This window comes from Mixophyes fleayi, chromosome 5, assembly GCF_038048845.1.
Source record: "Mixophyes fleayi isolate aMixFle1 chromosome 5, aMixFle1.hap1, whole genome shotgun sequence".
NCBI lineage: Eukaryota > Metazoa > Chordata > Amphibia > Anura > Limnodynastidae > Mixophyes > Mixophyes fleayi.
In genome coordinates this window covers 69868392-70156749 of record NC_134406.1, presented here as the reverse complement: position 1 = coordinate 70156749, position 288358 = coordinate 69868392, and the positions used below count along the sequence as shown (strand labels likewise).

Here is a 288358-nt window from a genome sequence, read left to right as displayed (position 1 = left end):
CTGATTTACCTTAATTCCGGACTTCACTAAGAGCCCGTTGTAGATGCCAGTTCAACCAGCAAAGAAATGCCTTGCAACGTTAATCAATTAAAGTGCTAGTAACTTAAGGTGCACAGAATGAAACTATCTTCATTTAATAAGACATTCAAGGTGTATATATGTTTATGTTAACTTTTATAAAGCATATTACTCCTACCAAATTTTACATTTCATAGAAAAAACAGTCCACAGAACTTAATACAATAAGGTATTAACTAATTACATTACTGATATCATTTTGGGGAGAAATGTCCGTTCTAGCTACATGTAACATATAAAAATGACTTTCTTACAATTCCTTGCAAGCTCATAGCAAAATGTTATTGCATTTTTTAGCCATAAGAGCCAAATGACCTTTATTGAAAAACATGAATAATTTTTTGATATTGAGACAAAATGTACCGTATATACTCGTGTATAAGCCGAGTTTTTCAGCACATTTTTGCATGCTGAAAAGCCCCCCTCAGCTCATACACAGGTGAACTTACCTGGTGTCCGGTCCCTCAGCTGTTAGCTTCCGTGCTTTCCACTGACAGGAAGTTTTGCATTTCAAACGAAATGCCGAACTTCCTATCTGTGGAACGCACATGCGTTCCACTGCTGGAGTAAGTAAAAGGCTGAATATCTCTCTCTCTCTCCTTTAAAAAGCTGAAAATCATACCTTGAAAGACCTAATCAAACTAAAAACTAAATGATGCTTTTTTGAGGTTTAGACAAAACAAAAAAAACATTTCAATAGGAATAGTTCATTACTACGTGTGACAAGCAGACCACTCAAACAAGATTCTAGAACATGCAGGTGGTATTAGGATTGCCAGAAACAGAAAAAAAGAAAAACAAATGAAACGTCAGTGCCCAAGCATTTTTTAAGCCAAGCATGGAAGGATCTCCAAGAGATTAGAAGCAACTGGCATTGGAAGAGTGAATATACCACTGACTTATTTTTAATAGAGAAAGGTGCATATGTCCAAAGAACCAGTCAGCTTAAAAAACCATGAATCATTTAGTAGATAATCAATCAAAAACACACATGATATAAAAATGTGTAAAATAAAAATGCATATACAGATGTAAATAAAAAACATAATAATGAATAAATCTAAAAAATTACCAGTAGCTGCTGCATTTCCCACCCTAGGCTTATACTCGAGTCAATCAGTTTTCCCAGTTTTTTTGTGGTAAAATTAGGTGTCTCAGCTTATATTTGGGTCGACTTATACTCGAGTATATACGGTAAATCCTGTTCTGAAATCCAGGCATAGGCTCCTCTGAATAGAAGAGACACCCAACTGATCCAAACACTTATGGACATTATTATTTTACTTTGGATATTAAGTTTTATTTGTTATAATTACATTTTTAACAGTATTTATGTTTATAAGAATATAACCTTTGACATGATAAAGGGTACAGGGTTTATTCAACCATGTTTCTCATTAGTGGGTGTCCTACTAAATAAGGCAATGTTGTATGAAAGGAGCGAACACACACTGAAGAAATGGCCTTGTGTTGCAGACTATACACCTGATAAGAGGAATCTTCTAATTCCGGCAGAGAGGTTATTGATTTCCTCTGGATGAGGTGTCTGTTTTAACCAGTTTCCTTGTGAATGCATCCGATTCTGTAATTTTTTTTATATTTGTCCTTATTACACTATTTTAGTATTTTAGTTGTAGAAATCAAGTGATCTTAAATTACCAACAAATATGGAGGATCTGGCTGTGTATATTTAAATATGAAGTCCATCCCTCCTAAGAGGTAAGCAGCTATTAATCAGGGTGAGTGGTAGTTGTTACTCCACCAGAGGTACACTATTGTTCTCACTTTCTTCTTTTTACAAGGGTTGCATTTTACTTTGATTGGGGACCCTAAGAGAACAGCTACTGCACTGGGTATAGTGATTAGATATAGGCTGACCCTTACTGACAACTGAGAGAGGCAGACATCACTGCAACTGCGTCCCTACCCACACACCTGGAGAGATGGAATGGGGGAATGCAACTGAAATAAGTGTGGTATGCCCCCTACAGATGCAGCCTATTCTGAATAGGCAACATCTCCATATGCCTTTTCCCAAGTGAATTTCTTGTTAGTGCCTGACCCCTAGTGCAAAGATTTGCACTGCTGCTGATGATGATGATCATCAGAACAGATTTTAGCAAAAGTAAATTAAAAAAAAGTGTGCCCATCCCAAATGTGAACCATTCACCCCACTGGGCTGGTTAGAGCTAATGTTGTGTGATGGAAAACCAGAACCAGCACAAGGCTATGGCAGGCTGGGCTGATCCCAGGCAAACCGACAACACGAATGAAGTTCACTGATACATTTTATGAATGAACCTCATTCATACAATGTAGTCCACTGACACCTCATGTGGAGCCTGTGCAATAAGAGCAGCTTCTTAAGCTCTAACACAAGCCTGGCCAACCTGTGGCTCTCCAAGTGCCCTGACAGCTATTGGCAGGTTATCTACTGGCAAAGCATGCTGGGGCTTTTAGCCTCACAACACCTGTAGATATATATATATATATATATATATATATATATATATATATATATATATATACAAGTTAACCCGTGCATGATACTCATGCATTCTAGTCAAATCAAGCTACTTAAGGTGTTAAAAAGGTTCTTGAAAACAATAGAAGGGCTGCGCTCAACCCCAATTTAGGCAAGGGCAGCAATACTCAGGAATCCCTTCCTGTAAATCAAACTTATACACACAATGTACTGCGCTCAATTGCCAAAAATGTGGATATACACTGATCAAATGTTATTGAATGATAGATGTAGGTGCATATAACTTGTACTATTGGTGAATATACATCAGAATACAATGAATTGAAGTGGTCAAGTGTATGACTCAATTTGAGAGAATGGTATAAGGAGGCTATATGAATATGAGATAATACCATTTGAAAATAAAATCAAATAAAAAGTGAAAACGATGAACAATATGAATAGTAAAAACCAAGGGTTTAATCAGTGATTGGTCATACATATAGTGAACTAAAAAACATAGCTCTGTAACATCATGTGCCAAACAGATTAAAAATAATAAGAAATATGTAAAATTATACCAATAAAAAAGTCAATCATAAAATCCAGCAGGGTTCCAGCATGAACCCTTTCACAGGGAATCCCAATGAAATTGAAAATAAGCTTCCTATCCAAAACGTCACAATGAGATAAATCCGATAGATGGAGACAAACTTTTGGGGATCAGAGAGCCGGTCCTCACACTTTCAGATCACAAAATATATGTGGCAGGGTACCTGACCAAAGACATCAGGATCCAGGGACCGCGGTCCAGATGATATCCAAGCGGCAATTGTAACAGTGAAGCTCGCAAACCATGTGGGTAATGAAACAGAACAGCGGGGAAGAACGGAGTGCGTTCCAGCGTGGAACGCAAAATCCGGATATCCTGTTGTGTCTAGCGGATGTGGGTGTGTCCAACGCGTTTCATCTGCTCTGCAGATTTCTTCAGGGAATGTAGGTAATGGGTTGAGATTGTATAGTCGTTTATATAGTGTAGCCAATAATTGAGTGAATGGATACCCTTGAATTGGTCAGCTGTTAATCGACCATAATGTTAACATTGCCAGCAAATGCTTGTATGATTAAACAAGCATGCTGCAATATAATGAACATAATGTAATATTACAGGTGAACATATATATATAAAGCTTGCAAAATACAAACAAGGATGACAGCGCTAATAATCTTAATAAAAATATACATTTTACAGGTGAGGAAATGAAATTACTTCTGGGTATGTCAATAAATACTGTAGGTGTATACAGATAATAGGATGGACAGTATGCCTAATTGAACCAATATTAAACTATACAACAAAAAAACTATTATGTAACTGACATATACCTCTGTTGGAATGCATATATGATGGAATGTCAGCAATCGAAATACAGCAATAAAGTTATAATTTGCAATTGTTCTCATCAATCATCATTTCAATAATAAAACCGTAATGATACAGATATAGATATATATTGTGTCTCAAATTGAGTCATACACTTGACCACTTCAATTCATTGTATTCTGATGTATATTCACCAATAGTACAAGTTATATGCACCTACATCTATCATTCAATAACATTTGATCAGTGTATATCCACATTTTTGGCAATTGAGTGCAGTACATTGTGTGTATAAGTTAAAAAGGTTCTTGTCATGCATTTGGGCCTAGCCCAGGCCTCCTCAGGGGAAGAGCGTTACTTCCCGACGCAAGCGCCCTTTTTTAACGTGGTTTTGTCCATATGTCACCACCTCATCATTTTTCTCCATCACCTCATCCTTCATCTTCATCGCCACCTCCTTCATCAAGCTACTTAAGGTGTTAAAAACTCCCCACTGTCACCCCCGGCAACCACCAACCACTCCCAACTGTCACTTCTCCTTCAAGAAATATATAAGTCAGAGTATAACTATGCCCAGCAGGTGGCGCTGCAGCTTGGTGTTTTTTTTCCCACACACGCCACTACGCATTTATATAGTAGATATATATATATATATATATATATATATATATATATATATATAAAGATAGATAAATAGATAGATAGATAGATAGATATGCACACATATAAACGAATATATACAACACTTGTGACTCATACATATATTGTTCATACATTACCAAACTGAACCCACTGTTATAATCACATTAATCCCCTGTATCTATGACTAACAGAGAATTCACAATATCATTTTGTTTCTCTCTAAGTTGAATTGGTGTTGCAAATGTCCATAAACAGGTTTAGTGGAAAAAGGTTAGCTGAATATGAGTTATGTGGTTTGCAGCATTGTGTGCAAAGGTTTTGTTTAAGTCTGATTACATGCTTTTTAGAACCACAACATTTCTGATTAGACATTTCCTAAGCCATAACTATAATAATGTAATGTGTTGTATTTGTTACAATTATCTGATAATACAAAGACTGTGTTATGCTACATATAAATGTTAAATAAATGGATATTACTTTCATTCTAAATCCCCCCCCTAAAAAAAATGGGTAAATATGTGTTATTCTAAAAGGAGAATATCATATGATGTTTGATGGAAATTTGTCATCCTGAATGCATATTTTATTCCTATGGTCAGTGTATGTATTTATATACTGACCAATAAACCCATAATTGCCATACACACTCCTCATATTGCCATATACACTCCTTATAAGATCCCCATATATCCTCAGAAGCAATCATGATTTCCCATAGCTAAATTGCCAGCAGATCTGGTAAAGGCATAATTCTCTGTAAAGCACTCTGTAATATGATCTGCGCTATACAAGTAAACAATAATAAATAAATTAAATAAATACAGTGCCTCATTCGGAGATAGGAATAAATTCAGCTATAAAACTGACCAGTTAAAATGTTTTTTTACAAAAAAAAAATGTGGTACCTAACTGTTCTGTTACCAGAAGCTAGTCTTACGTTGCCTAATGATATAAATACCCCAGAAATAGCTTGCACTGAACTGCACAGTATGTGGATGATTTCTGTCACCAATATATGTAGGACTGCATCCTATGCCTGCCAGTTGATGCGGAAAGTTTTATCAGTTTTTGCAGATCCAAGTCCTGCTACTCTGCTAAACAGTGTATTTAATGAACAATGCAAATTAGATAGGGATTGACATTGACAAATTAGACACCATGGGGCTGATTTAGAGTTGGACACAAGTGCATTTGCGCATCATAATTATGTGTCTCATACAAAATGTATTGCACTGCGCATGAATGCAATTTATGCTAGAAGTGCAATACAGCTGTACAGGGGCCTTCATTTGCAAGAAAAGTACAGTAGGGATGTGGGAGACACACTTTAGCTATACCCTTTCAGTTGTGTACAAATTTAGATTTCTATGAGACGTTTGAAAATGATACTTACGAAGGATAAATTATGCACCTACACAAGACAAATACAAAATATGTGTCTTGCATCTAGAAACAATACAGCACCCATCTATTCACTATAGTTAAGGTTGTAATATGCATCTTGCTTAAAATACAGATGTGCAAACGCAAGTGTGCAGACACACATTTTTGCATACTCAAAAGAAAGACTTTTACTTCAAACTCTGAATCACCCCTTATGGTTCTATTAAATCTTATTCAGAAGGGGTAAAAAGCATTGCTTTATATAATAAATTTCCTGGTTTATAGAGGCTAAGGATTTGTAACCCTATTTAAATGAGATATGCCAGTGGTTCCCAAACTTTTGCAGTTCGCGGCACCCTTAGAGTCTCCAAATTTTTTCAAGGCACCCCTCCAATATAATTATTGAGCAGTCCTGTTTTAGAAGTAGTTGGGTCAAAAAATTGTGATAAGTATTTAGGTCAGGACAGAAATACTTATTTAGTTGTATGCAAAAATGCCCCCTCTGCATCCAGACACTCTGCCCCCTCTGCATCCAGACACACTGCCCCCTCTGCATCCAGACACACTGCCCCCTCTGCATCCAGACACACTGCTCTCTCTCACACTGCCCCCTCTGCCCTCTGTCATGCTGTCCCCCCTCCTCTGCTCTCTGTCACGCTGTCACCTCCTCTGCCCTCTGTCACGCTGTCCCCCTCCTCTGCCCTCTGTCACGCTGTCCCCCTCCTCTGCCCTCTGTCATGCTGTCCCCCTCCTCTGCCCTCTCACACGCTGTCCCCTCCTTTGCCCTCTCACACGCTGTCCTCCTCCTCTGCCCTCTCTCACACTGTGTCCCCCTCCACCGCCCCTCTCACGCTGTGTCCCCCTCCACTGTCCCTCTCACGCTGTGTCCCACTCCACTGCCCCTCTCACGCTGTGTCCCCCTCCACTGCCTCTCTCACGCTGTGTCCCCCTCCACTGTCCCTCTCACGCTGTGTCCCACTCCACTGCCCCTCTCACGCTGTGTCCCCCTCAACTGTCCCTCTCACGCTGTGTCCCCCTCCACTGCCCCTCTCATGCTGTGTCCCCCTCCACTGCCCCTCTCCTCTGCCTCGCTGTGCCCCTCCTCGGCCCCTGCTGTCACCCTCCTTTGCCCCACTGTCACTCTCCTCTGTCCAGCTGTCAATCTCCTCTGTCCCTCTGTCACTCTCCTTTGCCCCTGCTGTCACACTCCTCTGCCCCTGCTGTCACTCTCCTCTGCCCATGCTGTCACCCTCCTCTGCCCCTGCTGTCACCCTCCTCTGCCCCGCTATCACGATCCCTCTCACTCCTCTGCCCCGCTGTCACTCTCCTCTGCCCCGCTGTTTCCCTCCTCTGCCTCTCCTCTGCCCCGCTGTCACCCTCCTCTGCCTCTTCTCTGCCCCGCTGTCACCCTCCTCTGCCTCTCCTCTGCCCCGCTGTCACCCTCCTCTGCCTCTCCTATGCCTCGCTGTCACCCTCCTCTGCCTCGCTGTCACCCTCCTCTGCCTCTCCTCTGCCCCGCTGTCACCCTCCTCTGCCTCGCTGTCACCCTCCCTCTGCCTCTCCTCTGCCCCGCTGTCACGATCCCTCTAACTCCTCTGCAGCGGGCCAGCCATTTAAAAAAAAAGAAAAAACACAGTAACTTACCAATCCGCCGGGCGCCGGGACCCAGCAGCCTCCTCTCTCCCGCAGCAGCTGTCACTGAATATCAACGACAGTGACAGCTGCTGCGGGAGAGAGGAGTCTACTGGGTCCCGGCGCCCGGCGGATTGGTAAGTTACTGTGTTCTTTCTTTTTTTTTTATATGGCTGGCCCGCGGCACCCCAGTGACAGATTGGGAACCGCCGAGATATGCACTCTTTTTTAGTTAATATTGCCTAAATGATAACCGGATTATTTGCATGCATTGTTATTCATTTTTTTCTGCTGTCACTTATACTCGTCAGGGCTCATAGACACAAGTGTTTAGCTTCCAGTGCTGAATGCATGGTAAATGAAGCTGGAACATCTGTTGTCATCAAGATCATTGATCTCTATAGTAAACATGTCCACATTACACACTGAAAAAACAGTTGCACCAAAAATAGATTATGATGGATTCCAGCTATGTCCAGCACTTCAGTGAGGACATGTTCACTAAAGAGATCAATGATAGTTATTGTAACAGGCATTCTAGCTGTGTTAATCAAAGACCAATTTTTGTTTTGTTGATGCTTTTGTTTAATATGGCTTTCTTGTGGTAACATATTGTAATGACTATAATTTTATTTTATGGACTTGAAAAAAATGGCAAACATTTTTGAAATGCCTTTTGATGATTCTTTGAAAAGTTACTATTTTAATTAGTGCAACCCAAAAAAATTTGCTCAAATTTAACTGCCTACTTCTCTACATAAAAGGATTCGTAACATGTCCGTTGTACAAGATCAAATACACTTATAAGGTAAACTGTTTATTTACAGAAGTTTTTGTTGCCTTTAAGCTATCATAGCTACACAGGAACATACCTCTCAATTGTAAATGTGTAAATCATGAGATTAAATGTGCGCCACTGTATGCAGCTGTCACAATATGGTGGGGGCATGTCATGTCTCCTGGTGTCGTGCCCCGTCCTTCTGAAGCACTGGTTCTCCCCTAACCTCTACTCATCTCACTTAAAACAGTCCCACACTGCCAATGATTGGTGTAGCAACAGCTCATGGCTGTGAGTGGAACACACTCCCCAGCAGTTTCGGCAATAGTGACAGCCCGCTAAAATTGTGATTGTCTCACTTAAATCAGGACAGTTGAGAATCAATATGCTCATATGTAAAGATCATTAGGGTGGTTATAGGGCCATGAGTGGGTGTACAAAAATCTGAGGAATATAGTGTCTTTTAGGCTTGAAACCATGTGCATTCTGCATTACCATAATTTTTTTAAATTTAGTTCTTCTTTTTTTACTTTACTTTAATAATTTGGGGAAGACTAAACCTGTATAAAGGGAAAATTGAAACATTCCTTAACCCTTTTTATGCTTGTATAGAAAGAGTAAATGAGGAAAATGTTGCTGCTACTTGACTTAAAAATGTTTGATAGGTGCTTTATTTTACCAGAGCACCTGCTTCAAGACGCTCACATTTTTAATCTACTGTAATCCTCATCACAGGTCTATTCTAATATTAAAAGTTTTTAATATCATTCAAAATGTGGTGTAAACAGAAAATTACATTTAAGTTTATATATATTATATATATTATATATCATTATCATCATCATCACTTCCATTATCAACAACATTCATTTATAGAGCGCCAGCAAATTCCGTAGCGCTTTACAATTGGGAACAAACATTAATAAAACAATACTGGGTAATGCATACAGACAGAGAGGTAAGAGGGCCCTGCTTGCAAGTTTGCAATCTATGGGACAATGGGAGTTTGAAACACAAGGGCACGTGCTACATTATATTGCACATCGGTGGAGTAAGAATGAAAGGGTAAAAAGTATTGAGTGGGCTGTATGATCAGTCACAGAGCAATGTTGGTCAGAGGGTTGTTGTCTTGTGTTAGCTGTGTAGAGGGTGGTAATAGGGTAACCTAGGGAGATTAAGATGCTGGTTGAGGAATATTATAAGCTTGTCTGAAGAGGTGGGTTTTCAGAGAACGCTTGAAGGTTTGAAGACTAGAGGAAAGTCTTATTGTGCGAGGGAGGAAAGTCCATAAAGTGGGTGCAGCCTGAAAAAAGTCCTGTAACCGGGAATGGGAGGATGTGATGAGAGTGGAAGAGAGAGTCACAGATCTTTTGCAGAGTGGAGGTGTCGAGATGGGAGATAGTTTGAGACAAGTGAGGAGATGTATGTTGGTGCAATTTTATTGATGGCCTTATAGGTTAGTATAAGGCAGCAAATGTAGAGACTGACAGAGTGGCTCAGCAGAGGAAGAACGGTTTGTAAGGAAAATCAATCTAGGCGCTGCATGCAAAATAGATTGTAGGGGTTCAAGTCTGATTTAGGGAAGATCAGTAAGGAGGGAATTGCAATAGTTAATGCAGGAGATGATCAGTGCTTGAATTAAGGTTTTTGCAGTGCGTTGTGTCAGATATGTGCACATTCCGGAAATGTTATTTAGATGTATGTAACATGATTTAGATATAGAGTTGATGTTGAGAAAAATAGATAGTTGTGAGTCAAGGATTATACCTAGGCAGCGAGCTTTCGGGGTGGGATTTATGGTCATGTTATCAACAGAAATAGAAATGTCAGGCAGGAAGATTCTGTTTTTGGGTGGGAATATTATTAATTCAGTTTTTGAAAGATTGAATTTGAGTTGGCAAGAAGACATCCAAGATGAAATGGCAGAAAGGCGAGACAACACAGATGGTGAGAGATCAGGAGAGGATAGATAGATTTGTGTATCATCTGCATAAAGATGATACTGAAATCCAAAGGGGTTTAATAGTTTTCCAAGAGAAGTGGTGTAGATAGGGAATAGCAGAGGACCTAGGACTGAGCCTTGTGGTACTCCAACTGATAAAGGAAGCGTTATGTACAGTTATAATATTATATGACATTATATGTGTCAGGATGAGAGCATAAATCTGATATGATGAAATAGAATATTAAATGCCAGGGCCCAAATAAAATATTGCATTGATACATAAATGAACCAAATTTTCAACTCAGATAAATGTTTGACCAAATGTTTTTAAAAAAGAAACAATTAGCCCAGTAGGTGGTAATTAGGTTGAGCAAACCCTTTTGTGAGGAGACCTGCTTAAGATATGCAGATCACAGACATGCATTGTTTTTGATCATGTATTCCACTTCCTAATTGACTTCCTTTCAATAGGTAGTGTAAACACAAAGAACCACTGAATGTAAATGAGAGTGCCAGGTTCCTAGGTGAGAATCTTGGATACACATTTGAAAGCCTATACAGGTATATTAAAATATGGGCTTCAAAGGGAATGTCTTCATAGTTCATATTTTGGGAAATCTTTGTGCCACTCCATACCAAGGAGCAGAAATCACACCAGGGTTGTGAATGACAGGTACTGGTGGTATCTGGGAACAGCTATAATTTCTTATCTTTGGAAAAGGTATGTCACAGACTTCCATCATGTTTTGATATTTTAATGTGTGGGAGATTATGACCGGTTTATTTAAGGGGGAGTTATATATCTGGGATATATCTGAGAGAAGCTACCAAAAGTCAAAACTTTAGGAATCGTTTTGAACAAACCCTAGTTGACACCCTGGGGACATTTCCGCCCTCAACATTAATATCCACACTGCCCCTGTGTCACTCACCGGACCGTGAGTGCCTCTTCCCGGACATTTAGGAACCATGGCCGTCCTCCATCCTGAGGGTCTGCGCATGCGCAGCCCTCTCCTATACTTCAGGGTATGTCCCTTTAACTCAATTGGCAGATCAGGCAACACTCCCTATATTAAGCACCTGTGGTCAACACCACGTTGCCTGATCTTGGAGTCTCATTCCCCATGAGCCTCTGAAGGTGTTCCTGTGTTTCCTCGTGTATTCAGCTCTGCTGATTCCTGTGGTTTCCTAACCACTTCTACCTCTGTGGTTTCCTAACCACTTCTACCTCTGTGGTCCCCATACCACTTCTACCATCAACTGTATCATCGTGACTGTTTGCTGATTCCTATCCGCTGCCTCCGTGCACTACAGTCTCCCATACCACTTCTACCATCAACTGTATCATCGTGACTGTTTGCTGATTCCTATCCGCTGCCTCCGTGCACTACAGTCTCCTATACCACTTCTACCATCAACTGTATCATCGTGACTGTTTGCTGATTCCTATCCGCTGCCTCCGTGCACTACAGTCTCCTATACCACTTCAACGCTATTATATTCCATAGTGACTGTTTGCTGATTCCTATCCGCTGCCTCCGTGCACTACAGTCTCCTATACCACTTCAACGCTATTATATTCCATAGTGACTGTTTGCTGATTCCTATCCGCTGCCTCCGTGCACTACAGCCTTCTCTCCTTATCCACTCACCTGTTCATCATCAAGTCTGTGAGCTGATTCCTAGCTGCTGCCTCCGTGCACTACAGCCTCCAGCTGGCAACTCGCCTGTGTTCATCATCAAGTCTGTGAGCTGATTCCTAGCTGCTGCCTCCGTGCACTACAGCCTCCAGCTGGCAACTCGCCTGTGTTCATCATCGTGACTGTGAGCTGATTCCTATCCGCTGCCTCCGTGCACTACAACCTCCAGCCGGCAACTCGCCTGTGTTCATCATCGTGACCGTGAGCTGATTCCTATCCGCTGCCTCCGTGCACTACAGCCTCCAGCTGGCAACTCGCCTGTGTTCATCATCGTGACTGCTAGCTGATTTCTATCCGCTGCTCCTGTGCACCTCAGCGTCATCTCATCTCTCCCGTGGGTTCGCAGAGTCCTGCTGCCGCTGCCAGTCCTATCGTCCATCTACTGCTGATCCGCTCTCCACGCCTTCCTGGTTCCCCTGGTCGCTACCCTCCTGTCAGCATTGGATTCGTGTCCCTGTTGGTCTACTTACCTGTGCGCTGCACCTACTAGACTCCTGCTTCTTACATCCAGGGACTTCTCATCCTGTCGGTCTCCTGCCGCCCAGGTATCACTGCACTCCTGTCTGACTGCCTTCTGAACCACGGTATGCATACTTCTCATTGACTGTGCTGGTGTATTGCATATCTTGCTGGACTGTGTTGGTTCTCCTCTGGAGCTTGCAATCCGCTGAGTCTTTTGCCATCATTGACTGTGTTACCTTGTGCTGGATTACTTCAGAGACTTCCTACATTTGCAGACCTGTTCAGTCATTTATATATATTGTGCATATTACTGTGGATCGTGTTTAATGTGCCCGTGTACATCCTGTGTTGCAGTCTCTCCCCGTACACCTCCTCACATATATTTTCAGTGGTACAACTTGCTGAAGGCAGACCACTGATTCCTGTTCCAGTATCACCTGTTCCATTCCTCTCACATAGCAGTGGTACAACTTGCTACCGCAGACCACTGACTTCCCGGATACCTCCACTTGGATTCCATTCCTTCACTCAGACAGCGGTACCACTTGCTATCCGCAGACCGCTGACTCTCATCACCTCCTCGTTTCTGTTGGACATTCCTCCTCACTATAGCAGTGGTACAACTTGCTAACGCAGACCACTGACTACCTCCACTTGCCCTTGTCCATACAGTTCCTCGTGTATTATCACCTCCATATTACCAGTGCTGCTAGTCATAGACTTTCCTGAGCATCTCATCATCTACTATTGCCTGTTCCGTGATCACCCTGCTACCAGAGTACACTATTACCATCTATATTGCTCTGGTAAGCTTACCACCTGGTGATCCCTGGGTAAAGACTCCTAGTGCCCGTGACACCCTGTGAATGCCGTCCCATTTCATTTTGCTTCAAAACCTGTGTTGTGAAAGCACAAGTTGTCAGACTTTTTGGGAAATCAATTCACATTGATAAGCTGTGCATTTGCCAAGCCAATTTCTCTTGGCCAGCAAAGGCAATTCATGTACGTGCTACTCTGAATGTAACCCCCTTTATTTTAAACTGCTTTGCTTGTGTATGTTATCACAATCTATGAATTGTTTATTAATTATTTGTTATATCTGTATGCCCTATACTTTTGTATATTAAATCTATAATTTAATATGTTGCGTCCTTGATACTCTAACAAATCCATTAGCCTGTTAAGAAAAAATAGCTCGACCAATTTAAGCCTTTGAATGCCAGTGTGTGATTTGTTGATACATTTGATAAACAAGCTTAGTGTGTGCTTGCATTTACATTTGTAACAGTCTGAGGGTGTGAAGAGTAAACCCTTTGTTCGCTGGTGTGGGTCTTGCTAGTCTGTGAGCAGCTAGAAGCCATGTGTGCCAGTGTGGGACAGTATATTGGGGTGCTATTGCCCATAATCAATAGGTGGTGGCAAACCTTAAGTGTGTGAGGTGTGAGCGCTGTTTGTGGGCGATTCAGTAGGTCTATAACCTGTGTGATAGGAAAAGAGAGACTGCGGGCTGGAATCGTGTGACCTCATACAGCAAACAGCCCCAAAGTCACGGCAGCTGGGAGCGTGTTCATGACAATATACATTATATGACCATTAGCTCTGTCAAAAGACTTACGGGTAAATGTTTCAAGTTGCAAGTTTCCAGTGGGTTTGAAAAGTAGAGATGTTGCCTATAGCAACCAATGAGATTCTAACTATCATTTTGTAGAATGTATTATATAAATGAAAACTAGAATCTGATTGGTTGTTATAGGCAACATCTCCACTTTTCAAACCTACCGGAAACTTTTAGCTTAATACATTTTCCCCTTGGTCTTGTTCACACCTATTCATATTATTGCACTTTTCACACATTAGTATACCTTTAAAGAACATAAATAATATGACAAAAAAGATTCAAAGATGCCGTTTCGATCATTGCCTTATAAAATGTAAATGCTGCGTTTAAAAAGTTGGAACACTGCAACATTCCTATTGCGTTAACACGCAATACCAGTGCATTTACTAATACCGGTGTATTAGTAAAAGGGCATGAAAGTATATGGGAAAACGTATTAAAATTACATGACTAAAATGTGTTGAAAATGCATATTAGCTTTTATGCATTTTTATTTATTCTTATGGCGCATAGATTTGAATGAACCATGAACAGATCTTTGGTGTCAATATATTTGCCCTGGTTATATTGTGCTGAAGGAGTCTGTGAACTAGATAGGGTTGTGCAGACTTGCTTTTAGTAATTAAACTGTCAAGTTGGATGGAGCTATTTTCCCCCTTGGCACTGTCCTCTGTACTACAATAGTCTTGACAGCCATTTCCATGACCAACATAGAAATACAGGCTTAATGCATTTATTTTAAGAGAGTGCAAAGGGCCAAACTGCTACTTGTCATCTTACATCTAACAATATATTAGCTGACTCAATACTACTTTTAACCGAGAGATCTTATCTCAGCCCTAAAGATGAAAACAAAAGACATTGAATGCGCCAAACAGACTTTTTTTTATTTGTGGACAGCATATGCTCTGTATTTTCAGTTAAATAATAGGTATGGTTAATTTTCAAGTCACTATGATTTGCATACCTTACAAAATTATACTTTACTGCATAAGGAACATTATTTTTGTTTCTACTTTGATAGGTATGTATGACTTTTAAAGCAAAAAATTATTTATAAACTGAAGAAATCTGTACCTTGGCGTGAAGAGTGAGTAGCAGCTTCTAGAATAGAGCATATTATCAATGAGAAAGTCTCTGGTTACTTTATAAGTAAAATAAGCAATTAGGAACTGGGATGAACTATTAAGTACAAATAAGAAATAGAAAGTAGTTACTTCTATGTGGTGCACAAATTGGTATGCTTATAAATCTAAAGTGTAATAACTTTTATTCAACGTCTTAAAATAATACTGTAACCATAAAGTTAACAAAATATTTAAAAAACGCAGAAAAATGTGAAAAATGGCAGAGTAGTGTGATTAAAATCATTGGAGACAACTAAGGTGATCATCTTGTTTATATGGGATAGTATTTCTATTATAAGTGGTGGAGAGGATATTTCCTTGGGTGTTCAAGTATATTTACACCCCTTTTATGAAGATTATAATACTATACTTTATGGTCTAAAGCAATTGTATAACAATGTAGTGAATCAGTTTAAGGAGAGCAGAACCATAGGCTGCAGGTGATAATGAGGAAGCCAGGTGAATGAGCTAGGAGAAACAGGCTGGCCAGGTGGGGCATAATATAGAAAAGACAGCATGAATTGAGGGCAGATTCTGACAGAGAACAGACCTAACTGACCCTATCTAATACCTATCTAATCTATCTAGCTAATTTATCTGCCTATCTGATCTACCTAAACTAATCTATCTAAGAACTAAACTAACTACCTATCTAAACACCCAGTGGCTATCTAACTTACCTAACTACCTACCTATCCCTAACTATCTATCTATCTAGTTACTCTGACAGAGAGCCCGGCGAGTCATAGCAAACAGCCCTATTACCAGTGAGAATAAAAAGTTCACGTGACCTGTATATGGAATGGTTGCATTTGAGTGGCAAAGCTAGTTTAACAAGTGTCACAGCAATACTTATACCACCGTAATACTTCAGGATTACAAAACCAGATTGCAATCAATTTTAAAAATGCTTTATTATTTTTTTAATTTGAGTGGAATTGAAAGTGCAAACTTCTGGCTTTCTATGCATCCATCTGCAAAACTGGCAAGGCAAAGTGATAAGATAACTGACTGCTCCAGGCTGGTTGTCACGATCTGCCTCCTGCAGCTCCTGCCTGCCAGGTCCTATGTTAGACTTTTGCCTTTGTATGTATCCAGCCTGCAGTTCCACTGTTACACCAAAGGGGCCACTGCGGTACTTGGACTGTGCTCTTACCTGCCAGAGTTAAGCTGATTACTCTGGGATGCTTAGCACCTGTTCCTGGCCTATATAAACCTGCCTGTCCTAGCAGTCTTTGCCAGTTCATCTGTTGCCATTACCTGTGCTGCTTTTCCTGTTTGTTATCCTGATTGATCTCCTGGTACTGACCTCTGCTCGTCCCTCCTTTTTGGTACCTGTTTCTGTGACCCCTGACTCGGCTTTGATTGTGACTCTGAACCTGCTTCTCCCTAGTATTGTGATGGACTATCTGGGTCTGATCCCTGGCTCATTTGATTCTTCTATATTACTGTGTATGCAGTGATATAGAAGAGTCCTGACACCCGTGACTCCTCCTGTGCCTCGTGTCTTCTGAGTCCTGACACCCGTGACTCCTCCTGTGCCTCGTGTCTCCTGAGTCCTGACACCCGTGACTCCTCCTGTGCCTCATGTCTCCTGAGTCCTGACACTCGTGACTCGTCTGGTGCCACTTGCCTCTTGAGTTATCCAGGTATCCTGATAACTGTAATTTCATTTTCCTCTCCGGCCTCAGTATCAGACTTGTCTTCTGGCCTCTCAGTACTGACTTTTGAACTATATTATTGCTATTATCTGCATCTGTTGTTACTGAGTTCTCTTGCCTTTATTGCCTTACCCTACCTAATTGCATCCTGAAACCTTTGTACCGGTGTATAATAAAAGCCAGTATGTTCACTATGCTTTCTCAGTGGTCTTATATTGGGAATCCTGACACCGGTATCAATGAGATTAATGGGTATTGATATTAGAAAAATTGCCTTCAGCCTTATCACCACAATCAGGATTCTATTAATAAATAGGCCTAAGTGAATATGAATTGGTCTTTAGTCTAGGACTAGGGATATTTTCAGTTTCTGTAATTAAATCAAATGTGAGTAATTGAAACTGATCATCCTCTTGAAGGAGATTAATCCACTGAAGATTGTGTTAGACAATTAAATTGCGACATTGTGCTAATAAATGGTAATTGCACTACAAAATGAGTAAAAATCACTTGTGTAACAATGCACATAGGGAACAATACATTTGAAAACAAGCAATCTCTACTTTAAAATCAATCTCTAAAGACCAGCATATTTACAGCTTTGATCTTATTGACAGTGAAGTTGCTATTTGTGCCCCATTCCCAGATCCAGGGAAAGGCCACATACAGGCCCGGCGCTCCCATTAGGCAACCTTAGGCAGGTGCATAAAGTTCTTTCCCGACGCCCCCCTCCCCTTCCAGTATGCATCACTCCGTTTCTGTGTGAAGAAGGCGCGGATCAGCTAGAGAAAAGAAAGAAAAGGTAAGTAAAATCTACTTATTTTTTTAGTGTGGTCGCGGCTGGGGGGGGGCGGCAAAATTTTGCCTATGGCGCCGAGAACCCTAGCACCGGCGCTGGCCATATAGGCTTAGTACACTGTGATATTGTTAGAAGATTAAATCTGGTGACTAATACATCTACTGTGTGTTTTCAAGAGCAAATCTATTCTCTGTCAGCTGTCAAAATTTGTATGAAATTTCCAGCAACAATATTCTGCAGGTGGATGTGACTATCCAGAGCCATTTTTAATTGCTATCTAGTTGGGTATTTGGCATAAAACCCAATATGTGATGGACTTTGGAAACGGCCCTAATGCTTAAATACCCTCTGCAATGTATCAAAGAGTGTTCAATTAATGTGATATTATACAGAACACCAAAAAACTACAAATTGAATTCAACATATGGAATAAGAGGTTGTAATATGCAATCGGTCCATATTAAAAATGATATACAGATTTGGAGCATTGTCAGGGTTACATCTTCAAAAACATTGTCCCCCTGGAATGGAAGTGGTTTAATCACAAAAGGGACATGGTCTAAAATGTCCAGATTTTCCCATTAGGAATGAATAAGTATGTACTATAAATGTAATAAATTTATAAATATGCTTCTGTGTCATGAAAATGTGTATTTATTAGAGATGGTCACTGACCCCCGTGTTTTGGTTTTGGATTCGGTTTTGGATCTGGATTACCGTCGTGTTTTGGTTTTGGTTTTGGTTTTGCAAAACCGCCATTGCGTGTTTTGGTTTTGGTTTTGGTTTTGTTTGGTTTTGTTTTGCAATTTGTTATAAAAATTACATTTATTGGTGCTAAAATAACATAATTTAGGTATTATTTTGTAGCTACATTATTATTAACCTCAGTAACACTAATTTCCAGTCATTTTTTATTCAATTTTGAACACCTCCTATGTCACAATATGATTTTCATACACTTGAAAAGAAAAATTGCTGCAGTTCTTGCCAGTGATAACAAAAAGGCCATTGTCATGCCTGGGCATAAGACCAAAAATCCACCTCTTAAGTGTGGAATTATTTTTACACGAATCCTGGCAAGAGTTGTCTATCCATTTGTAACATTTTGAAAGCCACACTCAGTAGAGGTAGGGACCTTAACCATCTGGGATCCTCATCCATGTTTCGTCATTTTTCAGCGAGTTATTGGCAAACTGTTGGGAAAATCAGAAACTTTGGTTAAAAAAAAATTAACAACAAGCATTCCAGCATAATCTACCTCCCTTCTCTCATCTACATCCCAGCACCTGCAATCTTCCCCCCCAACAATTGGCAAGTAAACAATCCTCTGCAAGAGGAAGCAAGAATGAAACCTGTCACCCAGTCGCAAAGCGGATCACAGACGCCCTGGGTACTATGCTAGCGTTAGATCTGTGTCCAATGTCCACTATTAATACAGTTGGTTTAAGACATTTAATTGAGGTGTTATGTCCCTGTTAGCAAATGTCATCACTATACCATTTTACTAGAAAAGCTTATTCTCTCCTGTACCGGAAAGTTCCTAAAAATGTCATTATTGGGTGACAAAATGGTATTCTACCCACTGTACACTTAACCACAGATATGTGTACAAGCGGAACTGGGCAAACAAAAGATTATATGACTGTGAAAGCCCACTGGGTTGGTCTTTCGCCTTCCCCAGCATGGACAGCAGCAGCATGTACCCAGGTACATCACATTTTTGAGAAGTAGGCTACTCTGTGTATCAGCAGCTTCACTAAGAGGCATACAGCTGACAAACTGTTCCAAAAACTAAGGGATGTCATTGAAAGATGGCTAATCCTGCTTGGAGTCTCCTGAGGATATGTCATTTCTGATTACGACCCCAATATTGGTCCAGCATTACAGCGGGGCTGAATTCCATCACATTTCCTGTTTTGCACACACTATCAACTTGGTGTTACAGAACTTTTGAAAAATGACATGCAGGAGATGCTGTTTGTGTCCATAAACATTTAGGGTCAATTTGTGGTTTCTGCAACAGCATGTAGGAGAATACAGCAGCTGCAAGAAGACTAGCATTTGAGGGGAATATACTTTAGTCCAGCGAAGTAGTTACCTGTGAAGAAAGTGCAGACACAGTTAGCTTGAGTCAAGTGATTGCCTTAATAATAGATTTTGAAAAGGTGCTACATAAAATTATAGTGTGCAATAAAACAAAGTAAATGTGCTAACTATATTTTAATTGTAGATGAAATACTTAATTTTCTTTGCAAGGATCCCAGACTTATCAACATCTTGTTGGGACGTCTTCTCCTTCAGTTTCTCTGGCAACTGCTTGTAATAAAAGAAATTGCTTTCCCAAGACACCCAGTGGTGATGCAGATGAGTCCGCTAAACATTTTGATATTTGCTGTGCTGTAAAAGAATTGCCCAAAAACCGTGACAGCTCTGCCCTAAAATCAACTAGTCATTCCCTTTGGAAGGCCATTATCAGCAATTACATCATACTACACAGACTTCTATGATATTGGGATATTGGGATGAATTAGTATTGTTGGAGGAAGATTATCACTAAACCCTGCCACCTCTCCAGTTTCGCAATGAGCTATGGTACAATAAAATGTAACTGCAGATTTAGACCAAGACTGTCAGCCCTATTATTTCTATTTCAGCAATTACAATTAGCAATGGAGCAATGGAGCTCTTCTCTTTGGGTGTTACCTATATAACGCAGCACAATTTGCCTGCAAATTCTACAGACAAGCCTGCTTGTCTTCCTCTCCATCAATGACTCTTAGCAATTGAGCACTCGTCTTTGGGTGTATATTACACCCAAACATTATTAGTGAAAATTATGAAAAATACAGTTTAATCCCTGATAGGCCCTCCACCATCCTTTGCATGTTAATAGTAGGATTGGTTGGAATTATGGTCAAGGTCACACATTTTTTTGACAAATCCTTCAAACCAGCCCAGATGTCAAACTGTTGTGGTCTGCCCCCTGCGTCATCCCTGCTTGTGTTTGGAAAGTGCATATTGGTGCCAGAACCTCACATGCCAGAACTGCTCCCACTGGTGCCACACTGCTGCAGGACTTACACAATCAACCGCATCCTCATCGTCGGATACCCAAATCTCCCCCACATCCTCTTCTAAAGACAAAGTGTCATCCTCACTTGGTGTATCACCGGCTACACTCGGGCTGTTCAGGCACACATCAGCAGAACTGCTGAAAGGGCCCTTCTTTATGGGTAGACTAACAGAATGCTCACGATTAGACATCCCACTGTTGGATGGACTCTCCACAGGGATTGTTGTCATTTGTGAATCAGAGCAAATATTCTCCTGTAATGCCTCACTGTTATCTTGCAGCTCGGCTTTGACGCGTAACAGTAGTTGTGCACCAATTGTAGGCTGGGTAACTTTTTGGGATCTGCCACTAATAGCCAAAGGTGAAGGCCTCATTCTCTCTTTGCCACTGCGTGTGTAGAATGGCATGCTTGCAATTTTTTTTTTATCGTCACTTAACTTTTGCTCAGTTACACTTCTTTTTCGCTTCAATACAGTAAAATTTTTTTGGGTTTTTGTTTTTTGCACTAATTTGAAAACACTCTGTTGTTTGACATCGCCTTGGCCAGATGACGTACTGGGAACACTAACATCAGGACTGGTGACAGAACCTGGTTGCTCATTTAGATCATATGTGGACTGCTTTGAATCCATTCTGAGCGCAAACCACTGGGGAGTGCTAAAAATTATTTAGTAGATTCTGCTGACAGTTATGACTTTTGACAGCCAGAAATATTAATGCACAATTAGGGAGGACACCCCAAAAACACTGAGGAGTGCTACAAATTATTGAGTAGATACTGCTGACAGATATGACTTTTGACAGCCAGAAATATTAATGCACAATTATGGGGGACACCCCAAAAACACTGAGGTGTGCAACAAATTATTGAGTAGATACTGCTGACAGATATGACTTTTGACAGCCAGAAATATTAATGCACAATTAGGGAGGACACCCCAAAAACACTGAGGAGTGCTAAAAATTATTGAGTAGATACTGCTGACAGATATGACTTTTGACAGCCAGAAATATTAGTGCACAATTAGGGAGGACACCCCAAAAACACTGAGGAGTGCTAAAAATTATTGAGTAGATACTGCTGACAGATATGACTTTTGACAGCCAGAAATATTAGTGCACAATTAGGGAGGACACCCCAAAAACACTGAGGAGTGCTAAAAATTATTGAGTAGATACTGCTGACAGATATGACTTTTGACAGCCAGAAATATTAATGCACAATTATGGGGGACACCCCAAAAACACTGAGGTGTGCAACAAATTATTGAGTAGATACTGCTGACAGATATGACTTTTGACAGCCAGAAATATTAATGCACAATTAGGGAGGACACCCCAAAAACACTGAGGAGTGCTAAAAATTATTGAGTAGATACTGCTGACAGATATGACTTTTGACAGCCAGAAATATTAGTGCACAATTAGGGAGGACACCCCAAAAACACTGAGGAGTGCTAAAAATTATTGAGTAGATACTGCTGACAGATATGACTTTTGACAGCCAGAAATATTAATGCACAATTATGGGGGACACCCCAAAAGCGCTGGGGAGTGCCAAATATGAAGAAAAAATAATAAACCTCTATCCTCCTCTCTGCACTAGCGATTTTGGTTAGAGCAATTGCAAGAACAATATGGTATTCTCTGTCCCTGCTCTAATTAGCCTATGACTACACCCTGCTCTCTCCCTCTGTCAAATGGCGATGGATTGCTGTGGAGGCGTGTATTTATAAAGTTGAAGTATCGCGAGAACCGAGTCCCGAGATCCGACGACGTCACAATGACGTTCGGCCTCGATTTGGATTCGGAATGGGCGGGAGAGTACCGAGCTGCTCAGCTCGGTACTCGGATACCCAAAGTTCGGGTGGGTTCGGTTCTCGGAGAACCGGACCCGCCCATCTCTAGTATTTATTGGGTGGTTTGCACATAGTATAGGCCTGACTCCAAAAGTAGAGGGGTTATGGACCTAGGCCTGCCTTTTGTAAAATAACAGGCCACATGAATCTTAATGGGATGGGAAGTTACATATTACCACCATTCACTTAGTGTGTGGAAATGTAACTGCAGTAAGCTTTGACTACTTCACAATGACTTCATATTTTGTAGGATTCCATTATATGAAATATGAAAAAAAATACTCTAACTTCATTAGGCATTAAAATAGCACTTTGCATCTGAGCAGCATTCTGTATTTTTCCATTGAAACAATTTACTTTTGATTTGCTTCTTAAGTGCATACTCAGCTTTTAAGTGCATGCCTTTTTGTTTCATAAGTGCATTTTTCATCTAGTATTCCTGTGATATTACTTACTTTCGACTTTTGAGAAAATAGTTTGCTTATATTGCAACAAAATACAATTTATAGTACTCAATTTTTCTTATGATGGATTGCAAAATGTGGATGACATCAATATCATATACTTACAATGTGCTTCAAATAGAGAAAGGTATTTCGCTCAATATTAAATATACGTGGGATTAGCTATATTTGCCCATAGATTCCAAGGGGTAAATGTATCAAGCTGAGAGTTTTCCGGCAGGTTTGAAAAGTGGAGATGTTGCCTATAGCAACCAATCAGATTCTAGCTGTCATTTTGTAGAATGTACTAAATAAATGATAGCTAGAATCTGATTGGTTTTTCAAACCCATCAGAAAACTTTAAGCTTGATACATTTACCCCCAAGAATAAGTTTGGCACTTTGCCAGTTAAAATGTTTCCTATGAAATGTATTTTCTGGTTAAATTATTGCATTCCCAGAAACATCTTGGTATCTCTCTCTAGTGTTTCTAACTTGAAAGGAAGCTGGGTAGGGTGTCTGGTAGCTATCTTTTTAAACTTTAGGGTTTTTTATTTCTTTTTTAAATATAGCAGATTTTGCTTTGTTTTGCTTTTTTTTTTTAAACTGGGTGATAGTGAACTGACATTTTGTGGTCATAACTGGTATTACATTACATATTGTGGTATTTGATAGATTAAAAGATATTACACTATATAATACATTTTAAATATCTATTAAGGTATTGCACTATACAAGGTGTAATGATTGTGTCAAACACTTCTAAAAGACTTGGAGCAGAGATTACTGATTCTCCTCTCATAAAATGAGTGTGAGAATGAGGGCCAAACTAGCTGTATGCTACTTTTATAAGATTACATTGTTGTAATGGTGGCTGTTGCTTTGTGATTTACTTCCTTACTTTAGATTGGTTGTGACTTTATTTATTCTAACATAGGTGTATTTTGCATAAATCAGGAAGGGGTGATTTGTTACACTAAAAATGTATTTTTTTAAAGAGCAGCTTCCACTGCTGATTGGTGTCAGTCTGTGTATGGGGAAACACCCTTCTGCACCCAGATGCTCGACCTGTATTTCAGATGGTCTTAGGGTGTCTTCATTGTTGGCCTTCCACTTATTTCTATTATTATCAAAGATTTGTTTAGCGCCACAGTGCTCTTCAGCACCAGACAGTGTAGAATGCAGGACACATCTAAAACAGAGACATACAAGGAGAGAGCTTACATTCTAATGGAAAAATGAAAAAAGAGAAACAAGTGTGGCTCAGTGTGGAGATTGGTATATTTGTAAGGGTGCATTAATATGGATGATATAGGTAGGAGTAGAGTAAGCTCTAATAAAGAGAGAGATGAATATTAGAGAACTGAAATATTTTTGCTAGGCAAGTGAAAGGGTAGTTTAAAATGAAAAGATGAATTTATAGTGGAGGAAGTTGGCATAAGAGTGAGACCGCACAAGAAATCTGACACCGCACTAAGAGAAGACATTAATCCCCTCTATTACCTTTATTTGAAATTAATGATATTTGGCATAACTCACTCACAGTGAGGGGAGGTGCACCCACACATATAATATAATTCACAAGATTGATAGAAAAGACAGAAAATGTGTATACTTAAGGTACTCAATGGCTTATTTTTTGGTAGAAATATGATAAAATATGCATTTTTGCTTTATTAGTAAACGTATTAAAAAAGGAGAATTACTAGTCTTTACTTCATAACAATCTTTACTAGCGAAATATAAAAATAGGAAATTTGAATGCACTATTTGATGATTGTTCATAATCACTATTAAAATGGCAGCATATTGCTACTCATATTGCACATCACTACTCCCATTAGTGTAAGCATTTATTATTCAATCTTCAATTAACTTTTTATTTGCTGTGTTAAGGTTACGACACCTTTATTGTGATTGAATTTGTATATTGTTGCTTATAGTACAATAAAACTATTTATTAGATGTTTTCCTAATTAGATTTTCCATAGAGAATAAACTCATATAAAGTTTTATAGGTTCTGGCACCCACTCAATTTATGATCCATTTAAGAACTTTAGAAATATTAAGTTCTTACTCATTCAGTTTTTAGATATTTATATAGTGCATATTACTCCTAATTATATACTGTCTGCATATTGCAGCCATTCCATATCATATTGGGCATTAGAATCACTAGAACTCATACATACTTTCCCTTCAGTTTGGAATTGTTGCTAAACAGTTGACTAAATAGTCAACCAATTAGCAACCCTATTTGTGATTGATTACAATTTTTATCTTGTGGTTTTGTGATATCAAATAAAATTACATCCAGCCATATACAGATATTTTTAAGGCTAATTGATTGCCAGCAAATATTGTTAAGGAGTGAATTCATACAAAGTTGGTTATAGTTATATCCACACAGAATTAATACACTCCCAAACCTTGATAGGATAACAATCATACACCACAACCTTAGATTGTTTAAATAGTAGTTACTATGTATAATAGATAGTTCTTTTATTTCTTATCCCGTCTGTGAGAGACAGGATAAGAAAAAAAGCATACACACGCTACCTAATACACTTATTCAGTGGTTTAATTATCATTGTTGTCCCCTGGGTGTCCGGTATGATAGCTGGCTTTTTTTTAAAATGATGAGTAAGCGAACGTGGCATCTCACAGACGCGCATTTCGCTTGATGCTTTTTCAAGACCAGATATGAGTGAGACCGCCTCCATTTTCACTCAGTTGGTGTGTGTAATGGTTGAGGTTTGAATCATCAGAGAAAATATGTGATGGCTGGAGCTGCATAGTCTAGGCTGGAATGAGTGTTTTGCTGTTGAAAGGGGCATCCTGGTAAGGGCAGTACAGTGTAATCATAGGAGAGAGTAATTATTTTCATGAAAATGAGAAGTGCCTTGGGGCGAGAGCATTAAGTGTTGTGTGCATGTGGATTTGGGTGTGATCGGGAAGCATTAGATGTGGTGAGGCTGAAGCGAAGGAGGTTGTGGTCAGAGAGCAGAAAGGCCAAGTTATAGAAACTAGAGATGAAGCAGTGTCCATAACAGTTAATGGAAGATGAACATCACTAGACACTAGTCCACTAGAGTCAAAAGGAGGAAGGAAGTGAAAAAAGTTTTGGATGCAGCAGAGACAGTGGGTTGAGTACAGCATAATGATGCTGTATACCCCGAGAACACTTACCCCAACATCTTCACGATGAACGTCTCCTTCCCAACGCACTATCAATGATGACTGTTGTCAAAAGCAACTTTAACCAATCACAATGTAATAAGAAGGCTGCGGCATTTAATGATGTCACTGAGAAATGTGATGGTATTATCGTTGCTGTTAAGGGAGTAATGTAAGTATGCGGCGTTGTACAATTTAGAATCCTTTGTAAACTACCTTGTGCTTCATCATCGGTCTCGTTCTCAAGCTATTCGCTTTCCAGGGATCTCAGTGCATCAGTTCTCTGCAGTTCACTACCTCTCAGTTAGTATCCTGTGTACCCATTCCACGATCAAGACCTGTGGTATTATTGCAAGAACCTTGTGCCTCATCATCGTTCCTGTCCTCAAGCTTTTCACTTTCCAGGGATCTCAGTGCATCACTTCTCTGCAGTTCACCACCTCTCAGTTGATAACCTGTGTTACCTGTTCCATGATCAAGACCTGCGGTATTGTTGCAGGAACCTTGTGCTTCATAATCATTCCTGCTCACAGCTATTCGCGTTCTAAAAACTTCAACACTTCGGTTCACTGCCATTCACCTGTACCTCTGCATTTATCCTCCAGCAGTCCTGCTCCACTCCATTGTTCCATCTCACCCTGCTCTAATCCCCCTTAGAGGAACACGACCTGTGGCTAGAGAGCAGCTAAGTCCATATTACCTTGCGGGGTCCGTGGTGAATACCTCTCTACCGTTAGACTCCGCACCTCTCTGGGATAAGTCTATCTAGAGCAGGGCTTTATTCCAAACTAAGGCTTCGTGACACTGTCTAGAACAGTCTTTTACATCTCAGGAACTGGAGCAGTTGAAAGTATTTGAAAGCTTAGTGAATAGATTCCCATTTATCTGGTACCAATCTCATCTTAAATATCTTGGAGTTCAATTAACCAAACACTTTTCCCAGCTCTGTCATTCCAATTTCTCAACTATCATTTCATCATTAAAAACTGACTTGACATTTTAAACAATTGTCAAGGATTGGCAGTTTTAACATTATTAAAATTAACACACTTCCTAAAATCCTCTATAAGATGCAAACTCTTCCAATTCCTATTCCCACAAAATGGTTCCATAACAGTCAAGGTTTAATCAGACGTTTTATTTGGGGTAAAAAAAAACATCCCCGCCTTCAACAGAAAATTTTATTCAGATGCAAACACTTAGGAGGACTTCAAATCCCACGCATATCTAGTTATTATAACCCCATTATGCTAAACAGGGTCTTAGAATGGACAAGGTCCAAAGATAACAAAAAATGGGTCTCTATCAAAGAACAATTCCTATGCTTTCCAATTGAGATTGGTTGCCGAGCCTATCCTCAATTGCTTACCAAACTATCTCACCTACACTGAGTTGTTGGAAGCAATTAAGAACCTTACCATATATTTCCTCTAAAATTTCCTCACTTTCCTCATTCTTAGCAAATAGGGATTTTCTTCTGGTTACTTACCTTCCCTCTTTCAAAAATTGGTATTAGGCTGGAGTCTTCAGGTTGGGACAGCTAATGGATACGAAAGGCGTCTGTCCATTTATTGATATCCAATATAAATGTAATATACCCAATGCTGACTTCTGGAAATTCCTACAAATTCGCCACTTTTTACAATCGGATAAATGAACCCAACTAGTATATAGAGAACTTATTGAATTTGAGACCCTATGGTCATCTGTTTCTAAACCCTCCCATACAATTTCAATCATATTCCAGAAGAGGGGGAAAAATATTTCCAAATCTCTCATGTATGCTTCATAAACACCTCTATGACAGACACACAATACAAAATACTAATTCGTTGGTACAGACATCCGAGTTTACTTCGAACAATATACCCAAATAACTCTGATGTCTGTTAGCTCAGCTGTAATGCTATAGGAATTTATTTACCTATTTGTTAAGATTGTCCCAAAACTCTGAATTTTTGGATAGATGTTGTATGTATCCCTAAGGCCATTCTAAATGATAATGCCCCTTAGTTCCTGTCTTTTGACTCATTAACTTGTTTAAAATTCCAATAAGCAAATTAAAAAAAAGTCACTACTATGCCATCTAGGCATGCAGCTAAGGCTGTAATCCCTACCCGGTGGAAATGTTCAGAGGCGGGCTGGCGAGTCCCAGCCCGGGGGGGGGGGCGCACAGGCGACCGCATCACATGATAGGCGATGCGGCCGCGTCATTGATGCGGCTGCCTGTGCGCTGATGCGGCCGCATCGCGTCTTTTGCGATGCAGCCGCAGGTAAGTATTAAAAAAACGTGAATTCACGGGTAGGCCCGAACAGGGGTCAGACAGAGCGGCCCGGGGGACCGATTTTCCCCTGCCGCCCGCCCCAGCCCGCCCCTGGGAATGTTCCAACACTTAAAATTGGTATTCCCAAATAAACCACTATATGTTAATGTATGATCTACTCTCCTCTGCGACTGAGAAAACTTTGAAATTTGCTACCACTTGGCTCTTCTGGTGAGAATTCAAGACCACTGACTGCTATAAAAATTACCGGGCCTGATTCATTAAGGAACTTAAATTAAGAAGTTTCTTATTTAAGTCTCCTGGACAAAACCATGTTACAATGCAAGGGGTGCAAATTGATTTTCTGTTTTGCACATAAGTTAAATACTGACTGTTTTTTCATGTAGCACACAATTACTTGATAGCTTATTTGTACACTGAAATTTAAAGTTGAGATTTGTATGCTACATGAAAAAACAGTCAGTATTTAACTTATGTGCAAAACAAAATACTAATTTGCACCCCTTGCATTGTAACATGGTTTTGTCCAGGAGACTTAAATAAGAAACTTCTTAATTTAAGTTCCTTATTGAATCAGGCCCTCCATATTTGCAGCAAATAGAGACAATTGAATAAATATTTATCACATATACACAGAATAAACCTTATCTTACATTGCTACTAAAGATCCTTTGTTAAAAACTACAAACACACAAGATCCCTATACCTCTCTTAACTTAAGTAGGCCTCGTTCCCTTCTCTCTCCAATTCTCATTCCCTTCTCACCTCATTCTCCTCTTTTTCTCTCCTGGTAATTTTTCCACATCCAATTTTTCATGTTTCTTTATATTTCTTTATTAATGACTATGAAAATGGAAAGCTTTGCAATGTATATTGTTATGTCAATGCTGATTATATTTTTTCTTTACTTCACTATGAGCTTTCAATAAACAGAGTTTAAACTAAAGCACTAAACAAAAACTTCATGTTAACAGAGTTAATCTTATATCCTGAAACTGATATATATGCACTTAGCTTGGGAAGCAAGGTTAAGGGATGTGAAAATATGAGTATGCCCCCAGTGTATAAAGAAAGTTTGTGTACACTACCAGCTTGAATTCTAGCAATGTCTGGGTTAGCTCTAATTTTCGCTGCTAGATGTTTTATGACAAAGGAGAAGATTAATTGCTAAAAGGGGACAGCCCTGACTGCCGCAATTCAGATTTGGAAAAGGAGTTTCCAAGAAGCCGCTGACAGAGACAAATGGGGCAGCACAGTGGCGTAGTGGTTAGCACTTCTGCCTCCCAGCATGAGTTCAATTCCCGACCATGGCCTTATCTGTGTGGAGTTTGTATGTTCTCTCTGTGTTTGCGTGGGTTCCTCCGGGTCCTCCGGTTTCCTCCCACACTCCAAAAACATACTGGTAGGTTAATTGGCTGCTATCAAAATTAACCCTAGTCTCTCCCTCTTTGTCTGTCTCCCTGTGTGTGAGAGTGTGTCTATATTAGGGAATTTAGACTGTAAGCTCCAATGGGGCAGGGACTGTTGTGAATGAGTTCTCTGTACAGCGCTGCTTAATTAGTGGCGCTATATAAATAAATGATGATGATGATGAATGCTAATGAATTGTGATATAAAGCTAGGAACTCTTGCATTAAGCTATCACTGAAGCCCATGGTAAATAACGTTTTTTTCTATGTAGGTCCATCCTTATCAAACATCTTCTCAGTGTCAAGGGCAATGAGCAATGAGGAGATTTTCTGCTTGTTGGCTAAATAAATGTTGTCAATGGCACAACGTGTATTATCTGAGACCTAACTGTCAGTGAGAAAGCCTACCTCTTCTGGATGGATTAGTGATGTAAAGACTTGCTCTAGTCTAGCTATGGCCTTGTTAATAATCTTCTGCTCCACATTTAGCAATGAGATAAGGTTGCAGCTACAACATAAAGCAGGATCTTTGAGCAGCTTGAGGATAACTATGATTTTGGTTGGAGTAGAAGTTTTGTCTGTGGTTTTATAATTTGTGGATAACCTGCTTGGAGTTTCAGTTTAATATATAGCCACTGTAACCGGTTTAGGGGAGCAGGTGCCATCTCAAGTGTTCTTGTTACACATTCTCTTCCCCTGTTTCGGCCTAGGGGGTAGAATACTTGTAGCCCCTAAACAGAAGATATGAAACAATGCATCTGCGTTGGCTAGTTGTGTACCAGGCCTATGTGTAACTGTGAACATAAATTTTTTTAATGCTAAAAACCATCTTGTAACCTGGGCATTTTGACTTTTATTTGCACACATCCATTTTTACAGGGCATGATCTGTGACCACTTTAATCTGTCTGTCCAGGAAGTAATATCTTAGAGTGTCTAATGCCCACTTAATGGCCAGCGCTTCCTTTTCCACAATGATGTACCACTTTTCGTGTTCATTGAGCTTTCTACTCAAATTAATTATAGGTTGCTTCTCCCCATCTCTGTTTTGGAACAAAACAGCGCCTACCACGACATCTGAGGCATCTGTCTGTGCAACAAATTTTTGGGAAAAAACACAAGTTGCGTACATAATTGGTTTTTACATTTTTAATTCTAAAAAATCTATTTGCCTCAGGGTTCCTCTTCACAATATTAGACTGTTTTCCTTTGGTAAGGTCTGATACTGAAACCGCTGTGGTGGTGAAATTAGGGATGACACAGGTAATACCCTATAATCCCCAAAAGGTCTCTCATCTGTTTTCTATTGGCGCATCCGAATGGGCATGGGTCATGCATCAGACTTGAACACTGCGTTCAGCTTACGGAAATTGTTAACAATTCTCTTTATTTGTGGAATCATAACTTGTGTCCTGGAACTGCTATGCAAAGTTTGTTTCCTGACCTACAATACAAAGTATGTTAGATAGTAATCACTGGGATCAAAGTCATTCTTTACCAAGATCCCTCTACTCTATAAAAACCCAGTGCTGGTGCTTGGGGCTGTACTCATTATGACACGGATTCCTTGCGATAGTAAGAAGCAGCACTGCACTTGGCCACCAATAATTGTATGCGCTCATTCAAGTTGGTTTATTACATACTTGCCGACTTTTGAAATCTCTTCTCCGGGTGATCCCGTAGGATAGGTCATGTGACAGGGGGTAGGAGGGGTCGTGGTAACGCTATTGCATCACCGTAGCTCTGCCCCCTGCTAGGAAATCCCCAAATTAACCCATTTCATAGCAGGGGTGGGGCTTAAGGACACAACATTGCATCAATAAGCTCCGCCTCCATCATGTCCAGGAGGATGCCTATTAAAAAATACTGGCTGATTTTTCATGTAGCACACAAATACTTGATAGCATTATTTTACACTGAAATTTAAAGTTGACCTAGGACATGCCCCCCCCCAGCCCCCCCTCCAATGCAACATGGTTTTGCACAGGTGCAAAGTTACTCCTTTTTTATGCTTTGTTTTCCTTAATGACTCAGGCCATAGATGTGATTGTGCCCATATGTTTTGCACTTCCAAATGTCCTTTATTCACTCACTAACAAAATTTACCTGGTCTTTAACCAGTGTGAAACTGTTATTTAAAGAGTTACAATAGTTATGTAAACAACAGTTTGATTGTATACATGTTTGGGTACAAACATGTGTTTTCTATTGCATTAAATGCTTTGTGAGTGCTTTTCTAAAGAAGTGAGTGTTTTTATAATAGTGTGCATAACCATGTATTTATAACTGTCTGTATTTTTAACATGTTACTTTCTTACATCATGTAATCAAAACATTTCTTGGGGAATTATTAACACTGACCAATACAAAATACTCAATGTAAAATGCAAAATGACAAAGCATTTTGTTTGTGAATTACAAATAAAATCAGACAACATATTATTACTAATACTACATAAGTATTTGTCCCCTTGTTTTAAAACTTAGTTGAAGCACCTTCAGCTGCAATTACAGCTGAAAGTCTATTTGGGCAAGTCTCCACCAGTCCTATGAACAGATTCTTTCATCTCTGCCATGGAAGATTGTAACTCTGTTAGAGTTGGCATATGCCTCTTGATGGCCTCCCTCAGTTTTGAAGAATTCACAGTTGTAAGTTGGAATTGACAGAGCTGTGTGGGGATATTACAAATAATTTAGTCTTTCCATGATTGGTGCATTTCAATAACATGTCTCTGATTTGCTTTGAATGTTCTTTGATCATCATAGTGAAGCTCTTGTCTGGAAAACCACTACCCCACTCTGGAACCTCTTGTAAACTGGTGCACTAATTATGAAATAAATGTAAACACTTTATTTGAGCAATGAATATGTAGCCTCCCAGTAGCTGTCAGGAACCACAAGGATAGAGCATTAGGGTTTCAACTAGTTGTTCCTTAAATCTTGTCTTCTATCAAGTCTGAGCCGCTGTGTAGCTGAGTCTCCCTCTGAAGAACTGTTCTCTACATCCTTCATTTTACGATCAGCGGGTCTGCTGAGTCCTGAGAGGAGAGGTCATGAGGGACAAAGCTGAAATCAATTGGTTGGAGAAGGTCTAATCATGAGGGATGAAGCCGAGGGACTTTGGTTGAAAAGCGTAGAATTGTAAGGGATAAAACTGAAGTTGATAAACAGACAAATTAAACAGGACTCTTGAAGCACCAGCATAGAAACAAACGTCCAACTTTGCTTGTACAAAGATTGGAAGAAGTGAGGGCCTTATAAAGGACGCATACTGGTGCGGGCTAATAGTCCTAAATGATTTGCCTTCAGCAAAGTACTGACTTCATTAAGTGAAAAAGAATTCGTAGTTGTCAGTTCTGACATGCATTGCCATCTGTTGTCTGTAGGTGGTACTGTGGCGCATACTCACAGTGCCTACTACTTTTAGGGAGCAGACTCAGCATGTAACCCTCTAGACTAGCAGGATACACCCTGAAGATACTGGAAAGTAGAGCAGGTGCATCAGTTGACTTTATACAACAGCAATCCTCAGGACAGATGCCCTTCCAGTGCACCAGATATTGCACGTCTCTCCCGGATCTGCAGTAGTCAATTACTGACTGGATGATGTCCTCGTGGTGGCCCTCTAAGTCTACTGCAGGATGAACAACCATATTTCATCTTAGAAAGAGACCCTATATCACCAATTTCAGAAAGGTGACCTTAAACACAGGGTGGAAGAAAAGTGGTAGCTGATGATATGAACGTAAGTTAGGCCCCGGTTTGAATGTGGGCATCTTCCAGGCAATATTGCAAGTGGAAAGCCAAAGTTTATTGCCCACTGAGAACACTGGCTCATCCAAAGAACGTCTTTGTCACCAGTCTGGGACAGCACAGCTCCTGCTCACTCTAATATGCATAATTTTCGAGTGTATATGTCAGACTGGGGTTGGAATACTATAGTATTGGCTATAGTAGAAGTAAATAAATTTTTCAATTAAGCTTATGCGTGACTGGTTAAAGGATACATCTTTGCAAATTGCTGATTATCCTGGAGCCTCTGCAACACCTCACATGATCGTAATGTCCTTCAAGGATTTTGGAGAAAAATTAGGCTATCATCCAGGTTGATGAGTCTCTCCAGTAGGTCTCTAATGATAGAATTGACATATGCCTAGTAGATGGCTGAGGCATTGCACAGGCATTACGGCATGACCTGGTATTCATAGTGCCCATCCTCTGTGTTGAATGCAGTCTTTCACTTAGTGCTACGTTTACAAAAGAGAAGGTCCTACACAATAATGTCACGATCTTCAGAGTGTATGTAGCAAATCAAATGAGCATCCTTGTTACTGTCTGTTGCCTCATCTAGTTGTAGCATGAATTCCTTCCCTTTCATTTTTTCAATCAACTGGTCATTCAGATCTTCAGCCATATATTGGATTCTGCGACTCATGGTATTGTAAGATAAAGGTACCATTGAAAGCAGTTTTCCCACCAATTCCCCAACCATAATGGTGACCATATCCACTGCAGCCGGCAAAACCAGTTCTTCTGCGATGGTGTGAAGCTTTATACGCTTTGCAACTCTATATGCCATCTTGCAGAATGCTAACAAAGCATTGCTTGGTATAGATGCTTGTTTAAAAAATGTACCTTTTTGTTCTTTCAATTATTTTAACTTTCTGGTGAAGTAATCATGTGGTTTATTAGCAATGATAGGGTGATTGGTTTCTAAATGCTGTTTTAGTTTGCGCAAAATTTTGCATCCTGGCATAATACACACTGTGGACACTCTTCATGGTTGACATCTACAAAAGTAAAACCTAAGTCTAGGTAGGTATCGTCGTATCTGCAATGTTTTCTTTTCTTCACAACTTTGCCACTGATCTGTGGTTCATCATCCTTTTCTTCACTACAACACTTCTTTCCAGTTTCATAACATACATACTTAGTTGAAGAGGTTGGAAAAGACACCAATCCATCAAGTTCAACCTATTTTGGATCTCCTGCGATCCTATATTTGAAATAAATCCTATTTCTCCCTGGGTCCACTACTATCCTTCATTTTAATTATCGGTCGTAACCCTGGATACTCTTTTCCACTAAAAATGTGTCTAACCCTTTCTTGAACATATCAATTGAATCTGCCATCATAACCTTCCCTGATAGTGAATTACATATCTTGCCTGCCCTCACTATAAAGAACTTCTTCCTTTGCTTGTTGTGAAACTTCCTCTCCTCTAACCTTAGGGGAGGTCCACATGTCTTGTGTACAGTCTCTGGGGTAAAAAGTTCCCATGAAATTATTGATTCTTAATGTATAGCAATCATATCCCAACTTAGAAGCCTCTTTTCTGAACGAAACATATCTAGACTGGATATACTTTTCTCATAATGGAGTCATATGGAATCATTAAGCTTCTCATAACTTAATGAATCCATACCCTTTATCAATTTTTTTTGTTTCAAAAATCTTTTTATTTTTTGAGCAACAAAAAAATTCCATCCTGAAGAAAACACAATAAATAATCATTATAAATATAAAGTTGAAGACAGATCCTGTGTAGCTCCTATATGAGAAGTAAAATTGCGCTTCTAAGTAGTAACACCATACAAACAGTGGGAACAGTGCAGGGTGACCCCCACAATAGTGTCCCCACAGTATTGCTGTATATGTCCAAAGTATATCCCCTAGTCATGGTTCTCCTCCTTCTGCAACAGTTAGTCAACTAAATTAACCAGCACCCAGGGGCGGGCTGGCCCGGGGGACAGGGGGGCAGCGGGCCCCCGGGCCGCTCAGTCAGACCGCTATTAGGGCCGGGGGGTAGGCCGGCCGACCCCCGGATGCAATATATCACATTTTCACCGGCGGCCGCATCTGATGACATGAAATGTGGCCGTGTCAGCGCAGAGGCGGCCACATCACCTGACAGGTGATGCGGCCGCATCCTGTGTCATGTGATGCGGCCGCCTGTGTGCCCCCCGGGCTTTCCTCTCCCAGCCCGCGCCTTCCAGCGCCTATCAATACCTACATTAACCAGAGCCTATCAACAACCTATATTAACCAGCCACGTACATTAACTACTGCTTATCTCACTCAATACATAAAGACAGTGACCTTGTGTGTTAAAATTCACCTAATTCCCAAGCACATCATTTAAAGGAGTGACAAGTTCTTCATAAATCATCATCCCCCAAAAAATAGATAAAGGAATGCTCAAGAAATCAGAATTATTATTTTTTTTATTCAATTACTTTTGAAAATTATTAAAGCTAGAAAACATTTCATAAAAATTATGCACATACAATCATATTGTGATGTACACCTATAAGTATAAGCTAAAGATGGTAATAGTTATTGCTAAAGGAAGAAAAATGATATGTACAAAAATAGTACCAGCCTGTATAGTTGACGGAAGAACTATTGGGGGCATGACCCACTGGGAATTAGCACCTGAAAGGTACCAACTTGTTATATCCCTGTTCACTGTCTATAATCTGGACAAAAGGCTGCATTTGAATACACTTTTGAGCAACAGATTAACTATTTATTGCACCTAAGAATGAGGAACTTGGGGCCAGTTCTCTACACCCCACTACTGATCAAGTCCCATAAACTATTTTCCCATTTTCAAAAGGAATGAGTGATACAACTTTGCAGATACCTATTTCTACCCCTCATATCTGTGCATGCACCCAGATCACAGGCAAGTACAAACTGACACAAAGTAACTTTTATACTTAAGTTTTTAATGGGTTGAAATACCTCTCAAGAAAACAAAACCTTATCTATTTAAAGGTCCATGCATGGCATGTTAAGTATTGATTTGCATTAGCCAACAAAATAAAATGCACCTTTTGTGTATGCTAGCATTTATGTAAATTGTGGCTTATTTGTAATATCTTGTAACCTGCTTACGTAAGAGGTTTCTTATTGTGTTATAAGTTTGTAAATCATTTTGTTTTGTTTTATATTCTAATAAATTGTTTTGAATCGGGTCCTATGATCTATTCTATTTAAACCCACAACTACTATATTGCCTCTCACTCTGTGCTCTGAGAATTACTTTTGTCCGTGAGCATTTCACCCTTAAAGTAAATTTTATTAACTGAAATTAAATATACATGTAGCCATTGTGAGTAAGATTAAATTCCCTGGTCTTAATATAATAATGACTAAATGATTTTAGCAAGATACTTGAAGTAAGTGGTTATTTAATATTTTGACTTTTGTCTGTTATACTACATACCATATTCATGATAGATGTGTGATCTGTCCTGTTGCTAGGGAAGTCTCTGCTGTTTAATCATTCACTACTCTTCAGTGCCAAATGCCAATACTGTCTCCTAAATGAATTAACAAACAGATTCTGGCATTCACTTCTATAAAAAGAAACAGTCCTGCACAAAACAATGGGTAGGTCACAATCACCTTGCATGCTATCTATTTTTAGATTCACTAAACATTTCTGAGAGCATTCATTATCTATTTAACCTTCCTCGCCCATTACTTTTATACACTTATTTGCAGGATCAAAATGACTATTACATAATGGATGACCACTAAGGACAGAATTATCTGATGAAATGTCGTTCTGTCTTTATAGTTAAATGTGACATTCAAAAAGCTTTCAAATAGCATAATAAGCACTGATTGTGTGCACAGATGGGTTGTATTAAGGTCATGGGTTTCACTAGCGACTGCATCCCATAGCATTACTTGAAGCTTCAGAATGGCTAGATTTTTGATTGAGATTTTGAAACTTTATTAATAATTCAGGAGCCTACGAGTTAATGCACTCATTGGACTTCTCAGCTTTAGTTTGAAAAAAAAAAGTGTTGGTCAAGGTTTTTTTTTATCATCCTAGTTTAATCCCTGAAAAATTTGAAATGAGCATTATCTGTCAGCCAGATATGGGACAACAAAAATAATATTTTAGATTGCTATCTATTATAGTACTGCTATTTCAAACTCTATTAAAATGCACAGTTCAATTAACATTTGCTAACAAATAGGCAATAAATTGCCACAATTACATTTCATTCTAATTACATTTTTTCCAGTTAAAGCTTTGTAGATGAGCATTTAGGAAGAATGGACACAGCAGGAAACAAAACTATCAACTAAGATTGTATTCATGCAATTTTAGTCTGCATACAAACTGCACACCACTCACTAACAATGTCCAAATAGGAATTAAATGTTAGAATGGATCCTTCAATAGCTTTACTCCAAAGGAGCCATTCTGTGACCTCCCAGCATGTAAATCCTAAAATTCCTGAAAGAAGTGTACAGAATAATGAGAGACTGAGGCATGAAGGGCCCACTTGGGGAATACAATTGTAGGGGCCCATGAAACGGGGTGTGACAAATTACCAGAGCGGAGAGGCCAGCATTGATTATTGTTAATTATTGCTATCAAAGCATTGGTATCAATCAATATATACAAGCGACTGCATGTAAAAAATGGGCTCTATCAGATTAGTAAGGAGTATGGTATGTCAATACACAGAGGAGACTGCAAATTTCATACTCAATGAACAAAATTAGGGACTTATTTACAAAACAGGTATTATCTTTTTATGCATAATAATTTGCCCAGTACATCAGTACATATATATATATATATATATATATATATATATATATATATATATATACATATTGTAAGATTGTGGGCAAGGACCTCATATGTCTTTGTCTGTTTTACCCAGTATTGGTTACTACTGTTTGTCCCCAATTGTACAGCACTACGGAATTTGCTGGCACTATATAAATTATTGTTGATGATGATATATATATATATATATATATATATATATGGCAGCATGGAAGAGTGTGAAGGGGAGCCAAAGCAGCATGGCAGAGTGTGAAGGGGGGCCAAAGCAGCATGGCAGAGTGTGAAGGGGGGCCAAAGCAGCATGGCAGAGGAAGAAGTGGGACAATGGCAACATGCAGAGTGTGAAGGGGGGCCATGACAGAATGGTAGAGTATGAAGTGGGGCAAAAGCAGCATGGCAGAGGAAGAAGGGGGGCAAATGCAGCATAACAGAAGAAGAAGGGGGACAAAGGCAACATAGCAGACTGTGAAGGGGGCAAATGCAGCATGTCAGACTGTGAAGGGGGGCAAAGGCAGCATGGCAGAGTGTGAAGAGGGGCAAAGGCAGAGGAAGAAGGGGGCAAAGGAAGCATGGCAGACTGTGAAGGGGGCAAACGCAGCATGTCAGACTGTGAAGGGGGGCAAAAGCAGCATGGCAGAGTGTGAAGGGGCAAATGCAGCATGGCAGAGTGTGAAGGGGCATAAGCAGCATGGCAGAGTGTGAAGGGGGCAAAAACAGCATGGCAGAGTGTGATCAAGGGGAGCAAAAGCAGCATGGCACAGTGTGATAAAGGGGAGCCAAGAGAAGGGGGGAGCAAAAGCAGAATGGACGGAGTAGTGTGATCATAAGGGGGCATAGCATCGTGATGAAGGGGCACAGTAATGTGTGTGATAGGTATATTAAACGTAAATGCTATTAGTTTATTGCTGGGGTTGTTTGGAGAGCGGGAAATAGGTCTATTTATTAAATGGGAATATTATTAATTTAATATTTGGGCTGGAGGAAGGCCTAAGTATTAATCGTGGGTCTTACTGATTTAATGCCTGTGCTGGTTGCAATTTTCTAAATGTATGCATATATATATATATATATATATATATATATATATATATATATATATATATATATATATATATATATAAAAATATATATATATATATATATATATATATATATATATATATATATATATATAATTTTAGAGGATTCTTAGGAAGACATTGCATAGGTATTGTTCTGGTAGTATAATATTAGTGCTGCTTCTCCTGCTACCATTTATGCTACCCAAGTGATTTCTTCCATGAGAGGCGCTATTTACTTTACTTTCAGAGCACTGTGTAATTCTCTATATATTCCAGCAGCCAGAAATAATATTGTAGATTATAATAAAATGTTCATTCATTCTTGAGTGTTAACCTCAATATTATACAATAAATATATATCTTTAAATAGGTCTACATATACAGTAACATGCATATAATGTATTGTGGTATTACAAAATCTTAAAAGCAAATTTGTTTAAAAAGGATATCATCATGGGAATAAATAATAAAATGTTGTATGGGTCCCCATGTACTGCCCAAGGGTGAAAAGAACAAATATAGACAGACAGGTCCTGACCAGCAGTGGGCAGGGGCGGGCTGACTTGGGGGGCAGGGGGGCAGCGGCCCCCCGGGCCACTCGGTCAGGCCGCTACTCGGGCAGGGGGGGTAGGCTGGCCGGCCGCCCCCCGGATGCAAAATACAATACTTTCCCCCGCGGCCGCATCTGATGACATCAGATGCGGCCGTGTCAGCGCACAGGCGGCCGCATCACATGACAGGGGATGCGGCCGCGTCATCAATGACGCGGCCGCATCCCTTTTCATGAGATGCGGCCGCCTGTGTGCCCCCCGGCCATTCCTCTCCCAGCCCGCACCTGGCTGTGGGCCCCATAAAAGCTGCTCTCCCTGCTACTTTGGTAGTTATTCCTTGGATACCATGTGTGTATAAATATAAACATTGTAGTTTTTGGATTTTTGTAACATATATTCCACCAAAGCTTCCAGTTTTCGCAGGGCCGTTCTGTTTTTTGCCCTGGAATTCCACACAATAGAATGATGCTCTTTCGTGAATTCAGACTTTTAAAGGAATAGTGGGAATATATTAATTTTCCTGTCATTTCTGTAGTTGTTCAGGTAGCACGCTGAAAGCACTGCATAAATTCTGTTTATTAGTATAGGGTGGAACATATACCAAAAACTCTGTTCCAACATTCATAGTGAGTCAGTCAGCCAGAAAGGTACATGTTCAGAAAGGAGCAAGGTTTATACTGGATATATTGTAATTCCTAGTATAATATAAGTAAATTAGAAGTCACAGAGGAGTTCTCCAAATGACTTGTAATTTGATTTTTATTTTATATAAAAATCATTATTCATTGTGAAGAAACCACCCTTAGTTGTGACGGCGGTTTCCCTCCAAGGGAAACTTTAGTACTATTTGAGGCCTCCACCAACTCAGATCGTACCAGGGTAATGCCCCAGACTATCTACCACTCCAGCAGAATCCCGTTTCATCACATACCTCCTCGACTTTTTAAATGTGAGCCCCAGTCTCTTCTACAGACACTACTGCATGTTTTATGAGGTCCCCCACAAGGTGAACCAATCCCTTGCCGGGCTATGCAGAGCCTCTAACGTTCCCTTGCTGCACCATGTTATATTCTTGTAGCCACCAGCACCTGTCAATTCCCAGCATCTCTGTGGGAAGTGGTATACTTCTACAGAAGCTACTCTGAGCCCTACTGCCTGAGAGCCCTATCAACTGCCTTTCCCTGGTTGTCTGGTGTCCTGCCTGGCTATGCCTTCTCCTCCCCCAGTTCCATCCTGCCCTGGGGATACTCATTTCCCCGGTCTGCGTCCGCTTATGGACCAGCTTCTTGCAGGAATCCTACTGATAACTATCTCCTACAGGAACTACTAAGAGTAACAGCACACAGTCAACAATGTCCTGCTTTCTACGCTGCCTACCTTCCTCCTGTGTCTAACTGTCACTAATGCAGCCCAGCCTAACATATTCTTGCAGTCTGCACAGTTGGCTATGTAGCTGTCTACATCCCTCACCAAAACCTATCCACATGAACTGCTGCCTGAGCCTGGATCGTGTTCTTCTTTTTCCTCAGTGATCAGTACCCCCTTCCCCATGGGCCTGAGCTATGAACCAATCCCAACATTCCGGTGGGATTACCAGTCTGTACTTATGATTTGGACTGGACATTGCAAACAGTAACCCATCAAATCAACCACATTCCTTTACCACCCATGTCTTATAGGTCATATCTGCTAGTGCCTGCATCCCTTCTAGATCTGGATCTAGTGAATGGTCTTCTTGCAGTCTAGACTTACCCTCCTCTCCCAGGACTAACCTTCCCCCCTCATGATGGTCTTGGCTACTCATCCTCAGAAGCCCAAAGATAGAAAAAATGGGTTGCTGACACCAGGTTTTCACTGGCGTGTATGAGTGGATGTTCTTCCGTTGACTGGGGCTTGCTTTTTCATGGGCATCTGTCCCTTAAAGGCCCTTAGACCGCAGTTGCTTGCGTCCCTCTAAGCCTTCCCGGTTTTTGCAACACTACCTAGTGACCCCACTGCTTGCCACCAAATGTGAGGAAACTACCATTAACTGGGACGGTGGTTACTATCTGTGGGATTCAACTCACTCAGACAGACCAGAATATATTCAAAATAAGGGCATAAGACATTCACAAGGTATCAGGTAAATGGTAGTGTGTACCCTCCAGCAGCCTCTTGCAGTCAGCACTCCAAAGTTACAATCTCGGTATCCTTCAGAGTCTTATCCTCCTGCAATATTATCCGAAACCTTTAGCTTGCCAGTTTCTATGTCACCCAGCATGGGATACTGGCTCACACAGACCGCGTCCTGGTAGGGTTTTCTCTGGCGGCACCACAATGCCTGGCCCAGCGTCATTTGTGCTGGTGTTATATACACCAAGATCCTCCAAGATTGATTGAACCTATTGACATGCTGCTGATTACTAACAGGCCCGATCTATGCCACACCTTATAACAATTGACATTTGAGACAAATGGTAATTACCTTAGCTAACTCAAATATCTTAATTAACACAACCTTCTGTCCTGTCAAGCAATATGGCTAAAATTACTAATGACCTCCTCTTAGCTAAATCCAGGGGTCACTTCTCTTTCCTCATTCCCCTTGACCTCTCCAAGGCTTTCGACACCATGGACTACCCCCTCCTGTTGCAGACTCTTTCTTTCTTTCTCATGGCCTCTCTGGCTTCATCCTTGCTTGGTTCACCTCATACCTCGCCAACAGCTCCTTCTCTGTTTCCACTCCACTCTGAGTCCTCACCTCCCTTTTACACCAATGACCTTCAACTCTACATCTCTCCTCCTGACCTTTGCCCTCTCTTCTCTCATGTATCTGACTGCCTTTCTACCATCTCCTCTTGGATGTCCTCATGTTTTCTTAAAATAAACATTGCCAAAACTGAACTGATTGTTTTTCCTCGTTCTAAATCTTCATCTCACCATAATCTCTCCATCTCTGTTAATAAAAACATCCGCTCTTCTGTTCTCCAACTTTGCTGCCTGGATGTCAACCTCGACTCCTCCCACTCTTTTGCCCCCCATATTCTATCTCTTCCCATTCTTAGCGCTTTCAACTACGTAACATCGCCCGCATCTGGCCCTTCCTTTCTCAGGATGCCATCAAATCTATCATCCACGTCCTTATCATTTTTTTTGTAACCTTCTCCTCACCGGCCTTCCCCGCTCCCACCTTGCGCCCCTTTGTTCTATACTTAATGCAGCTGCAAGACTTATTTTCCTCTGTCTCCCCTCTCTGTCTTGCCTTTCATTGGCTCCTCTTTCCCTACAGAATCCTTTTCGCAATCCTCACCCTCACATACAAGGCCCTCTCCCACTCCACTGTCCCATACGTCTCCAATCTCCTCTACATTCACACTCCCTCCCGTTCCCTGGGATCAGCCAATGACCATCGCCTCCCCTTCACTGTGATCACCTCATCTCACACCAGAATTCAAGATTTCTCCCGGGCTGCCCTCCTCCACTGGAATGACCTCCCTCTCTCTATCCGACTGTCCTCTAACCTGTGCAACTTCAAGTGGGCACTTAAAACTCATCTGTTCTTCAAAGCCTACTAGCTATCCTCCTAACCTACTCCATGATTGTTTTATCACCTCTCTCCTCCCCTGTTCTTGTATGCACTCCTCTTGCACCTGACCCATCCACTGACTCACTTGTGTGCCTGCTGTCTGTCTGCCCTCCCTTTAGCTTTGCAAATGCTACAAATGGCTAGACAACTGTTGTCAGGATTGGGTAAAAATAATTCCACACATAAGAGGTGGATTTTTTGGTCTTATGCTCAGGCATGACAATGGCCTTCTTCTTATCACTGGCAAGTGATACAAAGAAGGCCATTTTCATGCCTGGGCATAAGACCTCCCTCCCTTCCTTAAGTTCTCAAGAGCAGTGTCCTCTTCTCTCCTGTCTCTATATTTACTACTTCTGTTCCAACTACACTAATTATGGTCCTGCTTGGAGCCTTTTGAGTCTAAGTAGTACTTGTTCTCTGCTGTTTACCCTGTAAGGTCTATTGTTTATAATATGTGCGGAGCTGTGGATATCTTGTGGGGCCTTATAAATAAAGATTAATAATAATAATAAAGGCTTCTGCTGTCCTGCTATTTTCACACCAAATGCCATATAACAGTCTTTATATTTCTAATACATACAATATTGAAAGTAATAGCAAGGGCAAAATTAACTTAATAATTAAAAATAACAATAGACATAATACACTGATGCTCTGCTGTATATAGTTATACTCAGCCAAGGATTGAAAAGTACAATAAACTGTGAGAAACGATTATTGAATAAAAAGTCCTCAGTGCAGTGGGACCCCATTTCGTCTCATTCATTATAATACAGGTTTTGATTTAAAAACTTCACTGCCAGCTATACATTCCATTGTGGAGTCATGTGACATCACCACTCTCCAATATATAAGTGACACCATCACTACTCACCAAAAATAAGAATATATTTTGAAGGATATTTTGAATGTATTTATGTCTCTTGTGTGATATGTATCACTATTCCTGGTGGGCCAATGAACTCTACAAAACGACAGTAAAGTGAAAGCAGAAATCTTATAGCTTCTCCTACTACTATTAATCTTTTTCACATTGGTTGGCAAAACAATATGGCGAGTCTGTAATTTGCAGTCCCCTGCACTTAGTATCATGCAATAACTCAACAAGTCAAAAAATATTTTGCTAAGGATTGAAATTAAAAATGAAACTGTAATGACTATATCATCATTTTTAAGGTGTGTCAGAGAGCTCGCCCGTATATACTCAATTTTTAGTTGGTTGGTATAGTTGGTTGTATACATCTGTATAGTCGCTGAACCCACCCGCATTTGAACTTTAATGCCAGCAGAGTGACTGTAGGCATTTTCAGTGTCAGAAATCACATTGTTAACATTTTTTGTGTGTCAGCCTTTCTTACATATAGTGTGGCAATGGGAGTGGTTTTCCACAGGCCTCTCAGAGTGGAATTAGCTATGGAGCTAACAGTCTGCAGGTAAAAGTCTGTGAACCAAGTTATATACAGGTGTAGCACTGTGCTTAAGTTCAGTTATGTACAGGTCAGAGACATGTGATAAATTAGATGTAAAGTGTGATTTGCTTACATGCTTTAACGTGTTTGTTTCCACAGCTAGCAGCAGAGCTGATAGGGGTGGCTGTACTGAATAGGCATTACAGAGCACCTGAGGAGACTTCCTTTAAAGTCAAGGTGTGAGTGTCGCCTGTCAGTCATCCAAGCCTGTGGGAGGAGACCTTGTGTATTTAACCTTGAGTTGTGCTTTTGTTAGGTGTGACTGATGCTGAACTAGTTGGCCAGTCAGTAGTGAGCTGGTCTATGTCTAGTTAGCCGTAGGGTCACCAGGAGGTGCAAGCAAAAGGGGTTGCTTGCTGGTGTCATCCTGACAGAAGAATTGATATTTATTGTGATGCAAACAATAAATATCTTTGATTTAAAACAAGAAGTTTTCATGTTGCTGATATCTGCTGGGTGTTCTTGCAACAGAAGGTGACAAAAGTGCCACGAGAAGGGTGCGTTTTGTTACAGTAGGTTTTAATGAAGTTTGGATTTATTGACTGTCACAGTTTCTAACATTAGACATTTCTTATTTGTCACTATTTTATGTGTCAGGATTTTGTGTCACTGTTATAGGTGTCAGCATTTTAGTCATAGGAAATTCGTACCCCACTCCATGCACTGGCCAGTAAAATATCAAATGGCATAGCAAAAGAAGTAGAAATGGCTTTGCATGGTTTTTGCATTCAAAATTTACCTTTGCTATGTCAGTATAGAACTGAGAACGTGAGGTAAGGTGAAATAAGGCTAATTGTCCCATGTGAGGAAGTACCTATGGACTCCTAGAATTAGCATGGACCACATGAAAATGCTTGGTTCATGTATACCCAGCATAAGCTGCAAAAAATAGCAAAACTCCTAACCATAGCAGCAGAAATTAATTTCTTTCAGTCACAATCCTCTTTTGCACTATAACATATGCCGGTGGGACCTTGACATCCAAGTTCAACTATTATTAAAAAAAAGAATATATATATTTTTTAGTGCCAATGAAATACATTAATAATATTGAAGTAATTTCCCAGTGATTTTTTTTATGTTCAGGATTTACAATTGAATGTTGCTTTTATTAGCATGATCTGGATTTCAGCTGAAAAGAATCATGTGTTTAGTAGCATCAATCCACTTATTCAATGGAGTTAATTCCACAGAAAAGACATGCCATTTTGTAACGCATGCCTTGACAGCTGTTGCCTCTAATTAACTGTTTAGCTGATGATTGCAATAATTTCCATGTTGTGTCAGAAATAGGTCTAATGATGCACAAATGTAAAAAAAAACAACCCACTGTGTTTGTGCCAACTTTATTCAAATATACAGTAATGACCTTTTATCAACTGTTACTTTGAAATTCTTTTTGGACAAAAGAACAAGAAGATATATTTAACTTACTGAAATACCATTTAGAGACATCTGCAAAATGATACTGATAGAATTCTTCCAGAATTTGACCCATGTTCAAGTTTGACCATTGCTTCTCTGAGGGGTATATTTACTAAACTGCAGGTTTAAAAAAGTGGAGTTGTTACCCATAGCAACCACATTTTAGTTATCATTTATATAGTACATTCTACAAAATGACAGCTAGATTCTGATTGGTTGCTATAGGCAACATCCCCAGTTTTTCAAACCTGCAGTTTAGTAAATATACCCCTAAAGTGTTGTTTGTTTTTTCCAAATAGTTAAAAACAATAGTGTTGTATTGTGATTGGGAGATCCACACAAGGAATGCCGTGCAGATCTATGAGAGGAGATGGATCTGAAGAGAGCTTGGAACTGGGCAGTGCAAAATAAGCAGAGGGACAGATAAGTGTGCATGTGCTATAGTACCATACATAGAGACTGTGGTTTGCCAGTAGTTTGAAATGTGTCAGGCATAGTGGGGAATAGCCCTGAAGAATAATATTGATACTAATTGTACTTGGACATTGGTCTGTGTTTGTCATTAGGGTGAACAGAAGTTATCAGTATATTGAAGATTAGCCCTGAAGATCAGAACCACAGAGCGATATCGGGAGAAAGGGTTTTAAAAACAAATGCTCGGGCTCAGTTTTCCGCTCGTCTTGTTTCATTCGCCTGCCCTCGGAACTGAAAACGAAGCAAAACGTCATTGTTGCGTTGTCGAATGTCCTGAGTTTTGGATTCTATAAGTACCGCCCTCCATGGAGAACCGGCGACATTTCACAGACAGACACAGAAGGGGTAGCAGCGTTCTTGGCAGTCTCCAGTGTAGTTGGCTACCGTCATATCTTAAACAGAAAGAGGAGGGGTGGCAATGTCCTGCAACATTCCATAACTCACACTGAAATACTAGGGAAGGTAGTGTTCTTCTTATCAGTCTCCTCTCCAGTGACATGGCTTTGTGCCAGTGCTGATACAGAAATAGGAAGAGTGGTAGTTTTCTTATAAGTCTCTAGTGACATTACTCTCTGCCATTGCTCATAAAGAAACAGGAGGGGTGGCAGTGTCCTTGTCACTCTCCAGTCACATTGCTCTGTGCCATTGCTCATACAAAAACAGGAGGGGTGGTAGTGTTCTTATTAGTCTTCAATGACATTGCTCTGTGCCATTCCTCATACAGAAACAGGAGGGTTGGTAGTGTTCTTATAAGTCTCCACTGACATTGCTCTGTGCCATTCCTCATACAGAAACAGGAGGGGTGGCAGTGTTCTTGTCACGCTACATTCTCCTGTCACATTGCTCTGTGTCATCAATATGGATCCACATCAGTCCACAGAAAACCTGAGCACCAAGCAGCTGCTGGCACTAGTCAAGATAATACTAATCCCTCTACGTCATCTGCTACAGCCTATGATCAATTGCATGATGGTTTTCAGTCAGGGAAACAAAAGTTTACTGTAGAAAAACATAAAATTGTCAACATGTCATTCTACCCAAAATATTAATAAGCATACCAGCATCAGCTAGCTCCCTTCTCTCAGCTAGATCCCAGCACCTGCAATCTATACTGTCATCATCCTCACCCTCATCAGTGTGTACATCATTCTCACATAGTGCTAATTCATCCCCGCTGGAATCCACCATTACAGATGTCTCTGTACTTTGATGTAATTGCCGATAATGGCCTTCCTCATGGAATTTGTAGTTCATTTCCACGACAGAGCTATCACAATTTTTGGGCAATTCTTTTAGACCAGAACAAATGGTTAATGTATGAAGCTCCGTGTTCTTCAACACCCGCGAGTTAGGCGTCTTCAGCGCTTTAATTTAAAGTGGCGCTGCCTTGTAAAGGGAAGTTTCCCTTTACAAGGCAGCGCCGCTTTAAATTTAAGCGCTGAAGACGCCGAACTCGCGGGTGTTGAAGAACCCGGAGCTTCATACATTTACTCCCAAATGTCATAATGTTGTGCTGACTCATCTGCATCACCACTGGGTGTAATGGGAAAGCTTTTTCCTAGCAGCACTTTCCAAAGAAACTGAGGGAGGAGACGTTGTTGTGTCATGTACCACCTGAGCTGTCAGTTTTCTGAGCAGGAGCTCATTCAATCTCTTGAGATCTGGGCCAGTTGGAAAGAAAGAGAAGACATAGCACTTAAACCTAGGATCAAGTACAGTTGCCAAAATGTAGTGATCCGATTTCAAAATGTTGATAACTCTCAGATCCTGGGGAAGCAAATAAAGTACATGATCTACAAATCCTACATGGTTAGCGGAATTGCTTTGTTTAATCTCCTGCTTCAATTTCTCTAGCTGCTTTTCCAAAAGTCTAGTTAGAGGAATCACTTGACTCAAGCTAACAGTGTCAGAACTTGCTTCACAGGTGACTACTTAGAATGGTTTTAGCACCTTGCACAACACGGAAAGCATTCTGCACTGGACTAAAGTACATTCCCCCTCAAACTCTATTCTTCTTGCAGCTGCTGCAATCTCCTTCCTGCCAAAATGACACAAATTATTTTGGGACACAGACAGCATCTCCTGCATGTCACTCTTATGTTTTTAAAAAGCTCTGCATCAACAAGTTGATTGTGTGAGCAAAACAGGGAATGTGATTGAATTCTCCCCGCTGTAATGCTCTCATAATATTGGTGGCATTCTCAGAAATGACATATCCTCAGTAGAGTTCAAATGGGATAAGCCATGTTGCAATGACTTCCCTTAGTTTTTCAAACAGGTTGTCAGTGATATGCCTCTAAGGGGTTTTACATTTATGTTACAGAGACTTCTGTAAAAGTGGATTCCTGCAGGGGTGAATTAATATTGTGTGAGGATGATGTGCACGCTGATGAGGATGAGGCTGAAGATGATGACAAAATCATCTTGCCATTGTAGACTTCATTGACAGCACTGTTAGCTTAGCTGCATTAAGCCCATTGTTGGCTTATTTTGAGGGGTGCCCAAACAAACCAAGCACTTCAGACGCAATAGTGACACTTTTTGTCGCTGAAGTACTTGGTTTGCTAAAGTGTACACGTCCTTTTTAAGATCCAACATAATGGTGGGTGGGAGGGCCCAAGGACAATTCCATCTTGCACCACTTTTCTTTCCTGACACTGCTGTGTGATACTGGTATTGTTTCCTAGATGTAATATAAACTGCTGTGTGTTTGTGCCATTGCTCTAATTGCTGCAGTCTTACAGTTCATTGACAGCACTGTTACCTTAGCTGCCTTAATCCCATCGTTAGCTTGTTTTGTGGGGGCCCAAACAAACCAAGCACTTCAGACACAAAAGTTGCACTCCTTGCCATTGAAGTGCTTGCTTTTTTAAACTGTACTTGCTACCCCTCCTGTTTCTGTATGAGTTTATTAAAGCTTTTTAACATATGGGAGGGTGAGAGGTTCCAAGGACAATTCCATCTTGCACCACCTACTTTTCTTTTCTACCACTGCTGTGTGGCAATGTTTCCTAGATGTGTTATGAACTGCTGTGTGTTTGTGTCATTGCTCTGTTGCTTAGCATCCAGCCAGCTCGCTGCAGTCTTTGGCCACAAGTGTATGAAAATAAGATTGTGACCTGTGAGGTCGTCAAAATTGACTGGAAATGACTGTAAATTAGTGTTATTAAGGTTAATAATAATGTAGGAACAAAACAAAGAGCAATATTATGTGATTTTAGCATATTTTATCAACTTTTCTAACAAATACAGATCCAAAACCAAATCCAAAACATGCAAGGGCGGTTTTGCGAAAATCAAAACCAAAACGCACACTTAATACAGATCCAAAACTCAAACCAAAACCAAAACACGGGGTTCAGTGAACATCTTTAGTTTTAAATGACATTGATATATTGTGAGTGGAAATCTGTTATTGAATTTATGACACTACAGCTCCCAGCAAACTATATAGAAATGGAAGTTGCTTAACCTCTTACCTCTCTGTCTGCATGTATTACTCAGCATTGTGTTAATCTTGTTTGTTCCCAATTGTAAAGCGCTACGGAATCTGCTGACGCTATATAAATAAATGATGATGATGATGATAGGTTCACAGGTGGATGAAAGGGTGGGGTTGTCCAGAAAGGAATAAATGCAAAGAAAAATCCCTCAGCAACACTGCTGTGAGACAGTAAAATAGATGTATTTCTTTTTGTACATAAAAATGCTGAATTCTCAATTACACACATTTACAAATGCATGACAATTCACCCACCATTTCACAGCTGTCGAAGTCAAATAATTGGATGTAGTCGTTTCAAATTAATATTCATCAATCTGGTTATCTTTGTTTGAAAATATGTGAATAGCCCGCTACGGCATGGAAGGGCGTATTTAACCACAACACATGCAAACACTTCTACACACATGTACACTTACACATTCACTTGTAAAAGAGTTTACCTTTAAAATAGTTCCAACACACAGTCGTTTATAACCAAATTTATTAGAGTTTATAGTTAAATATAATAAAATTAAATGCACTTTAGTGAGATCTAAGGTTCAGGATACAGGGAACATATCATATGTGGCATCATTCTAATCCCTTAATTATACTCCGACATCCGTTTTGTATCGGCCAAGAGATCGCACCTTGCGTATGCGAGTTATGGATAATAAGGAATTAGTGATCAGAATGGTATTGTGTGTGTAATGAAAATAGAGCAGTTTGAACCAACTTCTCAGCGGGAAGATATGTATGCAACTGTTGGAGAGCTGACCCCCACCCTTGGAGGGCATAGTTTGAACTGACCTATGTCCTACATTATACCAGACTGTCCAGAAGTCTGAACCAATGGAAACATGCCAAGTCATCTCTACTGTTTTCAATGTAACACCAACTGTATATAAAATGAGCTCTGGGACTATAATACAGTCTTCTTGACCACAGACTTCAGGATTGAATGACTGTATGCTGGATCCAGAGCGCCTGGTTATGTAATCGGCTGTACTTATTTTATTAATTGTTACTATTTTACTTCTTACTACTAAATCACTTTGGGAGTTGGAACCCCACTATTCAGATTGGACAATTTTCATTGAATAGCAAGTAGAGAAACATAACATAGCATTTCTGCTAAAAGGGTGCTCCTTACTCCCAGCAAACTGTCAGACAACTGTGTACATTAGCTATCATCCTGTCATGCACCAGGCTCTCAAGTCCTGTTACTTACCCCTTCACTGTCTATCTAAACAGTCCCTGCAGTTCGCCAGCTCTACTGGTTTCATATCTTTCTGCAGAATGCTGCCCAGTCTGTCTCCACTCCAGAGATCGCTCTGTTATGTGCGTATTGTCGCTAACCAATAACGATTGTCGAACCTCGATTTGTGTTTCCAACACACAAAGATTTATTCGTAAATGGTAGAATAATATGTTCAAGCGAAGTGATAATAAATACAGCCGTTACTTATCGCAGGCGCTCTGGATCCAGTGTGCAGTCATTCAATCCTGAAGTCTGGGGACAAGATGTCTGAACACTGGATGTGAAGCTGCTGCTTATATGCACACAGAAATACAGTAACACAATGAAGATGGTATAGCTTGCTTCTATTGGTCCAGGTTTCAGGAAGGTCGGGGTTGTCAATCATTGGCTAGTTCATCCTAAGGAATCCAAAGGAGGGGGTCATCTCTCCAGGGGGTATGCTCGGCTCTTCCCGCCAAGATTCCTTAGTCCTAAGTAGTCCATAATTCCCTATCATTCATAACTGGCGTATGTACTCTGCGATTCCTTCGCAGAGTGAACCAAACAGTGTCAAATGTAAAGAGGTTTATTATGATACCACATACGATATGATTCCTTCAACCTGTTCCATATATTTCACTAATATGCATATAATTTTAATATAACACATAAATACTACTATATTTCGACATAACTGACTATGTGTTGCAACTGCCATTAATGTGTAATATTTTACAAGTATGCGTGTTTATGCAAATGTATGGTAAAAGACCAAATACTGTTGCTGCCACGTGTAGTAGCTGCATACACCCTTTCACACCGTAGCGTGCCCTTGTACGCCGTAGCGTACCGTACGCATCTTTTCAGACAAAGACAACCAAGTTTGCTCGATTTTAATTGAAATGACTTTATCCAATTTGCTGACTTCGACAGCTCCATAACCAGTAGATGGGCATTGCCATCTTTGATTAAGTCACCTGCTCTCCCTCAGCCTGTCAGAGTACTGCTTCAGCTCAGACGACTGCAGCTTTCAATCAGGTGCCAAAGTTAGTATAAAATGACTTCCTGGAGCCCTTACCTGTTGCCAGTGCAACATTGATTTTTCAGACACCAACTTGGTTGCCAGCAGTCTGCAGTATTCTCCGTTATTCCTGCTCAGAATATGCAGTCATCATTCTGGTTCAGCACTCCTGTTCCTGCCTGGCCTCCTCTGCTAATCTAATCACCATCTGTAGCAGTCCTTCCACTTACATGCAAAGGAACATTATCAGGCTACCCAGTTTTGTGTAAGTAGCCACCAGCTTGGCTCCAGAGACACAACCAGGTCTGGGTACAGACAGATCCTCAGGCGTGACACATCCATTTTAGGTGTAACTGCCATCTGTGGAGAGCAGAACTTTTGTATATTCAAATCCACTGTACAGTTCTTTGATGAATGTAATAAGGACATCCTCAGTTAATAGTCACAAATGCCTGTTGTGCACAAGATTAGTTGTGTGTTCAAAGTTAATTAATTGGGATCTACATTCATGATGGAAAAAAAGGAGTTTATTTTCAAAGTGTCTTTACCTGCTCTGCTTTCTTTTAAACTGCATAATGTTGATGCTCCTTTCTACAGCACAATAAACCTCTTACATCACATTAAACTTATCACTCTAATAATGAAATAAACACATGGACACAGATATGAATATGACAAAAAGGTCACAGTTTTAATTATAATTGTAAAGTGTGGCAGAGAAAGCAAAATATAAGTTCAGCAAAACAAAAATGAGTGGCAGGCCAATTGGCCCGGAATCCACTAAAATCAAGGATATCATACCTGAATGGTCATTCCTTAACTCGGCGTCACAGAAACAACGTCCCTTCTGGTTTCACAAAGACATGTCCACAAAAACAGTTCACAAGGGCCTCCACACAATGAACCATGAGCCAAAGCACATCAAAGGAGAGAAGTAGCCAGCGGCCATTCAACAAAAGCATATAGTATTAGCCGCTGACCGCAATGCTTTTCTTCTACACTGTGTTCCTTTAGCGGATACACAGCCCACGACCAAGTGACCTACCTGAATCCCTCAATTTTCAATGAATTTCATCAATGAAAAGCAACAACCCCTCATCTGTAAGGTGAATCCCATCATGACTGAACAAATGAGTAGAGTCCACTGTAATTAAGGGGTGCTTAATAACCACTCTCTAGCTCCCTAAAATTCCAGTGGACCTGTTCAGTTTTTTCAGAATTTGCCTCATCATGGAGCCACTAACCTTACCCCTCCAGCAGATCCTAGGGATAATATCCGACAAGAACAATTTAACAGCTGGCCATCTATCAGAGAAGAAACATACCCTATGAACAGACGGTTTGATAGACAGACTACTGAATCTGATAAAAAAAGACAAGATGGTTCGGTTTCAAAACCCTTTAAGAAACGAGGTACACAAAAAATGGGCAGGAGCTTTTAACTCAGTATTTGAAACTTGGGAATAGATATTCCCCACTCCAGAGAGAGAGATTTTGGAGTGGGGAGGATGATTTTTTTTTATCCCCCACTACAACACCAAAGGAAGACACCATTTTCAAAAAATTCTCATTTAGGGAAAATATAAAAATAGCTTCTCCAATGAAAAGGAGATTTTTAGAAAAAGAGGCAAATGAGGGGGTAGATAAGGAAAAGAAAAATAAGAAATTATTAGGTGACTCTGTTCCTTTGGATCATAAGGGCATTTTTAATTTGTCTGATTATCAACTCACAAATGATGAATATAAACTTTTAAATAAGGGATTATCTTTTGCCCCGAGTAGTAAATCCAATGACTTTCACCTGTGTCGAAGTCAGTAAATTGGATAAAGTCATTTCAATTAAAGTCTAGCAAACTTGGTTGTCTTTGTCTGAAAAGATGCGTACGGTACGCTACGGCGTACAAGGGCACGCTACGGCGTGAAAGGGCGTGCTCATCCACTACACGTGGCAGCAACAGTAATCGGTCTTTTACCATACATTCGCACAGACACGCATACTTATAAAATAGTACACATTAATGGTAGTTACAACACATAGTCAGTTATGTCGAAATATAGTGGTATTTATATGTTATATCAGAGTTACATGCATATTAGTGAAATACACGGAATGGGTTGAAGGAATAACATCATGAGTGGTATCATAATGAACCTTGTTACATATCCCACTGTTTGGTTCACTCTGCGAGGGAATCGCAGAGTGCATACACAAGTTATGAATGATAGGGAATTATGACCTACTTAAGACTAAGGAAACTTGGCTGGAAGAGCAGAGCATACCCCCTGCTGAGATGACCCCCTCCTTTGGATTCCTTTGTATGAACTGGCCAATGATGACGACCCCTTGGACCTTCCTGAGACCTGTACCAATAGATGCAAGCTATTCCATCTTCATTGTATTACTGTATGTGATTGTGTATATAAGCAGCAGCTTGTGATCCAGAGTGCAGACATCTTGTCCCCAGACTTCAGGATTGAATGACTGCACTGGATCCAGAGCGCCTGCGATAAGTAACGGCTGTATTTACTATTACTTCGCTTGAGCATATTTATTCTACTTATTGCGAATAAATCTTTGTGCTTTGGAAACACAAATCGAGGTTCGAAAATCGTTATTGGTTAGCGACAATACGCACATAACAATTTGGGGGCTCGTGAGCTTTGGATGTTTCGTTGCCGATGATACGCAAGACCAACGGATTTCGGTTCCTCAACAAAGGGTGGAGACGCGTCATAAATGGGTAAGAACGCATGGTGTTCAAAACCTGAATTTTACTCTGTGTTGCGAAACCGAATGTCCGTTTTGCATTATCTAGGGCACGCTAACTAGAACCTAGGGACAAAAGAGAAAACTGTTTCTTTTTTTCTGTCATTGTGCGTTTTAACTGTATTGCATTGCTTAGCGTATGTGTATTTCCTGCTGTGCGTACACGAACTTCCGGTAGATTTGCCACGTGGTTAAACAATCGTCTTGATAGTTATTATATGTGCATAATACAATTACTTGTGAAAGCCTCTGAGATATCATTACTGTTGTTGGGAACTTTTGATTTTCTGCGCAGAAAAGGTGTATAGTGTGTGATGTTGTAACGTAGATACACTGTTCATTATTCATTATACTCAGTTGCTGTCTGACGAGGCGGATTGCCCAACTGAAGGACGGTATACAGGGCAGGTATACTGAATGCGAAAACGTGTTTTTCGCAAAAGCGCTACCAAGAGATCGCAAGGTTTGCTAATAATTAGTATTGGTAGGCAGTGCGATCTAACCGCATCTTGAGTGCGGATTGGTGAAGCAGCTAGGAGGAATTATATTGGAAAGGCTGGTTGATTGTATTGACTTTGTTCTTCCAGTTATAATAAACTCAGCAGATTTTGTGGTTGAGCCAGGGTATCGAGGAGCAGATAGCCCTTGGGGCCCACAGTGATATTTCTGTATTAGGGATCCTCGCCGGGTGCGAGAAAAGCGAGTGAACGCGGCTAAAGGAAATACGTTCACCGAGCATTAGAGATCTCTAGCTGTGATTGTAGCAACAAAGTTGGTATATTGTTCAACATGGGTGCTAAGCATACGCTAGAGATGGTCAGTGTACTGCCTAAGGAAGGCCCTATTGGTTCAGCTAGGTTTCTCATGTGTAAGAAATATGGTGCATACGCAACTGTGTATTGTGACACGTGGGTCAAGATGACCAAAACTTGTGATAGGCCTTTCCCAACAATAGGAAGTTTTAATGCAGAGGTACTAAATACTGTAAAAGATAAAGTATGGTTGATTACCTCAACGAAAGTGAGGAATAAACAGTAGTAGTAAATTGGAGTAAGATTTTCACCATTAAACAAAAGGATAGTGAAACAGCAGCAGATTACTTCACTAGAGCTATAGCAGCGATAACACGGTTTACTGGGATATCCAACATAAGTGAGGACCCACATCACAGAGAGGTAGCTGTAGGGGTACTGATGGATGGCCTTAGAGAAAATTTAAAGACGAGAGTACAAACCACATTACCTAATTGGAGAGGCGTCACAGTAGACTCTCTTAGGGAGTCTGCTGTGGAGCATGACAAAAACCTTTTTAGAAAAAGGGAGGAGAAAAGTGATAGGTTAATGACGGTAAGTATACAAGCTCTAGAAAGGGTGCATACTCGACCACCAGCATACAACCCATATAACAAGAAACCTAAAGTGATCAGGTGTTTCAACTGTAACGAGGAAGGACATTACATGAGAGATTGTAAAAAGGAAAGACTCAATACACAGAAGGGTGGGTCACATAGATATCCTCCAAGAAGGGATTCACATAGACTAGAAGACTCACATCTACCCGCGCATATTACAGCAGCAGATGCTGCACGGGAAATCAATAGTCAGCGCTAGGGGTCAGGTCATACCTGTAGTCTACAGCCAGTGAGGTTAACTGAGAGTCAGAGTGAAGAACCAACAATGATAGTTGACATAGCTGGTAGGAAACAAACTTTTCTTGTAGATACAGGGGCGGCCCGATCTGTGATAACCTCTCCTTTCAATCTACAGGTGACCAGTAAAACTATTCCAGCTATGGGGGTAACGGGAAAAGTGTTACATTATCCTCTAACTAAACCCACTGAAGTTACTATCGGCCCTCTGCATACTAAGCATTCGTTTCTCTTAGCTGCAGCGGCTCCTACTAACTTGCTAGGGAGAGACTTGTTATGTAAAATGGGATGTGTCATATACTGTACTTCAGATGGTGTGTTCCTAGATATACCCGAGAAGGTTGCACATGAGGTACAGGACATATTGGACACCCCTCAAAGGTTAATGTTACACTCTCCTGTTATAGAACAAAGTCCATCTCAAGTAAAGGGGATGTTGCTGGAAATACCAGGTTCCCTATGGACCAGAGATGGACAGGACACTGGACTGATGGCAAACGTAGCCCCTGTCATGGTCAATCTAAAAAGTGGTAGGATAGCTCCAAAAATCCCACAGTATCCATTAAAACCGGAGGTGGAGCTAGGGGTATATCCTGTTATTGAGAGGCTGATACAACAAGGGATTTTAATCCGTACGGCCAGTACAGCAAATAGTCCCATTTTCCCTGTGAAGAAGAGTGGGGGGAGGGGCTATAGATTAGTCCAGGACTTAAGGAGAATTAACAAAGTTGTTAAGAGCCAATTCCACGTAGTGCCGAATCCAGCTGTCATCCTCATGCAGATTCCACCGTCTGCCAGTCATTTTACTGTCATTGATCTATGTTCTGCTTTCTTTTCAGTCCCTCTTCACCCTGACTGCCAATACCTTTTTGCATTCTCCTACAGGGGAGTGCAATACACATGGACCAGACTACCCCAGGGGTTCATTGACAGCCCCAGTATTTTCTCCCAAGCCTTACATGACTGTTTGCAATCCTTTCAACCCCACAATGGGTCTGTTCTAATTTAATATGTGGACGATTTGTTGTTGTGCTCTGATTCTTTTATGTCATGTTTACATGATACTAAATTGTTGTTGCTTCATCTTTCACAAACAGGACACAAGGTGGCAAAGGATAAATTACAGCCATGTCAGACTAAGGTCAAATACTTAGGACACTGCCTCACTAAGGGGCTAAGACACCTGACAACCGACAGAATTGAGGCCATACAACACATGACCCTGCCACAGAGCCAGAAGCAGATTCGTACTTTCTTAGGGATGTGTGGATACTGTAGGTCCTGGATCCCAGGTTTTTCTATTCTGGCATTACCATTGCAGGAGCTAGTCTCTTCCTCAAAACCAGAACGTGTTGTACACACAGAAGAGTCAGAGCAAGCGTTCTTTAATCTTAAAGATAGTCTGACAAGAGCACCTGCATTGGGAATACCTGATTATGAAAAGCCTTTTGAGCTATTTTGTACAGAAGCTGATGGTTGTGCAGCAGGCGTCCTCGCACAGAAACATGGTGACGCTAGCAGACCGGTAGCATACTACAGTGCACAATTGGACAATGTGGCAAGATCACTCCCAACATGTCTCAGAAGTGTAGCAGCAACGGCCCTTCTAGTAAGTAAGAGCGAGGATATAGTATTAGGACATAATTCAACCATCTATACACCCCATGCTGTATCAGCTCTGTTAAATTCAGCCCAAACCAGACATGTTTCTTCAGCTAGATTCACAAAATGGGAACTAGCCCTGATGGCACCCTCAAACATCACCATCAAACGATGTAACACCTTAAATCCAGCTACATACCTTCCGTATGTGTCTCAAGAGACACAAAGGGTGGGAGGTGAGGAGACCCTGGTTGATGATGAGTTAGGCAAGAATACTGACACGCATGACTGTATGGAACACCTGAATCAGACCTTTACTGCAAGGCCCGACATACGTGACACCCCCTTAGAAAATGTAGATTTTACGTTTTATACAGACGGAAGTTGCCATAGACAGACAGAGACAGGAGAGCTATGTACTGGTTACGCTGTTGTAGACGATCAGGATGTGGTAGAAGCTGAACCCCTTGGTCCACCTCACTCAGCCCAGGTGGCGGAACTAGTAGCACTAAGGAGAGCGTGTGAATTGGCAGAGGGTAAATCAGCCAATATATATACTGACTCTAGGTACGCCTTCGGGGTAGTGCACGATTTTGGGGCCCTTTGGCGTCTTAGAAACTTTACGACAGCAGCAGGTACACCAGTAGCACATTCACAACACATAAAAGGACTTCTGACAGCGATACAGTTACCCAGAACAGTAGCCGTCATAAAGTGCAAAGCCCATACCTTTGAAGAAGACCCAGTGTCACTGGGCAACAACAGGGCAGACGAAGCTGCTAAATGGGCAGCAGGGCAACCTATGACTGTATCGACCGAGACTATGATGGTTTTTCAGACATTAGACATGCAGAAATTAATTGAAATGCAAGATTTGTGTTCCCTGCAGGAAAAGGCGGTCTGGAAGGCGAAGGGATGTGGTCAAGAGTCCTCAGGACTCTGGAGGGATGGACAAGGTAAGCCTGTAGCTCCCCGAACATACTATCCAAGCCTGGCTGAAGCAGCACACGGCCTGACTCAACTGGGTAAAGAAGGTATGCGCAAACTGGTGAGAGCATACTGGTGTGCTCCCGGATTTTCCTCTCAAGCTGGTAAGAAAGCAATGTCATGTCTTACTTGTTTGAGGAAAAATGTTGGGAAAACTATTCCAACTGAGCCATCCCACATCCCTCCTACAGACGGACCTTTTCAGGTAATACAAATTGACTATATCCAATTACCACCGTGCAGGAATCTAAAGTATGTGTTAATGTGTATTGATGTGTTTTCCGGTTGGGTAGAAGCATATCCGGCAGCCATTAATACTGCTGTGTTCACTGCAAAGAAAATTGTACAAGACTTTGTGTGTAGGTTCGGTATCCCTAGAATCATTGAAAATGATAGGGGTACCCATTTTACTGGTGATATCTTCCAAAATATGTGTAAACTCATGGGAATCAGTAGCAGACTTCACACCCCTTACCGACCACAAGCCAGTGGTAAGGTGGAGAGAATAAACGGTACTATAAAGAACAAGCTGAGTAATATAATGGCTGAAACTGGGTTGGCATGGCCTGAGGCTTTGCCGTTGGTCCTCCATAGCATTCGAACCACTCCTAGACCTCCTCTTAATCTGTCCCCCTTTGAGATACTGTTCGGACGACAACCTCATTTGATCGTGAGTCCACAAGACGACTTGAAGTGTAATAATGAAGTGACTGTACAATATCTTATAAGAATGAGTAGACAGCTAAAACAACAACAACAAAAACTAAAAATGCTGTCACCTGGTATGCCAGAGACGAACTGTCATGATGTTGAACCTGGAGACTATGTTATGATCCGCAATTTCTTACGTTCAGGTTGTTTAACAGACCGTTGGGAAGGCCCGTACCAAGTGCTGCTGACCAGTACTACATCACTGAAGGTTGCAGAGAGAGACACTTGGGTCCATTCCACCCACTGCAGGAGAGTCCATAATCCGGAGAAAGTGCAAGACAAGACTCAGACCGACGACATAGAGCTGTCACTTGTGAGCCTGTTCCGGGAGACCTAAAGCCTGCAGTTGAGACACCTGAACCAGAGACGTTGCCTCAGAACTATCTTTCCAGCGATGGAGTGGCGGTTTTTGTTTTTCTTTTGTTCCAGGATTTTCCTTGTTTTTACTTTTTCTAGGACATTCTGTTTTTGTGAAGGAGGATGGAGGACGGAGGAGAGTTCTGGGAGTGATACGGATGAAATGGAGGCCGAAGAAAAGTTAATAGGATACTCTGAGCAGCCCATTATCAAACTTGGTCCAGGGGTTATGAAAAGGTCTGCTAGCTCAGGAACTCGGAGGCAGTGTGAGGGGCTATTGTCTGATGAGTATTGTATCTGCAAGTTCTGCAACTCCCTAGTTGAAGAGAGATGCAGCCAACGATGCCAGTCCCCCAGTACTCTGAATATAGGCGGGCATCCTTTGGAGGATTATCACTCCCTGGTGGGTAAGGTGCTAAACCAAACCGAGTGTTGGGTGTGCTCTCACGTGCCTCAAGGGCAGCATAACATAGGACTAGTGCCATTCCCCCTAAACATATCCGAAGTACTCGAATTGAGGGGTGGGAGGCCCATAGAAGGGAGGTACAATAACACTAGGTCCCCTAGTCTGAAGCTTCGACAATACTCCATAGGCAGATCTTTGCTGTGCCTAAACATATCTCATGCAAAGCGCCTGGAGAATTGGGAGGCTGACCTATCAGATCAGAGAATGGCTCGCCACACTCATTTTAGAGGAAGACTCACAAGGTCACTACTAGGCAGGAATGTTGATGGAAGTCACAAGTTAGGGCGTATAACCAAACATAAGAAGGTATCCATTGGAAAAGTCTCTACAGATAAATGTGAAAATGTCATTAATACCGACACGTGTCTAGAGCAGATGGAGACACTAGGCATGGGTAGTTTATCAAAACTCTGTGTGATATAATTCATGGGCATACTGTTCCTTATGTTCTCCCTGAGGATGTGTATTTTGTTTGTGGTAGAAAAGCTTATTCCTGGGTGACTCCGAGTTCCAAGGGCTTGTGTTTCCTAGCTAAACTGGTTCCTGAAATCATGACTCTTACTCATGAAGAAATAGTTGATATTCACAAGACTACATCACCACCATACATACACACACAGTATGAACACCGTGGCAAGAGAAATATGATTCCTGGTGAGGAACCCATAGCTACAATATTGATTAGTGAAACTGCTGGTTTCCAAGTTATGGTTGCTCACCAGGACCGCTCGGGGAACATTAAACTTTAACTATATCCAAGACCTAGCCAAATTAATAGATAATATCACCGAGATGTATTATGACACTTTCAGGTATACTGGAAGGGAGCTACAAGCGTACAAGAAAGAGTTGGTGCAACATAGACTGGTACTAAATTACCTCACCTCTATTACTGGTGGGTACTATGTGACACTGGTCACCCAGTTCGGTGTCAAATGTTGCACGTACATTACTAATAATACGGATGACCCTAAAGAGGTTATAGACCGGAAGATGGATGAAATTTTGCAGCTGAAATGGGAATTTCGAAAGAGCCATAATTCTTCGTTATATGAGGTCGGGGAAAAGGTGGCGGGTTGGTTCTCATGGTTGAACCCAGCAAAATGGTTCTCCGGTCTAGGGAAGTGGGTACAGGAAATGATTGTGAGTGTAGGTAAGCTCCTTCTCCTTATACTGGGTGTCATCTTAGCAATTGGTTTAGTTGTCAAATGTGTTCCTACTGTGTTGAAGTGTGGAAAATGGTCTCATAGGAGTAACACTGAGAAAGAGACTGAAAGGGTGGTACCAGATACAGAGATCATGGTCTGTGAAGAAGTATTGTATAATCCTGAACTTGAAACGGTGATTGGGTGATAGTTTATTACACTATCAAAGGGTGGAACTGTCGAAGTCAGTAAATTGGATAAAGTCATTTCAATTAAAGTCTAGCAAACTTGGTTGTCTTTCTCTGAAAAGATGCGTACAGTACGCTACGGCGTACAAGGGCACGCTACGGCGTGAAAGGGCGTGCTCATCCACTACACGTTGCAGCAACAGTAATCGGTCTTTTACCATACATTCGCACAGACACGCATACTTATAAAATAGTACACATTAATGGTAGTTACAACACATAGTCAGTTATGTCGAAATATAGTGGTATTTATATGTTATATCAGAGTTACATGCATATTAGTGAAATACACGGAATGGGTTGAAGGAATAACATCATGAGTGGTATCATACTGAACCTTGTTACATATCCCACTGTTTGGTTCACTCTGCGAGGGAATCGCAGAGTGCATACACAAGTTATGAATGATAGGGAATTATGAACTACTTAAGACTAAGGAATCTTGGCGGGAAGAGCAGAGCATACCCCCTGCTGAGATGACCCCCTCCTTTGGATTCCTTTGTATGAACTGGCCAATGATGACGACCCCTTGGACCTTCCTGAGACCTGGACCAATAGATGCAAGCTATTCTATCTTCATTATATTACTGTATGTGATTGTGTATATAAGCAGCAGCTTGTGATCCAGAGTGCAGACATCTTGTCCCTAGACTTCAGGATTGAATGACTGCACTGGATCCAGAGCGCCTGCGATAAGTAACGGCTGTATTTACTATTACTTCGCTTGAGCATATTTATTCTACTTATTGCGAATAAATCTTTGTGCTTTGGAAACACAAATCGAGGTTCGACAATCGTTATTGGTTAGCGACAATACGCACATAACACCTGTTTCTGGATTTAAATAGATTTATTAGAAAACTCACATTAAAAAGGCATTTTTTAAAGAAAAGTGAAAATTAGCAGACACTTACAAACTCTATGGATCTAAATACTTTAAATGTGTCAAAATCAGGTTTAAAATTACTGTCCAAATTTTTTCCATTAGCGTCTAAGGGGAGTAATGTTGAAGTCTTATCAATTAGTTAAAGGTGATCTGTGTAAGGAGGATGTGAGTAACAATTATAAAAGAAATATTTCTCATTTGGAAAAGAGGGCACTTGATAATTTAATGAATAATGACAAGATTGTCATTAAGCAGGCTGATAAGGTGGCTGCTATTGTCATATTAAATAGGACTGATTATGTTTTTGAAGCAGAAAGATTGTTGGGAAATGACAAGTCCTATAGAATGTTAGATAGAGATCCTACTAATGATTTTGTGTGTGAATTAAAAAGCTTGGCACAGCAGGCCTGGAAAAATGGGATACTTAGTTGTGGTCAATATATCATCTTCCAATGGTTTATAAATCTTTGAAAAAAAAACCAGGACGCCCTATAATATCAGGGTTTAATTACCTAACTTCTAATGCTTCAAATTATGTGGATTTTTTTTTCTTAAAGTATGTTTCAGAACTCCCAGCATATTTAAAAGATACTACATTTTTATTACAACTTTTGGAGAAAATACAATGGCAATGTGGTTATAAATGGGTAATGATAGATGTGGAAGCCCTTTATACTTCTATTAATCATGATATGGGCATTGAAGCCGTTAGATATTTTCTGGAACTTGATGATGGACTGAGGGATTTTATCTGTGACATCATTAGGTGTATCTTGATACATAATTATTTAAAATTTTTGGAAAAAAATTTCCATCAAATATACGGTGATGGGTACAGCTTTCGCACCCAGTTTAGCCAACTTGTATATGGGAAAATGGGAAATAGAATTCATATATAATACAAACAATGGAGAAATGTTGTTTTTTACTGGAGATATATAGATGACACCTTTGTTAATTTGGGATGCTCCAATGGATACTTTGGGGTTATTCCTGGATTCTTTGAATAATAACAATTTCAATCTCAGATTCACTTCTAAAGTTAGTGACACTAGTATAGAATATCTGGATCTGTCATTTGAAATTATGTGGAGAAAATTGGGACTAAAACTTATATTAAGGAAGTTCACACTAATAATTACTTGCAATATAATAGTTGTCATCTCAAAAAATGGAAAGATAATATTTCTAAATCTCAGTTTAACCATGTAATAAGAAATTGTTCAGATAGAGAGATATGTACTGAACATTTGCAGATTTATACATATAGATTTAGAGAAAGGTGTTATTCTGAGGAAATAATAATTAAAGCTTTGTAAGAGACTAATAATATCAAGAAGGAAGAGTTGTTGACCTACAGAGTTAAAAAGATTAGGGATGAAATGGTTCCTTTCATTACTGAATTTAGCAAAGATTAAAAGAAGATCAGATATATTCTGCATAAATAATGGAAGATCATTTTTATGAATCCAATATTGGGTCCTATAATGGCGGAAAAATCTGACATTATAATTAAAAGGACTAAAAATCTGAAATCTCTCCTGTCAGAGAGCCTACTGAAGAATGAAAACATTTGTGAGACGTTTTTGAAGAGAAATGTTAAAGGTTTTTTTAAATGTTCTAATTGCAAAATGTGTAAATTGGTGACAACTTCAAACAAGACATTTTCTGACTCTTCCAACATGAATGAATTTAAAATACAGAAATTGATAAATTATTTAACCACATCAGTTCTTTGTTAGAATGTTCCTTGTAACCTTAAATATGTGGGAAAAACTAAGAGGTGTCTCAAACTATGATTCCAGGAGCATGTTAGGGCCATTAGGAATAAATTCGAATTACACTCAGGGCTAGATTTACTAAGATGCGGGTTTGAAAAAGGGGGGATGTTGCCTATAGCAACCAATCAGATTCTAGCCTTCATCTATTTAGTACTTTCTACAGAATGACAGCTAAAATCTGATTGGTTGCTATAGGCAACATCCCCACTTTTTCAAACCCGCAGCTTAGTAAATCTAGCCCTCAGTGTCCAGACATTTTACTAAACATCACAATGCTGATTTTAGTGGACTTAGATTCAAGGGTATTGAGCATGTCACATTAGGTTCACGTGGTGGTGATTTGACTAGTAAACTTATTTGTAGAGAAATGTTTTAGATATTTAGACTTAACACTCTTCCACCTAATGGATTAAATGAGGCATATGAATTAGCTTCTTTCATTCATTGATTATTTTTATTTCCATAGGTCTGTATGCATTATACTGGCATTTTTGTATGTTTATGTATTATCATACCATAGTTATATACTCTTTTATATACTTTTATATACCTTTATATATATTTATCTATGATAATGCATTGGTCTTCTAGAAAATGGCGCCCGATATTGGGTGTAATGTTAATTTATATTCCTGTATTATGTAGTTCAAGTTGTATGAATTTACTATATTGTATTAATATGGTGATATTTATAGTCATATTTATATTTATATTGTATTAACAATGTTGTAATACATTGTATTCACAATATTGTAATACATTTTATTCTTATTTGGATAGCTCACTGGTCTACTAAGAAAATGTCGCCCAATTCTGGGCTCTTTTAATGTGTGTATATATATATATATATATATATATATATATATATATATATATATATATATATATATATATACATATGTATGTATATGTATGTATATATATATATATATATATATATATATATATATATATACATATGTATGTATATGTATGTATATATATATATATATATATATATATATATATATATATATACATATATATATATATATATATATATATATATATATATATATACATATATATGTATATGCTCAAGCAAATTTGTTTGCATGTATTTTAAAAGTTATTAGTTTGATATGATCTTAATTATTTTATGTGGGTCGGCATGTTAAGCTGTTTATGACGAACCGAATGTGATGTATCGAAACACTCGTTCTGCGAGCTATGGTGGCGGGAAGTTGTTATGGACCTGATTCGTCAGACAAGATTTTTTTTTATTATTTAAACCCACTGAACTATTATGTTGTATTTGACCCTTCCAGAAAGTCTTTGATAAGACGAAACACGTTGGGGACTGTTTGGTGTACTTATCGCATGAGAGGACAGATGAGTCTATGTTTTAATATTTCATGTACGGGCATTATTTTGCTCTTGGTCCCATGCAATATTTGTAAATATAATTTTCTTGAGCTATAATTGAATTCTAACAGTTGCTAGAATGTACTATAGTATTATAGCCATCCTTTTGAGTTCTAGTTCATACTTGGATAAGAAGGTTCTATATATTTCAGATAAGCTGTTTATATATCACCTTTTAGTATGGGTCCTAATTGGCACTTTGCACTTTTCTAATTGTGTCTCTAGAAAGAATTACGCTAGGTGTGGTGCTTCTTTTTCTTTTCCCTTTTGATTTTAGATTGGATACATGCAAATGGGTATCAAATGTTTAAGAAGCTGCCTATTGTTCAAGAGAAACTAAGTATTATATATTTTATATTATCACGAAGTGCCTGTGGCTTATATTTCTTACACACACATATATTTCATATATATATATATATATATATATATATATATATATATATATATATATACATATATATAAGTTTAAAAGTTGAACGTGTCAATTTGAAATTTTTAGTAAAATTGCACAAAACACCAACAGAATGATTTCAAATGCTTACTACGGCCTATGGGGATGTGAGAATATGGAAGATGATGAACGCGCTGGATGACCTTGCACTTCAAGAACCGAAGAAAATGTAAAAAAAATCAGGCAGATTGTTCGAAAAGACCACCGACTCAGTATTCGAATGATGGCTGAATCCTTAAACATTGACAAAGACACAGTTAGGAAAATTTTGTGTGAGGATCTTAACATGACGAAAGTTTGTGCAAAGATGGTCCCAAGGGTTCTCATACCAGAGCAAAAAGAACATTGCATGGAATGTTGTGTTGATATTCTGCAGCAACTTGACATAGATCCAAATCTGTTTCCTAAAGTAATCACTTGTGATGAGACCTGGATCTTCCAGTACGATCCTGAAACCAAAAGACAGTCAATGCATTGGAAAACACCGTCATCACCGAGAATGAAAAAAAGCTTGTCAAAGCAAGTTAAAATTCAAAGTAATGCTTTTTTTTTCGATATCAAGAGTGTAATTTTGGAAGAATGGGTTCCAGAAGGCACAACAGTTAATCAGCATTATCATAAGGAAGTTTTTCAAAAGCTGAGAGAAAGAGTCAGAAAGAAACGGCCGCCACTGTGGAAAAATGGTTTCTTACTTCACCAGGACAATGCGTCTGCTCACACAGCACTTTCTGGGAAGCAGTTTTTGACTGACAAACACATTACTACACTTGAACATCCTCCATATTCGGCCGATTTAGCAACTTGCAATATTTATCTTTTCCCAAAAGTTAAATCAGTGCTTAAAGGGACACATTTTGAGTCAGTTGATGTAAAAAAGAAAACAGCAAATGTTGTTGAAACAAGTGAGAGAAATTGACTAGCTCCATGCCTTCGACCAGTGGAAAACATGACTACAACGATGTATTAGTGCAAATGGGGAGCATATTGAAGAGGACAAACATAACATTTGTAATAGCAATAAATAAAGGTGAGTTATTTAATCAGGCTCATTATTTAATAGACATACCTCGTGTGTGTGTGTGTGTGTGTGTATATATATATATATATATATATATATATATATATATATATATATATATATATATGAAAACAGGGATGCTCTGCACTCTCCAAAGAATAATAATTAATGCTATATCAAGTACTGTTCTATATTAAAAACAGGGAATGTTAGTTCCACATATTGCAATATATGTTTAAGCTGACCAACTCACGCCAAAGTCTTCCCATTCTGGTCAGTCCTAACATGATCAAATGTCTGTTTTTGTTTATACAATGTAAGTCCCATGACTCTTGCACCCCATTCTTTACATTAATTAATTCCAACTTGTGTCAGGTGAGTCCCAGGTCTCCCATGGCTGCTAGTGCTAGGGAAAGACTTGTCTTTAAAAGCTGTGTGCAGGTAAGCCTTAAGCCCAGATAAAATAGCATAGCATTTGATCATGTTAGGACTGACCAGAATGGGAAGACTTTGGCATGAGTTGGTCAGCTTAACATATATTGCAATATGTGGAACTAACATCCCCTGTTTTTAATATAGAACAGTACTTGATATAGCATTAATTATGTGTTTGGAGAGTGCAGAGTATCCCTGTTTCCTTGTCTATACAATGTGGGCAATCCCCTCTTGCACCCCAGTCTGTACATGGTGAGTGCAGAGGACCTATGTCTGTTATATATATATATATATATATATATATATATATATATATATATATATATATAAATTGTGCATGCACTTACCTAGATCACATAGAATGTAATCCCTTCTTTCTTTCTCTCTCTATCTCTTCTCTCTTCTCCTGTACAGCTATGAAATAGGTGCAGGGAGGCCAGTTTAGAACCGCAGGTGGCAGATGAGGCGCAGCAGCAGCAGGGCTGTTTGGCAGGAGGGAGGAGAAATGTGTTGATGGGGTCAGCAGCAGCTTGTGGTGGCTGGCAGCAGTGACCAGTGTGGCAGATGGGGTGTCTGGATGCAGGGAAGGGGGAGAGTGGCACATGGGGTGTATGGAAGCAGGGAAGGGGAAGTGTTTTAGATACAGATATAGACACAGTATTTTAACTCTACAGTATGTTAACTTTTACACACACACATTCCACTCCCCATATTATGTTACCCTTTACACACAAATATAAGCCTCCCTACAGCCTGTTAGCTTTTTACATACACATCAGTCCCCACAATATATTTACTAAAAAATAAGCACACACACACACACACACACTTACTTAATAATCACATTTAACTTATCTACTCCTCTGCTTCCTGGAAGTCTCTGATGCTCCTGAAAAGAGGGAGGAGTGGGAAGGGGAGAGAAGGGAGAAGTATATAAAGGAAGGTGTGGCAGCTACAATGAATTGCAGGTTCCGGGAACAGCTGCAGTGCTTGGATCCGTGTAGCTCCACTCCTCTTGCAGATACAAGGAAGAGGAGGAAGTTCCTCTCACATTGAAAGATGCCCAGGCAGTCCATTATCGGACCAGCCTGGGAGCATATGCAACCATGTCTTCAGCATCCCATGTGCACCATTTTGGCCCCACCCTTGAGAAAGGGGGTAAAGCCATGTGGCAGTGGGGCTCACCGGGGAATTCCCCTGTACACCAGTATGCCAGTCGAACACTGGAGTCAATGGGGATCTCTTCTCCGCCACTTGCACCCTGACACTAACACTGTGGCCTCCGAAGCTGAGTAGGGAGCCCCAGCGGTTTGGCTGTTGGGGAGGTAGGATAGAGGTAAGGCCACCCATCAGCTGTCTGGGTTCTGCTAGGTGGCCTGGAGGTAACCACTAGCCAGGTTACTGCTGAAGGAGTCCCCTGATGCCTGGGATGGCAGATGAGACAGAAATATGGCTTTCCGAAAATACGGGGGAGCCATACATTAGTCAAGTAGGGCTGGTGGTGGCAAGCTTGGGGCAGTGAATGTTGGCAGAAAAGTGGGTGCTGAATGGACAATGGAGGGGGGTGCAGGAGGAAATGAAGAGAAGGAAGAAACAAAAAAGCAACAGAAAGGATGAAGATAAGACAAGAAGCAAGGAAAGACTGGAGAGAAAAAGATAAGAACAACTGAAAAAACAAATGAGAAATGCTTTACAGTGCCAGGAATTTTGTGCAGCAGAATCTCTGTCATGGAAATCTCTGTCATGGGAAACCCTGTCATGGCAAACCCTTTAGCATATAAATTGACCTTGCGTCTGTGAATATTTCATTCTGCGTGGTTGATCCTCCATAGAGGATCATAGTCCTCGTCAATCTGTTTATGGGTTTTTATTTTGCCTTGCCTGTAGATTATTTTGGGTTCTTCAGGAAAAAAGAAAATATATATTTTTTACATCTACCTGTGGAATATTTTTTGGAGATTTTGATGAACCTGGTCATTTAAACATATCTCACGAAATGTGTACAATTCTGAGTCGCACATATCTATAGATACATGCGGCTTGGAATACTAAGTAAATTACAGGATGCAATTTACACTTGCACTTAAAGAGTAAGTTGCATCCGACTCTACATAAGCCCTATAGTGGATAGCAATATGAGTCATAAACTGGTCCACAGCCATACTCAGAGAAGCTACCTGCTAACAAAGCAAAAACAAGTGTCTGCAAGCCTGCTACGGCTGTAAGAGGGAGAGAAACACATAGCAAGTGAACCTGTTGCTTGTTTAGACATCCTGAAGCCAACTAGTTAAGCACAGCACTTGATCACTGAATCTGCTGGGTAAGAAAGATAGCACTGTCTGTGTGAGTTCTATGAATGGGAATGTAAGAGTCTAGGGCCTGATTCATTAAGGATCTTAACTTAATAAACTTCTTATTTCAGTCTCCTAGAGAAAACCATGTTACAATGCAAGGGGTGCAAATTAGTATTCTGTTTTACACATAAGTTAAATAATGACAGTTTTTTCATGTAGCACACAAATACTTGATAGCTTATTTGTACACTGAAATTTAAAGTTGATATTTGTGTGCTACATGAAAAAACAGCCAGTATTTCAGTATTTATGTGCAAAATAATAAACTAATTTACACCCCTTTCATTGCAGCATGGTTTTGTCCAGAAAACTTACACAAATTCTTGCCTACACTTTGCAAGGGGTCAAGGGGTTTTGACCCCTTGAAAAAATCTTTGTGAATTCGAAACGCGTTGGGGTTTTTGTGCGATTGAATTGCCTCTAAAGTTAGAAGTGGGACTGTTACATCTGATCGTGACTGCATACTTTTGTTCCTTAACACGAAGGAAAAATAAACAAATGTTTTTATATTTAATGTACGAGCATAATATTGCTCTTAGTGATGTTTTAAATTCATGTATTAAAAGTTTAAAAAATGTATGAGCTTGAGTACTATTGAGATTTGTATCAACCAATAATAAGGACATACTGCACTATTGTGGCTATCCTTCTGAGTTTAATGGTTTACCTGGATACGCTCCCTGATGAAGAGAAGAAGGTTTTAACATTTACCAGATAAGCTGTTCAATATTAATCTTTTGGTACAGATCTTAATTGACACTCCTTCACTTTTTACTTGGTTTTAAGAAGAATTACGCTATGTGTGGTGCTATTTTTTCTTTTTGTTGTTGATCTTAGGTGGGATACTTGGAGATAGATATCATATGATAAAGAAGCTGCCTATTACTATTTTTATTGTCACTAAGCGCCTGTGGGTTCTTTTTTGTTTTATAAGGTTATTAATATTATTAGCATTTACTTATAGAGCGCCAGCATATTCCTTAGCGCTTTAGGTTACAAGACTAATGAAGAAGACTGTCAGTCTGTCAGACAAAGCTGCGAGACTAAGGGGCCGATACAATACATCTCCTTTTTTTTTTTTTGAGAATATATCCGCGTGAGTATTACTAAGAAGCCGCATCCGGTTTTAGTTTCAGCTGTGTGGTATTCAATTTAAAATCAGTAAACACCACCCCTGCGCGTTAATCTTAGGTGAATTGCAATACTTTTCTGCTGCTTTATTTGTTTTTAACCTGGCTTGTAGTGGTGCAAGATAATACTGCCAATGACACGCTGCAATAAAATAGAATTGAATTGCTTCCTAAACCTTTTGCCTATACTTTAATATGAGGCTCAAAACCCACGTGATGAGCAAGATTGGGAAACAAATAGGGAGCGCAACATCAGGAATTAAATTGTGGGTTAAATAACAACGCTCCAATATGACCAAAAATGGCGTTAAAACCAGGTAACTCTGCGTTAAAGTCAGGCTGTCAGTTGAATCTGCCCCTAATAGCGCTAATTGTCTGACAATTAGAGGGGAGTGCCAGTCCCATAGAAGAGTCTACTGTTGACAGAAATTAGCCTGCCAAGGCTGCAAGAGAGGCAAAGACAGTTCAGGTCCTGCACAAGAGGAAAGAGAGAGAGACAGCACACAAAAAAAAGAGAAAGCAAGATGTCAACACGGAGGGAAGAAGAGAACCCAGACACATCCCAAAGAGAATTCAGTAGTATTGCAGCTGTCTGCATTTACTCTTTTCCAGGGTCCTGCTTCTGATTTTGCTGTTTCTCCTTTCACGTTCATGCAGATTGCCATATGGTAAGCAGAGTCACTGCAGAACATTTCATAGCTTTCATTTGTGTTCAGACAATCCTACATCTTTCCAGAGTTGAAAATACTTGCATATCCCTACACTGCTGAGACTGCTCTCACCTCCCACACCATTAGTAGCACACATTTAATAGTGATTACCATTTAAGGGACGACGCCATCCCTTTTCACTACATCAACCCACATCTGTAGATGAACAGTGTATTCTTACAGTGTGTTGAATTTCCCATTACCCCACACTTTGAACATATAGCCTACCATTACAGAAACTTTAATCACATAGGACAAATATAGTAACTATAACTCTGATTATCTTTATTTTCTGCATTTTCAAAGTATTCAATTAGTCATAATCAGAAAGTCCATTGTTTGGATGATATAGGTTGTTAGTTACTATTACATTGTATTAACATCATTATCATTGTATTATTTCCTCTGTATTGTTATTGCACTATTATTTTATACTATTGTCCATTTACTGTCAACTGTATTCAGTTGTTATTTTGATTAGACCTTGCGCCCAATTTCAAGTGTTTGTTTTTGCTACACTTAGACCACAAAATCCTATGCTTATATATCATGGTATTACTATAATGTTATATGTAATGGTATTAATATAATATGTATGATGGTATTATAATGTGTTTGTGTGTGTGTACTTGCATTCCTATGCACCTGTTCACACACCAACACTGTGGGGACCTTATTTGTAGTGGGGACAAAAAATGAGTACCCGACAAAACTTCCCGAAGCTAATCAATGCAGGGGACCTTGTTGATATGCTGGGCATAAAGATCTGGCATGTCCCCATGAGTCACTTTGTTGGATCAAGAGTGTGACTATGTCCGATGTGGAGGGGAGATTGTGTGTTTGTGCACCACCATTAGAGGTCATATGTAACCAGGCACGTGCGGTCGACAGGGAAAAAGACATGCAGGCATTCATCTGCTGATGAAAGTACAGTGGGGACAATGGAGCATGACAGAGCCCACCAGAAGCTCAGATTACAGTGCAGAGAGAAGTGGAGATGAGTATGCCTCTGACACTTTGGATGAGAGTGGCTCAGACACCAGCGATGATGCCCCATTGCCCGCCAAAGGAGCAAAATGCAGAGATGTGTTTTATGCACGACCATTCTTGACCTGTTGGCAGCGGTGTTTTAAACACAGAGGGTCGGAGAGACAGCACAGTGTCTCTCCAAATGCGATCCAGAAACAGTGATGGCTCCAGGACATAAAACAAAAAGCACTAATGCTTGTACTGTGAGAAGCCTCACTGTGAGAAGCATCTGGAGGATGTTCACTGCAATGAGACTGAAGTAGCCGTGGCCATAAAATTCCCCAAGCACTCAGAAGAAAGGTGCATGCAATTGGCACATCTTTACAATAGATGCAACTTTGCACACAAAGCTGATGCAATGAGGACAGGACATGGCGTTTTGGTCCCATACAAACTTCCAGACAAAGAGATGAATGCCAAAGGCTTCATGCACTGTGCAGCCTGCTAAGGCTTGTTTGCAAGAAAATACTTGTGACAACATGAAGAGATGTAAACTGAAGGGGCAAGAAGCCCACACCTGGCAAAAACAAAGTGCAGTCATTGTGCACCTTTGCTCAGCCTGTTCCACCTGACATCAGTGGTGGCTTTTGGAAGCTCTTAAGTGACTTGACCCCAGATAAAGTCTTACTCGCAGTCAAAAATGGCCGATGCCTCATGCCGATGGGGAAGCATCTTTTCAAGCAAGTCTGTTCAGATTTTGGCAGGCACGAGTACATCCTTCAGAAGTTTAGAGAAATTGGCAGGCTACTGCTACATGCTAGAAGAGCAACCCCTTTGGAGAGGATTGAAGACTTTACCATCCTATCAAAATTTCTGCACATAGTAGACGTTGCGATGTTGGTAGCTGGCTATGATGAGGAGACAGGTACATTTAAGTCACCCTCGCTGGCACTCAAGGTCAGGCACAGCCTGCAAAAGATAGCAAGTATTGTGGAGTGCCGAGCCATGATTGAGGGCTGCATTGCTGCATTTGAAAATGCATGCAACTTCAGTAAGATATATGAGGCAAGATGGAATGAGTTGATCTCAGTGGCTGCATTGAAAACTCTTAAGGAGTCTGAGTGGAACATGCCTCAGATCTTTCCTTTCACAGAAGATGTGAAAAAGATACACTTGTTCCACAATGAGAATCGGCAAGCTTACTGAATTGGCCTATCCACCAAGCCTACGCTTAACCACTAGGCACTGCTTTCAAAAGTCACCCTGGCACAGGTGATCTTCAGTCAAAGAAGGGTAGGGGAAATTTTCAAGATGTTGCTGACTACCTTCTCCTCAAGAGATACTTCAGATCTCCATGAAGATGTGGCCCTAGCATTTTCCGAGATTGAGAGGAAGCTCTGCCAGCACTTCACTTGTATTGAATTCTGGGGAAAACTAGGGAGAAAGTCCCCATCCTGCTGACACCAACCATGCAAAATACAATGGAACTTCTGGCAGAGAAGCATGAAGAATGTGGAGTTGATAACCAAAATGTCTACATGTTTACCAGACTAACTGCCTTGTCACATTTCTGAGGCTACAATTGTATATGACTGTTTGACAGAGATTTTGGGGCCAGACATCCCCACACGCTGTTTTCCACGAAGCTTCGAAAGCACACTGCCACTCTCTCTCAAGTGTCCACATCCTAAACAACACAAACTGTATCAGTTATTCAGATTTCCTTGGGCTTGGCATCAGGGTGCACCAGCAGTAATACCTCCTCACAGAATGTACACTTCAACTTGCCAAGATCAGTAAAGTGTTTACGGCTCTCAAGAGTGGCAGACTGGCTGAACTGAAAGGCAAGAATTTGAATGAAATCCACATTGATCCAGACGGTAAGTTGGAAATATTGTGTCCAATGAATACTTTTGACTTTTACCGCCATCGTTTATATATATGTTTCTTTCCAACCAGCCCCGGCGTTAAATCAATAGGACCCAAGATTAATACTTAGGCCTTCCTCCAGCCCCAACATTAGAGTAATAGTATTCCCATTTAATAAATAAACCTATTTGCCTCCCTCCGAACTGCCCCTGCAATAAATTAATAGCATTTACATATAATAAATATACCTATTTCCAGCAACTGTCAATGCCAATAAATAATTCATATTCACATTTAATAAATAGACCTCATGCTCCTCAAACTCAGCCCCACATTCAATTAAAACCACCCCATCTTAAATTAATAGTCCCCGCTACAAAAATTAAATTGCCCCATCATCACCCCACAAACAAAACAGCAACCATTAGTTAGCCACAACCTACCACACACATACATTACATTACCACAAGCCCGCTGTGCCATCACACACACACATTACTGTGCCCTTTCATCACCATGCTGTGCCCCCTTATGATCACACTGCTCCCTCCATGCTACTTTTGCTCCCCCCTTCTTCTGGCACCCCTTCATCATACTCTACCATGCTGCTTTTGCCCCTCTTCACCCTGTGCCATGCTGCTTTTGCCCCTCTTCACCCTGTGCCATGCTGCTTTTGAACCCCTTCACACTCTGCCATGCTGCTTTTGCCCCTCTTCACACTCTGCCATGCTGCTTTTACACCCTTCACACTCTGCCATGCTGCTTTGGCTCAATTTCACACTGTGTCATGCTGCGTGGCCCCTCTTCACACTCTGTCATGCTGCCATGGCAGTTCACATGCCCTTATTGCCTCATATCTCATGCACTTATTGCCCCTGTCTTATATGCCCTTATTGCCCCCCATCTCTCATGCCACATTTGTTTCTCTCCAATCTCCCCCAAAATGACAGGCTGCTGCGGTGCTGTGCGCTTTACTATCCTTATCAGCAGTGGCTCCTGCTGCTCCTGCATTCTTCATGAAGCTCCTCTGGGCGGCAGGACGTCTCTAACATGGGCGGTTCTTCTTCCCGGGTGAGTCTTATGACATGACTCATCTCCCAATGACTTTACAGCGCATGTGCAGAGAGTCCCATCTGGGCTCTCTGCACTTGGAAAATATTTCAATTACCTGTCACTTGGAACAACGGACTGGGCGGGGACGTGGCTAACCAGCGTCGGGGCCTACTAGTGGATACCCCGGCTCCCGGGCAGGCCAGTCCAATGCTGTCCACATCAGAAGAGAGGAGATATAGGGACCCGGCAACATCAGTTTCCAACCAAGGCTTCCACAGCTAGGTATAGCACACAGTTTCTTTAGTCAAAATCACTTTGCCTTCTATGTATTTCGCAGAGTTCCTATGGATTAATCTACTTCCTTTCAGGTTGTGAAGAAGTGTGGAGAAAAAACTGGGACAGAGAGGAGATCCAAGCTGTGGAGAAGCACATTATCAAATTTATCCAGACATGTCGGGAGCCCGGCAAGCGTGACTCATGGTTGAGCCATCAATACTAAAAGATTGGAACTGGTTGGGGGTGAAATTCTACATAAAGAACTGCACAACAGCTTTAAAAATGGACCAAAATGGTTGAAATAATATGCAATGGTTTAACAGGGCTGTAACCTCCATGACTGGGTGTTGGTGTATGCAGGCATGTGGATGTCCTTAGACGGCCAAAATCCATGAAACTTTCTCCACTATTGTTATTATTAATGCTAATTATTTATTTATTTATATATTTATGCAGGAATGTGGACATCCTCAGACTGTCAAAATACATGAAACTTTCCCCACCATACAGTCCATGTCAGTACTTAGCAAAGTCAAGTGTAAATCTCAAGTGGTAACTCTGGTGACAAACAGCTCCTACACATACCCATATGATTGTTCTGTTGACAGGGCACTAGGAAAGTGGTGTCCCTATGCCCTATGTACCAGACATGGGTCTTCAAGATGCAATAAAAATAAGTGTGTGTGTGTGTGTGTGTGTGTGTGTGTGTGTGTGTGTGTGTGTGTGTGTGTGTGTGTATGGTGTTAATATAATGTGTGTTTCTATTAGTGTGGCAATAAAGGTTATATAGTGGGGCTATTAGTATAATGTGAAGTTGTTGGGACTATTTATATATTGTAGGGGCTAATAATGCAGTATGGTGTCTCAGTTTTAAAAGTGGGGGCTAATAATTATCTACAGCACTAGTTGGGGGAAGGAGGTCTATTTATTAAATGGAGTTGCTTCTCATTTAATGTTGGGGCTGGTTCGGGTAGGATGGCCTAGAGAGTTCCAGTAGGCAAATAGTAGAAAAGAGTCTGGAAAAGAAGATTCTGAACTAAAGGCATCAGGTAGTAAAAGCTGCAAAAAATGTAAAAGAGCAGCACAGTCTGCCAACTGTCCTGATTCTGGTGGGACAGTCCTGATATTGGAAACTATCATGAGTTTGTCCTGACTGCAGGGACAGTTGGAAGGTATGTCCAGCTTCATGCCTTTGTCTCCCAATCTCCACCAACCAGCAGTTCTTACCCTGCCCAGTTTATGAAGATTTAGAGTGCATCACTACATTACATAGCAGCACCACACAAAGTTGTTCCATGCTGTGGGTAGTTTGATTGGAGCTTCAGTGATATCATTAGTGGGAGTCACCAATGCTCTATACAGAGTTCATTCTCACATGGAGCAAGAAGAGGTGGGAGCTGCTGTGAAGCCCATCACTCTCACCCATTGGACACCACAGCAATTAAGAACATGTAGGGAAAAAAGGAGTGGACTTTGGTAAAGTGGAGAGTAGTGAGGGAGCATAGATAACAAGGGGAGAGTGACAAGGGCATATGTCACATATGTTCTCCCATCTTTCTTACCTTACCTCGCTTATCTCTCTTGCCATACGACACTAAATTCATAAAACATTCCTGAAACAGGGAACTAATTCAATTAGGCAGAGGGCTGATCTCCATTGACAATGGGAGCACATCCTGAGTGGCTAGACCAGGACTTGAGCCTTCCTTCTCCATGCCAGTACAACTGTGGGTGCAGGGTGGGCTTATAAATCAAGGGGCTGGCTCTGGGGACTGCATGCAAACACCACCATGAACCCTTAGTGGATACACTACTGGCTTGACTGTATTACTTTCATGTTATGCCTTAATATTAGTAGTTTAGTATTATCCTACCTATTATGCGTTACTTATCCCTGTGTCATGTGGCTCATGGAAAGCCCTTGCTCCCCACTATAAAATAAAAATAAAATAAAATCTTTTCATCATAATCTATTGGGAATTTGTTCTGCCTTTGTAATCTATAGGGAATTTTCTCTGTATTTGCAATCCAATGGTAGAAAACCATAACTGCTGTGTGTTTCAAGCAGATTCTAATGACAGTTCCAGTGGTAATCGTTTTTACAATTACCACCACAACGACACCGAGGACTCCTCCAATTAAAATCCGAATCTGTAAAAAAATGATTTAAAGAGAAGCAGACTTACCTGCATCTCGACGTTGGAGATGTCCGATGGGCGCAGGATGCTGACCGCAAGTGACTCCGACTACTGAGGTGTCCGTCAGGAGAATTTAATGTCAGTGCAACTTCTATCTCTTTTAATATAAAGCGGCAATGTCAAACCCCGCAGGTTAAGTGTTAAGGTCTATGTGGAAAAAATACCAACTGCCTGAAAAATCTTATTCATCTGGTAGGAGTATATGAATATCTTTTGAACATATTGTTTGTTTTATATTTTTTATCTATGTGAGTGTATCCTACTTGTGTGAATAAATACTACCATTTTATCCAAGTGATATCACACTAGATACACTTTGTTGTTTCTTTTATGGCTTGACGGTGAGCTCTTCATGATGCATGGAGGAAGATTTTAAAAGATAAAAAAAATAAGAAATTTACATTGATGTGCTTATACGTCTTATATTTCTTGTGAGTAGCCCAACAGAGGGGGCGTTAAGCAAAGAAGAAGGTGTGGGTTCCTAATATATAGAACTTTATGTGGAATATTGCTATATATATGTGCATTGGTACATACAATGTTGCACTATTGCGTTTTCTCTCTTTTATTGACATGGTCTTTGAGAAAAACACTGTAGAAAATCAAGGATCTGCAGATTTTCATCGGAAAAAATAAAAGTATACTTATTTTTCTATTTTTATTTCTATGATTCTGTAAAGAATCTATAGCAGTGCCTGTAGGATTCTATATTGTTTTTTATTTAGTGTTCATAGTTTGACACAACACAGCAGAATCAAGTGACCATTGTCTCAGCTCTGTCCATTACTCAGAAGAGTTGGACACAAATAGTGTTTTCAGTGTATAAATGGCTTTTTTTTACTTCTGCACATGCCCACAAAGCAGTAATTACAGTGTCGGTCATATGTAGGCTGAGTCACATCATGCGATTAAAGCTACTTGTGGTCCCTTGCGATTGAAGAGACAGAACGGGGTAAAGAGTGTCTGTAAGGGGCTGTTGGAACAAATGTTACTTATGTAGACTGAGACTGAAATACTTTGCACCTGTAAGCAGATGGGAAACTTCGGATACCAGCCGAATCAGGGAATCATTGGTAAGTATAATTTAGAATTTTAAATTAGCTTACTTATGTCCACCCAGAAATAGAAGTAGCATTTAAGTCCATCAATGTCAACTGTTCACTATCTGCTATTTACTATTGATACAGAAGGGGGAAACATTATTGAGATCCTCCACTTTTTCCTTTTTTTTTTCAAATGAAGCAAACATGGTCATTTGATCTCCCCTTTGAACGAGTATAAGATTTGCAATGATGGCTTTGCTTATTGACAAGGCTAATTAATGTTTTTTAAGGTATCCACATATTTATTAACATGATACACTATATGTATGTATATGTGTGTGTATATATATATATATATATATATATATATTTATATATATATAAAAATGTTCTATTCAGAGAATGTCTAAACATCTGTTGTATATTCCTGACAATAAAATGGTCTGGAGAAAGACTAGCCAGGCGCTGTGAATTCGAAGCAAAGTTTTACAAAATATTTGTATGGAGGAAGGTATGACATGAGTTTTATACTATACCATTTTCCTAGCACTGGTGAGTTCTTACTGCTAGACACTCAGTTCACCCACTATACATCCCATATCTCTCCTTAGATACTGCTTCATAAATGATTTCCTCAGTAATGCACCATTAAATTTTCAATTTCCTTTACATTTTCAGCTCCAGACTAGCATAAATATATTTGTCTGCCATTTAACAACCAAGACTCCAAATATGTCGAAGTCAGAAATACTGAATTTCACTTTCAAATCCTGTAAATAAAAATGTCAGAAACAAATTAAATGACTGAAAAGGAGACACAAAGGATCAGTAATAAAAGTGCAAAATTACAGACTTTCAGAGAAAAATAACATTTTGTGATGTGATAATCCAATTTTTGTAACGGCATGAAATTAATACGTCAAAATGGCCATGTTTGGGTTGCTGCAACATTTTGCAACTTCCAGTGGGAGGATCTGGTTGGATCAGGGGTTAGTTTATATCACTTTTCCATTAAAATTGATGGTTGAAGCTTAATAAGAGATTGCAATGTCATTCAATGCCGTAATAAAGTTTCTACATTAATGATCAGAAAAATTGGAACACATTAGACCATGCCTACATCCCAATCTACACATACTATGCCACTTTGCAGCTAGATCTTACTACTACTAAAAATATGGGAATTCTAGTTTGAATAGGAAAATATCCTCTCCCAGTCTCAACTCCTAAACTTTTTCTATTTATATATCAGTGAATATTTATTAGTCATCCTGCTTTATATTTTAGCAGAGTAGAAGATTACATGGTAGAATATTCTTCATTTTCATTTCATTTATCTTGGAATTTTGAACATCATATAAGTAGTGCGATAAATTACACTTTAGTGAATAAAGCAAAACCTACAATAAAACCAAATTCATCTAATTACTTGTAATTGCAAGAGTTTCTCTCTGACCTTTATTGCAGAATTAGAGTTCTAGTACTGTAATTTAGCCTTTATACTTGTGGATAGGGCCAGATTTAGCATGAGGCATGGCATGTGGCTAAATGCAGAAAAGGCTGACAGGTTGTTTTTTTACTTGTAGAACACACATTTTTCTTTCTTCTGAAATAATAAATTAATTTAAGGAATGAAAATAATCAATTCTTATGAGTTTATGTGACCAAGAGAGTGAGTCTATATTCAACTTAATGACAGGTCCAACCAGTGTCACTGAGCAGTGACTGTGGCAAGGGATCCAAGCCTGCTTGTGAGTGATGATGGGTTGACGTTGACCCATAAAAAATATTTACAACTGTGCTATGTTTGTTTCATCAGTGCAGACAACAAAACGGATCACATCGGTCTGTTAGTTGGTCAATGTGTATCTTATAATCTGTGGATAGACTTATAGCTGTAATAAAGCGACACAGAAGAAACATGATGTATTTGAAGCCATTTTTTGATACATTCAAAACAAAAACATAAAATTCATTAATAAGAAAAATACAAAACAAGCACAAAACAACAACAACTGTTGTGTTAAGATTTTTATTGATAAAAAGGCATGAAACTTGCATTACTATAATTCTTTTTATTACACATAGCATGTGAAGGGCTGACTAGAAATTGTTCCCCATAATAGTATATTTCCTCTTGGGGAAAAAATAGGCATCATATTAGTTGGCTGTCTTACCTTTTGTTAACACTAGTTAGGTGTTCTGTGGCTTACAACACTGGTGACTTATTCTAGAAGCACATCAGTGGCAATGTACTAAGACTGTGCAGGGCTAGATATTTTGTTTTATATCCATTAGTAAATGAGGTGCCTTATGTAACTTTCCGCAGGTCTGTGGCTTCTAATAAGATTAATTTGCACATTGTGTTCTTTCGGCTTTGCTTTTTGGTATATATTTACTGCCAGTGTGAACACACACATTTATGATTATAAATTAAATTCTGAGCCATGATGTCCCATGCCTGGTTATTAACCTTCTGCACATTGACCCTTTTACATCGCGCAGGGAGAAAAAAATAAAAACTGTTTTCACAGAACATCATATTGAATTATAATTTCTTCACTTACTGCTCCAGCCCATTGTGTTTTGTGTTAAACCAATACCAGTTTTGCATAATGGTTACTAACCTATAAAAATAAATCAGTTAACCCAGTCGTTTGTCATGTTCTAAAGAACAATAGATTAAGATTACTATGTATTACACAGTTTAAAGTTAAGCCTTTATTTTCTTAGAAATTAAAAAAATAAATATTTTGTTATTAAATAGTGAAATGCATTCTAAGTTATGATTATATACTAGATAGGTTGATTGGAATACCATCAAAGAGACAATTGTGTACCATTCAAACAAAGATTATGTTGTATTGTTGCTCAACAGTGGCAATAAATGTAGCTACTGTAAATGTTTAAAAAGGCAAAAAGGTTTACAACAAACATTAGAACTAAACTGGGTTTGTTCTAATGAAATCTGATCTATTACCAAAATGTTGTCTCAGTCTTTGATACCTTAGATCAGGAGTAGGCAGCGTGTGGCTTTCCAGCTATTGTTGAACCAAAACTCCTATTATGTTCTGTTATTCTCTGGCAGAACCACAAATTGCCTAAGCCTGCCTTGAATACTATACCACAGTGCTAATGTCATCAGCTTCATCAGGTTTTTTTTGCCTGCTTGGCAGGGATTTCAAGTATTCAAGATGCCGTCTCGCATCTTCCTGGTTTTGTCGTACATAGTATACCACATAGGATATCACCATGGTGAACCAGCCAAACATAGTGACCAACATGGCATAATCTGTTGTCCTTTTGGGAAGATTACAAAGATCAGCATCATTAGCATTAGTCAGGAATGCCCGTCCCGCATGTTCATCCAGTACGGCCGTTTTGCAGATGACGTTGCTTGCAGTCTCGTGGTTAGATGCCATGCTTCGCAGAACCTGCTGTAAAGTACAGTCACAATGCCAGGGGTTGTTAGCAATCCGGGCCCTTGCCTTCAGGTTATTGAAAGCATTTTTATGGACGCTTACAATTTGGTTATCTGATAGATCTAGAGTCTGCAGAGTCTCTGCTACACCTTTAAAAGAGTGCTCATCTATAAATTCAATGGCGTTTTTGGACAAGTTGAGAACTTTTAGTTGATGGAGATCTTTAAAAATCTCATTAGGGATAGAGGTTATCTGATTGGAGTCTAGGTAGAGTAAAACAGTTTCAGGAGGAATGTCTCTAGGTATTTCTTTGAGATTCGCATTACTGCAGCTGACATTTAAGCCTCCGGAATGAGAGCAAAGGCAGCCTTTGGGACACATACTGGCAGAATGAAAGCACAGTATCATGAGAACAAAGCTTTGTAGCAGCAGACACATGGAGAGAGAGCGTGTTAGCCACAGGTCTACCAAATTCATGCTTAGATGTCAGCATAATAACATGGCTACTTCTCATTTACCCAAAAGAAGTAATAAAGGATCCCCCAAAGCAAATCCGCAGCTTCATTTTTTATATTTTTTGAATGGATGACTGTAGTGCTCATCAATTCAGGAAAAGCATCTGAAAAAGAAACAATAGCAGTGTTTATTTTGATTGACATGACTTTACTTCTATTCGATAGATATAGAAAGTGCACACATGTCGCCTCTGTGAAAATATACAATTATATACATTTATATGAGTATATAAAATATTTATGAAGAATAGCGCATAATTGCATTTATAAAAGGGTTTTTCATTCACACTTTTTACATTTTTAAAACCTTTTCAGTATTTGAAAACATGACTTTTTTGTCCTTATTTTCTTATTACTGTTACCGATCTATAGCCATTATCTATAGAAATTTACAGAATATAGAGTACATTTCCTAGAATTATAATTCAATCAGACGTAAACTTATAAACGATTATAACTTTATGAAATTTAAAAATGTTGACGTATTTCCTGATTCAAATTCAATGTGTTTATTTTTTCATTATCAGTAAAGCCTTTGAATTAGTTTGTGATTGATGCTTTTATCATCTCTAATCCTTTCAAATAGGCAGTGTTCTGTATTCACAGACTTATTGTAATATTTCCATATGCTGCTCTGCATAGGCGTTTTAAAAATTAAAGGACCCATGTTCAATAAATAGCAGAGGTACAGAGTCTATGCTATTTTCCGCACAGGTGCTGGAGCCATTTTCCAGTGATTTCTCAAGAGGTGGTCAAATTCATAGACCAGTAGTGGCACTGACTGGTCCAAGCCCTTGACTGCTCACGAGGAGAACATAGGAAATATAGCACCAGCGCAGTTGAGAGCAAGGACTCCCCTTCAGGCCAGGAACTGAGGTGTTTCAAGAGCTAGACTGGGGTGAGGGGTGAGGGGCCACCTCACCCCAGAACCAGCCACCTCACAACAGGAAACGTTGATTGTCACGATCCTGTTCTCCACTGCTGTGTGCCCACCCATCTCTCGCCCTGCACTGACAGCATGTATGGAGATTACAGAAGTGCTTGCAGGGCAGAAGGTAGATGTTGGGTGAAGAGACTTTTAATGTAAGTGTAAGTGTGCTGGAGGTGGTTAGATGAATTAGTTTAATGATAGGAGTCAGGGTGGAGGCTAATCATTTAATGGTGATGGGAAAATATACATTTTTTGGTGGGGCTATTTATTTGATGGTGGGGAATATTTAATTTAACACTGTGGTTAAAGTGGTTTGATGGGAATATTCATTTAATTCTGGGGTGTTCTGAGGCAATTAATTGAACATGGAGGCAATGAGGACCATTTAATAAATGTGAATACTAATTATTTAAATGCTGGGTTGTTTGGGAGGAAATAGGCTTATTTACTAAATGTGGATACTATTAAGTTAATGTTGGGGCAGATAGGGGAAAATAGGTGTATTTATTAACTTGTCAACTTTGTGTTATTGGCATCTGGGAGATCCCAGGGAAGGGGTGTGGGGCGGGAGGGTGAAATTAGGAGGGGGGTGGCAACAATGAAATTGTCATTTTGTTGTGGGGGGGCGGGGCCAAAATGACGCAATTTGTCACGAATCACGTAATTTTGGCTCTTGATGGAGAGACATTCCGGGAGTGTTGGCAAGTATTATTGTGAATACTAATCATTTAATTTTGCGGCTGGTTGGGGGGGATATAGGCCTACTTATTAAATGTGAATGCCATTAATGTTGGGCTGATTGCAGAGAGGGAAACCTAAAAATTAAACATGACTGTTTTTTATTTAGTTCCAGGACCGGTTAGGTGGAGGGAAGCTTAAAATGTTCACTCATTGCAAGGCTTTCCATATTTCATGTACCTATACTTTTTACAAATAGGGTGTCAACAATACAGGATCCAGACAAGCAGCAACAACTGAATTTAAGACACAAACAACAGCTGCAAGTAGAGAAAACTGCAGGAATAGGGAGGAGAGAGCAGGACAATCTGCAAATTGTCCTGATTCTGGTAGGGCAGTCCCAATCTTGGGTGACTGTCCCGCTCAGTCAGTCCCACTGCAAGGACTGTTGGGAGTATGCCCTGCTTCACTCTGTTCTGCTCGTGAAGAAGGAGCTGTGTGCACATAAAAGTAGTGCACGCAGCACTGTCTGTCTATTTCAAGGGGATGGGAGGGTGTAGGAGAGAAGCCTAGCACTATCTAAAATGATAGCCAATCACATGATGGACATGCCCACTCTCGTGGAGTTGAACCCCCTCTAGAAATCCTGCATTTGCCCCTGGATTGCATTTGTTTTGATGTCTAAAATTCTGTTCAAGGCTAAATTTTGTGTTTTCTCAGTTAGCCTTATTTAGTTATGACAGACTGCATGCTGCGGGGCTTCAAGTCAAGAAAAAGGCTATGGGGTCTACAATGAAACAGAGAAAAGCCCTAAATCTGGTGATTTGCATATCAAACCCTATTTACCAAGAACAAAAGCAGTACAAGTCCTCCACTCTCCTCCTATTACTATATCCATTTCGGATGGCGGCAGCAGGGAGTGGCACAAGAAAAAATACTTTTTTTTAGCTAAAAAGCATTTTTCCATATTAAAATAAATGTTTTTTTTATATTTTTTACTTACTTTATCCTTTTTTTATCATTTTTTTTTTTTTTACATTTAATTTCCAGTTCCACTGCGTATGTGTAAACCATCAATGCCGGGTCACGCATGCGCAGAGGAATTCCTGGACTGTCTGGCAAAGTGATAGAAGTGGCCAGCCTGTATCACAAAGGAGCTGAGCAGAAATATTCTTTATAAATCGGGGAGAAACAAGGTTGAAACCAAATTGTCTACGATCAACAGCAATAGCTAATCTAGGTTATCACCCAGAATAATCAATATGCTCATACTTGCCTACTCTCCCGGAATTGACGTGAAGCTCCCGAATTTCGGGGAGTCCTCCCAGACTCCCAGAAGAGTAGGCAAACCTCTCGGATTCACCGAAATCCACAGCATTGAACGGTGGGGGCGGGGCTTAATTGCATCAATAAGCCCTGTCCCGCTATTCAAGGCCGTGAATTTTGGCATTTTATATTGGGGGTGGGGTTATGGTGACCCAACGACGTCACTAGGCTCCCTCCTACCCCCTATTACATGACTTCTCCCCCGGGATCTCCTGTTTTAAAAGTTGGCATGTATGAATATGCTGCTATGTCTTTTTACCTGTTTTGCTATCCATTTGTGTTTTGAAATAGTGATTTTTTCTGCACAGTTCTTACTGCACTTCTCAAGTAAGCCATGTATTCTCTATGTAAATTGTGTCACAAGAACTGGTTTCAGCTGTTTGAATACTCCATGTGTATTGAAATCAGAATAGGACGGTTTACAAAAGGTATGTTCTGTTAGACACTTGCAGACTCCTTGCAGGTGCACAACTGTCTGCAGTCCCAAATCTGGCCAGTAGGCGAAGTACTCTACATTTTCCATTAATTATTAACTTGCTTTACCTTCTGTATGATGCATAATTCCTTTTCTTAACACTACTTGAGGTAACAAACCCCCAAAAAGAGAGTGTCACGATAACAAAAAGCAAACAACAACAGGATTGTTAATTATCACTTTAATTACAATTACTAAGCATGGTGTAGACACTGCATGAGAAAAAGAGGAATGAATACTAGTTTGCTAGGTACTGTTATGCTTACATATTGAGTGCAAAAATATAGTTTTTGGTCATGTGGAAGCCATATGGATTTTCTAAGCTTCCAAATGTTTGTACTTGTTAATTAAGTTCAAGTGATGACAGTAATGCTCTTCTCTCTGTTTCTTCTCCAAAGATATCAGACAGACACATTAGTTTCACACTTAAATGCACTGTGTTCAATATTTGCATATGTATTTTTTTGCTCTTTTTTAACTCCTGCCCTAAAACACATTCTGCAATGCATAGTCCAAGTGTCATCAAGGCCCTGTCCCTTCCTCTTTATAACATGGAGATCTGGGAAGGTTTCCTTCTCTCTCAGGAGTCAGGAGAAGAACTTGAAATTCAGAAGTATCACAGACATTCCGGGAGAATAGGAAACTAAGTTTAAAGTATACCTTTCGTCAATAGAATATTACTTATTCTTAATGAATTGATAGGCTTCATAATTTGGATGGCACATCACATTGGCATATCATTGGCACAGTGGGCCTGATTCATGTGTTGATGTAAGTCTGTTTGTGTGCCCTAACTTGTGTGAAATAGCTCTGTGTATGCCCAGAAGTAGACCTTACGTCAATGAACGTAATTGCAATTCATGTCTAAAGGCAAATGACACTTATGACTGCCTACAACATAAGAGTCGGAATGGGGAAGGGAAGAGGCAAATTAATCTAGGCAATGTGCAGTAAGGGCATGCGGAAGCAAATGCAGCTCATTCAAGTTCTGTGTGTCTCTTAAGTGCCCATTGTTTCAGCCGTGTTACTTGCACCAGCTACACCGCATGGGTAAGTGCAAACTGGTAGTAATGACTGACATAGCATAGTCTTTGTATTAAAAACAACACATATGTATGCACAGATGATGTGTATGCAATGAAGACTGACTATATAAACACATTGGACCTGATTCATTAAGAAAAGTAAAGCAATAAAAATTAGTAACTTTTCACCTGGGCAAAACTATGTTGCATTGGAGCGGGAAATAAATTTAAAGTGTGGGGACAGATTTATAATTGGGGTAGGGCACGTCCTAGATCAACTTCAAATGTCAGTGTGAAAATTAAGCTATCAAGTATCTGTGTGTTACATGAAAAAACAGCCTTTTGTGTAAAATAATAAACTAATTTGCACCCCTTGCATTGTAATATGGTTTTATCAAGGAGAAAACTTACTCATTTTTTTGCCTTACTTTCCTTAATGAATCAGGCCCAATGTATGTATAATATGTATTTAAAGCATCTTGATTTATGTATTTAATGTAAAATAAATATAAATATTTGGTAAAATCTATATTTTGTTAATGATTATATTGTCAAGAGTTGTTCATTTATTTTATAATTTTTTGTGTTCTGATGTGAATTTTTAGTGAACAGACACTTGTGCTAATACTGAAGTCTGCTGTGTGTATCTACATTCAGCAAGTGGTGTTTAAGCAGAGTGCACTTATACTCAGATTCAAATCAAACACTTTGAGATACATTTGGATTTGAATATAGTCTGAACTACACTGAAGTTCCGCGCTCTCTTTTAAACGCAATTTGCATGCAAGTTGCACCCGAACAGGAATCAGGCCCACTGTGTGTAGGTAATGTGCACTTTAAGTTTTAGTAGTTAATGTTTCTTGATAGCATATACATATTTTGACAATAAGCAAAAGGTGTTTTAGATTCAAACACCAAATAAGGTAAAATGAGTTAAAATCAGGAACTGTGTTAACCACTAGGTAAAATTCAGGATCAATCTTCTAGTAGGAGACAAAAAATGTTCTTTAGTTGCTAACTATTAGACTAAATTTTGCAAATTTCCCTTCTTGGACACTGTTTAGAAAAATGATCTGAAAATACATAACTCCCAACATAATCAAACGATAAATTGGCCAATTTAGCCCCATACCTGATCCAGAATTAGAAACATTAACAAATAGGACTTAACATTACCACCAAATCCAGATAACCCAGAGGGCTTCTCCCTGAACTGTATCTGACAGTTGAATGTATGAAAATTCTCTATTTATAGGGTTGTATGAATAAATTAAATATATAGTTTGATTGAGTCAGCTGTCCATTTTGAACAAATCCTGCTTGATAAAACACGCTCTGACTTTCGTAGAAATTAGTGGTACAGAATCATGTCACAGCCCAGGAAAATTAAAACATTACAACATGTCCATTAATTTTTAATACAGCTTTATGGAAAAGCTATGCATGGACTCAGCCTTCTAGTGCTACTACATGAGTCATCTCCTAGGTTTAGTTAACGGATTCGTTCCTGGGACAAGGACGTTTTTAAGCAGGAGTTGTCCAAAAGTTGGTAACTTCTTTAAATAATGAATCAACATGCAGTGGTTGAAGTAGAATTTTAGTAGTGGTGTTATGGAAAATGGAAGTGAATGTATTTTTATAATTTTACAATGACAGAAGAGCCAGTAGACGGTATACCACCGTATACCCCAGACTTCAACCATTGTTGACATGGTATTGTGATTACAGTGACAGGCAACTGGGAAAGAGGTGAGACAGGAAATACATGGCGTGTTTTAACTGAAAATATGCAGACAAGCAGCATATTTCATTTAACACAAATGTCAATACACTGGTGCACATCCACTTTGTGTATTCAGGAAGTGCCTTAGTACAAAAGCTTTGCACAACCATTTGCAGGCTTAAAAGCTCAAAGGAATACACGCAAGAGTAAAAATGTCAGGTCCAAGCCCTGTCTGCCATCACTTTTGTAACAGACCCATAATTAGTTCACGTTTTTAAATTGTTCTCCTAAAATAATTTGCATTCTAGCCTTATTCATGTTTTAATGATATCATGACAATAAGAAAACATTGTGACATAATTTGTCCAATATGTATTTTTTTTTTAAGATTCAAATTTTAGCCGAAACTGCATTTTTCCATATAAATTGTGCTGGGTTTGTGTAAAAGGCTTGCCAGTTAAAGTACAGACCAATGGTCCCACCCACCTGTAATTGTGAAAATTAAGTAATTGTGCAAGAGGAGAAGGCATTGTGGCTACCTGCTAGATTGCAAATGCCCCCTAAGTCAAACAGTTTCAACCTGTTGAAATTAATTTAAATACCTTGTTTTGTGAACTGAAATAACATTTTTGAATGTGGGGAAAGTATGTTGCATTCATAAGGCCAATCTGCAAGTAGCAAGAAGCATCAGAATCCGCAAACCTCCTCCCATCATAAGGGGCCCATCACCGTCTCCACTATCTTGACACACTAAGCCATGGACTTATCCATCATGGTGCAAAAAAGGCCTAGGATATCACAAAATGGTATTTGCACTGTGAGCCTGCATTTCTACAATTTAGTAAATGGCCTTTTATATACTTGACTTCATGCAACACTGCATATATATAGCCATAGTTGCCTACTTTCCTGGAATGTCTGGGAGACACCTGATTTAGGGAGAGGGAGTTCCATTAACCGCATCCTGCATACATAAAAGTGAAGGGGAGATGACGCAAATATATGTGAATCATGTCATTTTGGCCTCACCGTCCATTGCAAAATGGTGCAAACAGGTAATTTCACAGTGGGGGTGGGACCAAAATGACGCAATTCGTAGTGCTCCACCACGCTCCTCATCTACTGAGGGGTGAAATATAAAATAGGCAAGTATGATTTTATGTACTTTTTTTGTTTATTGTTTTATTACATTACTACTTCTAAATATAAAATGTATAATAGATCTAAAAGTTAATTCTTGTTCTAAGACAATCACTACAGAAGTAAGACAGTGAAGTAAGCTAACAGTGGGAGACAGGTGCACTGAAGCTGGTTTTACATTTGTAGATTTTCCTGTTTCTATCATGTACGCCATATTAAAAAAAAGGCACAGATGAATGATTTTAATCTCCCCTGCGCTTCAGAAATATTTCATAGCTGTTGTAAACACTGAAGAATCCCTGTTACTTATAAGTCAGGAAGAGAAAACATAATGAACAGCGAAGGCTCAAAAGGGAATTTCACAACATCCATTTAATAATTTGGAAACATCAAACAGAACATAGAGCACGGCACACGTTACATAATCCACCTTTTTAATACTGAACAATTACTTTCCTGGCATATGGTATGATAAATTAATAGAGATGTTCACTGACCCCCGTGTTTTGGTTTTGGTTTTGGATCTGGATTAACTTCGTGTTTTGCTTTTGGTTTTGGTTTTGGCAAAACCGACCTTGTGTGTTTTGCTTTTGGTTTTGGATCCCTATTTTGTTTTCTAAAATCACATAAATTGGCTTTCTTTTTGTTCCTATATTATTATTAACCTCAATAACATTAATTTCCAGTAAATTTTTGTCAAGGGACAAGAACACTGCTTCTCCTCCTATTTCTGTATGAGCATTGGCACTGAGCAATGGCACTGGAGATTGGAGAGTGACAAGAACACTGCTACCCCTGTTTCTGTGTGAGCAATGGCACTGGATCTCCTGGGGAGGGAGGCACTTATGGAATCCAAAACCTACGAGATCAGACAACGCAACAATGATATTTTGCCTCGGTTCAGATCCGAGGATGCACGAAACAACCGAGAAAGACTTATTACAGTTGAAACGCGTTGGTGAAGTGGACAACAGACGGACTGGGAACCCTTTCTCGTGATCTTACATCATTGTCAGAAAATGCTGTGGTTAGGAGCTCCGGAACATCGTTAACTATCCATGCGCTTTTCTTTCAATTATCCGGTACGGGTAACCACATCCCCTGTTGTATTTGTATTAAATTTTAAAACGTAGTACACTAGATGTCTTTATTTTTCTTTTAATGTGGTGTCCGAGACATATGGGAGATTGCTGAAGTACTCTGATTGTTACCATATGTGAAAAGCGGGCGGACAAGATCAGGTCTCCTCGTTTCAAGTACCTGCTACGGGAACACGGGCTTATACTAATTGTAAGTCTATTTCTAATTACGGGGATTGGATATCCTGAAGTTGTGAAGTTTTTACGTTTTATATGGCAATCAACATTACCTAAAAAGAAGATATTGGTTCCTTATTGTATGTTAGAGTGGGAACGGATAGCGCAAAAAGTTTCCTTCTCTCTATTTTATGCGGTGGTAATCAAGTTTATCGGTGCTGTAAACACCGACACTGTTTACTCCTACATAATTATTCCGATAATGAACAGAGCGACATAGAAAAAATAACTACTTGCCAGTAAAGAGACACAGAGGAATCTGATGACAGGACATTGCGATACTTTCAAATGATGTTAGTTGTTGTGTGCGACTTGGAAATTCCGGCTTTTAAAGCGGCAACGCACGGACCCTGGTAAGTATTACCTTTACGTAAGGGGATAGGGTTAGGAATAAAATTAACATTACCATTCTCCGTGCGTTGCCGGTTTACAAAAAAAAAAAGTTGCGCACGCAACTGACGTCAATTGGAACTGTCGCAATGTCCTCTCATCAGATTTCCTCTGTGTCTACTTTTAAAACCTCCCCACTGGGAGACCTCAGAAAGGAGGTCAGGTGTCTGGGAGGACTCCCCGAAATATTGGGAGAGTAGGCAAGTATGGTTGTATTGTATTTGTACACATGAATATAGCTAGTGGTGTTTGGCAAGCTATCAGATATGCTCTTCTTTGCAGTTTAAGCATTTTACCCTATATCAAATTCATTTAACACAATGAAACTCATTTACAAAGCAAACTGGATGTGCACTCCAAATTCCTGTAGTTTTGCACCAATGTGTCTAGTTTGTCCAACCAACACACTTCAAGATGCATGCCTATTTGACAGTCTTTGGAGGCTATTTCACAATTCTAATACCCTGTAAATCACACGTATATTACTGTATGTACTAATTCAGAAAACTGTATCTCCCAGAGTGTATCTGGGAAGTTCACTGCAGATTGCATCAGCCATTTTAAGATTAACAAACTGCAAACTAGAGACCCAAACTAGACATAAGAGCCTCAGACTGCACTAGGAACATGCAAAGACAGATAGACACTGCAACAAGTTACAAAAAGCTGCAAAAAAACAGGCATTTTGGCTCCAGGTACAAGTACTAGAAGACTCCAGAATATTCTTGGGGAAAAGGGAAGGAGCCACACGGAGCCACTGAGTGCTATTGCTGGACTATTGCCATGAGGGATGTTTGCAGCTAAAGTTCCAGATTTAAAAGCCAGCCCAGAAGGAAGCATCTTTGTCGTAAAGCCTATCAGATATCAGCAGGACTCATACAGATAGGTTAATGGTTTATTTTGCCTTGCTACGTTTAAGTTATTAAAGTGAAATAAGTCAGACATAAAGCTGTGTTATTAAAATCTCTGACCGGGATTGTAACAATGCTATTGAGAGGTTATGGTGCTGTCCGAATGAAGAGTTTATTTCAAAAATTTGCTGTATTTAAAGTTTATCTGTAGCTAACACAGACTGCTAGTGACATATACAGAATTCATTTGTCATAAAAGTTTGTCTATATTGCATCGGAAATTTGATCCTATCGTGAAATTAGTTAAAATGGTTGCTGAGGAGAGAATTGCAAGTTGTTTAACCCTACAGTTGCTGCAAGAGATCTGCTTAGTACATTAGATGAATTACTAAGTGAAGATTGTGTTACTTACACTGGAGAATTGCAGAATTACTGTTTTTTACACCGAGCTCAGGATTCACGTATGCATCAAGTCGATTACTGATTTCATCCATTACAAATTAATAAGCGTCATGGGTCCAATGAAACTTTGTTTAACATGCGGATTAAAATTTACTTACTAATATATTTAATGTCTAATGTAAAGTGACCCTAGTCTACAGACATTTCGCCTAAAGCCTATAACCTGATCAAGTTGAATTAGCATCTCTGCTGATTTTGTGTAATGAGTATATATTTGCACTAAAAGTCTATTGTGATTGACTTTGCCTAATTAGCCTGTAAACTACTGGTTGTCGCTCAAAAGTACTTATCCAGTGAAACCCAATTCACTAAAGCACTAGTGTCTCATTTTTCAGTGAGATATATTTATTTAGTGACCTATTTGTTGTAGTGATTTATGTTTGCATACTACTGATATTGTTGAAACAAGATTAACATTGCATATTGAAGATTTTCTGGTATTATTTCCCTACATTTCTGCTATTTATCCACTGCTATGGTAAAACTTTATGCCACAAGCAAAGAGCTGATACATTTCCCTCTAGATCACCATGGTGGCCAGGGTGAGTAAGGATGAAGGTAGTCAGATTGATGATATTATGAGGATGAGGGGAATACTGGAGAGTTATGATGAGACAATGTGTTAATGAAGAATGATAATGTAAGGTATTTTATGGAAAATGATAATGTTGAAAGTTTATTAATGTGAGGGTGAAGGGTTATTGATGGAGAACGTATGATGAAGGATGAGGGGTTAATGATTGATGGAGAAAGAGGCATTAATCATGAATGATGGATGATTAATAATGGAGGATGAAGGGCTTACGATTGATGGATGACTTAAAAAAAAAACAGATTCCTTGGGTACCCATGCTAATAAAATGTGCTGTGCATCACTATGATTAGACAATACAGAATGTGCTGTACTTGCTCTGCTCTCCAAATTCCTGCCCACAGTCAGGGTCACACTGTGGAAAGCAGTGCATTTACAACTTTGCCTCGAGGTGCAGAAATAAGGTGGCCACCAGGCTTGACTGTGGGGTCACATCATTTCCGCACTTGGGAAGGGAGCCCTTTGTTATCAGACACCTTACAAACAAGAAGAGCTCAAGACTGAGTGCTCTCAAGCAAATTCTACATCCCTATAGCTCAAGCTAGGACTTGTAGTTTCACAACAAACTCAGACCTTCACTTGACAGCAAATCCAGGTAAGTAGACCTTTACTTAAACTAGTGGACTTCCATTGGTACAGACTATGCAACTCAATGTTATGGTTCATGTCATATTTTAGTAATACTACTACTACTACTACTACTACTACTACTACTACTACTACTACTACTACTACTACTACTACTACTACTAATAATAATAATAATAATAATAATATTGCTATAGATTGTGTATCTGTTGGAGTTATGGTTCATGCCATATATTATTATTATTATGATTATTATTATTATTGTTATTATTATCATTATTATCGTTTATTTATATAGCGCCAATCATGTTACGCAGCAATGTACTGCAGATATGTAGTTATTCACATCACACACACTAGGGTAGTTTTTTGGAGTCAGAAGTCAAATAACATATGAGTATGTTTTCGGACTGTGGGAGGAAACCGGAGTAAACACGAGGAAAACATACAATCTCTCCACAGATAAGCCCTGGTTGGAATCAAACTCATAAACCCAGCACTGTGAGAAAGCAATAATAACCATGCTGCCCAAATATACAAATAAATAATACATCCAAGTAATCCAGGTAAACTGTATTATGGAGCTAACAGGGTCACACTCTTTACTCATCTATGTGTGGCATAGGAGTACAATCTCACATAAGGGTAGATTTACTAAAGGGCAGTTTTTGATGCAGTTTGCAAACTACCACACATGCAAACCACAGAATAGAAAACTCAAACTGCGTCTGATGTGTGGCAGTTTGCAAACCCTTAAACAATATGTTCAAGGTAAGCCGCATATGATTTAAGCCTAACTGCGCGGTAAAACCATATTTGTCAACTCTCCCAGAATTTTCAGGAGGTCCCTGAATTTTGGGGAGTCCTCCTGGACTCCCGGGAAAATTGTGCACCATCCCGGGTCTTGGTGGGCGCAGGGCTTAATGATGTGATCTCTGGTGAGCCCTCCTCACACGCTATGGTGGGATCACCTTGCCCCAGTGTGTGTCAGCAATGACAAGGAGAAGATGAATAGGATCAGAAACAGTTAAGTGTCAGTGGGGGAGGGGCAAGAGGAATGAGTATAATTCAGAAAAGTAACTATTGTAAATGCTTGTTAATTATGATTACAGATGAGACTGTGGGAGGTAACAAAGGGGTTAAAGAATGTGAATGAAATTAATTGATGATGTAGGAGTTAATTATTATAAAAGGGTTGAATGAGATTGTTATGATGCTGAAGGAGTTAATGATTTTGAGGAGTAGTTCATTAATGATGATGGGGATGATATTGTGTGGCGGTCACAACAATGCTCTTTGCATTGCATGGTGGTTACAAGAAAGCGCTCTGTATTGGGGTTACAAGAATGCTTTCTGTATTGTATGGTGGTCACAAAATTGCTCTCTGTATTGTATGGCGGTCACTAACATGCTCTCTGTATTGTATAGCGGTCACTAGTATGCTTTCTGTATTATTTGGCGGTCACAAGATTGCTCTCTGTATTGTATGGCAGTCACTAGCTTGCTTTCTAAATTGTATGATGGTTACTAGGATCCAGTGTGTATTTTATGGTACTCACTAGCATGATATCTGTATTGTATGATGGTCACTAGCATGGCCCCTGTATTATATGGCAGACACTAGCATGCTTGTTTATTAGTGTACTATGTTTGTCCCCAATTGTAAAGCGCTACGGAATATGTTGGCACTATATAAATAAATGATGATGATGATGCTCTCTATATTGTATGGCAGTAACTAGGATCCAGTCTGCGTTGTATGGTGGTCACTAGCATGCTCTGCATTATATATCTATCACTAATACTGGCCAAATTATCTTTCAGAGCAACATAATACCTTCTTTATCTTGCAATACATTTTGCATGGTGTATTTTCATTTAATTCAAACAGAAAAAGCATTTGTTGAATTGCTGATGCTAGTGTTTACAGGTAATCACAGTTAATCACCATCATTGGGATATCCCAAAGTTCTGCATAAAGGCAGTCAGAGACAATGTGATTTTTTAAAAAAAACTTTTCATACTGCTTAGGAATCTTTACAATCAGTGGGAGATTGTCAGTTATGAGACCCCAGTTAGAAGGACCTGCTGAAAGTGTCCAGGCTTCATGCAATAGCAAGGACTTTCCAGACAGAACTACTATCACATTAATGCTAACCCTGGGAATTCCCTTTTGTTGGATTAAGCTGCACCACTAACAGTAACCGATGTGTGTACTCCACCCACTGGTGTGCTGAGTCTGGCCACTACGTGTTGTATTGGCCTCGGCTTCCACAGATATGGCAAGGGCTAACACTGTGCTAACCCGCCTACTTTTGTGTTGGCCCCACCCCCAATTGAATTGTTTCCGCCATCAAGAGGTCACATTTACTTTTTGCTACATGGCCACTTTAAGTTCCCAATCCACACATTGTCTATGCAACAGTATACTATGGTATAACTTTACCTCCTACATAGATTAATTTACGTGTTGATTAATTTAATATCTTTCTATTAGTGAATGAGAAATCTTTAGTGACATCTTTACAAACTACAGCACTTGCAGACTGAGTGACTGCATTTGTGCATCCCTATAGAACCAGTATGGCCTATATACAGAATTCAGGATATTCTCAGCTTTACATTTGAATCACTAAATCTATTTGGTTCTCACAGAGTTAATAAAAAATATGTAGAAGATTACATTATCAGTACTATTCACAGTATGTACATGCTCTATTTTGAATGAAAAGCACAAAAAGACTGAATCTATTATGTGTGATTGCTGGCGGAAATAGACCACCTCTCTATTTCGATGAATACATTGTTCAGAAATAATAAAAAGTAGTGGAAAATCGCTTTATTATCTGCTTGAATAGACGTACACACATCAGAGCCAGATGAAGGGGCCTATTCATTTAAGTTGTAAAAAGATGAGAAAAAGTATAAATGCTCGGTTTTTTCTTCAATCATTTTATGTCAAATTTCTCTGTGCTTATTAGTTGCTAATGCATCTTAGTACAAAATCATTTTTTAGTGTAAAGCAGTGTTACTAAAAATGCGGGATACCTATTGATACCTTACACATGCATATTGTTCTCCTCAACTCAGCATAGCCTCCATTTTGTTCTGTACACTAGGAAAGGTTAAACACATGCTGTTTAATAGCTTCCCTGCACCTGTGATTTGGACATAAGTAAGTAGGGTTAGATATAAAGTAAAAAAGAAGCAGCAAAAAAAAAAACACTTTCCCCAGCTGTGACATCATACAAGTGCGCTTATTTTTATACTGCTGTGTGTGGCATTTCATGACAAAATGGTGTCTTTTGTGAAGCAGCATATTTTTTGTTCTAAATGAAAGGCAGTTTAGGGCATTTTCAATGGATATAATATAGTCACATTTATACAGAGAAGCTCCGGGCTACTTATTGCCCTACGACTACAGTTTCCCAGAGAACAAGGGGGTATACAAACTGTGTACGTCCCTTGCACTATTACCTAATGACTCTGCTTAAGGATCTCACTGTGATTATAGAGTGCCTACAGAAATTTAAGAAAGAGTCAAAGACCATCATCACGTGATATAGTCTGAACTGGGCTGATATTCACAGCTCCTAAGAGCTACTTTACTTGGAGATGTTATAACAAGAATGATATGACAAGGGGGTTAGCCTCATGTTCTACCAACCATAGACAAAATCGTTTAAATGCTATTCTAGATGTTTGTCCTTAAAAAAATTATTGGTCTAAAACCCATAATTGACAAGTTAATATGGAGTTGGAACGACTATCAAGGAAGTAAGATTATTATCAAGTGTCCTAGAAAAAGTTAGCAATGAAACTGCAAATGCCCTATAAAAGTTCACCATGAAAATGTCTGCCATTAGAACTGTGAACCTACAGATCAAAATTGCATAGACTTTATGCTGGTCATTAAAGGGAGAGGGTGTACTCTAAGTGGAACAGAATGTTGTTTTTATAGTCTTGATAATCTTGATAACAAAGAGATATTTGATTACACCGAACACATCAGAAAAGAAGTAGAAAAATTGCATTGAGTTGAATCATGGAGTTTATTTGGTTGGTTAGGAGCTCTAAGGACACATGTTTTATAGTACCTTGTTGTTGTTTTTTGTGTTCGTTGTATTTGCTTGTTCTGTATATCAAATGTTGTTTTAGTCAAATGTTTAGCAAAATTACTGAATATTCTGTATCACTCAATTTTATGCAAATGAAACAAGTTGAAACTGTACTTTGAATAGGGAATTAGAAAATTTGTGGTTACCCTCATGTGTATTAATATTAATAGAAAAGTAAAGCCTTAACAGCCAGATAAGAAAAGGCTCAAAAGATTGGAATGCTGAAGTAGGTCTTAATAGGCAGACCTTATGCATTAAAGAGATTTATATAAATGTGATGATAACTTGTCTCTGTAAGAAATTATGGAGGGATTATGCTTATTCAGACATGTTATCATATGTTTAGAAAATATAGAATAGGCCTTTTATATTAAAGATGGTTAAGTTTCAACTTCTGGTATACAAAGCTTGTGTAATTACCATGAAGAAATGAATGTATACTAATATGGGAACTGTTTACCTGCCTACTTCATGTGTATAATATATTAAAGCAATTTTTTTCTGCTTTGCTTTCAAGCTATAAATTGGAGTGAATTTCCATGGGAAGACAGTGGCTGTAACTTGCTTGGTCAAGCTATGTTAGTGTGAATATATTCCCTGGTGTGTACCTGATTTTTAAATAAACATGACAAAGTATGAATTTTATCGCGCATGATACATATGTTTGACAGTTACATGATCGACATTTATATGGTCGACACCATGATTTAGACAGGGTTGGAAAGTCAATAATAATAACATTGACAATATTAATAGATCGGCAATTCGAATGTAGACAGTATTATCAGGTCACTAATTCAAATGAAGATAACCCTATCCTTAAGCTTAACCCAAACCCTATCCCTGAGCCTAACCCAAACCCTATCCCTGAGCCTAACCCTAACCCTATCCCTGAGTCTAAACCTAACCTTATCCCTAAGCCTAACCATATAATACTATCAAAATTTGAATTGTCAACCTAATGTAGTCAACTTTCTGAATGTCAACTAAATGAATGTCTAGCCAGTGATCACATACTATTTTATAATATATAATGTAGCAGCGAGACATGTGAATTACTTTTTGAAAAGCACAATGGTCAGAGAAACCTGATGCAATGAGTTCTCATACTTGTTCATAAAAAGTCACTCTTTATGTTCCATCATACATTATTAGCCAGAGCGGGAAAAAGCCGATCCGATTGGTTTGTAGCGATTAGACTTCACGTGGGGTCTAACCAGATAAGGTTCATTCACACATTTTATCAATTATACTCATTGTATCAATTTAGTTCGTGATTTGATACCTGCAAGCAACATATTTGCAACGTCAGTGTTTCACATTGACATATTATTTTAATAAAAGGGATGTTAGGTTTTATGCTGTGATACATTGGCAATCTACTTTATCGCTGCTACGAAAGAGGGCCCATAGTTTAGAGCAGGGTTTCTTAACTCTGGTTCTCAAATACTCTCAATGGTTCATGTCTAAAGGATTTCCTTAATAATGGACAGGTGAAGTCATCTCTTGAACTGCGTTACTATGTATTCAAATTTTTCCCAGAGAGAAAAATCCTCAAATCTTGACCTGTTGGGGGATACATTTTCTTTGTTTTAATTGAGTTTGTATAAAATGTTAAATTGGAGGGTAATGGTCTGTTTGCTGAACCAGAAGTAATAATATATTATGTGCGCTTAAAAACAGCATCCTGTCACAGTGCTGCATTTATATTTAATAGGTAATGCTATGCTGTGCTGTGATTTCACTAAATCTGACATTGCATTTTATTTGCTTGATGTAGTTTAAATCCCATGTTACTTGAAGAATATTTTAAATCTAATATAACAACATGGTGCTGACCTGAGTGTTACACTTTGCATATGGTAAGCAGCATGGAGATATATCTGTGCAGAATAGCAATATAAATCACTGAATTTTCAGTAAATTGAACACACGTACACAATATATGAAATAAACAAGTTCTCAATGTTACACCATTCCCCACCAGATTTGGAACGTCACAGCATAAAGCTGAGATATTTTGTTTCCATATGTGTAGATTGTAAGATCTAACAGGCAGGGCCATCTCTCGACTTCTGTCTCATGGGGGCATATTCAATTGGCCACGTTACTGTTAAAAGTAATGCGGCCTGCGCATTATTACCGTTATTACGGTAATAGTGCTCGTAATTGCCATTATTATGGTACTTCTAACGCCGGCTTTTTGAGAAGATAGCCGGGTTAAAACTACCATAATAACGGTAATAGTTTTAACCCGGCAATGGTGTTCAAATTATTCTGACTGTAGAGAAATGTTGGCTATGTTCGAGCTATGTAAATAAAGAATGATGATAATTATAGTAACAGACTTGCCTGTAATAATAGATAAAATGTGGTAAATGTGGGGGCTGGGATTAGACATGTGGCTGGGAACATTCATTCGATTTATATTGCATGTAAAAATAAAACTGCAATGAAAAACAAACAGCTAATATTTCAGAATTTGAAATATAATAACAGATATTCTAATTAAACAGAAACCTTGGTAATTTCAGTCTGCTCTCTACTAATGAAAAATGAGCTAGTAATAAAAAAACACATAAAGGATAATTTAGAGATAGACATAAAAGTTTGCACATATACAAATATGCTTCTGCGCATTTACGTCTTCACGTCTGTACTTTGAGTTACAGGCATCTAAAGAAACAAGCTACATTAAATTTAGCATATATATCAGTGATGAGCATCTGGTGGGCCTAGGGCCGCAAGCAGCCCTCCGAGTCTTCACCTGTGGCCCCCAGCTACTTCCTGCTTTATTGTCGAATGTGTTTGTTTTAACTGGGAACACTTTACAATGTCTGATGATATGTTATTGGAGATAGGTGTCTCTTTCTTAGAGTAAATATCTTGTTTTAACTTAATACTGAGATTAAGAGTAATGTGCGGCCCTATTGAAGGTTAGAGGGTCTGAGCATGCGGTTCTCCAAGTGTAAAAAGTTGCCTATTACTGATAGAGATACTTCCAGAGCAAATATGTGTCATTCGTCATCATCAGCTTAACTCAAAAACAGCACCTGTCTTGTATGAATGTAGAATTTATGCTTGTTTAGGAACATTTCTAAGACAAAGACATCTTAACGCATGGGCACGCTGGCAGTTGCCTGAGGTTCCCACAAGCATAGGGACCCCATAGACTTACCAACTTTTCAGTATATTATTCCAGGAGATTTATTCAGAACCTTAACAAACTTATTCTCATATTTTTAACAGTCCATGTTAGTTGCCTCCCCCTGCTACCTACTAAACGTAAATATTGAAAGAAATGGAACTGAGCGCAATGAAGTTTGAGTTTGAAGTGGTTGTGTAGGTAGGGCCCCAGTGCACTGCTTTGCCCGGGGGCCTATAGGAATGCTGTTAAGACGGCCCTGTTCAAAGATATATGTAACCAATATTAAGATGCATATCAAAGGGCATGCTTAACTTGTGTCTCCGTGCTCTTACTTTACTGCAATTACATTTGAACGCCTCATTTGCGGTTATCAAGATACAAGGGATCACACGTTTTACATACAAGCTCAGAATACCTGTGTAAGTTATGTGCATATCATTTTATGGGATGCATAAACTTACAAAGTACAAATGTACTTCTATCCAACTCTAAATTACTGAACCATTGTTTAAATAGTGCTTTGCATTTTCAATTATTTTTTTATTAATTTTAAAAATATAAAATTTTTTGGTTTAGTCTGTCAATTGTTCCAATAATTCAGTTTGGAATAATTTCCGAATAATAAATCGCTCTACAAAAACCCTTATGTTTACAATTTCCAAATGTAAATGACAACTTTTCCCAGAAGAGGAAATGTTCTTGAGAAGGGTTTTGGTTTTAAAATGAAATTTGTGTGCCAAGCAAGAATTGAGTGATGTGAATAAAGTAATGTGAATACAGGTGTCTTGCATACAGGAAATAACTGTAAGACTGACAAATACTTCCCTTAATGTGTAAGCACAATATATGTATTGTAATAACAAGAAATGTGAAAAAACAGCATTTTTCGTTTCCTCCAGAGCAGGTAAGATAAATAGATAGTTGCTGCCAACTACTTCTAATTGGTTACCAAATGAGAGAATGAGAAATTTCTTACATATAAAACACAACAGCTTTTTGCCATCTATGGACACAACTTAAATGCAATGCACATTTTTCACTGACATTTACATGGATGCACACTGCAATTTACATACGATATATGGTAGTTAAAGGCCCCTGAGCTACAGTGCAAAATCTGAGCTGAGTTTCTGTGCTATTACACAGCTCCACCCCAAATAACATGTGTCATACATATATTGCATTTTCTACTGTTCCTATATTTTATGCACCTATTTGTTTTCATTATTTTTTCCCTTTTGCTCTGTGCCTTCATTATTTTTCCCTTTGTATCTCGCCTGTCACCATTTGTCCCTTACTGCGCCCTGCTTGTCTCTTCTTTTTTGCACTTTCAAGTTGCTTCCTGCCTGTATTTGTCTGCATCCCTTGTGTCACTACGTATCCATACTAGTCTGCATCCCTTTTTCTCTTGGCTGACCATTCTTATATATACCAACCCTTTATTTCTCGCCTACCCATCCATCTATGCCCCCAACAAGCCAGAGCTCCACAGACCTCCACAGGACCAAGGGTACATTCTTTCATCCCCAGTGTTGCTACTTATTCTTTCATTTCCAGTTCTTCTGCTTCTGCATAATTCAGTCACTGAACAGCACCTCTCTTAAAAACCACAATTGACAAGCTTACTATATTTGCCATAAAGTGCATGCTGAACAGCCAAAATTAGACACCAAGTTTGAGGAATAACTATTCCTAATGTATCCAGACCAGCAGCACAGAACTCCAAGGGCTAAAAAAGTTCTAATTACAAACACCATGTTTTGTTTTTAAATATTCTTGGTTGACTGGTTAATGTGCCCTGCTCTCCTTTGAAGAGAATTCCAATGGCAAAGATAAGCAAATACAGAAAACATTAGTTGACAGGTCAAGAAAATATTTATAAATATTTCAATACAATTAAATATTATACGACTTTGTGGTTTATTTCATTTTCTAGTAAGTGCCTTGTTATATGTATTTAGTGTGCTCCGGTAACTAAAGTCTAAACATCCGCAAAAGAAAAATGGACTTAGTCCACTTCAACAGTTTTTCTTCTTTTTTTCTTTTTGTTAGTAGTGTCCTCAGGGCCATTTTAACAACATTATGGGCCCCCGGGCAAAGCAGTGCACCGGGGCCCCTATATATATATATAGATATAGATGTATAGAGATACAGATACAGTTATAGATATATAGAGATAGATATTAATATATGTACTTGCTCAGTGACCCTTGAAGGTTTTTTTTGCAGGCTTTTTTTTCCAGGATTATTTATTCTAATTAAGAGCCCTGCCTATGGGGCCCCCTTGTCCGTGGGGCCCCCGGGCACCTGCCCATCGTGCTAATGGAAAAGATGGCCCTGAGTGTGCTCCTATTTCATATGATGTTGTTGGTAAAGAGGCTAATGGCTGCATAGAAACAGGATTGTATCCATCAATAAAGAAATAGAGTCAAAATTAAAGGAAATAAGACCATAAAAAGGGAATAGGAAAATATCTCTAATTTAACCGCAAAGTTCCACTACAAATAGTTCTAGGCAACATCTTACATTTTTTTATTTATTAAATGTTTTTTTTTTTTTCACATATTGTTACTCTACTACATTGATCCAGGACATGCTTTATTTATTAAAAATACCTACAACTGCCCTGACCAATGTAACAAATGATCTCCTCTCTGCTAAATCCAGGGGTCACTTCTCCCTGCTCATCCTCCTGGACCTATCCGCAGCCTTTGACACCGTGGACCACCCCCTCCTCTTGCAGACACTTCACTCTCTCGGTCTCTCTGGCTCTGTCCTTACATGGTTCACCTCCTATCTCGCCAACCACTCTTTCTCTGTATCTATGACCGGTTCATCCTCCCCCCCCTCTGCCCTCCCTGTAGGAGTCCCTCAGGGCTCTGTTCTTGGCCCTCTACTCTTCTCACTCTATACTTCCTCTCTTGGTGCTCTCATCACCTCATTCGGCCTTCAGTATCACCTATACGCCGATGATATTCAACTTTACATCTCTTCTCCTGATCTTTCCCCTCCCCTCCTCTCTCGTGTATCTGACTGCCTCTCTGCCATCTCCTCTTGGATGTCCTCTCGCTTTCTCAAAATTAACATTGAAAAAACAGAACTTATTGTTTTCCCTCCGTCTAAGTCCTTATCCCATCTAGATCTCTCCATCACTATTAACAACTCCACCATTTCCTCCGTCCCCTACTACTACGCTGCCTGGGTGTCACCCTTGACTCCTTCCTCTCTTTTACCCTCCACATTCAATCTCTTGCGCAATCCTGTCGCTTTCAACTTCGTAACATTGCCCGCATCCGGCCCTACCTATCTAATGAAGCAACCAAAACTATTATCCACGTGCTCATCATTTCCCGGCTGGACTATTGCAATCTTCTCCTCACCGGCCTCCCCCGCTCTCGCCTTGCCCCTCTTCGTTCTATACTTAATGCGACGGCGAGGCTTATCTTCCTTTCTCGCCGCTCCTCTTCTGCCTCCCCTCTCTGCCTTGCCCTTCACTGGCTCCCCTTCCCCTATCGAATTCTTTTCAAACTTCTTACCCTCACCTACAAGGCCCTCTCCCAGTCTACTGCCCCTTATATCTCCAATCTCCTCTCCATCCACACTCCCGCCCGTTCCCTGCGCTCGGCCAATGACCGTCGCCTCTCCTCCACTCTAATAACCTCATCCCACTCCAGAATTCAAGACTTCTCCCGAGCTGCCCCTTTGCACTGGAATGAGCCCCCTCGCTCCATCCGTCTATCCCCTAACTTGTGCTCCTTCAAGCGGGCACTCAAAACTCATCTCTTCCTCAAGACTTACCAGCCCTCCACTTAACCCTCTTTCCATGCTCGCTCTCATCTCCTGGATCCTCCTTTGAAAAGGGTGCGCTTGCTCCCCTCCTCTGACTCCCTCTGTGCCGATTGTCTGTTGCCCTCCCTTTAGGATGTAAGCTCTAATGAGCAGGGCCCTTCTCCCTCCTATCTCTCTACCTTCTCTTCTGCTCCAACCTCAATATTCTTGATTTTCCTGGAGCATCTGAAGTCTCGGTATTACTCGTTTATTGTTCTGTACTGTTATTACCTGTACTGTCCATTGTTTGTACTGTGTTTGGCGCTGCAGAAACCTTGTGGCACCTTATAAATAAATAATAATAATAATTCAGAAGATCATTCATATAAATGCACAACAATTATATATCATAGTACATACAATGTCATATATAGAAAGTTTAACATTATCTTAATTCTCTCATAAGAGAACTAGCAACATGTTTCTTAAAAGAGCACAGAGTCATTTCTCGCATGAGACAAATTGGTACCATCCTATATGCAGCTAAAATAAGGGTCTTACCACACCTGAAAGCCCCAGCATGCATCTCACTAACTACCCTGTTGCTTCAGTCACCAACAGCTCATGGCAGGAGCAAGCATAGTGACTATGAGAGGAGTAGGGGTAAGAGCAAGTACTTATCTCACTGTATTAGCTATTGAGCTCACTTCTGCAGTGAGCAGCAGGTGATCAGAGGGCGATGGTATGGCAGACTTAGGGAGCAGAATGCCTCTAAATGTGCAAACAAATAGTCATATCAATTTATAGTGTTTAGCATGTGTTAATTATTCAATCTTAATGTGTCCAAAATGCATTAAAACAAAATAAAAAGACTAAAGATAAGAAAGCGCAGCAGATAATTATAAGTCAGTGGTCAAGAATTAACACATACAAATGCAGACCTGCGGGCTAATGCAATTTTATCTTCGTTTGTGATGCCACGTGTCTATTTTTGTGCAACAGTTGCCTTTTAAGTGTAATTGCATGGCTTAGCAATTGCAGGGGAGCTTGTGTAGGTTAGAACATTACTTGCAAAAAACAGGTTAATTGCAGTGTATATATAGTATAGTATTTATAATTTATTTCACATGGTAAAGATCTTTAACATAATTATGTATCTAATTACACTGATTACACCAATCAGCCACAATATTACAACCACCTGCCTAATATTGTGCAGGTCCCCCTCGTGACACCAAAACTGCCCTGACTAGTCGAGGCATGGACTCCACAAATCCTCTAAAGTTGTTCTATAGTATCTGGCACCAAGACATTAGCAGCAGATACTTTAAGTCCTGTAAGTTGTGAGGTGGGGCCTCCATGGCTCTGACTTGTTTTTCCAGCACATCCCACAGATGCTCGGTCATGTTCTTCAAACCGTTCCTGAACAATTTTTGCAGTGTGGAAGAGGTGCATTATCTGCTGAAAAAGGCCACTGCCATCAGGGAATACTGTTGCCATGAAGGGATGTACTAGGTCTGCAACAATGTTTAGGTAGATGGTACATGTCAAAGTAGTATCCATCTGAATGCCAGGACCCAAGGTTTTCCAGCAGAACACTGCCCAGAGTATCACACTGTCTCTGACAGCTTGCCTTCTTCCCATAGTGCAACCTGGTGCCATCTCTTCCCCAGGTAAACAACACACACACACCTGGGGGTAAATGTATCAATGACCGGATTCTTCAACTCCGGCGAGATCGGAGTCTTCAGCGCTTAAATTTAAAGCGGCGCTGCCTTGTAAAGGGAAGTTTCCCTTTACAAGGCAGCGCCGCTTTAAATATATCAGGCGGCAAAAAGCATAACTTTTCACCGCTGGTCCTGAAATGCTAACACCGTCTCTGGATGGCGTTAAGCACCTTCGTGCTAGGTGTTCAGGATTCTTGGAGAATCATCAGTGAAGAGGGATATTTTCCTGATCCCTGCCCAGCTGGCTACATCCTCCTCCCTTCTTGTCCCCATAACTACCAGTCAATCACAGCATAGTTACCAGCTCCAGCGTTGACCTCACTTCTTAAAAACTCACTGCTTAAGTAAACAATAAAGTTAAACAAAATATCCTCCCATATTATATTCAAAACATAACATTTATACAAGCTTCCATTTCGTTCTCACTGTTTCATCATGTAGTATAATAGACTCAGGTTTGGGATTTAACTGCTCCTCACACAAGCAAATTGCACTTATATCTCATATGCACTGTATACCCTTGTGTAAGACATGCTTTAATCAACAACATAACAACAACAACAACAAGAATGAAAAACTCACTGTCCTCATCCTCAACATGGCGCATGCACAGAATGTGAAAGTGAAGCCTTTCACTGCTACGTTAAGCAAGCTGCAAAATCTATTTCTGAGGTCACCTGTCTTTGCTGGGACAGTCACTACATTTCTTATCACTGCGATAAGTGGTGATACAAAATTATAGATAAAGGGAAATTTTATGATATTTGATAAATAGACCCTTATTAGTTGAACAAAGAAATGTGCCAATTTGCCTATGCCCAAATATGCATCTGAACATTTAGTTTTCCTCATCTGTATTTTGCAGGTATCTTGAAATAATTACAGCCATAAATCTAACATATAGATGCATATATAGCAATCATCAAGACAAAAACTGCACGCGTCCTGTGAAGGTTCAGAAATTGAGCTTGGAAAGAAGAATATTTGAAAGATACATGTAAACCAAAATAAGAAGCATTTCATAGAGTCATGCTTAACTTGTGTCTGCATGTCCTTACTGTATTGCAGCTGAATGTCCCTCATCCAACTCTCACAGCGTAAGGGACTTCCAGTGCCAGATACGTGCAGCTCTTACTATCAGTACAAATTGAACACGTGTAGTGTGGTTAATTTGAACAAAATTACGCATGCAAATACATTAGGGCACTAAGAGAATTGTAACAAAATGGTTAATATATGTCTTTGAAAAAAGTCGCCTGGGAGACAAAACACGCCAGTTGAACTACTGAGATCATTGTTCCACCCTTGGAGACAACATAGCTGGTCTAACATTTATGGTCTGACTGTTTTTTCTGGCTGGTATTCTATATACAAATCCACAACTAGAGAATAACAGGAACCGTTCTCCCTGGAATCTGAATGGAGGGAGAGCTACCCATATTTCCCCATGTATAAGGCGCTCCCATGTATAAGACGCACCTTAATTTTGGCCCTGAAATTTGAAAAAAAATATATTCAGAGCAGCTGGCCAGCACACTCTCCCTGCCTGTCTCTGCCGAATGGACCTGCACATAGTGTGCAGCCGCCGGCAGTAAGCCCCTGCAATCGCCCTCCTCCCACTTGATCTCCCCGCTGCCACTGTACTGCTGACCCCCTCCCCCTGCTGAGATTGTAGGGGCTTGTTGCCGGCGCCCGCACACTATGTGCAGGTCCATTCCGCAGAGACAGGCAGGGAAAGTGTGCAAGCCCCTGCAATCGCCACTACACCCCCTGCTGCCACTGTAACGCTGCCTTCTCCTGGATCCCCCTACCACTGTATAAGACACATCCAGTTTTTAGAACCCAAATTTTTGGGAAAAAGGTGAGTCTTATACATGGGGAAATATGGTAGTTTAGAGCTGCACCACCTTTTATACTGAAAGTGGACAGCGTGGCTCCAGAAACCTCATGAAGGACTCTGTTATGGAGTAGTACCCGGACAATTAAATTTTATGCGGGAAGGCGCTAACTGAGCACAGTACCATCCAGTTTGTATAAGGCAGCCTATGCGGTTTTACAACCTCACAGAGGACTTTCATATGGATAATTACCCAGACATTTGGTAAGCCACCAACAATTATTACACCTTTATAGCAATATAGTACAGACTGTGGTTCTATCAACATCGCTATTTATTGAGATTGGTGGATGATAGTTGACGCAAAACTGGATCTATTTACCCTGTTGAGGGTTTGTGGATTTGAATCTGACAATTCATTTAAATTAATAGTCCAAATAATTAAATCAGCTGGAAAACTATAAACGGACACTTTTTGTTTGATTAGGCGTGCATGCTATTATATCCTAGCATATTGATATTCAATCCCCATTATTGGGAGCTTTTTGATGTTACCTGATACATTACGATACCTTATGAGGTTTTGGAGACAAATATATACCATTCATTTACAAGTTTTATATATATATATATATATATATATATATATATATATATATATATATATATATATATTTATATTCATTAAATGTGTAATTTTTAAGAAGTGAATAAATAGATTAATAACTGATCTGTAGTACACTCTTGTTTTTTTGTGGTTGTAGTTTCACTACTGCATTTTTTCCCTTCAAAATGGTTGAAATGATTACAAATCAAGTGCAGAGTATTGCAACTCATATCCTCCTTTTAGCAAGTTGTCTTCCTTGTGGCTGCCACAGATCTGTTACAACTTAAAAAGAATATAGAATAAAAACTACCTGAGAAAAGCAAGGGCTATACCAAAAAAAATCATGCAACAAATCTTCAAGTCTGATAGATAACTTGTTTGACCCCAAACACTTTGACCTCTTGGTACTTTGAAGTTCCAAAGAAAGATTGTTATGAAAAATTAAATGAGAACAAAACCACCGAAGAATAAAGCTGAGAAAAAAATGAAGATTTCTCAAGAAAATTTAAGTATAGCAGAAAATGTTGTGTGTAGTACGGCATGGTTAACAGCTGAATTCAGTATTTTCCTAATTATGTGAGTTGGACAGACATAATTCCAACCTCATAACCACATTTGTTGAATAAGTGTTACATGCATTTTTAATATTTGTGATACACGGTTCTGACACTAGTGTTACCATACCTATTGGCAATTTTACTGTCGCTCTGGATTTATTTATACACCAGACGTAAGTTGATAATGATGACTGGCTGTTGGTGAAATTTGGCTTATGTGTTCACAGATCTTCCCCATCCACACCACACAGCAAAATTACTTGACCATCATTGTCTCAGATCTATTCACGCATTATAAGTTGTGTGAAACGTGAATGTATGTATACAGTGCAGAATGGTATTCTATGGAAGCATGAAGCAAAAGCAGAATTCAAAGATTGTATCAATGGGACTTGCACCTCTGTGAAGCGTCGTGTTCCAACAGGAAACTCGATTAGTGTGAAATTTTGCCACCATTTTGCCTATCTCTATCAGGTGTCAGTCCCTCTTCTTATAATGTAAAACAGTTCCTTATAATGACAAGCCCACCTTCAAAATTCAATTTCCTCAAATAAGATTAATTACCTCTTTGCTGCTAAACCTCAATCATATTACCTATATTGTGTGATTAGGAAATTCTGTTCATTACAGTCCCTCAACGGCTCCTCTGTGATGCCTTATTCATTTTTACAGTCTTAAGCCAGATGTTCCCTCCCCTCTCTGTAGCCACACTCACAGTTTTTACCTCTTCAATAAGTAGAGCAGCATTTTGGATCATGGGAAATATAGTTCGACCAAGCACTAAACTACAGTGACTTGACTGGTGACGTCAAACATGCTATATCCATTTTTACAAGGCAGAATTTTTCTGCAATCAAGGAACATATAAAATATAAATATGTATGTATGGTGAACAATGCTGCTTTTGCAGAAAATTCCAGTGATGCTGAAATTTTCTTTTAGAAATGCTGAATTTATACATGGGTCTTTTATAAATATGAAATATTGTTGAGGAGCAGCAACAATGCTGTTTCTATTTCTTTTGCATATCATGCACTTATTTCTGTACATTTACACCTATTTAACTGGACATATGGTTGGAGTAGTGCATTCAACATGTGTGGAGCCTAAATGCAAAAGCCACATTTTGTTTAGTGGAATGAGATACTATAATGAACTTCATGAGGTGAAGACTATTCGTTATGGAAGACATTCTTGGTTTAATGTGTGGCCCAGAGCCTTTTTGGAAGCACAAAATTACTAATTACTATACATCCTCTAGGGACAGGGGTGGACAATCCTATAGTGAGCTGCCTGGGCCAGCCTGAAACAGTTGGGAACTTTGCACCTCCATTTATTTTGCCTAGGAAGGGCCAACCTCAGCACTGTTGCACTTCCTGGTGTCTGGCCCTCTTCCACCCATGTGAATGTTGTTAATTTAATGTTGGGGTTGATTGGGGGATAATTGGCCTATTGATTAAATCTGAAAGTTATTTAATGTCAGGGCTGATTAAGGTTGAAGTAGGCCTATTTACTAAACATAAATTCTATTTGATGTTGGGGCTACTAGAAGGGAATTAGACCTATTTATTAAATGTGCATGCTATTTATTGTTGTGTGGATGGCGGAAAGGAGGCCTAATTATTAAAAGTGGATAATATTGATTTAATGTTGGGGCTAGTTGAGGGGATAAGGTGCTGAGCTTTCCAGAAGGTGAAGAGTAGTCATCTCATGTCCAAACAGGGACCCAACATTCCAGGATCTGGCCAAGCAGCAACTGAGCTTAATACATCAGCAGCAGCAGGTACTCAAAGCTGCTAAACAGGTGTATATATATAACATTCTAAAATATGTGGATAATACTCTCAAAAACTTTTTTCCCTTTCTTATTTTGAAAAGTGACTGCTCTTGGATTCCCCACTTACCCCCTCCCAAATAATAGGAAAACAACCCTACACATTAATGATCCCTCCACCTTGACAGCCATCACCTTCCCATCCTTTGACCCCCTGTCAAAGTCGAATAATTGGATCAAAGAAAGTATATTGATTAATATTGTTTTACCGTGCAATTGTGGTCAGTACGCCACGTGTCATGACGCAATCGCACGATAAATAACGCATGCATACACGTACACTTACACATTCACTTGTACATAGTTCATTTTATACTAATTCCAACCTACAGTTGTTTATAAACAGATGGTATTGAGTTTATAGTTAAATATTATAATGCTATATGCACTTTAGTGAGATCTAAGGTTCAGGTTACAGGAAACATATCATGTTTGGTGTCATTCTAATCCCCTATTTATCCTTAGCGATCCGGTTCCATCAGCTATAAGATCACACCCCGTGTATGCTTGTAATGGAATATAGGGATTTAGTGATCAGAATGGTATTGTGTGTATAATGTAAATAGACCAGTTTGAACTAGCTTTCAGCAGGAAGATTAGTATGCATCTGATTGGAGAGCTGACCCCCACCCTTGGAGGGTGTCATTTGAACTGACCTATGAACTAAACTACTGGACTGTCCTGGAGCCTGAACCTATGGAAACATGCCAAGTCATCTGTATTATATTTACTGTAATACCAAATGTATATATATTGCTCTCTGGAATCAGCTTACAGTCTCTTTGACCACAGACTTCAGGATTAAATGACTGTAAGCTGGATCCGGCACAGCGCGGCGTATGTATCAGCTGTATTTATTTATTTAATTGTTATTCTTTTGCTTTTGTTAATAAATCGCTTTGTGATTTGGAACCAGACAAATCGCATAGACAATGATTATTGGTAAGCGATAAAATAACTTTAATACCCCCTTTTTTAAAGAGACACCCTGCCTAATGCAATTATACATCTGATGTGATCTTCATTGCTATGTTCATTGATAACTTATACTGTATCAGTATACACTGTGGTTTTCCCTGTATATGTTATTTTGGTCCTTCAATAAAATCTTGTTTAAAAGAAAATAGAAATATTTTTGGTTAATTAATTCAGCATGTCTTTATACAGTAAATAAGATCCAACTTCTGGTTCAAATGAAGTAATGAAGTGTGAAATAGCTTATCCTAAATTTGAATAACAATCAGAAGAATGAATTGTTAATTAAAAAGGAAAGATCATTGTTGCTACATTACTCTGATAAACAGAAGAACAGTATAAAATGTCTGTGTCAGTTGTGGCCGGTAATGGGGATAACATCAGATTACCATATCTACAGCTACAATTTAAAATTTAACTACAAGATTCTAGTGCACCCAACATGGTTTTTCTTTCCTCTAGGCTCCTCCCAGCCTTTAACATCCTGCTGCACACTTGGCTGATAAGAATGTTCAAAATCCTACAGCTCTCCCTGATAAGTCCAGCCCTAATTTTTTTCAGAACAGACCACCAGGTTTACGGCTCTATTTATTAAAAGGGAAAAAATCCCTATCTCTGGCTAAAACGTGTGTTTTCTCCCTCTCTATAAAAGGCTACCATTGTGCTTTTTCATTTTATTTTTTTGATTTTTGACAGGTGGAAATGGAAGCCCATGTCATGCATCAATCGGCAAGCTGGGTAACAAATGCGAAGATACACCAACACTGTCACAGCGAAGCGAGAAGTCTATTCTTACAGCAGCCAGCCATTATTGCGGGACAGCTGCTCTGGCAATATTTTATTAATAATCTGCAGCAATAACAGATTTTCTATCGCTGCAATAGGTGGCAACAGAAAATCTGTATTATCCCCACATTATAATAAATAGGGAAATTGGCGTTCATATACAGGGCTGCTCACCCTACATTGTTAATCTGTCCAATTTCTGTTCTGTTCATCTCAAACTGAGTGGAGTAACAAGCATCTCACAGTAGAATCAAATAGGATTCAATGTAAATTCAATATGAGAAGTACAGAAATAATACATATGGGCAACCATTGCAATACAATGAAATACAAGATGCAACATTGAGGCAAGTTGTAGTATATAGTTCAATTTATCTTCTGTCATATGTTCTCCCTGAGTATGTTGGCTCTGTGCTCCTCATATATACCAATTATCTCTATTTCAAGCCCATATATGAGATGGTGTTTACTCCATCCAACATTTGCTCAGTGGAATGGAGCTCAGACAGAGGGGGAAAACTTCTCCTCATTCACTGTGTGTTAGCAGTAAGCATGTAAGTGATCACTTTTCTAGGTTCAGAGAACCAGATACTGTGTATCATCTACAAATGCAGGTCTTGACTGGGAAAAACAAACAGGGGACTTTCATTTTAAATTGGATACATTAAAGCTACTAAGCTACAAAAATGAAAAAATTTTTTTTAGATGATTGATGATTATGAGCCATTTGGACATGAAAGGAACATGAAGAAAACACACAAACAGATGTGTTTTTAATACCCTGCCTAACAAGACAAATCTCCATAAAAGCTTCAAATTATGTCCTGTTTGTTTTCTGCTTTAGTCATTGCAATCCAGTCACTACTTCCAACTTCAATCAATAATCACTTACTTCAAGTTTAGACAGTCTGTGGCTCTCAAAATGTTGTGGAACTACAAGTCTCATGCTCTACTAGCTGACAGCATAATCTGGGACTTTCTATATGTATAATACTTGCTGGCCTATTTATTAAAAAGTGTTCTTAGAGTTGACTTTCTATAGCCGCTTATTTTAGAGATAGAAAACCTCCAATCACCAAAATTTATCAAGAAAATGCTGCTGTGGCAGCTGAATGATACTAAGCTGCCCGCAATACTGGCAGCATCAAGTGTCTATGGCACGGCAAGGGTGACCCACCTAGTTGGCTCATGCATGCGCAGTGCAACTGAAAACCTTGGGCTTTCAATTCTACTTTTTTTTATATTATTCCCAGTTGAAAAAAAAATGTTTTATCTAAATAATAAAGAATATTTTCATTGAATGTCTCACCTTGCATGGGACAGGCTATCACCAGAGAAAGCAGTCGAATCTAATTACCTTGACATAAAGGCAGAAGTATGTTTTTGCTGGAAATAGGGCTTTTCTCTATTTAATAAATAGGGGCCTGATTCATTAAGGATCTGTTTTGCACATAAGTTAAATACTGACTGTTTTTTTATGTAGCACACAAATATCAACTTTAAATTTCAGTGTACAAATAAGCTATCAAGTATTTGTATGCTACATGAAAAAACAGTCAGTATTTAACTTATGTGCAAAACAGAATACTAATTTGCACCCCTTGCATTGTAACATGGTTTTGTCCAGGAGACTGAAATAAGAAGTTTCTCAAGTTAAGATCCTTAATGAATCAGGCCCTAGATCTTTTGGCCAGTCACAGGTGGGTAACCTATAATACAGTGCTTATTTTTCTAGAGAGAGAAAGCACCTTTTTACTGTCCCCAGTCCTCTCAAATATACCTTTATTTAGCAAGCTGAGGACTGCTGTAGGAATTATACTATAGCTTTCCAATTAGAAAATTATTATAATTATTGTGACTTGATTTGTAAAGTATTTTTTTGTGCAGCCGATTCAAGGTCTGGGCATCTTGTATGTACATGTTTTTTAGCAATATCATTTACACCAACTACAGGTTTAAGTGCCAACTGATAGTGATGACTATACATATGTGTTCCACTAGATAGTACAGAACATATGTTTGCAAGTAAGCAAAACTATAAAAATGTATTTTATGTACAGTATGCATTAACAACAACCTGATTTATGTATTTCATGTAAAAAAAAAAAGAGAATTAATAAACAAATATATTTTTATTAATGATTATAGTATTATGAGTCGGTAATTCCTTTAACAAAAATATTTTTGTATGCATTGTGATGTGACTTTATATTGCACATTTGCATGTTTGTATCCTGCAGTGTGTTCTGTTTACCTCCTACAGCAAGCAACATTTCAGCAGAGGGTACTTATACCCGAAATCAAATGGAAACGTATCTTGAGATCCGTTTGTATTTAAATATAGGAATAGGTGTGTACAAGTTATGTGCGTTATTTTAAATGCAAATTGCATTCACATTGTATTCAAAGATGAATCGGGCCCTACATGTCCACTGGAAATAATATTTAAAAATTACACAAAAAAAGTATACTAAATTTGACAAATTCTGAAACACATTTTTGTTACAAAATAAGATATTACATTAAGGGGTATATTTACTAAACTGTAGGTTTGAATTAGTGGAGATGTTGCCTACAGCAACCAATCAGGTTTAAGTGCCAACTGATAGTGATGACGATACATATGTGTTCCACTAGATAGTACAGAACATATGTTTGCAAGTAAGCAAAACTATGTGGCCTAGTGGTTAGCACTTCTGCCTCACAGCACTGGGGTCAATTCCCAACCATGGCCTTATCTGTGTGGAGTTTGTATGTTCTCCCTGTGTTTGCGTGGGTTTTCCTCCGGGTGCTCCGGTTTCCTCCCACACTCCAAAAACATACTGGTAGGTTAATTGGCTGCTATCAAATTGACACTAGTCTCTCCCTGTCTGTCTGTGTGTGAGTGTGTGTCTATATTGGGGAATTTAGACTGTAAGCTCCAGTGGGGCAGGGACTGATGTGAGTGGGTTCTCTGTACAGCGCTGCGGAATTAGTGGCGCTATATATAAATAAATGATGATGATGATCAGATTCTAGAAATTTTTAAGGAGTTTTTATATTAAAAGTTGTCGACTGTGACCATAACTAAAACTCTTCTTAAAGTTGTCTGCAACCAATCCAAACATCATCTCCATAACAAACTTACATATTCTGCCTTTCTCCAGTCAGAAAATGATGTCCTCACCCACCCTAAAATGCTGTCCATACTACAACAAGACATGCTCTGTAAAGAAAAAAAATTAGGTCAGAAATTAAAATAGTGGACTATACAAAGGTTAAAAACAGAGGCTGTGGGGCTAGTGCCAATACACATAATGGCCAGGCGGCGGGACAGTCCACTCATGTCTGGACAGTCCTGCCTAAATCGGGACAGTTGGGTGATATGCAAACGCAATGCATGTTACCCGGACAGTTGTGAATGCTTTAGAAAAGCTCTTGGTCGTGTGATAGTGGTTTATTTATTATAAGATATCCGATTGCATCACTAAATCTGTTTTGTTTTTTATTGCCATATATTGTGATAATAAAAAATGATTTATTGTTGGTATTTATAGGAAAATTATCGGCAGCCGAGCATGCATCTGGAGATTGGTCATAGGCCTTACCGGGAAATTTACCGGTAGGCCGGTGACCTATTGAGGCCGCCTGATCGTTCTTTTTTTTTTTGCATTGAATTTTTTTTCCGCAACAAGGAAGGTGGCTGGTCCCCTTCGCCGGCACCAGCCAACTTTCTGCAAGTGGCCGCGGATCTGCGGTCCTTTCTCCATATGTGTGGCCTATCACAGGAGGATTAGATATCACATGGGATGTGCACCATGTGACAGGTGCCAACCCATGTGAGCAGAGAAGCGCCGCTGGAAGCTACTGAAAGGTATGTGTAGGCTATGTATTTTTATGTTTATGTTTGCGTGCGTGTTCGCAGCAGTGGGGGCTTGTTGTCTATGGGTGTGTGTGAGAGAGAGAGCGCAGCGGTGGGGGCCTGTTGTCTATGTGTGTGTGTGAGAGAGAGAGCGCAGTGGTGGGGGCCTGTTGTCTATGTGTGTGTGTGAGAGAGAGAGCGCAGCTGGGGGGGCTGTTGGCTGTGTCTATGAGCAGCTGGGGGGGCCTGTTGGCTGTGTCTGTGAGCAGCTGGGGGGGCCTGTGTGCTATGTGTGTGCGATAGCAGCTGGGGGGGGGCTGTTGGCTATGTGTGTGTGTGTGTGTGTGTGTGTGTGTGAGCAGCTGGGGGGGCCTGTTGGCTATGTGTGTGTGTGTGTGTGAGCAGCTGGGGGGGCCTGTTGGCTATGTGTGTGTGTGTGTGTGTGTGTGTGTGTGTGTGTGTGTGTGTGTGTGTGAGCAGCTGGGGGGGCCTGGTGGCTATGTGTGTGTGTGTGTGTGAGCAGCTGGGGGGGCCTGTTGGCTGTGTCTGTGAGCAGCTGGGGGGGGCCTGTGTGCTATGTGTGTGTGCGATAGCAGCTGGGGGGCCTGTTGGCTATGTGTGTGTGTGTGTGTGTGTGTGTGTGTGTGAGCAGCTGGGGGGGCCTGTTGGCTATGTGTGTGTGTGTGAGCAGCTGGGGGGGCCTGTTGGCTATGTGTGTGTGTGTGTGTGTGTGTGTGTGAGCAGCTGGGGGGGCCTGTTGGCTATGTGTGTGTGTGTGTGTGTGTGTGTGTGTGTGAGCAGCTGGGGGGGCCTGTTGGCTATGTGTGTGTGTGTGTGAGCAGCTGGGGGGGTCTGTTGGCTATGTGTGTGTGTGTGAGCATCTGGGGAGGCCTGTTGGCTTTGTGTGTGTGCGTAAGAGCAGCTGGGGGGGCCTGTTGGCTATGTATGTGTGTGTGAGAGCAGCTGAGGGGGGCCTGTTGGCTATGTGTGTGCGGGTGAGCAGCTGGCGGGGGTCTGTTGGCTATGTGTGTGTGTGTGTGGGTGTGAGCAGCTGGGGGGGCCTGTTGGCTATGTGTGTGTGTGTGAGAGAGCAGCTGGGGGGGCCTGTTGGCTATGTGTGTGTGTGTGTGTGTGTGTGTGTGTGAGAGCAGCTGGGGGAGCCTGTTGGCTTTGTGTGTGTGGGTGGCAGCTGGGGGGGGCTGTTGGCTATGTGTGTGTGGGTGAGCAGCTGGGGGGGGCTGTTAGCTATGTGTGTGTGGGTGAGCAGCTGGGGGGGGCCTGTTGGCTATGTGTGTGTGGGTGAGCAGCTGGGGGGGCCTTTTGGCTGTGTGTGTGTGGGCAGCGGGAAGATGACAAAGTTGTGTGTGTGGGCAGCAGTGTGGGGGGGGCTGATGGCAAAGTTGAGTATGTGAGGACAGCAGTGGGGGGGAAGGGGGCTGATGGCAATGTTGTGTGTGTGTGTGTGTGTGTGTGTGTGAAGGGGGGGCTGATGGCAGTGTTGTGTGTGTGAAGGGGGGCTGATGTCAGTGTTGTGTGTGTGAAGGGGGGCTGATGTCAGTGTTGTGTGTGTGAAGGGGGGGCTGATGTCAGTGCTGTGTGTGTGTGTGTGTGTGTGTGTGTGTGTGTGTGTGTGTGTGTGTGTGTGTGTGATACAAGGGGGCGTGTGGCAATGTAATGTGGGTTAGGTGGTGGCTAATAGGTGCTATTTTGTTTGTGGGGTGATGGTGGGGTAATGTAATTTAATAGTGGGGCCTATTAATTTAAGATGGGGTGGTTTGGGGGCTATTAATTGAATGTGAGGGTGAGTTTGGGGACAATGAGGTCTATTTATTAAATTTGAATATGAATTATTTAATGCCAGGATAGTTGTGAGAAATGGTTATATTTATTAAATGTAAATGCTATTAATTTATTGCTGGGGCTCTTGGAGGGAGGTTTATTTATTCAATGTGAATGCTAGTATTTTAAAGTTGGGGTTGGAGGGAGGCCTTATCATTATATGTGGGTTATTTTGATTTAACACCAGAGCTCCTTAGAGTTTTCTAAATTTCATGTACCCATTTTCATTTCCAGATAGGGCACCCAGCATTTCAGGATCCAGACAAGCGGCAAACTGAGCAAGAGACACCAGAAACCACAGGTAGGGAAATCAGCAAGAACAGGTAAGAGAGAGCAGGACAGTCTGCCAACTGTATTTTTCTATATTGGTAGTTCCTTTGCACCCTGTTATTAAATAAACACAAATATGTACAGTCATGGCCAAATGTTTTGAGAATAACACAAGTATTGGTTTTCACAATGTTTTAGACCTTTTTGTCAGATATTGCTATGGTATACTGAAGTAAAATTACAAGCATTTCATAAGTGTCAAAGGCTTTTATTGACCATTACATTAACTTTATGCAAGGAGTCAATATTTGCAGTGTTGAACCTTCTTTTCGAAGACCTATACAATTTGCCCTGGCATGCTGTCAAACAACTTCTGGGCCACATACTGATTGATGGCAGCCCATTCTTGCCTAATCAATGCTTGGAGTTTGTCAGAATTTGAGGGTTTTTGTTTGTCCACCCACCTCTTGAGGATTGACCACAAGCTCTCAATGGGATTAAGGTCTGGGGAGTTTCCTGGCCATGGACCCAAAATTTTGATGTTTTGATCCCTGAGCCACTTAGTTATCACTTTTGCCTTATGGTAAGGTGTCCATCATGCTGGAAAAGGCATTGTTCATTATCAAAATGTTCTTGGATGGTTGGGAGAACTTGCTCTTGGAGGATGTTTTGGTACCATTCTTTATTCATGGCTGTGTTCTTAGGCAAAATTGTGAGTGAGCCCACTCCCTTGGCTGAGAAGCTACCCCACACATGAATGGTCTCAGGATGCTTTACTGTTGGCATGACACAGGACTGATGGTAGTGCTCCCCTTTTCTTCTCTGGACAAGCATTTTTCCAGGTGCCCCAAACAATCTCAAAGGGGATTCATCAGAGAAAATTACTTTACCCCAGTCCTCAGCAGTCCATTCCTTGTACCTTTTGCATAATATCAGTCTGTCCCTGATGTTTTTACTGGAGAGAAGTGGCTTCTTTGCTGGCCTTCTTGACTTCAGGACGTCCTCCAAAAGTCTTCGCCTCACTGTGTGTGCAGATGCACTCACACCTGCCTGTTGCAAATACTGATAAAAAGCTATGCACTGGTGGTGCCTCGATCCCACATTCTGGGGTATATGCAAATTGCCATCATAAAAACTGAGACAGCAAACTTTGTGAAAATAATATTTGTGCCATTCACAAATTTTGGCCATGACTATATATTGTAATGACATTATCTGTTACTGGTTTACTACTGCTAAATTTAGTTGCTCATATTGTCCTACTTACTATGTATTAGTCAAAGTGTACCCATCACTCGTACACAGAGAAGGCAGCCATTATGTGGGTGAACCAATAATACCACCCAACTGTCCCGATTTCAGCGGGATAGTCCTGATTTAGGGTTCTGTCCCGCCCAGGGACATGTTTGTTCCATCGGTGGGAATGTTGGGGGAAGGGTTCTATGTAAAAGGCAGTCTAGCACTTTACAGGCCTCTGGTGGCATAGTCGACTTTGTAGTAATCCCGCCTCCTTTTGTGCTTGCCCCGCCTACAGTTGAAATGGTCCCGCCCACATGAGGCCACTTCCAGAAATTTTTCCAGGGCCACTTTAAGTTCCCAATCCGCCCCTGTCCAGATGTGACACGTGTGTGAGCAAGGATTTGGGTTTTCGGTTCAACTAATGTGAGAAAAAAAGATTACAGATTTTGTTTATTTAATTAAAAAAAAAAAAATCAACATTTTAAAACATTCACTAAAAATGTTTGATTCTATAGAGAATGCATTCAGTAAATAGTTTTGTTCTGTTATTGCCCTCATGAGACCAGTGCTACAATGTTTTCGAGGGTGGTAACATATTGAATGATGCAATAAAATACCCACTTTCCTGTGGCAACAGGGCTCCTCACCCTTTAATAAATCTGCCACTAAATGAGCAGGAATGCATTGCAAATATAGTAGGGCTGGGTGAGCTTGGTTATAACATTATCCATGGGAACAGCTGAAGATGAGGTTTACCTGAGGAACAGGATTCACCCAAACAATGAATGAACTGTTCAGGGCAGCGTAATTATTTTCTGCTTATTCTATTGTTCTCTGGAGTATTCTATGCAGGGGATATTTGCCAATTTATAGGGTGCCTTAGGGACACCAGACTGTGTGTATACAGACTCCTATCCAGGATTCTATCAAGGATGTAAATCATGCCTGCCAACTTTTAAACCCGGAAGCAGATACTGGAGGGGAGGTGAAGAAGGAGGACGGAAGGGGGTGGGACATGGCAAATCATTTCTTTGGCCCCAAATGGCGCAATTCACTGTGAATGGCATCATGGAGGCTCCCATGCTGCCCACTTCACTAGGAAGTGGGCAGGATGCGGGAGATTTGCTTGCTCTTCTGGGAGTCTGGGAGACCTACCTGGAATTCGGGAGTGGGCAAGTACAGGGCCTGATCAACCACTAGGCTGACCAGGCTGCAGCCTGGGGCGCTGGGTCCCGGGGGGGCGCGGCGCTGCGGGTATTTTTTTATTATTATTATTTATTTATTTATTTTCTTCATTCATTTTTTTTCCCGGGGTGGGGGGTTCGCCGCGGGGGGGGGGGGGGGGGTCGCCGCAGGGGGGTGGAGGGCTCGACGATCAAAAGCATTGGTGGTCAGTGGTTAGCAACACACAGCCAATCGCCAGGCTGCCTGTTGCTGTGCAGGAAGCAGGACGTCTTCACTTCCTATCTGCTGATCTGAGGAGAGGAGCGACGCTGGCACAACTACAGGTAAGTGAAGGGGGAACTGCCCTGCATATCTATAGGGAGGGGGGGAGAACTGCCCTGCATATCTATAGGGTGGGGGGGGACTGCCCTGCATATCTATAGGGAGGGGGGGAGGAACTGCCCTGCATATCTATAGGGAGGGGGGGAACTGCCCTGCATATCTATAGGGAGGGGGGGGGAACTGCCCTGCATATCTATAGGGAGGGGGGGGAACTGCCCTGCATATCTATAAGGAAGGGGGGAACTGCCCTGCATATCTATAGGGAGGGGGAGAACTGCCCTGCATATCTATAGGGAGGGGAAACTGCACTGCATATCTATAGGAAGGGGGGAACTACCCTGCATATCTATAGGGAGGGGGGGAACTACCCTGCATATCTATAGGGAGGGGGGAACTACACTGCATATCTATAGAGAGGGGGGAACTGCCCTGCATATCTATAGGGAGGGGGGGGAACTGTCCTGCATATCTATAAGGAAGGGGGGAACTGCCCTGCATATCTATAGGGAGGGGGGGAACTACCCTGCATATCTATAGGGAGGGGGGGGAACTACACTGCATATCTATAGAGAGGGGGGGAACTACCCTGCATATCTATAGGGAGGGGGGGACTACCCTGCATATCTATAGGGAGGGAGAGGGGGGACTGTCATGCATATGCATATGTATAGGGTGGGAGAGGGGGACTGTCATACAAATCTATAGGGTGGGAGGGGGGCTGCCATGAAAATCTATAGGGAGGGAGAGAGGTTGATATGTATGAAGGAGGGCAGAGGAGGGGGGCTGATATATGTGACTGGGGGAGTTTTGATGTGACGGGGGGAATAGCTACAGAGTGGAGGTAAGGAAAATAGCTGCAAGGGGGATGGATGCAGGGTGGGAGGTAAAGAAAATGGCTGCAGCAGGGGTTAAGGAAAATGGCTGTGGGGTGGGGGGTTGTGGTTAAGGAAAATGGCTGCAGGGGGTATTTAAAAAATAGAGCAGCTTTGGGGGGCAGAATCTCATGATTGTGTGGTGGTCACATGGGTGGTCTCAGCAATCACTAGAATACTAAATATTAGTGAGATGGGGCTGGTAGAGGTTTGTATTTGATTGACAACAAATATTCAGATATTGCTTATATATGCCTGTCCAATGGGGTACTTTTAGTTGGCCATAATGGAGTGTTTTGTTTTAACTGAAGGGCCTAATCATTCAGGGTTTGCATTATAATACATTTTTGCATTTTCAAAACAGGACGCCAACTTTCCAGAAGCCAGCGAGAGGATAACAAAGTTGCAAGAGAGAAGAGCAAGAACAGGTAAGAGACAATGGCACAATCTGTCTAAATTTGAATGCTGGAGAATACACCTGAACATTCATTTTCAGGAGTGTTCCTATACACCTATATATTCGGAGGAGGGGGGGCGCTGCGGCCGTATTAGCCTAGGGCAGCCAGAACCCTTAATCAGGCCCTGGGCAAGTATGATGTAAAGTAAATCAAGACCTAAAAGTAACTTTACTGTTTGCTATTAGCCACTTTCTAGGTACCATTCTAGGTGCCATACTGAGCCTTTTTCAGTTGTTGTTGTTGTTGTTGTTGTTGTTGTTGTTGAGTTTTAATACAGCTGAAACTGCTGCTAAACTTCTAAATGTATTTTTCTAAGACCTCATGTCATAGTGACAAAGTTGCCTGTGGAGCTGTAGCTTAAGCCATTCAGAACACATTTTCTTATATAACACTATTTTATCAACATTATATATTTGAAACTGAATTGGAAATGTCAAATCACTGGGAATTCAAACATTATTTTCTAGAATTGTCGATTCTGACCTTGACTAAAACACCTTTTAAAATTGCCTCTAGCCAGTAATGAAAACAACTCTTGCACAGTTGCATCAACACATTATGCAAATGATACACATCATTCTTGTTCTATTTAAATTCAAATCCTGAAAACAAAGTTAAAAAGAAAAGTGAGAAAATGCAGTAGTAGTTAGAGGATATGTCAAGGCAAAGATAAAATTGAAGTGAACACCTCCAATCATCAAGCAGTAGAACTGTAGGGGTCCGATGCAAGGTAGTGTGTTGACAAGGGAAGGTGCAAACAGTATTGTGTTAGTTTCTACCACAGATGTTGAACCCTGGGTCTGTTCAGTCATTGCCTTTGGTTTAGAAATTGTTTAAATTTGAAATCTTCTGGGTTGCAGAGGACTTCATACAGTGCTGACAAAGTTTACTTATTCCAAGGTGCAGAGGTCCCTTGCAGTTCTGCTAAATTTCAGACATTTTATTTCATTATTTAAAACAGAACAAAAATTCTCCTTGAAGAATTATGGTGTCCTCTTACTAAGCTGCAATACCTTGAATATTACAATAAATAAAAAGATCACCCCTTAAATCCCTGTTAGGTAAGCTTCATTATCCATCAATGATGTCCATTGCTGGCCACCACAGCCTTATCATCTACAGCAGGCCTGTCCAACCTGTGGCCCTCCAGATGTTGTGAAACTACAAGTCCCAGCATGCCCTTTCAGCTATCAACAGGTAGTTACTGGCAAAGCATGATGGGGCTTATAGTTTCACAACACCTGGAGGGCCGCAGGTTGGACAGGCCTGATCTACAGAGTTTGAGGGCGTACGTTTAATAGGAATGCTGGGGCTATTGTAATACATCTCTCTCGCTCTGCACTTCTACATAAGGCTTTTGTATGCATCTTTCTTTTCTGCATTTGTGACAGTTTCACTTGTGGATGGATTACCTGTGGGTCTGTCTGTACTGTTGTCGGATGACCATACACAAAGGAATTCATTATACATAAGTCATTTGCCAACTACTTTTTCAGGCATAAATATTTGAATTAGATCCCTTAAGGGCATATAATTGGTTTTGGAGCAACACACAAGATAATATCAGATTGATTTATTGATATTACTGTGTGTGGAGCAAGCATAAAGCACACATACACACATACAAACCATTATGTCGTTGTTCAAAACTGACTAGCCAGGTTGTTGAATAGTCAACTTGATGACTATGGCTATGTTTTAATGTATAGTAAAAAAGGAAAACTAATAAATAAATGAGCTGTCAAAAGTAAACCAAGCACCAAACCTCATAGGCTGATCTAGTTACCACTGATGTGAGGGAATGAACAGCTTGGGTCTCCTGCAAAGGCTGCACCTAGTAGCAGGTACTGATAGTACTGGGGTACTTCCCAATACCCCTAGCTGGTGGGTGTTAGGGTAATTAATGTTTAAACACATAAATATTATTTTAATATGAGGCAACTGGTCCCAGTAAGTTCTGGAAACCATACACTACCTGGTTATGTTGGAGCTTGTAGAACTATAACTGCCGGTATACCCCTGGCTGCCAGAACATACTGGTACTTGTAGAAACACAAGTGCCAGAATGACTTGGCGTTCCAGAGCCTGTTGGAACCTATAGTGCCACATAGGGGACAAAAAACACCAACATCATAGTAAAAGTCTGTATATAAACACCCCCCCCCCCCTTCATTCTCCACTTTATTATACTGCTAAATCCTATGGGATGTTCTTCTTTTTTTTTTTTTTTGTAACCCCATGTCTGTGTGACTTGGTATGCATGGGTGGGTAATGCTCCTCCTTGCTTGCACTTTCCTCTGCCCTGGCTAGCTCTTGAGTCAGAACATAAGTGACCAGAGGGTCCCCATACATGCAGATTTTACAGCAATACAGAATAACCAAATTATTCCCGGGCACTGGAAACAACATGCATTAATTAATTAGTAACCTGATTCCTGCAGCTGAAATTGAGAACCTGTGAGTTCTCAATAAATGGAAACCATAAAAAAACAACAAAAAGCAGCGCTGGAAAAAAAGTTAATAAGCCTAAATGATGAGTTCATGGAATTATAAAAAAAACAGCTTTTATTACAAACATAAAACAACATATAACCACATGAAAAAATAAATAAATAAATAAATAAATTCAATGAAAGGGATGATCAATTTAACACCACTAGTATATGCGCATATATTTGGGAATAAAAAATTATGACCAGTGTACTGATTAAATAAAGCAAAAATGTCCAATGTTGTCCGGACTGCACATATAACAGTGTCATTAGTAATCATTCACAGATGAAATAATGGTCTCCACTTCACTAAGCCACCCAAAGTAATGTCAAATGGCATAAGCTCTCAAGATCGTCTCCTCTACTCATTAACAAGTTTCCAGGAATAATGTTACGTACTCAGCCGGCAGTTCAGATCACTACTTACAATGAAAACACTTCTCTGATATCTATAAGGATCACACTGTTATCCGTATACTGGTAAATTAATGAATGTATAAGACCAATCAGCCACGCAACGAGTCACCAGTTAGCATATAAGAAAATGTAGATAGCTACTGTATTGGTGATCCCCTCGGGCAGGATAAATCTCTGTGTCTCCACTAAATGAGACATCAGACTTGAAACTGTGTTCTTCGTTTACTGCCTCCGAAACACAGCTAGACGCTGCAAACTCCATTTACGTGATCCACCGAGAGAGTGATATCGGGTGATCAAACGAATCTGAAGTGCTGCTGACAAAAAAATAATATGACAATGATTCCAAGGCTGTATGCAGTACCTGGGACCTGGAATGTATGACCCTCAATGAAAAAAGTTCTTAAGGCTGACGCGTTTCATCGCACCTTTGCGATTTCCTCATAAGACTTTTCCAGACATCTCATCCCTGTATAGCAATAGACGTCTATTTAAAGGTCCTCCATCGAATCACTTATAAATCAGCTGGATCAATCAACACCAGTGTTCAACTAATTAAATTATCCCAAATGTTTAACATATATTTTTATTTTAAAACCTAATTTCATGAACTCACATCAGATATATTTAATACAATAAAAATGTGTATAGAAAACAACTTCATATCAATAGATCTATATCTCTATATAAATGTATACAGATACAATTGAAAACCCTTCATATTTTAACACAAGTTAACCCGTGCATGATACTCATGCATTCTAGTCAAATCAAGCTACTTAAGGTGTTAAAAAGGTTCTTGTCATGCATTTGGGCCATAGCCCAGGCCTCAACCACCAACCACTCCCCACTGTCACCCCTGGCAACCACCAACCACTCCCAACTGTCACTTCTCCTTCAAGAAATATATATATTTTTTTAAAAAATCTTTATAAACACTTTTAACAATTAACAAATTAAATTAACAAATTAAAAACATCTTAGTATACCAAATTTCAGCCCTTTCTGAATTTTTTTTTCCACACACACTAAGAATTTAGTAGGTCAGTGTATAACTTCGCCCAGCAGGTGGCGCTGCAGCTTGGTTTTATTTTTTCCACACACAGACAGACTAACACACGCCACTAGACATTTATATTATAGATTGGTAATATTTGTACTATAATGATTCTTTCTTAATTTGATAAAACATCCTACAGAAAAAGAGGTTCACTTAATAGGACTCTCTGTTTAATTGCACGCCTACAAATAATGGAGAAACACATTGGGACATATTCAATTGTTGGGGTTACAGCCCAAATTCTCACGGCGCGTGTACTATTACCGTCATTACGGTAACAGTGTGCGTAAGTACTGTTATTACGGTAGTTTTCTCGCTGGAAATCTGCAATCCAGCTTACTATTATCGCAATAACGGCAATAGTTTTAACGCCGCTGGGAATTCAAACAATTGAATATGCCCCATTGTGTTTATACACTCTTCAAACACTACTCAATAAACAAATAAATCTAATACTGCTATATAATTGTCCACCTATATCAAAAACTACTAAAAGTACAACCGTCCTGTTTATATATTCATTTATTTTTTAATCCTTTTCTCATATGAAAAACACCCAATATTTAATATCCATCCACATTCCTGATGGGGACCTCATTTAAACCTGATGGACTCAATGTATTTAGTTGGTGAATCACAAAAACTTCTTGGGTACACAACCTTTTGTACCTATCTCCACCTCTTACTATATTCTTAATATATTCCATCCCAAAAACAACCAATTCTTGAATATTCCCCTCATGATATATATTGAAATGACGGGAAACACTGTGAAGCTCTTTATTACATTTTATTATTACATTACAGTTACATTTTAATGCGTAAATAACGTAACATGTATTGCAATTGATGCAACCTCTTATTTTATAATCCTTACCTGAATGTAGGAATTCTATAAACTTATTCTCAGACCCTTCAATGTACACAGTGCTGCCTCTCTGCTCCCAGCAGGATGTATCTGAGTTTACTCACTCAGATGCTGTGTCTCTCTATACTATTATATTCTGAGGCAATGCGGTATATTCCCCCTGACTGAGCTCTCCCCTCGGTTACAAAGCCACATTTCTCCCTCATATCTGTCCCATTTACATCATATTCTGCCTGTCATGATGTACTTAGGCTCTTGAGGCAGCAGACCACAGACTCTCTCCACAGATTGCAAGGGAAATCCAGGGAAACATTCCACCCTCCTGACTCCCTCACCCCATACTATTGCTCAGCTCATACCAGGCATATGTTGCTAAGCAACCATTCCTGGTGAATCTCCTCTTGGTTCTAGTGCACACAATAAGTCACCAGGAGGTGTGAATAACACCAGAGGGGGCGCGTTACATGTTTGCTGGTAATCCAAAGGTTAAAGAAAACAAGAAAATCCCTTTTAGGCAACTATAATGTGTTTCTTGTGGATCTGCACATAGAATGACAGGCTGGGGACTTGTCTTCAAGTAACCAATCTAGAGTGTTTCTGATTGAGTAGAATGTGAAAAATCCTCTCTGATTGTCTATTTGCATATAGACCCCCACATGTAACCTGCATCTAACAGTGGCTGACATGTCACAGTGATGTTACAGAGAATCTACCAATGCTGACAAAAGGGGAGACCTGAGACAGGTAAAAAGAAAACATATAACAATTTAATCATCATCATCAGCTATTTATATAGCACTACTAATTCCGCAGCGCTGTACAGAGAAGTTGCTCACATCAGTCCCTGCCCCATAGGAGCTTACAATCTAAATTTCCTAACATACACACACACACAGACAGAGAGAGACTAGGTCAATTTGATAGCAGCCAATTACCGTATTTTCCACACTATAAGGCGCACCTAAGAGCCTTACATTTTCTCAAAAATTGGCTGTGGGCCTGATAATCCGGTGCGCCTTATGTGTGCACTGAGTTGCAAAATCTGTAAAAATGTTGTTAGGCGACTTTGGTAAGCGCTCCACTTGATTGACTGTCGGACCATTTCCCGCTGACACAGTGACGTAATACGTACACTACGTACGCTGGCAGTGACAAACCAATCAGAGAACATTGCGTAATACGTACAGTACGTACGCTTACCTCCGCTACGCCTCTGGTAGGTATACTACCGGTATGCTACAAAACAACATGTTGGTGTAAACAGGGCGTTCAAAGTAAAGTTGCGAGCGGCGTGGGAGCGATGGATGACAGACGGTGAACACACCTTTACTAAGACTGAGAGGCAGCGCCGGGCGAGTTACGCTACCATATATGAATGGATTGTGGATGCCTGGGCTAAGGTATCTGCTTTAACTGTTGTCTGAGCTTTCGCGAAAGACGGCATCATTGCTGACCAGCCACCAGGCAACGAGACTGACTCCGACAATGATGAGAGGGAACCCGGCATGTTTGATGGCGAAATTGCCCAGCTGTTCAATTCAGACACAGAAGATGAGGACTTTGATGGATTTGTGGGAGAAGATTGATTAAAAAATAATGTGAGTGTATTGTTAAATAGAAGAATAAAGTTCAACTAAACTCACTGTTTTTCTTCCGTTACCTTTTTTTTCCAGACCGTATGTTTTAGCATGCGCCTTATAATATGGCGCGCGCCTTATGTATGGGTTAAGTACAGAAATAGACCCCATAATTAAGACTACGCCTTATAATCCGGTGCGCCTTATGGTGTGGAAAATACGGTAACCTACCAGTATATTTTTGAAATGTGGGAGGAAACCGGAGCACCCGGATATAAAACATATATATTTTTCATAATTTACTTTTACTTCATAACATACATATATGTGGTATCCCTAGAACAACTCAATTCATTTTTCTAAGATTACACTAATTGGGTTACAATTAGTTAAACACGTGTATTTTTTAGCTATTTTTGTCTATATAATGCTTAAAAGTTATTTATGTTCCAAAAAAAGTTAATTTTTTTCCAGTTTAACAGAATGTATAACTGTGAAATGTGGTCTAGTCACATAGGTATCAGCCATGAAGGAGTTAATCATAGGTAGAGTATTTCTGTTCACATTCGGATCATATCCACCAAATGCTGTAAAGGATTAAGAAATCAGGGGCCTAATTCATTAAGGATCTTAAATGAAGAAGATCCTTATTTCAGTCTCCTGGACAAAACCATGTTACATTGCAAGGGGTGCAAATGAGTGTTCTGTTTTGCACATAAGTTAAATACTGACTGTTTTTTCATGTAACACACAAATACTTGATAGCTTATTTGTACACTTATGTGTATGTTAGTATGTGTGATATGTCAGTATTTGACTTATGAGGAAAACAGAACACTCATTTGCACCCCTTGCAATGTAACATGGTTTTGTCCAGGAGACTGAAATAAGGATCCTCTTCATTTAAGATCCTTAATGAATCAGGCCCCAGATTTCCCTTCTGTAAAGCCACATTGCTAAAATAATTATTTTGCCATATGAGCACGAGAACTTAAAATATTCTACTGCATAGTAGGTCACAATTTCAACGTCAAGTTCAATGCAGATCATTTAAACTTTTATGTGTTTTGAAAACTACAAGCTCATATTTCAAAATTTTTTGTAAGTACTCCAGTGTAAATAACTCTCTAATCTCTTAGTTTGTAGTGGTCATTGTGCATATGATATAAATAGTTCTTATTATGTTGTGGCATCTCTATCAGATCTAAGTTTACACATGAGATCATTGTAGGGAATGCAATTACTTACTACTTGTGACTGAAATCAAAGACAGATGCATTTATAGGTTTCTAGACATTAATTTCTGCTGACAAAGCTAGCTCATTCTGGGTACTGATGCCACATATATGATCTTTTTGTATTTGAAAAGTGTGGAAATAGTTAAGGACATCATTGCGTCTATCCTGCAACAATGAGGAATGCTCAAGGTCTGCCCATTATGCTGTTCAAAATATACTGGTGACGCGTTTTGTCAAAAGGGCATGACCGAAAGGGGGTGAAGATCCACTAAGTTCGCAATTTTTTTAAAACTTATTTACGTTAAACTACATGTTGTTCAGTTACATAGAAAAAAATATTCTCTTACCACCCCTATGGGGAAAAATTACTTAAATGTGATTGATATATTAGAGTTTATTTAATTGGCTTTAATTTCCTGTATAGCAAAATAAGTATTTTGCAACTGGGATTTTGAATCTTTCCTTATTTTTAACTACGGTGCTGGTATTTGTAGACACAAGCTGCATATGATGTGTTAGATATATGCAGATTTACTGTCACACTGCTGGTAGAATATGTTGGGCACAAGCTTGTATAATGTCTGGGCACAACTGATATAATGTGTGGAGAACTTTTAATATGCAAGACAGTGCTGTTATAATACATGTGACACTGGCTAGTATCATTTCTGGGCACGACTAGTTAGATGTGTTGGATGTTTGCTGGTTTAATATGTTGGGTACAGGCTAGTAAGAACACTGCTGACATAAAGGCCTATTTATTAATTATCAGGATTTTGCCCCATTAATTATAATCTGTAATCGCAACAATGACAGATGGCTTTTCGCAAGCATTTATTAAAAAATCATTCCGGGTCAGCGCATCCGATTGGAGGATGTTTCGGCGATGACTTTAATTACTTTAAAACTGCAGAAGTCTGTCTCTCCTCTCAGATTACTATTGCAAAGCCATTTTGTGATAGTATCCGGAGGGAAGATCAGGCAGACTGCGATAAGGTATCCGAAGATCCTTCTACCGAAATGCTCTCCCCATAGGGTAGAATAGTTAACAACATCTTCATATGAGATTAACCAACGGCCTCAAGCTCCAAAAAGCTAGGCTAGGTATGACACTTGTTAAATAGCCTTTGACCGCAGTCCCCATGAAAAATTATCATGGGGACTTGTTTAATGCAAAATTTAGCCTAATGCAGAAGATATATATGATATCTCCTGTGTTAGGCTTTTGTTACATAGCAATGTTATGAAAAAGCCATTTCCGCATGGTTTATGGCTTAATAAATGGGTCCCATAATGTGTTGGACACAACTGGTATAATATAGAAAGAACAGGTTACAAGAAAAGTGTTGGGTACAGACTGGTGTTATGTGTTTAAGACTATCAGTTCTATCTATCAAGCTGTAAAAAGACCTATGATTTCTCCCTATGAAGGGGTCACCATTGACAATAGCAATGCTATAGCTGGAGAAAACCCACGGCGGCGATAAGATTTGCTGGGTTTCACCTGCGGTAGTTTCCCCATGCAAACTTTGAGGAAGCCTATTTAACAAGGATTGCGAATACACAAATACCGCTGCAATCTTTGTTCTGTTATTGCCATCTCAGGATGACGATAACAGAATAACATTTATGAAAAAATGCTTATTATTTGAATAATATTAAAATATATATCTTTAGTTGTGAAACTAAAAGGCCATATCACAGCTTACACATGCGCATATCTCCTGACCCAGCAAAACTGTAAGTTAAACCTTAAGCGGTAAATCAGGCCAGTATTGCGAGGAAGCTGAGTGTCGCTTAGCTGTTCCAGCAATATTTTATGAATAAATGGAAGCAATAATAAAATCATAGTCATAACCTCTTTTAAAAAATAGATCTGTATATGTTGGTTATAATATGCAGGTTGTTTGGACTTCCATCATATCTAGTAAATGGAAAATATATTCACAAGCAAAGAAATGTTTCTAGAGTTTAGTGACAATTTGTAAGACGTGGTCCTGTAAGAGGTCAATTGTATGATACACTTAACAAATAACAATGTCAATCATCCAAGAAATTATGTTGCTATCAACACTAATTATTATTCACTATCCAGTGTATATATCAAATAATACGATAAATCATGAATTTTTGGCCCACTTTTAAATCTATTATATTGCAACAGTTTATCTATTTAGAATTTGATGTTCTCAATTGTTCAAATAAAATAAACAGACCAGCACCAGCAAGCCAGAGTATAAAACTACAAAATAATTTTAATAGAAATATAGATAAATACAAAGAAGTCCAGAAAAAAATCAAAGAAAGAAATGCATTACAAAACATTTCCTTCCCAACGATAGTTTTATTTCCCTTTACTTTCATCTGGGGCAATGGTTAGACACTACCGCCAGGGCCGTAACTAGGGCTGTGCGACAGGGGCGACTGCCCAGGGCGCAACGCTGAAGGGGGGCGCAATTTAGGAATATTTTAGGTTAATCTGGTTAAAATTGAGGGCTAGGGGGGCGGCATTTGTCTTTCTCGCCCAGGGCGCTAGAATTCTAAGTTACGGCTCTGACTACTGCTATCCATTTATACCATTCTGAGGCACCAAGAATCAGCTGTCCTAAATACATACACATATATTAATACAGTAAATAAAACACACTATAAACAGCATTATATTTGAAAACAAGTATCAAAAAACAAATTGTAAATATAAAAGTATTTGATGTACATGCGTGTCACATGACAGACCCACGGACCTAATGCCCGGGGTGCAGCGCACTCACCTGCCCATGCTCCTTGAGCTTCCTGCTGCCTCCGTGGCACAGCGGCCCCACCTGATGTTTGACATTCATTGGGAGACTAATTATCCCTCAGGATATTTAAGGCAACTGTTCCACAGATAAGGTGCCTGTTCTTTAAGACAGCACATTACAGCTCTCAGACGTGGCTACTTCTGTTCTCCTGTTCCTTGGACAGAAGACTATCGCTCCTTGTCTCCAGCAGCTCTGCAGCTAACCACAGTGGTCTCCATTTCCACCACAGACTATCACTCCTTGGGCTAGATTTACTAAGCTGCGGGTTTGCAAAAGTGGGGATGTTGCCTATAGCAACCAATCAGATTCTAGCTATCATTTTGTAGAAGAAATGAAAGCTAGAATCTGATTGGTTGCTATAGGCAACATCCCCACTTTTTCAAACCCGCAGCTTAGTAAATCTGGCCCCTTGTCTCCAGCAACTCTGCAGCTAACCACAGTGGTCTCCATATCTACTGCAGACTATCACTCATTGTCTCCAGCAACTCTGCAGCTATCCACAGTTGTCTCTATATCTGCTGCAGACTATCATTCCTGGTGTCCAGCAGCTCTGCAGCTAACCACAGTTGTCTCCATATCTATTGCAGACTATTGCTCCTTGTTGTCTACAGCAACTCTTCAGCTATCCGCAGTGGTTTCCATACCTCCCACAGACTATTGCTCCCTGTGTTTCGGCAGACTGTGCAATGATTTCCATGTGGTTACTACCTCTGCCGGCCTCCAGTTCTCCTAATTTCCAGCAACCACTTCAGACCATCGGGCCTTCTCCAGTCTCACTTACATCATCACCTTTTCCCAGCCTCTGGTTTCTCTCCACTGATCTAATCTGGCAGTCACTCAGAAGACTGTGACCTGCGGGGCAGAGGCTGCAAAATCCAAACCTCCTTGCCGGGGTCCCTTGCAAAAACCATCTGCCTCATTAGACTCCGCACCTCTGGGCTTGGTAGTGCCTAAGCAGACAGGCCTCATGAATCCGACCACCATAGTGACTGTGCATTTGAAAGATCTAATTTTTGCGGAGAATATACAATAAGTTGATATGTTGATATGATATATGAGCAATATATGAATCAAGGAATATTAAGAAAAACACCTCTTATTAATCACATAGTGAGCTGGTGCTAAAATTAAGGACAATTTGGTTAAACATTACACTCCAACAAAATTATTAATGGGATTAACTCCTTCTGGTGAAGTCTATATGAAGGCTATATGTCAGAATATCATATACATTAATACATTAAGATGATACAACTAAATATATATATATATATATATATATATATATATATATATATACACACATATATATAATCATACTTGCCCACTCTCCTGAAATTTCCAGGAGACTCCCAAGTTCCAGGTAGGTCTCCCAGACTCCTGAGAGAGCAGGCTAATCTCCTGCATCCTGCCCACCAGGAGCCTTAATGGTGTGATTAGCGGTAAATCGCATCAGTTTTCCCCCCCATGACTTAATTGAGGGACAGAGTCAAAATTATGTAATTCACCACCCCCCCACCCCCTCCAAGGAGTGGAATAGAAATAACAAAACATGGTAAGGGTCCATGGTGTTATGTATGGAGAAAGAGAAGGGTGGGCTCCATACATAAGGCCCAGTCCGGGCCTTCGGGTCTGCCAGTCTCTAAACAGACTGATCAAGATATGCACCTGTGAGGTGCCTGTGAAAAGACAGCTAGAATATGCAACCATTGTCTCAGACCTGGGGAGGAGGTGAGTTGCCTCCTGAGACACTCTGCTGTGGTGAGCAATAATATGTTGACTGTGTGTTTGGACACAAGGTCCAACACCTGAGAGAGGGTCTTGCTAAAATGTATTAGCTAGTAGCCAGACAGCTAGGATTTTGTTTATGTTTTGTCTTGTTTGCAAGCTGGTGAATAAACTAGCTGTGGCCGTTAACTTGAAACCTCTGGACTTGTGTGGTTTACTGCTGCTGTTCATCGTTTCTCCCCCTATTCCCCTGATTATACTACAATATATATATATATATATATATATATTGTACATATGCATGTTTACTATATGTTAAGCTAATTTCTAATATTTTGCTAATAAATGTAATGGTGACACCTAACTTTGATTAGAAAACAGCTGACAAGATAATTTATTGTCGGGAAAGATTTCATGCTAGTGCTTTTATTTGTCAGTTGATTAGTAATCTGTCCCTGCAATAAATGGTCATCAGCAGCAATAAAAGCTTACATGCGATACTAACTTGACATGTACTATACTCAGAGGAGAACCATAATGAGCAGACGATAAGCTTAGAACTAAACAAGAAATATATGTATATTATACAACTGATTGCAAAAGACAAAGAGCAGTACAAGGTACAGGTAACAATATATTTTGCGACCATTGGACTTTATAATGTCAGAGGTTAACTGCTTGTGACAATGTCATACACTGCTTGTGATATGCTTTATTGCTTACAATTCCGCACAGTCAAGGTTTTACATTCTATTTTTTGTATTTAAAACATTTGTTATGTATTGTAGTGAATTTCCAAGGGAACACGAGTTAACATGACTACCACATATTTGTACAAATTGCTAAATTACTATGTGTTTGATGGTTTTGGGGCATTCCTTTGTCATGGGTGGGACACTTGCACTGAGGTTTCTTTATCAAAAGAGGCTCTCTCTCTCATATAATGATGTATATTTACATGGTAGCTTACAGACAGTATGCATAGTATTATAAGATGTGTATGGTAACTCTTTATTTGCTCCGTTAGTTATGACGTATTGATTTTCAAACTTTCGTCAAAGGTGGAACAGACAGTAGACATACCTTCAATTTTATGCAACATCTGTGAATGTACAAGTGGGATAAACTTTATCATTTACCCATTGTGAAGTAAGAACTTAGTGTAGAATATGTTACAAAAGAAGAAGAAATTATTAGTTTTATGCAAAATTATTTTTTATTTTATCACAGGTGAGACATGTGTCACGAGTGCGGGCATGGACAATGTACTTTGCAAAGTGTTGTACATTGTCCATGCCAGCATACTTACCTTACCCCCTTAACAGCACCGATAACAGCGTCACGGTTACCAGTGATGTCATCAAGTCTCGCCGGCTTCACTAGTCGTCCTGGAGCCTGGTCGGGAAGGAGCCGTCCGGTGTGAACACATCGGGGTAAGTCTTGTTGGAATAATCACCATCATTATTCCGTACCCCACCCGTTTTACTATTGTTCCTATCCCATCAACCGTCCCCTTGCCAGGGGATGTGGCAAAGAAGTACCATTGTCCCTCCACACCGAAGTCTTCTTTCATAAACAAAGGTCGACATTGTAAATTTATTCTTATATTGGGCTGCTGCCCCATCAGAAAATATCTTCATGTTTAGTAAATTGAACTAATTTTTCAATTAAGTTACATTTTCTTTTCAGATAGGCAAATACAGCATACTTGTCATAAGCAAGACAATCGCTGACCATTGCAAAGGAACGTTTTTCTTTCCTTGAAAGCCATGTACAAGCAGTAAATAAAGTGACCTAATTGTGGTTCTAATGCACCGACTGTATTTCATCTTGGGTCATTGCAGATAAATCAATTTGGAGTACAGCTTCGCCTTCCTTTAGATATTCAATCATGTCAGTGAATGTTTGAGACTGAATTCTTTTAACATAAACACATTTTTTAAATCAAAGTAACTGAATTTAACTACGTAATACCATCTTCAATTGGGCCTTCAGTCTCAACTAGTTTGGGGCGACAATCAATTTCATTCCATTGCTTCCAGCTAATGTTGCTATAGGTGTCTAAGTCATCAGAACTTAATGTTCTGAGATCTGTAGTGCAGTCTTTATATTTACCTGTCATGCATTCTTCATTTTTTGGGTCACAAGAAACAAATTCAATCAGTTGACTTGTTTCTTTAGGAAAGTTCATATCTTTTTTGGTGATTGTTTTGACAATGGACACAAAGTTTGCTTGATATCATCATCATCATCATAAACATTTATTTATATAGCGCCAGCAAATTCCGTAGTGCTTTACAATTGGGAACAAACATTGATAAAACAATACTGGGTAATACATACAGTCAGAGAGGTAAGAGAACCCTGCTCGCAAGCTTACAATCTATAGGACAATGGGAGTTAGAAACACAAGGGCATGTGCTACATCATCTTGCACAATGTACCAGCTAGAACGCAAAGGTAAAAGTATTGAGTGGCTGTGTGTGTTGCAATGTTGGTCAGAGGGTTGTTGTCTTGCGTTAGCTGTGTAGAGGATGGTAATAGGGTAAACTAGGGAAATTAAGATGGTGGTTGAAGAATATCATAACCTTGTCTGAAGAGGTGGGTTTTCAGTGAACGCTTGAAGGTTTGAAGAGGTTTTTACTAACAAAATAATTACTAATTAATAATTAAAATAATAAAAAATTGAATCTTGATAATGACTTTGAAAAAACATTGGTCAACTTCACCCTCCGGGAAATATCCAAAGTTGGTTGTCTTGGGGGCGTGGTCACAATAATCACGTCATTAGGCCCTACCCCTGCAATAGAATACCAATTTTGGCCTTTTATAGCAGGGGTTGGGGCCAGAATGACACATTTAGCCCTGCCTTCGCCCACTTAACCAACAAAGCGGGCAGGATTTGGGAGGTTGCACTGCTCTCCCGGAAGAGTGCCCAAAAATTCTGGAGTCTCCTGGACATTCAGGGAGAGTAGGCAACTATGGGAAAAAAGCAAGTAGCGAAACGCGCGTTGACGTTTGCCTCGCTACTGCATATCTTCACTTCTTTCTATTTTGGCTAACTTAATAATGACTATAGATAGCACTTAACCCTTATTGGGCTTGCTATATCAACGTGTGTGTGTGTGAGACCGTGTAAACAGACTGATTGAGACCCTGCAGCAGTTACAAGCACTATATTAGGTGTCCTACAATAGTTATATAAAGCAATCATATAGGATTACCTGGATAAGGCACTACTAGAGTAACGAATTAGCAGAATAATTGCTAGTGAGAGAACTTATTGAGTTAATATGTAGGATGACCATCCACCAACGTTACAATATAATGAACTGCAGCAGTTAGTTTGGTTGATACCAATTAAATAACGATCATATCACTAACTGAGTAGAATCAAATCTTATTAAGTTAGTATCACAATGGAGTGACTCATATTATAATATATTAAAATTTATCACTAATTGATACAACAATTGAAGTATATAAAGTAGCGGGGCATAGCAAATAACTTTTGCTATTTTAATTCACTTTAGTTGTCACCTTATTGTTTTTATATTTCGCTATTGCATTAGGAGGGATTAATTTTCAATTTTAAGTATAACTAATAAAGAATTAGATATTTTATTAACAAGAAAATCGCTGAGTGCTTCCAATAGCACATTTCTTTTCTTCTTCTCCTTGTTCTGGAACTATGGGAAATGTCAGACAGGTACTTTAAAAACCCTGACTTTTTCTGCCCAGGAACTATTGCACTCTAAAGCAATGATAAGCTGTGTCAGAGTATCATGAAAATGAATGGGGATAACTGTTCCCATGTTACAGAAAAGTGACTCCACTGTCAAATGGCTCATGCAGCGCTTAGACAGTAAAATGGGTATGGTAAGAGTAACCGTATTTTCCATTCACTCTCATGATGCATACCATTGTTTTAGAATACTGTAGTTTACTAATTAATAAATTGTAAAAAAACAATGTAATAATGAATCAACTGAAATGCTCTCCAAACTTTTGCATATGTTGTACTTATGTTTTGGTATTTCTAGTCTGTTAAAAGGGGCATTCCATGAGAAGATGAACCTGGCATTGCCCCAAGTCAGGTAAAGGCAGTTTCAGGTTTGAAAAAATAATCTGACTAATTTATGCTCTCAATTTGTAAATGTTGTTTGTCTACAACTACAACAACAACCATTGACTCCTCTAAATAGATGTTTGAGGATTTACTTCCTAAGGAATGTCTGAGGAATACTTCTTAATTTCTAAGTTTGCAATTTCAACTGTCAAGTTAAAAAAAATAGAGTTCAAATTGTTGTCAGAACAAGATTTGGCAGACAAAATAAAATTATGAAGAGTTCAAAAGCAGGTCACTAAAAATAGCAAATTGAAAAATTTAGCTGCCACTGCTATCTACAGTTCTTCTACAATTGTAATTTGATAACCCTGAAGATTCATGCATCAAATGCCTTGTGCTGATGGAACCAACACTGGAGTATTTGCCTAAAACCATACAAAACACACTTGTAGAAATAATAGGTAAAGCATTAGGAGAAAACAAAACCTTAACAGCTTAGCAAAGAGGATCTATGATGGTCAGTGCTTGTGTTAAAAGCAGATCATATTGTTTCAGTGTAAGAATGAATGGATTAAATATTGTATCACCAAAACCTATAAGGTTACTTGAAGTACTTACTGGTAAGAAATATGAATGTTTTTGAATGGCCTTCGCAGTCCACAGACTTGTATATTAAAAATCTGTTGGGAAATCTCAAACATGCAATTCCTTTAAGTTTTAAGGTTATTTAACTAGAGAGTGTTCTAAAAGAAAGAGTGAAAATAGTAAGGAAGCATTTGAAAGCTGTTAGTGCTATCAGAATACAGATGGAAGGAGTATACAAAGCTTTGCACATAATCAGGTTTCCTTTATTTGGAAGAACTATTATTTTCTCTTATTAGAAATGTGTAAAAAGCTGAAACTAAATAATAATTATTGCATTAACATTTACAAACTGTAGCAGTCATTTCAACTTCACTTAAAGCTGCACTGCCATCTAGGAAAATAGTTTCCTCTGGTGCCCTACCCCTAGTCTACATGCAGCTGTTTTACTTGGGACTTCTCCTTTTCCCTCACAGTCCCCACCCAAAAACTATGCCAATCACAAGAAACAAATAAAAGAATTGCGATTGGTCTTCCTGCCCACAGTCCCCCTTCACTGCCGTTTAATGTTAGCAAAATGAATTTGCTGTCTCTGTATTACAGATCTTGAAGAGCCCTGGGAAATGACTGCTAGGGAGAGGGGCCATCTTGGGAAAGTAGTTCCTTAGATAGTAATGCAGCTTTAAGTTGGTCACTTATAGACCAAAGTGACCATCAATCGACTATATAGCACAGCAGCCGTTACTGTGATCAGACATCAGCAGTAACTAGCTGTGGACAGGAAAATAATGTTAGATGTAAAATAATTCTTAGATATGGAGATAATTTATATTTAAATTATGGTGAGCATGTCCACTATGTTAACAGAAAGCACAATTTGGAACAGTTGATGGTGAAACAAATTTAAAAAGTTTAGTAAATCTTACCCTCATTGCATGATGCATTTCTGGATTCTACAATAGAGTACATCCTTCTTTCATCCTTTTAGCCATAGAAGTAGATTTAAAAAGACACAAAATGCATTTATATGTATTTAATTAATGCACCTTTATCCTAGCAATGTTTTATTTTATATGTATAGAACTATGTAGCTAGGTAAACGGACTGACAAGTGAAGACAGTTAACTGACTTAGCACAATTTTATTCAATTTCTTTGGACAGTTTTATTTTACTAATTTCTCTTAATAGCAGTACTCACAACAGTGCTGATTTTCAGGGGCATAACTAGACACGTGTTAGCCCCTGGCAAAGTTTATAAAGGCCTCCGTGAACATAATGCATCTTGTGGGCCATCACCCATAAACACCCTGCCCATGTGACACAACAACCCACCACTACCACTAGCCCATGCAATCACCAAAATCACCTTGTGACTCTGGCTCCTATTCGCACATGTGTGGTGTCTAAACAGCAGTGATCTCAAACCCACTACTTCAGTTCTTCCACCATTTATTCCTACTAGTAGGGCAGAATTACAAGCAGCTCCTGATTTCTCCACTACACACACACACTGCTGCCATAAAAAAACCTAACTTGAAAAATCCACATATATGCATGGAACTTTGGCAGAGGAGGCACCCATTCCGCTCCAGCCCATATTGATGTGCTTTGAGAGCATCAGTAACTTTGACAACCTCTGACAGCACTAAATTTCACATACCATTCACCACATTATTTTTTTGGGACATGAATAGGGCTACCCATTTTTAGTCCATGTATCCATGTTTTAGTTGCTAGAGTTTTTAAAGCAACTGTACCATGTTGCATGTCCTTATCTGTGTGGAGTTTATATGTCCTCCCCCAGGGCCATCTTAACAACATTATGGGCCCCCGGGCAAAGCAGTGCACCGGGGCCCCTAGATACAGATACAGATATAGATATAGAGATATAGATAGATAGATGTACTTGCTCAGTGACCCTTGAAGGTGTTTTTTGCAGGTTTATTTCTTTTGCAGGATTATTTATTCTCATTAAGAGCCCTGCCTATGGGCCCCCCCCCCCCCCCCGGGCAGCTGCCCATCGTGCCCAATGGAAAAGATGGCCCTGTCCTCCCCGTGTTTGCATGGGTTTCCTCTGGGTGCTCCAGTTTCCTCCCACACTCCAAAAACATACTAATAGGTGTATTGGCTGTTATCAAATTTACCCTAGTCTCTCTGTGTCTGTCTGTGTGTGTGGATGTTGGGAATTTAGACTGTAAGCTCCAATGAGGCAGGGACTGATGTGAGTGAGTTCTTTGTACAACTCTGCGGAATCAGTGACGCTATATAAAACAGCTGATGCTGATGATATTCAATTCAATACATTTCTTTCTTTCTGCGTAAAATACAATTCTACATCCTTAACTGACTTTGAGCTTTTAAGTCTGTTGTTTCTTCTTATTTTGTCTCTCTCCAATCTGTTTTAGTACAGACATGAACGTTTTTTTGTTCATTGTCTACAAAATTGTTTCCAAAACAAGTTTTTTACTAAGTTAATTTATGTCTTTTTTAAAACTACTTTATATAGTATAGAGATGGTTTTGGAGGCAATAGTTTAATCATTATGTTACTTATGAACTATATATGGTTTAACATTATATATATACTGGAATAGTGTTTACAGTCAAGTACATTAGTCCCAGGTTTTTAACCTATATGTTTTAAAACCCCAGGTAGAGTGTTTATATTTGGGAAATGCTTCCCAGAGAGATGTTCAACTTTAGGGAAAAGCTAGTAAGGGCCCCTTGGGTTTAGATGGAGAGAGAACGTTGGGCTCCTTTTACAAGGCCCAGTCCAGGTCTTCTGTTCTACTATCAGACTGATTAATGCTGGCACTTGTGAGCTATGATTAAAAGGCTGCCAGGCAGTGGATTCAGTCTCTCACTACCTGGAGAAATTGCAGAGTCTCTGTGAAATCAAGTCTGACCTTTGTTGTGAGAAAACCATGCTGGAAATGCTTTCTTTTACTTTGGTAGTCAAAAGTGACTTGTATTTAGTTAATGACGGACAGGCAAGGTGTTTATTTTGAAGTTTATTTTATTTTCTTGCTTAGTAAAACTAGCTGAGGCCATTTGTACCCCAAACAGGGCCGGATTAAGGGAATGGAGGCCCCTGGGCTAAGGGGGCCTCCATTCCCCCGTGAGGCCCCCCCGTGATCCAAGCCGCCCCTCCCCCCCACCCCCTCCCCCCCCGGTGATCCAAGCCTCCTTCCCCGGCGCGCTGTACACTCTTTACTGAGGAGATCTCGTGAGAGTGAGACTCACGAGATCTCCTCAGTAAGGAGAATACAGCGCGCCGGGGAAGTACTGCAGGGAAAGTGCTCAGCAGCACTGATCGGGCTGGGGGTGCCCCCGACCGATCAATACTGCTGCTGAGCACTTTCAAGGGCCCCCTGGATGCCATAGGCCCCTGGGCTGTAGCCCAGTTAGCCCTATGGTTAATCCGGCCCTGACCCCAAACCTTGAACTTGTGTGATCTCTCGGCTGCTACACACTATCATCTACCCCAGGAGATGACACCTGTTCTCCTATCCTGGTCACAAGTGGTTAACTGATATTTGTACTTATAAATTAAGCTACTGGTATAATACAATGGAATACCTGAAATTGTGATATTGTATATAGATTTATAAGAAACACTCCCTACTATTTGGCATTACAAACCTTTTTGATATTTTTATTGTATTTTATTTAACTTTAGTTTTCATGAAAAATAAATTGTGACTACAAACATAGCTAATACATTTGATATCTACGGTGCAACTTTTCTGCGCATGTGCTTATACATGCATAAGAAAACAAAGGGGGCTCTTTATGGGAAAAGTAACTTTATTATAAAACAACATTAAAATAAACTAATGTACCAGAGCAGCTGTAGAGGAACTGCCTTGACAGAGTATACTGTCTCCAAATAGCCTAGGTGCCGCTACAGAATGAAGGCATAGGGAGGATGTTTTGGATTTTTGAATAAATTCAAATTCTCGAAGGAGGAATGGCTTGGTACACCTTCATTCAATGCAATGGAGGCAGAAAAACCTATAAATTCAACTTGGTGATTTTATTGAAAACAGATATCCAAAGGCATACTTCCTGGAAAATACAACTTGAGTATAATTTAGAGGTTTTTTTTGACCACATAAACAATATTATAACTAGAACATTGAAATTACCTGAAAAGGAAATATACATAAAGAATTCTGTGAACTAGATTCTCTCATTTGCTCCACTGACTAAAATGATGTGAGAACTTGGTATTTTGTATCTATGGGGGAACACACCGGAAGATGTATGGATGTGATACAAAGAAAGGCTGTCCCACCAGAATACACTAAAGTGTTTGATACTGTAGGCAAAATGCTGAGGGTACAGCTAAATCTGCAAAGTGTGGGGGGTTTGTAACGTGCATAGGAGTACACAGAGTTTTTAGGCACTACCTGGGCAGCGCGTAGCATGTATGAAGGTACACAAAGGTGCTGTCACTGGTTAGACACTGCTTAGCATGCAATAAAGTTCACAGAGGTGTTGGTACTAGTTGAACAGCTCACAGCGTGTAATGAGGTACACCAAGGTGTTGACACTGTTTAAACAGCACATAGCGTGCAATAATGTACACAGAGGTGTTGAAACTGATTGGACAGTGTGTAGTGAGTAATAAGGTACACAGAGGTGCTGGCATTGTTTGAACAGCACGTAGCCTGCAATAAGGTATACAGAGTTGGCAGTAAACAAATAGCTACAACAGAGTATATTGCAGTGATCCTATAGAACAGAGATAGACAGCAAGTGTACCAGAGTAGACATATACACAAATGACAATAACTACCAGTGTATTTGCATATCCAAATACACTGGTACAGAGTATAAGACCCCTACAGGACATCACCAGGGATCCCTACAAGAGTATATGGACTTCGCTCAATGAGGACCAATGTTGCGGCCAAGTGTAGTGAGTTCCCTCTGAGAAAGCAGGCGAGTACTGAGGAATGCACGGAGCAGGTTTTATAGTGGCTGGTTGATTGATGTTTCCCAACATGTGTCATCAGTACTGAAGGTTAGTGTAATCTTTAGTCTGTGGTTAAACCCAGCTAGGTTCTGTTAAGGTTTCTAATTGGGAAAACCAGCAAACAGTGGCCTGCTGAGTGTTGGAGGCAAGCCAGTGATGTCTTAGACTGTTGATACTGACAAATTACAGCTCTTTCTCTATTGATTGCGATGACAGCAATTTACAAACAGAAAGAATGATCCACTGTCTTGAACAATATGGGCCTTTTCATTAAGGAAAGTAAGGCAAAAAATGTAATAAGTTTTCTCCTGGACAAACCATGTTACAATGCAAGGGATGCAAATTAGTTAATTATTTTGCACATAAGTTAAATACTGGCTATTTGTTTCATGTAGCACACAAACACTTGAAAACTATATTTCTACACTGAAATTTAAAGTAGATCTAGAACATGCCCTACCCCAAATATAAATCTGCCATCAAAACTTACCTCCCCCTCCAATGCTACATGGTTTTGCCTAGGTGCAAAGTTACCCTTTTTTTTTTGCTTTCCTTTCCTTAATGATTCAGGCCCTTATGACTTCCCCATAAAAAGTGATGTGTTTTGGCTCATATGAGGAGGCAAAATATTTCCAGGAAAAAGTGGTTTAAAATTTGGCATTAGTGACTAGAGATGCTTGAATTTCTTGAACTGGTTTGTTGAATGAGCAACAAAGTTTAAAATTTGTGATAAATTCTGGAACTATAGAAAAAGTTTGGCTAAATTCAGGAAAATAGGTTTGGCCTGATTTCCAACATATTTGAGTTTGTTCTAGTTTGTTCGGGTTTGTACCTACATTGTAAGATATTTTTAATGATTTTCATGCATACGGTGAACTCAAACTTCAAACTCCAATATAATAATGTTTGCTTATCACATTTAAAATATGCTAAAATACTATAAAATCTAAACACTGAAGCTCAAACAGGTAAAGTTATAATTTATTTTAACTTTCTTTGTTTTAACTGCAACATCAAACTTTGAAGCGTGAATTTGGCAGCACCAGTCAAAACCAAACCAAACCAGCCCAATAAAACACAATAGTACTGTGAATAAGTTTATCACCCTTAAACTTGCCAAATTTAATCAAATTAGCAGCATGTAAACATTTGTAAATAAATTACATACCTTAAGAACTGAATTTGATGGGGCATTATGACACCTTCCAGAGGAATGTATGATGAGAACACAACTTCAAACCCTTTGAAATAGCCCTCTAAATTGTTGCATTCCATTGTAATTTATGTTAAAAAATATTTTTATAAGTACTGTTCTTCCAACAATAAGACTATTCTCCTGTTGCTGCTTCCCTTCTGTCATTATGCCAACTGTGAAGCTCACATGGATCATTGCTACTTCTATCCTATTGAGGAACACAAACAGAAGGCTTTTCTATGGTTTATCTCAGCCTGTTTTTATTTCAGGCACCAAAGCATTTAACAGCAAAATTCTTCCCACACAGCATGCATACAAAACAAATAGAAAAAGTAATGTTGTCTCGACAGCTCTCACTGACAATGCTCTACACAGGGTGACACAGACAGAATTTCCAAATCAATGAAACAGGCTCTAAATCTAATTCTCGAGAATTGGGAATTTTAGCTAGGATCTAGGTACTTCCACCTGACTAACTGTAAGCCTGGCTCCCCAAAAGTCTTTATCTAGGCAGGGGCGCACGGAGGATTGTCTGGGGGGGTGGGTTTCTCCCCGCCGACCAAAAAAAAAAACCACGAGAGAGAGCTGCTGCGGCCGCGGCGCTGTACAGAATACAGCACCGCCGCGGACGCTTCTTTGACAGCGCCGCGGCTGCTGTATAGGACAGTGGCCACTTTATTAGCGCAGGGGGGTTTCTAGAGACTCAGAAACCCCCCCTGCGTGCGCCACTGCTAGGGCAAGTAATTTCTAAAAACAAAGAAAGCACTTGTATACCGAAACCATTAGCGCTTTCCAATATATATATAGAAACCTTGGAGACAAAAACCTCCCATGAGGATTTTTATGACTTTACATCAGTGATGAGCAACAGAGGGTTGCCTCAACTTGTGGTCCTCAGCTTCTTCATGCTTTATGCTCCAGTCAGTCCTTTTCTCAGCTTTATGCTTTGTCGCCCCCAGCATTTATTTTCTATTTTATGCCCTGCCAAGCTAGACCTGCGGCCCACTCCTTTGAATAATTGCTGAATAAGAGCTGGTGCCACATGTGAAGCTTGGCAAGTCATAAAGTATAGCATGGGAGTAAGTTGATCTTATTCCTTGCCTGTGGCAGCCAGCTTCTGTGTGATGCTTAGAAAAGGGTTATTGTCGCACTAGCATGTATTTAAGGACTGTTACTCATTAGTATAATATTTTTATACTTATTATCTGTTGTTTTTATTCTTATAGGTGCTTTTCCTGACTTTCTCTCTTGGAGTAGATTGAGGTGCTACCAACCAACTGAAGTATGAACATCAAACAAAAATATCTCTTCTTTTCTGTTTAAGCTTCTGCATGATGTCATTTTCTCCTGGTTATGTTATCTTTTTTGTACAACACAGTGAGGTCACGAAGCACCAGTAGCACATCAGAGATCAGAGGAGGAGGAGGAGGCACAAGCAGTCTGCAGCAGGCAGTTAGACCACAGTGGGGATGCTGCAAATCATTCTGTTTGGTAGAAGAGATGATTTGTCTGGTTTTCTCTCCAGTCTGGTTTCCGCCCCCTCCACTCCACTGAAACTGCCCTGGCTAAAGTCACCAATGACCTCCTCTCTGCAAAAGCCAGGGGCCACTTCTCCCTTCTCATCCTCCTTGACCTCTCTGCAGCCTTTGACACCGTTGACCATCCCCTCCTCCTTCACACCCTCCAGTCTTTCGGCCTCTCCGGCCCAGTCCTGTCCTGGTTCACCTCTTACCTTACTCACCGTTCCTTCTTTGTCACCACCTCTGGGTCTCTCTCCCCCCCATCCACGCTTCCAGTCGGGGTCCCTCAGGGCTCTGTTCTGGGACCCTTACTCTTCTCTCTATACACCTCCTCCCTGGGTGAACTCATCAGCTCCTTCGGCTTCAGCTACCACCTTTACGCTGACGACACTCAACTATACCTCTCCTCTCCTGATCTCTCTCCCTCCCTCCTCTCTAGGGTGTCCGTCTGCCTCTCTGCCATCTCCTCCTGGATGTCCTCTCGATTCCTCAAACTTAACCTTGCCAAAACTGAGCTCATAGTTTTTCCTCCCTCTCATACCCCATCCCCTTCTGACCTCTCCATCACTGTCGACAACACCTCTATCTCCCCTGTCCCCCAACTTCGCTGCCTTGGTGTCATCCTCGACTCCTCTCTCTCCTTTGGCCCCCACATCCTCTCTCTTGCTAAATCCTGTGGCTTCCAGCTGCGCAACATCGCTCGCATCCGGCCCTTCCTCTCCCAAGATGCCAACAAATGCCTTATCCACTCTCTGATCATCTCCCGCCTGGACTACTGCAACCTCCTCCTCACTGGCCTCCTCCACTCTCATCTCGATCCCCTTCGATCCGTCCTTAACGCTGCAGCTAGGCTTATTTTCCTCTCTCGCCGCTCCTCTTTTGTCTCCCCCCTCTACCTAGCCCTTCATTGGCTCCCATTCCCCTTCAGAATCCTCTTTAAGCTCCTCACACTCGCCTACAAGGCCCTCGCCAACTCCACTGCGCCCTACATCTCCACCCTCCTCTCTATTCATGCTCCATCCCGCCCTCTCCATTCTGCCTCTGACCGTCGCCTCTCTTCCCCCCTTATAACCTCCTCCCACGCGCGTATCCAAAACTTCGCCCGCGCTGCCCCCCTCCACTGGAACAAGCTCCCTTCCTCCATCAGAACTTCCCCTAATCTGTCCAGCTTCAAACGGGCCCTAAAAACCCACCTTTTTCTTAAAGCCTTTCTGTCTCCCACTTAACTTCCTACCTTATCTTCTGCCTCTGTCCCCCTACTCTCCCTCTCTCCCCTGCGTCTCTCTGTCTGTCCACCCCTCCCCTTAGATTGTACGCTCCTCTGAGCAGGGCCATCTCTCCTCCTGTTTCCACCATTTCTAACTCTGCTCTCCAGCTACTTAGCCCTCCTCCTCGAGGGTCCTCCACCCCACGTCCACTCTCGCTCCCTCCTCCCTCCTGGGGGTCTCCCTGTCTTCCGCGCCCTCCTTCTTGGGCCCCGTCGTTTGCGGATCCTCCCTCCCCCTTCCCCGCCCTCTCTAGCTGTGCATTGAGCGTACTGAGTTGCTGTGTTTACTGTACTGTGCTGTCTCCCATTGTATTGTGATTTTGTTTGTCTCTGTACGGCGCTGCGGATGCCTTGTGGCGCCTTATAAATAAATATTAATAATAATAATAATAATAATTTGTCAGAACACCAGTTGGACAGCACTGATTTACAGTGACACATGGGGCCTGAGTCATTAAGGAGAGCAAAGCATAAAAAATGAGTAAATTTGCACCTGGGCAAAACCATGATGCATTTGAGGGGAATGTAAATTTATATTGTGGGGACAGATTGCTAGTTTCGGTCGGACATGTACTAGATCAACTTTAAATTTCAGTGTAAAAATAAATCAAGTATTTGTGTGCTACATGAAAAACATCCAGTATTTAACTTATGTGCAAAATAATAAATTAATGTGCACCCCTTTCATTGTAACAAGGTTTGTCCCGGAGAACATTTACTCCTTTCTTTGCCTTACTCTCCTTCATGACTCAGGCCCATGGTGTCACCTATTTACATTAAATTAAATACAGCAACTCTACAAATAAATGATCAGTGGTGTATCCACCATAGATGTATGGTGTGCAGTGGACATGAGCCCATGAGTCAGGGGGAGCACCGCACCACCCTCTTGATGTGTGGGTCCACCAAGCACCCACAGTTGTGCTGGCATGCCTTAATCGGATAAGATCCCTATCTGTCAACCTAGGACAGGATGCTTAGGATGACAGGATATAAACATATTAGGACAGGTGTCTGAAACATTCCTCCAACCTGATGTTCCATCTGGCTCCCCTCCTGTTCTTCCCCTCCCCTTCTACTCTTTCACTTTCCTCCCTTCCTGTGTCTAACGTTCCTTTTCCTCCATTTTAGCTCCTCCCAGCCCCTCATACACACTTCAACACATATGACTGTGCATAGCATCTGTCTGCAGATTAGGTATGTGTGGTGGCCTATTAATGGAATATGTGGGCATGTCTGATGGTATTAAAGTAATGTATGTAATACATGTGAATGGTATTAATATAGTCTGTGTTTGTGTGTTTGGGAGGAAAGTATAAGCAAAATGTGTGTAGGAGGATCAGGTGCTATTAATGTAATGTGTGTAGGTGTTTAGTGTAATGTAGTGGGGCTATTAAGGTTATATAGTTGTGCTATTAATGTAATGTAGGGCTATTAATGTAACAAGGGCTATTAAGGTTATATAATGGGACTGTTAACATAATGCGGGTGGAATAAAGTAATGTAGTTAGGGTATTAATGTAATGTGGCTGCTGGTGGAGGCTATTGATGTAATCCTAGCGGTTTTTTATGTAATGCATCAGCAGGTGAGGTCTCTTTTTATTAAGTATGGCGGCTATTAATATAATGTGGGAATATTTATATATTGTGCTGAAACTAGGGGTTAATTTCCCCTCAACCAGTTTTCTGAAAGAGCATGGCTTTGTTAACTTGTGTACCCATGTAAATTAGTCCATTGTCTCAGCCTAGAAAGAAGGATTAATTTACATTGTCCACCAAATTCCTGCATAAATGTACATCTCACCAGTGGGGTCTAATATTATTTGTTTAGCTATGTGTCAGTGTGTGTTAAGATATTGGAAAGATCCCACATATACAACTCTATTTTTAATAACAGATGACTGCATTAGGTATTTAAACACCATGTCTCTGGGTTGTGACCTCTACTGTTTAAACAAGCTCTATGAAAGCCACTCTGCTGTACAGCCATAGAACAATACCTTTTACTAATTATATCGAGAGGGACACATTTGCCGTGAAAATGCAAACACAGAAAATGAACAAGGCATGAAAATGACGAGGCAGGTCCTGGAACTCTACAGGAGGCTATTTTTTGTCTTTATAAGACAGTTTTCAAAACAGCAAGTTGGCATTCACTATCCAGTGATAGCTGCAGTTCAGCTGGCATTGATATTACGATCTCTCCCAGCTGACAGGGAAGGGACAATGGGTCCCTGGAGTACTGTCTTTCTACTGATCTCTCTCCAGGGCTTGGGGAGCTGTATATTGACCAGAAGCAGAGTGACTGTGAACTCGAAACTCTGCCTTTTTAGTAGCCTCAAAAGAGAGAGTGTCTCAGGGGACGCTTGGAAGAACAGCACCCCCTGAGAATGACTAGGATACTGGTCAGGAGTGTTAAATATATCCTGTATGTTAGCTGTACCAGACTAGTATGCTTTGCTGCTGTTTATTATGTAATGTTATTATTGCTGTTTGGTGTTAACTTTTAGTTGAAAAAAAAACCTAAATATTGTTATTTCAAATATTTGAATTTAAATTTTTTGTACAGCTGACAAGAGATAAATGGTGGTGTGACATGTGAAGAGTGGGGAGGGCACATGTTCCCTCACCATTTTCAACATGTCACATATGGGGGTCCCAAGCACCTCAGCACTTCTCTTATACACAGGACCACTAAAGTTATGAAACACCCCTGTAAATATTCCATAGAGATACAGAAATGCTATTTGTGTTATAAAGTTCTCTAATTTTCAATGCTTCGAAATATAATTTGTAAGCTGTAAATGGGAAATTTTGTACTCCCCGTAGAACACTTCTTGCAGTCCTCACATTTGCCATGGTAGTGTAGCTTTAATTATGTCACAACAGCTGATCATGTGGAGTGAGCCGCTTGGACTCAGAGATATGCTCAAAAATTGCTCAACAGGCACTGTGATTATGGAGTGTTCTGCTAAACTCTTGAACTGTAACAATTCAATGGTGCAGAAATTTGCTTTCAAATGAAAGAACTTTGCAACAAGCTTTAGATTATATATTCGCTGTTATCAGCTATGTTAGTTTTTTGATTACTCCATACAGTATCTTATAGGGTTAACTATTAGGGAACCCTGAGGAAACTTGAAAAGTATGTCTCCATATGATAAAATCCTTACTGCAAATATTTTTTGCAACTAATTGTTTATTGAATGTCTGTAGTTTGTCTTGCTGGGGAAAAATAGTTTGTACAGGTGGCAAAAGGGAATAAGGAAGAATAAGGGAAGTATGGAGTATGAAGGAATGTTGTGGACAGTATACCTGCCAAATAAATTCAGATGTCAATGAACATATATATATATATCCAAAACATAAAGAAAAAGAAGCGTTACACATAGTGTAATTTATTTAAACAAACAATACTATAAAATAAATTCCAATTATGCCTGTACCAAAGGTGTAAATATTAGTCAGCTTATCTGGTGAATAGATGGAAAGAATAAGCTGACTAATATATACACCTTTGGTATGGGCATAATTGGCACTTATTTTATATTATTGCTTGTTTAAATGAATTACACTATATGTGGCGCTTCTTTAACTTTCTGTTTTGGATTATATGTTTGACACTTGCAGATAGGTGTCATTTGATTAAGGAGCTGCCTACTGTGACTAAGTATACATATTTGTCCTGAATGTATCACGGATTGATCACTTAATAGCGTCTGTTAGCTTATTTTCTTTTGAACATATATATATATATATATAAAATGTGAATGATCTAAACCACAACATGGCATATAATATGCTTTTGAGACAGATTGAGTTTGAAAGGATTAAGATATACAGTACTGTGCACAAGTTTTAGGCAGGTGTGAAATAAATGTTGCAAAGTAAGAATGCTCCAAATTTATTCTGCAACAGGGCAAGGACCCAAAACATACAGCCAATGTCATTAAGAACTATTTTCATCGTAATGAAGAACAAGGAGTCCTGGGCCCCACAGAGCCCTGATCTCAACTATATCGAGTTGGTATGGGATTATATGAAGAGACAGAAGGATTTGAGCAAGCCTACATCCACAGAAGATCTGTGGTTAGTTTTCCAAGATGTTTGGCACAACCTCCCTGCCAAGTTCCTTAAAAAACTGTATGCAAGTGTACTATCACACGTTGGGCCCGCACCCGGGTCCTGGCATATTAACCTGGTCCGCCTAAGCGCTGAGCACCACATCTGTCCGATTGCGGTGGCCATCTTGGATTCAGGTCTGCGCATGCAGACTTCCTTTAAAACCTCTTCTTCTTTACTATAGGTGCTTTTCTTCATAGCAGGATATTTAAAGCACCTGAGCTAACACTCTGGTGCCTGTTCTTTGTATGTCAAGTCCTGACTGTTCACAGACGTGGCTGCTTTGACTCCTGCTGCTTGTGCCACTGTTCCAGTGATTCCTCCTTTGTTGTTAAATGCTACTCATTCTCAGATATCACTTCCTCATGTTCAGTCCACTGTTGCAGTGATTATTCCATTGTTGTTCAGCACTATTCATCCACAGATATCACTTCCTCGTGTTCAGCACGCTGTTCCAGTGATTCCTCAGTTTCTGTTTAGTGCTACTCATCCACAGATATCACTTCCTTATGTTCAGCCCGCTGTTCCAGTGATTGCTCGGTTGATGTTCAGTGCCACTCACCCACAACTATCTCCTTCTCAAGTCTGTTCATCTTTCTGTGGTTTTCTTGCTGCAGAGTTTCTCCTACTCCAGTGCTCTCCATACGGGTCTTGTCTATCACTCTCCCTGAGGGCCGCAACCTTCAGAGCAGTGGCTGCAAAGCCCATACAGCCTTGTGGGGATTCCTGGTGAAGACAACCTGTTAGACTCCGCGCCTCGGAGTAGAGTAGTGCCAAGTTAGGCAGACCTTGGAATCCTATATTTCAGTATCTGATGGTGACAGCAAGAACAGGCCAAAGTATGGATCGGGCTTCAGCGAAGAATATGCTTCAACACCTAGTAGGAAGAGTGGAACAACAAGAAGCCACACAACGTCAGTTGCTACAGTGTCTCCAAGCCTTAACCACACGCCAAGACACTTTACAGGCCGCTCAGCCAACAGCGCTGGTCCCGACTGCTCCTGAACCTAGCCCTTTGCAGGCCTCTGGGTGCACTTCTTCTTCACTCCGACTTCCAACTGCTACTAAATTCAATGGAGACTCCAAGGTCTGTTGCAATTTTTTTAACCAATGTTCAATTCAATTCGAACTTCAGCCTCAGAAATTTCCCACAGAAAGGATGAAGGTCACCTACATAATATCTTTGTCAACCAGACAAGCCCTGGCTTGAGCCTCTCCTCTGTGGGAGAAGAATGACCTTCTGCGTAGCGACTGTGCCACCTTCATATCCTCTTTTCAAATACTTTTTGTGAGCCCAGACACATTTCCTCTGCAGCTGCTAGTATCCTGACGTGCCATCAAGGAACTCATCCTGTGGCACAATATGTCATTGAATTTTGCACTCTTTTATCTGAACTCTGCTGTAATAATGATGCTCTTGTGGCTGCCTTCTGGCAGGGGCTATCTGACCGGGTAAAGGATGTCTCTTAGCCTCCCAGGAATTACCATCCACCCTTGGACGCCCTGATATCTTTGTGAACCGGATAGACCTCTTGTTCCGAGAAAGATCTGCTGAAAAAGAACCCTCTTACCGGCCCACTGTTAAATTGGCTCCCTGGTTCCAGCATATCTCATCCCCTGATGAGCCAATGCAATTTGGTCGGGCACATTTAACCCTGAAGAAGTGAGAGAGAAGGCGTAGGAATAACCTATGTATTTATTGTGCTGAATCTGGACACTTCCTCAGTTTGTGTCCCACAAGAACGGGAAACACCAAGCCCTAACCTGTTCCGGGGAAGTCAGGATAGGGATGTCTAATACCTCTCCTACTGCGGGTATTTCTAACATACCCGCTTCCTTGTGGAATTCTTCTTATACTCTTGACACCTTGGCTCTGTTGGATTCAGGTGCAGCTGGTAATTTTATTTCTTACTCCTTGGTGTCCCAGTGCTCCCTGCCTACAATTCCTTTGAAGGTTCCAATTGTCATCACCCCCATTGACGGTTATCATCTCGCTAATGGGACTAATCTTCTGCAAACTGAACCCATCACACTTCAATTCGGAGCCCTACACTCTGGACCAGCACGAGAAAAGAGATTTGTTCAAGCTACCATGCTACTTGTTTTGGGATTACCTTGGCTCCAACTTCAATCTCCCCATGTGGATTGGAACTCCTCACAAATTCTGGCATGGGGCCCTCTTGTCATTCACGTTGCTTGCCCTTGATTAAACCTCTCCAAGTGTCTACTGTATCTTCCACCCATTCATCCTAAGCTCTACCTCTGCAATATTGAGCCTTTGCTGATGTATTTGAAAAAGGCCGCTCGGAGCTTCTACCACCCTTTCGCCCTTTCGCCCTTGAGATTGCCCGATTTACTTTCTTCCAGGCATGACTTCCCCTAGGGGTCGTGTTTATCCTCTTTCTGTGAGGCGGTGTCTTCACAATACCCATAGGTGCCGGGGACAGATGCCTATCCTCCAATACGGGCCACTTCCTGATTTTGGGGTCCCACGCTGTGCGCACATGCGCAATGAAGTCACATCGCATTGCCAGGCAACGGGACACTCTCCTTTTCAATCTGTCGGCAGTCAGGTGCTTCTGACCGAAATAATCTGCCACCTATCAGGGGCTGCTCTCCTTTACTTAAGGCTCTTCCTAACCCTGTTCTGTTCAAAGTATTGTATCACCAGCTCCAGTGTTCCTGTTTCCTGCTCCCTGTTCCACAGTCTCCACCAGCTCTACCAGCAGCCGAAGGTTGCGCATACCTCCTCCAGAGAAATTTGATGGAGATCTCAAGAAGTGCCGTGGCTTCTTTAACCAGTGCACCATACAATTTGAACTAGCACCAGAAAACTTTTCGTCATACAGATCTAAGGTGGCATACATAATCTCCCTCCTTTCAGCCCAAGCTCTCTGCCTGGGCATCACCCTTGTGGGAACGTGATGACCCACTGCTCCAGAACTCTACAACTTTTATTTAATGTTTCCATAAGGTCTTCGATGAGCCTGGTTGCGTATCCTCTGCAGCTACTGGTCCTTTAGACTCACATCAAGGAACACTCTCAGCTGGCCAGTATGCGGTACAATTCCAGACTCTGAACTCCGTTGGAATGACGAGGCCCTTACCGCTACCTTCTGGCAAGGCTTAAATGACTGAATAACAGATGATCTAGCGTGACGTGACCTTCCTTCCAGACTGGACAACTTAATTTCTCTGTGCATTGGATATACACCATCAAGAATGCACGCAGGAACGTAATCGTGGTTGCCGCTCTTTTCCTCATCTGGCACCTCAATTTCAGCCTCCTGTACTCCCCACTGAGGAACCCAAGAAAATTGGCCATTCACGTTTGTCTCCTGAAGAACGGGATAGTCGCATGAAGAATCGACTATGTTCCTACTGTGGGGAGCTGGGAGACCTTCTCTCTGTGTGTCCCAAGAGACTGGGAAATGCCCTCTCCTAGGTGATGGCAGGGAGGTCAGCAGGATCCCAGTCCTTTTATCCCGGTTCACAGAAAGAATCTGAGTTTCTCATGCCTATTAATCTCTTTTCTTCCTGGTTCTTCCGCTATCCATTAACGGTATCATTTAGGGTCTGCCCTGGCTGAGGACTCATTCCTCACAATTCGATTGGTTTCATGCTCAAGTTACTTCATAGGGTCCCTTTTGCAGGTCACGTTGTTTGACACTAGTCAAACCCTGCAATTTGGTTATTCCCTGTCGAGCTATCGCTTTTCATGCACTTCTTACTAAGGTCTACTTCAATTTTCTCAATGTTTTTAGCAAAGTGGCTGCAGAGTTCATTCCACCGCATTGTCCCTGGGACTGCCACATTGATCTGGTACCAGGCAAGAGTATCCACCAGGGCAGGGTGTTCCCTTTATCTTTATCAAAGACTCAAGCAATGTCAGAATACATCTCTGAAAATCTGAAACGGAGATTTATTCGTAAGACGTCTTCTCCCGCAGGCGCAGGATTCTTCTTTGTTAAGAAGAAAGACGGGTCCCTCAGACCATGCCTCGACTACCGCAAACTCAAAAACCAATACCTCCTACTCCTCATTCTTGAGCTGTTTAATCATATTTGTGGAGCTCAAACTTTCATGAAATTGAATTTCAGAGGTGCTTACAATTTGATCAGAATTAGGAAAGGGGATGAATGGAAAACCACATTCAACACCAGAGATGGTCGCTACGAGTACCTTGTAATGCCCTTTGGGCTTTGCAATGCTCCTGCTGTATTCCAAGAATTTGTCAATGAGATCTTCTGGGATCTTTTATATCAGTCCGTGGTGGTCTATATAGACAATATTCTGATGTTACCTATAAAGGAGGTCAAGTCAAGTCGTGGCCAAAAGAGGCAGTTTGTGCATTTAGGGCTCTCAAAGAAGCTTTCTCCATGGCTCCTATCTTGAGACAGCCTGACCAACATAAGCCTTTTTTTGTTGAAGTAGACGCCGCTTCAGTGGGTGTTGGGGCTGTTCTTTCCCAGACAAATTCCTCCAGTAGCCTTAGACCTTGTGGTTTTCTCTCTAAAAAAGTTTTGTCCAATGAATCTATGGTATTGGAGACAAGGAACTCCTGGCTATCAAAGTTGCCTTGGAAGAGTGGCGCGATTTGTCGGAGAGAGGGAGATTTTCAGTTACTGTTTTAACTGACTATATAAACCTCACTTATTTACAGTTCACTCAATATTTAAATTCCCGGAAAGTTGATTGGTCTCTATTCTTCAGCAGATTCCAGCTAATTCTAACCTTTCGGCTTGGTTCCAAGAATTTCAGGGCTGACGCTCTCTCTCAGTCGTTTGATTCTTCCGATTCCAAAACCTCTATTACAACCAAACCCATCATCAATCCTGTGGCCTCAATCAATTGGCCTTGACACAATTCTCTATCAAGTCTCTTCCTATTGGATGTTCCTTTGTTGACCCCCATCTGCGCATCAAATTGTTGAGGTGGGCATATAATTCCAAATTTGCAGGGCATGCTGGTGTTAAGAAGACGGTGGCACTCCTTTCTCACTCCTACTGGTGGCCATCTTTGATTTGTGATGTACATAAATACATTCATACCTGTTAAGTCTGTGCTCGACACAAAACTCCTAGACACTCTCCTGCCGGACTCCTGCTTCTGCTTCCCATTCCAGAATATCCATGGTCCAGCATGAGCATGGATTTTATTATAGACCTTCTGAGCAGTCAAGGTCACACTTGCATATGGGTAGTTTGTGACCAATTTACCAAATTTGCCCACTTTATTCCCCGCAAGGGACTACCGTCTGCTTCCGAATTACATCCTTATTCATTTTTCATATTTTTCGCTTTCATGGTTGCCCTCGGGAGAGCAGTTTGTAGATCCCTTTTATAAACATTTAGATGTAATTATCCTGAAGGTTTCCTCAGGATACCATCCACAGATGAACGGCCAAACTTAGCAGGTCAACCAGGATATTCAATGTTTCTGTTCCGGACAACAATCCTCTTGGAGTGAGTTTCTACCTTGGGCAGAATTCTCTCATAATAACCATTTGCAGGAATCTACGGGCATGTCACCCTTTTTTACATTATTTGGTAGACACCCAGTATTACCCACCTTTTCGGAATTACCTGACTCTACGGTACCTGCAGCTCAAGATTTGGCCCATAAATTTTTTTCAGATCTGGTCTCAGGTGCAAACCAAGTTATATCAGACATTGGATCTTTATAAGCACTTTGCGGATCGCCACCAGAAAAACATCCCTGTACTCCATATTGGGGACAAGATGTGGCTTTCTACTCAGAATCTTAAACACAAAGTGCTGTCCATGAAATTTGTAACTCGTTACATTGGTCCTTTTCTCATTACTCACGTTTTGAATGCCATCACTTATAAACTCCGGTTACCCTCTTCTCTCCGGGTACATAACTCAACCAGCCGTCAGTTTTGAGAGGGGTGGTACTGTCAGGCACCGTCCACGCATTGCCTATAGGTGCCGGGGCGGACGCCTATCCTGAATTATGTGCCGTGTCCCATTGCCTAGCAACGGGATGCACTTCCGGATTTCAATTCCCACGCTGTGTATGCATGCGCATTGAAGTCGGGTCCCTTTGCCAGGCAACAAAACGCTCTCATTTTCATTCTGTTAGCGGTCAGGTGTTTCTGACCGCCGAAATCATGTGCCACCTGTCATGGGCTGCTCTCCTCTATTTAAGGCTCCTTCTAACCCTGTTCTGATGCCAGACTATTGATTCACCAGCTCCAACGTTCCTGCTCTCTACTCCTTATTCCTGTTATTGTTGTTTTGGTCCTGACTCCTGGCTTGTTATTGACTATTCTCTAGTCCTGCATTATGGTACTGGTAAGCTCATCTGGATACTGACCTGTGGCTTGTCTCTGCCCTCTCTTCTGGATTTTCCCTGTGTACCGCGCCACTGTTTGGTATCTGACCTGGACTGCACAACCATCTCTGTTCTCTATCCACTGCACTGGACCTGCGCCCCTCACACGGGTGTCCATTCCTCCTTGCGGGGATCCCTGGTGAATACCGTGGTGTTTTAGACTCTGCATCTCCTTGTTTAGTTGTGCCAATACCAGAGAGTGGCATTAACATGACACTTTCGCTGCCAGAGACACAAGCCATAGCTGATTTCATCCAGGATAACCTCAGTCAACCTTCTGTCTCTCATGCTGGAGCAGGTTTCTTTTTTGTGAAAAAAAAAAAGACGGGTCCCTGTGACCCTGCATTGATTACTGAGGTTTGAATGCAATTACCATAAAAATCGCTATCCCATCCCACTGATTATGGAACTTTTTGATCGCATTAAGGGAGAGAAGATTTTCACCAAATTAGATCTGTGAGGGGCTTACAACCTCATCAGAATTTGAGCTGGTGATGAGTGGAAGACTGACTTTAACACCCGCAATGGCCATGGACTCTGTAATGTCCCTGCTGTCTTTCAGAGTTATGTTAATCTTCAGGGATCTGCTCTACTCTTGTGTAGTAGTATACCTTAATGACATTCTTATTTTTTATCAAGATGTTGCTTCTTATCATCTCCATGTCTCTGAGGTCCTTTCCAAACTGCGTAAGAACCATCTTTTCTGCAAACTGGAGAAATGTTCCAATGCTCCATCTATGCCATTCTTTGGTTACATCGTCTCAGGTTCTGGTCTACAAATGGACCCGAGAAGATTCGTTCTATTTTGGATCTCCGATCTCCTTTTCCATACAGGTCTCGTCTATCACTCTCCCTGAAGGCTGTGACCTAAGGGGCAGTGGCTGCGAAGCCCATACATTCCTGGTAAAGACAACCTGTCCCATTAGACTCTGCGCCACTGGCTAGAGTAGTGCCATGTTAGGCAGACCTGGGGATCCTATATTTCAGTCTCTGGCCGTGACATGTACCTAGAAGAATTGATGCACTGATGCTGTTTGAAACAACAAGGTGGATGTTTGAAGCAACCTCCCTGCCGAGTTCCTTCAAAAACTGTGGGCAAGTGTACCTAGAAGAATTAATGCATTGATACTATTTTGAAGACAAAGAGTGGTCACACCAGATATTGATTTGATTTAGATTTCTCTTCTATTCACTCACTTTGCATTTTGTTAATTGATAAATTAAACTATTAACACTTCTATTTTTGAAAGCATTCTTACTTTGCAGCATTTTTTTCACACCTGCCTAAAACATTTGCACAGTATTGTGTGTATATATACGCATAGTTATTTGTAGATCTTATACACAAATTAACATTAATTTTATGGAACTTTTACTTTCTGTCTACTATCTGCCTCTCATGTAGCATATTATTGGCAATGCCTAGTTAGGCCATGCAAGTCTCAAGAGTCTGCAGCTGCACTAGATGTGACTTCAACCATAGCTGTAACATATTCTTTAACTTACATTATTTTAAACACTGGGCAATATGGTGACACAGTGGGAAAGCAAAGTGGCAGCAGTAGTTAGCTCAGCTGTCTCACAGCCATGGGCTTCGATCCCAACCATGGCCATATCACTGGGAGTTTTATATTCTTTCTGTGTTTGCGTGGATTACCTCTGGGTGTTCCACTTTCCTCCCACACTCCAAAGTCATACGGGTAGGTTAATTGGCTTCTTGCTAAGTTAAATCTAGTTTGTGTCCATGTGGTAGAGAATATAGATTGTAAGCTCCACAAGGGCAGAGACTGGTGTAATCGTTTAAATATAAAAAACTAAAGCCCTATGGAATATGTAGGCTCTATATAAATAAATTAATAGTAACGTACTGTAATACTCATGGTTTAAGCGTATTTTTAAGCATAAGTTTCTCTCTTATTTAAATAGGATCTCAATTCTCTAAAATATTGTTTTCTAAATATGTCTAAAAACATTATGACCGGCCTATTTTTGTATTCGGATTTAAAATCTAAAGGCGTAAGCAATTTTCTTACATAAACATGCAATATTTATTGTAAACTGTAAGCACACAGATTTGTACGGTAACTACGTAATTGTTGTTGGCATGATACATAGCCAAAAATTTATATTAGCTTCAATACATGGCCTGAATTTTTACAGGTTTTACACAAACATCAGACGCTAGGACTATTGTAGGAAGGGACTTTAATACCGTGCATTACACTTTTCTATCTATCAAATCATTTAAGTTGCTACTAAACCATTGCTTTTGCATTTTAAGAGATTGTCATTGGCTGATACCTGGAGTAATCCCCTACATCTTGATTCAAATTATACATTTTTTCACATCCTTACCAATGGTATTTGTGAATTGACCATATTTCTACAGACAGGCACAATCTTTACATGAGATCTAATGCAGATATTAAAGAGTCTGCTAGGTTGGATCACCCTTCATACATACCTTGTTTTCCAAGACCTAGGTGGTTGGAGACTTACACATTCCTTTTCTAATATCCCTGTGAATGCATAGAGGATTGAGATGGCCTTGACAGAGTACTTTCCGATTAATGACACAGATGAGTTATCCCTTCCACAACATGGATGGGATGCACATAAAGCAGTATTAGAAGGGGTCTTTATTCAAATTGCTTCACAGAAATGGAAAATCTATTGGGGGCTAATAAGAAAAACAGTACTTTTACCTCTTGCAAGCAAACCTCATGCCTTATTTGCAAGGAAGTTACGAGAGGGCCATGACAGAATATCCATATAAGCTTTTTGAGATCTTAATGGTATTAGTATCTATGACCAAACGAAAACAATTTAGAACACTTTAATATTTTCTATTGTTTGTCCAAAATGTTTCTAGTTGATCTGTCTTCTGTATCTGAGGCAACTAAATGAGTGCAACTACATTTTATATCATTGGTATTCTCAATACAATACATTAAATATAAAATATATTAAAGAAAAGACTTAGGAACAAATGTAGGCCAGTACTTATTTGAATATATGCTTTCTTTAACAAGCTGAATCTGCTATGCCAATAAAAAAAACCTCTTATTGCTTCTACCTCTAAGGTACAAAAATATGATGAAAGTGCAATTAGCTTCAGCACCTTGGAGATATTCCCCTATACAATTTGTAGCTACAAAATCAAATTGATCTGCAGTGAAGCATTTAATGAAACTGAGCAAACCATAACATTTGAAGTTATCAAATATTATTGCAATGGTTTGCAAAATAAAATGACTGTGTTATGATGGTTATAATGTTATAGTTTTACATAAAAAGAATCAGAACTTATCAAAAATAATAAAATTAAGTTGATTTTCTCTTGCATATGTTCAATTTAGAAGTCACCAGGCTGATTTAGCTCTTTATAATAGGAAAAACTTTTATCATTAACTATGAAGTTTTACTATAAAGGCAATCTTACAGTATTTTCACTTTTCTCATTTGACATTTTTAATACATGTATGTCATTCTTGCACATGCCGAAAGTTAAAATTAACGCATATGTAAACTGAAGGTGGAATTGTTAACAGGAAGTCAAATTTAGGGACATGTTGAATTTTGATGGTGACAGGGGCATTTGTGTTCAAGAGAATGACTGTTACATCACAAACAAAAAGGTGAGAGGTAAGTTCCTTAAATTTTGCTTTACCAACTTCTTGTTGCCTTTACTTCTCATTCTATGGCTTTCTCTTTCCAACTCTTATACAGAACTATTTACAAGTCTCTTGTTGTACACATTATGTACATATTTCTCTTTTGCAGCATGTCTATCTGCCTGCACTTACATCACTTCTCTATTTGCTACTCACTGCACTACGATGTTAGAAAGATGTTGTAAGACTGTGCAAGTCTAGCCAAAATGAAAACACACAAGCCAACACCACTGGCCATGTTACGTAATCAAATATATGACCACTGCTTTGCAATTCATGATAATATATGCTTCTGTTGCTGTTTGTTGTTCCTATGCATTTAAACTGTAAGCTCCTTGGGGACCGATTTCTTTTTTCTCTTTCTTTCTTTTTTGTTCTTTCTTTTTTCTTTCTTTCTTCCCATTTCTTTTTGTCCTTCTTTCCTTTCCTTTCCTTCTTTCCTTTCCTTTGTATTGTATATTATCCATTATACTGTATTCTTGAATATAAAAATAATTTATCCAGAATAAAAATAAAGAATTTTTTTTCTAATTTCTTAGTAATGATTTGGAGAATGTGTAAACCACAACTCCTAGATACTGATTCACTTCAAGCTGTCATGACATAAGCTGACAACAGTAAGGTCTTTTAGTTGGCACTATGACCAATCCACTGGTGCTGCCAGAGGCATAACATAGAGCACGGTGATGGCAGCACGGTGGCTTACAGGTTAGCACTTACAGAACTAGGGTCATGAGTTTGAATCCAGACCATGGCCTTATCTGTGTGGAGTTTGTATGTTCTCCCCGTGTTTGCGTAGATTTCCTCTGGGTGCTCCAGTTTCCTCCCACACTCCAAAAACATACTAGTAGGTTAATTGGCTGCTATGAAATTGATCCTAGCCTCTCTCGGTATATGTGTATGTTAGGGAATTTAAACTGTAAGCTCCAATGGGGCAGGGACTGATGTGAGTTCTCTGTACAGTGCTGCGGAAATAATGGTGCTATACAAATTGTTGATGATGGAGCCATGAGCCTGGAGGAAGTGCATGCATTTGATTTAACACCAGGGTAGAAAAAATATGAAAATTTGTTTAATCTGACTTGTAAATTTGAAGCAATTCTCTATTTGTATAACTGAATTTCTTGTGCCATAGGTATAAATTTTACTCTAAGGGTGTTTTCTAATTGCATGCATTAAATATTAGCTTCCTTTTGATCTCATGTTCCATCAGAAAATGTTCAAAAGAATCTATGGTTTTCCTCCATAAACACATCTATAAGGAATGTAATGTTATGGCACTTCCAGAATTGTTGGCTGCATACTGATAGCAGTCCTGAGAGGTCCACATGATCTCAATTGGGAGTAGCTGGCAAATAATAATGTAAGCCATGTACAATGGAATGAGACACCCTCCAAACTTGATAGACAATATTCACCAGTGTGGTCTTGTTTTGCACCTCAATATTATGTAACAATAAATAAAATTGTAATTTATCATGAAAACCAGCCTTTGCATATTTGAAATAGTGGCTGGGTCTATTAGCTAAGGGTCTGTGTTGGAGTTGTGCAGTATAACAATAATATTAAAAATTGGTTAAGGCAAGGCCACCACTGAATTTTCATAAATTTTATAATAAACCTAGGCCTTGTTCCACTATAAATAAATTAGATAATTAGGCTTTATTGACATATATATATATATATATATATATATATATATATATATATATATATATATAATCATAGCAGCTCTTGATAAAAGTGACACAGGACCACCGAAACAGCTGTTGCGTATTTTATGACATACTCGTACACTATCATGAGCTCTGTTCCATCAGTACCAGCACAAGTTGAGCATATTGTGAAATAATTATGCTGCTTATCTGTCTTTTTTGACTTGCTGCTGAATTGCTTTTATTTGACTTGCTGCTATGAATAATATAATGGAACAGCATCATTTGGACTTTAAAAGTAATAATAAAGTTTATTTTTATACAGAGTGCTGGTTTCCAGTCTTGTCTGGATAAGAATTTATGTGCAATTTATTGAACATGGCATCCACTATTAAGTTTTAGAATGTGTTGTGTGGCTCTTATTGACATATATATATTATGGTATTATAAGTTTGTGGCTCTTTATTTGTTCCTCTGTTTGGATTCTTCACCTATTTCAAATCAGATTGACTTCGTCCAAATTCTAAGCAGACCTAAGAATTGCTCAAAGTGAGCCACAGCATGTAGTAAACGCCTAAGAGGAAAATAAGCATCTGCCAAATAGTGCGACATATCATCTGCATATAAAGATATGTTTTCTTCTAATACCACACTTTAAGCATCTAAGTTATTTCACCTCCTTTTATAGATTGTGGCAGAGGTTCAACAGCTAGTACTAACATAGCCAGAGAGAAAGGGAAACCATGTCTTGTATCGCTGCTTAGTGGAAAGAGGTATGATATCATATCTCCCACTCTCATTGTTGCTTATAGCAATGTGTATAGTATATGGTTTCAGCAGATTCATTTTGTTCTACAACTAACCATCTTTAAGATATACTGCTATTCAAAGGAATCAAAAGCTTTATCAGCATCTAATGGAGATATGACTCTAGTATCATTATTATCATGATTTGCCTGTACATTACTGAATACTGAATACCCAAAGGCCATTTCGATGCTCATGTGGCACCTTTATAAAGGGCTGCTAAGATTAATTGCGTAGAGTGTCCAGACATGAATCTTGATAGATCAATATGTATTACAGAAGTTATTTGATTAAGCCTAACCACCTGTATTTCTGCAATAATTTCTGTACATTAATCAAAGATATGGTTCTGTAAGAGTCACAGTCAATAAGATCCTTGCAGGTTTTAAAGTCAAAGGGTCATTAAGGACAGCAAATCAGAAAAAGGACTAAATTTGATCCTGAACAAAAAAAACATGTTTCAATGCAAGGGCTGCAAATTAGTTTATTAGTTTGCACATAAAGAAATTACAGGCTTATTTGTCATATGTAGCACATGAATATTTGATAACTTTATTTGTACACTGAAATTTAAAGTTGATCATGCCCTACTCCAACTATAAATCTGTCCCCACATTTTAATTTTACCTCCCCATTCAGTGCAACATCGTTTTGCCAAGGTGCAAAGTTACTCCTTTTTTTTTTTTTTTTGCTTTCCTCTCATTAATGACTTAAGCCAAATTAATAAAGGCCTATGTCATTGAGATCAGCAACTCTTCCTGCCTGAAAGCTTCCTCAAATGCTTTTAGTAGTCTATATTTATACCACTCTTATGGGAGATACTCCAATTTTGAAATTTTACCATTTGGAAAAATCTTTTTCCAATGCTAAAGCATCAGCTTATGTTACAGACAAGGTGGAAAAATGATTAATTAATATTAATTATAACTCATCACCAGCGAACCACTATTATTATTCAGCCGAGTAATCAATGTATTTGAATATGGTTCCCTAGTGGGAACACCAATATTTTCCCCCACTAAATCAACATATTCAAATTCATTAAGTCTTGCACAGAAAAAAATATTCTAAGCAATTCCATACAGATCTGGTCTTGGAGAAACTTTTTGTTCAACAGTTTGTAAACAATCATGATGTATACTCCCCTCCTCCGCCCTCTGAGAGTGAAAACTCTCATCATCCCCTGGAATGATCAGGAGTGCAGCAGAATAAAGGACTGTATATATGTACAAAATGATGTTTCAAGAAACCGATAAACTAATTTTCCACTTTGTAAGCGTGGTTATTTTGTGTCTGTTTACAAGTTAGCAAAGCTTCTACTATTTGTGAAACATAAAAATATTTGAAGATTATTCACATAGCAGTACAGCTGCTGTTACAGCTAAGAAAAATACTGGGCTCTGTAGTATGCTACAGGCCTTTAGTTGTCACCATGTCCCTGTGTAAGGGCCCCTGATGCATGTCCTAAGAGAAAATGATATGTCATATGTTGGGATACCCAGTGTAGATGCATAGAGCTTGTCTAAGTTCAGCAAAACATTCCTTTGTTTCTATAGTGTATATGACTGGATCTGGGGCTGTGCACTTGTGCACTTGTGCACAGACAGTTGGGCTGCTATTTATGAACCTGGGCATAGACAGAGCATACAGAATCAGGATGGAACCACCTTTGGGAGACAGGATAACACAGTTATCAGTTACATTTTGATTAAAATGCTGAACTATTGATGAATCCAGCAATCTTAGCTTTGCTTAAACAAATTGCACACTCCTTTTATCTATGGGAATAGGCAAAAAGGCATAAATTAACAACAGAAAATTATGCACTATCAAGTGGTATTTGCAAAATAAATAGTGGCTTGGAACTACAGTATTCCGTGATTGGGATACAGAAGTAATCTTTATCTTATACAGCAACATACCCACACAGTGTATTGCCAAACAAAAATCACTTACGCACACCTGCAATAGAAATAAGTATCACAAGTTAAATTCATACTTGCCAATTTTTTGTGTGTTGGTCTCCGAAAGATTCGTTGGGCAGGTGCGTGTGTGGGAGTGGGACTGGGTTAATTGCGCTATTTAGCATATTATAACAGGTGATGTCACTAAGCCCCAACCCCACCAAATTCACTAACGAAGTGATTAGGATCCAGGACCTTGCCCTGTATTGATCTATCTATCCAGGAACTTTAAGATTCAGAAATGAAGATAGATTCAGGTGCTTTTAGGAACCCCTCGTTCCCTGAGATGTTTGCAAATCACGCCATTCCATTTACCAGACATTGGCAAGGTTTTCTTAGTTAGGGGTTATCTTGCTCACAGAACTTTGCTTCACCGATATTTTTAAACAGAAGGATAATATCACCTGTCGCATTTCGTCACGAGGGTTACTTTCTCATAGATGTAATAAAGTGTTGTTTATTAAGGGTATATAAATCCTCTTTGTTCCCAAAAGCCACCAATCAACACTCCCTTCTGACAATGAAACTTTTGATAATAATATCATCAGTTGAAATTTTAGGTGCACTATCTAAAATACTCAAGCCATAACATAGCATTAAGTATAGCCAGAGTCTTATAAACATTTTTTAAATACACAAAATTAGAGCAGTAAATAAAATACTGTATATACAATACTATATGACCTCAGGTGAAGCGTATGGTATCATAAGGACAAAAAAATATATAATATATTTTTGTTTAAAATATTTTTAAAACAACTTGACTTTCTATTAGTATTCACCTAATGAAATGACTAATCTCAATATAATTTAGTTTAGTGTTAAACACTTGTGATTAGTCATGAATACAATATAAATAAAAAATGGGTAACACAAAAAAACATAGTTATATTTATTTAAAAAATATTATCACTGGGGAATTAATCTTATAATTTACTGGTCTCTGTACCCAGCTTTAATCCACTAGGCCACAGGGCCCCTAAGAAAAATAAAATAGTCCTAAATTAGAACTAGAACAAATAACCATATGGAAAAAATAATATATACTCTTTTTTCTAAATATTGTGATTGAACTACTTAGTTAATCAGTGTTAATATACTCCAAAACCAAAACAAATCCTAATGCTCTTCTATTAAATAAACAATATATATATATATATATATATATATATATATATATATATATATATATATATATATATATATAATTAGAATCCTTTATCTTATTTGGGATTTTAACTTGTAACCTTCAAATTACTATGCTTTGACTATATCCACTTGACTACATAAAGCTGATGTGTTAAAAAACCTTAGTGTATACGTAGGTAAACTTAAAAAATAGAACTTTATAATTCAATATAATCTTAGTGAAATAAAATGATTTTAGACCCAAAAATCCATAAAGTTGTAGATATACAGTATATATTTCAGTTTATTCCATTACAGTTTCCCAATTAAGAGTTAAAATTAAACTCTAATGTATAATATAACCCTTCAGGATGAAGTGTATGCAACTATAAAGTACAGAATACCTCCCTTTCACACAATTTTTTAAATCTGTCACTGCCATGTACAGTTAGTTTTGTGTATTCCGTATCGGTAACCGTAAGATTGGTAGGATCTGCATTGTGCATGTCCAAGAAATGCTTTGATACACTGTGTGATGGTAATTTATTAAGAATATTCCTCCAATGCACCATAAACCTAACCCAAAGGGATCTAGTGGTCCTGTCAACATATTGTAGCTGGCAGGAACATTGGAGAGCAGATATCACATAGGACATATCTCAGTTACAAATGGTATACATTGTCAAACTCTCTTTTAAAATCAATGAAATAACATACATAGATTTGTTATTCATATGTGTACACATTGTATGTTTCTGGTTTTATTGCACCTGAAATGTCCCTGGGGTTTTTTGAAAATGCTTAACTATCGTTCTTTATTATAAAGTAGTTCAATTTTTTTTGTTTTTTTTAAGATTACATTAGGTCTTTCAGGAATAGAGGAATCCAAAATGTGATCTTGTTTGAATAAGTAACAATATTTGTTTATAATTTTCTTACTTTGTTCAGCTTTGGTATTGTATTTAGACAAACTTATCTCCTTCAATTTTGTTTTGTTGACCCTGGTGCTTCATATTAGATATTAACAAAGATTCTCCACTTAGGGAATTAGCGTAATTAAATGTTTCTTCACCAAGAGAAGGGTACTTTCTATCTTTAAAACTAGTTATCACCTCAGAAACTTGCTGTTGAAACATACTATCTGAGGTACAATTCCATCTAAGTCAATTAATTTGCTCTTTGGGGATGTTTCACAGCCATGGTTTAGTAATGACTGCTAGAAAACCATGATTAGTTATTTGAAACCATAGGTTGTTGGTGATTAACTGCAAAAATATGTGTACCCTAAACCAAGAGGGTGAAATCCCAAAAATTCACTGACATGTTTCTGTGAGTGTAAGTGAAAGACAACTTGTAAATATTCAACAATGAAACTAAGGAGTGTACAGTGTTTATACCCCCTTCCCAAATAATTAATAAATAATCTATGTAATGACCATAAAACTCCATTTGACCCAAAAGGGCCATCCCAGATATACTTCTGTTCAGCATGGCCCATATAGATGTTCACAAAACTAGGGCTAAACTTTGATGTCCATTGCCATCCCAAGGATCTGAAGAAAATACAGTGAATTGAATATAAAGTAATTGTGTGTTAAAATGAAAATAATATAATCTAGATTAAAATTGTGCTGTCTCTCAGTGATCCCTCCATCTGCAATAAGGGATTTTACCCCTGCTTGACGAGCAATATTCGTGTAGGGAACTTGTGCATCCAAAGTAAGAAAAAATGTATGATAGTTTCCATTCAATTTTACTTATACAATTTAGAATATGAGTAGTATCCTTGATGTGGGACCTGAGACAATGGACTCTCTATATTACTTTGATATACAGCATTTATGGTTTGCCACAATAGTGAAAACTGTGGAGAACTGAATGCATTTATCCTGAGGTTTTAATTATTATTATTAACCTTTATTTATTCTGCACCACATGAGGTTTACAGCAACGAACAGAGGGCAAACAACAAGACAGTACATGGAATAACAGTACAATACAGTATACAGTAAACAAAAAATACAACTCTCAACACAGCTACTGGGTATATTTGGTGCAGGCTCAATCCTGTGCCCATTAGTGTAGGCACAACTAACAGGTTTAGAGCCACTGAAAGAGGTGCAAAGACAATGGAGGAGTCAATAAGCAGAGAGCCCAAGGAGGAGGTGGGCAGTGTAGCTGGTGTAATAACTCATTGTGATAACTCATTATTGTTGAATATATTTTATTTTTACCTGTATACACAACATTTGTGTTTACACCATGATTGAATGTTGCTGTGTGCTTTGTTATTTTTAATTGTGTTTTTTAAATAAATAAGTTTAAATTTATATTTATATATTTGTAGGAGTTTTCATCACTTAAGGATTGTGCCATATCTATATTCATTGCATTTTATAGTTTTGTTTAATATATTTGAGAAAGATAATTCTACTGTCAAAAGAATCTTTATCTAAATAGCTGTTTACTGCTTGGCGCTTTCTACATTTTGTGATACTTTTGTATATTGTAGGGATTGGCATGATTTTTTTTTAATAGCTGACTGTTATGATTGCAGCACAAATTACAAAGTGTGCGACTTAAAATGACAGTCAACATTTTATAACACAATTGCACAATCAGCAAGAAACAGTATATGCAGAGTATCAGATACAGGATATCAGATGCAGACTATCAGTTTCAGAATAATGTGTAGATTTATCAGGTATAGAATCAGCAGGCTCTGCTATCAACAGCAAAAATGCAGGATACAGAAAGTTCCAATATCGGAGCAGGAGATTAACCCAAATCGGTAGATGTGGTACAGCAGACAATGTACTTATAAGCAGTGTATAATAAAGTCCAGAGTATCCAAAGTATCCTGAGAGAGACCCAGAGTCCCTCAAAACAGCCAGCCACAATATCACATGAAGCAATATGAAAGTCAATGCAAATTCTTTCCACTCCAATTGTATTGAGTGGAGTTGTCCAACCGATGGACAGGAAGCAGGCCGAAACGGATGTGGAATAGCTGAACACCAGAGAAATGTACAACCAGACATCAGCAAACAGAACAGGTTGTATAAATGGTAATTGTACCACTCTCGCGACTATCTCAGCACACCACTACCTTAGCCAGAAATGGAGCACTGAGTATTTGGAAGCCAGGCAGGTAACAAGAACATGAAAAGTCAAACAGAACCAGGAATCAGAACCAGAATCGTAGTCAGATGTATCCAGGGCAGAACCTGAATCATAGTCAGATGTAGCCAGGGATCAGAACCAGAAAGCAGATACAGGATAATACAACACATGACCCAGGACCCACGAAAACGTTATTACTGGCAAAGGCAGGTCAGGACAAACCTTAAATAGTGCAGGCAACCAATCAGGATAATGCAGTTAACACACCTGCAATGCAGCGCAGCCTAATTGAAAGCAGAGAGCTCTCATACACAAGGAAGCAGAAACAGATAACAAAAGCAGAAAGCTAATACTGACAAGCAGTGCATTTTTCCCATTTTTAGATGTAATAACACATTATTATTAGTAGATTGATACCACTTACAATTTCACATTTCTTTTCTGCTAGAGCTGTCACTGACAACTGTAAGTGTTAATATTGTGAAGTGAAAATGTCTAGGAGCAACATCCCAGCCATGAAGCAATAGGTCATGAAAGCTCCAGAACGGATGTTGAAGTGCATAGCAGTAAAAATCTTCTGTCCTCAGCTGTAGCACTCACTACTGAGTTCTGTGCTGCCTCTGAAAGCAACGTCAGCATAAAGACTGTTTGTCAGGAGCTTAATGGATTGTGTATCCATGGCCGACCAGTCAAACACAGGCCTCAGGTAATTATGTGTAATGTCAAATGTAGATTGGAGTGGTGTAAAGGATTCTTGAGCAGTGGAAATAAATTCTGGAGAGACAAGTCACACTTCACCATCTGGCAGTCTGAGGGACAAATTTGGAGTTGGTGGATGCCAGGAGAAAGCTTCCTTCCCAAATGTATACTGCCAACTGTAAAGTTTGGTGGAGGAGAAGAAATGAGGAATAATGGCCTTTCATGGCCTGGGCCCCTTAGGTCCAGTGAAGGGAACTTTATGCTACATCATACAATTACATTCTAAATAATTGTGTGCTTCCAACGTTGTAGGAACAATTTGGAAAGGCTCTTCACTGGTTCAGCATGGCAATGATTTCCCAAGTTAGTTGTAGGAGAAATTGACAAGCCTGCACAGAGTCCGGACTTTAACCCCACTGACCACCTTAGAGATGAATTGGAACACCGACTCCATGCCAGGCCTTATCGACCAACATCAGTGCCCATCCTCTCTAACGGACTTGTTGTTGAATAGATGGGAATCCAAGCAGCCATGTTTCAAAATCCAGTGAAAAGTCTTCCCAGAAGCTGCAATAGCTGCAATAGCTTTAAAGGGCTGACCAACTCTATATTAATTGCCATGGTTTTGAAACAAGATGTTTAACAAGCACATATGGATATAATGTTTGGGTGTCCACATACTTTTGCCTATGTAGTGTACATATCTCACAATCACAGAGCAGTTATACACCAATCAGTCACAATTATTTCATTACAATGGCACCTGGAATTATGTGGGATATAAAAGGCAGCAAGTGAACAGTCAGTTCTTGAAGATGATGTGTTGGAAGCAGGAAAAGTGGGCAAGCGTAAGGATCTGATCGACTTGGACAAGGGCCAAATTGTGATGGCTAGATGACCGGGTTTCCAAACGGAAGGTCTTGTGGGGTGTTTCCAGTATGCAGTGGTTAGTACCTACAAAAAGTGATCCAAGGAAGGATAACTGGTGTACCAGCGACAGGTCTGAATATCAACTGCAGCTATCTAGACTCGCATCACAGGGCGCCCAAGGCTCAATGATGTGTGTGGGGAGTGAAGGTTAGCTGGTCTTGTCCAATCCCACAGAAGAGCTACTGTAGCACAATTGTTGAAAATGTTATGGCTAGCTATCACAGCCACAGACCGGTCAGAGTACCCTTGCTGACTCCTGTTCGCCGCTGAAAATGCCTACAAGGGGCACGTGAGGCAGTGAAGCAATGGAAGAAGCTAGCCTGGTCTGATGTGTTTTCTTTTACATCATGTGGACGGCCGGGTGCATGTGTGCGTCATTTACCTGGAAAAAGGAATGGCACTAGGATGCCCTATGAGTAGAAGCAAGCCGGCGGATGCAGTGTGATGCTCTGAGCAATGTTATGTTGGGTCCTAGCATTCATGTGCATGTTACTTTGACACGTATCATCTACCTAAACATTGTCTACCACCTACCTAAACATTGAAAAATGCTGCTACCAATCCACATGTATATAAATTCCCATAAGAATTCCAAATAAAGAAAGAGACTGAATATTAGATAGATGTATCAGTTCACAAGCTGAGTATTAATGATGTTCACATGCTTTCTGATTAAAAACTTAGATTTTTAATTCTGCCACAAACTCTCTAGTGATTTATTTATTTGTTAATTTTTTTAATTATATATTCAGAATATACAGTATGTTGTAAAATATCAATTTTACATATGTATATCTATAAAAATAAATATTTTTATGATATGCATAAACAACAGTAGTACTTTCTATCTACTGACTACAGTCCTTTCTGAATAACTATCGTTTTTGTTATTATTGTGTTATGCATTGTGAAATGATATTAACATCTATATGATATTCAGCCTCTTTATTTTGAATTCTTATGGGAATTGATATTCATCTGGATTAGTACATCATTCATCTGAGAATGTTGAGTGTAACACTATTATTCCCACGTTGGAAATTTTCTATCAGTGACTGTCTAATGATTACATATGGAGTTCTATTTAATCGGTACTGATGATATGAATGTATGGGCATTTACAGCAAGTTAGTCAAGTCAAGCATCATGATTGATTTCTTTTAACTGACCTAAGTAAAATTATACAATTATTGAGTGAACATAGACTGCTGTTGATAATCAAAACAACGTAAATGATATTTAAAGGATTAGTAACATCATTCTTCTATATTTAGAATGTATGGAATTTATAGCAAGTCAGTCAAGTCGATCGTCATGATTGATTTCTTTTATATGATTTAATACATTTTCAGTATATCTATTACAGTGCTCTTTTCTCATATTTTGCTATTTGTGACACATTGGACTCTTAGCTATCTCTTGTGACACATTGGACTCTATGATATCTCTACATTTTTTTTGTGTTCTATACTTATTGTTTCATAGTGCAAAAGTATACACACTTACTACACCTAAAATCTCAAGGTGACTGAAATTATGCGCCCAAATCTACGATTTGTCAAATACACGATTAGTCACAGCATTGAAACCACCTAGCAAATCTTGTGTAGGTCTCCCTCGTGCCACCAAAACAGCTCTGACCTGTAGAGGCATGGGTATCTGGCACCAAGACGTTACCAGCAGATCCTTTAAGTCCTGTAAGTTGCAAGGTGGAGCCTCCATGGCTTGGACTTGTTTATCCAGCACAACCCACAGATGCTGAAATCATCATCATCACCATTTATTTATATAGCGACACTGATTCTGCAGCGCTGTACAGAGAACTCATTCACATCAGTCCCTGACCCATTGGAGCTTACAGTCTAAATTCCCTAACATACACACAAAGACAGACATAGACTAGGGTCAATTTTGATAGCAGACAATTAACCTACTAGTATATTTTTGGAGTGTGGGAGGAAACTGGAGCACCCAGAGGAAACCCACGCAAACACGGGGAGAACAAACAAACTCCACACAGATAAGGCCATGCTCAGGAATTGAACTCATGACCCCAGCGCTGTGAGGCAGAAGTGACAACAACTGAAAATGCATTTACAAGTCTGAAATCTGCTCTGGCCTAGTCCCCTGTTACAGGCCCCAGATTTCAAATGGAGGTTTATAGTACAGACCAACGCGTCTAACTCAGTGGTGGATCCAGGGGGGGGAAGGCGATCGGGGCGATCGCCCTCCCTAGCAGGGGCTTGCTGCCGACAGCTGCACACTGTGCAGGTCCGTTCAGCAGTGACAGTGTGCTGCCCAGCTGCTCTGATAGTGTTTTAAACACAAACGAGGCAGCGGGGCAGCACACTGTCACTGCCGAGCGGACCTGCACATAGTGTGCAGCCGCCGGCAGCCTTAGAAATCAGAAAGGGGGTGGGGCCTAAATCACCCCCCCTAAAATCGCCCCGGGTAAAGCAGTTGTCTAGATCCGCCCCTGGTCTAACTATAGACTAGGAGCTGTCCTTAGCCAGGTGACAGTGCAGGGGGAGGAGCATCCTATCATATTCCTAAGTAGAAAACTATTCCACCGGGAGGTGGCTTATGCTACCATTGAACGAGAGTGCCTAGCCATCGTATGGGCACTTCAAAAGCTACAGCCCTACCTGTATGGATGGGATTTCACCATTATTACAAACCATAATCCTCTAAGCTGGCTGAATAGAGTTTCTGGGGATAATGGAAATATTTTAAGATGGAGTCTGATTTTTCAGCAATATAACTTCACCATTCGGCATCGGAAGGGCGAAGAACATGGAAACGCAGAAGGCCTCTCACGCCAAGGAGCAGAAGTGGTGAATGGGCAGGAGACAGTGACAGGTCACAGTTCTCCGTGCCTTAGGTTTAGGGGGAGTTATGACGATCATGTATTATTGTTATTTTCCCTTAATATTCATGTATGACAATATGTATATTGTATGTAACCTTTCAAAGTGTGCTTTGCTGGATGACCTAAGTGACCTGTGTAATTGACAGAGTCTTTTGAAATTAGCCAGGCCCCGGGACAGATAAGCATCTCTGATGAGTATGTGTACACAGAGGATGTGGAACTGACCAGCCGGGCAGAACGAGCAGAGGTGAGAATCATGCTCTCTGAGATGCCAGACATATTTCCGGGATAGATAATTCACTTCGAAAGCCCTGTGTCATTCTTGGTGAAAGGTTGTCCTAACTGACAGCTATCCTCTAAAGGTGGGGATGAGAGCTATGTGAGAAAGGTGTAAATCAGCTGCCTTACCTAGTAAAAGTGTGCATTTTCTAAAAGGAGACCTGTGCCTAGGTCATTATTGTGCCATCTCTCTCAAAGTGTACTCCTCTTACGCCCAGTCCTACACTAGTAAGTTAGACTGGTTCTGGTTTCATTTCTTATTTTATTTATTAACTTTTTTGTAATTAAGCCTTGGAAACATTTTTTGGATTAAAAAAATTTAATCCTGCATATTATCCGTGAATCTTTGTGAATTTACAAAACCAAGTAAGGCTCATGCTACATGTGTATGTGATTTAAGTGTGAAACATTAATAAGTGGTTTTGGTGAACGTAAGGACGTCATAGTATATATAGTAAATCCTTTGTGGTGGCAGAAAAGGTGTATTCGTTGGGAAGTGACTAAGGTGACTTCAGTCACGGCCAGCTGTTCAGATTGCTGTATCTGAGACAGGCTAGGCGGTCGTGACAATCAGTCACTAGGAAGCTCTCTGCCTTGTATGGCAGGCACTAGGATACTCTCTGTATTGTATAGCGGGCACTAGGATGCTCTCTACATTTTATTGTGGTCACTTGGATGTTCTCTGTATTAAATGGTAGTCACTAGGATGCTCTCTGTGTTTTATCATGATCACTAAGATACTCTCAGTATTGTCTAGTGGACACTAGGATGTTCTCGGTATCCTATGTAGGCCACTAGTCTGCTCATTGTATTGTATATTATTTACTAAACTGCTCTCTGTGTTATACATCCGTCACAAGGAAGCTCTCTGTACTGTATGGTGGTCACTAGGATGTTTTCTGTATGAAACAGCGGTAACAAAGATACTTTTTGTGTTGTATTGTTGCCACTAGGATGCAGTCAGTATTGTACACGAAGTTGCTCTTTTCATTGGATGGTGATCACTAGGAAACACAATAATTAATATGCTCCCTTTATTGTATATCTATCACTATTACTGGGCAAACTATTATGTAAACCATTATAACACCTGAATTGTCTTACTTGCAATATATTTTGCATGGGGTATTCATGGGAGTATTTTTGTTTAATTTGAACAAAAAAAATCAGTTTATTTATTCATACGTAACTAATAAAGCATTGCAAATAAGAGAAATAAAACCTCAATAGTTTTATAGATAACAGTCATGTGCAGTCACTGATGCATCAATATGTGTGGAACCTCAGAGCTGACAAAGAAAACATTTTTTGCCATTAATCACCAATTTACCAGGAAACAATGTGGCACAGTGAGATTCAAATGCCTCAGTTTCTTTTTACCATCTATAAAGTATTGACATATCAACACTGATGCTGTATTAGGACAGAAAAGTCTTGATAAGATGTCGAATTGCAAATGTAATACCGAATTTAACCTTTTTTCTTTGCTACTGTGAGAATTAAGTACACATTTGAGCAGATGGGCAATAAAGTAGCAACAAAGAAATCTAAGTGGCGTTAGCTTGTTGGGATGTTGTTGACTCGTTCCACAACAAAATATTTAGAAAAGTGTAAGAGCCAAAGATTTCCCCAAGCAGGGCCTCCTAAAACTTATTAGGTTTCTTTTCCTTAACTCTTTCAGGAAAGCCTATAAATCAGATATTATTTCTGCAAAGACAGTTTTCCAAGTCATCTAGTTTGTAGTGTTATGGAGTAGAGTCTCGTTTAAGACATTGTATATTATTTGCCAGCTTTTGGCTCCAACTCTTGCAGGACTCTTCTGTGGTGCCTGCTCTCAAAACCTTTATGTCTTGCCTGATAAGAGCCAGCCAGGTCTTCTTGGATTTGGATACTTTTGTTAGCAAGTGTTGTTTAACAATTATTAATTGTTTATAGCAAACTTTCATAGTCCTTTTCTGGTATAGAGGATTTTTTAGCTGATACTGACAGTGGCGCTGGAGCTCTCCTTACATGCATCTGCTCAGCAGCATGGCATCAGGTTACACGTACACTTACATGTTATTGTTATGCTCTTCTTTATATAATATTCAGTAACAGTAAGGTGATAGTTGTACTGTAAACCTTTTAATATTTTTTCTAGGTCAAGTTCGGAGTTCTTGTAAAAGCATCATCCACAATTTCAGCAAACTGCTGTCTCCACTGAATGGGCATCTGTGCTATCAAACTGTATACTAAAATATATTTGCAACATCTTGGCTGTCAATGAGAAATATTTGTACGCACTCTACAATGTCATCTTTAACTGTTTAATTCTTTATTTTGCAATTGGTTTTATGACTTTTATAGTGAACACGGCCCTGGATTGTCCATGAAACAATACTGCTTTGTGTTGTGTTTTGAATATGGTTCAATAAAACATCCCATGACATTTTTGTTGTTGCTTTATAGAGAAGCTTTCTTTTAATTACTGAGAAATACCATGTTGACATTTTTAATTAAATCAATCTCACATAATCCATTTCATCATGATACCATTTCTCATTATACATGCAGTAGTTGAGACAAACACTTATGGAGCACATTTGTTTTAATAACTGACCGTAATAAAATTATATATGTAATTGACAGCTGTTGGTAATCAAAACAACTTAAATTATATTTAAAGGAAAAATGCAAGAATGCATTGCATTTTATTTCACAATGTGTTACTATTTTAAGTTTCAGCTCTCGGAAAACCTTTAAGTGTTAATTATAGTAATATCACACTACCATCAGAACTATCTGATGCTAACATCCAGCATAAGTGATTTTAAAAGTCAATTTGCAAGTTTTTCAAATTGTATGAATGTGTTTAATATATTTTAGTTAACTTTAGATATTTTCCCCACCCCAGTTAATTTTCTTTGAGAGACATAATTGTTAATTACATCATTTTTAATGCAAAAACATTAGAAGTATATATTTTTTTCAATACAGAGTATTTTACCTTGATCAGTGGTAAGAACTGCAGAATAAATCCATTTTAATTCCATGATATAAAAGACAAAATTGTGAAAAATACCAAAGGGGTTAATCTTTAAAGCCACTGTATATTAATGTCAAATACTTGCATACACAGTGGCCTAGTGGTTAGCACATCTGCCTCACAGCACTGGGGTCATGAGTTCGATTCCCGACCATGGCCTTATCTGTGTGGAGTTTGTATGTTCTCCCTGTGTTTGCGTGGGTTTCCTCCGGGTGCTCCGGTTTCCTCCCACACTCCAAAAACATACTGGTAGGTTAATTGGCTGCAATCAAAAATTGACCCTAGTCTCTGTCTGTCTCCCTCTCTGTCTGTCTTTGTGTGAGTGTGTGTATATATTAGGGAATTTAGACTGTAAGCTCCAATGGGGCAGGGACTGATGTGAATGAGTTCTCTGTACAGCGCTGCGGAATTAGTGGCGCTATATAAATAAATGATGATGATGATGATGATACCCTGCTCTTTAAGTTATATTCCATATCTAAAATAAATGTTAGCATTCAAAAGTATGTAAAAATGGAATAAAGTTTGTCAAAAGTAGAGGAAAAACAGGTAATATTTGCTTTTGGGTGGAGTATAGCAATGTTTTCACTGGTTCTTAATTTTAAAATATTTTGCCAATATCATTATTAAGCATTCCTTCTCCAATATACATTATGTAAGTAAGTTCAAATGTCATTTTGTTATCTCTCATGTCAATGTTTGTACAAATTATATTATTTGTTGTGGCAAGCAGATAGTTTAAAATGTTAAGAGAACAGTATTTTTAGGGAAAAGTTTGCATCTTTTGATAGGCGGAGCGGGGTGGATCAGGAGATTGGTTAAAAGACAGAGTGGATGCTTTCTTTAGGAAGAATGGTTTCCGAATGGCTACTAGGTAGGAGGCACAGTATGAATGGATGAATTAAATGTTGAATTGTTTGTTCAAGTTAATGGAGAGTTGGAGGAATTTGAGTGAAAAGAAAAAGGCTTCTAAGAGGTAAGAAAACGGTATAAGATTAGGTACAGGATGAATGTGAACAGCCTAGTGCTGAATGACAGGTACACCAGATTTTCTTTACGAAGGTATGTAGTGCGAGAAAGGAAATGGAAGGGGCTTTGAATGGGAATGGCTGTGAGGTGAATTATGAGAAAATGATGGTTTTGACTTAAGAAATTTATGGAGAACTCAATTAAATGATGAACTGTGATGCAGGTGTGGAAGGTGAAGTGTTAGATGTGACTGAAGTGTGGGTGAAAGCAGGGCCTGATTAAGGGTTCAAGCCGCCCCAGGCTAACACACCGGTTGCCGCCCCCCCCCCCCCCCCCCGCACGCGCCACCTGCCCCATCCAGTATCTATATTTCTATATTTATACCACAGTCTGCCAGCCCACTTCACCACTGTGTGTGTGCGTGTATATACGTGTGTGTGTGTGTGTGTGTGTGTATATATATGCACAAAATTGTAAAATATTAATTAATACATAAAAACACACAGGCCCTGATTCATTAAGGCAAGGAAATCCCCCAAAAATTGTAACTTTGCACATGGGCAAAACCATGTTGCATTGGAGGGGGATGTAAATTAAAATGTGGGGACAGGTTTGTAGTTGGGGTAGGGCTTGTTCTAGATCAACTTTAAATTACAGTGTAAACATAAAGCTAACAAGTATTCGTGTGCTACATGAAAAAACAGACAGTATTTAACTTATGTGCAAAATAATAAACTAATATGTACCCCTTGCATTGTAGCATGGTTTTGTCCAGGTGAAAACTTACTTATTTTTTTTTATTACTTACATTCATGAATCAGGTCCACATTAGTTTGAAAACACATTAAAATGTCACTAAAGTAAAAATCCACATTCAAAGTTAGACAGATTGCGCTGTTCTCTCTTAACTGATCTTGCAGTGTAGACTACCTGACGTTCTCTCTTGCTTGTTCTTGAAGCGTTGTTGTCAGTTGGCTTCTGGAACATTGGGGTCCTGTATTAAAAATGTGCAAAAATGCAAAATGTTAACAAACCCTGAATGATTCAAACATAACACTCCATTATGACCAAATAAAACAACCTCTTACTACAGGCATATATAGACAATAAAAGATTTAAAAATTATTTATAATAATATACTAACATCTACCAACCCCTGACAGTCAGTTAATTAACCTTAGCCAATTTATAATTTTTATGACCCCTGCAGCTTATTCCCCCCCCAAGTCATGATCTCACCTCTGGCCCCCATATAGAGAAAAATATTTATCCCCCTGCAGCTTACCCCCCCTTGCGTCATGATATGTGCCACTGCCCCCCCATAGAGAATAATAAGTAAAGCCACTCAGCCTATTATTCCACCCCCAGTCATGATCTGTGCCACTGCCCCCCCCCCCATTAATTAATTATTTCTGCCTGAAAACGCCAGGTTCTCCCCACATACTGTGTCTGAAAATGCCAGGTTCTCCCCCCCATATTGTGCCTGAAAATGCCAGGTTCTCCCCCCCCCCCCCCCCGCCATATTGTGCCTGAAAATGCCAGGTTCTCCCCCCCCCGTATTGTGCCCGAAAATGCCAGGTTCTCCCCCGCCCCTCATATTGTGCCTGAAAATACCATGGTTCTCCCCCCCATATTGTGCCTGAAAATGTCAGGTTTCCCCCCCCCCATATTGTGCCTGAAAATGCCAGGTTCTCCCCCCCCCATATTGTGCCCAAAAATGCCAGGTTCCCCCCCCCCCCATATTGTGCCTGAAAATGCCATGGTTCTCCCCCCCCATATTGTGCCTGAAAATGCCAAGTTCTCCCCCCCCCCATATTGTGCCTGAAAATGCCAGGTTCTCCTCCCCCCCCCATTATTGTGCCTGAAAACACTCCCCCTCCCCATATTGTGCCTGAAAACGCCCCCCATATTGTGCCTGAAAATGCTCTCCCCCCGTTTTTAGTGCTCCCTGTTTTTAGTGCTCCCTGTATTTAGTGTTCCCAGTTATTAGTGCTCCCAGTTTTTAGTGCTCCCTATTTTTAGTGTTCCCAGTTTTTAGTGCTCCCAGTTTTTAGTGTTCCCAGTTTTTAGTGCTCCCTATTTTTAGTGTTCCCAGTTTTTAGTGCTCCCAGTTTTTAGTGCTCCCTGTTTTTAGTGTTCCCAGTTTTTAGTGCTCCCTATTTTTAGTGTTCCCAGTTTTTAGTGCTCCCTATTTTTAGTGTTCCCAGTTTTTAGTGCTCCCAGTTTTTAGTGTTCCCAGTTTTTAGTGTTCCCAGTTATTAGTGCTCCCTGTTTTTAGTGTTCCCAGTTTTTAGTGCTCCCTGTTTTTAGTGCTCACTCAAAGTTTTACTTACCTGCCGCTGCCTGTGAACTCCTCTTCTGGTCTTCTCCGGTGTCCGGCGGTGCTTGTGGTTTTGCGCGGTCTGTCTGATCAGTGTGGTCTCGTGAGATGTTAACATCTCACATGACCCACTGAACAGCGCACATCACCCGCACTGACGGCAGCTGACAGCTTGTGATTAGCTGTCATCTGCCGTCTTCTGCCTACACTAGCTGAGCCTGTGTATGGAGTCTTAGGTGGACTCCATACACATGGGCGGACCCTATAAGGTAAGAATTTCGGGGGGGGGCGGGGCTTGGCGGGCAGGGGGGAGTTGTTTGAATCGGGCAAAAAAAAAATAAATGTTTTTTTCTTCCCCAGCGCTGCTGCGCCCCCCACGACCCAGCGCCCCAGGCTGCAGCCTGGTCAGCCTGTTGGCTGATCAGGCCCTGGGTGAAAGCAACTGCCCAATGCCTGTGGGGGATATATCTATATATGAAGTGGAAAGAGTGATAATGAGAGTGTTGAGGAAGGAGACTCCTGAACTGAATGAGTTGCCTGTGGAGTTTAATGTAAGATGTGGATGGCAGGGTCCATGAAGGGATAGATGTGTTTAGACTTATTACAAGTAAATAAAGATATATCTGGCGCTGATCACCAGAGCGTGACCACTTTAAATTGATAAGATAGAAAAAATATATATATATAAATATATAATGTATAATATATAATATCAGTCCCACATCCACAGTACATAAAAAATCACTTGACTCTTGTAAGAGTGGCAGCCTCGGTAGCCTGAAACCAGGTGGTTAGTCCGGACGGAAAGGGATGCTGTAACAGAAGAACAAGCAGGGCGCCTCTGAGTGTAATATCAAATATACAACGTGGAATTGAGCAATAGCATGCGTACCGTGAGGTAGACAACGATGGGTCTTTAGGAGATAGTGGAGTAGTCTTTGCTGTGCTTGTAGTCCTCCAGATCAGATATCATGAAGTGTCCCACATCTGAAGGGTATTAAAACGTGTGCAACACTAATGACTTCACAGTCACAACCTCATCCAGATGGTAGTGAGAGTGAGAAGTACTGAGTGGTGCAGGAGATTAATCACAGTTCTTAAAGTTTGTACCTGGATGAGAAAGCCAGCAATATATAGACCACTGTGACACAAGGTAAGAAAATGGGACTATGACATTTACCTGGAACCAACTGTTCATTCTGCTGACCTATTGCTCAATTCCACGTTGTATATTTGATATTACACTCAGAGGCGCCCTGCTTGTTCTTGTGTTTAGATTTATGTTTAGAAATTATAGTCAGTGCCAATATGGTTTCATAGAGAACAACTAGGATTAGTTTTTATGAAGAGGTAAGTTTAACATTGAATCTTGGTAATGAAACTGATGTGGTAAATTTGGATAATGCAAAATCATTCCATACTCTTCCTTATAAGTCTAAGGGAAATAATATGCACATGGGTAGAAAATTTAAGAAAGGTTAAAACAGCAGGACAGTCAATCTTATTATTAAGGGAGATACTAAGGGAATTGAAGGGTTAAATGACAAAGAACAATTAGAAAAATTAAGTTTGTTTGCTTTGGAAAAAAGGCACATTAGACCTTTCATTGACCTAATTAATACGTGTGAATGGATCTCAAGTCAAAAGATCTGTCTAATTAACTTTCTCTCCCAAGGACTAGACAGAGGGCAAAAAGTCATTAGTTGCAAATGATAGGAGGAAGAATTCACAGTGAGCATAGGAAGGGGTAATTTACTGTGAGGGTGGTAAAGCGGCGAAATTCTTTACCACATGAAATGTTGATCGTAAATTCACTAAGGATTTAGTGTCGTTTTTAGATGATTCTAATTAATTTAGAGCAAAAACACAACTGGAGATGAGAGCGCAAATACTGAAAAACCAATAGTTATTGTATATTGATTTGTAATTTAATATATAAAATCAAATATAGTTAAAAATATTCACAAATTGTAATAATATTCTATACATATTCAGTGGAGCGTTAGTAGATATTCAATATATCAAAACTAGGATGACCACCAACACATCTTCTAGAAATTCATAGCATATTGAAAATATGAGTGCATAACTCTATATAATCAAAGCATATTAAGAATAGACTGAGGTGGTTCTCAGCAGGTAAAATGATGGTATATTAGGAGTACAGATGAGCGCACTCGGATATCTGAAATCCGAGCCCACCGGAACGTTGCCGATCCGAGCCGGATCCGAGACAGATCCGGGTATTCCCGCCAATTGCAAAACTGAAACCGAGTCATAATCCCGCTGTCGGATCTCGCGATACTCGTATTCTATAAATTCCCCGCTAGCCGCCGCCATCTTCACTCGGGCATTGATCAGGGTAGAGGGAGGTTGTGTTAGGTGGTCCTCTGTCCTGCTTTATCTCGTGCTGTGCTGTGCTGTGCTGTGCTGTGCTGTGCTCAGTCCAAAAAAAGTTATAAAAAAAATAATTATAAAAAAAAGAAATTAAAAAAAAATATCCAAAAACAATCCTGCAGTATAAGTCCATTGGTACTGCAATATTACAAAGTTCACTGATTCAGCAGTATAAGTCCAGTGGTACTGCTATATTACAAAGTTCACTGATTCAGCAGTATAAGTCCAGTGGTACTGCTATATTACAAAGTTCACTGATTCAGCAGTATAAGTCCAGTGGTACTGCAATATTACAAAGTTCACTGATTCTGCAGAATAGACTGGGAATTAGTGGAAATGATTGTTATTGAATGTTATTGAGGTTAATAATAGAGTAGGAGTGAAAATAAACCAAAAAACTTGATTTTAACACTTTTTATGTTTTTTTCAAAATAAATCCGAATCCAAAACCTTAAATCCGAACCAAAACCTTTCGTCAGGTGTTTTGCAAAACAAATCCGAACCCAAAACCTCAAGCAAATCCGAATCCAAAACACAAAACACGAGACACCAAAAGTGGCCGGTGCACATCCCTAATTAGGAGGTTGAAGCCTATAAACACTGCTCAGTATACACACGTAGTAAGCAAAAATTCAAGCTTAATCCGGAAAAATCAATCCATTAAGGCACCTAATTGTAAAGTGCAACAGTTCCTGAGGTCACATAGATTTTAGGAATCCGTCCGTTTGGTGAAAAATCACATATAATTGATCGGACTGTTCATACAGGCACACCTTAGTGCACAAATCCTCCTTAGACATAAAAAACACCCTCTCTGTGAGAGGAGAAACAATAGTCCTTGGACATAAAGTACTTATCGTTAATCTCAGGCTGATGATCAAACATTCACATGGATCGTTCTCCAGACAGTGATGAAAGAAAATGATGATTCTACGATCATAAAGCAGGCTCTACAACCCTGGGGTGTAATAGTTCCTCCGCTGTAAGGACACCAATTGAAAATAAACACCTGACGCGTTTCTCGGCACTCTGGCCGTTTCATCAGAGGTAAGTTATTAATTTAGAGACCATTATGGAGTGATTCATGATTCCAAGGAATGTATCTGATTGTTATTTGGGGGGGCGGTTGGAAGGTATTCTTTACTCTGGGCGACTCTGTTGCCAAAATGAACTGTTATTACTGACTCCTGATTGGTCGTTGCTATAGTGGTTCCTGTCTCCTTCTGGTTATTTATTTGCACCATCGTATTCCCAACACTGTGTTCTGAATGAGGATAGACATCAAGTTTATGGATCTGAATTGCCTCTGCTGCCCTGGGGTTCCATGAATCTGGTGATATACATATTACTTGAGACTGTGTCGGAAATTAAAGCAAGTTCCTATTAGACTTTTCTGGCTGCCACTTTAATCATACTGCAGTTGCTCAGGCGCTATATGTTTGCTGGAGATTATGGGACTGATTCATTAAGACACGAAAAAAACAAACATAATGTGTGTTTTCTTTAAAAAACGCACGTAATTCGGGAATACGCACATCCATATTCAACTACCTGTTGAATATGGATGTAGTTACACTCTGCATATATGGAACTTGCCATATTGAGACAGATACAATACACTGCAGGATAAAAACAATACATATGTGCTATATAAAGTCCCAGCAGCATGCACATAAAATATTAAATTATCATTATTAATTATATAATCATTAGTGAACAGACATTAAAAAGGGTTTTTGTTTACCAATTAAATACATTTATCAGAATATTATAAATGTCTACTGTAAATAAAATACATTTTTACAGTTGCTCTTGATTGCAAACACATATTCGAGCATGTATATGTGACCGTCATCACTATGACTTGGCTCTTACACCTGCCCTGTAACTGGTGTAAATTATATGACTGAAAAACACGTACCTTGGAGGTGGCTAAAAGTTGGAACGACTGCTGCTGGGTGCACTTGACCTTGGCAAGCCCTTACTGCACATTGTCTATGTGTATACGTCCACTCCCTCCCACGTTCCACCAATGAAGTACAATTTAATGCTAAACATATCAGACGTATCAGCATTTATGTGCCTCAATGAATCAGGCCCCATATGTTCAGAGATGCTGTGCCATCATTATATATATATATACATACATATATATATAGATATATATATATACACATGCACACACATATTAATCCTTAGAGATTTTTATGTGTTAGTGGTGGACATTGCTAGTATTTTTACTTTGGAGAACTTGCACTGCTACTTCTACAAGAATTCTATGGGCATTGTTTCTGAAAGTACTTTTTAATTTTTTAATTCTCTGTCTGAACAGTTCAGTTATTTTACTGGATTAATGTCACACATCCACTTGTAATGTCAAACCATTTTTGCAGTTCCTATTATATCTGCTACTGATAGTGAAGTATATTGCTGTGTTACAGAAACTGCTACTGGGTATTAGAGGTTACCAGTCACTGGGGTATAATCCTGCAACTATATATCAACAAGTCCTGACAATAACTGTATATACAGAGTTTCCCTGCTTCTGTCCTCTAATTACTTTTTGTCATTCCAGAGACTGCCAGATAACATTCACTGTGAGTGTGGCCTAGAACAGTGGCATGATTGAGTCAGAAGAAACAAAAATGTCAGAGAGTTGGCAAAGCGAAGACAGACACAAATGGGTCTATTTATCGTGCAGTTCTGAAGATTTTCTATCACTGCTTATCATAGATAGAAAATCTTCTGCCACACAATTTATCAACAAAAGGTCGCCGGGGAAGCTGAACAATACTCAGCTCTCCAGTGTTACTGGCTGACAGCATTATGAGGAGTCTTAGCACTCATCAGGCCAGTCTGGGGTCAATCAGAACATTGACTCCAGACTGACCTAGCGAGCTGCAATCCTTCTTGTCCCAAACAAACAATATAAAATCAAATTTGGTAGACTAAATAGCAAATAGGTTATTTGCATGTTACGAATTCATAATGTAAGTGTGAAAACTGGTCTGGCCATTAAGGAGTGAAAAACACAGATTGGTTAAATATGATATAAATTACAGTCATATGAAGTACTATAGTAACTATCATTAGAATATTCATAATTCAGTGAGTAGCAGTTGTGTCAATCACTGAGAAAGGAGCAGAATCATTGATCTAAAGCTGCAAGATACTACATTATTGAGACAGTAGTTGAGAAAATGATCTACATTTCTCAGTAAATTTACAAATTATACTTACATTTGAATATGCCTTTTTCAGTAGTTGCAAAGAGGTGCAAGGCACTGTTTTCCCCCTGAGAGATAAGCTGTTGATATTGAGAATATCATTTTAAAGCGTACTGTACATGTAAAATTATCTGACTTTCTTCCACAGCCTGTTGCAGTCCACTCAAAGACTGGTTCCCCTCTGTACTCCCAGATAGAAGTTAGTTTTTAATTTTAGGTGGACAATCTCTTTAAAACACCCTCTGACAATTTACATTATGCTGTAAATACTAAAGAGAAACAATCATGAAATCTGATTTTTTTACAGCAAAATATCTGATTTATTACAGAAAAATAATAAATTTTTGAACCTGATCATTATTTAATGTCTGACTGTAGATAGACCACATCAGAGCTAGTCTGCCAGGAACTATGGGCCTGATTCGTTAAAGAAAGCAAAGCAAAAAAAGGGACTCAAATTGCACCTTGGCAAAACCATCTTGTATTGGAGGGGGAGATAAATGTAAAATGTGGAGACAGATTTCTAGTTGGGTTAGGACATGTTCTTGATCAACTTTAAATGTCAGTGTAAAAATAAAGCTATCAAGTATTTGTGTGCTACATGAAAATACAGCCAGTATTTTCTTTACATGCAAAATAATAAATTATTTTGCACCTCTTGCATTTTTTGCTTTGCTCTCCTTAATGAACCAGGACTACTGAGTTCCAGATGGCTGAGATACAAGTGTGCTAAAAGTGACCATGTGTTACTTGTCTAACTTTGCTAAAAACTCATATGCTCATTACAGCTGTAAGTCACATTTTCTCTGACTCATGTCAGTTATAAAATCTGACACCAGCAGATGCCTTATTGGAAATTTTAAAGCCAGGTATGCAGTGCTTGCTCAGTATAGGAGTGATTTATATCCCCACTTGTGATATGATATTAAATAGAAACCAGTGATTTATATCTGAACATGTGATATGACATTAAATAACAATCACATTTGAAAATGTTTTATTTTGCTGTAATAATTCTATTATTAGATTTTCAGTTTCATAACAGTACTCCTTTAATAATATTAGCACATTTTTATTTGAAACATCAGCAGTTTACGTGGGAAATTTAATTAGATGTGAGGTCATCTAGAACCCTCGCACGATGTGTGCCTGCGTAGAAATACCACAATTATGGTACAGAAGACATTAGTTTTTGCTCACACCTTGTACAACGAAGATTGTTACCTGAAACATACCACGGAGACGCATCGTGCGAGGTTCCTACAGATTTAGTTAGTTTGTATTTTTCACAACTATATCTCAGTATTCACTATAAGGGAGTACGTGTTATGGTTTCCTACACTAAGTAGTTTCTCTCACAAATTGTTAGGATATGCACAGTAAAAATACACAACAACCATCTTTATTCTCTTTTATCCTCATGTATGTACATCAGCTAAGACCAATAGGGTTTGTTTGTTTGTTGTCAGTTGACGAATTATCACAGATGTAGCTAGTTTGTGTTCTTCCCAACTATATCTCAGCATTCACTCTATGGGTGGATGTATTGGGGTTTCCAACACTAATTGGGTTCTTTCACAAACTGGAAATTCACAGTTAAATGACGCAGTTAAACATACAAGGAACAACTTCTGATATCTGCCATTAACAAGCATCACCTGCTGCAGCCTGCCACTCCACATCTTATTTTATTGTCCAGGACATTGTTACTTGATAATTATACTTTTGTTTTCTCGTATTTCCCTGTTTCACTCTTGACTCTTAACTCTATTATTATTGCACTACATTGCCTTTGTCTTTGTACTGCTCTATCATAACATTGCTTTGCCACAATGTTGCCTTGCTGTTGTTTTACCACTGACTGCATTGCTGATTACATTGCCACTGTCATACATCCCTGATCACCATCCAGATTTCTACACTACCTAAGCTCCTGCACCATCCTAGAATCTGCGCCATCCAGGACATTGCCAAGCAGGCTTCTGCACCTTCTGGACCCTCCAGGACTCTGTACACCACCATGGCCCCTTTGTCTTTCATTATTTCCTCCCTTTAGAATGTGAGCTCTAACAGGCAGGATCCTCTACTCTATGTCTCATGTCTGCCCACTCACTGTCCTTGTTTTGACTTGTACAGTATTGTTTTTGTATGTCATGCAATTTGTTCTGTTAAGTGCATGTATACATTTATTATTCTGCTTATCTGTACTCATTGTTCTTATCTGTATGTACTTATGCAATTTTGTAGTATGTTGTAACCTCCTGTTTATGGCGATACAAAAGCTTTGTGGATCCTTATAAATAAAAGATAGTAATAATAATTAGTTTGTCTTTGAAGTATTCATATTCACACATATAGCTGCTATTATTAAAATGTAACAATTTTATTTATTGGTTTTAGTTTAGAAAGATGTACACTAAAGCTGGGTACACACTACACTGTTTTCGTCCAATAATCGGCTCAAACAGCCGACATACGACCGCTCGTTCAAAAGTCGGGTCAGTGTGTACAGTTACACGATGGTCAAAAGTCTGCCCAAATGGACGATTATCGCCTCATTTGGTTGGTCGTACCGTTTAATATTTTCGTTCCAATCTCGTTTCCGCTGTGTAGTGTGTATAAACTTCCCACCGATCCACAACAGTGACTACGAAATTACAGTCATTGCTCACGACAACATGGCTGTAAAAAGTCGCTAAAGGGACGTCCACTCTTCCCTTTATCATCCTAAACAAGGCTGGTGTGTATGCAGTTCATCGGAACATTGATCGCATGTAAAATCGCTCGGCATAAAAAGTTGGTCGAAATTTCTTTAGTGTGTACCCAGCTTAAGCCACCAAGCGGTTGATCACTTTACCTTATTTCACTTACCAAGAGTTACCTTATCACCATAAAATAAAGACACAAGACACTTGTTTGGCATATGAAAGGTCACTAAAATTTTATTGAAAATTACATTTTTATCAGAATGGTGGCAAATAAATAGCAAAACCAATCAGCCTTCAGCCATTCATAAACTGTAAACTTCTAAAACTAAATATTGGGACACTTCTAGGCGGTGGAGCTCAACTCTACCCCGTTTAGCTAATTAGATGACGCCCACCCTACCAAGCGGTGTCCCCAACTACCCTGAGGGTAGTATAACTAATTGAACATCTCTATTAGGGGAGAGTGAACAACATAACACTTGGATGTGTCATTATGGCCGCTGATTGGACTGCTTTCTGCCACATATAGGTTCCCCCACCCAAGGAACCTAAGCCCGCCACGAAAGTACATCTCAGCACCCAGCAAGTGATACATTTTCTCAACAAAATATGTAACACCAACATCAGACAAATGTACCCCATTTGCCTAATAAACTTTAGTGAATTTGGCCTTAATGGCCAGGTGACTAACTACTGCACCCCCTAGGCCTACAAATAGTTTCCTCACTGCTCTATTCACTTTAGAATAGGCTTTGTCAATGCAGGACGGGTTAACAAACCCCCTCCACTTTATTCTGGGAATAATATCCAACCTCTTGCTTGAGGGAAAATGCTAAAGTATCAAGCAGGACCACTTTTACTGGCCCAAAGAATAAATGAATGGAAAGCCAAACCGACTTGATATCCCGCCATGTAACTAAAAACATAGAGGTGAAGAAGACATCAGACAAACACCAAAGCGTATACAGAAAATAAACAAAACAACAAAAATTGCACGTGCCACACATACACAGGGTGACCCATATGGAGGTAAAACCAAAAACCTAACCAATCAGGCCCCTTACTAGAGGAAAAATAAAGGAAAATCTCTCCATGCCTCCTTTGAACAAGACAAGCAGCTCATGTCATGGGTCAACCTCTCTGAGAGCATGAAAACAACCTATTACGTTGCTAACAGCCTGATGTATTTTTAAAAACCTGACCCCCACCTACTTAAAGCCATAATACTCTACCCTCCGAAGTCGTGAGTAAGTCCCGTAATCAGTAAAACTTAAACCAAGACTAGCTAATTGAAAATTTTAACTCGCCAATAAATTTAAAACTTGTCAAACGAAAACCATCCCAATGACTAAGTCAATTACTTCCAGGAGCTGGCTCCATACTCCTATACAACAAAGCTAACCTTACAGGGTAAACTATGGATCCATATTTCTTTGGAAAGCCTTTTACCGAGCAGGTCTGCCTGGACCGATGGATTTTGCAAACAATAGCATCATCCATAAAAACCATGTTTTTTTAAAGGGAACCTGAACAGGCTGACAACTTGGAAGACACAAACAATTCACTGATCCTAAAAGCCACAGAGAAAGCTAAAGCAGAAAAGACACCTAAAAACTAGCTATGTCAGAAATAACAACCAACAAATAACCAAATATTCCTTTGTCGATAGGTCTCCTCCTATTATCTTGAACCGTGGAAAGTCAAGCCCAGCCCTTTAATGACCTGCACACTAATAAAGATTTGGTAACATCACACTGACCCTTCAACTGGAAGAAAAAAGAAATACCCGCAAGTAAAACCATTTCACACAAAAGCAAGAATATGCTGCTCATCCATCTTATCTCTAACTTCATCTGACACACAGAAAACCTCCCAAGGTGGAAGGGACTACTGCATGCCCCAGTAGCTCTTCTATACCAGCCTGATAATCTGCCATAGAAAATCGTGACAAAACCGGGATGAAATCTAGCCCAATCAAATATCGACAAAGAATCAGCAATAACATTAGCAGTCTCTGGAACATGTCTTGCTTTGAAAACATAACAATTTATAGATTATGGGGTATATTTACTAAACTGCAGGATTGAAAAATTGGAGATGTTGCCTATAGTAACCAATCATATTCTAGTTATCATTGATTTAATACATTCTGCAAAATGGCAGCTAAAATCTGATTGGTTGCTATAGGCAACACCTTCACTTTTTCAAATCTGCAGTTTAGTAATTATACCCCCAAATGCCTAAGTAACCTTTAAGCAGGGGGAGAAGTTGCCTTCTGGTTATTAATGGTGTACACTACCCCCCATATTGTCACACCAGAAAATGATATTCCTATCCCGCAAATGTTCACCCCACAAATCTACCACCACAATAATTGGAAACAATTCCAAAAGCAAAAGATTATTTGTGAAACCCTCTTGCCACCACGAAGGAAGCCACAGAGAGGTACATCAATCACTGTCCAGATAGTTTTCCAATCCACCAGCATCAGTAAATAGCTGGATTTCTTCATTATTGGCAGGAGGAGGGGTCCACAAATAAACCACATTGAATTGCTGCAGAAAAAGACTCCACATAACTAAATCCTCCCTGATTTCCTCAGAAAGCCTAATAAAATTTTGACGTTTGACCACGCCTGCCATAGATCAAAAACTTTGTCCATTGGAATAACATGACATGCAAAATTAAGCAGACCAAGAAGGGACTGAACCTGTTTCAACCTAAGTTTATGTATCCCTAAAATGAAATCCAACATACCCCTCAATTTTACTACTTTATCCTAGAGTAACCTACAGCAGCCTGCTTGAGTGTTAATTTAAATACCCAAGTAAGACAGTCGCATTGCTGGACCCTCTGTTTAACTACAACCAGAACACCCGTAGCCCAAAATAGCAACTGAGCAGAAAACAATAGCTCTTTCCAACCAGTCGGACCAGTGAACAAAATTTCATCTAAATAGTGGGCAACTCCCTGATGCTCCCGAACCTGTAACAATACCCCAATGAAAAAAAGAGCTAAAACATTCAAAAAAGGAACAAGACACCATAGGAATACATTTGTCAACATAAGATCAACTTGGCAAACGCAAGCCCATGTATTTAAAGGAAGAAGGATGAAAAGGTAGAAGCCTAAAAGCAAACTCTATACCCAGCTACGCAAGCAACATGCTAGGCCCACACTGTTGCACCAGCAATAAAACATCTTAAAATGATTGATAAACCACTCATAGGAGAGTGTAACAAGTGCTCTAGCAATCTAAACTTTCCTACAGGTGATACAATTAAACCCTGTAAAGGGGGGTAAGAAAAGGGGCCACACATTCTGCCCAAACTTTATCCCTGGTAGATTTCAAATTCCTAGGTGTGCCCAGCTGAACTTGCTCTCTCACTGGCAGCTCAAAACCATGAAGAAAGCCAATCCATAAAAAATGTGCTGCTCTCCTATTGGGATACCAACCCAACCTTCTACCCAATACTGGCAAAACTGCTGGGGTAAAAGCTTTAACGAGCAAGTGCCCCATGTACTGGGTCACTTGGTGGCACTAGGAGCTGATTTTTTAACGCACTCCCTCCTGGCATGTCCCCCACCAAATGAAAAACAAACATGTTTAAATCGACAAGTTTGCACCCTGTCACAGTGACCCTCGTTGAAGGCAAAACATCTGTCAACGGCTGGAAAGGATGACCCATGTCCCCCAGAGACTGGCCTCTGTCTCACACCAGATGAATCATATGTCAAAGCTCCAGGCTGCGTCACCTCGTCAGATTTCAACATGATTATAGCCCAAACACATCACCAGAAGCCAATCCTGGTTCTTAAGGAGTGCCTAAACATACCGCCTCCACATACTATCTTTAGGATTGAGTAAAAAAAGAGAATTGGGGCAATAAGGCCATATGCCATAAGGGGTACAGAACCAGGAGATAACCTGAATGCTGGCCAGGGTAATAAATAGAAAAGGAGGAAGCATCCAGAGCACATCTCCCACACTGGACCTCTTTAAAGAAGAATTATTCTTTGCCATGAAAATGGACTGGTTGGAAGCCTCCCTCCAAAAAACAAAATACACAGGGAGATTTTTTGACACTTGGGAGAGCTTTGTTGGCACTTTGTCAGTCCCGCTGAGAGAACAAATACAAAAATGTTTTCAACACACCCTTTGGTACGAAACTAGAATATTCATGCAAGACCCATCTATCTTTCTGGACTAGGGGAGTGCTTCTGTTGCCCCTCTCTCTCCAGGCTTTTGTATCTTATGTGTGATATCATATTTATAGTTCACTTCAGTAACTCACAGATGACGACTTTCCTCATACTATGTGTCATGGTTCATGATTATTAAGTATAAACATATCTTTGTTCTAATTTATTTACTGATGTGTACATGTTTGACATTCTTCAATAAAGAAATTAAAAAAAAAAAGAAAAGGAGGAAGCAGCTGTGTGGAATGGAAACCAGACAGGTCTTAAACCCTGCAAAGGAAAATTGTGTTGCGCAAGCGCAGGATAAGAGAAGTCACAGGACACCTCACCAGCAAGTCAGGAAAATACATTGCACATATTATCTGCAAAAGTCACCAAGAAGGGGGAAGCAAAAATATGTTTATACTGCTGCGCCGTGGGACTGCTTGTAGCTGGTAAAAATTAGGCATAACTGTATGCGCCGTGTGAGTCACAAGAGTGGAAGGAACAGTCAATGCGGTAGGTAAAACAGTATCCATGACTACCTGAACCAACCATAACACCTGAAACCTGATAGGGGTGTAGTAAAAACAGAAGGGGAGGGTACATAGGACATTGAGGCTATGGAACTATGCAACGGGGGGGGGGGGGGGGGGGGGTCAGAGTGAGAGTATTTAAAGGAACATCAGGGAAATTGTCATTATGTGACAGCAAATCAGAAATCCCCTCTGCCTGACTAGGCTATGACGCTATTAATAAAGATATATCTAGCACAGGGTTATTTGTGGGGGGGAGGTGGTGTCATTTGTGAGTCTTCCCCACTGCCACTAATAAAGGGATCACTGGGGGCACTGGCCATATTAGAAGAAGTATAGGGGGGATTTATATGTGGACTGAGATTGCGATATAACCTTCTGCCCATACTGGGCGGGCACTGCAAGAACAGGTGCATGTCTATACCATGTGCATTACCCCACTGTCATCAATGAAATACAGGCCAGAAATGCCACCGGGAGGAGAGCATTCTGAGCAGCACCTGCAGCTGACATGGCCGCCGCGTCTATTGATCCCAACTGTGCATGCGTGCCGGCCATGTTCCTCACATGCCCGCAGATGGCGACGAGCATCGCAGACACACGTTGTGCCGCAGTGTGAGAGGCGGTCTTCCCTCGCTTGATCCCAGCAAATGAGGGAAGTGGGGGTAACGTTAATGTCGGCGGGGGGGGGGCAGTGACAAACAATAATGCTAGGCAAATAAATTGACAAAAAAATTTAGAAATTAAGAGAAAAAAGAAATGAAAAGTTAACAGAGACAAAAGGGGGAAACAAAAGAGGGATTATTAAAAAGTTGGCAACAGCAAAGGATAAAAAAGGAGGGAAAGAAATAAGAAGACAAAAGAAAAAGGATAGAAAAAAGAAATGTTAAGACAATAAAATGATAAATTACTAGCAAAAAGCAAATATATATATATATACAGTCAGGTCCATAAATATTGGGACATCTACACAATTCTCATATTTTGTTCTCTATACACCACCACAATGGATTTGAAATGAAACAAACAAGATGTGCTTTAACTGCAGACATTCATCTTTAATTTGAGGGAATTTACATCCAAATCAGATGAACAGTTTAGAAATTACAACGGTTTCTATATGTGCCTCCCACTTTTTAAGGGACCAAAAGTAATGGGACAAACTAAACAATCCTACATCAAACTTTCACTTTTTAATACTTTGTTGCAAAATTCTTTGCAGTCAATTACAGCCGGAAGTATGGAACGCATAGACGTCACCAGACGTTGGGTTTCATCTCTGGTGATGCTATGCCAGGCCTCTACTGCAAATGTCTTCAGTTCCTGCTTGTTCTTGGGGCATTTTCCCTTCAGTTTTGTCTTCATCAAATGAAATGCAGCTCAATCGGATTCAGGTCAGGTGATTGACTTGGCCATTGCATAACATTCCACTTGTTAGCCTTAAAAAAGTCTTTGGTTGCTTTTTCAGTATGCTTCGGGTCATTGTCCATCTGCACTGTGAAGCGCCATCCAGTGAGTTCTGAAGCATTTGACTGAATATGAGCAGATATTATTGCCCGAAACACTTCAGAATTCATCCACCTGCTTTTGTCAGCAGTCACATCATCAATAAATACAAGGGAACCAGTTCCATTGGCAGCCATACATGCCCACGCCATGACACTACCACCACCGTGCTTTACTGATAAGGTGGTATGTTTTGGATCATGAGCAGTTCCTTTCCTACTCCAGACTCTTCTCATCCCATCACTCTGGTACAAGTTGATCTTTGTCTCATCTGTCCATAGGATGTTGTTCCAGAACTGTAATGGATTTTTTAGATGTTGTTTGCCAAACTCTAATCTGGTCTTCCTGTTTTTGTGGCTCACAAATGGTTTACATCTTGCGGTAAACCCTCTATATTCACTCTTGTGAAGTCTTCTCTTGATTGTTGACTTTAAAACATATACACCTACCTCCTGGAGAGTGCTCTTGATTTGGCCAACTGTTGTGAAGGGGGTTTTCTTCACCAGGGAAAAAGTTCTTCTGTTATCCACCACAGTTGTTTTCCGTGGTCTTCCGGGTCTTTTGGTGTTCCTGAGCTCTCCGGTGCGTTTTCTTTTTAAGAATGTTCCAAACAGTTGATTTGGCCACACCTAATGTTTTTGCTATCTCTCTGATGGGTTTGTTTTGATTTGTCAGCCTAATGATGGCTTGCTTCTCTGCTAGTGACAGCTCTTTGGATCTCATATTGAGAGTCGACAGCAATAGATTCCAAATGCAAATGTCACACCTAGAATCCACTCCAGACCTTTTACCTGCTTAATTGATGATGAAATAACGAGGGAATAGCCCACACATGTCCATGAAATAGCTTTGGAGTCTATTGTACCATTACTTTTGGTCCCTTAAAAAGTGGGAGGCACATATAGAAACCGTTGTAATTCCTACACCGTTCACCTGATTTGGATGTAAATACCCTCAAATTAAAGCTGAAAGTCTGTAGTTGAAGCACATCTGGTTATGGTTAGTTTCATTTCAATCCATTGTGGTGGTGTATGGAGCCCAAAATATGAGAATTGTGTTGATGCCCCAATATTTATGGACCTGACTGTATATATATATATATATATATATATATATATATATACACACACATATATATATATATATATATATATATATATATATCAGAAAAGCAATGGAAAAGATAAAGTACAAATAATATAAAGAAACAGAGAAAAGTAATAAAGCCGTAAGGTGAGATAAAGACAAATGAGAAAAGTAAATATGAAAAAATTGTGAGAAAAATTTAAGGATTATACAAAAAATTGCAATTCAAAATACTTACCAGCCAGGTCAATCAGGCTATACTTACCAGGAACTTTCCAGAAGGCAAGGAAAATCAAAGTGTCATTTACCACCTTTAGAATACTTCCCTGGCGTAGCTCCTCCCTGAGGCCTGAAACTAATTGGCTAATGATTTCCAAACCCCTCCATGATAAGTTAACTCTTGTAAAGCTCAACACTTTTTATTTAAAATAAACAAGCCCAGCATGTATTCTACTTCAGGCAAATTCCTGCCCCCTCTTATCCATTCTGTTGCTGGTCTGAAAAGAGGAAAGCTGTGCTAACTGATCTAGAAGCCAGCATATAACTGGTTGTGCACCACTCACAACCGGTCATACACCACACACCACTGCAGCACGAGCCTCCTCCTCTTTTCAAACTGATGCAGATAAAAAAATAGCATCAACATTGAAGAATGTACAACCCCTTTAAGTATTGTGTGAACTGAAAATAATTAAATCAATTAATGTGTTAAATTAAAAAAACAGCTATTATAACTCTATTTGGACATTTTTATATTGTTTGTTATAAGTTTTATTATTTCTATCTTTGCTATTTTGTGAAATGTCTCCATTGCTGGTACCCCAAACTTATTTTCTTTTCTTGTGGTTATTACTATTAGCCTTTATTTATATGGCACCACTAAATTTCTGCAGCGTCTTTCAGATTGCAAACAATAAGACAGTACAAGGTATAACAGTACTAAACAATAAAAAAGTAAAACTATAGCTCATAAAGCTCTCAGCACAGCTAGTCATAACCAGCTACAGAAAGGTTGATAGAGGAAGAGGAAGGAGAGGCAGGCGATATACTGCACAAGCTTAGAACTCGTGCCCCAAATTGTTGGTGCAGCTAATAGGTTTGGAGCCACCAAAAAGGTGCAGAGATATGCAGGAGTGGAGTCGAGGGTCAGAAAGAAAAAGAAAAAGAGGAGGAGGGCAATGTAGCTGGAGCAGAAGTGCTAGGTAATGAGACAGGAAGTAGGAAGGGATGGTGGGAGGGAGAGATGAAAGTGGCAAAGAGGCAGCAGGGATTGGAGGACTGAGAAAGAGATGAGGGACTTAAGAAGGATTGTTTAGCGAGGGAGAGGATGGAACTATAGGAAGAGAGGATGAATTTGACGTGAAGGAAGTCTGCCAGGGAGCGAGATTTCTCATCAGTGGTGTTCAGCTGTACAAGTGCATTTTTGAAGGAAGTGGGTATATTTGGAGAACCAAGGTTGGGGTTTAGACCTGCAAAGGTATACAGAAGCGGCGGGCCGGCAGCATCAATGGCAGTGGTGAGGGTGCTGTTGTAGAGGGAGGACAACTGGTTGGGACAGACCAGGGTGGATAGGTAGGAGATAAGAGTTTTGAGAAAAGAGGAGAAAATAGTAGGGTCAAGAGTGTCTTGATTGCATATAGTAAGGGTAGATTTGGGCTTGGGGGAAGGTGTAGGACATGAGGAAAGAGTGAAGGAGAGGAGATGGTAGTCAGGGAGTGGGAAGGGAGAGTTAGAGAAGTCAGAGAGAGCACATTGATGGGAATACATGAGGTCAAGGGAGTGGTCAAAACAGTGGGTGGGGGATGAGGTCCACTGTGAGAGGCCAAAGGAGGAAAAAAGGGCAGGAGGTTAAGAAGTTTAATAAATATATCTCATATATAATATATGTTAGACAATAATATGCCTGTACATTTCTGTGCAAAATAACTCATAGGTAAGTTTTGAAGTCAGAACGCATCAGTTATATATGGAATAATGCACACCCTGTTTGAAATACAATCATAATAGAAGTCAATGAGATGTTCCATAACCATAGATGACTTCTATTATCCATATATTTCAAATTAGTGCAATATTAATAATAATAGTTTGTGACACTGGGGTAACTTTGATAAAGCAAGTGTGGAATGAAGTAGAGAAGCTGTAAGTATTGTTCAAATACAGACCAAAAAACATGGATGAGGTATGTTCGAGCATGGTCACACTGTTGAAATATATTATGACTAGTGATGCCAGAGGTTTTTCAAAAAAATATAGTGAGCTACCTTGGGCTGGGTCACTTGGCCACCTACATTTTTTCCTTTAAAATGTTCCTAATAGGCTGCTGAATCAAGTCTTGCCCCCTGGGCTAAAATTTGCCAGCCCTCCCCTGATTTACATTACATGAATTATGTATTATAATCTTGCTGATGCGTTGAATTTATAAGCAATCTCAAGGGCTCTACTCCAGTCCTTGTCATCCAGTAATCCCAGATCTGTCCCCCAGTAAGTTCGCAGTTTAGGGAGGCCATCAATATTCAGTGCATCTAGTAGATACAAATAAATTAAATAAATATGATGGCAAGGTCAGAGGGACATTAATAGGTGTCGGAAGGGATCACTCAACAGCTGTGGGGCAGAATCGCAAATTTAAAATTTTAAAGTAAGGGCATGTCGAATTTGTAGATATCTATAAAAGTAGATCTCGGAATGCCATGCGCCACTATAAGTTTATCAACTGATTGAAGACACCCTCCCTCATACTGTTGACACAGATAGTAGATCCCAAACATGCACCAGGCACCTCTATATAAGTACTGTCAAAGTATTTTCACAAAGTTGGTAGCATTTTGGTTATAAAGAAGTGTTCACAGGATGAACACTAATTAAAAAAATGATGTCTTTCAATAGACTTCATGGAGCTCTCAGAGAGGCTAGGGGCCATACAAATTTTGAAGGGCTTCATCTGACCAGGACAGCCCTCCTCTATGTTAATTGAGATAGAACCATTCAGTATTGTTTTTGAAGCATTGACTAAAATGGTGCTTTAACACAAAACTGCATAACTGCACAAAATATTTGCATTATGGTAGTGTACACTATAACAGAAAAGTCTGTTACAGCTACATTCAGACTAACATAGGTGACACAATTTCCTGTCCTAAGGAGAACCATTCTTCACTTAGGCAGACATTTATTAACACCCTGGTATAACTTGGCAATCATTCCTCAGCAGAGAAACTTATTTGATCATATATGTAACAGTCTCAGCTAACGTACAACATCCATTTGCAGTGAACTCATTTATCATCACATCTCCTCTCCTCATGAAGAAAAACTTCTAATGAATTAAACAATAACAAATCATATTTTGAACTTCAAAATCAGCTAACTCGGCCACGGCCCAGGAGGGTCTTGGTTTATATGGGCTACCCCTTTGTTGGTAAAGGAGCCTGGTGGTATGGAAAAAGAACACTTGGGTCAAGGCTTCAAGAGGAAATGGTTATGGAAAGATACATTAAAGGATAATGTTGGTGCGGCTGAGCTCTCATGCAGAAAAATGGTGGCCGAGGGTAGTTGATATTAATGGTAAAAAACAGACCTTCGAAGACTCCACATATTGGTTAGTAGTGAGAGTGGAAAATATTTAAGTTAGGCAAAATTAAGTTATAAAAGGGGTAATATAAATTAGATAAATATGGTTACATATATAGATATATATATATATTTGCTGATATAATGATACTGAGGTTAATTTGCTTTCACAAAAGTGTCGGTGTCAGTTCTTGATGAGTTATAGTTATAATAATAATCATGTGAGCGTTGGAGGGGAGCGAAACTGACTCGGCATACTCAAATAAATTATACAGTTGCTAAAATTGATGGTTGAACATTGCATTCAGAGAAATACAGGAGTTGAAGTAGGACCCAATGACATCTTTACAAGCTAACACAGTGAACCTGAAACCAGAATAAAACTTGAAAGTGTATACATTATGTATCAAAGTAAGTCTTTAAGGATAACCTTAATAATTATCTGTGTTAGAAAATAATTCTTGTAAAATAATTGTTTTTAACTTACATAATTGTTAGTAACTGTAGCAACAAAGAGGTCAATATAACCAGAGGGAAAGTTAGCTGTATAAATTCAGTATCTTAACCTAAGTGATAGTAACTCATAAATAGGATTGAAAATGAACTACTTAAATGTAGAAATCAACTCAGGGATTCACTTGCATCAATGACAGGTAAAAAGTATTAAGGATTATCTATTTAACTATTATAATATATAAAAAGGGTTTGCAAGTAAGGACATACGTTCCCAAAAGAGTTGATCTAAAACATGCAAGTTATAAACACTTTTAACATACAAATAAACAATTATTTCAAATAAAACTGTTTAGTAATTATATCATATTGTGAGGATCCACCACAATACCAGCTACAAGTGGCATGTGGTGCCCAACAACACTGACAACTGCACATTCTTTTGCACTTACTGCAATTAGCACTTTGCTAAAGTTCAAAACAATTAGAACTAAGAGACCACACCTGTACGCATCCTTTGTAAAGCTCTCACTCCTACAAATATTTGCACAACAAATTTCATTTCTCTGCTAATGCTTCAAAAGCCCTGTGTTGTTTGCCTGTTTATCAACTTCAAGTTTGTCCCTTACGATTGTACATTCTCCAAACTATCGACCTCAGCTTTGTCCCTCAAGACCCATCCTGTCAGGACTAAGTGGCTTGGCCAGTCATTGTGTGTCTCTAATAGCTAGCCCAGCCAAGTTGTTCTCCTCTGATAGTAACCAGCACCCTGACACATATCTACAGGTGGCTGAACTAAAGTCAATGCCAATGGACTAACGGGACTCAAGATGAGGGAAATCATGTCCAAATTTAGTGTGAATAAAGTTTTCTGGTGAAACAGACTCTTTTGTAGAGGTGCGATGTTCCTGCTGTGCAATCTTTTAGTTCCACTTTTGCTTCACCTGTCCCCATGTACAGTGCCATGTAGCAAAAATAAATTGTCAGTGTGCTCTGCCCTAATACTAAATCAGCTCCAACACTAGACAGCATGGGCTGGTATCCCTTGTACCAGACAGACAGACAAAATGACTAGAGATCCCATATTATTGGGAGCTAATCATAAGTGATACAGGGAAAAGATAACAATATAAAAGCAGCATTAAAAATTTGCCAGAACCTCTGAAGAGTCAAAAGCCAGCATGAAAGAGCTGAGAGCTCAGCACAAGAAGTGCATGCTGCAGTAGGAAACACACAGACACATCATATCTTCTAACTGTGGTGTTGGTGGATCAGTTTCAACTCCCAAGTAGTTGGGAGGTAAAACCATGGTGAGCTGGTGCCACACACCTGCCACTGGTGCGCACGGCAAGTCAAAACCTATTGGGCATTGATGAGGGGATTTAGGGGCAGCAGAGCTCTTTGGAAGTGTAACAAATATAGAGGGTCAATGCACAAAACACACATTGCAAACAGTATATAGTGCAGAAATTATGGACACAGACATTAAAATGTAAGTTTAAACTACAAAGCAGTGCACATGTAGCACATTTGGAGGAGAGATACACAGAATGATGCAGAAGAAAATGAAGAATTTTTGCATATTTGAACATATAGGATAATAAATATGGAGAATATTGTGTACTAAAGGTGGGTGAAAAGCAAATACCATTAAATGTGAAGCTCAACACCGACATAAGTTAATTACATACCCCTGCACACATACTATATATGTTCTATAGAAAGAAAAGGCTGTTGCTAAAACAGAACAGACAAATCTATTAGGATATAGTGGTGAGAGACTCAAAGTAATAAGCAGCTGTATATCATACTTGCTTACTCTCCTGGAATGTCTGGGAGCAGTTTATAGCCAGAAGATCATAAGAGGGTGAGGAAGCCCTACAGATAATATTGGCATTCCTGGGTGAGCTTCACACAGCCAGGGCTTCGAAGGTCAGTGTTAGCAGCATACTTTTTTCCGCGCTGGCCCTGATGTCAGCTGCTGCTGTTGTACAGCTGACCGGGCTGGATGTGGCACCTGGTGAGTGGCTTTGAGCTGTTGGAGTCCCGCTGGGATTGGCGTGGACATAGCGTTATTCTTATCCTGCTACGGTGCTGGACACGGCACAAGCATCCCCCCTTTGTGATCTCTTATCTCAATATGATATGCGCTGATGTCCCGCTGGCTGGCTGGATGTGGCACCTGGTGAGCGACTTTAAGCTGCCGTAGAGGCAGCACGGTGGCTAAGTGGTTAGCACTTCTGCCTCACAATTCCCGACCATGGCCTTATCTGTGAGGAGTTTGTATGTTCTCCCTGTGTTTGCGTGGGTTTCCTCCGGGTGCTCTGGTTTTCTCCCACACTCCAAAAACATACTGGTAGGTTAATTGGCTGCTAACAAATTTGACCCTAGTCTGTCTGTCTGTGTCTGTCTATGTCTTTCTCTGTCTCTGTCTGTGTGTGTGTTAGGGAATTTAGACGGTAAGCCCCCAATGGGGCAGGGACTGATGTGAATGAGTTCCCTGTACAGCGCTGCGGAATTAGTGGCGCTATATAAATAAATGGTAATAATAATAACTTCCGAATTTTGGGAAGTCGTTTGGATTTCCAGGAGAGTAGGCCACCTTCCTGGATTACACTTCTCTTTCTTGTGAAGTGGAGAGGCCTGGTGATGTGAATCGTATCATGCTACTCTCCCCTATGCCACCCCTTCTTCTTGAATAGAGGGCGAGGCCTTGATGATACAATTTTCATCATCAGGGCTTGATGGGCGGGTACTGTTAATGCGACCTGCAATGTGATTGTGTCATTGTGCAGTGGGGGGCGGGGCCATTACAACCCCCACACTTGGACCTCCTCATTGTCCCGAAGGAGAGGTCCAAATCGTTTCTAGGGCTCCCTTAGTTTGGTTCAGCACAGGTTAAGAACTGTTTGCTATGTTATTAATGTCTAACAAAGAAGTTTAGTTGCCAACTGTCGCTATTTTTTGTGGAAATATTCCTATTTTCCAATGTTGATCAACTACACATTTTCTTACTTTCTGCATGTAAACCATAATTCTAACCATCTATCTTAGTCTATGGGCTTTATAAATTCATATTTATTGAAATGCATTACTTAAAATGTAAAAAATATTTTAAAATCAAAATTGATAAACATTACATGATAAGGATTGTAGTGCTCCAAGTTCTGCCAATACAGTTGCTTAGATTCAATGTCTTGGCAGCAAAATGTCCCTGTAATCTATTTTAAAATGTTGGCAACTATGATGAAGCACTAAAAGAGACAAGAATAGAGACAAGCTGTAGCCTCTGTGCATATATAGGAATCACTGGGTCCAGCAGCAAATTAAAAATCCAGATCTTGCACTTTCCATGTATTCTATTTTCTAGTTACTTGAGCAGTACTAGAAAAATAGCACAGGCTGGGTACATTGAATGTACAGCTGTACAGCTTTTCCTTAACTGACAATTATCCTTTTGAAAAATGATTTCAGTACGCACTTAAAGACACTGCCGTTTTAAATGTAGCTTTCAAAGTCGACGAATATCGACGATTTGCAGAAATCGCAGTTTAATACATTTACCCCCAATATTCCTTTCCTACTCATTAACATTATTACTTTGTGTCCTCTGCAGAAACAGACTTAGGGGTATATTTACTAAACTGCGGGTATTAAAAAGTGTGTTGCCTATAGCAAGCAACCAATCAGATTCTAGCTGTCATTTTGTAGAATGCACTAAATAAATGACAGCTAGAATCTGATTGGTTACTATAGGCAACATCTCCACTTTTCCAAACCCGCAGTTTAGTAAATCTAGCCCTTAGCCCTCAATACCATTAGTAGAGTAATGGTCACATCATCCCTGGTATACTCCAGTCTAACCTTTCCCTCTTCAGAATGCACTTCATTTAGTACAACTTATCCATTCAGCCATCTTTGAATTGAATCCCAAGTTTTATAATTTATTTAAATTTAAATATGATTCATCTATGGCTCAACCTTTATATTTTACCTTAGTCACCCAGTCAAAAAAAGTCATTCAGATTTGTTTGACATGATAATAGCTGCATTGAATGTAAGAAACTATTCCAATATACAGCAATGTTCCGCTCATTTTGCCCAATCGCTATATGACCAGATCCACAATTTTGGCCAAATTGGAAACAGACGTGCTCATTTTGTAAATGAGCTGAATTACCTAATTGACATGGATGAAGTACATAACCAATATTTGTTGTTTAAGAAAATGAGGACATAAGTGGCTAGTCAGGCAAAGTGGCACATGATGATTGGGAAAGCACTGGAACAGAAAATGAGAATTGTCAAAAGTCTATAAAGAGAGAAAAGAACCAGAAGAACATGTTGAAAGCAGTCTTGCTCCAGAAGTGGCCACTTTGAATCAATGTTGTAAGGCTATATCGCGCAGCTTTAATGAAAAATAAAAATAAAGAGGCATAAAGCAATAGTGGGCATAGATGTAACAATAGAAATTGCAGTAGTTGCTTTTGGACCAAGAGTCCCAAGATATGACTATGCCTTTGATGTAGCTAAGCTATGTTGATATCTTGGCCCTTAAGCCAGCCAAGCACTCCTATTTACCTCCATACTCTTCACCCCAACACCAATAAAAACAGCAACATTGTTGTTTTTACTTCTGGCCAGAACCACCATGCAACCAAGGTTCCTAGTCAGGCACGCACATAGGCAGGGAGAGGGGTTCCAGTTGCCCCAAAACCCCTCACTCTAGACCAGAAATGGGGTGATGCACCTATTTACAGGCTGCACCCAGGGCCGGATTTCCCGCTAGGCAACCTAGGCAACTGCCTAGGGCCCAGCGGAACCCAGGGGGCCCTGCCAGAGCCGACGGTGAGCAGGGTAGGCAAGGCCTCTGGCCGCCGGCACAATACACAGTAAGAAGAAAAAAAAGAGTCACGTGATCGCTCATCGGGTTCCGGCAGCCTCTCCTCCTCTCAGTGTCTCAGTGATAGAGAGAGAGGAGGAGAGACTGCCGGGACCCGACGAGCGATCACGTGTCTCTCTTTTTTTTTTATCTGTTTGGACTAACCGAGGAGGAGCAGCGCGCCGGAGAAGAAAGGCAATAGAAAGGTAAGTAAACCAACGGAGGGACAGAGGTGGTGATGGTGAAGGGCACAGAGGTGGTGATGGTGTACAGAGGTGGTGATGATGAAAAGGCACAGAGGTGGTGATGGTGTACAGAGGTGGTGATGGTGAAGGGCACAGAGGTGGGGATGGTGTACAGAGGTGGTGATGGTGAAAAGGCACAGAGGTGGTGATGGTGTACAGAGGTGGTGATGGTGAAGGGCACAGAGGTGGTGATGGGCACAGAGGTGGTAATGGTGAAGAGGCACAGAGGTGGTGATGGTGATGGGCACAGAGGTGATGGTGAAAGGGCACATGTGATATTGTGAAGGGGAAAAAGTGACAATGAAGGGGCACAGTGTGATGATAGAGGGACAAAATTGACAAGAGCACATACTTGGATTTATGCGTATTATTTTTGCAAACAACTTAAGTAAGTATTTCTGCCCTGACTTCAATATTTAAGTTGTTTTGACCCAATGCACATGCTGCGCGGCGGCACATGCTTTCACATCTACTTAACTATAGGAGTATATGGTAGGCTGCAAAAATGTAGTGCTATGGATTGTTTCACTGGCGGGGGGGGGCGGCGGTGGGCTGGGGGGGGGGGCGGCTGGGGGGAGGGGGCCTGAACCAGTATTTTGCCTAGGGCCCTATGAGGTCTAAATCCGGCTCTGGCTGCACCTTACTGCAAGCGGCCACGGTGGTGTGATTACCAGGTCCCACCCTCTGTAGTGTGTGATGTGCATGAAGGCAGACGTACTGTGTTCACTCTAAATGAAAGATACAGGCAGCGGCAGCAGTGAGAGTTGTGGGGTCATTTTTTTTTATTTTTTTTTTAAAGTATAAAAATGTTTATTTAATAACTTTCGTAACATACAATGAAAAAACTCACAAATAACAATGCATTAAATTCAAATAACCATTACAAACAACAAAATCTCCTGCTCTCTACTACAATTTAAAAAGAACTTCCTACTCTCCACTAATATTTACACTACAAGATCCTACACTCCACTAATATTTACACTAAGAGATCCTACACTCCACTAATATTTACACTACAAGATCCTACACTCCACTAATATTTACACTACAAAATCCTACACTCCACTAATATTTACAATAGAACCTCCTACTCTCCACTACTATTTACAATAGATCCTCCTACACTCCCCTAATATTTACAATAGAACCTCCTACACTCCACTTAATTTTGACCAGGTGTTTCCATTTTTTGGTCTTCCAGATCCCTTCCGAATCTTCATCATTATTCCCATTTCTGTCAACTAAATAACACAAGTATAACTTGCCTAACACCATTCGTATACAATCATTCACACTCAAATCATCCGTTTTAAACACACATAAATTCCTTGCATCCCACAAAACCTCCATCATACATGTCATCATCATAAAATGTCATACTGTGGAAGAGCCAATTGCTCCTCAGCATTTGCTTTGTGGGTGGGTAAATTCTGTCCATTTAGCAGTGAGGGTTAGAAAAATACTTGTGGGTGCCATGGTAACCAGGAAGTGTTCCAGAGCAGGTGCGGCTCCTTTCTGGGCTGGGCGCCCAGCCCAGCCCAGGTAGACTGGCTGCACCGTCCCAGCTGCTTCTGGCATCCCTCCTACTGAGGTTACTATTAGAGATGGTCACTGACCCCCGTGTTTTGGTTTTGGGTTCGGTTTTGGATCTGGATTACCGTCGTGTTTTGGTTTTGGTTTTGGTTTTGCAAAACCGCCATTGCGTGTTTTGGTTTTGGTTTTGGTTTTGTTTGGTTTTGTTTTGCTATTTTTTTGGAAAATCCATGTTTTTGGGCCTAAATTAACCCAATTTAGTGCTCCAACTGTTTTAGAGACAAGTAATCTAATTGTTGAGGTAATAAATCATCCAAAAAAACTGTTTAATTCTTCGTTGGTAGGCCTATTCTACACACAAAACAGATTGTCTTCCTCTCCATCTATGCATATTGGCAATGCAGCCATCGTCTTTGAATGTATATTACACCCTACACTTATAGTTAAATATGTAAAGAAATGGAAAAAGCCAGATTGGTTTCTGTCTCTCAAGGCCCCCCTCCACTTGTATAAAATACCAAAAAATTCAGCCATTATAGACTGTACAATATTAATTGACATGGAGAAAGCCAGTTTGGTTTCTGTCTCTCTAGGCCCCCCTCCACTTGTATAAAATACTAAAAAATTCAGCCATTATAGACTGTACAATATTAATTGACATGGAGAAAGACAGTTTGGGGTCACTCTGTCTCTCTAGGCCCCCCTCCACTTGTATAAAATACCAAAAAATTCAGCCATTATAGACTGTACAATATTAATTGACATGGAAAAAGCCAGTTTGGTTTCTGTCTCTCTAGGCCCCCCTCCACTTGTATAAAATACCCAAAAATTCAGCCATTATAGACTGTACAATATAATGAAAAATGGACAAAGCCAGTTTAGGGTCACTCTGTCTATGACACCCTACCCTTAAGGATAAATTGCCCTAACAGCAGCCTTTCAAGATGGTATGTGATATGGAAATGCCACAAGTCCCTTTCCTCTTTGGGGGTAGATTGCACCCTACACTTACATAGAAAGTTTTAAAAAGATGTTATCGGCATCATCTTCAGCTTAATCCTCACCCTCATCAGTGTGTACGTCATCATCACAGACTATCAATTCATCGCCGCTTGAATCCGCCATTAGAGAACAGTCAGTGCTTGGATGTCTTGGATGGTGAAGGCCTTCCTCGTGGAAGATGTAGTTCATTTTTATAAACATCATTTTCTCCACATTTTTGGGAAGTAACCTTCTACGGCGATCACTGACTAAGTTCCCTGCTGTGCTGAACACTCGTTCAGAGTACACACTGGAGGGTGGGCAGCTTAGGTATTGCAAAGCAAGTTTGTACATGGGTTTCCAAATGGCCTGCTTTTCTTCCCAGTAAGGAAAGGGACTGTCTGACATTTCCATATCAACTACCTCTTGAAAGTAATCCTCCACCATCCTTTGCATGTTTATACTCATATTGGATGGAGTTATGGGCAAAGTGACACATTTTTTTGAAAAATCCTTCAAACCAGCCCAGATGTTAAATTGTTCTGGTCTGCCCCCTGTGTCTTCCCTGCTTCTTTTTTGGAAATTTAATTTTTTACGAGCAACAGCTTGAGAAAGTGAAGGAGGACACGTCGTCAAGCCGAGGCCCAGTTCAGCGGCCAACTTGCTGAGCAATAGCTCCTTGCAAAAGTTCACATCTCGCTCATTTACAAGTAAAGACTCAATGTAGGTTTTAAACCTTGGATCAAGCACAGTGGCCAAAACGTACTGATCCGAGTTCAAGATCTTAATAACTCGAGGATCATTGTGAAGCGAATTAAGTACTTGATCGACAAGGCCAACATACTTTGCTGAATTGCTTGCTTTCAGCTCCTCCTTCATTTTCTCAAGCTGCTTTTCCAATAGTCTAATTAAAGGAATGACTTGGCTCAAACTAGCAGAGTCTGCACTGACCTCACATGTCACAACTTCAAATGGTTTCAGCACCTTGCACAGCACTGAAAGGATTCCCCACTGTGCAAGAGTGAAATACATCCCCCCTCCTTTCCCAATGTCATGACTTGTGCAATATGCTTGGATGGCTTTGCGCTGTTCCTCCATCCTCTGAAGCATGTACAGGGTGGAATTCCACCGAGTTACCACCTCTTGCTTAAGTTGGTGGCAGGGCAAGTTAAACTGCTCTTGGAGCTGCTGTAATCTCCTACATGCTGTGGCTGAATGCCTGAAATGGCCTGAAATTTTACGGGCCACCGAAAGCATCTCCTGTACCTCACGGTTATTTCGTAGGAAGCTCTGCACCACCAAGTTGATGGTGTGAGCAAAACAGGGAATATGTTGGAAATCACCCAGCTGTAATGCTCGCACTAAATTGTTGGCGTTATCTGAAATGACATACCCTGGGGAGAGTCCGAGTGGTATAAGCCATGCATCAATCACATCTCTCAGTTTGCGTAACAAATTGTCAGCCGTATGCCTGTTAGTGAAGCCGGTGATACAAAGAGTGGCCTGCCTGTGACAAATGTTACGTAGTGGTGTACATGCTGCTGCTTTTCCTGCTGGTGAAGGTGAATGACCAACCCAGTGGGCTGTCACAGTCATATAGTCTTTGGTTTGGCCACTTCCACTTGTCCACATATCTGTGGTTAAGTGAACAGTGGGCAGAATGGCATTTTTCAGCGCAATCTCTACATTTTTACACACTTTTTGGTATAGTTGTGGAATAGCTTTACGGGAGAAATGGTGTCGCGATGGAATTCTGTAACGCGGACACAAAACCTCAATTAACTGTGAAAAACCAGCTGCGTTTATTGTGGAGATTGGACGCAGATCTAACACTAACATTGCAGCCATGGCGTCTGTGATTCGCTTGGCGACTGGGTGACTGCTGTCATATTTGGTTCCCCTCGCAAATGATTGTTTCACAGTTAATTGCTGAAATGTAGGACTGCTCATTTTATTAACCTGCCTCTGGGATGACGATTCACCCCCAGCAGCAGCAACAGCAGCAGCAGGACTAACGCTTTCTTCAGAGGAATCAATAATAGTGCCGGAGTCATCCAGCCTTAAGTGGGATGCCGGGCTAACTCCGAGCGCTACTGAGGATATTGATGAGGATGGTGTGGTGGGTGTATTTTGTAGCCGTCGGTATGTCGGTGAGCGGAGGGTCTTAGCTGATGAGGGAGTGCTTGTATTCTTTTGGGAAGAACTTTCAGCTTTTCCCAATACTTTGCCATGAACTCTCGTTAAATGGCGTAACATAGACGAGGTTCCAAGATGGTTAAGGTCCCTCCCTCGACTGACTGTGGCTTCACATACACTACAAATGGCTATACAATTGTTGTCTGGATTTGGGTAGAAATAATTCCACACATAAGAAGTGGATTTTTTTGTTTTATGCCCAGGCATGACAATGGCCTTTTTCTTGTCACGTGCCAGAACTGCTGCCACTGGTGCAGGACTTACACAAACAACCTCATCCTCATCAACATCCTCATTAGCGCCCTCGTCGCCTACACAAATCTCCCCCTCATCCTCTTCTAATTCCAAAGTGGCATCCTCAATTTGGGTATCACCGGCTACACTCGGGCTATTAAGGCACACATCAGCAGAATGCTCACGATTAGACATCCCACTGTTGGATGGACTCTCCACAGGGATTGTTGTCATTTGTGAATCAGAGCAAATATTCTCCTGTAATGCCTCACTGTTATCTTGCAGCTCGGCTTTGACGCGTAACAGTAGTTGTGCACCAATTGTAGGCTGGGTAACTTTTTGGGATCTGCCACTAATAGCCAAAGGTGAAGGCCTCATTCTCTCTTTGCCACTGCGTGTGTAGAATGTTGTTTGACATCGCCTTGGCCAGATGACGTACTGGGAACACTAACATCAGGACTGGTGACAGAACCTGGTTGCTCATTCAGATCATATGTGGACTGCTTTGAATCCATTCTGAGCGCAAATCACTGGGGAGTGCTAAAAATTATTTAGTAGATACTGCTGACAGTTATGACTTTTGACAGCCAGAAATATTAATGCACAATTAGGGAGGACACCCCAAAAGCACTGAGGAGTGCTAAAAATTATTTAGTAGATACTGCTGACAGATATGACTTTTGACAGCCAGAAATATTAATGCACAATTAGGGAGGACACCCCAAAAGCACTGAGGAGTGCTAAAAATTATTTAGTAGATACTGCTGACAGATATGACTTTTGACAGCCAGAAATATTAATGCACAATTAGGGAGGACACCCCAAAAGCACTGAGGAGTGCTAAAAATTATTTAGTAGATACTGCTGACAGATATGACTTTTGACAGCCAGAAATATTAATGCACAATTAGGGAGGACACCCCAAAAGCACTGAGGTGTGCTAAAAATTATTTAGTAGATACTGCTGACAGAAATGACTTTTGACAGCCAGAAATATTAATGCACAATTAGGGAGGACACCCCAAAAGCACTGAGGAGTGCTAAAAATTATTTAGTAGATACTGCTGACAGATATGACTTTTGACAGCCAGAAATATTAATGCACAATTAGGGAGGACACCCCAAAAGCACTGAGGAGTGCTAAAAATTATTTAGTAGATACTGCTGACAGATATGACTTTTGACAGCCAGAAATATTAATGCACAATTAGGGAGGACACCCCAAAAGCACTGAGGAGTGCTAAAAATTATTTAGTAGATACTGCTGACAGATATGACTTTTGACAGCCAGAAATATTAATGCACAATTAGGGAGGACACCCCAAAAGCACTGAGGAGTGCTAAAAATTATTTAGTAGATACTGCTGACAGATATGACTTTTGACAGCCAGAAATATTAATGCACAATTAGGGAGGACACCCCAAAAGCACTGAGGAGTGCTAAAAATTATTTAGTAGATACTGCTGACAGATATGACTTTTGACAGCCAGAAATATTAATGCACAATTAGGGAGGACACCCCAAAAGCACTGAGGTGTGCTAAAAATTATTTAGTAGATACTGCTGACAGAAATGACTTTTGACAGCCAGAAATATTAATGCACAATTAGGGAGGACACCCCAAAAGCACTGAGGAGTGCTAAAAATTATTTGGTAGATACTGCTGACAGATATGACTTTTGACAGCCAGAAATATTAATGCACAATTAGGGAGGACACCCCAAAAGCACTGAGGAGTGCTAAAAATTATTTAGTAGATACTGCTGACAGATATGACTTTTGACAGCCAGAAATATTAATGCACAATTAGGGAGGACACCCCAAAAGCACTAAGGGGTGCTAAAAATTATTTAGTAGATACTGCTGACAGATATGACTTTTGACAGCCAGAAATATTAATGCACAATTAGGGAGGACACCCCAAAAGCACTGAGGAGTGCTAAAAATTATTTAGTAGATACTGCTGACAGATATGACTTTTGACAGCCAGAAATATTTATGCACAATTATGGGGGACACCCCAAAAGCGCTGGGGAGTGCCAAATATGAAGAAAAAATAATAAACCTCTATCCTCCTCTCTGCACTAGCGATTTTGGTTAGAGCAATTTCAAGAACAATATTGTATTCTCTGTCCCTGCTCTAATTAGCCTATGACTACACCCTGCTCTCTCCCTCTGTCAAATGGCGATGGATTGCTGTGGAGGCGTGTATTTATAAAGTTGAAGTATCGCGAGAACCGAGCCCCGAGATCAGACGACGTCACAATGACGTTCGGCCTCGATTTGGATTCGGAATGGGCGGGAGAGTACCGAGCTGCTCAGCTCGGTACTCGGATACCCAAAGTTCGGGTGGGCTCGGTTCTCGGAGAACCGGACCCGCCCATCTCTAGTTACTATGCACTGTCAATATTTACAATGTCAGGCGCAAGCAACTTCTGGGTATCACATGGAATGCTGGGATCTGCAGTCCCACCACAGTTGGAGCGCCAGAGGCTGCAGTGCATTAATAAGATAACAGTATTTGCTACTAGGGTACTTTTGAGACTAAGAAAATTAGCAGAGAAGCCTTAAATCCCAGTACTATGAACAAAGCAATAGTAGTGATGCTCATAAGCCTGTGCTGCATTGAAAGAGATATCCATCAATTAGAAAACCCTGTTTTTTTCCAAAAATATACTCTAGGCAGATACAATAAAATAGTGCAGTCTAAGAAAGAGTGAAATACACATATTAAATATTAATAAGATTAAGGCATTACACTATATCATATTTATTTGATGATATTCCAATATATTAGTGATTGTTACTATGCCAAATTGGTGAAGCAGAATATACCAGTTATTGTAAAAATAGAAGTAGGATTTAGTCCTGTAAATAATTTGAAGGAGGTAATTAAGACCCTAGAAGAATATTATATTGATTACTTAATGAACATTTGGTTAATATTTGTAAAATTCTGATTACAACTTGTTTACTTTTTTCATAATTTTATTTATCTTTAGCCAATATTTCACCCAGAAAAGAAGTCTAGCAAATTTTTTTAGAAACTAATAAAATGTAATGTTTTAAACTGATTGTACCAGTGGACCTGATTGCCTTCTACATAAAATGCTGGTCTATTAGAACTTCTTAGTACACTAATAACATACATGAAGCTGTGAATTTACAGTATATTAATAACGAAGTGGTGTAAATGTGTCAATTTGCAGTTCTGTCAAATCACCAATTTTAGTCCATTTGCCAGCAGTATTTAAAATAACGATTTTATTAAAGGCAAACTGGTGGATCTGTATATAGAATATAAATGCTTAGGACTGAATGTCTTTACACTGCATAGTATTTTACTAACATACATGGCTGGTTGTATGCAGTGTATTTTAATGCTAATATACAGGGGTGGTTGCCATCTCCCCCTTCTGCATGAATGGAAGGTGCCCAAAGAAGTTGCTCTACAGGGGTCCGAAATTCCTCTTGATGGTCCTGCCCATGTGTACAGGCAAGGATACAAACTCCACAGTATGTTTTAGTAATGCTGCTCTTCAGATGACTTGAAAACTCGAGCAGCCAGAATGTCTCTTCATTTTCTATTTCTCAGCCTTGTAAGTAACAAGCGCCTGCGAGAACCAGTGTGTGTTTGCTGCTATTGCTTCATTAGAGCCTTCTGATTCCAATCTTTAACTGTGTTTGAGAAGGTTAACAGATACTGTCAGGTAGTAGCTATATTCAACAAGTTCAAGAAGTTCTTCTAACTAAAAATTGTTTTTAAAGACCTATTACCAGACTAATATCCGAAATAAAAATCTGTTTTCCCTGAAATTATGGCCCTTTACAATGTTGATCCTTTGACATACAGACGAGAGCCACTGAAAAGTACAGCGCCAGATGTGAGAAGGTAAGTGTGGGGGAACGGGTTCCCTTAATGTTATGTGTGGTGTGGTCTAATCATTTAATATTGAGGGTGTGAGCTAATTTCTGAATAGTGGGTGGGAGGCATTCATTTATTGGTGGTGTTCATTTAATTTAATAGTGGGGTCTTATTAGTGTCTATAAGTTTAAGGAGAGGTGATAGGACTATTTGGTGCAGTGTTAGGGGCTATTAATTTAAAATTAACATTATTAAATGTGAATAATAATTTCATTTTGGAGCATTTGAGGTCGAATTAGGTGTATTTATTAAATGTGAATGCTATTAAGAATACTAAGAATACTACTAAGATTGGGCATGTTGAGGGAAATAGGCCTATTTATTAATTCTAAATGCTCGGAATTTAATGTTAGGGCTGACTGGAGGGTTATATGTTTATATATTAATTGTGAATGCTAGTAATTTAATGTTGAGGCTGATTAGGGGGAGGGAGGCCTAGAGTGTTCACTCATTACTAGGCTTTTCATATTTCATGCATCTATCATTTTTTTTCAAACCGGGTGTGACGAAACAAGTTTGATAACACCTTAACCAGCCCGTCCCTCATTTCTCACAATATGTGGATTAGAGCATGTACTTTTTATAGCCCTTGCTTTTGTTCCCCAGCTCAACAGAGTACAACTGCACTGTGTAATTACATGTGGATAAGTTGACATTGTAACTTATTGTAAATATGTATATTGTTTATTGTATCTTGTTGATATGGCATGGACGCTGTCATTTATTGTCGTTAAAGTGAAGCCAGGTGGGTTATGGGTAGGGATCAGATTGCAAGATACTGGTAAGGGGTAGGGGTAATTATTATCCACTGTTCTCACAAGACTACTCCAGATGTTTCGTCTACAATCTAACAGAGGAGTTTCTGTGGAAGTACAGATCATCTCCACTCCCCTCTCCAACCCCCTAGTCCTGGACTCACCAATGTTTAACAAGGAGAAACCCAGGAGATTGCCCAGGGTGGGGATAAGACTGTAGAAATTTGACCCTAGATATAAGGAGCCACTCCAGGGGGGAGGTGACATTCATTCTGGGAATTGGTGGCTGGAAGCTGCAGGGTGGCTGGTGGCTCTACCAGTGAAATACATGGGCAGATCCATTGGTCGTGAAGTCTGGACAGCCAGGTGACTGTATCTCCTTAAACTAGTGGGGTAAGGGACAGATGATGTTGTGAACCTGCCTGGTATTTATTTACTGTGTGTACATAATAATCTAGTGACTGTTTTTGTTACAATAAATGCACTGTTATACTTTTCTAACTGCATTTGCCTGAGTGACTAATAAAAACCTTAGAAGGTACTGGGTAGACTTTCCTGGCCTAGGAAGGCACCCGTGGGTGGCCAGCCAGAGTGAAGTGGGTAGAATTGGGCCAGAAAACCCTGTATCTTTACACAGTGCCCCAAAATTTCAGGATTCAGACAAACAGCATTAGGTAGTGAAATCTGCAAGAACAGGTATGGGAGGTAGCTAATAGTGATCATAACATTTACTTTTTTTGTTGGGTTTGTTAATTTTGCTTGGGATGTACAAAAGCCATGAATTTCAGAAAACTACATTTAATTAGCCCAGAGAAGTGTAAAATCATATTGGTTCTGGGGTGGAACCATACTTAACTTAGTTGCTATTGTCACATACCATACCATGCTCATTCTCTTGACCTAAACCATTTGCGTATTGAACATTCCCTCAATCTGTCATAGATCAATGGAATTGTACAATCATTTGAACCCCCTAGACCAGATAATTTGATGAATATTTTATCTGTGCTTGGCCGAAGTGAAAGAACAACTGTCATGCTCACCTCATCTAACGGTGTATGATATATGTTTTTAATAAATTTGCTCTTACTGCATGCTGCAATTTAGTTTTGGAAAAGGCAAAAAGCACCTAAAAAGTGGACAACCTCAATAAACCAACTTGATTGGTTTGCTTTCCTCTCCATTCTTCATATCCAAAAAATCTGCTTATGTGTGTACATTTTATAGCAGTTACAATTAATCTAGTAAAGCTATGAAGAGGAAATTAATATTTTTTATACATTGTCCATCTATTCTTTTTACCTTATTAGCATTTAAATATTAGCCCTTGCTTTATATACAACAGTTCTTACTGACAACATGGAATAATTGTTTCCAACATTTTGCAAATATTTAATATTTACTATTTAATATATTGTACAAATTTGTTCTGCTGTTCTTTTCCCACCCACAGTAAATGTATCTTCAATCCCAAGCAGTATGGCTCTGACATTTTAATTAATTTCACACTATCATATTCCACCTCCCCCAGCTCCCTAATATTCATATCATGCAATTCAGTTGCTCAGTCTGCTGCCTATTTAATAATAATTATGAATCTAAAGTTTATTTTTCCCTTTTTTTGTACTATTTAGTTAAACCATTTTAATTTATCTTCTTAATAACATATTGAATAAATAATAATTATATTATGAACACTTCTACTTTAATTAACAGATCTGATTTCTGGTATTCCCAAATGCAAATAAGCAGTCATAGATTTTCATGTGTTATGCAAAACATCCCTGCTCTTCTGTTATATAATGTAACTTAATTCTATGTACTATATGGATTAAAGCAGACCTGACACCACGCGTTAAAGGCAAACTAGTCACATTTTCCATTTGTATTTTCTTTAATAGGGCTATTTAGAAATGAATGTGCAATAATACACCCAGGGCCGGACTGGGACTAAAAATCAGCCCTGGCATTTAAAGCACACAGGCCCACGTGTTGTGGGCTCCATGCACTATATTGTTGCACACTGATGCTGGCGCAGTGCACGTTGCTGGTGCAGTACAACATGATGTAATATGAGTGTGTGTGTGTGTGTGGGGTATTTATTTCTCCTAATGACCCTCAACATTACATTGTTAGCACCCCAATTACATCAATAAATACCATGACAATACATTATTAGTACCCAAATTACAGCAATAAATAACCCCCCACACACACTCATACTACATCAATCACCCCCACATTACAGCAACCGGCATCACCCCCCACATTACAGCATCCAGCGTCACCCTCCACATTACAGCAATACCCTATCATACTTATTAGCAATACTAAGCAAGCCCCAAACACACTACAACATTGCCACCACCACGCCACCCCATACTACAGCAATACCACCAATTATACAGACGCCACTGTAGGAAACAATGTTTTGCTTTTTTCAAATCTCCCACAAAATAACAACAACGAACAGAGTACTTACACACACATATAGGTAACAGGTACCCTTTTCCCTCAAATAAATAGTAATGGCAGAATTTTCATGAATTATTCCACATGAAATAAAACTAACATATATCTAAAAAAAACATAACTATTGAATGATCAGTTGAACCCACAGGGCCGCATTAAAAGTATTTCCATCTACAGCAAAATGTCAGAGAAAAATATTTTTGTTTTACTACAGTAATTGGATATGCGTCTTTTCTATTCATTTTAAATAACACAGTATATAAATTAAGGGGGATAGAGGAGGTGGGTGAGAAATAATTGGATGTGATCCATCAGTTTGATTAGATAGGAAACATTTAGATTATTTACCTGGAGACGTCTACCCCCTTGACTCACACGCAGGGGCTGACAAGAGGAATTTTGGGCAACTTCTTTGGGCTCCCATCATATTCAACAATGAAAGACTTGCCTTTGGCAGAAGTTCATATGATGCCACACCGTAGTGTGCCCAGTTCATATTATGCCACATCGTAGTGCCCCAAGGTCATATTATGCCACATAGTATTACCCTCAATTCATATTTGGTCATGCAGAAGTGCCCACAAATCATATTATGGCAATGTAGTGCCCCCAAAACATATACCATACAGTAGTGCCCACAAATCATATTATGTCACAACAGTGCCTCCAAATCATATTATGCCACAATAGTGACCCCAAATAACATTATGCCATAGTAGTGCCCCCAAATCATTAGTAAAGCCCAGACAAAAACTCATTCACAAATAAAAATTGGTACAGCTTAATACATCATTTACAATGCAAACAAAAATAGATATATTGACACAATTACAGATAAGATTTATGACAAGCAATGTTTTTTCCTCTTAATTAAAAATCTCTGTACAGATAAATATGCAAAAAACATTACAGCGCAATAATGAGCAATACATAGTGTTAAACATTATTGGATACGCTGTAGTGTCCCCAGTTCAAGAAAGAATGGTTAAAAACACATTGCACACGAGAAAATATATGAACTTACCTGATTATGGCATCCTGTTTTCTGTTCTCCTACTGGGCGCTGGGCGAGGAGGGATCAGCAGCTGTCAGCTCACACAGGCAGTCAGGAGCAGGAACAGAGGGCAGTGGTCGAAGCAGAAATTTAGGAATGGGGGTATAGAAAATATAAGTGAATGGAGTATGAAGGCTTGATTTTTTTATTTTTTTTAACACTTGTCCCCTCTGTGCATTTCTATTCTTCCTAACTACTTGTGTTTTATGATAGCTGCATCCCTGACATTCGAATTCTTAAGATGTCTCTCCCTTTACACTTTCTTTTACCTATGCCCCTGCACCATCTTCTCCTTTGTCCCTCTCACTTAACCCCCTGTACCACCTTCTCCGCTGGCTCTCACACATCTTCCTGTACCACCTACTCCCCCGGCTCTCTCACACGTCTTCCTGCACCCTCTACCCCCCGGCTCTCTCACTCCTCTTCCTGCACCCCCTGCCACCCTGGCTCTCACCCCCTCTCCCAGCACCCCCTGGCTCTCTCACCCCCTCTCCCAGCACCACCTGGCTCTCTCACCCCTTCTCCCAGCACCCCCTGGCTCTCTCACCCCTTTTCCCAGCACCCCATGGCTCTTCCACACTCTTGACCCCCCCACGCGCAAAAATGACGACCCCCCCGAAAATCGTGGCACCCCCGCGACCCCCCTTCCCCCCGCGAAAATCGCGGGCACCCCCCCTCCCCCTTCAGTAAAAAAACCCAAAAAAACAGGAAACTCACCAGTGTAACTACACAGCATAACGGGGGAGGGAGCTGAGGAGCGCGCAGCAGAGATGGCTGGTTCCTCCCAGGAAGACGGGAGGAGTCGGCCCGGCCCATCCAGCTATCGGCCCTTCTGGCATTTGCCAGAAGTGCCAGATGGCCAGTCTGGCCCTGAATACACCTCATGTACGGCCTTCGCTACCTCCTATTAATGTAGTCTGCTTAGAGTTCCATTGTTTTTGCAATTTGTGCAAAATTTGCCTATATTCTACCAAACCCCTAATGTCAATCTTAATCATGTGTATTAACTGTTTCATAATAAAACATGTGGGGTATGTAGCCTAAGTAACATGGGACATAGTCTGATTTCATATGCAAGATTAGAGTGCCTTTAACAGTTTCAAATTCAGTACAATAACACCTATCTACATATCTTACTTGCCATTGGTTTTCTAGCTAATTATATGTATCATTACTGAGCTATATGTCCTAATTTTTTACATCAGAAATACTCATCTTGATATGTATTCCTATTATTCTAGAATGTACAATCCCGATGAATGACTAGAATAGCGAGTATAGGCAAATATCCAAAACTTTTTGACTCCACCCAGCACTTACAGAGATAGTTTTACATATAACAATTTGGAAGCCTTGGTGTGCAAGATGCTGCTGTGGAACCAAGGCAGTAGCTGAGATATACCAATGTAAGTTTCAACCATGTGGATATATTATTTAGTGTGAAATACCCTTAATGACTTCTAAGAAAAAAAAAAAAATTCCATTGGACAATGGGCAGACGTGGACTTCTCATGCCTCAATAAACTTTTTAATTGCCAAACCACCCCACATGACCAAGTAATATACTGAAATGTCACAAAGTTTTAGCAATGCTTTCAGGCTCTAACCCTAACCCATATTGCAATTTGAGGCGACAACAGGAATGACACCCTTCTCAACCTTTATGCAACTTGCCCTGAACACCAATATCTCTAACAAACCATTCCTCGTGTTTAGAATTTTGGGTGGCATGTAACTCTCCTCTTTGGTTAACTATGCACCCAAAATCACTGGTTTGTATGCAGAGACACAGCCAACTATGTTGTCATACATGATTTTTATTGTATAACAATAATAATAATAATAATAGCAATAATTATTACTATTATCATTATAATTAATAATAATACATTTACTTTTTCTGTAGACGTTCTCATAGGATCGCCTACCTAGGTACCAGCATGTATGTAGATTTATCTGGATAGGTTGGACAGTGTTTTTATTTACAGCTAGGTGTATGAGATACCTCTCAGTGACAGATGGTTTTCGGCTTATTTGCATCAGTAAAAGCAATGATAATCCAAACTGGAATGCTTCCTACATGGCTAATTCTGGCCAATTTCTGTACAACAGGAGGTCAAACTATTGAGATTAAGGGTTCTATGCAAGATATGTGAATGTTGAATCTGAAGGCTGCAGTCTTTCTCATGTTGAATACATGTTGTGCTAGTTTTACACTGCTGTGTTGAATGTTCCCTATTGTAACAGTAGTCTCACTTTACATTCTGTTTGTATTCTGTTGAAATTGAAAAGCCTCAGCCATGCAGCACCCCTGGTATTAATGTATTATTGAGTGTGTGCAGTCATTATTTAATACACTACAACTGGTGACAAGCATCTTACTGAGCCCAAACATATACAGTATCTACAATCAGTGAGGGGAGAAGCCGCAAGAACCGGAGTCTAGATTCACCTTTTCCAAGAGACATCAATCTGTGAGTTTTAAACATCATGGTAGTATACATAGAATAGATGCCTTTGCCAATGCAAATGGTGAGTGAATGTAATATACTGAGAGACTGGAACAATATTTTGCCGCAAACGATGTTGATGAGAAAAAAGAAGTTCCGATCCAATTAAGTGCCATGTGGAAAAATGCTTTTAGATTATTATGTAGCTTAACTGCCGAGAAACCAGTAAATAAATCTTTGACAAATATTATACAAATTATGCAGGATTATTTGAATCTTAAACCACTACTGATTGCTGAATGGTTCAGAGTTCAAAAACAAAGAATGAAGGGAGATCCATTGCTGCTTATGTGGCAAAACGTAAGAGATTGTCAGAACACTACCAGTTTGGAAATGAGTTGAACGATGCTCTGAGAGATAGAATGGTGTATGGAATTTCAAATGAAAGTGTACAAAAAAGGTTGTTAACAGAAGTAGACCTTACATTCAAATGTGCAGCACAGGTAGAGGTATCTATGGAGACAGCATCCAGAGACACCATGGAGCTACAAACAGGAGTCAAGGCAGTGTCGAAAATTAACAAAATGGTGGCCATAATGACAAGCCAGGCTGGCAAACATGTCACCAACTGAAGCATATTACTGCAGTGGTAGAGACACACATGCTCCATGGAAATGCAGATTCAAGAATGAGTTCTGTAGGAGCTGTAGGAACAAAAAGGGACGTTTACAAAGAGTCTGCCAGGCATGTGCAGATAGAAATGACAAGCAAATCATAAGTAACAAGAAAAAGGCGTACATGTTATAGAGAAAAAATATTCTTATACTGATACATGGAAAAACTTTTCAATATACAGTCATGGCCAAAAGTTTTGAGAATGACACAAGTATTGGTTTTCACAAAGTTTGCTGCTTCAATGTTTTGTCAGATGTTGCTATGGTATACTGAAGTAAAATTACAAGCATTTCATAAGTGTTAAAGGCTTTTATTGTCAATTACATTAAGTTTATGCAAAGAGTCAATATTTGCAGTGTAAACCCTTCATTTTGAAGACCTTTGCAATTCACCCTGGCATGCTGTCAATCAACTTCTTGGCCACATACTGACTGATAGCTGCCAATTCTTGCCCAATCAATGCTTGGAGTTTGTCAAATTGGGTTGGGTACTAATATCCGATGCTGACAACCCTGACAAACGTTACAACAACATCTTTAGTACAAATGTTGAGGAGCAAGACCTATTGTTCAGAACGACTGTTTAGTATACTGATGCCGAAGAAATACGATTATTGAAGAGGGCGGCAGCACAGATTACGTACTGTGCACGCCGGCAGTAATCTTTCTACACTTAAGGGGGCAGTTGGAAAAAGCGCTGCCTCTTCAATGTTATTAAGTAAGGCTTACATAATGTAGCCTTAAGGTATTCTCCAACTGCCCCCTTAACTGTAGAAAGATTACTGTCGGCATGCACAGCACATCATTGTGTGTTGCCGCTCTCTTCGTTAATCGCATTTCCTCTAATCAGTATACTAAACAGTTGTTCTGAACAACAGGTTGCGCTCCTCAACATTCATACTGAAGATGTCGCTGTTACTCTTGTCGGAGTTCCCAGCATTGGGTTTTAGATTACCACCGGTCAGAATTTGTGGGTATTTGTTTATCCACCCGCCTCTTGAGGATTGACCACAAGTTCTCAATGGGATTAAGGTCTGGGGAGTTTCCTGGCCATGGATCCAAAATTTCAATGTTTTGATCATCAAGCCACTTAGTTATCACTTTTACTTTATGTTCTTGGATGGTTGGAAGAAGTTTCTCTTGAAGGATATTTTGGTACCATTCTTTATTCATGGCTATGCTCTTAGGCAAAATTGTGAGAAGCAACCCCACCCATTACTGTTGGCATGACACAGTCCTGATGGTAGTGCTCATCTTTCCTTCTCCGGACAAGCGTTTTCCCACATACCCCAAACAAGGGGATTCATCAGAGCAAATGACTTTACCCCAGTACTCAGCAGTCCAATCCCTGTACCTTTTGCAGAATATCAATCTGTCCCTGATGTTTTTCCTGGAGAGAAGTGACATTTTTGCTGGCCTTCTTGACACCATGCCATCCTTCAAAAGTCTTCTCCTCTCGTTGCGTGCAGATGCACTCACACCTGCCTGTTGCCATTCCTGAGCAAGCTCTGCACTGGTGGTGCCCCTATCCCGCAGCTGAATCAACTTTAAAAGACGGTCCTGGAGCTTGCTGGACGTTCTTGGGTGCCCTGAAGCCTTTTTTCACAACTATTGAACCTCTCTTCTTGAAGTTCTTGATGATCCGATAAATGGTTGATTTAGGTGAATATCCTTGCCTGTAAAGCCCTTTTTTGTGCAAAGCAATGATGACTACACATGTTTCCTTGCGGATAACCATGGTTAACAGAGGAAAAACAAAGATTTCAAGCACCAACCTCCTTTTAAAGCTTCCAGTCTGTTAATCTAACTCAATCAGCTTAACAGAGTGATCTCCAGCCTTTTCCTCGTCAACATTCTCACCTTTGTTAACAAGAGAATCACAGACCTGATGTCAGCTGATCCTTTTGTGGCAGGGCTGAAATGCAGTGGAAATGTTGTTTTTGGGATAAAGTTCATTGTCATGGCAAAGAGGGACTTTGGAATTAATTGCAGTTCATCTGATCACTCTTCATGACATTCTGGAGTATATGCACATTGCCATCATAAAACCTGAGGCAACAGACTTTGTGAAAAATAATATTTGTGTCATTCTCAAAATTCTTGGCCATGACTGTAAATGAGAGTGATGAGCTAGCAATAAGGCTGATGCCACAGTTAAAGGACCAAATTGTAGAAATGGAGTTGGACATAGGATTAGCAGCACCTGATGTCTCAGCGTGAATATGAGCAACACAAAGGAGTCAAGTGGTAAAAACTACAGTTTTATTGAAAATGTACATGGGAGAGACAGTTGTTCATTGCCCGTAATAATTCAATATAATAAACAATGGAGTATACTGGTACATTGTTAAGAAAAGGGGTCCGGCACTGCGGAGATGATAATTGCTGTGGGAAGTCCAGCTGGATTGGGTCTCAATAAAAAGTTTGACTTACTCACAATCTATTCCACTGGTCCTGGACCCAGTCCTTAAAGAGGTAGCATCTGTCTTCCAAGAAGAAATTGTAACACTATAATGTATAATAGGGAAACTTGTGCTTATAGAGGGAGCCTTTCCTAAGTATAATAAGGCACAGCCTGTATCCTATGCAGTCTGAGTGTTGAAGCAGTGTTAGAAAAAAGAAGGGATATCTATTATGGATTGGAGTCATTAAGCAATGCCAGTGGTAACTAACAGACTAGAATTGGAAACCATAAAGGCACTCCAGTCCAAAAAGGTCTCTTACAATTATTATTCATACATCAATAAAATTTAATATGGTATCATCTTTATTATTTAATTAATTAGACATTAAAAAAAGTATTTCCAATAGCTAATATATGTTAAAAATTAGATAAAAAGTGAATAATAAAAAAAAATCTGCTTATTAAAATTCACTTATCATCCTTAGGTGGGGCTGTATCTAGCAGTCAGACATACACTATTATCATTGAATTTATTTTTAATTATTTATATATAATCGACTAGCTATTCTGTTGTGTAGATCAATAACCAAAATATTTCACATCTTGTTATGGTGTCTGTATCTTTATTATTACTCCATATCTGTCTTAAAAATATGCCTCAGCACAAATGATGTATATTGTTTATTTGAAACAATGTTTTCAAATAATTGGTGTGTAGATTCAAATATACTTATTATGTGTATCACTCTGCTAGAATGTTTCTATCCCAAATAATTAAATGACTTCCCTATTCCAGGAATCCCAGCAAATATCTTTTAAATGTTTGTATAATTTCACAGTATAATTTGAAGTGACACAGTGTTTGTTATCCATGAATTCATATCATATTGGATATATAGCCATTTTCATCAAGTATCAACATAACATCCCTTAGTTGTAAAAGATTTATTTGATATTATTATAAGTATAATCTAATATATCATCAGATGTTGATTGCCTCTTTTCTTTATATTTGCCACTGTCTTAATATATCAGTTGTTTAGTATATTAATCTACCTATAAATAAATGGCAAATTAAATTTAACTGCCCACTCGATCTTCCAATAGTATCTAGGGATTCTATTATTGAAGGGATCAGGGTAAGGTCTATTAAGCCAATCTAACTGATATCCCTCTGTTAGCTAAAATATCGTAACTGATCTAAATGCTAAATATAAACACATACCAAAGACAATACACGCACTTAAATATATAGCTATCTAAACATGGCACTCCTAACTAAAACACACACAAGTCGTGAAAACTTACTTATGCACTGGGACATAGAAAATGCAAACAGGCTAATATCACCACAAAGTCAAATGTAGTATTCAATATACTTAGACTCGACACTTTTATATCATAATATCAATCAGCACAGTGAACCATCAGACTGACTGCGTAGCAGCACAACACCAGGGATACTTGTGTAGAGCTTCCCGACTCTCATACATGAATATTTCATGTTTCCAAAATTTATTTACCAAGGCAATCCAATTAGGAACACTGGGAAATTCAGGTGTCAATCACCCCTTCACAATGATCAACTTGGCAAGTGAGGTTAGATTGAATATATATTTAAACACTATGGGCCTGATTCATTAAGGAACTTAGGCAAGAAATTTCTTACTTATGTCTCCCAAACAAAACCATGTTAAAATGCAAGGGATGAAAATTATTTTTTTATATTGCACATAAGTTAAATAATGGCTGTTTTTTCATGTAGCACTCAAATACTTGATAGCTTATTTGTACACTGAAATATAAAGTTGATATTTGTGTGCTACATGAAAAAAACAGACAGTATTTAACTTATGTGCAAAATAGAACACTACTTTTCATCCCTTGCATTTTAACATGGTTTTGTTCAGGAGACGTAAGTAAGAAGTTTGTTGCCTAAGTTTCTTAATGAATCAGGCCCTATCTTATTAAGGTGCTCTTCTAATGTGAGACCAAAGAAACAAACTCGTGGACACAAAGCAGGGGCAATCTCTAGTGTAGATGAAATGCATTGCCACAACGAGCTCCAGAAGGCGTGCACAACCAAATCATATGCCAAAAGGTGCCTGAGAGGGCATTACATTTGGGGTATTGGGAATTACTGCAACGTCCCAACTTGTGCAATCTGGTAGGGGTGAAATATACTCTATGCAAAATATAAAAGGCAACATGTGCATGTTGACTCCGCAGGGCCCTTTCATGGGGGTTAACATTTCTGGTGGTGATAAATATATCCTCCAAGTCATCTGAAGTATTTACTGAAACTTTCACAACCGCTTCTCACACTATAGAGGTGTTTCGGAGCCTGTTTGCCAGGAATGGGTTATTGGCAAAACTGTTCAGAGACAACAGACCTCAGTTCACAGAGGAGGAATTTCAAATATTTTTGAAGAGAAAGAGTGTGAGACACATTACATCCGCCCCCTACCACCTATCCACAAATGGTCTACCTGAGCGTTTTTTTACAAATACTAAAACAAGCATTTTAAGCCATGTCCAAGCACCTTACAACAGAAGCTTGCTTAATTTCTATCCCCTATCAGAATGCCTCTCATGCCTGAACCAATCAGACTCCAGTCATTTTATTCTTTGGTTGAAACTTTCGGTTCAGGCTATATTTACTAAAACTTAACACCAGCTGCCTGGTGCAGTATCGACAATTTAAAGAAAGCATCCATTAAAGTGTTACAGAAACCCGGACTCCGTGCATAGGGCAGACTGTGTTAGCTCAGAATTACCGAGGTGATCAAAAGTGGACTGTCACAAAGGTCAATGAACAATGTGGGCCACTGTCCTACATTTAGCAGTTGCTCCGGGGTACTCTGCAACCGCAATATAAACCAGCTGCCTGAATGTTTCTTGAAACCAGCTGAAGGCCCAGACGAGGCTCTTGTGGGCACACAGGTTCAGGCTACACTTGTAAAGGACCAAGAAAATGTGTCTGATGTGTTTAATTGTTTGAGTCTGATACCCTGGCTGGGGTCTCCAACGAAGTTACTGGAACTAATTCCACATCACCTGTGTCTATGCATGAAATGCTCTCCAAAGTTACAGAGCGGCGTTACTCTCTACAAGTCAGACACCCGTCTGAATTCCTATCCAAGAGAGGGAGAGAATTGTTAAATATGTGAACGCTGTATCTGCAGACCTCAATCTGCAGTCTTTGTGTTGAATATGTGTTGTGCTAGTTTTACAATGCTCTGTTTTACCCGTTACGTTGTAAAAAAAAAAAATATATTTTCTGTTCTCTACTGTCTGTTTTTGCATGCTGTTGAAAGTAAACAAGTCACAGCCTGTGCAGTATCCCTGGTCTCAGTATATTATTGTATGCAATCAATATTTAATACAGTACAGCCTACTTAACAAAACCCCTCATTTTTGAAGATTTTCTAGCTCTGTTTAGCTTTTATTATGAGTTTGGATCTTCCAGTCCCTTTCACACAAGTGATTCCACCTATAGGTTTTCCCTAGTGACAAATCAGTAATAGAAAAACTGTACTGTGCTCCCAATACCTGCCACTTTACAGTCAGAGCACAATTTTCTCTGAAGTTATCAGGACTCAGTTTATGGACCAAAAATATTCCTACCACCTGCAACTAGCAAGAAATCTCTTGACTTAAGACAAGTTTATGTACTGCCACCTTTTACTTATCTATGAAACCATTAATCTAAACATATATAACTGAAATCATCACTCAGACAATCAATTAAAAAGTAGATTAAATTATATAGTGATTCTACCAGCAGTGTAGTATGATTCTGACCTTAGTTGTCAGGACTAAAAGCTTTCATTCTGCTCTACTTATATGTATTTCACAAGGGCAAACATCTGCTATGTTTCCCATTTATACTTTTCCCACATGAATTACACCTCAATTTACTTGTACTACTAAAACTCTTTCACCTATAGTACATTTTTCTTCAGTACCAAGCTGTATGGCTCTGACATTTCAATTAATTTTTCACTATCAGATTCCCAAACATCCTGTTCATATCATGTAATTCAAGCATTCATCTGTCTTATCTCATAGAGTACTAAGACAGCTGCTTTTTTTATCTGGATAATGTACATCGGGTTTGTATTTTTCTATGTTGTAAGCAGCCTTTACTTTATCTATTTTAATGGAACTCTGTCCTTATTTACCAAAGTGTTTTATGACAAGGCAATGTTAAAATCCTTTTCTTTTTTTAGCAAGCGCTGAAGGATGAAATCTACGTATATATATCAACTGCACTTTTAACACTTTGGTTCATATAAATAATTGCTCTGGACATTGGAAATTCAAGTGATGCTACTATATTGTTTGTGATGTGCGGTTCTTACACGTACTGGCTGACAATTCTTGATTGCTCATAAGGGCTTATACAGAATTCAGGACCCACAACACAGATGTAAATTTAGTCTAATACCACAATATTTTTTGGGGGGAGGGGGGGGGCAACTCCCTTCTTCAGGTGTCCAGGTTTGTGACTCCTAGATTTTGGATTAAAGAGGAGCTTTGTGAGTAAATGGGACATTTGTTCGAGAGATCCTCCAATACCCTCTCCGGTTCTGGCGCCAATGCTGTGTATTGGCTGGTGCCCAGCTGCATTTTCCGCAGCTGTGCTAGCTGAACATTTCACTGCACTCAGACCTTCCACATGGGATCTCGGAGGTTGCTCTCCCTTCTTGGGACCCTGTTTTGGTGCCTCATGGTTGCATTTCATCTTGCAGACCAACGGATTTTCCAGAACTTGACATCCTGTGCCACATACATCGCGCTACCCCACCATTGCAAGGGTCTCCAACCCTACATCATTGTTGGGGTTTATCTGTTGCTGAGACACTATAAAGCTGACTGGCCTACTCCTCCCTTGGAGCTCCCTGCCTCTTGTCTTCATTTGATGACTGACCCAGCAGGTTGGAATAGTGATACCATCCTATCAACACAGTGAGTTACCCTCATCTTATACTGTCTCTGGACTCACCTGCATGATCTACTATTGTATGCTCAGGGTTAAAATACTTACTGTAGCCAAATCATTTATTTACTGCCCTACATTACTAAAGTCTCATCTGTGTGGCATTCTATTCCAATTTTGCCATTTTTGCCTGCTGTGGTTTAAAACCTCTAATCTTGTACTTCCATCAAAGTATCATATGCTCTGCACCTTAGAGGCTTTTTGATTATCAGTATACATGAACCCCTGACAACTTATTACCTTTTCATTCACATACACTGTGGTGTACAGACCATTAATATGACCTAAATGTGATCTTTCTCACTCTGTCTGCCCTGTTACTAATAGAATAAATTTGATATCACATTATATTTCACCTGTCTATATATCAATCAAGATGGACAAGTTTGTCAATAACCCAACACCTGCAATGACACAAAACATGGTGATTAGTTCACTCCTGCTGCAGGGAAGACTCAGGAAAAAGAATCATCTGATTCTTGTAATGTTTTGGACGACAGTCCTATTACTTCACAGTTCTCCTCCAAAGATCCTATTCCGCAACCCTCGCCTATCTCTTACGCAGAGGCAGTGGGTCTTCCTGAATCAATCAGGGGCCCAGACCTACTTTTATTCTTGTCCACAAACCTACCCCGGATTTTACAAATTTCTGAGAGTTCATCCACCTTGTTATTGAAAGAGCCCACAGAGTAATAACGATAATTATGCACACAAAACTGCCTTATGGTCTGCTTATACAAAAATGGGTACGATAGAGTGAGAAGACCTATTTTAATACTATTCTGCAGAGATTACCAAGGCGTGCAAAGAATTCTCCCCAGTTTATGTGAGAGTGGAGACAAACAGTGCCTTATTCTATCCTGTGTGGATTTTCAAAGGAAAAGAACAAAAGGATTTCATGACGGCTGAGGATGCCCAGGCATATCTTGCAAAAGCTTCCATGGAAGTGGACGCTGTTGACCAACCTTGACCTCTTACCCATTGCAGTGCTTCTATAACTGACTTTTCACATGATTTCGGACACTGCTTTTACACTTGGACTATGTGACACATAGAGCTCTTTTATCTTATTTCTTTGGGTTAATATTTGTGAATGTTATATTTTTGTTTTAATCCTCATGTTATAGTTGTGTTTCTGACATTCTAGGTTCATACTATGCCTTTGGTGTTAATTTGATATCTTCGTGTCTTTATTTGCTTATTCTGTTTTGATGCATATTACTAGACAAGTTGATTACCTTGTTCATTGTTTGATTATCATGTATAAGCACCAGTCATTTCTCTTTTCTCAGTAGTTTACTGTATGTGGGTGCATATTTATATACCCTCCAGAGAACTGGGGTGGGGGGGGTGAAGTTAATTATGTATTTCCATAAGCTTTGTTGCTAATACTGTTTTACAATATTTTTTCTCTTGAAGAAACTAACGGCTCAGGATTGCGCGGGCAATCTCTACCTATGTTCTGGGTTTACGTTTTCTAAACAATTTCTTATTTTGTGCATTTATATTGCTCTCTTCATGTCTCTTGTTTTCTCTTTCATTTGTTTGTTTAGGCTATTGGACTTTGTGCTGCTGCAGGGGGTTGGGGGGGGGAGGGTTTGGGTTTTAGCATTACTAACCTACTGTGTTGCCCCATTTGCTTTTAGTTATCATACTCCTTGTACTTTTTTAAATGAGTACTTTTAAATTTTGCTCCTGGAACACAGGTGGTATAACTTCTCCAAACAAAAGGAGGAAAATAATCACCTATATGAACAAAATGAATGAGGATGCTACCCTCCTATAGGAGACATATCTGGCAGATAAAGAAATTGAAAAACTATGTTGAAACAATCGATACTAGCCTATGCTTCTTATCATTGCAAATCTACAGGCGTGGCTATTTTGGTGAAGAAAGGTCACTCTACTGAAATAAATCATAAAATAACAGATACGGAATAGATGGGGTGGAGGGGGCTGTGTGCTAAATGCAAAGCGCATCAGGCGGACCTTTTACGTAATCTATGGAATTGTAGCAAAATCAATATATTTTGGAGTAAGTTTGCTAACTTCATTAACGCCAGTTTTGACACCCGTATAACAAAAGATCTGCAGGCACTTCTGTTTGCCAATTTTGATCCTTGGAAAGAGATTTTGTCATCTACTCCACTATAACCTGTCTTAATAGCTATTGTCACTGTCGTCAAGCGATTAATATTGCGGCAGTGGACATCCCAGTCTCCGCTTCTCCTCAGTACATTATAATCGGACCTGTTAGATATTCTTTATATGTATAAGAGAACCACCATGCCGAATATAGAAAAAGCGTGGAATAATTCCACAGAAAATGGGGTTTATAGCTCAACTCGCTAGATGTCACCTTACAAACTAATATTATGGGGCATATTTAATTGTCAGCGAGCATTTTATTTAGAGCATGTTAAGTCATTTTCCCGCAGTTTTTCATCATTTTCGAGCTGGTTAACTTTACCTGCAATTCAATTCCATTGTTAACGCTACGTTATTTTTCAAGAAACGGTCCTCTCGCGCTCCAGTAGACGGTCTATTGAATGTATAGGGTGTGCGAGAGGCAGCCGCGTTAAAAGCTATTCAATTGTTTTTAACGCGGCGGGTAAAACAGACAAATATGCTGTTTTATCTAGCACCTCCTTGGGGTGTGTTAAAAATAAAAAACCTCTGAAAAGTAGTTGAAATCATGTAAAAATGTGGAAAAAAGGTTAAACTTATGTTTATCACTAATGCCTAACTTGTGTAAGTTGATTTTCTTGTGAAAAAATAATGAAGTAAAAAAAAATAAAAAAAATCACTAATTAATTATATTTATGTATGTTTTTGGTACAAATATCATGTAGTAATGTGTTTTGACATGTTATAGATAATTGTATGGTAAAAAATAGTTCAAGTTAAAAATATGCTAAATAAATTACTGTAATGTAGATATTATCAATGTGTAATGCAATCTAACGTATGTAAATGTATGCAAAACCTTTTTTTTTTGTCTTCTACATGACAGCGTTAAAACTCCCCTTCACTCCCCTAAAGTCTCGCAAACACAATTTTTAAGGGTCGGGGGCAGCATTATCTCTTTTGTAATTGAATTGCACGAGTTTTCCCGCTGCTCTAACTCCAAGCAGTCGCTATTGCCGGCAAAAACCCGCGCAGGACTTTTTTTTTTTTTTAGCGCTGCGGAGACAAAACAATCTCGCTGACAATTGAATATGCCCCTATGAAGTTGTTTGAATGCACCAAGTGGTATCTACACTGACAACTTAACTAATATATAAATGTATATCTTCCCTTGTTTGGTGGACTGCTTCACATTTTGATTCCCTCTACTTGTATTTCCAGTCTTGCTTTCCCTTCTAGTCCTACCTGCTCCTCGCCCCTTTGCAGTGCAATACCTTATTTGTTTTGGGCATGGGACATTGAGAAACACAATCATTTAGATTGTATTTTCTGTTTTATTATTATTGTTCAGTTTATCATTGTTTAGTTTTCTTTTTCATTCTGAAGTATTCTTATTTTCTTTACACAAGAAGTGTACTTATTATGTCTGTTTGCACATAGAATGTCTTCTCTGTGATTTAATTTTTTTTATATTTCTCTGTCATTTATCTCGAAGGTCGAATTGATACTGACATTTTTTCCCCTTCACATGCATGGATATATCAACATGTTGAATGTCTCCTTGCTTTGTACTTCTACTGTGATTTTTCTTGTGATTTTCTTTTTTTCTAACCTTCAATAAAAAGAGTAAAAAAAAAAAAAAAGGTATCTGGGGGATAGCTGGACAGGACAAAGCTGTTTCTCTCTGTGCATGCATGAGCTGACATTAATGGCCCATGTGCTTCCATGAGTATGGAGAAACCATAAAACTCCAGTTTCCACAAGATTTAGGGCTTTCTTCCTTTGATAAATAGACCCCATAGTATATTTTCAAAAAATGACAGTTACAAGTTGTGAATTTTAAGGGTGTTCCATGCTGTGCATAAAAACACAGCTGATGCCCTTCACGCTAAGCCAAGCAATATCTTGGGAGAAAAATGTTAAAGTTTACCTTAATGAAAGTTGTAATTTGAACTTTTGATATGATATTTACACTTTTGCAGTGTGTCACTTCAGATTTTTGTGCCTCACTGCACACTTCCAGATCAGAGTGGATGTTCCAAATGAGAGTGATGTTTTCTGGGCTGACCATCCAGGTGCACTGGTAGAAAACCAAGGCATTTTGCAATATGCATCAAGTGCACTTTGTAAATGAGGCCCTAGAGCTTTTCTATCTATCTATCAATGGCTTTTGCCAATTTTCACTGTGTATTGCCATCCCCATAAAACACTATGGGGACTTCTAAAATGTTCAATTTAAAAACATTTTTCACTGCTAAAAGGATTTTCTCTTTCATATTTAATGCTATCTCTGGATGGCATTATCTATGATAGAGACTAGAGATGCTCACTTACCCCCGTGAACTGGTTTTGGTTTTGGATCTGGATTAGCTTCGTGTTTTGGTTTTGGTTTTGGCAAAAGCACCCTCATGTGTTTTGGCTTTGGTATTGGTTTTGGATTTTTTAGAAAATATCCTAAAATATGCTAAAATCACATCATTTTGTTCTTTTTTTTGTTCCTACATTATTATTATTAACCTCAATAACACTAATTTTAAGTGATTTGCAGTCAATTTAAACCACCTCACAGGTCTCAATATTATTTTCATACACTTTCGGACAAAGACTGCAGCGATCTGGCTGAATGCTAAGCGACAGAGCAATGACACGAACACACAGCAGTTCCTAGCACATCTAGGACACATTGGCACACAGCAGAGGCAGAAAAGAAAAATAGGTGTCCAACCTCCCTCCCACCCCTCGCTATGATGAATCTTAAAAAGGAATTAAAAACTTGCGAGATCCGACGATGTCACAATGAAGTTTTGCCTCGTTTTCGATTCCGATGGCGCGCGACAGTACAGAGCCGAGGCGGCTCGGATCCCATAGGTTCGGGTGTGTTCGGTTTCCGAGGAACCGAGCCTGAGCATCTCTAATAGAGAAGAAGAATCAGTGAATAGGGAGCTTCTTCCTGGCTCCCTCTCTGCTGGTTCCTTTCTTTTTTAACGTAGTGAAGAGCAAAGAAGGCACACAACAGAATAGTAACTAGTAACTGTATATATAATTTTGCTGACACTGAACAATTTCAGAGTTGGCATACTGTAAAACTTTAACATTTTTATACTATATAAAATTATTATATATTTGTTTTATAGCTTTACAGTTTTTTATATTATTTAGTGTTTTTATAGTTTTTCTCAAATATTCTGCTCTGATTCCTATCTTTGCCCCTTTTGCCTTACGTTATTACATTATCTACGCTTCCTAGCCCCTTTCATCCTCCCCACCCTTATATTTTCCCCTACGTACCCGAGAAACAAGGAACTGAGCATGTGAGGACTTTTTGCAATTCATGCTCAGTTCAAACAATAACAAATCAAACAGGAAGAGATAACTTTTGCTACTGCCAGGCAAAAATAACCTCTGAAGGAGATATAACATTGATAAGTTTTTTGTTTTTTTACTTACTTTTTATTGACGAAAACAGACATACTTTAATAAAAATGTCCATACATGACATGGGAACTAACTATACTATCTTGCTTTTTACTCAAGGGGCCAAACTTGCTCACTATATGCTAATATAATTGTGTAAGCCTATCCCATACTCCAAGTACTTAGATCAAACATGAAACTACATATGTTAAAATATATGGAACAAAAATCTATTTTTAACTTAATTAACCTGTAAACATAGTAAACTTGGTAAAAAAAAATTAATACGACATTTTCATGGTATTATCACTGTATTTCCTTATAATATAACACAGTATTGCATACTTGCTAATATTTGAACGTTGACTTCTGGGAGACCAGAGGGGGCTGGGTTCAGCAAATCATATCATTTTTCGCTCCTCCCCCAGTGATGCAATGACACAAACGCATCTTTTTACCATGGAGGCAGGTCAATATAACGCAATTCCCTGAGAATCGGATCATGGAGGCTCCAAATCCTGCCTACTTTACTAGCAAGTGGACAGATGCGGGAGCATGCCCTGCGCTTCCGGGAGTTCGGGAGACCTACCCAAATTTCGGGAGTCTACTGGTCAACCTAGGAGATTTGACAAGTATGCAAGTATTGCCAACTTTTATCATATCAGCTACATTCACAAAAGCCTTATGTGGTAGAACTAAAGTCACTATACATTACCCACTTATTACATTTAAGTTTCTAAATGAGTGAACACAAAGGTGTGCTTAAGGAATTGGGCCTGAAATCAGAATTTCAAGTTAATTTACAGTACAGAGCCTTTCAATCATAAACAGTGAAAGGTGTTGATTGTGGATAGATCTCAAAATAATATGAGAGGTAAGTAAGTTTGATTTATAACTTCCGACACATTAAAAGTATTTATTGGAAAAGTAAAAGCTATATGCAGTATATTTTTTTGTTCTAACATAAATTAGTTACATTAAGCAATTACATTCAGTACATTATGTAAATGTAGACCTATTGAAACTCAGTCAATATGAAATCATGCCATTATACAGTATATATATTATCCTTTTTCAGGAACTTGTAAATAGTAATAGCAGAAGTCACTTAGGGCCCGTATTTCAACACGAATGCCAGTACACATATATGTACCTCAAACAAAAAACTCAGTGGGAGTTGGAGCCAATGATGGCCGTTTCGATGCAGTTGGGGTGGTAGGGATATAGATATATATATATATATATACATATATATATATATATACATATATATATATATATATATATATATATATATATAAAACGGCCCATATCGACAACCGTGTGTGTGTGTGTGTGTGTGTGGAAAAACAAACAAGAAAAGGTCATGCATGCACATATAGCTTTTATTGAATGCCATGTCCACCTGGTATACACATAGGTGCATTCCAACTGTTAGGCTAGATGCCAGAAACTAAATGAGTTCCTAGAACCAGCTAGGTAGGGTCTTCACCAATAGCATCTGCATCTCCAGCACTATATGATCACTGAAATTTGGATGCCCCTAGGACTTAACATGCCATAGTTGAAAATGAAATGCTCTGTGAAGGTATACAGGAGACTAGTATGGCTGATAGCAGGATTCCCAGGAGTAGACTGCAACAGTGGTTTAGCAAATGCAGCAGAACCTGAGAAAGAGGGCCTGATTCATTTCTAAATGCAAATTGAGTGCAACAAGACGGCAATATACACACAAGCATATGCGCAATATCAGGTTGCATCAGCACACAAAAAAAATTTGGATTATCAAATAAATGAACAACTCTTAACAGTATAATCATTAATAAAAAATATGGATTATAAAAAAAAGTTTAATTTAATGTGTTTTTTTAACATTAAATACAGTATCTTACTTTCATATATATTTTCTGTGATAGCTAGTGACTCATACATGTAGTTTTGAAAAACAAAGACTATGCCATGTCACTCATCACTATCAGTTGGCACTTACACCTGGCCTGTGGCTAGTGCAAATTCTATTGCTGAAACCAAGAGCACTTACGAGAAACCTAGGATTTGATTCGGAACACCTTTGCAACGCTCTTACTGTACACAGTCTACAATAGGTGGCCCCTTCTTTCCCCTGTTTTGCCTCTCAGTCGTAGGCAGTTGTAGGTGCCATTTTTGGATAGACATAAATTGCATGCAATTGCATTCATTGGTGTAAGGTCTGTTCTGATCATGCATAAAGCTATTTCACGCAACATGAATCAGGTCCAAATTGTCCAAGATGACAAATGAACTGTCAGTACAGGCGAAGATTAGAGGTGAACCAGTAAACTCTGGAGATCAGGACAGGACAGTGGTCAGAGCTAAATCCTGTAAATTTAGCCAAAGGTCAACACAGGCATCGGACAAGAGTATTCTAGAAACAATCCAAGGTCAGGAGCCAAGAGATACAACATACACATACAGAATACACAGCAGTGTGGAGAAAACGCTATCACTGGCAATAAGGACTGGGAGAAAGATGCTCCCCCGACCAGCTCCAATGAAGTGCGTTCATGTGAAAGCAAGGCGTCAAAGTGAACTGCTTCCTGTCTGCTTTGCAACAGATTGCAACAAGGCAAGAAGATAGCAGTGAGACCATGCTGTATAAGTCGCTGCCAAGCTGAGAATCTCAGTGTCTCCTAACACCAACACTTTGGTTTTGGGAAAAAGTATTTAAACAACTTCCCTTTTAGAACCACATCCTTCATTAAATTCATTTTCAAAAAATACTGCTCAGTTTAGCATCAATTATGTCATTAATTACTCATGATAGAGAGGAGACATTGGGACTGTCTTCATTACATGTGTCACTTTTGTGCTTTAAATTGTTTTTCTACATTGATGAAAATGTGCCTAGAAATGCACTTTCCAGTATTAAGTGCTACAGGAAGGTGCAAAATAAATCTGACTGCTAATATAGGTCGATGCCTAAATGATCCTCATGACAGAATTAGTTTTTTCACATAGCAGCAGCACAGTGGCTAAGTGGTTAGCACTTCTGCCTTACAGCACTGGGGTCATGAGTTCGATTCCCAATCATGGCCTTATCTGTGAGGAGTTTGTATGTTCTCCACGTGTTTGCGTGGGTTTCCTCCGGGTGCTCCAGTTTCCTCCCACACTCCAAAAAAAACCCATACTGGTAGGTTAATTGGCTGATAACAAATTGACCCTAGTCTGTGTGTCTGTGTGTCTGCGTGTGTGTGTGTGTGTGTTAGGGAATTTAGACTGTCAGCCCCAATGGGGCAGGGACTGATGTGAGTGAGTTCTCTGTACAGTGCTGCAGAATTAGTGGCGCTATATAAATAAATAGTGATGATGATGATAGGTGGATAAATAGGAGTATTCATGAATCATAATAAACACAGGTCAAGTAATGACAGCAATTGTGGGTGAGCTTTGCTGCCATATTTACAATGTTTGTATATGTCCAGAAAACCAATTTATTAAGAATAAATGCTATGTCAGAGATAAAGACTGATATATGTTTTAGTTCCCTATCTCTTCTAATTAACTAGACAAGAACACTAAATAATTAATACACATGCCAGTCATGATCTTTATACCGACTGCAGTCCATGTTTTGAGGTATGTCACTCTTACCATGGTGGGAAGGGGGCTGAGAGCACCCTTTGGACGTTCTAGGCATGTTCTCCGGGCGTATGTGGCACACCCCAAAGTGACAGAGTTAAACCCCCTTTTGTGATCTGCACAGGGACAGATGTTGAGAATGCCTGGACAAATGAAATATAAGCATACCTCTCACTGAGAGGTATGCTTATATTCCATTTGTCCAGTTTTTAAATGGCTGCCCTGACACATCCAGTTGCTAAACCTATTTCAATTAGACAAATAGATAATGTCTTTTGTTTGCATTACTTAGCAAGTTTTCTTGAAAAGACTCGATCAGAGTTAAAATGCATGTACAAAGTAAAGGTATGATTTCCCATACCCTCTGTGTCAGGATCATCGCCATGCTGAGGTGTGCATGTAACTGTATTCAGTCATGCTTTTAAAGTGTGCCCTTTATTTTGCTGTAATCATATTACAGGTACGCAGCCAGATTGGAGATAATTGATATCAGCAATTAGACCCAGCAGCTGCCTGCAAAGAAATTGCCTTAAGCAAGCAACCTTCCAGTTCCCATGCATTGACAATACAATAGCGCTGTATCCAATTCCAGTTATGGCATTGCTGTGTTTTTCTTCAATCATTATTTATATGTCTACAAGAACATCTGAGAGGGTAACATATTTCCTACAGAATTCTTTCCCAAATGTTATAGTTGCCAGCTTACGATGTGTTTAAACCATTAGTCTGAAATTTATATATAGTACTCACATCTCTGTTTTTAATGTACAGTATAATATGTATATGTATGGCCACAATATTTTATTACTAAATACTTGGTTAGTTTTTTCATCTACCAATCTGACATTAAATACTTGGACTACAAATATAAAACAGGAACAATACATACTGGGTCTGTATCGGTAAGCACGCAAAGCGAAAGTAAATTGCATTTGTTTTTTAAAAGTGTGCGTAAATCGGGCATACGCACAGGCCCGGCGCTCCCATTAAGCAACCTTAGGCAGTTGCCTAGGGCGCCGGGACCTGCAGGGCGCCGCTGACTAGATTTTCTAATCTAGTCAGCGGCTCAGGAGAGGGCCGCTGTTTTTCAGTGTCCGTGGGGCATCTGTGAAGTATCACACTGTCTGTCAGACAGACAGTGTGAATAAAGTTCTTTCCCGGCGCCCCCCTCCCCTCCCAGAATGCATCACTCCGCCTCTGCGTGAAGAAGGCGCGGATCAGCTAGAGAAAAGGTAAGTACAATCTACTTTTTTTTTTAGTGTGTTCGCGGGGGGGGGCGGGGGCGGCGAAATTTTGCCTAGGGCGCCGTGAACCCTAGCACCGGCGCTGCATACACACATCCATATTCAACTAGGAGCGGACCCGAAAAAACATGTCTAGCTGAATATGGGTCTAAATATGCTCTGATCTAACAGACAATACATTGCAGGTTATGTTCAATATGTGGGATAGAAAGTCCCAAAAAACGGATGGAAAAAAATTAATGTATTCAATGATTAATCACATAACAATATAGTAATTAATGACAAAATTTTAAAAAAATAAATAAATGCATTTTCTTTACACTCCAAAACATTTATCATGATGTTATTAATATCTACTGTAAATAAAATGTATTGTTACCCTGATTGCAAACACATGTTCTAGCATACTTACAGCCGGCATCAGTCGGCACTTACAGCAGACCTGTAACTAGTGCAAGTGATACCACAGAAAGACACGTATCTTTGAGATGCCCAAAGCTTGAATCGGAGGCTGCTGTGTGTGCAAGACTTTGGTACGGCCTTACTGTAAATTGACTATGTGCATACGCCCAGTCCCCTACCCGTTCTGTCCCTGAAATCGTAGGCTGCCGTAAGGTCCTTTGCGATCGAAGATTAATTGGATATTGCTGTGTTCACTTTTGTATAGTCCTGTTCTGGGCATGTGCAGAGCGATTTTATGCAAAAGTTGGCACATATGAGCATTTACATTCCTTAATGAATCAGGCCCGTTAGGAGTATAAATATACTTAGATATATTAAGCTCAATCAGTTTCAATATTAATAAACTAACATGTTTCAATATTGAAATATGATATTGACAAGATCAGATTCAATATTAGGTGATGGAAACAGCTTCTCCCTAGATGCCAGGATAGAGAAACTCTTCAATACTCACTTATCATGAGTGTTACCCACATTGATACTAATCTGCTACTATTTTGCATTTACTTTAAATTATTATGCTAATCCTCAATACTTACAAATGTAATTAGACATGCAAATGGTGTGTTGATCACATGAAAGACACAGCTGGCCTGATCAGTGACTATGACCCAGCCAACAATGATTGTTTTTTTGCTAATGGGATGAAACGATAAATCACATTAAAGAAAAACTTCACCCAACAACAGCTCTCCCTGCATTAATAAGGTGGACAGAGCGAATGTACAGCAGACCAACGTGGGACCATGAGTTTCAAGAATTGACTTGTGGCGCATCATAAGTAAGTAAAACACGGGGTTTCATGGTAACATACTAAACTGCACTCAATGATTAGAGATGTTCACTGACCCCCGTGTTTTGGTTTTGGTTTTGAATCTGGATTACCTTCGGGTTTTGGTTTTGGCAAAACCGCCCTTGGGTTTTTGGTTTTGGTTTTGGAGCCCTATTTTTTTCTAAAATCCCTATTTTTTCCTAAAATCACATAATTTGGCTCTTTTTTTGTTCCTACATTATTATTAACCTCAATAACATTAATTTCCAGTCAATTTTTCTCAAGTGACAAGAACACTGCTACCCCTCCTGTTTCTGTATGCGTAATGGCACTGAGCAGTGGCAATGGAGAATAGAGAGTGGAGAGTGACAAGAACACTGCTACCCATGTTTCTGTGTGAGCAATGGCACTGAGCAATGTCACTGCAGACTGGAGAGTGACAAGAACACTGCTACCCCTGTTTCTTTGTAACCAATGGCACTGAGCAATGTCACTGGAGAATGGAGAGTGACAAGAACACTGCTACCCCTGTTTCTGTGTAACCAATGGCACTGAGCAATGTCACTGGAGAATGGAGAGTGACAAGAACACTGCTACCCCTGTTTCTGTGTGACCAATGGCACTGAGCAATGTCATTGGAGAATGGAGAGTGACGGGAACACTGCTACTCCTGTTTCCGTGTGAGCAATGGCGCTGGATCTCCTCGGGAGGGAGGTACTTATGGAATCCAAAACCCGGCGAGATCCGACAACGCAACAATGACATTTTGCCTCGATTCAGATCCGAGGACGCTCGAAAGTACCGAGACGGCTCGCCAGCCTACTCGGATCCCATAAGTTCGGGTTGGCTCGGCTTTCAGAAAACCGAGCCCGAGCATCTCTATCAATAATAGATCTTAAGTTTTGGGTGAAAGTCCTTAAGTAATATTCAACAACAAAAATAATTAAATTAGATTTTTTTGGGATACATAATACGTTATATGTTAGTCAGCACTGTACAGCAAAATAAAATAATGAAAACACAAATACTGTACTTAAATGATGAAATATGTATTTCTGCAGAAGAAATGACAAAGTGCTGTTGGCAGGCGTTGTTGCATGAGTTCCAGTTGGTTAATAATATGTCAATAAACCTGACTAATCAGATTTATTACCATGGTGCCCAGAGCAGCAGGGAGAATCAGCATGCCAATCTATTCAGGTATTTAGGTGAATTATCTTTTCTAACATAATAAGTACATGTGCAAGGAGATAATGTGAAGCAACTTGATGCCATGAGAAAATGTATTTTAAAAGCCTGTTATGACTGATAAGCAGTATAGCTTCAACACTGCACAGCTTGTTAAATTGAAGGCAGTTATCAGAGAGCAGCTGTACAAAGTTTATAAAAATAAAGTCTGGATGGACAATTTGGTTGTTTCAAGGTGAGCATCAGTTCCAATCAAAGTCTGATCAGGATCAATCAGATGTTAATGAAGACTGCCTGAAACTTCAGACTGACATTGACCTTCCAGGCTGCAATCATTGGCTGAGTACATTAAATTTGTCCTATGGTATCCAACACTTCATTCAATTTGGTCACCATATATTACCAAAGCAGTCAAGGAGCCAGTCACTCACACTAAGGCAGAGTGACCAAATCTGGTCATGGATGGGCATCTGTACACTTAAAAATCAATATAGAACTTTTGTTCAGATTCAGCTCGGCCACAATATTCTAGGCTTGAACTGAGAGCTAGTAATATTCATGCTATATACAAGAGAGAAACTGTTGAAGGTATTAACTATATGAAGATGGTTCAATATACGCAGATTTTGGGGTTAACTAGTGCTATATGAGTATATGGGAACTTGAATTCTACTCTTAATATGATTATCAGTGGGAGGATATAGGGAGAATATATCTCCAGCTGTGGAAGACAATGACAATTTATTCCAACTATGATGAACCCAGTTTTGTAAGACACACAATTATGTCTTAAAACCTTATGTCGGAGCTGCCCACAGATTCAAACCCTTTGATTGAAAATCTTTAACATTATAAACAAGATCATAAAGGTGACTTTGATCCCCTCTCCGGAGGTGATCCTTTTACATAATTATCCACCACAGCTCCGGCACCATAACCACTACGTTGTGGGTCATATCCTTATTGCAACTGGAGCCACATATAAGCCATACATATCGTACTTGTTGTCTGTGCCCCCTCCTTTCCTGTTCACGTGTTTGATTTTATTTGTGTTCGTACCTTGCAAAACCAAAACACTCAATAAAGATTTTATTGTTACAAAAAAATGCAAAAATACCCAATATCACAGGGAATGGAAAGTTCATGGAAGAAGGGCACAGATAACATGCCATCTGTCTAGCAGGAACAAGGAAAATGTCACTGGACTCTTACAGACATTCTCTTGAGTGTATCATCTCTCCATTGTGTGTATGACTTTCTGTCTTTTCAGCTCCTGCCCTAACAAACTCCGCTGTAATGAGTTTGCCAGGGACCTCCAGGAGTATATATGGCTCATTAGTACACTGTAGATGGCTGTAGCATCTTATAGCCTGTTCCTGTGTCCAGTCATGTTTTGTACACTTTGATCTGAATCTGCTACAACAATTACTTAGTCTCAATCCCTGAGCCTGTGAACTTGTACATTGTGTATTTGTATTAGTCTGTGTCTTATGTATCCTATACTCACTGTTGCAGTGTTCAGCCCGTGTCTTTCAAATTCTCATTTTTGTCGATACCTTGTGTTTTAGCTCATGTTAACCTCAGTTTGCCCTACTGTAGTTTAGATGATCCTTGTACTATTCCAAATCATGGAGACACCTGAATATCTGAAGGCTATCCCACAGTGAAAGGCTGCTGCTATAGGCCCAAGAACATGTAAAGACCAGGAACTCAGTGCTCCAGTAATGGTTTAGGTGACAGGTTCTTCCCTTCCCCATCCTTGTGTTCTTCCTGTCTTGTAGGATATCCTTTGTTGTGCCTGTGACCTCTTTATGTTTTCATTCCATTCATTTATCTGAAATTGTTCACTTTTCAATGATGATTTATTTTGCATATTGTATCCAATTATCATTATCTAGCCATATTCTCTTTAGAAGTTATTATCTAAAAAATTTAAAAAATATGGTATACTGTAACCAACTTCAGCAAAAATGTCATGATTGGGGTCGGAGTGCAGAAAACTCTATCTCTAGACAGTATTATGTAATTGCTCAGAAACACCAGCAAAGCAACAACTATTTTCTGGGAATTATTTTACAATGTGGTTTCACTATAGTTAGCATGTCTTATCTGTTTCTTCATTAATAATTATTTCCTAGCTTAATTCAATAACGAAGCTGTGTAAATCAGTCTTTACAACATTTTCATACCTCTCAATGATTTGCGTATCTAGCATTGGGACAGGAGGCACAGAGCCGGATTTACACCTCATGGGGCCCTAGGCAAGATATCGGTTTGGGCCCCCCCCCCCTTCACACACACATAATACACGGACGCAGTGGTCCCTCACACACACATAATACACAGACGCAGTGGCCACACACACACACACACACATAATACACAGATGCAGTGGCCACACACACACACACATAATACACGGACGCAGTGGACACACATATACACATAATACACGGACGTAGTGGACACACACACACACACACATAATACACGGACGCAGTGCACACACACACACACACACATAATATACACACACACACTTAATAAACTACCCCACCCCTCCCCCAACTTACCTTTTTCCATCTAGGAGCTGTGGAGTCTTCATCCCCTTCACACATTGGATGGCACCTGTGATGTAGTGCATGTCCCATGTGACACACAGCAGGCCACACAGAGGAGGGAGGGAGGAGACCAGCTACCACACTAGCCCCGTGTGGCCCCTCCCCCGACTCGCGGCACCCGACCCCCCGACTTGCGGCACCCGACCCCCCTTGCCCCGATTCTGCTTACCAGTATTCTCGGAAATTTTAGCTTACTTACTATATTACCATTATCACATATTGTTAAAAATGGCATACCCATAAATGTGTAATCAGCTGTATATTCATATACTGTATATCTAACCATTAGGATGAGATTTTAATGAGCATTTCACAAATAACAAATACAGCATATAACAGGCAGATAACCGTCACAAGAATTTCAAGACTACATTACAATATAAGATAACTATAACTAGGAAATATTGTTCACAAAAACTGTTTGAAATAATTCAAGTAAAAAATTTTTTTAAAAAAACCTGTTGTCGACCATTTCATGACCACTGGGAAAAATAACATTTAAGTACTTTGTGTACCAATGTGAATTTTACATTAGCATGTTTAATTAAATATATTTTAAGTTAAAGTACAACTCTAATTTAACTCTTCACCTCGTTTATATGCTTTATGCAGTACTAGAACGTTATTCCAAGAGTTAATGAGCTAGTTCTCCGGAGTATATTGATACCATATATGTGTATACTAGTTTATTTAAGTTTTGATGCAATTATAGGGCCCATCACTAACTAAATTTATTTTTCACATTTTTTTTTCCTTAATCTAGGTGAGGCAGTTTCCCATAAAATCAGCATCAGATGTACACTGTTTAACCAGAATCTAACTGCAGCTGCCATGATGGACATATCAGCTGAGATCTAGCTTACACAAGTTCTGTAAGTGCTGAAGGACAGGAGAGACCTGACATCACAATATTTCTCTATATCATTATTATTACTACAAAAAACGTAAACAATGTTTACACACTATAATTATAAATAAAATGATTATCAATTTTTATTGTAGTTATTAGGAATAACAATGACCATCATTCATTGTTCCGGTGGTAATTGAGTTATCGGTGCTGTAAACACCGATGACATCAGTTGCGTGCGCGGAAATTTTGGCTTTTAAAGCAGCAACACACAGACCCAGGTAAATATTACCTTTATGTTAGGGGTTAGAGTTAGGGTTAGGGGTTAGGAATAAAATTACTATTACCATAGTCCATGCGTTGCCGCTTTAAAAAAGAAACAAAAAACAAAGTCACGCACGCAACTGACGTCATTTGGAAGTGTCGCGATGTCCTCTCATCGGATTTGCTCTGTGTCTTTTTACTAGTAAGTAGTTATTTTTTCTATGTCGCTCTGTTCATTATCGGAATAATTATGTAGGAGTAAACAGTGTCGGTCATGTTTTGCTATCATAATTAATAGATTTCATGATGATTACAATTTATTTATTACTACTAATAAAAACAATACATTGCCTCCTTTTAGGTCAGCCTATTTTAATGGCATGGCTTTCACTGGCGAAAATGAGTCTAAATTTATCTAAATGACCTAATTCATTAAGCCTCCATTACACAAGAGCCATTAATAAAAATAACAGGTGATTGCTTTCAAAATAAGCAACAGCATACAGAACAATTTATATTAGATTGTAGACTTCCCAAATGTGCAATTATATGTTTCATGGATGATCACTTAAAATATAGTTTACAATCAGCTGAGACATTTCTAATATATAGAATTTATTGCTTTAAATTGATAACTGCTTTGTACTTTTAAAATAAGCATGTATTTATAACTTTAACAAGAAGGGAGAAACATGAATGGAAAGGAAGGGAAAAAGAAAACAAAATCCCCCAAAAGCAAATCTTCCACACCTTTTAGCCCTTATTCCTTATGTCATAATGAAACAGATTACAAAACAAGTGGACCAGAATATAGACCACTTATACTGTAGTGACCTCAATGTAAAGGAGATACATTATAATATTTTTGAGACGTTTGCTTGGGCCCCCTCTGTTGATATACAGTAAATAATTTTATACTGTAGTAGGAATTGAAGAGGTTTGTTATCTCTTAGCTTACATTGAACAAAGCACAAGGTATCCAGAACAGGAGTAATTTACACCAAAATTGGAAATGTTGGAGGAAAATCCCTACTAGTCCCTGAGTAAAAGCCTTAATAGCAGGAATGAGTTCAACCCAACTACAAATTAAAAACTAGCATACATCATAAAAAAACACATTACAATTATTTGGACAGGCTGAAATCGCACAATTGGCTAACCAGAACAAGGGAGTTACTTGATATGCCAGAATCAGTGAACCACCAGCAGCAGATTTAACGTGATAGAAAAATTATAAAATAGTTTTGATGGTGATAAATTTAGACTCATTTTCGCCAGTGAAAGCCATGCCTTTAAAATAGGCTGACCTCTATCACCAGCACCATTGCTGTGTCTTACAAATCATAAACACATGGGACGTTGATTGCTTGTTTGCGTGACTGTTTGGAGAAAATATATATGTATATATATATATATAAATATATATATATATATATATAGCTCAAATAGGGCACTATACCCCACTTCCACTGAAGCTGTATACAGGCTCTGTAAGATAGATATATATATATATATATATATATATATATATATACACACACACACACACACATACACACATCATCATCAGGTGTAGCTCGCTGCATTGTAAAGCGCATGTTGGGGCATATGAAATTGAAGGTTACTAAAGTTCCCCAAAAGTATATCTCACACTCATTATTAACCACCAAGTATTTCCATCACTCTTAGGAATACTTCATTTTAGTCCCTGACCAATTAAAAAGGCAATCACAACCTAATTTAATTTAACTTAATTTACCCAAATTTACGATTAACCAAACAGTTATAGTGCTACATAAACATAGCATTATATACCTGACACATGAATGTTATTAAACAGGATGTAATATCACAAAAAAACACAATTATTATTTAATGGGGATAACAAATTGGCATACATAAATATAAATGCAAAACATTTTCTTTAAAATAAAGAAAACATAAAACATAGATACGGAAGAACTACACTCACATACTTTTTCACATAAACCGCTGCCTGGGAAAGTCCAGAAGGTATTGACAATTTTTCAGTAGCAGATCGATCCCCAAAAACTGACAATTTCTCAAATCATTTCACTACTTTTTAAACTTTCCTTTGCCAACCGCCCTCATCCGTGACATTATTTAAAACAGATTTATGGCCCTGTAGTCCAAGAATAGTTGTAGCAATGGGTTCTTAAACACATACCATAACAACCTTCAGGAACATAGGAGAGATATGGCATTACTTACAATAAACATGGTATAATTTTCTGCCTATGTACATTATTATTATTATTATCTTTGACTTATAAGGCGCCACAAAGGGTCCGCAGCGGCGTACATTACATATACAGAAAACAGAACATAGACACAACATGATACACAAATATATACAAACAAAGGTGACAGGGTAAAGCAAATCAGATTATATCTGACAGATAGAGAAAGGGATAGTAGAAATCAGCAAGAAGAAGGCCGAAGATTAATAAAACATGTACATAGGAAATATGATTTGGTTCAGCTGAACCCTATGGGTTCTTTAATGGGCCTGTATATATGCCATTGACATATATTATTTGGTTAATTCCAGAGTTTTCAAATTTATTCAGCGGTCCTCACAAACACGTATTATGAGAATTATTGCTTTGATCCATTATGTTTCCTATAAGGAACACATAATTCTTACTGGACAAAGGAATTTAAGTTAATATTTTAGGATTTGTGGCACTCTTAACAAAGCAATAAAAAAGGGTTGATTGCTATTCTGTGATAACTGGATATCTTTGAGTAAATAATCATGGTAAGGTGACAGAAAGCAGGATTTTGGAAGTCTGTTTCCTTAATCATAATACTTTAACCCTTTGATAATCCCAGTAATTTGCCGGAAACCATATTTATCCTGATAAGGCTACAATCACGACAACATGCATACTGCATGACTAGTTTTACATGGTTGATCTGATACAGTGCATAGCGGTTAGCAATGCTGACACTGGGACCGTGAGTTCTATTCCAACCACGGCCATAACTTTGTGGAATTTGTATGTTCTCCCTATGTTTTATTCTTCTGGGTGCTCCAGTTTCCTCCAAAAATATAATGGTAGGTTAATTGGCTGCTGACTGAACGGACCTGTGTGTGCGTTTGTGTGTGTGTGCGTTTGTGTGTGTGTGTGTGTGTGTGTTTGTGTGGTAGAGAAATTAGACTGTGAGCAAGGAATGATGTGAATGATTAAATATTATCTGTAGAGAGCTGCATAATATGAATGTGCTGTATAAATAAACAATAACAATAACAACTGTACATGTAGAGACGTAATGTATCTGAAAACACAATGATTCCAAATCTATAAAATTGAAAACATTAATTTGCTACTTCTTTTTTTGCAATGTTAACTACAGGGCACTGACATATTTAACAGTATAGAAAACAAAATAACTTAATGATGATAGTGTCTCTTTAAAACTATACTAACAATTATACAGTGAGTCTAGCCACCTGATAAAATGTATTGCTTGTGTCCTTTTCTAGATCCTTGGCTTAATTACTAAATATTGAGATGTTTTTGGTAGCATTTGAATCCTTCGCAGCATTTAAAAGTTCCCTTTAGGCTATTTCTACTTAAGACTATCCAGCAATCTTCAAATATACTTTTTCTATGCAACAGTTAAACCTCTGATTTGGATTATTGAAGCATCTTAACACAAGCCAACTTTTATTTTCAGCCATTCTAAGTTAAATATTATTTATGTATTCATAAGCCAGGTAAACCTGTTCATAGGTAAGTGAGCATTTTTCAGCTGCATAAATATTTAGGAGGATATTTCGCACATCACACATAGACATGTGTGATGAAAATTGTAAAGCATTGCTGAGCTTGCTGGTGCAATATAAATAAATGTTAATAGTATTAATATTAATAAAATGGTATATCAGATCACAGAGTCTATTATGTGTCATTTAAATGCTATATAAAACATGTACATTTTTGTGTTTTTGAGTTCCACTGAGATACATACATTACCCTTTTACTCAGGGGTAGGGTGTATTGCCTAAATATTAGGCATACTACGGATAGATGGATCAATGGTGTGGCTGGGTGGATTGGTGGTATAGTTGAAGTAAATCAGAGATGTGGCCTAGTGGGTCCAGAGTTTTATAGATGGGAATATTGACAGGTATCCAGTCGCATGTCTAGTTTGCAGCTAAATATAATAAGCAGCAGAGAATATTTATCAGTCACATCAGTCCCTGCCCCATTGCAGCTCAGAGGCTAAATTCCATAACACACACTCATTAAGATGCATTTTACTTAGCAGCCAATTAAGCCATCATTGTGTTTTTGGAGTATGTGAGTATATAGCATTTTAATGAATCCCACACAAATATGGGAAGAAGATGCAATCACAACACAGATAGAACTTGGAGTATAGGTTAGTGTTAGGTCTCCCCTAACATAGATCCCCTTGTCACTGGTGGGAGGAACTTCCTAACTTGTCCAAGATACTAGCTACTAAGAATCTCTGTTTTAATTTGAATTGTAGTAAATAGGTAGGTTAGAAGCTCGGCACAAGTTTACATTATTTTGACACAGATCGAACTCTGGTTGGAATTGAACTCATGACCCCAAAACTGAGAGGCAGCAGTACTAATCACTGTGCCACCATGCCCTATTAATGCAACCATATAAACTTTTATTGTTACATTATTATAAATTCTTGCAATTAATCGGCAGGGTTTTAACAAATCATAATCTCTCTACCTTAAATTAACTAAGTTAATAAATTCTGAAAAATATGATCACACTGTGTAATATTTGTGCTGCAGGCAGAGTAAATAGTACCAGAAAAAAACATGTTAAATATTTCCAATAAATTATAGTTAAAGTTGTATTGCTGTAGGGTATTCAGAAATGATTTGCACATAAAACTTATTCTAAAAATGTAATTTTTAATGCAAAAAAAAAATCCATATCACTTTTAAAGTTAGAGATATTATTTTAATTTAAAATGTCTAGGTAATTGAATTTTTTATCAGTTGTGAAAAAATACACTTAGAAAAGGCAGTATTAAAATACTGCACAGAAATAAGTTGAGCAACATGTAAGCAAAAGTCAGTTCCTTGAGTTTTACTTTTTATTTGGGTTGTAAGAAACACTTTTATAATTTTTCTTTTTAAAAAAAAAATTAGATATTATATTGTTATTTGTTTACAAAAAACAATATATTTATTATACACTATATGGACAAAAGTATTTGGTCACACCTGTTAATTATTGAATTGAGGTGTTTCAATCAGACCCGTTGCCAGAGATGTATAAAATGAAGCACCGAGCCATGCAGTCTTCATTTGCAAACATTTGTGACACAAAATAGGTTGTTCTGAAGACTTCAACCGTGGTACTGTGATAGGACGCCACCTTTGCAACAGTTTGGGGAAGGCCCTTTTCTACTCCAACATGACTGTGCCCCAGTGCACAAAGCACGGACTACAAATACATGGTTTGATGAGTTTGGTGTGGAAGAACTTGACTGGCCCGCACAGAGCCCTGACTTCAATACCATCGAACACCATTGGGATTAACTGGAACGGAGATTGCGAGCCAGGCCTTCTAGTCCAACTTCAGTGCCTGAACTCATAAATGCTCTACAGAATGAATGGGCACAAATGTATTTAAATACAATGTCATTACTGTCTCTGTTGGTGTAATGGTCAAACGTCCGAATACTTTTGTCCATATAGTATATGTAGTGTTATATGATACACATCCAATTATTTTTGTACAATGAAGTTGATGATGTTTATATATCACAAAGGAATTTAAGACTCAAGTCAGTGACTTTGCTAGAACATACTTTATCAAAAATACTTAAAAGTTAATATAGCTCAGTGACCAATGAAGTAAAACTAATTCCTAGGGAAAAGAACTGTTCTACAAACCTAGAGAAAGTAATATAGATCATCCCTACTGATACTATACGAATAACATCTTAAATAGTTATAGTTAAAACTGAATTGAAATGTGCATTTACAACCCATAACAACCTTTCATAATGTGAATTTTAGCAAAAATGTACAAACAGAAAAAAAATCAGATTCATCCAGAATTCATTAATAGTCCTACACATGAATTGGAGGCTCACAGAGCAGGAATATATGAGAAATAGGGCTTGGGTGCTTATCTTGCGACTGGCAGAGAATTGAACAGGCCCATGTAAGATGTACATTAATGATATCTAATCCCCTCCTCTATTCACTAGAACAAAGCTTGCAAGGCAGGCAACAGATCTCTGAAACCTTTCATTATTTTTAATAACAGTTTCATACATTTTAGAAACAGTGAGTCAACCCTTACTTCTACGAAGGAGCAGAACACAGCAGAAAATATGAAATCTTATTATCAGTTATGTAAATTGTGAGTGGAGTTACCTTTTAAGAAACCATATTTATTTTGTGCTTGATAAATATTATTAATTATTATCGGTCAAACTCTCATCTTTTCACGGTCATAATATTAATTCAATTTGTAACAGGATTTATTTTTTGACTTTTAATATTGCCCTCCTTACAATCCTAATAATTTGCTAACAAGTGTCAACATGGTTCATGATATTATGCAACTACACAATAATACAAACAGTATGGAGTATGGAATAAGAACAAACCTCTGTATGGAGGTTGAATCATTTTAAAATATGTGAAGTTACCATTCACAAACAGTTACATGATGGTAAAGGACGGTAAAGATGCCATCCAATTAGGTCTATTATTTCTTAGTATACATTATTCTTACATGGGGGTGAATTTAATCACATGAGACAGCATGTCTCCTATACTTATATCATATGCCTAATAATATAGACTAATATAGACTACATCATATAGCTTATTCTATACATTGCATTACATTATGCCACTGTTAAAAGTAAGATTTACCTTCTGATAAAAGAAACTCTGGACGGTAAATATCATTGCAAAAGCTTTTTATTGCTCCCTAGTGATTACTGCATAGCTAAAATTGTGAGCTCATAAAATACACAACTGCTGTACTTCATACCTGGTAACATCAAAAATCAAGTCTGTGAAAGGGCATTGTCATTGCAAATTATTTTCAACTCTGCCACAACAACTATCAATTAACAGGAAACCCTCTCTAGAATGCTATGTTTAAACGCATACTAACCCTATTTTTATTTCCCCTCACTGTTTTTCCAATACAAGTATTAATAATTATTGTATGTATTGTATTGTATGTATTATTTTTAGTATTTCCAGTATGTTGACAAATCTGCTAGCAAAGCCTCCCATTCAGCAGAGTGCCATTATCTGTTGTTTCTCTCCCCTAATCTCTTTATGGCCTCTCAAAACCAACCTGTTTATCTAGTGTGTGATAATCCCTTCAATCCCTAATGTCTTGGAGTGGGACCTATTGGCAGAAAATAGATGTGTAACCATTGTTAGTGCAGTATGACATAAATATGGGCAGGGCAGGTCCAAAAAGTCTAAAAAAAATAGCAAAAAACTATGTTTAGGATTTCAATTATGTTTAGGGTATACATTCCCACTCGCTAGGCAAAAGACAGCAATTAAAATTTCTGAATTAGAGTGTCTTGAATGCTGAAATAAAAGATTAAAAAAGCAAAGCAACACAATTAACAAGACAGTTAACAATCTTGACATGCAACTATTTATTTTTATAAATAATAATACAATACACATCATCTAGATATTGTACTTTTAAATTCCCAATTTAAATTTTGTTTTGGTACAAGTCATTCATATTGATGTGCAACAATGCAAAGCCCTTTGCAGTACCTAATATAGCATGAGCTAACAGGATAAAATGTAATGTATGCACATATCCCATAATAATTCAGATATATGCCTTACATGCTTCATTAGCAACAGTGTCGATTTGTTATTTTTTTAATGGCAGTTTTTCCTTTTGCAAAACATTCAAGTGTAACCAAATGAAGTCAAAATACATGTAGTGTGGTGAGCAGATATGTAGAAAAATTCTATCATTATAAGAACATTATCATCAAGTAAATATATAAAACTATTCTTTTATTATATTACACTACCATCAAGTAAATACATACACCCATTATTTTACTGTAATAACAATATCATCAACAAAGACAAAACAGCATCACAATACAACATGTGAAGGTTTTGTTGCTTAGTCAAAAAATGCTTTTTGCTGTTTTTTTTAAATTCCACTTTTGCCGAGTTTTGTCACATTTGTCACATATATATATATATATATATATATATATATATATATATATACAAGTTAACCCGTGCATGATACTCATGCATTCTAGTCAAATCAAGCTACTTAAGGTGTTAAAAAGGTTCTTGTCATGCATTTGAGCCATAGCCCAGGCCTCAACCACCAACCACTCCCCACTTTCACCCCCGGCAACCACCAACCACTCCCAACTGTCACTTCTCCTTCAAGAAATATATATATATTTTTTTTAAATCTTTATAAACACTTTTAACAATTAACAAATTAAATTAACAAATTAAAAACATCTTAGTAAACCAAATTTCAGCCCTTTCTGAATTTTTTTTCCCACACACACTAAGAATTTAGCAGGTCAGTGTATAACTCCGCCCAGCAGGTGGCGCTGCAGCTTGGTTTTATTTTTTCCACACACACACACACACACAGACAGACAGAATAACACACGCCACTAGCCATTTATACAGTAGATATATATATATATATATATATATATATATATATATGTGACAAATGTGACAAAACTATATATAGACTAATATAGACTATATATATATATATATATATATATATATATATATATATATATATACACACATACACACACTAGGGTCACATAAACATGGGATGAACATACAACTTTCACACATACAGGTCACTGTTTGCAATGGAACCCATGACCCCAGCACTGTGAGGCACCAATGCTAACCACTGTGCCTCTGTGCTTCCGGGTGTTTGCTGTACTATGGGGGTTTCCCACCTATAACCATTTTGTAAATACCCTGTGCATATACTGCTATCATGACGCTGCTGCTATCTTTGGGGAGCAGTCACAATGAGTCTATAACCGACCTCCTCTGTTGTGTCAAAACTCAGTTCTGGGTCAGATAGACCCTTTATTTTACCAATTTAATATGTAAAAAATGAAAACTCGTCAAAAGTAAATAGAACCTTTACGTCTTTAAAGTGACTCAGTACTTTAACGTTGATTTATGGATTAGAAGGGGAAAGGAGTGTAGAAATAAATCTGATAAAACTAATATTGAATAAGTACAATATAATTCTCAAAAGGAAAATATTTAAAATGACCTGTGTGCTAAGCTGGGTTTAACCTGGATTTTTATTTGACAGAGAGGTTGCAGGCTTGGGGTATTTACATTGCCGCCCTACCGTTAATCCACAGTATTTCATCAGTGGTGATGCCTCGCTCCCAATCTCTCAATGCAATAGGGTCTTATAATTGCTGTGACGGGGACCTCTTTTGGACTACTGCTGTAATGCTGTAGTGGAAGAAACCAATTTACAGATAGAATATTCCAGACATTACTTATAAGGAGCCTGTCAATGTGGTCACTGCATCTGGTCTCTCTATCTTGCACTCTCATGCAGTTTTATAGCAGTTGCCAGCAGGGGACCCCAGTTACAATTACTAGCACCCTGCTATATAGAGCTAACGGTATGTTGTCATGGGAGGAACACTGGCAGATGTACATTCTAATTTGGAGTAAGGTTTATGTAACCCCTCAAAGGTCAAAACCCCCTTTAAGATAAGAATGGCCTAGTCATACATAAGATGTTGCCCAACATTCAACTTCAATAATATTTTAGTTGAAAATTAAACCATATTAGTTACTGTAACAAGTGTTTATTTTTGTTGAATCAAATATCTATTATTGAAATCTGAAACCATTTTACAATAATTACATTTATAGCAAGATGCACTATATATTGAAGTGAAGTTGAAGTTCGGAACCAAAATATTGTTGTCCTTATCAGTCTACATTGTCCTGCCTGCTTTATGTTGACATTATATTTATTTTTACTTTTTGATGTCTATATAAAATCAGCTGAGAACCAGTAAAGAAAAAGAATAAACTCTAAGTAAATACCTTATTTACATTCAAGGCACAAAGATCAATGATATAATAAAGGTTTAAATGGATTTACTTTTGCTCCTTGATAATGTATCATTGGATCACTATTCTCTTAAAGAATGATTGATCTTTAAAGTATTGTAAGCATTATTTTACCAGAAATGCTAATTACCAGCCATTAGTGAACAAAAAACGATTAATGTAAAGAATGATACATTCCACCAAAATACATCTGTAGTTCACTTTCAACCACAGTGAATATTGCCTTAAATGTCTTTTAGATAACAAGGAAGCCTCTATTATGCGGCCTTAATCATTTAACAACTGGCCTCCACTTTTCAGTAGTTTCTAGAGAAGATTTACAACTGAAGTATCTCTATTGGTTAAGATTGGGAAAGTAATTTTCAACGATCTGTCTATTTTTAAAACCCATACCATAATAATTATAAATAGCTGCTTGGCTACTGTCATTTACCATGTAGATGACTTATAATACGCATGCTGCATGCACAAAATATCATCATAGAAAATAAAAAAAGCAAGATACCTCTGCCATTTCCTGCAACACATTCAGATGAAATGTAAACGAATAGAAGCTGATTTCTTTCGTTTCCAATCAAAGCTAATCTCATTGACTCTCCATCCACCCAGTATTATGCGTGTCTCAGCTGCTGTTCTTTAAATTCTAGGATGGATACAGTCTGACTGCAAATCAACCAGCATAATAAACAACACTTATCATACTGTTTGCAGGCAGTTCAAACCAACATGACTATGGAATAATTAGAATTTGTTGTGGCTACATTACAAAGGGTGTGCTCGCAGGTCTGTTAGGAATCCACAGGCTATAGGATTTATAGTGCATGCTTTTTTCTTTCCAATAATGCCTGTTGTCTTTTATAAATGCAATTACCCACTCAATAGCAATAATACATTAACACCATGTGACTATCTATCTATCTATCTATCTATCTATCTATCTATCATACGAAGCCTCAAGTGCAGAGCTTGAACAAGGGGCATAGTGCCTATTCTTGGCTCCTGTCTCAGTAATCACCAGCTGTATTCAGCACACATAAATAACCTCATCATATCCTTCTCCTTATAAACAGCATGCTTCAAGTATCTTGTGATTCCATGGAAAACTGATCCTGTGTGACATATAGTAATACAGAGGAACAATGTATATGGGTCACAACAGTATTTATTATAGTAGTGCATGTGTGGGCATTATTCATATAATGGTATGTAACACATTGAACTGTAGAGATGCATAGATTAGATAGATAGATAGATAGATAGATAGATAGATAGATACTTTGCATTGTCTTGGACTTCTACAACAAAACACTGTTGCTGTTATCATGAAAATGACATCCTGACTTGAATATACAATTGTACTCCTGTATGGAATTAAAGCGAAGAATAACATAGATAGTTGATTTAGCTGTCAGTGATCCAGGCCCAGTGTGTACTTTGAGTGTGTGGTAAATTAAGCTAAAAATATGCTTATATTGAATAGAATAAAGGGATTGGGTTTCATTCCCAGAATCACAAGCAAAACAGGTAAATAATGGGGTTATTATCACCGGTGGGCATAAAAGCAGACATAACTCCTGTAACACAAGAGAAATGGGTCTCATTCACAGTAGGGCATATGGAAGGCCTATTGTTGACAAATCTAGACTCAGCTTATTTCTAGCAAAAGGACTAGAGAGGAGGGGGTAATTCACAGTAGCAGACATAAGAAAGGGGTACATTGCAAACATTTCCCATTTATTCTCGGCTGGAAGGAAAACAGACCTAATTCTAAGCAGCTGAAACAAAATATAACCAATTTATAAAACAATGGCTGAATAAGGTTCCTCTTTAGCAGCTGTGACCATAAAGGACTTATTACCAGTGGTGAAGACAGAATAGTGATCATTCCCAGCAGCAGAAATAATAAAAACAAAATAAAGCTTATTCCTAGAAGCAGGAAAAAAACAGGAGCTTTCGTCCAACAGCAAGAATAGAACTGGGGCTCATTCTCAGCTGCAGAAATAGTATTGGAGCTCATTCCCTACAATGGGAATAGAACAGGCTCATTTCCAGAAGGAACAGATCCACAGCTCATTCCCACCAGGAGGAAGTGGCTTGTTACGGAACAAAATGAGGACTTATTACCAGCAACAATAACAGAATGGGGATCATTCCCAACCATAGGCATAAGCTGGGGTCCATTCCCAGCAGGAGATATACTGTAAAATTGGGTCTCATTTTTAGAAGACAGAATAAAATGAAGTCTGATTCTCAGCTGCAGGAATAGAATGAGGTTATAAAGTGGGGATTCCAACCAGCAGGGTAAGTGAAACATCTAATTTCAGGGGAAGGGAAAATGAGGGTTCATTCTAGCAAGTAGGGGTAACACATTAAAGATAACCTTCCTATCAGCAGATTTGATCTTCAGTTTATTTCCAATAACAGAAACTCCTGACTCAAACTTGACTAGAGTTGAATACCGATACAAGCTGGTAGTGTCAGTCACCCTCATATACAGCACTGGCCAAAGACAACACGCAGAAAACGCAGCTAACAACCTCGAAGAACGTGATGATTACAGAATACAGAAAGGTAGATGGCAACAGATAGCAGGAATCCTCTCCGTACGTTTGAAGCGCAACAGGCGTCACATGAAAACTGGAAGCTCACTTACCTGGATAAACTACCTCACGCCACTGGAAGGAGAGGAAGAGATGGACAACATTCTGCTTGTGGTCTTTGCTGTTTGTAGTCCGGGTGTCAGTGAAATCCCAGTCCCTGACCTGTGCTCTCAGTGAGCTCCATCCATCCTGAGAGTCACTGTTTACAGAGGGCTCCCTCCAGCAGCCGCTGCTTCTCCTGCAATTATAACCCAAGGGAGGAGAAACCTGGTGAATGTGGACGAGCCAGACAATGAAGAAGCTGAACACACACAGACACACACACACCCAGCACAGTCTGACTGGGTATCTCTTCAGCAACATTCAGCACTGACTGAAGGGCTGGGTGCTGCTGCTGTGATGTGGGTGGGTGTGATTGTGACTCTACACGAGTGTCATATCTCTGGTGTGTTTATGATTTTCAGGCATGACCCTGTTTCCAGCTAATAATCTCTTAGCTGCCAGCAGACAGGCATTTCTCTCTGTAGCAATTTTCCTGCTCTGCCTGGCTGCTTACTTACCAGTCACATTACAGGAACCTGTCTAGCATAAATAATTCCTTCAGGTTGGAAAACTGCACTGGAAAATTGTGCAATCCATTCAAGTCCTCGGTAGGGAAAGGCCTTCACACTTAAAGATTATTATTATTATTGCTATTATTATTATTATTATTATTATTATTATTATTATTATTATTAATTAACACCATTTGCACTTCACTACTGATTGTGACATTAAAAGAGTTATTTGATAGAACTAACCCATAATGTCATTATGATAACATTTGAAACGTTATCATAATATACTACTCTGTGCATAAATTAGTTTAAATTGTAATGCATTGATATAATTGTTCAAAGTTTGTTCCACAAATATTATTTTCCCTGGTTATTTCATCTACAGAAAAACAAGAATGAGCGTATTTAGAAAAATACATCAACTGCTTATACAAATAATAGGTATATTAAACTTTCATTTACGATTATGGGAGCTATAGACTAACACTTTCTAAATGCCCATAAATAAAGTCATTTTACTTCTGCTTTTCTAATATGATGATCTTATGTGTGTAAAGTGCTTCGATACTATTGACATTGGCAGCTGAGGGGTTAAATGCTTAATAGAGCTTTATATTACTAGTCAGCGATCAATATCAGGGCTAACTTCTGTTCGCCCTGAAGTACTGTGAGCCCACTTTGTAATTGATCTCTGGATATACGTTCTAATGCCTTACTGTACAAATTTAGATTCATTCTTAGTGTAGCAGCTTGTACTCTCATGCAGAAAGCTAATATAAAATGACTTTCTACTAGTAAATGTCATGAGTCAGCCTCTTTTGACACTTCTATGAATAGTATATGCCCTGTGATTATATTTTGGAAAGTCAGGATAGCAAGTAGGACATTAATCAAATTGAACTTTAGGCAAATGCTGTATAAAATATACTAATACTTTTAATAACTACAGTAATTTTTTTCAACATTAAAAAACATATTTTATTCTGTTTATTATATCTTTGTTGCATATTTTGTTTAATTGTTATTATAATTATTATAAATATTATTATTATTATTATTATTATTATTATTATTATTATTATTATTATTATTATTGCTACTACTACTATACAACATTATTTAAAAATCATATAGTATGATTACATTCATATATCATATGTTAACCAAATATAATGAGATTAACAAAATAAAGTGAGATTAAATTGATCACTTTTAAAATTTATTTAGAAACCCCAAAAGTGGTACTCTCTAACAAAGATATTTAAACATACACAATTTAATAAATTAAATAACATTGTAAATTATCTAAAAATGCATTTTAATATATAAAATTATTTTTAATGTATAACTTTTCAATGTTTTATTTATAAATTGCATTATTGTGTGGGTATCACCCTTTATTGTCTCCAGGTGTCACCATTGCTGTCTATGGAACGAATTTGACTGGAAAAATCCCATTGCTCATATTGTACAATTTTGTGGTGACACCTGTAAGCTGGAAGAGTGTATTACACTCCATAAAAGAATATGCTTAATTTATATGCCCATTTTGTAATAATGTTTTTCTTCATGATTCAGGCACCCTTATTTTAATCAGCAGTAAAGCTTTGCAATACCTATATATTATAAGCAAAATGAAAGATGTGTTGCAGATAAAGCAACATAAAATAGCAAAAATATGATTAGACTGAATAGCAATATTATAAATAATCATATGACACTTGAGAGCGGAAAATTAGAAACTAGGTGACAGAAAATGAGAAATTATGTCTAACTAAGCTTTGTATACATTTTATTGTGTATTCTTATTGGTACTATTTTATTGAATAGTTAATGCAGGTACGATCCTGCTATTTTATGGATATTTACTGATTTATTCTTTAGTGCTGATTCATTCACTCTTAAGTGGATTTCTTGCCAGCACTATACCTCACTGGGAATTATTATTTATTATGGCAAATGTACTGTATCTACACCACATGGTGTTTAGCGCCATCTACCGGTACATGGCGATGGTCTGTTGAAATCTGTCACATATTTGTTTTAAATTATGTTTTGGTAAACATATACAGGTATAAGATCTATTATCTGGAATACTTTGGTCTTCTGTGTGAGAGGTTTTGTCTCAATTAAGTCACTATGCCTAAAAAATTCTTAATTACATTTAAGAGTTAACCCTATCTATTTATTCAAATTAAGTGGTTTATCAGTACTCTTCACAGTGACTCTAAGGGGTGGGGGAGGCAATTGGTGATGATAGCTTTGTGCATAACATCACCAAGAATCAGCAATTATTCCCTTTTTCTTATTTCTGGCTTTCAGAACTTTCTGGATACTGGGTTTACTGATGACAGATCCCTTACCTGTATTTACATTTTTCAAAAACATAATTTTGATCCTAATCTGATACAGTGATAAATTAAAACTGCAGTGAGCCCTCCGTGTGTGCAAGCTGTGGGCTCCTACTCCACATAGATTTTTCACTCCTAATCACTCAATGAAACAGTCAGAACTCTTTAATATCTACTCTGGATCACCTTAAATATACAAATAAAACCAAGACTCCAAGTAACTACAATAAGCAGTATTATATTAATTGAAATATACCACAAGCCTCCAAAACTTTTGTTATCTACATTTCTTATTGACTTCAAATATGGGAAAGTTGGTACTACCCAAAACATCAGTACTATAATCTGTCATTAACCTGCAGTCTAATTTAGCATTGTTAGTTAAGAGTCACACATGATTCTATTGCATGATAATTCATGTCAATATCAAAAGTGTTGAACTCCATCTGGTTACTTGTTTTAAGTCCTGTAAATGACCACCACCAATCCACACACTGCATTTCTGCAGAACAAGTCTGCAAGCCTAACACTCACACTTCGCTGACTTGAAATGATAGAATATGGAGAAACTCATCCCTTCTAACATGGTAACCACTGCAAAAGGGTGAAAACATGATGCACTTATTTAATTAAAGAATAGCCCAAAAGTGAAACATAATTTTGGGTGACTTTCGGTAACATACATTAAAATAAGCCATGTTTACTGTCCGTGCTCCATTGTCTGGATCATCCAGGGTCCTTAATGGTTCTAACTAATCCATGCCACACTACAATCTCCTTTTTTCATTCTGCATGCTTGAGATACCCTCTCAGCTTGTTTAAAAATAGGCTGAATGAAAAAAGAAGAGTGGAGTGCTGCGTAGATCTCATAGAGGGAGAAGAAACACCAGCAAATGCAGCATATAGATACAGTGAACTTTGCCCAAACTCTACAGATAGATCAGGAATATTACTCAGGTCAATAATACACAACCTTTGATGTATAGTAATGGCAAACAGTGGATATACCTGTTCTTTAAGACTTCAGGTCAGGATAGCAAGCTTGATGGATTGAGGATCAAAAATATACAACCTCCTACTAAAACTGAGAATAAAACCTTTTTTGTTTCAGCGTCATGCTTAACCCAATGGAAATGCAGCATGAACATAACACCTTTCTTGTTTAATCCATCAAGATTGCACTGCACCAAATATTGATAACAAGAGCTATGAGTTGCAGTGGGGCTCAGTGATCTGTAGTGAAATAACGAAATAGGGACTACTTTTTCAATATGATTTTTAGATTGAATATGCTGCATCTATAGTCTATCTATAGAGTCATGTCTGTCCTCATGATACTATATTTAAAAGGATATTATGCTAAATAAATTGTTATCTAGAACAGTGTTTCTCAAGCCCACCACTAAATGTGCATGTTTACCAGGTGACAAGGGAAATAATTATATCACTGGTGGATCTGTTGCAATGTGCCGGTCAGTAATGAATACATCTGTGCTAAAGCAAGGAGATATGGAAAACATGCTCTGTTAGTGGTCCTGAGGACCAGGTTTACGAAACACCGATCTAGACAACTAGACAACAATGTTTCTTGATGAGTAAAGCAAAGTTGTTCTCATGTCGGAGAGGGACAGCGGTCAGACACTATTCTCTGGTAATGCCAAACTGCAGGGGCATAACTAGACATTTGTGGACTCCATAGTAATATTTTTTTAATGGTACCATGTACTAAAGGTGAAAAAAACACATATATATATATATATATACAGATGTTGGAGAAGGAAAGAAATTCCCATCCACAGCTGTGTACCCCGTAACAGCCCCTGCTACTTTTGTAGTTACTCATTTGTCATACAGACAATTTAAATGTTTTCAAAAAAGGTAATCACTAAGTGGCACTAATCTATTACCATTGACGGTATGTGGTACAACTCCTGATACTAAATATAGATATACAGAAAACTAAGGTTATATGTATGGAATAATGCTAGCTAGTATATCTTACTTATAATTTATATCCACCATTAAAAACAGCTTATTGGTGGTATATGGTTTAAGCAGTTGTTTTTAGGAGGTCTTGGCTTATTTTTAAATTCAGTTGCATATGTGAGCCATCATTATAACTGCTCTCAGAAATTAATGTGTTGCTTCCACTATGACTATTTCTGTGGTATTTCAAGTTGTCATGTACAAGAAAAGGTTAATCAGTCTAGTAACCTTTTAAGTATCCCCTGATAGGTCCAGACTACCTTCTCAATTAGGGAAACAAAAGAATTGTCTTTTACATAGTCAGAACGGACCCATGTATACATTTTCAGAAGCAGAATAATATTAAAGTGCTCTGTGAAGTTCAGATCTTCTCCATACAGCAACACAATTCTGATTCAAACTTCCTATGATGTCAATGCCATGTTAAGTTGCCGCACAACCATAACGTATACAGAAACAAAGTCTTTTGTGTTATGTATTATGTATGTATTGAAAGCATTTTCATCAAGGTCAACTTCTGATAGCTACATACAATACTTTCACCATCTGCAAACACAGTCAGTCTAGCAAATCCTGAGAAATAACTTTTGGATGGATAGATGGATTGATGGAAAAGGACATAGATTATGTAAACTGGGGGTTCACTGACACTGAAGAAATTAAATTAAAGACTTAGAGGTGACGTCAGTATACAATACACATAATGATAAATTAACATCTTAAAGAGATTGTTAAACTTAAATGTTCTTTGTTTGTTTTTAAAATCCACCTCTGTATAATAATAATACCTTGGTGAAGGTTGGTCCCCTGTGACACATACTATTTGCTGTATTTAGCAGGATACTGGGACCTATCTGGGATCTCTGCTGGTCAGCTGCGGTATTGATGTCCATGTTCTAGAAATGACAGCCTTCTCATCAATGGATGGTCATGTTATCATTTAGTCAGGAGCCTGCAGTCAGACACTGTAGTCAATACAAGGCAGTGTGTTTGTCTAACAGACAACTTTACCGACTACAGCTCCTGGTGATTGTATTTACCTAAATCCTGCCAAATGGAGCAGATGGTTGAGTCCCAGGCGAAGTACTGTTTTGAGCATGAGGGTAGTTTAATTTAAACAGGAAAACGCCCTTAACCCCATCGCGACCATCACAAAGTTCATGGCTTACATTTTTTGATTTATGCACTGCAGCATATGGCCCAATTCTTGTACACAGCTGTCAAAGACAGACTCGAGCATCAGAAGCCGTTTATTAAGGTTCCCGGCAGGGGCAGAACAGTGCATTACTTGGCCCAATTGTAAAAAGTGGGTAGTGGTCCAGCGATGCCATTCTCACCTCCAGGGCCCAACTATCTACTATCAATTGAGGGGGGGGGGGGGTGACCTGGCATTGTCTGCCCATCTCACTTCCGAGCCCTGTAGCTGCAGAGCCACCATTGTTCTGTTTGCTGGCCACCTAGTATAAATATCCATACATTTTGGCCGTAATAGCAACTTAAGTCTGTGTGGTGATGTCTACCAGCTTTGTACACTAGTTAGGTTTTTAGGCTGGATAATTAAGACCCCTATAATTTGATTAAAGTAACTGTTGCATTATATTTTGGACAGTTTGTAGACTGTAGTATATGGTACTCAATTGGGCTACGTATATTCTGAACAATTTGGTTTTCTATAATATGCTTAGGAATTGAGTTTTTGTTCATTTCTCATTATTTGTTGGTCATTATTTAAAATATGGCTCTGACAGTGAGGAAAATACACTCAGTACAAGCTGTTCATAGAGCACGCCAGCCAGGTACCAGTTAACAGTATTAACAATGATTTGCATAGTCTCACTCATTATTTTGTATAACCCTTTATGTAAATAAATATGGGTAGCAGTATTGAAAGCAAGCAGTCTCTCCTCTTCATTAATACAATGTGTTTGGGAGATATTTTGAAGCTTTTCCCTGAAAGCCAATATGTCTTAAAATTGTCCTGACGGTCTCTTTTAACCTGTTTGATATTTAAATGTATCACATGTCCTTTTATGCCATTACCCAGATGGCTTAGTATAGTATAGCTTAAAATACTGTATAACTGTATAAACTATTTGGGTTAGATAATTGTTCTACCTTCGTATTTGACTATTGTAAAACTGAACAAAATATTTTGTTTCATACAGAACAAAGCGCCAAAGTATAAAATCATGGTATAAAACTATAATAATTATAATACTTTTAATTTGTTAGCATTCATTTATCTTATGTAATTCTTGCTATAGCCTTATGTTTCTATATATTTCTCATTCATATATTTATTGACTTGAAATGTGCATATTTCACATACAGAATTACAGTTATATTATCGCAGCTTGACACATTTTGCAGGATGCATGGTATATTACTGTGCTCAGCTTGGGATCTGACTCATACTATAATTATTTAACTGTTATTAAATGGGTTCATCTTGTTCAACAAGTAAAAAAACATAGAAAGTACATTCACTGTAATGGACAAAAAAATACAAAAGAGAAAGGGCAAAAGTGATAATGATAATAATAGAAAAAAAATCTACTGTCTGTTTCTTTGGTGCATGCCACATTAATTGGAAGATAAATATCTTCCCAAGTTTTAGGATATTTCCAAATTATCTGTTATCTCATATAAAGAAAGAATCAAAGAGAAAAGCTTTTGCAATGACTGCGATTGATGTAAATGAAAATAGAATCTCAAATTACCGCAAGGAAAGTAAGATCTCAATCTTTTTAATTCATGCTTTTATGTACAGCGCACAAGTGTATAATAATAAATTAGGTTTTTATGCATTGCTTGTTTGAAATTCTATTATCACGGAAGACCTTCCTTGTACAAAGAAACTCGTGCAATACTTCCAATTATATTTGTATATTACATATGAATTTTAAAAGGTTTGCATGCATATATATTGTCACTGATTTGTAAAGTGTCATGGTGCTCTGCCTTGCTGGACAGTGGAAAAAACAGAGCTTACATAGCATAAGGACATACAAGATAGCCAAAATAAGTACAGACGTGAAAACAAAGAGTGATAAGGGCTATTCTCATTAAGGAGTTTACAGTCTAGTGGGAAAAGGGCAGAGCAGGTGTAACTCAGAGTAGAGGGGGAACAGTAATGAGGGTGCACCAGAGTGAGTAGTATAGGTTGGAGTAGGGTAGGGTATAGTAAAGAGTTGGGCTATCAGAGAGTTTTTAAAGATTTCAAAGTGGGGGAGAGTCTGCTTGATTAGGTGTAGTAAGGAATTCCACAGCTGCATATCAGCATGGGGGAAGTATTGTAGGTGGGAGCGAGAGGTCGTTATCAGAGAGTAGGCAAGGCATAAGTCTGAGGCAGATCTAAGAAGGTGTGATGGTGAGTATTCTGAAATCAGGTTTGATGAAGAAATAGTGTTGTTGAGAGTTCTGTAGGTATGGGTGAGTCATTTTTACAATTAAGGAAAAAACCCAGGGCACAACATACCTATTATAAAAATTGTAACCAATCAACGTCTATATATTGAAGTTTAATATATTGAAATCAAAATTAAAATCAAGCAATTAAAACATTATTACATTGATGTTACTGTACTCTTGGGACTGATGATATCCTAATTGTTCAGATGAATCAAACTAAAATATAAAGGAAAATGATATTAACGGAATATCCCACAACAATATTATAATGTGAAGGGGATATGTGGTAGCTTGTACACACCTATATAGTAACACAAGATCCTTTAAACAAGGAAATAGTCAGGATTCTATCTACCATCTCTGGTCAGAGGTCTGCCGTGAAGATATGCAAAAATGATTAACGTAGCTTAGTACAGTAATCTGTACTGCATATAATACTGCAAGTAAAAATACCTTTAAATGTCCTGGATGATGGCATACATAGTGTCCTCAATCTATGTGAACTCTGATGAATCTACCGCAGAATGTCTCCACTACGTCCCGTACCTATGGTCCGTGGAGTCATTGTGCGGTATATATCCGGTATTGAGGTTCTCCTCTCTGGGTCTGTCATGTGATCAAAAGATCTGTGATCTCTTAGTAAGATGTTTAACAAACTTATCCCAAAATCGATGCTCTCCTTAAAAAAGTCCAACTGAATGGACGAAACGCGTTGGATGAATTTATACTTTTCAACTATTGACACCATGGGAGCAATTGCTTTATGACATTTTACTCAATGTCAAAGCTGTGGCCACAGTGATTTCAGGATACACCTTTACAACCTCTTGTTTTCACATTAAAATCACATATTATAGATACCATGAGCTTTTAAGGTTGATTCAAAGTGCAGTATGAAAATTCACTTATCAGTTTCTTACATGCGATGTCAAAGCACTGTATTCAAATATCTCCCACCAACAGGGTATCGATGCGGTTAAGCATTATTTGTTACAACAGGATACCTTGGATCAGCTATTATGTGATTTTATATTGGACGCTATTCACTTTATTCTTTATCACAATTATTTTTTGTTTGATTCTCAGTATTATGTACAGGTTATGGGCACGGCCATGGGGACCAGGTTCGCCCTGAGTTTCGTGAACCTCTATATGGGACTTTTCGAGGAACGGTACATATGGGGTTCTGATTTCGGTGAGCACCTGGTCCTCTTAGGTAGATACATTGATGATTTGTTTTTTGTTTGGGATGTGGACTGACAATCGATTTCTTCCTTTCTTTTGCATTTAAATTCAAATATTTTTGGTCTCAGATTTACTAGCACCCATCACCCGAAAACGATTAATTATTTAGATGTCACTTTGAGAGTGAGTGGATCATCTATTATTACTGAAAGCTATTCAAAGGAGGTTGATTCAGATAGGTTTCTACATTATAAGAGCAGCCATTTAAACACTTGGAAAAATTATATACCGAAAACTAAATTTCTCTGTATGAGGAGAAACTGTTCGGACTTAAGAGATTTTAATAAACACTCCGATAAACTGTAAAACTGTATAAAGCATTTATTGAACAAGATTATCCTGAAGGACTTATTCAAAAAGCCTACATTGAGGTTGCAAGTATGGGCAGAGACCTCCTTCTCATTCCACGTTCCAAAGTTAATGGACCAGAAAGATCTATGGTGTTTACCACCCAATATAACAGCTAGCCAGGGATTTAAAGCCTATTATAACCAAAAACTCCACACTGTAAGAACTTGATGAATATATAGGCCCATATGTCAACAAAGGCAGAAATACAGTTTTTAAGAAATCTAAGAATTTGAAGGATAGATTATCTCCAAGTTTCTTCACAAATAATATGGGTGAGGCAGCTCCTTTGGGGAATGTGTCTATGGGGGAGTGGTGGGCTATTAGATATAATGGCTTTTACAAGTGTGGGAAAGTTAAGTGTAATACTTGCCTATACACCGACCATAAGTGTACAGACATTATTTCCATTACTACAGGGGAGGGGTTTGTGTTGGATAAAATTTTGGATTGTCGGTCCACAATCGTGGTATACCTCATTAATTGTAAGTGCAGTATCCAGTACGTGGGCCATACCATCCGTTTGGTTGGTGTGAGATTTCAAGAATATCGATGTAATATCGTAAAAGGCATGAAAATACATAGCCTGGCATCACATGTTAATGAATGTCAAAAAGGGAAACTTGAGAGACTGAAGATTCGGGCAATAAAACAGGTTATTTTAACCAAGAGAGGGAAAGATCACTTTAATATTCTCTGCAAATGCAAAGCTTATTGAATTTTTAGACTTAAAACCCTGATACCTTTCATTCTAAACGACACTATAGAATTGAACAATATTTGAAGTTCTTTCTTAAATTTATAAGTATGGGATTATTAAGCTATAAGGGTAGGTCTGTCTATGACAATTATGTATACAGAATAATGGAATTCACAGATTTGTTAATAGTATATTGTTAATCCAGCCTCATAGTCACACATTTTTTGGAAGTATTATCATAATTATTACAAATAAATATTGACACGTCGTATTGTTACGTCATCAATGGGACTGTTACTGGTTTCTGCTAGGAGACTTGCGTGGTCTCTTTTAGTTTATATATTTGTTTAACTGACCATTCTATATGTACTTAGCGAAGACTGGTATAAGATTTTTATGTCTAAAAGAATCTCCCTTATGGTGACTCCTAGACCTGTACATATATTTTCTCTTATTAATACTGAGGTATGGGGGTAAGGTTGGAATTTGTATCTTATACAACCCTCCACATGGTGCTAGTATAGGCCTACATACATGTATTAGCTTATTGTAGTTCTGGATTGGTATGACCCCCTAAGGTTGTTTAGTTAATAATTATGGCTCCTACTACTTGCTTTTTCTAGTTTCCCTGTGATCCCTTTCATTCTTGGCAGGATCGTATGCCTATGTTTCTTTTAGGGATGCTGGCATCTTTATGATGTCAGCGATATTCTATATTCTTTTTAATCCCTCCCTACCTCTTTAACCCTTTACATGTCCTGGGATAGTTTTTGGCCATTGTTCTTTATTTATTGTATAAATTTATGCTATGCTTTTATTTATTCATATTTTTATTTTCATTCTATTTTTATTATTCATGTATTCATTATTTTTAACATGAGGTTTTATTTTTATGAAGAAACATTGTTAAGAGATTTCTTATATATTTAATTATCCCTTGCTATTAATATATTGTCCTTTTATTATTATTTATTGGCCATTCAATTAAATTGATAGACTTGTGGACCATAATAATAATAATAATAATAATAATAATAATAATAATAATAATAATAATATTATTAACTTACAAATTAGTACTCTTATTTTCTTTTTTTTGTGATTTGGAGTTAAGATGGGTGACCCATATTGATTGTGACATTCATCTCACGTGATCCAGCGAGCCTGGTCTATGATCTTCCGCTCATTTGATCTAGCGGGCTCTGAGTGGTTGCTGGAATCCACATGATCGCTATTTCTTATATATTAACAGCATGCGCACTGGATGATGTCAAATGTACCTCTGATAAAACGGCTATTAGCCGAGAAACACGTCAGGTGATTTGTTTACCAGTCTGGTGGAAGTCCTCTCAACCAACCCCAGGGTTTAGCTCATCATTTGTCATTATCAACGAGGAGAATACTCTATATTGGATTGCTACACTGAGGCTGTCTGCCAGTTCTTCCGATATTTAAAGGCATAGTGAAGAGGCATATTGTATTTGCTGGAAGTGCACCATATATGATTGCTGAGATGTGCTCTCTGCACCCAAGGGTGCCTTTCTCTTTAGCTTAAGTGCATTTGTCTCTCAAGCCTAGGTAAAAACTGTTATATCCAGTACTTAGTTTCAGTGTTAAATCTTCTGTTGCTATTTCTCTGGACATTGTTGGTACATTAATGACAACTGGATTTATATTCAGTTTCCACAATATATTGAGATTATACAGAGGACAATATTCAGGACATTCTTTAGACTAATGCTATATTAGTTTTATTAGTTTATGAGATTTTTTTTTGTAATATTCAATATATACCAGTTAATAAATCTATTCTTTTAATACACATATATGCCCTTTGCATTGCGCTCTCTTTTCTGTGGCAATTTCAGTTTATTCCTTTAGCAGGTCCAGATCCTGCTGTAAGAGAGCTGCAGCGAAGTGGTATCTAACAAGGGTCCCATAGCGCCTATACATTGTTTCTTTTTTTTCTCAGATGAGAAGAAAAGGGTGGAATGTATGAAAATTATTTGTAGGTGTGAGGTTTGTTTCTGCTTGTGTAGGTTGGTGAGTGAGTTGAGTGCAGAGAGCAGAAGAATTCAGGGGTGCAGAAAGGTAGGAAAGTAGTGAGGGGGAAATAATGGTTTGAAAGGAAAAAATAGGATGCAGGAGAGAGAAGATGAATTTGGAGAAAAGTGTTGTGAATGTGAATGTGAGAAATAAAGACGGTAAATTCAGTATGTAATGGTGAGACGTGAGAAATACAGATGCATGTGGATTAGTTGGGGTAGGTATTGAGATAGTAGGCAGAAATAATTGATCAGCAACTGAGCAGAGAGTAAAATAGCAAGCGAGTCCAGCAGCTCAAAACAACTTTGTTTTTGATGTGATGACACTTCATAGTGCCACTGTATCATTTACCACCATTTGACAAGTTTTACATGTTTTATATTTGTGAGAATAAAAATATATGAGAGGTAGGGCATTATGTATGTGCAGCTAACGTTAACTGCCATCTGTATACTATTTGTATACATACACACACAGGTCAGCCTCATAGGGGCCCTTCTTTCCATCTACCACCAATTTAGTAGTCAGTAGAGAAGATATGTAGAGCTGAACAGCAGAGGCCACTCTGCACATTACATCTACAGAACATTGCGTATGTGCTGGGAAGCATTTATAATATAATAAACTACACTCATCCAAGCACTCTGATTCTTGTGTTTTTTTTGTGAACTATGCCGTGCCTACATTAAAAAAAACAAGTCCATTTTTTATGCAGCTCTGGGCACAACATACTGCTGAACAAAGCATATATGTGTGTATGTATGTTTGTACAATGTGTTTATGAGTAGAGCCAGGCAAAATGTGTATGGACATTACTGAATACATTGAACCTCATTTATGAATTCGCAAAACAACTGAGTTGCAGAACAAAATCCTCTTTGGTGGTGTGTTGCATATCAAATTGCGCAAGTGCACCTAGATGGGTTTACACAGTACAATGGCATTTGTGGAAGAATAGACGTTTTCACTAGCTGATGGAAAGTGTTATGGAGTAACGGTGTTTCTTAGACCATAAACAAGCCTAAATCAATCAGCACTTTAGGAAAAAAAATGAAAGTTTTATTAGATGAAATGGGTGGTTCTAAAATGGTAGGAGGTTGTACTTTTTATATGACTCTTTCACTTTTACACTGTGCAGTTTTTCAGATTTCATCTTTCTGCTAGGCAATGCCTAGGCTACTTCTGAGAATGGAGTAGGTGTGCACCTTGATGTGAGGCGGGCAAACCAACTAGGCACACAAGTGCAAAACAAGGTGATTTGTGTGGCGCATCCAATGTGCTTCATATAAATCACCTCAGTTTATAAGTGTACATTCCTATGCATTGTGTGTATGTGTGCACTGCTCGGCACAATGACTATGTAAATAACTACTGGGTACAGTGAGTATGTGTACACTGTTGGATACAGTATATGAGAGGATCAAGAACAAAAGTTGAGGTACACTGTGGTTAATATCTGATGAAGCCTGAGAATGGTGAATCTTAGTCTGTAGGGACTTGTAATTCCACAGTAAGTAGAGAGCTGACAACAACTATATCTACAAAATAAGTCAGATTTCCACAATGACTATAGAAAGAAAAAGCAGACTTACTATAAAAATGACAGCTTACATGCCCGACATTCTTCTGTTATATACTGCTTGATGGAAATCACAGCATTTCTATTTGCGTCACTTATCAGACCTACAGTGATATTTCGGTATTTAAAGCAGCAATGCCAGGACGACTTTATTACCTAATTTAAAGGTTAGGGTTAAGGTTAGGGTTAGGGTTAAAATTACAAACACCATCTACACTATTATATTACACACGGGGCTAGCATTGCCAGCCCGGTGTGTAATATATTCAATATTTTCAAGTATTGATACGTGTGATAAGGTTTAAAGCAAAAATGAAATGTACCATGACTAATAGGAATATATGTATTATTTGATTGTCTTAACTATTATATCATCCATTTTATTCTAATCCTACCCTGCTTTTTACTATAGTATTATGTATTTTTTAGATTTAAAGTCTCACCTATTAGCTACCCAATAACATATATAAATATGCAACAATACACCTATTTTCCCACCTATCTGAGAAACCCTCCTGGTTCCTGGTTTGTGAAGTGCTACAGGAAATCTTGTTTTTATATGTTAGGTAATTTCCTGTCCTTAGCCCACATCTAGTAATGACCACTGTTAGATAGCACAAAAAATATACTATTTTTTTCAATATTTTACACGTATGCCTCCAACTCATTAGCAAGCTGGGTAACATTATGGCAAATTTTAGACAAATACCCCTCTTCTAAGATTGCCATATATGGCCTGATCCTCATGCTTTGCCTATAAAACTTTGGAGTGTCTGGATCCTCACATGCACACTTATGCAGTACAATTTAGAGGCTCCCAAAAAATTAAGAGTATAGGGAGGGCTAATACATTCAGCAATGGTTAAAATTGTTCATCTAGCAATGAACACTCCTATCCACCCAACAGAAAAAGCAAAACAATGTACCCAGGGCCTGATTAAGATTTAATCCACCCTAGGCTAATACGATTCAAGTGCCCTCTTGCTTTTCATGTCAGGCTGAAACGTGGTAGGTAAAATCTTACTTGTCCTTAAATTACAATCCGGCTTCCTTCACTCCTCCCAGTGTTTTCAAAATCCAGCTCCACGTGGCTTTTTAAATGGAACAGGGCAATCTTTGTCACTCATTTCATTTTCAATAAAATCAGAACTGTATAACAGAACAGAGGCATGTGGCATGTGCGAGCGCTACTGAGGGTGAAGATGTGAAGGAGAAGGGAGGGGGGGCTGTCACATCTGTGCCTGTCACCATTCTTGTTTCTCCTACTCACTTATCCACAAGCGCCTGACCAAGGATGACTCATTGTCTTCAGCCTCTACAATGGAAATACATCAAAATTGAAACCTTACTACATTTTTCTTTTTTTTTACTTTGGAGAACAAATATTCTTTTATATTTTAAAATGAATTTCAGTTTATACCACTACCTGTCATAATTTTGCACCCCCAAAAATGTTGTGCCCCATCCAAAAGTCTTGTGCCCTAGGTTGCAGCCTAGTCAGCCTATTGGAAATCAGGCCCTAAATGTACCCCTGAAAAGCTCTTACCATGCGAAGCCATATACAAATCTGTAAAAATAAGTACATTTGTCTAATAAGACACACAATGTCACAAAATTACCTTTGTACTGTTGGTTTCAATTTTTGCAGCTTCATATAGGGAAGTCTCCTGAATCTGGAGATCACTTAATCTTTCTTTCCCCTTGTGTTATGTTAATTTATATATTTTCTATGAATAATTACACTGTTCTTACATATTTAATCCTTAATTTTTTAAAACCAATAAATAGTAATTTATAGAGTAAACAGAAAGAATATTACAGTTAAAAAAAAAGCCCAAGTAATACATAATTAATAAAATATTGTTGCAACATTGAAATAAAGACACACTCCATGGCAAAGCCATTTTAAGATATACAAAATGTGCACAAATACACAGATGGTTGTTTGGTGTATTTTAATACTGAGCTAAAATGACACACAGGTATAATGTTAATTCCATGGGATGTGAACCATTTTTAGTTAAAAAAAAGAGAAACTTAAACAGCTGTTAAATGAAAAATAATATAACCCAATCCAGTAACAATTATGTGACAGTTGCTTACAACAGCTGTTGCAGAATTGATTTTTTTGTACAGTAAATATGAAAGATTCTTAAATACTTAAATACCCTCAATAGTTTATCCAATTGACAGAGGTTTAGCCCAGATTCTGCATAGCATTCAAGCAACTTTGCTACTGAAATTACATGATTAAAATTGCTTTTGATATGTTAAGTTCAATTAAATGCAAGTAAGATATACACATTATTGGGACCTTACAGTCAATTAGGAGCCTTTCACAGGCCAGGAGAAATAAAGCTAAAGGGACTCATGATGAGTTGGGGTACATGCATTTGCTTACAGTAAAATGCACATATCTGTACTGCACATGACCACAATAAAGTATGTTTACAATTGTATGCAGATTTCGTAATTTTGCCTTGTTACACTTGGAGAGGCGGGATGGAGGTGGGAAGGAGTGTGCAAGTACAGATTGAGTACATTATTGTTATGATGATTGTCATGAACAGCACTCACCTGAGTCTGCGTGACACTTATGTGACACAGGGTTAACCACACAACAACCACTTGGTATGTCTAAAATGATTAAATACTTCCCTATCTATGCCACACACTAGCTTTGCGATACTAATTACCACCACCAAGGTTTTTTCGGATAAGAGCTGACACTCTTATTTAGGAAGCCTTCGGTTCTCCCTAGCATTAATCCAACACAAGTTACTTTAATCAGAGTTCACTTAAACCACAAGGTTTGCACAGTTTCAATTAGGTAGCGTCTGGACCAAACTGTCGCGTGAATTCATAAGAACACAGAGACTAGAACTTATTAAGTGTAATTTAATATGGAAGACACATCCACAATGCTTAAGATAAAAAGATAATAAAATGACATACAAATAGAGTGCAATTGTTTCTTATAAAATAAAAAGGATAAAACACAGAATTGATACCTCACTTAGAATCAAGTTTCCGTTGCCGGGAGAAGCAGGAAAAATGGGACCTCTTCAATATTGAATTGACTCCCTCAGAAGAACCCAGAGTTACATTTTCAATACAGTTTTAAAGTCAAGCTACAGGGCCTCCCAGCCCCCTTCCCTGCGAGGTCAGAACCAACAGGAGGGGAGAATGCAAATTAGGGTCTTATGACTTTGCTGTTTGAATACCTCTAAGTCAAGTTTTCTTTACACCGTCCTAACTTTTCAACAGTATGGTTTACGAACATGATTTTACCTTCACACAACAGGTCCTAAGTTTCCCTTCATCTGCATACCACACATGCCTCTGGTATGTATGATATTGGAGAAAATGATATGATCTTTTCCTGTGCCCTTATTCAGCTTGAATCTGTCATTAACATACAACCCAGTCTCTGCAGTCGGCCTGTCTGGGGCCTCCCAAACATGTGTGAGATTTCATTGTCTTGCAAGAGATCTCCTCAAAGGCATTCACATTTACCATCCTGCCATAAATGGTATAAGGTGCTATCCTTATCTACCAGCCCCCTGGGTGGTTTAACATCCACAAAACCCATTGATCTAACAGCTTCTAAGAGAACCAGGTCACACTATTTCTAGGAAGTAATTCACAAACATATATTTGCAGATTTATGCCTAAACATTAGCTTGCACATGACAATGATGACCATTGCCAGTACTAACAAATCGCTTCTGATTGGCTGATTGCAAATTCACCTCTCAAGCTTATAGGTGCTTTCTCATTGATTCTTGAAAGTTTTGATTTCACCTTGACCAGTTTGCACCTTGTTTCTCACAATATGTGTACTATAACAACATATACTTTTATAGCTATTTTAGTGTGCTCCAGATCCCCAGAGCGCAAATGCAGTGTTCTATTTCTTGGAGGTAAAGTTTCCCTGTATTTATCATGTGTTCCTATATGTGGTGTGCTTTATGTATGGTAATGCCATAGTATTGCTACAAGATTTAAATGTATATTTGCTTTACTTAAAGGTTGTCTGTTTCCAGGACTCAGTAGAGGGGGTTGTAGCTGCATTTCTCACCCCCTCCTTTCTCTACAGGAAGCCCGGATCAGCTGGAAGCTAGTTCTGGTTGAAAAAGCTTGTAAGGGGTTAATACTGGGAGTGTCAATTATCCTGGTATAGACCAATAAATAACCTGAGTATATTCCCATTGTCTCAGGTTATGGCCAGCTAGGTACATTGGAGTCAATAACAGCAGGGAGCTAGGGGCTGGATTGGTATGAGAAGGTATAGCCCTGTAACAGTACCTCATGAAAGCTGCCAAATTCCTAAGGGTTGATATATCTAAGTCCACCAATGGGCTAGTCACAGGAGTGTGAGAAATCTGTGTTTAAAAGGAAGGATTCAGTACTGGGACAGTAGGTTCAAAGTGGAGAGAAAAGAACAGAGTACAGAGGATACTGTATATAAGGGTCCACATTTTGGATGTTTGTTTGGCTTCTGCTGGAATAGTGCTTGCTCATGATTCCCCCAGAACATCACCCGTGTATCTGATAGGTTGGTGGGCCTGGTGGAGCAAAGGGACTTTGAATTACACTTCTACCACACTGGTAGAGAGGAAGAACATTGTGCCACGTGGCGGAGACTCCATCATCATCATCATCATCATCATTTATTTATATAGCGCCACTAATTCCGCAGCGCTGTACAGAGAACTCATTCACATCAGTCCCTGCCCCATTGGAGCTTACAGTCTAAATTCCCTAATATAGATACACACTCACACACACACAGACAGACAGAGAAGGAGACAGACAGAGAGGGAGAGACTAGGGTCAATTTTGATAGCAGCCAATTAACCTACCAGTATGTTTTTGGAGTGTGGGAGGAAACCGTAGCACCCGGAGGAAACCCACGCAAACACAGGGAGAACATACAAACTCCACACAGATAAGGCCATGGTCAGGAATTGAACTCATGACCCCAGTGCTGTGAAGCAGAAGTGCTAACCACTAGGCCACTGTGCTGCCCAACCAGAAGAAAAGGTGACTGCAGTCCTTTGGGCTAGAGAGGGGCAGGGGACAGATTGTTTGTTAAACCTGCCTGGCATTTGTTAAAAGTGTATTTTTATTCTGGTGGATTGTAAAATAATAGAAGTATTGTTGTACTTGATAACTGCTTTGCCTGAGTGATTGGTGAACTCCTAGTAGGTACTGGGTATACTTCACTGGTATAGTGAGGCACACCTGCCAGCCAGCGCAAAGTGGGTATATTTGGGACAAATAAACCCAATATTTTCACAGCGCAGTTAAAAAACAAATTTCTACTTTCATTCATACACAAGAAGGAATATTATATTTGCATTATTATAAAGATTTTTTTATTTAAATCAAGTCTAATAGCAAAAGTGTTTTTGTTTATCAAAACTAATGTCAACACACTTTTCTTGTACTTTTGACCTGGTTGGGTGTAAGTGTATTTGGTTGTAAGTATGCATAATTTACCTGACATATATGCTATTGATACAGCGCTGGATGAATCTTCAGATGCCTCTGACTCAGCATATGGGTGTAAATTAGAGATGCTCGAAGTCGGTTTTCTGAAAACCGAACCCACCCAAACTTAGGGGGTCCGAGCAGGTTCGCGAGCCAACTCGGCATGAGATGGTCAGCTTAACACGTATTGCAACATGTGGAACTAATATTCGCTAGTTTTTAATACAGAGTACTGCTTGAAGTATCTAGAATAGTGAGTGCTTAGGATCATTGTCTGTTTATTTAAACAGACCCCCTCATGCATCCTAGTTTTTATGTAAGTTCTTAAACTGCATAGTGTTAATGTCTATTGTTTTCCGCACTTTAAGTCACCTTTGTATGTTATGTGTGTTGCCCTTATCAAGTAAAATAATCACACGGTCACTTTTGTTAACTTTGGCAAATAGGTCGTAGTTTATTTATTATCCATTCTCTATATGAGTGAATATATATACTTGGTACAGCATTAATTATGTGTTTGGAGAGTGCAGAGTATCCCTGTTTTCTTATATATATATATATATATATATATATATCTATAATATAAATGCCTAGTGGCGTGTGTTAGTCTGTCTGTGAAAAAAACAAAACAAGCTGCAGCGCCACCTGCTGGGCGGAGTTATACACTGACCTACTAAATTCTTAGTGTGTGTGGGGGAAAAAACTCAGAAAGGGCTAAAATTTGGTATACTAAGATGTTTTTAATTTGTTAATTTAATTTGTTAATTGTTAAAAGTGTTTATAAAGATTTTTTTAAAAAAAAATATATTTCTTGAAGTAGAAGTGACAGTTGGGAGTGGTTGGTGGTTGCCGGGGGTGACAGTTGGAAGTGGTTGGTGGTTGTCGGGGGTGACAGTGGGGAGTGGTTGGTGGTTGCCGGGGGTGACAGAGTGAGAGGAGTGTGATACTCAGGACCGCTGAGAGAGATCCCTGTGTCTGGATAGTCATCTGGATAGATGTGGAGATGAAAATGAAGGATGAGGTGATGGAGAAGAATGATGAGGTGGTGACAAAACCACGTTAAAAAAGGGCGCTTGCGTCGGGAAGTAACGCTCTTCCCCTGAGGAGGCCTGGCCTAGCCCCAAATGCATGACAAGAACCTTTTTAACACCTTAAGTAGCTTGATTTGACTAGAATGCATGAGTATCATGCACGGGTTAACTTGTATATATATATATATATATATATATATATATATATATATATATATATATATATACACATATATATTTATATGTATATATATATATATATATATATATATATATATATATATATATATATATATACATATACAGGGTCTTCAGAAAGTCACTGTGTACTTTTCATAAAGCAGTGAAAAAAAGTGGAGAGTTGAAGCAGTGGAGAAATAGCCCATGGCAACCAATCAGCATTGAGGTAACATTTTTAATTTGCATATTATAAAATTATACGGAGCAGCTGATTTGTTGCCATGGGCAACGTCTCCACTGCTTCACTTCTCCACTGTTTTCACAAGGTCAATCAAAATCATTGCCAAAGTTAGCTCAGCAGCATGATATTGGTCTTGGAACTGCTCATAAGGCTGTGAGAAATTAGTTACAGCTCTTCCCATACAAAATAATGGCAATACAAGAACTGAAAGCAACTGATAGGGAGCCAGTTCTCATAAGCGGCGCCATTGAAAGTGCATCCTGCAAATCGTTGTTCACACTGGGAACGTGGCATGCATGGAAGGATATATAATTTTCTAAGCATATAATCACCAGCCTACACAAGAGGTTTACTGCGGGCAAGGAGGTGGCGCTTTAGTGATTAATCACCTGTACTACCCCTAGATTGTTGAACCAGAATATTACGGTCTGGCCAGCTAAGTGCTGGTACCATAACACAATAAACAATACTATGGGAAATAGTTCCAGAACTAGCAAATTACTCACCAGACCGCTATGCCCCCATTCTATCGGCCATGTGGCAGTGCACCATTCGCCCTGGAAGAGTGCCCCGAAGCCATGGGTCCCTGAGCCATCCATATGAAGTTGCAAGGTGAGGTTGGATATCGAAAAATTTGCCAGATTCGAACCCTGTTAAAGTTCTGGAAGAATTCCACCCAGATCCTAAGGTCCCAGATCTAGGTGGACAACTGCAGCCGAGTGTGCAGTGGCTGTACCCCGGTTGTGGCCAATTGTAATTTCCTACAGAAGACCCGATCCATTTGTATAACCCAACACATGAAATTAAGCTAACCTAGCAGCAATTGTACCTGATGCAGCAAACTAGCCCTTTCCTGCTTGTATACACCAATGCAGGAAGGAGTTAGATCATTAGAGATATGCACAGGACACTGATCAGCCCATGGGAGGGCAACGATTGATATAGAAACTGTCCTCTACTTTAAAACACATGAACCGGGAGGATTCCGGGTGGTGCAAGAGGATCCTGAAAGCAGATTCCATATCGAGTTTAGTCAATAGGCCCCCTTTTTGTACATTCAGACCAGTGTGAGCGCATCCTAGAAGGATTGATACACCACCGAGCTATGGCTCAAATCAAAGGCATCATTTACCAAGAAGCCAGGGTGATGGCTTCTTGGTATTGTATTAAGCAGTATTTTCCTGGTGTTTTTTGGGGGACTACCCTTACTTGGGACATGATTAAATTTGGAAATGGAGGTGAAGGAAAAGAGCCAACCATGTGTCCCAGAATAACCTGCTTGGCAACCTTGCCTGCCAGTACTTCTGGAAACAAGGCCGCTGACCTTGGTGGAGGTGGAAACCGTGACAAAAACCATGGGCAAGAAAACTAGCCTGGGAGGCATCTGGGAAAAGGTTATGCCATGTGTTCAAGACCTGTAAATTAACTGGAGATGGGGCTTTAAGCATTACTTACTGCTAGTCCGCGACCTCTGCTGGGACCAGCCGGGTTCCTGGGGCGTTCTCGCACTCGATGCGATCCACAGCAATTGGAACAAAGGTGCCTATATCTTTATGTATCTCTCCTGCTTCACGTTGTGTGGTTATACGCAAAACAACGGTTCCTACTTTGTTGTTGGAGAGTGCTGCACCTTTCTATTCCTAGAAACCTGCTGCTGCCTGACACTTGGGTGGCACCTCCAGACGGACGCATCAGCGCCATCCATGTTTCCACATCATTGCACTCGAAGGGGATAAAATCACGCCCACTGACCTTCGCCTAAAGTGCTCATCATATGTGCATCAGACGTTATCCCTGATCACCATTTCATTGATTAGGTGGAGATAATGCCAGATGTTGATGAGGGCACCCACAAAGGTGCAATACCCTGTTAGCCAGTTAGGAAAATTCCGCTATGCCTCTGATCCCATCCTGCCTTTACCAGAGGCCTCTAGCTCTTTCTTTGACATGACTGTCAGAAAAAATATTTCTACATGCACTCCTTTGTCTATCCTGTCTTTCACCCTGTGGCCCAAACCTATTAATAATTCTGTGTTATGTCCCCTCCCGCAGCGGTGAGGGGCGCTGATGAAGTCTCTGCAGGCTTGGAGCCTCGACCCTTAAGGCTGTGTTTGCAGCCATTTTAAAAGCTTGCACGGGCCCTGCTCAGTTTTGGACAAGTCACCGCTAGTGGAAGACATAGGAGGGTTATGTGAACACGTAAAGTGCGGAGTAATAGAGACATATTCACAGGCTGGAGTCAAAATCCCGGGACCCTCTTGCAAGTGTTCATTTTTGGTCATCCTGGAATCCACAACGTCCCGTCTTACTGGTAACATGGAATGTTTAGCTGCTGCTGGCAATACATGATCAGAGTCGAGTCCTTGGCAGCCGTGTACATAGTGTGCTGAAAAAGAGGATATCTTAGTCACAGAAACATTGCCAGGTAACTGCTAGGAGGTGCTCTTTGAGAAGTGTGTTGCATTCTGGGAAGTGGCAAAGGGTCAATGATGAAGACAGGGAATGGGGGACAGTGAGTGGTGTGGCAGGGAAGGATGGGATGAGTGTGACCACTATAGGGGACGACATGGGCCAGGGCCAGGAGCAGGCGAAGCTAAAGAATGAGCGGGGTAAATTTTGCGCAGGAGGGAGCTAGGGGGCAGACCAATGAGATGGGAAAAGGAACCAGAAGGCAGGGGAAGGGGGATAAGGCAGGGACCAATTGAAGGTAGAATCGAGGACGAGATTACAAAAGTTTGTAGGGGGAAAATGCCAGGAGGATGGGGGGAATGGGAGAGGGTGGTCGTAGCGGATAATCCGCAGAACCTAGCCTGGGCATCTAGCCGCTGGGGTCTGGGGGCTGGAAAGGGAAGTGTCAGCAACTGTAATTCTAGGCCTGAGTGATGCTGTGGAGCAAGCGGGCAGTGATCCCTGTGAAGTGAGGGTGGGTTCTGGAGTATAGGAGGGGTGAGGGTGGGGGCTTGGGGCCTAAACTGGGCGTGCGGGAAAATTGGAACAGATGGCATGTCCACCTGTTGGGCATGAGAGGGGGAAATGTGTGACACAAGCGGCTCACTGCTGGTAGGGAGAGTGCAGATCCAAGGGCTGGGTGGGGAGTATATTATCCCCCCTTAAGTGACTGGCATCTGTGGCCTCTATAGCTGGCCTTTGTGTTAAGGGGGGAGTTAGTGTCAGTCCCCCTGCAGGGGGCTCATAATGTGCAAGGCGGGGGTACCTCCCTCGCACCTATTATTACAAGGTGAGGGGAGGAGATCCGCCTGTGGAAATGGGGTGTGGCACCACAGCTGTATTATGGCAGCATTGGAGGAGAAAGAGGGTCCCCTCCTGAGCCTCCCATGTCTGCCCACATTGCGCTGTCTAGTTGACCTCGCCGCCCAATCCAGAGCACGTGATCTGTGTGACAGGAACCGTCCACGAGACAGGGCAGGGGGGACATGTTGTCTTCTGGGCTGGGGGGGAGGGTTCCAGAAATCGTGGAAGGGTAGCGGGCACAAGTGGAAGACTCTCCTTTTCTTTTGGGTGGGGGAGCAGGAATGGTTGGCTAAGATATCAGGGGTGTTGATGGGTAAGAAGTGCTGCTGCTGGGAGCAGTGCGCAGAGGAGAGGAAATGAAGTGGGGAGTGGAAACAATGGGAGAAGAAACAGTGGGTGAGGAGGTAAAGAAAGAAGGAAAAAGAGACTAAGAAAAGGATGAAAAAGAAAAAGAAATGCAGTGGCTGAAGTAAAGAAAGTATAAGTAGCAAGTAAAAAGGAAAATTAGCAAATAATGAGCAGCAGAAAGAAACCAGATACAAAACTTAGCTGTCTTTAATGCTGGAACAGTACTTCTCTATCCAAAAATGCGGGAAAGAAGAGACTCAGCGAGCACTGGGAGGGAATATATAGAAGAGACTATCCCCCTCCCAGTGAATCCTATTGGCTGGCTGTACAGAGACCTTAACCCCGAATGGGTAAGTGCTTAATGTCACACAAACACATGAATTTAAGTGCCCTCGGCTTATGGCCTCAACATTTGTTAAAAATGGGGAGCTTAAGAATTTCTAATAATTGAAGGTTATGTTCCTGAAGGATTTCAAGTACTCAGTATTCAGAGGATTACATTTTTAGCTTCTGCATGTAGGTAGGGTATAAGTCTATTGGCAATGATAAAATAGATAGATATGTATGAAAAGTTTAGTGCAGCACTAAATAACTGTCACAACAGCTGGGAGTGGAGAAGGGAAAAGCACCACTCAAAACTTACTATTGTAAATTAGGCTGGGTTTTAGTGGCATTCCATATTAAGGCAGTAGAGAAACAATGTATTTCTTCCAAGCCGATTTGAAGCAATAGAAGGCATGCAAGTGTTAAACAGGCATATTTTTATTGCTTATGGTAGCGATAGAAAACCTCCTATGGCCATGATTTATTGCTAAAATATTGCCGGTGTAGCTGAGTGATACTGTGCATTTTCATGCATGGGGAATGTTTCGTTGGGAAGACCCAGCGAATCTTTTCTTCCAGTTAAGTGGAGTGGATTAAAGATACTGGTACATGTGGCA

At 39.3% G+C, this 288358-nt stretch overlaps 1 protein-coding gene across 1 annotated transcript; it reads right to left on the bottom strand.

The window, feature by feature from the left end:
- Window positions 1-82346: 82346 nt before the first annotated feature.
- LRRC3B (leucine rich repeat containing 3B) lies at window positions 82347-263186 on the bottom strand. Its single transcript, XM_075212357.1, has 2 exons — window positions 262700-263186; window positions 82347-84369 (listed from the first exon to the last, which is right to left on the bottom strand). Exon 2 carries the CDS (start codon window positions 84225-84227, stop codon window positions 83448-83450), a length of 780 nt encoding a protein of 259 aa, XP_075068458.1. The 5' UTR covers window positions 84228-84369; window positions 262700-263186; the 3' UTR covers window positions 82347-83447.
- Window positions 263187-288358: the final 25172 nt, after the last annotated feature.

Bases quoted from the DNA above. Each gene is read 5' to 3' on its own strand.
- LRRC3B (XM_075212357.1), bottom strand. From the start codon at position 84,227: ATGAATTTGGTAGACCTGTGGCTAACACGCTCTCTCTCCATGTGTCTG.